This window comes from Macaca nemestrina, chromosome 7 (genome assembly GCF_043159975.1).
Source record: "Macaca nemestrina isolate mMacNem1 chromosome 7, mMacNem.hap1, whole genome shotgun sequence".
NCBI lineage: Eukaryota > Metazoa > Chordata > Mammalia > Primates > Cercopithecidae > Macaca > Macaca nemestrina.
The window spans coordinates 53,639,381-53,883,996 of NC_092131.1; the positions used below are offsets into that span (position 1 = coordinate 53,639,381).

General features: G+C 41.0%; 2 protein-coding genes and 1 long non-coding RNA gene across 7 annotated transcripts; 2 read left to right on the plus strand and 1 right to left on the minus strand.

Moving 5' to 3' along the window:
• Positions 1-1,428: 1,428 nt before the first annotated feature.
• On the plus strand, positions 1,429-19,666 carry LOC105481797 (cornichon family member 1). Of its 2 annotated transcripts, XM_011741540.3 has the most exons (6): positions 1,429-1,606; positions 6,835-6,903; positions 7,144-7,191; positions 11,054-11,166; positions 12,839-12,982; positions 15,395-16,301. In XM_011741540.3, the coding sequence occupies exons 1-6, from the start codon at positions 1,526-1,528 to the stop codon at positions 15,420-15,422; spliced, it is 483 nt and encodes a 160-aa protein (XP_011739842.1). In that variant the 5' UTR covers positions 1,429-1,525; the 3' UTR covers positions 15,423-16,301. The 2 variants fall into 2 exon arrangements, with proteins under 2 accessions (XP_011739842.1, XP_011739843.1); XM_011741541.3 differs by lacking the exon at positions 7,144-7,191 and having other exon boundaries at positions 1,437-1,606; positions 15,395-19,666.
• A 3,302-nt stretch (positions 19,667-22,968) lies between these two features.
• On the minus strand, positions 22,969-46,202 carry LOC105481799 (cyclin dependent kinase inhibitor 3). The gene is made up of 8 exons (XM_011741542.3): positions 46,065-46,202; positions 43,193-43,275; positions 41,665-41,720; positions 34,446-34,490; positions 31,504-31,726; positions 27,235-27,266; positions 25,217-25,320; positions 22,969-23,201 (listed from the first exon to the last, which is right to left on the minus strand). Exons 1-8 carry the CDS (start codon positions 46,071-46,073, stop codon positions 23,115-23,117), a joined length of 639 nt encoding a protein of 212 aa, XP_011739844.1. The 5' UTR covers positions 46,074-46,202; the 3' UTR covers positions 22,969-23,114.
• Positions 46,203-46,350: 148 nt separating this feature from the next.
• On the plus strand, positions 46,351-142,272 carry LOC139364288 (uncharacterized). Of its 4 annotated transcripts, XR_011625872.1 has the most exons (8): positions 46,351-46,484; positions 47,053-47,143; positions 52,815-52,973; positions 117,524-117,656; positions 133,318-133,497; positions 134,955-135,000; positions 136,035-136,106; positions 141,999-142,272. It is a non-coding gene; the product is annotated as an uncharacterized lncRNA (long non-coding RNA). The 4 variants fall into 4 exon arrangements; XR_011625871.1 differs by lacking the exon at positions 141,999-142,272 and having other exon boundaries at positions 136,035-136,257; XR_011625873.1 differs by lacking the exon at positions 141,999-142,272 and having other exon boundaries at positions 46,360-46,493; positions 136,035-136,258.
• Positions 142,273-244,616: the final 102,344 nt, after the last annotated feature.

Consider the following 244,616-nt stretch of genomic DNA (forward strand, 5'->3'; position numbering starts at 1 on the left):
TCTCGAACTCCTAAGCTCAAGTAATCCCCCTGCCTTGGCCTCCCAAAGTGGTAGGATTACAGGCATGAGCCACTGTGCCTGGCCAAAAGTAACTTGATAATTTGCACATAGGTGCCACATAATCCTGGTTGTACAGGCCTGTACTGTCCAATACACTAGTCACATTTTACTTAAAGTGATGTGAAATTTAAAGTTCGGTTCCTCAGTCATGCTAGACAATTTGCAAGTGCACGATGGCCACATGTGGCTAGTGGCTACTGTATTGGGCAATGTAGGTATAGAAAATTTTCACGATCACAGAAAATTCTATCGCACAACACTGGACAGACCCTACTTCTAGACTATTCTGTGCAATATGCTAGGTGAACGATCTTTAATGCAAATCTAAACATAGTCTTCTTTTGCTCAAAAGCCTTCAATGATTTTCACTTCCATCAGCAGCAGTTAATAGAGTTCTTTTTTCTTTTAAAAATGGTTGTAATGGAAAATTAATCAAATTTGAATCTATTTTGTGTGTTACAACCAGTATTAAAAACAAAAAAGTAGCAAAAGAGAGTAGAAGGGAAAGTACTTACGGATCATTAGCACAGTTTTGTGAAATTTTTGTTTTGGTTATATCTATATTTCTTTGCCTCTATATCTAGATTTCCATCTCTTCATAACTTGCTGTCTGTATGATATTCCACTGGGTTGCAATGAAAAAAATATTTCTGGTTATGTGTGGTGAGCAAAAAAATTGGAAAAATTTGGGCTTATGGGATAAGAAGTCTGAGCTCCGTAATGAAGCATATAAGGCCCTCTAAGATCTGATCCCTTGCTGATTCATTTCTAATTCACACCACTGTCTTGCACTTATGTTCCATTAATACAGAATTGCTGCTGGTTTCACCTGAGACACGAAGCTTTAGTTTTCTTTTCTTTTTTCCATCTCTGTGCGTTTCCTCATTCTGCACCGTTTCCTTGGACTGCCAGTTCTACCTTCGTTTTGCCTGGAGAACTTCTGCTCCTCATCTAAGGCCAACTTAGGAAACACCTACAGCAGGAATCCTGCCTAAATGCTCCCGGGCGGGCTGGCTGTCCTTCTTCGACCTTTCAGAACATCCCACACACATCCGTTTACAGAGTTATAATAAAGTAATTATTTATTTAGGTGTTCATTTCCGGCACTATACTAAGTTCTTTCAGTGCAGGTACTATCTTATTCATCTTTGTATGTGAAGCGAGAAACGCGGTACCTGTAACAAACTAGGCACTCATTCAATAAATATTTGTTGAAAAAATAAACGCGAGGAGGAAGGAAAAATAATCAACTGTGCGGACAATGTCAGTGCAACGCAGACTCCGGCCATCAGAGGGCGCCGGGGCGGCTGGGCTGGTGCGCAGGCGCGCTGAGAGGGCTGGCGCCGAGGCGGTATCGGCGGCGGTCGTGGCTGTGGCCGGGGGAAGTGAATGGTTTTACCCAGAGGGCCCTGCGCCGCCTTTCTCCGCTGGCACCGGCGCTGCTCCCTGCTCCTCCTCCCTAACCATGGCGTTCACGTTCGCGGCCTTCTGCTACATGCTGGCGCTGCTGCTCACTGCCGCGCTCATCTTCTTCGCCATTTGGCACGTGAGTAGCCGGGGCTGTGGGAGGGAGGGCGAGGCGGCAGCGCAGCTTCTTTTCGCCCGGGGCTCGCGGTCGGGGCCGCCACGGCGGCGGGTGGTTTGCTCGCCTGGGTTGCGGTCCGGCTGGTGCGGGCCGCGCGGCGTAGGGTCTGCGCGCCATCCATCCGCGGTCTGGGGGCCGCGGGTACTGGAGGAGCCTGGGCGCGCGGTCGCCCGGTGGATGCGCCCGCGGTGTCTTGGCACAGGCCGCGCGCACCGCTACTCCTCCCGGGCTGGGTGGGGCGGCCGCGGTCCAGGCGGGCCCCTGCGGTTCCGCGCTGCGCTCTCACCGACCTCTGCTGGCCCGCGGCCCCACATCCCCGTATCCCCGCATCCCCGTATCCCTGCATCCCCGGAGAGGATGTCAACGGCGCGGTGATACGGGCGTAGTGTGAATGAAGTTTTCCTAATTTTTGTTAATATAGATTGGCTTTCTTTTAGGGTTTCCACAGAACTGTGGCCAAAATGTAACCTACTTAGGGTGAATTTCCAACTCTACTTCTCAGCACTTGTTGGGTGCTCTTCAAATCAAATTACTTTTTTTTTTTTCTTTTTCCAGATTGTTGTTTCCTGGTGAACTTTGATGCAAGTTCGATTGATTACTTTGTTGATTGCATGTCCGCGTTTCCCCCCCAAATCATACTTTGACCGCTGGAATTTCAACCGGCAGCCTTCCAAGCCACCCTTATATTCAGGATTGCTTGATTTAGTAGAGGGGGTTTTCTTTGATTTTGAGTTGCTCAGAAACCTTAAGCTTTTCGAGGGCGGTATTTATTTCTGTTACACACATCATCATCACTGTTGCAGGGTGGAAGCACAGCATTACTGGTCCAAAGTCGTAAGTTCCCAGCGACATAGTTCTACAGAGATTTTTAAGAATTTCTGTTGCTTTAGCACAAAATTAAAAGCATTGAGAGCCCTCTGGAAATCATTCATTAAAAATTTATCTCATACTTGCTTCTCTTTTCCCCGTATTCCAGTACCTTCTCCTATACTGCTTTTAATTTGAATGAACACGTTCACTCTTATGTAGATTTTAAGTCAGGTTTCATCATGCCCGTAACAAGGATTTCTATGAAACATAAGGAGGGGCAGAATGTTTCAATAGCAGCAGCGTCTTATGCAAAAAAAATCTCGAAAGTGGAAGCATATCACAATCCATTCTTTTTGCTAAGCAGTGTGGTTATGTTTATAATTATTTTAGGACCTGACTGCTTATTGTAATCAGGAATACTTACGTAGGCTATTAACTGTGTCAGAAATAACTGCTAACTCAGAATGCTTGTCAGTAAGAGCCAGTAATTTGAAGAGCATCTTCAGCTCTGCTTTGGTGGGAGGACAATACCAAAGATAATTTGGGATACAGACTAGCTCAGCCTTAGTAAGCCTGTGATGAAAATGTGTGGTTCCATGGCTGGGCGCGGTGGCTCACGCCTGTAATCCCAGCACTTTGGGAGGCGGAGGCGGGAGGATCACGAGGTCAGGAGTTCGAGACCAGCCTGGCCAACATGGTGAAACACTGTCTCTATTAAAAATACAAAAAAATTAGCCAGGCGTGGTGATGGGCGCCTGTAATCCCAGCTACTCGGGAGGCTAAGGTGGAGGAGAATCGCTTGAACCCGGGAGGCAAAGGTTGCAGTGAGCCGAGATGGCGCCACTGCACTCCATCCTGGGCCAAGACTCCCTCTCAGAAAAAAAAAAAAAAAAAAAAAAAAAAAGACAATGTGTGGTTCCATTCCATCTGTAGATGTAGCTTTAAGTCACTCTCTGCTTGATGGGTATTCCTTTTTTCTGGAATGAGGGGGATTCTTAGAGCTCTGGGGTAGCCTTTTCCACATTTGTACGTTTTGGACCAAGTAGTGTTTGGCTTACGGAAAACCTGAACTGCACTTTCAAAAAATGGGTAATTTAATTTCAGCTTCGAAACAAATGCGTGTCTGGGCGAAGTAAATAATTTTAAGTCGTGTTATAGAATTAAAAAAAACATTGTACCACAGATTCGTGGAGAGCTTTTATGCTTAGGGATTTCTTCATTCGGAGACTTAGTATCCTTTTGGAAACAATTCTAAATAGATAGTTTTAATTTTTCTGTTATCCATATATCCTTATGTTTATCATCTTAGGTAGTATCTTAGTCCATTTGTGTTGCTATAAAGGAATACGGGGAGGCTGAGTAATTTACAAAGAAAAAAGATGTTTATTTACCTCAGGATTCTGCTGGCTGTAAGACTGGGCATCGGGTGAAAGCCTCAGCTTGCTTCCACTCATGGTGGGGGAATAGTGTATAGAGATCCCATAGTGAGAGGAAGCAAAGGAAAAAGAAGGGGAGGTGCCAGGCGCTGTTTACTAGCCAGTTCTCTTGGGTACTAATAGTAGAACTCACTTATTCCCTCCAAGATGACACCAAACCATTCATGAGGAATCTGCTCCCATGACCCAAACACCTCCCGTTAGATTTCCCCCTCCAACATTGGGGATCAGATTTCAACCTGAGATTTGGAGAAGTTAAACCAAACTCTAGCAGGTAGTTGAAGTAACTTTCAGAAGACTCATTTTACAATTTTTAAATTACATTCCAAAAATCTTATTTACTTTAATCACTGTATTAGAGAATGTTTTTTATGCTGACGATTATATCTGTCAATTTAGTCCTAATTCATGTGATTGATGCTCTGTGGAGAAGAGTCGGGAGCATAGATTGTTTGAAAACTTAAAAGTTTAGAAGTCATTCCTTAAAGATGTGTAACAAGTTGGAAGGTATCCTGAATTGTGTACTTGGGCATCATTAGGGATTTATCTGTTTTATTTTTGTTATACTTCTGTGGGAAATTTTGTGGGTGTCTTTGCTCAGCCACATAGCTGCAAAAAGATTTGAAAACCATTAATTTAAGAGTCTTCTCAGAAGAGTTTCGAAAACCCTAACCTATAGCACTCAAAGAGAAACCCATTCAACAACATACTTAAAAGATCCCTTGTAGCTGGGCACGGAGGCTTATACCTGTAATCCCAGCACTTTGGGAAGCCAAGGCAGGCGGATCACCTGAGCTCAGGAGTTTGAGACCGGTCTGGGCAACATGGTAAAATCCCATCTCTACAAAAAATCCAAAAATTAGCCAGTCGTGGTGGCATGCAACTGTAGTCCCGGCTACTCCGGAGGCTGAGGCAGGAGAATCATTTGAGCCGAGGAGGTGGAGGTTGCAGTGATCCGAGATTGTGCCACTGCACTCCAGCCTGGGTGACAGAGTAAGACCCTGTCTCACAAAAAAAAAAAAAAAAAAAAAAAAAAAAAATTCTCTTGAAGTCACCTGAAGAAAATATCCAATTAAATGTCAGTTTTAAAGACAGGTTTTGTATTCTGTTAAGTTGAATCTTGTTATTGACAAATACTTGTGATTATGATCCTTGTCTTGAGCTTTATTACTAAAATGTATTGGGGATATATACCACGGCTGACATCAAGTAGCTGACTAATCATGTCCATAAGTAATCAGATATTAGTATTTTCTAATTACACACACACACACACACACATATATATATATATATATATATATTTTTTTTTTTTTTTTTTGAGACAGAGTCTCGCTCTGTCGCCCAGGCTGGAGTGCAGTGCCGGATCTCAGCTCACTGCAAGCTCCGCCTCCCGGGTTTACGCCATTCTCCTGCCTCAGCCTCCCGAGTAGCTGGGACTACAGGTGCCCGCCACCTCGCCCGGCTAGTTTTTTTGTACTTTTTAGTAGAGACGGGGTTTCACCGTGTTCGCCAGGATGGTCTCGATCTCCTGACCTCGTGACCCGCCCGTCTCGGCCTCCCAAAGTGCTGGGATTACAGGCTTGAGCCACCGCGCCCGGCCTCACATTTATATTTTTAACATTTGTGTTAGGTGTCATTAGCCAAGGGAAATCCCTTCTGGTGAGTTCTGCACTTTTTTTTTTTAATCCCAAGTGCGATTTTTTTCACCCCTTCCTTCCATTTAATGTTTATTGAGCACTTACCTATGTGCCAGGCACTATTTTATATTTTAGGCCCTGGGACATAATAGTAAATATAACAATCTTTGTTCTTTTAGAGATTACATTCTAATGTTTTATTATTTTCCTTCTATTGCTATTTGGTTGGAGTTTTTATTCGGGCAGGTTGTTGAATTTTATAGAACTCTAGAAATTAAACCATCTTTTTATAAAACTAAATTTTAACAGGGAAATAAACAGTCATGTTAAAAGATGGAAATATGTAACTTTACTGATTACTGATAATATTGAGCAACACTTTGACATGTAAAGATACTATTCCTAACTCATTAGGGGAAGGGTAGCTTAGGTTGTGTGTACCTGGGATGAGTAGTGTTAGCAACTAACATGGCTCCCCCATCAACTTGCTGCCTTTGTCTTCTTTCTTTGACACCTGAAATGATGCCACAAAGTGATGCATAGCCCCTATTTTGACTCTTAACGTACATTCTAGTGACCCTTGAGGTTGAAGACACATTCCTCCAGAGTGTGGACAGAAGCATCCTTACAAATGTATGTGTTTGTGCACAAATGGGAACAAATTGAAGAGTTAAAATCCATCTCTAGTGTCCCACTGAGCACTGTGCCAAGGGAGGAGGAGCATGCACAGATAAATAAAAATGGTCCTTCTCCCTGAGAATGTAGAGGGGAGGACAGACTTGTGTGTAAATACCACACTCATGGCAATGAGAAAAGCCATATTGATGGCATTATAGAGTCCCATGCTGTGTGGAGATGTGGACAGGGATGCAATTACTTCTGCCCAGAGGAGTTAGGAAAACCTACAGAAAGAAATTGGCATAGGAAGGTTTTTTTTTTTTTTTTTTTGGATAAAGAGGAATTTGGATAAACAGTTGAAACGACTTTTCTACTCAGAAGATTATTTCAAGTAGAGATAAGTTGAAATAACTTGAGCAGAGGCATTGAAGAAATTGAAAATTGGAGGTATTTATTACAGTGATACCAAATTTTAGTGATACTGAGATAAGAATGTTTTCACTTCTTTAAATTGGATTCTGGCTCTTCTTTTTGTCATATATGAGTTTAGTATAAATTGGTATTTGTGATCTTGGTGTACTTTTGTTCTTGTTTTATTAACTTTAGTAATTATTTGAATATGGGGCAGGTTTGTTGCTGTTTTTAATTAAAGTGAGTGTTCCTAACTGTTTTAATTTTATTTTAGATTATAGCATTTGATGAGCTGAAGACTGATTACAAGAATCCTATAGACCAGTGTAATACCCTGAATCCCGTAAGTTATAATATAGGATTTATCTTTAGATTTTAAAAAATATATTTGTTTTTAACTTGATGTAATTTGAAAATGGCCAGTATTCTGAGTAGCATAATATATTTGTACTTTTTGAAGTAGGCAGAAGTTAAAAAATCTTTTTCCTGTCATGCTTGACTATTCTATTATTAATCTGCTGGTGGTCTTGTCAGCTGTCATACTAACATTCTTCCAATCTGCTTTTTACATTGTCGGCCAAAGACAGTTGAAAAGGTCAAAAAGATTAAAAGAGTCAAAATTGCATTAAAGGTGTGTACTGCTTTTTAGTTTAATGTTTTAATGCTATATTCATTTCATGGGGAGGGTTAGGGCATTTGTATTTGTAATGTTTTGTTCAGTGTGCTCGTTCATATGCCTGTTGAGGTTTATGATTTCATGAAATTTCATATTTTATGCAAATATATGCTTGCTAGCCCGGTCAAGTAGGGAAAGCTGTTAAATGCGTATGCGTTTTTTTTATGTTATAGCCATAGGCACTTCTATGTGAAATTATTTAGTGCAGTACTTGAAAGTTGGTTAACATAAAATGACTAATAGATGGTGAGATGATTCTCGGGTTGTGACTTATGGTGAGGTAGTATGTGAGTGACATCTTTAGTATGGACTTATCTGCCATATCTAGTTTGTCTTTGGTTTGCATATTCTGGAATAAATGAGTCATTCTTTCAGCTGATGTTTATTCAGAGCCTGTTAGGTGGATACCTCTGTTCTGGGGGCTCTGGGATCTCACAGTAATGCCATTCTTTGGACTTAAGGTGCCATAATTTTGTAGATAACAATTTGTATACAAATGTCTACGTAGTTATTTCTAGTGTGTATTTACTTTCTATTTCTGAAACAGGCCTGAAGTTCTGAGCCATCACGAATTTAGTGCTAATGTAGCTCCATTGTGCTTGGGGTGTTTGAAAAAATATATATGTATGTATTTTAAAATTTTCTTTTGAGATGGTGGGGGGGATCTCTCTATATTGCCCAGGCTCGTATCAAACTCCTGGGTCAAGTGATCCTCCTGCCTCAACTTCCTGGGTAGCTGGGATTACAGGCGCACACCAAGGTACCCAGCTTGTTTTTTGTATTTTTGAATGCATTTAGGAAGATTCTCCTTTAGCCTGTGTATTTGATTGTGCCTGATTGGTCAGGAATTGAATGGTTGGTTGTTTATAAGAAAGCCATCGGTATGTCTTCAAGAAATAAAATACAGTAATTCAGCTTTAAAAATTACTTAACGAAGGGGAGAGTTTGTGTAGATTTTAGTTGTCTAGCATACTAGTGTATTAGCACTAGTGTGCTAGAGGGATTTTATTTGGAAAAGCATCTAGAAAGTTAGTCTGGTACTTTATTATTGTTTCCTAGATAACTGTGGATGGTGGAAGAGATTTCTAGTTTGTCTTTAGAGAACTGTTACAGTAAGAGTTGATGTAGGTACAATTAAAAGTATTAACTTATTAGCTGTTTCTTTGCTGTTATGAAACAAGATATGAGTAGATGAATTTGCCTTCTGTTGGAAAGTAGTAAGTGTTAATTGTAAAACATTTTAACCTAAGTAGTTGAAGTTGTTACCAGGAAATGAAGAAACCGAAATTTCCCCTTTTGATAGCTGTTTATTAATAGTGTTCTATGCTGTTTGTCTTTTCATTACTTCGAATAACCAAATGATGATGAAGGTAAAAATATCTGAAATCAGATGAGGATTTTCCTGGGTGCTAGGCTCTGTGCTAAGCACTTTGCCTGAATTTTTAAATTTAATTCTTATGACACTCCTGAGGTAGGTATATTGTTATCTCATGAATAGGAGAGTAAACTGAAGCTTTGCCAGGTTAAAGCACTTTGCCGAAGGTTATACAGCTAAGATAGAGTCAGCATTTGAACTCAAGACAGCCTAATTTTTGAAGCTCAAACTCTTGTATTTTCCTAATGTATTGTAAATTTAGGAGGGACTGGTTTCATTTTAACAGGTAATGTGCGATTCCTGGCTTTTCTTAATGGAAAGAAATTCTCACTGAGAAGAGACATGTGCTTGGGACATCCTAATGCTGCAGGAGGTTGAAGGCCATTTTTATAGCAGCACAGGTTGCCTTTTGGATAGGGTGCCGATAATTGGCTGAATAGCAGTGCATCTGACAGTTTTCCCTATTTAAATTTGTTTTGACAGTTCTGCCAAAGTATGGGGGAAGACAAATATCACCATTTTTTAAATTGTGAACTTTAACAAGAGAATATTATGTTTTGCATGTTTAAATACTATCATTTCAGCTATATTTGCATGAGGTATTTTTTCTGGATACTAGTTTCTGTTTGAACCTTGGTTCCTAAATGGAATAATTTTTGTGTCACTTAAGGGGAAATTTTGTCATTAAAGAATGCTCGGAGAGGGTTGGTTTTTAAGAGAGATGGGTAGTAAATGTTTCTGGACTCCTTTTGAGGAGAAGGGAGGGAATAACATTTGTTTCATATTAGAACTGGTAGAGTTGTAGGTTATCTTTATTAACACTTTTTATTAAAGTATATTAAGAGCGGGAGGGGGTTATGCTTTCTTCAAAATCATTCTTTCCATACTTCAGTCTGTAAGTGTAGGGTAAAACCTTGCATGATGATTTGTCTGTTAGATATCAGTTGGCTTTTTAGGGCTGAAATAGGCTTATTATATTTTAGAGACAACATCTGTAATTTAAACAAGTATTACAAAAGCAACTGTAGTGGAATTCTTAATAAAATGTATGTTTTTCATGGTTTGTTCTGGTTATAGTCCTTGAGTTTCGGAGTCCTATAGCCATTTTCTTGTTTAGAGAACTTTGATCTTAAATAGATGCTGGCTTAAATGTTATTTAGAAGTTTATGTACATATGCAGAGTTTATCTTTTATTATAATGTTTAAGTTTGTAGAAAGTATTTGGTTAGTGGTATAGATTAGTTGTTTACCTGGATTTTATCTAAAATAGTATTCATTAAAAAGCCCCTTCTACAGCTTTAAATTGGAGAGAGTAATTTGGGAGTATGAGAAAATGGGCCTGAGTATATAGTATGATTACAATCTCTACAGCCATGGTTTCCCCTCAGGAGTGAGCTGATGATGATAAGTATTCACATGATTTCCATTTGGTATGAAGTAAACATTTGAGAAACTGGCTTTGTAGCTGTGACTTATAGGAGATACTTTGGCTGAAACTTGCAATGAGAGGTGTTGGTATTTTTATTTCACAAAGTTCTCAGGCTGAAATCATTAGGATGGGAAAGATAATTTAAAATAAAGCATTAACTTGTGGTCATTTTATAAAAAGCATTTTGCTTGATTAATTTTTCTTCACTTAATACTACCTACTACCAAAAGGTTTATTTTGTTTTTGGGTTCTGAGCTTCTACTGGTCTTCTGTTGTGTCTTACCTTTTTGTTGGCAAGCAGGCGTAAAGAAACGGAAAGGCCACCTAAGAATGAGAACTTGGGAACCTGGAAAATCCTAATTTCATGGTTAAGAACTCAGTCTTTTCCCTCCTACATTGCAGAAAGCAAATCTTTTACATTTGTGCATATTAGTGTTCTTCCCCCCACTGTGCTGAGATTATTGGCTGATTGGCTTTCCATTAAAAACTTACTTCTGTGGGAATGCGATGTGGTTTGCTAAATATTGTGTATGTAGCATTTCTGGTTTCTGTTAAAGGCTTAAAAACACCGATGTGTAAAATTCTAAAGGGGAGTTTTGTTTCTGTGGAACTTTTAATATGTTGCATGTGATCAGATATCTCATTTTTGTACTTCTATCATTGTTGAATGGTGGAAAGAAAAAGTATTCTAGTTGACTAGCAAATTGTTTAACAGTCTGGGTGGTAACTTTGTATAATTTGATCTATTACTCTAAGAATTTGAGCTTTAAATTTTAAGTCATGTATCTTACTATGTTACGTTAGTGCAAGCTATATACTCTGGTCAGTTTGCCTGTAATCCTACTTTTGGTAAAAAGTTAAACATGGAAATAAAACTCAGTAGCATCTTTTATTTCTGAGTCTAAGAAAACAGTGATTTTTCATTATGGAAACTTGGTTGCCACCTGCTTTCCAGATTAGCAGTTAACTTAATGCCGAGGCATTTTGATCACTGGCCTGTGTTTTCCTTCCAGCTTGTACTCCCAGAGTACCTCATCCACGCTTTCTTCTGTGTCATGTTTCTCTGTGCAGCGGAGTGGCTTACACTGGGCCTCAACATGCCCCTCTTGGCATATCATATTTGGAGGTAATGTTTAGATACACTTTTAATTTTTTAAAATGAAAACTTAAATATACTGCGGTTGATATGGTTATCTCACATGCTAGTTACCTACATAAAAATGGAAGCTTAGTTGGCATTTATTTTTTAAAAAATCAAGTGGATGAACAAAAACTGTTTCAATACCTCTTACAGAGCTTTATTTTTAAAGGAATTTTTTTAAAAAAGTGAAGTATAACTTAGTGTTTTGCACAAGTCTGAAGTATATAGCTCAATGAATTTTTACATATGTATACACCTGTTAAACCACCACCCAGATCAAGATACACAACAGTTGTGGCCTCCAGAGCATGCACTTGTGTCCCATCTTAGTCAGTTACCCTCCACACCTCCCAAGACCACTGACCTCTATCAACTTAGATTAGCTTTGCTTGTCCTTGAACTGCAGATAAGTCAAAATGTACAGTGTATGTCGAATTTCTTTCTGTGTTTATGACTAACTTAGGTTATTTGTAAAAGGTAATATTTTTAACTTCCATAGTTATATCTGCAGTATATAGAGTTAGAAGTTTTTGTTTTAAATAGGCATGTCAAAACCTTATTGCCCTTGATTTTAGGAGATATATACTGAAGAAATATTTAGGAGTAAAGTGGTATCAGGTCTACAATGGACTCTGAAATGATTCAGAAAAAAATGTACTTGGCGTACGCCTGTAATCCCAGCACTTTGGGAGGCCGAGGTGGGTGGATCCACGAGGTCAGGAGTTCAAGACCAGCCTGGCCAAGATGGTGAAACCCTGTCTCTACTAAAAATACAAAAATTAACCAGTCATGGTGGCGGGCGCCTGTAATCCCAGCTACTTTGGAGGCTGAGGCAGAGAATTGCTTCAGGCTAGGAGGTGGAGTTTGCAAGATCGTGCCAGTGCACTGCAGCCTGGGCAACAGAGCGAGACTCCATCTCAAAAAAAAAAAAAAAAAAAAGAAAAAATTTACTCAGGGCCAGGTGCAATGGCTCATCCCTGCAATCCCAGCACTTTGAGAGACTGAGGCAGGTGGATCACTTGAGCCTAGGAGTTGGAGAACAGACTGGGCAACATGGCAAAATCCCCTCTCTACAAAAAATACAAAAAAATTAGCTAAGCATGGTGGTGTGTGCCTGTAGTCCCCGCTACTTGGGAGGCTTGAGGCAGAAGGATTGCTTGAGCCCAGGAGTCTGAGATTGTGGTGAGCCAAGATTGTACCACTGTATTCCAGCCTGGGTGACAGGGTAAGACGCTGTCTGAAAACAAAACAAAAAAACAATACTCAGAATGAGAAAGAGAAGGATAAAGCAAATATAGTAAAAATGGACATTTGAAATATCTGGGTGAAAGGTTCTTACATCTTTTCTGTAAATCTAAAATTATGTCCAGATAAGTAAAAGCAAAACACCTATTTTCTTTTTACAGTTCTTCCTGTTTTTCTTGGATTTCTGAAAAGGTAGAGACTAGATGAAGCTTGTTTAGCTATCTCATTCTGCTCATTAGGGACTCTACTTTTAAAATTAAGATGGTAAAAGAAAAGCATTTTACCCATAAGTAAAAGAATGCTTCCCTGTGTGGACCACCTTTCGTAACAGATGTTTTAGAAGACAGACTCGCTTTCTTATCTGAACGTTTGCTGCCCTTTCTGAATGCCTAATAGACTGTGTTTATTCCAGGTATATGAGTAGACCAGTGATGAGTGGCCCAGGACTCTATGACCCTACAACCATCATGAATGCAGATATTCTAGCATATTGTCAGAAGGAAGGATGGTGCAAATTAGCTTTTTATCTTCTAGCATTTTTTTACTACCTATACGGGTAAGTTGAAAAGGTAAAATGAAATATGCTTTCACTTGGCTGCTTTAAAAGTTTGCAGGCATTATGGTTTTCACACCTTAAAATCCATTTGAAGAATAACTTAGTGTCTTAAGTGTGCATGGTGCACACCATCAAATTCTCACACACTCAATGTGACCCACACTGGTGCTTATCAAGGCAGTAAACCAGTCTGCTGTCAGAGGCAGAAGGTTTGGTCAGGGATGCTGCTTCCTAAGTTCTCAGACACATTCAGTTGGTAAAGGATGGTCCTCATTCTCTGTGGCAAAGTGATGTCATTGAAGGATAGGGATGTGTGAGTTTGCAGGTTTCTGCTTGTCTTTAGGGTCTCTCCCGACATTATGTTTCATTTTTTCTTTATCATTCTTCATAAGTGGTGTGCTCTGCCCTTTATTTTCTGATTTGCTTGATTTGAGTGGTATGAATGAAATAAGTAGTTCTACCTTACAGGGTGGTGCAGTTTCTGATTTTTTTCCTTTTTGTTTTGAGACGGAGTCTCTGTCGCTCAGGCTGGAGTGCAGTGGCATGATCTCTGCTCACTGCACCCTCCGCCCCACCAGGTTCAAGCAATTTCTCTGCTTCAGCCTCCTGAGTAGCTGGGATTACAGGCGTGTACCACCACCCCTGGCTAATTTTTGTATTTTTAGTTGAGAAGGAGTTTCACCATGTTGGCCAGGCTGGTCTTGAACTCCTGACCTCAGGTGATCTGCCCACCTTGGCTTCCCAAAGTACTGGGATTACAGGCATAAGCCATCACGCCCGGCCTGATTTTTTTTCCTTTTATACTCTGATGGACTCATTGTTCCTCTAGGTCAGGATTTCTCAACTTCGGCACTGTTGACAGTCTGGGCTATGTGGGAATTTCTGTGGGAAGCTGTCCTGTATATTGTAGGACGTTTAGCAGCATCCCTGGCCTTTACCCACTAGATGCCATTAGTGCCCTCCTGCCCCCCGATGACAACCAAAAAGGTCTCTGGACATTGCCCAGATGTCCCGAGGGGCAAAATTGCCCTGGTTGAGAACCCCTGCTGTAGGTGTGTTGTAGGTTCGGTGAAATGACTGCTTATTACAACTAGAAAAGGGCACTGTTAAATGTAGAATTATATGTTTCTTTAAGCCATGTGAATATGCTTTTACACATCACTTATCTTTCTCGTTTTTTATCAATACATATTCAACTAGAGAGGGCTTTCTCCTTGATTTTCAGAATATTTCCAAAAGAGCTGTAAGCTTTAAAAAACCGGCATAAGGTTCCATTCTCTTTTTCGTTACTTGAAAACTTGCTAAGATAGGCTTATATTCATATTCATATTTCTCTTTATACATAAGTTTCCATCATAGAAAAAGAATGGTTAGACTGAAATTTAGGAAAAAGATATTTTTGGTATTTTTATGCTTTTAGAGGCTATTACTGTGAAAATGAATATCCTTTAGTGCATATGCAGATATTACTCATGTATGAAACAAAGAAATGCTCTGAAAAGTGAAATTCTATGTGTCATTTTAATTTCCTGTTAATTTTCATTTTGTAAGTTTCCATAGCAAATGTCTGGAACAGGGCTGGCATATAATAGGCACTTCAAACATACATGTTGAATGAAAGAAATGAAATGAATGATTGAATAAATGATAAAGTTGGAGATGTGCAGTTGTGGGAAAATGTTCACCGGGATATGGTAGCACCAGGACATTTGTTCTGTTTTAAAGTTGTCTATCAAGCTTGTTCAACTCCTTTGTATTTCTCTTTAGAGATACATGCTTTTTGGACCATGCCCCTATGCCTTTCCCCTATCACTCTATGTAGAATTGCCCTTGGCAGTTCTTAAACCTAAATCAAAAGGTCATTGCCTTTTATTTTGCTGTTTTCCCCCCTTTTCTTTTTTAACTGCTTCCTAAAAGTTGCTAGTGCTTGGAGCCTTTCTCTAATGGGAAAGATCCTTGATTGATCATTCCTTTCTATACAATGGGAATGCAACTGGTACCTGCCTTCTAGGACTGCTTGGAGGATTAAGCGAGATAATGTGTATGAAAGACCTAACGGCAGGTGTGAAGTGAGCCCTCCAGAGATGCTCATTCTATTATTAGACACGACTCCAGAGCGTGTGGTGTTTGGATGGCTTCACTAAGCTCTGATCCCCCATTAAGCTTTCAGCTGTGCTGTTCTACTTGCTAAAATTGGAAAGGGAATAGGGGACAACTACACCACATGCACTGAGCCAAGTCCTATGTTAGGCAAAAGTCCATAAATGCAAATTAAAATCACTGTGAACTTGTCATTAGTCTTTTCATTTTCTGTGATACTAGTTTGCTATATAAAGCATACTCTCTCATGCTCTTGAGTTTTTTTTTTATAATTAGGAATGTTCAAATTAACAGCTTTTTTCTTCTTTTCAGCATGATCTATGTTTTGGTGAGCTCTTAGAACAACACACAGAAGAATTGGTCCAGTTAAGTGCATGCAAAAAGCCACCAAATGAAGGGATTCTATCCAGCAAGATCCTGTCCAAGAGTAGCCTGTGGAATCTGATCAGTTACTTTAAAAAATGACTCCTTATTTTTAAATGTTTCCACATTTTTTGCTTGTGGAAAGACTGTTTTCATATGTTATACTTGGATAAAGAATTTAAATGGAATTACGTATAAATTAATATAAAATGATTACCTCTGGTGTTGACAGGTTTGAACTTGCACTTCTTAAGGAACAGCCATAATCCTCTGAATGATGCATTAATTACTGACTGTCCTAGTACATTGGAAGCTTTTGTTCATAGGAACTTGTAGGGCTCATTTTGGTTTCATTGAAACAGTATCTAATTATAAATTAGCTGTAGATATCAGGTGCTTCTGATGAATTGAAAATGTGTATCTGACTAGTGGGAAACTTCATGGGTTTCCTTATCTGTCATGTAGATGATTATATACGGATCCATTTACAAAAGTAAAAGCGGGAATTTTCCCTTCGACTTGAATATTATCCCTGTATATTGCATGAATGAGAGATTTCCCATATTTCCATTGGAGTAATAAATATACTTGCTTTAATTCTTAAGCATAAGTAAACATGATATAAAAATATATGCTGAATTACTTGTGAAGAATGCATTTAAAGGTATTTTAAATGTGTTTTTATTTGTAAGACATTACTTATTAAGAAATTGGTTATTCTTACTGTTCTAATCTGGTGGTAAAGGTATTCTTAAGAATTTGCAGGTACTTAAGATTTTCAAAACTGAACGAGAGAAAATTGTATAACCATCCTGCTGTTCCTTTAGTGCAATACAATAAAACTCTGAAATTAAGACTCACTTTCAGTGCATTGTTTGAGATTACAAATAGTATTTCTTAAACTTGCTTAATCCATAATAAAGACATGTTGCTGTCATTTTTTTAAAAGTGAAGTACTATGTTATGTTTTTTTCTGAAAAATACCATGCCTAGATCTAAAAAGGAAAATTTTTAAATGCCAAGCTCATCAACCTCTTGTCATTTGACAAGATTCATAAACGTGGATGGCATAGCATCATCATTTCTCTTACCAATTAAGAAAACTTATGGTGGCACTTAAAATATTTTACTTTTATTTTTCCTTTTTGGAACAGTCAGTTTTAAGGTAAAATGGCTTGCAAATTTGAGTTTTTGCCGCTGCTTGTAAGGCAGGTAAATTATGGCTTGCATGTTTTCATAAGCATAAATAAATCTTGTGCTTTATTTGGGATGAGGAAGTTAAGGCATTTGAAAATAAAATAAGTGGTTCGGAAGTTTCTTAAGAGGATCAAAAGAAATAGAACCAATGTATAGAAATTTCACATAATGATCCAGGAAGTCTATGGATGTGTTTGTGGAAATCTTACTCTAATAACTTGTTGGATTAGATGCTGTTTTATTCTCTACTAGTGAAAAATGCTTTATTTCAGTGGTTTCCCATGGTTGGGAGAGAGAGTAGCTGTTAACTGTTCTGGGTAATGGGGGTGAGTATGTTGAGGAAGAGAGGTAGAACCAGAAGAGTGAGGAGACTCGAACCATTCCATAACAAGGAAAGCTTTAAAGACCTGGTATTTTACTGTCTGGAGAACTAGAGGGATCTGACTCTTCGTCAGTTCATGCAACAAATTATTTATTGAGTACTTGCTGGGCTCTCAAGATTCATGCTTTGAGCACAGGCAGTCATTCAGTTTCCAGTCCACCTGATTAGATCAGCATGCACTTATTTTTCTTTCTTGTTCATAAGGACTTTTGATCATGCAAGACCTGGCCAAGTCTATAATCCAGATGGGTTTCCTGGGGCTGTTACTTGAGTATTCCTGTCAAAATATTTTCATGAACCCTGCCTCTCTTAGCAAACACTACTTTCCTTCGTAAGTGTTAACAAACATGCTTTTAATAATCTATTCCAGAATATTCTCCAGGAGTAAGTTTACTGGTTGGAATTTGTGGAAGCCACTTTCTCATGTTTCCCAAATAAGATATGTAGTCCTCAGCTGATTCCTCAGAGATGATTGACAGTGAGTTTCATCCATCTTTGTGGTAGTTTGTTAGTTCCTAGGCATGTAAGTGATTAGAATATTGAGTACCTGTTCTCCTAATATCTACCCACTTTTACCATGTCAGTGTTTTTTGAATTAGATCACTTACCAAGAGAAAGCAGAAACAAAATACTTGAACCTGACAATATCTGACTGCCTCTTTTCATTGCTCTGGATTTATTTTCCACATCAATCTCTTTGGGGTGGCCTAGCCTATTATTCATGTGGGTTCAGCTGAGGCTTGGTTAACCTGGATTTACAATCCAGTTTAAGTTAAACATTCCCTGTTTAGCAACAGCTGTTCACTTGGGTACTCTTTTTTTTTTTTTACCTTATTATAGTTACTTTTGGTATTATGTGCTTTATCTTTAAAAGCTTTCTAGCTCTAGGAAATTGTTTTCCCCATTTGTGTCTATCTGTGGTTATATCTATACCAACAACTTTTTGTTGCTATGGATACCACAGATTGTCCTGAATTAAAACTCTAACATAATAAATGTCTGTTTAGCAGTTACTTTACTGAGTAATAATACTATATCATGGCAATATGGCCCTTTAATACTAAGGAGGTTTAGGGGTAGAAATTATATGAACACTCATATCCAAATGTTATTAATGATATTTGACAGTTTTCTCAATGCTTAATGATATTCCTCACTCCCCATTCCAGGGTAGAGGAGGGTTTGGTTCCAGGCTATGGACAAACTGCTAATTTGTTTGAAGTTTGAATTATTTTTCATGGGAAAGGGAAGTGACAGGAAATGACCAAGGCTATCCACTTTTGACTTGAGTATGGGTCCAGTATTAGTAATGGTTTCCTAGGCTCACTGATTGTACCACAAAATGACAGACCTACCAGTCAATTTCATGTACCCAGATAAGGGTCTCACATGGCAACAAAGTACACAGCAGTTTGCAGTATGTGTCACTTTTAAAGCCAGTTCTGTGTGTTCACCTTGACTACCACTCCTGCTGACAGCTCTCATAGAGCTCTTCTCTGCTCCCCAAATCAGTGTATTTTGAAGCTATGTCAAATATTTACATATAAAGGAAATAAAGTTGTATGTGCTTTGAAACCAGCAAAATATTTTCCTTTGTACAGCACCTCTCTTTTCCTTCTATGTTTATGAATAGAGTTTGTGGAATATTGCCATGGTGTAAATAATGACTTCTGTGTGTCGCTTATACCCTGTGGGGGTGAGCTTTCACTTTAGGTGTGGTTATATCCTAGCAGTGTATCAAGCCCACTCAAATAATGATCTATGTTTAAAAGTATGTGTCTAGTTTACTTATTTATGTCATTTAACATCCATAAATGTGCATCTCTCAATCAGCTGTATGATTGTAAATCAAATTTTGATGGCAAAAATATTCTAAAACAACATTCTTTAGGGGGAAAGAAAAATATGGATATCTTATCTAGCATTGCTTATAAAAGTACTCATGTTCATCCTTTTTGGAAACTATTAATCATGCTAGCCTTAGATCATTTTAAGCTCCTTTGCTCAAATTAGTCATTGATCTGCAGTATGATCAGCAGCTAGTAAGTCTGTGGTACTACCAGGATAGCTTAGAAGATGGTTCTGAATTAATACCTCAGAATGATGTCAAAAGTAAAAGAGTGGCTCTATTGCTAAATATATTGACTAGCTTTTTTATAACAATTTTACTTTGAAATTCAGAGTTCTAAAGCTAAATGTCTAAAAGAAGTAACTGCAGCTTGTTCTGCTGATGTTGGAAAATAGTATTCACCATGTAAGATCTTTGGGGTTGGAGTGAAGGTCTTATCTGCATTAATTTTGTTAATGCACATTGTAGAAGATGTAGAGAACATCTTGACATGCATAAGAATTGCATGTCATAATTTTATTGTGTAGTGCTTTTTCTAAGTATTTACATTTCTTTGGTTACCATGTTCATGTATTCTGGAGAAGTAAAATTTCTTGATTACTAGGCAGACCCTAAAACTACTAAGAGAAACATAGAATGTAGTTAGCTGTCTCTGCTCATGGTTTGTTAATATCTAAGCTAACCTTAATGGTGCTGTACCCGCTGTCCACAGAAAATGCCCTTAAGTATAGCCCTACCTTACTCCTTAGAGCTTATTTTGCTTTTGTATTTAATAAAAATTGTCTTAAATGTTTCCTTGTGTAGTTTATGCATAATGGCTGAGTCTGTGTGTTAATTTCAAATGCCGCTAGTTTGTGTATGACCAGGACTCTGATTCTCTCTCCGCCCTCTTTGCTCATTGGGGCAAAGTTTTGGGGACTATCCCACAGGTGAGGTAGAGAAAATACTTTTCCCTGGAATACTGGAATATTTAACTGGACAATTATATTTTAGTAATTGACATCTCATGTTTCTCTGTTATAGAATAGTTGATGTTTTCCCTTATAGTTAGTATTAAAGTAGTTTAGTCAAGCATTTTAAAAAATTTTTTGATTTTTGTTTGAGACAGGGTCTCACTGTTGTCCAGGCTAGAGTGCAGTGGTGTTATCATGGCTCACTCTACCTCCCTGGGCTCAAGTGATCCTCCCACCTTAGCCTCCCAAGTAGCTGGGACCACAGATGCACACCACGACACCCGGTTAATTTTTGTACTTTTAGTAGAGACAGGGTTTCATCATGTTGCCTAGGCTGCTCTCGAACTCCTGAGGTCAAGCGATTTGCCTGCCTCAGCCTCCCATAAGTGCTGGGATTACAGACATGAGCCACTGTGCCTGGTCTACTGAAGCTTTGTAAATGTAGAGGCTTAAATAGCCCTTGCTGTGGGAATTGAGAGATGCAAATACTTTGAAAATTCAGTTGATTATTAAAGTATTTGATTAATCCATGCCAATATTTTCTCTCCATTTTCCTAAGTATTCATGAATAAGCTATGTACTTTTGTTGAGAGAATGATAATATATATGCTTCTCAATTTACAATGGAATTATCTCTGGACATCGTAAGTTGAAAATGTAAGTCACAAATGCATTTACTACACCTAAACTATCAAGCATCATAGCTTAGCCACCTTAAACATAGTCATAACATTTACGTCAGCCTACAGTTGGGCAAAATAACCTAACACAAAGCCAATATAATAATGTGTTGAATGTCTCAAACATTGTACTGTACTGAAAGTGAAAACAGAATGGTTGTATGAATACTTGAACTACAGTTTCTACTGGATACATATTTCTTTCACATGATTGTAAGGTTGAGAAATCCTAAGTTGAACCATTGTAGATTGGGGACTGTCGGTAAAAGATTGGCTAATGTAAATATCAATGACTATCTAAAGTTTAATAGAAATTGTGATTTTTAAATTGTATATGGTTATAATACAAAAATCATGAAGAAGGCCAATCTATTACAGCGTGTACTTAAAAAAAATGCCTTTCTTGGGCCGGGCACGGGGGCCCACGCCTGTAATCCCAGCACTTTGGGAGGCCGGGGCGGGCAGATCAGGAGGTCAGGAGATTGAGACCATCCTGGCTAACACAGTGAAACCCCGCGTCTACTAAAAATACAAAAAAAAAAATTAGCCGGGCGTGGTGGCGGGCGCCTGTAGTCCCAGCTACTTGGGAGAGGCAGGAAAATTGCCTGAACCCCAGAGGCGGCGGTTGCAGTGAGCCGAGATTGCGCCACTGCACTCCAGGCTGGGCGACAGAGTGAGACTCTGTCTCAAAAAAAAACCTTTCTTGCTATATAACTTTTGGTATTAATTATATGAGAAAATGAAATCCCTAGGTTAACCATTTAGATCCTGCTGGGATATGCGATCCTCCTACCTTCCTGAGTATTCTCATAAAATGTTAAGTTCTAGAAGCAGCGTATGTATAAAAGTAGAGTCGGTGTCTGTATCTATGGGTTCTAAATCCGCTGACTCAACTGCAGATTAAAAATATTTGAAAAATAAAAAATACTACAAATAAAACCAATACAGTATAATAACTACACATCATTTACATTATATTAGGTATTATAAGTAACTAGAGATGATTTAAAGTATACAAATTCTATGCCATTTTCTATCAGGGACTTGAGCATCCATGGATTTTGCTGTTGGGGGTGGGGTGGGGGGTCCAATCCTCTGAGGATACCGAGGGATGACTATATTAATATATTGATTTTATATTACAATACATACTAGTGCTCTGAAATTTCCAAACAGGGCTGGTAATTGTTTTGCAGTATTTTGTAATGAAATTCAAGCAGTTCATCTGCAGCAAGAAGAGTAGTGTGAGACAAAATAAAACGTTTAGTCATTGTATGAATTTTTTTTTTTTTTTTGAGATGGAGTCTTGCTCTGTCGCCCAGGCTGGAGTGCAGTGGCGTGATCTCGGCTGACTGCAACCTCTGCACCCCGTCCCCGCCTGCCCCGGGTTCAAGTGATTTTCCTGCTTCAGCCTCCCCAGTAGCTGGGATTACAGGCGTGCACCACCATGCCTGGCTAATTTTTGTATTTTTAGTAGAGATGGGGTTTTGTCATGTTGGCCAGGCTGGTCTCAAACCCCTGACCTCAAGCGATTCGCTCACCTCGGTCTCCCAAAGTGCTGGGATTACAGGCGTGAGCCACCACGCCCAGCCGGTCATTGAATAATTATTTAAAAATGAAATTTTGATGTGGTGAAACTTTGTCTTTTGTGGAAGTGCCTATGAGTCTGCAACCTGGTGGTCATTGCCAAATGGCCATGGGTTCACGCTTCTAATTACCAGTAGCCAAGAGAGCCATGTGACTACTGTAAGCCCTACTGAAACCACTGACTGACTGTTCAAACAGGTGTGTCTGTTTGACACATTGTGTGTGACCCTTGTCTACAGCCCAAATGACTGTTTTGGGTAACTCAAAGTTGAATTTAAAGATGAAAAAAGCTGTTTCATAGTATAGGGGGAAGTGAAGGAGTGAGAGAGTTGGAAATGGTTAATCTGTAGCTAAGTTCTCTATGAAATAAATGTGAAAGGATTAATCTCACTTATATAGTTCCTAGGGTGGAAAAAAAGTGGAGCGGCCGTTTGAACCAGTGAATTCCTCATCTCTGAAAATGTTCCCGCAGATAGTGAATAAACAAACACTCTTGGGGCTGATCCAGTACTGGGAGGGGGCGACTGGAAGACTCACAGGATCCTTTTCAATGCTGTAGGTCTATGAAGTAAAAAGCAGAAGTTTTGGGAGGAATAGAGAGGGAGGGGGACATTATTTAAAAGTAAGTTTGGGCACTCATACCAATTTTCTTACTTATTACTTTGTCATATGCTACCCAGTGGTTACAAACAGTAAAATGAAGTAAAAATGAAGTACTAAGTATTAAAAATAGTCAAATATTTTTCCATATGTACGTTTTCAGCATTACCTCCAGGTGAAGTATACCAGAACAACCAGTTCATTTCTAAAAGGAAAATTGCATACCAATTTTCCTATCCCAATTTTCCTGTTCCTATAAGAAATGAAAGACACAATGAGTTTTGTCAATAAAACTTTAGGAATATCTGCACATGTACATTTACATTCAAGTTGATAACACTAGTGGTTTCATTTCAATGCAAATGATGCTAGAGAACTCTGACATTTCAGACACGGTCATAAAAATGCTATTTGAAATTCTTTATCTTGATACAGATCTTGATTGTGAATCTCTTGATGATAGATGTGCAGCTAATTTGTCCCGAAACTCATGAAGATAATTGTATTGCTGAAAAAAGTAAAGATACATTGGAATACACTGTGGAAAACTAGTTATCAGTGTGGGCACAATACTAGCAGGTATCAGGAATAAAAAATACTTGCTAAGCACAATTCTATATCTTTTTGGGTAAGGAAGCATTTGTATGGTGGGGAAGTTTTATCTTTTAGTAAAGCCATATACTAGTGTGAAAAACTATTGTTCTACAAGTCTCTAAAAATCAGAAGGTGAAATGAAATGTAGATGGATGTAAGTCTAAAATCCTTTCTCTCTTTACTTACACGACCAAATAAGATTTTAAAAATACATAATGACATTATTTTTGCTAACGTTTTCCCCCCCTGGTAAGTAAGGGCAGAGCACTTTCTATAGCAAGTGACTGGTATATGTAAGAAAACCCATTTCTTAATTTATAGAAGCCCTAGTCTTCTGCTTTTTGTGATGACATAAGCCACTAGGAATAATTTTCATAGACAATATTTTTTAAAAACAAACTATCACTAATCTTAGCAGATAAGCAAAATAAAAGCCTTAAATAATTTATTTGGGGTTTTAATAGCTTCCCAGAAGATATTCTTACTCTGCCAATCATCTCATTTCATACCCTTATTGAGAAGAGGAAACTGCATTGCTAACACCAGCAAGCCTGTTTGCCACAGAATGCTGAGGTGATAAACTGACAGTCTGTAGTAATGTGGGCTTAATTATCAGCAATGTTAAAGAGGTGAAACATATGGATATTCATATATACATCTGGCCATGGCCATGTATTTTGTTTTCAAGAGAAGGGAGATGAACTTTTTGGATTTGAAGCATCATTTGATTTTTTTTTTTTTTTTTTTGAGAAAGGGTCTTGCTTTGTCACCCAGTCTGGAGTGTAGTGGTGTGATCTCGGCTCACTGCAACCTCTGCCTCCCCGGTTCAAGCGATTCTTGTGCCTCAGGCTCCCAAGTAGCTGAGACTACAGGCACACACAACCACCCCTGGCTAATTTTTGTATTTTTCCTAGGGACAAGGTTTTGTTATGTTGGCCAGGCTGGTCTCGAACTCCTGGCCTTAAATGATCCACCCAGCTCAGCCTCCCAAAGTTCTAGGATACAGGCATGAGCCACCGCCCCTGGCCGTATCATTTGGTTTTAACATAAGGGGAGTTCTCTGTTTCAGACCTGTACAGTGGAGTGGATCTTGTATAGATTGTCCCGTTAATGACCTTATTTAAGCCCTAAGAATCAGGTTCCTTGGTGCATTTATCAGTAATTATGATAATTCACTGTTAATGACACTGGATTAGAACTCTAACCCTGGGAAGATGGGCTGTCAAGTCTAGGGAGCTGCCTAACGGCCAGGATTCTTTGGTGCCCACTCCTCTGATGAGTGGATTCTAATGCTGAGAGGGCACGCTTCCAAAAGGAAGGCACATTAGCTTTACAGAATGTAAGTGAAATCTGCAGAATCTTTTCAGTAACATGATTAATACAATATCCTTGGCATTGCTAGTGCAGTGTTTTGAAGTGTTAGGGGAATGTACATGTGGAAGATGTCCCCAGTTATCCACCGCAAAGTATAATTAGCACTGCTTTCCATTTTTTGTATTATAGTCATTTAGCTATCTTTATTAAATGTTTTGGTGATATAATAGGATCTTCCATAGATTTTTTTGGCCGAGAATCTACCCAAGAACCTACCAAGTTTACATTAATAATAACCATCTCATTGTTCTAGGTGAAAGGATCCATTCCCAAAACTGACTGGGGTAAAAACTGAGCAGCAGTAGGTAGATCCTGGAAAAGTAAACCAAGAAGTTCAAATTTCCATTATCTTGTTTGAAATACTGTGTGCTTTTTTAGACTACCTGGATTAAATTTACATGTAAATTTTTAAAAACTAAAAGCATAAGCAAGTGGAGTGGCATTTGAATAATGAGTGCTTTGGATTTTCATTTCACTGCCTTTTGGTTACATATGAATCTGTATGTGTAACAGTGACCCCAACCACAACCAAGCAAGCACCGCCCACCTCCTCACCTTGATGGTCTGTATTGCCCCGGATCCTCTTAGGTCTCGCAGGCTGTCTATGGCTTGCTCTGGTGATATTGTGTCAGACAGGTATAGTAGGAGACAAGCAGCTACTAATGGAACATGACAGAAAAATAATATGTTGCTAAATAATTAGTGACAAGGTAGAGCATTTTATATTTAATAAGACTTCTATTGATACAGAAGACTGGTATAATTGTTCCAAATGAATTAAAAGACTGACACTTTTAGTGTGTGTTTTTGACAGTTAAATTATGATCTTAAATGACCATATGGTTGAATTAAAGTTTAACACTGGCTTCATTCTTTCATCCATTTAAAGTGTTCATCCATTCAGTGATTTTAGTATATTCAGACATGTGCAACCATCACCACAGTCAATTTTAAAGCATTTCATCACCTCAGAAAGAAGTGTACCCTTTTGCTATCATCCTCTATTCCCCATCAACCCCTGCCCTAGGCAACCACTAGTCTACTTTGTAGATCTGCCCCTATTCTGAGCAATCACATAAATAGAAACATACAATATTTTTTTGTGTGTGTCTGACTTCTCTTAGCATAATGTGTTCAGAGTTCATACATATTGTAGCTTATGTCTGTATTTAATTCCTTTTTATGATCAAATAATATTCCATTGTATGGATATGCCACATTGTTTTTATCCATTTGTCAACTGATGGACATTTTAGGCTGTTTCCATTTTTTGGCTATTATGATTAATGCTGCTATAAACATTTGTATACAAGTTTGTGAGTATATACTTTGGAGTGAAATTGCTGGGTCATATGTTAATGTTTACCTGTTTGAGGAACTACTGCCAGACTATTTTCCAAAGGAGCTGGACCATTTTACATTCCCACCAACAGCGTATGAGGGTTCGAATTTCTCTACATCCTTGCCAAGACTTGCTATTTTTCATGTTTTTTATAATACCCTTCCTAATGGGTGTCAAGTATCCACTGTAGTTCTGATTTGCATTTCCTGATGATTAATGATGCTGAGCATCTTTTCATGTGCTTATTGACTATATGTGTGTCTTGCCTGAAAAAAGGTTTATTTGGATACTTTGTCCATTTTTCAATTATGTTGTTTGTTTATTATTGTTATTATTTTTTTTTTTGAGAGACAGAGGATCTCACTTTGTCGTCTAGGCTGGAGTGCAGTGGTGTAAACTTGGTTCACTGGTGCCTTGACCTCCTGGGCCCAAGCAGTCCTCCAGCCTCAGCCCCACAGGAGCTGGGACTACAGGCATGCACCACTATGCCTGGCTAATTTTTGTATTTCTTGTAGAGATGGGGTTTCACCATGTTGCCCATGCTGTTCTCAAACTCCTGAACTCAGGTGATCTGTCTGCCTTGGCCTCCCAAAGTGCAGAGATTACAGGCATAAGCCACGACGCCCGGCCTATCTTTTTATTACTGAGTTGTAAGAGTTCTTTTTATATTCTGGATATAAATCCCTTATTAAATATATAGATTGCAAATATATTTTTCCCATTCTATGGGTTGTCTTGTCATTTTGATAGTATTTTTTGAAACACAAAAGCTTTCAATTTTAATGTCATCCAACACTAAAAAAAAAATAACTACTCCAGTGTGGCATTTCATGAACTCTTTTTGTTTTTCCTAGTACATTAAAAATTTTTTTAAAATTAACATATAGTAACTTCAGTATTTGTAAATAGTTACCCATGGAAACTATTTGGAAGTTACTGTATTATAACACCTACACAGGAAGAACATCAAAAAATGTTAAAAAATAAGAATGCAGGTGTTAAGACTTGTAAATGATGTTTTGCCAGAATCCTCCAGAACAATGCTGAAACTACCTCCCACTCCCAGCCAAGCTTTCCAGGGAACACCATGGTTAGGGCCGTCAGTCATCCTTTGAGTCTTAGCAAACTTACATTGTGGTTGGTTCCATTTTAATACAAAATGAGCATATGGTCTGGAAAGAGAAGTTTGTCTATTTGGAGGTTAAAAAAATAATAGAAATATATTTCTTACCAAGACAAGATCTCCCAAGTCCACCATAGCAGCTGAAAGGGAAATACAGTTTTGAAGTTTGTACATTTCATTCCATCCCTAGTTACAACTAAAGACTTGCTCTTTCTGCCTTCTATTTACAACTCTAATGCCTAGCACAGTGTCTTGCACAGGAAGATTAATAAATATTTTTGATGTAATCAACTGAGAGCAAGGTGTGCTTCTTTCTTTGTTGGGAGGAATTCTGAATACCTCTAAACATCAAGATAGGCAGAGTCTTTTTATTGACCTCTTTAGGCTCCAAGATCCACATCTGAGAAATGGAGAATGTTACCAATAGATAGAAATCAGACGTTTTACCAACTGTCATTTTGATTATTCCTCTGTCTAAACAAAACCTGAGTGGTTACCGGACAAATGCCATGTAGATAATAACTGTTCATGTATCTAAAGGAGTTCAGAGGTAGGGTATCACTGAAGTCTGGAGCATGGGCTCTGGAGCACCACTGCCTAGGCTTGAGTCCTGGCTCTGCCACTTACTACATGTGTAAAGCTAAGCAAGTTATTTAATCTCTCTGGGACTCAGCCTTTTCACCTGTAAAATGATGATAGCAATAGTATGTACATCGGAGTGAGGATTAAATGAGGCTCACAAATGAGTGAGCATTTGCCAAGGACTTAGAACACAGCTTTGCGCAGAGTAAGAAGTAAATGAACGTTAGCTGCTGTTATCTAGCACTGTGAAGAAATTAGCAGTTTTGTATAACTAGATTTTCCAGAAAAATGGAGATTAACCCTCAGTAGCAAGACTATTCATTTAAATCATTTTCAAAGATTCTAAAAAATGTATTACATGCTTCCTAATGTACTTAGAGGGTATACTGAACCTAAATTGGTGTGGATGACTTATCATTAAGGACATCAATTACTGTATTGTATTGTATTGTATTGTATTGTATTGTATTGTATTGTATTGTATTGTATTATATTGTATTGTAGGTAAAGCTGTAGATAAATATCTTGCTTTAGGATGTGAAATAGAGGACCAAATAGGTACTGACCCCTAGCCTTAGTCATGAACTTGCTTTCTACAAAGTGTTCCAGACATAGGCCTGTTTCAGAGATCTGGATCTACCATATAAAGGTAGAGGCTGGGCATAATGGCTCAGGCCTATAATCCCAGCACTTTGGGAGGCCAAGGTGGGAGGACTGCTTGAGTCCAGTAGTTCAAGACCAGCCTTGGCAACAAAGCGAGACCCTGTCTCTATTAAAAAAAAAAAAAAAAAAAAAAAGGCCTGGCATGGTGGCACACACCTGTAGTCCTAGCTACTCGGGAGCCTGAGGTGGGAGGATCGCTTGAGCCTGGGAGTTCAAGGCTACAGTGAGCTATGACAGTGCCACTGCACTCCAGCCTGAGTGACAGAGAGAGACAACTGTCTTATTAAAAAAAAAAAAAAAATTGAGATAGAACACTTCAGTGTCTTTTTGCAAGATTAATACTATTTTATACCTTTTGCTATTTTCATCTTTTTTCTTCTATTTGATGAACTCCTACTTATCTTTTAAAACCTCAAATTTCATTTCCTAAAATGCCTTTGTGCTCCTACAGAAAGGATCATTCTCCTGTGTGCCGCCTTTTGTCTTACTGCACTTCAGTGGTAGTGTTGTCAGTTACAGGTTCCTCGAAGGTGGGGACTGTGCCTCCTTTGGTAGTCTCAGCGTGTGGTACGTGGTAGGTGTTACTGGTTGAATTATGTCCCCCTAAAAGACATGCTGAAGTCCTTATCCTGTACCTATGAGTGGGACTTTATTCAGAATTAGAATCTTTGCAGGTATATTCAAATTAAGATAAATTAGAGTGGGCCCTCATCCTAGATGACTAGTGTCCCTACAAGAGGACAACACCATGCAAAGACAGACACACAAGGAATCATGTGACAACAGAGGCAAACTGGAGGGATTCGGCTGCAAGCCAAGGCCTGCCACGGATTGACAGCCACCACCAGAAGCTAGGAAGAGGCATGGAAGGACTCTCAGTCTCAGGGGGCATGGCTCTGCTCTCATCTTAATTTTGGACTTACATCCTCTAGAAATGGGAACAAAGAAATTTCTGTTGTTTTCAGCTACCCGGTTTGTGGTACTTTGTTACAATAGCCCCAGGAAACTACAAAATACAGTAGGAAAGCAGTGTTGTTCACCGATTTATAAAGGGCTGCAAATGTCCAGGCAGAACCAGTGAGATGGCACTGGTAGACAACAGGACAGTGAAAAAGGTTTACCAGACCCTGTTGCTGAAGGATAAGCGCTATAGCTGTCTAGAAGTGTGGGTCCTCAAAGATGGTAGAATGGAGAGGAAATAAACTAGTCACTGTGGGACACCTTTGAAAGCTCTAGGATGATGAAAAATTCCAGTTGTCAGATGCTTTATTTTATGGGAGACTGAAACATTGAGCATATGCAAAGTCACCCATCTACTGTCTATCCTGTTTGTAGTCTGCACAAACATCAGAGCATTTGGGTTGCCAGAACCAGCTAGAGTAGAATTTGTTAAGCTTCACTTCGCTAAACAGAGCTAGTTTGATTTCTGGAAACTTTTCAGTAAAGGCAGCTTTCAAAAATTTATTTGAAAAAAAAAAAATCTCAAAATGGTTTGAAAAATAGGGCCATATATTGGAAAATATTTTTCCCCAGCTACATTTAACTATCTAATGCTATTTTACGTATATGTATCAGCACCTTTCACATCAACAACTGGATCTATTTGAAATTTAGCTTTTATAATTAGTACTAGATAAGTGACTATGCTTTTCCATAGAGGAAGATGGGAAACAATAGGATGTAGAATGGCTTCTAGTTCTTTACTGCATATTCTGCAAACTGTATTTCTCTATATGTCAGAGTTCAGTTTGGCCACAAACAGGTGTGTGTCTCCAAAGACCCTCATACTAGTTGGTTTGCCTTCAGAACTGGCGCTGTTGGCACGAGGCCCCTGGGCTACAGGTTTAAGGGGAGACGTTAGCTGTGCTTGTCCTATCACTAGGTGCCCTGAGAACCTCATGGCTATTTGATGTAATTTCTATACTTCTAGCTCAAAGCAATGCCCTTAAGGACCTTAGGGCTTTTGAGGTTGTAAACTATTTAATACCCTACCTTATTCCAGAAAAGATTAAGCAGGTTATTAGACTATGAAACGTACATTATGCATAGCAAAGGCCAGTTTCCTCCCCATGGCTGGCTCTCTGTTGCTTTGTGTGTTTCACTTCTGGCAGAGCATTTCTTGTTTATTACCCACATCGCCCCTTTGAATCTTTGCCATGCTAGTATCTACTGCCCACTGCCACTCTCTCTGGCCTTCCTCCAAGCTGCTTTTCTTTCTTCCTCATTTTGTCCCCTTTCCTTAACCTATTTTATTTTGTTTTAAACTTTCACACCAGTGGCTTGTGTTTTTATAGCCACTGACACACAATGAGAGGCCGTCTTTCAATCTGTTAGCAGAGTCATATCATCAAATGTAATTTTCAAGTCATATTTTTAGGATTGCTTGTTGCTTACAGATAACTTTTTTGGTAGCTAATTTTGGAAAAATCGACTTTATTCTTTTTTTTTTTTTTTTTTTTAGATGGGTTCTCCCTGTCACCCAGGCTGGAGTGCAGTACTGTCATCTTGGCTCACTGCAACCTCTGTCTCCCAGGCTCAAGCAGTGCCCCCACCTCAGCCTCCTGAGTAGCTGGGACTACAGGCACGTACCACCATGCCTGGCATGTTCTTTTGTATATTTTTTGCAGAGATGGGGTTTTGCCATGTTGCCCAGGCTGGTCTCGAACTCCTGAGCTCAAGTGATCCACCACAACAGCCTCCCAAAATGCCGGGATTACAGGCGAGCCACTGCAGCTGGCCAAAAAGTTGATTTTCTTGCTGTGGAAAGCAACTAAGCAATTGAAAAGCTAGTAAGTGAGGTGGTGATGGTGAGGAGGGGAAAGGAGGGTCCCAAAATTGCCACTAAAGGTCTAAGACTAAAGGAAAGAAATAAAAACAAAGCTTGTAACCTTGTTCTAATAATTTCTAAATCTACTCATTTATTGTCCCTACTCTTGAAAAGTAATAACAGCACATATTTGACTACTTACCCTGTACCAGACATTGTGCCAGTGCTTTTCTAGTGCATTATTACCTTTTAATCCTTACAACGAACTAGGAAGTAGGTAATAACTGAATAGGGCTACCATGATTCCAGAAATCATTTTGACTGTGACATTTCTCCCGTAGTGTATGGAGAAAAGGAGAACGTACTGTATTAAGGTTTTCCGGTAATTTTTAAGGCAGATTGTAAGCTCTTCCATTATTTCACAGCAGCTGGCTATGTCAGGAGTCCCTCCATCTGCGATTGGATGATGATGGGTGATAATTCCACATTGCTGGTAGAGATCCAGAAGGTTTGGGACTCTATATTTTGACAGTTCCCCTCTGGTGCAGAAAACAAATATGTCTTGTATACCACAGCTCTTTAGTTCTTCTGCCAATAGACCAGGATACACAGACACACACACATAGAAAACACCGCACATTTAAATACCATCAAGAGGGAGAATATGAAGTTAAGTTTCTTAAGCCAAACTAATACCAAATGACAATCTATAAATCTGAAGTGCCTATTGATATGTCTGAATCAAAAGATGACTAGAATTAAACCTCATTTTACAAGTCAAAATGCCTTTTACTGAATTGCAAAATAAGTCAATTGCTGTTCTTGCAAAAAAATTTTTTTTTGCAATAAATACTGCTTTAAAATAACTTTTTTTCTTTTTTGTTTTTTTGAGACAGAGTCTCGCTCTGTCACCAGGCTAGAGTGCAATGGCACGATCTTGGATCACTGCAACCTCTGCCTCCCAGGTTCAAGTGATTCTCCTGCCTCAGCCTCCCAAGTAGCTGGGATTACAGGCATGTGGTACCACATCTGGCTAATTTTGTATTTTTAGTAGAGATGAGGTTTCACCATGTTAGTCAGGCTGGTCTTGAACTCCCGACCTCAGGTGATCCGCCCACCGCAGCCTCCCAAAGTGCTGGGATTACAAGCATGAGCCACCACGCCCGGCATAAAATAACTCTTAAAACACTTAAAATTGAGTAGCAAAAATGGTTGATTTTGTGAGAAAAAGAAAAAAAGTGCTATCAATTAAGGAAATCTATGTTCAATTAAGGAATGATAGATCTATGTTCAATTAAGGAATGATAGTACTTTTTTTCTTTATCTCACAAAATCAACCATGTCTGTTATTTAATCACTTAGCTGTTTGCTTGACTCTGAGTATTGTATATAAAATCTCCAGCATGGCCATGGTGTCAGAGTGCTAGTATTCTCCCTCGTATCTGCACTGGAACACATCCTTGAGTATTTAATTTTATAGACTAGGTCGCCAGAAAATAAAACATTACCTGTATTAAACTTATGTGACCTAGCTCTTTTCATTATAATGATATGAACACTATAGGCATTCTATACACTGGGACTTCTTTATGGCAATATTAACTAAAGAGGATTTGGTTTAAAATAAGTAACTCTGGCTGATCTAAGTGCCCCCAACTCCAGCCCTCTCCCTGCCCCTTAAATCCAAGGACATTTAGCTATTTAAGTACAAAGCACCTTCTCATGAACTAATCCCTGAGATGTATAGTACTGTACATCTATTTGCCTCTTGTACACATTTGATAATTTTTATTATCCAGTGATTTTCCAGCTTTCTGAGAAAGGTCTAGGAAGGTATCTCAGGAACTGCTGCGGGGAGATTCTAGGTCTCCAATCAAACAAATTGACCTGTTTTATGTACTGGGTTCCATTTAAGATTTCATTGCAGCAAAAAAAAAGTTTTTAGAAAAAAAATTGGAAACTGGTTTTATAGAAAATGCTAAATGAATATGACATTCCAAAATGTACAAGACAGACTTTGAACCAATGATTTAAATTACATATATTTTGCTTATGACCTAAATGTTCTCCAAATGGAAATTTCCTAGCATGGCTGGGTGTGTCTAAAGCAGAAAATTTTTATAAATGCTATAAGGGTCAACTATCTATTAGTGTCTTTAAGTCTTTTTTTGGTAGGTAAGGAATACTTTTTTTTTTTTTTTTTTGAGGCAGGGTCTTGCTCTGCCACCAGGTTGGAGTGCAGTAATGTAATCTCAGACCAGTGCACTCCAGCCTGGGTGATAGAGCAAGACCTTGTCATCTTGGCACCATCTCAGCTCATTGAGGCTTTGACATCCCGGGCTCAAGTGATCCTCCCACCTTGGCCTCCCAAGTTGCTGGGACTACAGGCACGTGCCATCATGCCCAGTTAATTTTTGTATTTTTTGCATAGACAGGGTTTTGCCTTGTTGCCCAGGCTGTCCTCGAACTCCTGAGTTCAAGCGATCTACCTGCCTCAGCCTACCAAAGTGCTGGGATTACAGGTGTGGAACCAATGCACCTGGCCAGGAATAAATTTTTAAAAGTACATTAGCAAACTGATGTTCCAGAATAACCAGGAAAAGGTTTTAAGATTTAAAAAATCTATACTGGTCAGAATCAAGCAATATATACATTTTAATTTGCCATACTATAAGGACATTGGTAGGACTAGCAGGTTTGAGACATTCCAGGCCAATCAGAATAAAATCTTTTGAAAATTCACATTTGTTAGTATCATGCAATATGTAAATTCCAAATTGGGGAAGATTATGAGGATTATTAGACTGTGGCTATAATGGTATGAACATCTTTGATCATGCAACAACCAGTTCCCATTCTGTCTTTTCCATCTAGATGCTGGCTCTCAAAATTTTCCATACAGGATTCACAATTTCACTGCTAACTTGGAGTTCCCAGCTCATGCTTAATTTCTACTACCACAGTCAAGTCTGCAAGGAACAGTAAAGACCTGGGAAGAGCAATATGTCAGTTTTCTATTTACATACTTTTTTTCCTGCCAACTTCTACATTCTAACCTCAAATGTAGTTTATATGTATAATACAACTACAACAATCAGTGAAAAGCAACTCCATGGTTAGGTAAATGATGGTCTTCACAAATACCTCTTTACATATCAGAATAAGTCTATAGTTTGAAACTTCACAAAATACTGAAAATTTATTGTTGTATTAAAAATAAACTATGATTTGTTCTTTTTGAGAGAGAGATTTTCAGTGCTATTTATTTAAAAAACCCATTAGTGTGGTTGTGTGATATTATACCTACCTGTATCTTTTTGGACATTTCTTCTAACATCTTTAAATTTACAACCTATAAGTAATAATAAAGCAAGTAAAAAAGTCAGTTTTTGGTCATATGTAACAGGTATGTTTAAATACTTATATAGCTACTTTATAAAGTCATTTCACAAAATCATTTATATGTTTCAATTATATTTTGAATATGAATTTCAATTTCTGATATTTCTAGGAATATAATCAAAGGGATTCATCCTAATCAAGGATTCTGTATTCTATGTTTCTTCTGTAACAAGTACCTGGTTGTAGTCCTCAGCCTTATTTGTACCCCAGGCTATAAGCTTTATTAAGATTGGCAAAGCACAACTGTGGGGCTATGACTACAGATCTGGAAGGGGTGAAAGGTAGATCTGTGTTCCTTTAACTATAGTCCACCATGAGGGCTTCGCAAAGTGTGTTCCCCAGTGCTGACGGTCTGTGAAATTTACTTATTACCCAGTACAGAGAATGATATGTTAGTTGACCAAATACTTGTTCTAAGTATATTGTTGGCACAGATATGGTGAAAAGGGAACACTTTTACACTGCTGGTGGGAATGTAAATTAGTACAACCATTATGGAAAACAGTGTGGAGATGCCTTAAAGAACTAAAAGTAGATCTACCATTTGACCAACAATCCTACTAGTAGGTATATACCCAGAGGAAAAGAAGTCATTATATGAAAAAGATACCTGCACACACATGTTTATAGCAACATAATTTGCAATTGCAAACATGTAAAACTAGCGCAAATGCCCATCAATCAATGAATGGATAAAGAAAATATGGGATTCCTGGGCAAGATGGCTGAATAGGAACAGCTCTGGTCTGCAGCTCCCAGTGAGACCAATGCAGAAAGAAGATGGGTGATTTCTGCATTTCCAACTGAGTGGTACCTGGAATGCCAGCGATACAGAACCATTCACTCCCCTGGAAAGAGGGCTGAAGCCAGGGACCCGAGTGGTCTTGCTCAGTGGATCCCATCCCCAACGGAGCCCAACAAGCTAAGATCCACTGGCTTGAAATTCTCGCTGCCAGCACAGCAGTCTGAAGTCAACCTGGGATGCTCAAGCTTGGTGGGGAGAGGGGTGTCCACCATTATTGAGGCTTGAGTAGGTGGTTTTCCCCTCACAGTGTAAACAAAGCCAGCTGGAAGTTCGAACTGGGTGCAGAACCCACCACAGTGCAGAAAAGCTGCTGTAGCCAGACTGCCTCTCTAGATTCCTCCACTCTGGGCAGGGCATCTCTGAAAGAAAGGCAGCAGCCCCAGCCAGGAGCTTATAGATAAACTCCCATCTCCCTAGGAGAGAGCAGTTGGGGAAAGGGATGGCTGTGGACACAGCTTCAGCAGACGTAAACATTCCTGCCTTGCTGGCTCCAAAGAGAGCAACAGATCTCCCAGCACAGTGCTCAAGCTTTGTTAAGGGACAGACTGCCTCCTCAAGTGGGCCCCTGAACCCTGTGCCTCCTAACGGGGAGACACCTCCCAGCAGGGGTCGACAGACACCTCGTACAGGAGAGCTCCAGCTGGCATCTGGCAGGTGCCCCTCTGGGATGAAACTTCCAGAGGAAGGAGCAGGCAGCAATCTTTGCTGTTCTGCAGCCTCCGCTGGTGATACCCACGCAAACAGGGTCTAGAGTGGATCTCCAGCAAATTCCAGCAGACCTGCAGCAGAGGGGCCTGACTATTACAAGGAAAACTAACAAACAGAAAGCAATAGCATCAATATCAACAAAAAGGACACCCACACAGAAACCCCATCCAAAAGTCACCAACATCAAAGACCAAAGTTAGATAAATCCACAAAGATGAGGAAAAACCAGTGCAAAAAGGCTGAAAATTCCAAAAACCAGAACGTCTCTTCTCCTCCAAAGGATCACAACTCCTCGCCAGCAAGGGAACAAAACTGGACAGAGAATGAGTTTGACGAATTGACAGAAGTAGGCTTCAGAAGGCGGGTAATAACAAACTCCTCCAAGCTAAAGGAGCATATTCTAAACCAATGCAAGGAAGTTAAGAACCTTGATAAAAGGTTAGAGGAACTGCTAACTAGAATAACCAGTTTAGAGAAGAACATAAATGACCTGATGGAGCTGAAAAACACAGCATGAGAACTTCGTGATGCATACACAAGCATCAATAGCAGAATCGATCAAGTGGAAGAAAGGATATCAAATACTGGAGATCAACTTAATGAAATAAAGTGTGAAGACAAGATTAGAGAGAAAGGAATTAAAAGGAATGAACAAGGCCTCCAAAAATATGGGACTATGTGAAACAACCAAACCTATGTTTGATTGGTGTACCTGAAAGTGACGGGGAGAATGGAACCAAGTTGGAAAACGCACTTCAGGATATTATCCAGGAGAGCTTCCCCAACCTAGAAAGACAGGCTGACATTCAAATTCAGGAAATATAGAGAACACCACAAAGATACTCCACGAGAAGAGCAACCCCAATGCACATAATCATCGGATTCACCAAGGTTGAAATGAAGGAAAAAATGTTAAGGGCAGCCGGAGAGAAAGATCTGGTTACCCACAAAGGGAAGCCCATCGGACTAACAGCGGCTCTCTCTGTAGAAACCCTACAAACCAGAATAGAGCGGGGGCCAATATTCAACATTCTTAAAGAAAATAATTTTCAACCCAGAAACTTAGTCAAACTAAGTTTCCTAAGTGAAGGAGAAATAAAATCCTTTACAGACAAGCAAATGCTGATGGATTTTGTCTCCACCAGGCCTGTCTTACAAGAACTCCTGAAGGAAGCACTAAACCTGGAAAGCAACAACTGGTATGAGCCACTGCAAAAACATACCAAATTGTAAAGACCATCGACGCTATGAAGAAACTGCATCAACTAATGGGCAAAATAACCAGCTAGCACCATAATGACAGGATCAAATTCACACATAACAATATTGACCTTAAATGTAAATGGGCTAAATGCCCCAATTAAAAGACACAGATTGGCAAACTGGATAAAGAGTCAAGACTCATTGGTGTGCTATATTCAGGAGACCCATCTCACATGCAAACACATAGGCTCAAAATAAAGGGATGGAGAAATATTTACCAAACAATGGAAAGCAAAAAAAAGCAAGGATTGCAATCCTAGTCTCTGATAAAACAGACTTTAAACCAACAAAGATAAAAAAAGACAAAGAAGGGGATTATGTAATGGTAAAGGGATCAATGCAAAAAAGAGCTAACTATCCTAAGTACATACACACCCAATATAAGAGCACCTAGATTCATAAAGCAAGTTCTTAGAGACCTACAAAGAGACTTAGACTCCCACACAATAATAGTGGGAGACTTTAACACCCCACTGTCAATATTAGGCAGATCAATGAGACAGAAAATTAGCAACCATATCCAGGACTTGAACTCAGCCCTGGACCAAGCAGAACTAATTAACATCTACAGAATTCTCCACTCCAAATCATCAGAATATACATTCTTCTCAGCACCACATCGCACTTATTCTAAAATTGACCACATAATTGGAAGTAAAACTCTACTCAGCAAATGCAAAAGAACAGAAATCATAACAAACAGTCCCTCAGACCACAGTGAAATCAAATTAGAATTCAGGATTAAGAAACTCACTCAAAATCGCACAACTACATGGAAACTGAACAACCTGTTCCTGAATGACTACTGGGTAAATTAAGGCAGAAAAAAAAGAAGTTATTTGAAACCAATGAGAACAGAGACACAATGTACTAGAATCTCTGGGCCACAGCTAAAGCAGTGTTTAGAGGGAAATTTATAGCACTAAATGCCCACATGAGAAAGCAGGAAAGATCTAAAATCAACACCCTAACATCACAATTGAAAGAACTAGAGAAGAAAGAGCAAACAAATTCAAAAGCTAGCAGAAGACAAGAAATAACTAAGATCAGGCTGGGCGTGGTGGCTCACGTCTGTAATCCCAGCATCTTGGAAGGCCAAGGTGGGTGGATCACAAGGTCAGGAGATCGAGACCATCCTGGCTAACACGGTGAAACCTCGTCTCTACTAAAAATACAAAAAAATTAGCCAGTGTGGTGGTGGGTGCCTGTAGTCCCAGCTACTAGGGAGGCTGAAGCAGGAGAATGGCATAAACCCGGGAGGCGGAGCTTGCAGTGAGCCGAGATCGCGCCATTGCACTCCAGCCTGGGCGACAGAGCAAGACTCTGCCTCAAGGAAAAAAAAAAAAAAAAAAAAAAAAAAAAAAAAAAGAAAGGAAATAACTAAGATCAGAGCAGAACTGAAGGAGATAGAGACATAAAAAACCCTTTAAAAAAATCAATGCGTCCAGGAGCTGGTTTTTTTGAAAAGATTAACAAAACAGATAGACCACTAACCAGACTAATAAAGAAGAAAAGAGAGAAGAATCAAATAGACACAATAAAAAATGATAAAGGGGATATCACCACTGATCCCACAGAAATACAAACTACCATCAGAGAATACTATAACCACCTCTATGCAAAAAAAACTAGAAATCCAGAAGAAATGGATAAATTCCTGGACACATACACCCTCCCAAGACTAAACCAGGAAGAAGTCGAATCCGTGAATAGACCAATAACAAGTTCTGAAATTGAGGCAGTAATTAATAGCCTACCAACCAAGAAAAGCCCAGGACCAGACAGATTCACAGCTGAATTCTACCAGAGGTACAAAGAGGAGCTGGTACCATTCCTTCTGAAACTATTCCAAACAATAGAAAAAGAGGGAATCCTCCCCAACTCATTTTATGAGGCCAGCCATCATCCTGATACCAAAGCCTGGCAGAGACACAACAAAAAGGAAAATTTCAGGTCAATATCCTTGATGAACATTGATGTGAAAATCCTCAATAAAATACTGGAAAACCGAAGCCAGCAGCACATTAAAAAGCTTATCCACCACGATCAAGTCGACTTCATCCCTGGGATACAAGGTTGGTTCAACATAATGCAAATCATTAAATGTAATCCATCATATAAACAGAACCAGTGACAAAACCCACATGATTATCTCAGTAGATCCAGAAAAGGCCTTTGATAACATTCAACACCTCTTCTTGCTAAAAACACTCAATAAACTAGGTATTGATGGAACATATCTGAAAATAATAATAGCTATTTATGACAAACCCACAGCCAATATCATACTGAATGGGCAAAAGCTGGAAGCATTCCCTTTGAAAATGGGCACAAGACAAGAATGCCCTCTCTCACCACTCCTATTCAACATAGTATTGGAAGTTCTTGCCAGGGGAATCAGGCAAGAGAAAAAAATAAAGAGTATTCAAATAGGAAGAGAGGAAGTCAAATTGTCTCTTTTTACAGATGACATGATTGTGTATTTAGGAAACCCCACTGTCTCAGCCCAATATCCCCTTAAGCTGATAAGCAACTTCAGCAAAGTTTCAGGATACAAAATCAATGTGCAAAAATCACAAGCATTCCTATACACCAATAACAGACAAACAGAGAGCCAAATCATGAGTGAACTCCCATTCACAATTGCTACAAAGAGAATAAAACACCTAGGAGTACAACTTACCAGGTATGTGAAGGACTTCTTTAAGGAGAGCTACAAACCATTGCTCAAGGAAATGACAGAGGACACAAACAAATGGAAAAACATTCCATGCTCATGGATAGGAAGAATCAATATTGTGAAAATGGCCATACTGCCCAAAGTAATTTACAGATTCAGTGCTATCCCCATCAAGCTACCATTGACTTTCTTCACAGAATTAGAAAAAACTACTTTAAATTTCATATGAAACAAAAAGAGAGCCTATATAGTCAAGACAATCCTAAGCAAAAAGAACAAAGCTGGAGGCATCACGCTACCTGACTTCAAACTATACTACAAGGTTATAGTAACAAATGCAGCATGGTATACATACCAAAACAGATATATAGACCAATGAAACAGAGGCCTCAGAAATAACACCATACATCTACAACCATCTGATCTTTGACAAACCTAACAAAAACAAGCAATTACGAAAGGATTCACTATTTAATAAATGGTGTTGGGAAAACTGGCTAGCCATATGTAGAAAACTGAAACTGGACCCCTTCCTTACACCTTATACACAAATTAACTTAGGATGGATTAAAGACTTACACCTAAGACCTAAAACTGTAAAATCCGTAGAAGAAAAGCTAGGCAATACCATTCAGCACATAGGCATGGGCAAAGACTTCATGACTAAAACACCAAAAGCAATTGCAACAAAAGCCAAAATTGACAAATGGGATTTAATTAAACAAAAGAGCTTCTGCACAGCAAAAGAAACTATCATCAGAGTGAATAGGCAACCTACAGAATGGGAGAAAATTTTTGCCATCTATCCATCTGACAAAGGTCTAATATCCAGAATCTACAAGGAACTTAAACAAATTTACAAGAAAAAAACAAACACCCCCATCAAAAAGTGGGGTTGTAAAGTATAATAAAAAAAGAAAATGTGAGATACACACCCACCTACCATGGAATACTACTCAGTCATGAAAAGGAACAAAATGGCATTCACAGCAACCTGGGTGGAACTGGAGACTATTATTCTTTTTTTTTTTTTTTTTTTTTGATACAGAGTCTTGCTCTATTGCCAGGCTGGAGTGCAGTGGTGCGATCTTGGCTCACTGCAACCTCTGCCTCCTGGATTCAAGCAATTCTCTTGCCTCAGCCTCCCGAGTAGCTGGGACTACAGGCACGCATCACCATGCCCAGCTAATTTTTGTATTTTTAGTAGAGACAGGATTTCACCATGGTTTCCAGGATGGTCTTGATCTTCTGACTTCATGATCTGGCACCTTGGCCTCCCAAAGTGCTGGGATTATGGGTGTGAGTGACTGCACCCAGCCACTGGAGACTATTATTCTAAGTGAAGTAACTCAGGAATGGAAAACCAAACATCACATGTTCTCGCTCATAAGTCGGAGGTAAACTTTGAGGACACAAAGGCATAAGAATGATACATTGGACTTTGGGGGCGGGGGGGGAACAGGTGGGAGGGGGATGAAGGATAAAAGACTACGCATTGGGTACACTATACACTGCTCTGGTGATGGGTGCACCAAAATTTCAGAAATCGCCACTAAAGAACTTATTCATGTAACCAAACACCACCTGTTCCCCCAAAAGCTACTGCAATAAAAAATAAATTAAAAAATACATATGTAGAGAGAGGAAGCCCATTATTGTGTTACCCACCTGGAAGAGCACATAAACCGAGAAACTGAGAACAATTCACTCGTGACAAAGATAGCCTGAAAAGTAGAAAAATTTATCACGTTTAGTTAAGTTTTTTAAAAAGTTATAAATGGAAATTCAGTTTAATCAATATGGGTGCTTGCACCAAATAAGGGTGTGTTAAAGTTTTACAGTAGTCACAAAATAAGAATTCATAGTTAAATATCAATATGTTGGTCACACACAAAAAATAGAAAGACAAAGTTTTAAAACAGGGACTTATTTGTTGGTTATTATTTAAGTATTAAAAATGACAAATGGCTCATGCCTATGATCCCAGCACTTAGAGAGGCCAAGGCAGGCAGGCTGTTTGAGCCTAGGAGTTTGAGACCAGCCTGGGCAACATGGTGAAATCCTGTCTCTACAAAAACAATAAAACAAAAAGCCAAGTTAATTTACATTTACCTTAAAGATAATAATGTCTAGATTGCCAAAAGGTAGTATATGGTGTACTTATGTTATCCTGTGGTATATTACCTGAGATAATTTGTATTAGTGATTTAGGAAAATAAATTGGAAAATGACTGACAATTTTCTCCCCAGCATTTATTCTACGTTACTATTAAAAAATTTTTTTTTTGTAGAACTTCCTTAACAGATATGATTTCATATGATGAAAACCACAGGTTTTTGGTTAAAAAGAAATAACATCAAGAAATCACATTCCCAGTCTGCAGCACTCAGGGACAGAGGCTCACCTTGTCTGCATGTCAGAAGATGATTTAACGGAAAACAGGAGGCATCATCTAAATACCACCTGACTTTGAAAATTCGATGAATTTTTGTGTTTAAATGGGAGTTTTAAGTAAAAATGGAAGGTTTAATGCTATTTGACGGTAGGACAAAAGACCTTTAGGACTGTCTTTCTCTTCTGACAGTAGGGATGGTGCTTTCTTAAGGAGAGAGACTATTATATTTGTGGTGATGAGAGAAAGTATTTGATTGCTCATTGTAGAGAATCTGGTATAACCATAAGTCACTTGCCAAGATTAAACGGCTGATTTTATGTAGAAACTTTTTGTTATTGCATTGATGTGGCTTTTATCTTAAACAGTCTGTTGATAGATGCATTACTGTGACATTACTTCTAAGTATTACCTAGGATTTGATTTAATGAGAAATGATTAAATATCTCATCTCATATTTGGTATATTATTCTTTTGTCATAAAAGAATAAGTAGATTTTGGTACTAAATGGGAGATTATTTCAATCCTAACTCTATTTCTTACTTACTTGCTTCTACTAAGGTTTTCTCAACGTATAAAGAAGGGCCAAAAAAAAAAGGGTCTTTTTCTATATTATAGACAGTAAATGAATCATGGAGTTAGAAGATCCATTAACAATTAGAATTATATAATCAGAGGGGGATAAACCCTTAATGTTTTTAATATGTGAACTACATTCTACTAAGATTATGATGTAACTAAATTTACATTTATGATGTAGATTGTGACTTTAGCTCATCATTGATCAGAAATGCTAACATACCATGATATCTGAATTGGAGTCTGTTCATCTTCAATAGGCTCTTCGTCTGATGAATCAAACTCACTTGTTTGTATTGAACTAGGCTTCAAAAGAAATGTTATGTTAAATAACTGTAAAGAATTTTTCTGTAGTTTTAGGATAGCTAGTCCTTGTCTAAACACACACTGAATTCATATTTGCAATGTATTCAGTCATCAATCCAGAATATCACCGAGATCAGCAATATTAGTAATAAATGACTGCTATTTACCTTTCTATTAATAATTACAGCACTGCATAGTGGAAAGAGAGTTGGATTGGGAACCAAGACATCTGGCTTCTGATCTTGGTTCTGCCACTTACTGTATACTCTCTGACAAGCTACTTCAGTTGATTCTGGATCTCAGTTTTCCTCAACTATAAAGTGAGGAGATTTATTCATTCACAAATATTTCTTGACCACCTTCATTTGCCAAGCACTGGAGATGCAAAAGATCTATAAGATAGATAGCCTGCCTTCAGTATGGCTGGAGAGATAGATGTGTGCATAGATTACAGAAGAAAGGTATTATGTAAGTGCTGAAATGGAAGCAGAACTATATATTGTGGAGCAGAGAAGAGAGTGACTGACCATGTAGGGAGCTGGAGAAGGATTCACAGAGGAAATGCTTTAGCTGGGTTTTGAAGGAAGAGCAGGTTTTTAAGAAGATAGGAAAGGGAGCGTGCGGTGGCTCATGCCTGTAAATCTCAGCACTCTGGGAGGAGAAGGTGGGCGGATCACCTGAGGTCAGGAGTTTGAGACCAGCCTGGCTAACATGGCAAAACCTGGCTCTACCAAAAATATAAAAATTAACTGGGCGTGGTGGCACATGCTTATAATCCCAGCTACTCAGGAGGCTGAGGCAGGAGAATCGCTTGAACCCAGGAGGCAGCGGTTGCAGTGAGCCAGGAACACACCACTGCACTCTAGCCTGGGCAACAGGGCATGACTCTGTCAAAAAAAAAAAAAAAAAAAAGAGAAAGGAAAGAAGGTAAGCCAAGGCCCTTGTATTGAGGAACTGTGATATCAAAATAGAGATGGAGTAGAGGAGATGAAGAAGTAGTTTTGCCCATCCCTTTTCTCAAAAAACAATCCCCACATCGCCTAGTAGTTTGGTGGGGGTGGTGTAGGTGAAATAACCTGCCAGTTTTATGAATCACAAGAGAGATTGAGACAGACTTTGTATGCTGATCTAAGCAGCTGGAACTTAATCCTGCAGCATTTTGACATGGAAGACTTCTACACTCCCTGCTGAAATTTTAAAGAATCAAAAGAAAAAGAAAAAGAAAAACAAAACAGAACAGAACAAAACCCATACCCTTTTCTCACTCCCTAGTTGAAACCAATTGAAAGATAAGGAAATGGAGCTTTATTATTGTATATCAAATGGAGTATGCAGCTTAAAGCTGTTGCCACATGCACCTGCCCCTTGTTCAACCCAGAATTAGACAAATGTATCCACCCAGTCACAGGTGGCCATGGACAGTCTAGGGCTCCTGTGTGCCAGAGAGTGGACCAGAAAGCACCTTCTGCAGGCAGGCAGGTAGCTCCCAAGAGAGAAGGAAAGAAAAAGTTGAGATACTGGTGTTCAGTTCCTTCCAAACTCAGGGATCAGATAACTCAATAGGGACAGGTGGAGAAACAGGCCAGGAGTGAAGGACAGCTGATGTCCCTCCACATGGCAACATAGGGCTTAGCAAGTGTAACCACCTAATGCCCTTTCTAGCTCTGAAGCTGTATTTTACAACGGTCTTGGTACTGAAGATCACAGGACGGCCAATTTAGGCTATGTATTTTATTTTTTTCTTTCTTTTTCTTGAGACAGCGTTTTGCTCTGTTGCCCAGGCTGGAGGGCACTGGCGTGATATTAGCTCACTGCAACCTCTGCCTCTTGGGTTCAAGCTATTCGCGTGGCTCAGCCTCCTGAGTAGCTGGGACTACAGGCGTGCACTACCACGCTCAGCTAATTTTTGTATTTTTAGTAGAGAATGGGTTTCACCGTGTTGGCCAGGCAGGTCTCCAACTCCTGGCCTCAAGTGATCCGCCCGCCTTGGCCTCCCAAAGTGTTGGGATTAGAGGCGTGAGCCACCACCCAGCCCTAGGCTATGCATTTCTATTGCTTTGGCTCCATCTGAAGTATTATAATACACTGTACCCAAAGGAAAGGCTTCCAGTAGGTTGTCAACCCCGGCAGTAGGAAATATGGGTTAGGTGGGGGATCTTCAGCGTCTTGCCTGCATCTGCTTTTTCTTTAAAGCAGCTTTAATGATTCATATTTCAAATTTGTGGGGCCCATTCACCAGGTTTATTCATCCTAACAGAGCTGGACGTTTCTGCTTCCCCAGGCCCGGTGATTCTGAACGTCACGGGAAAAGGGCAGCATTGCCAAGTGGCCCTGGGGCATGGTGACAGCGGTGGTGTCGCCCACAAGCCGCGGCGTGGCATTCGTACTCATGGTTTCCCCAGTGGGCGCAGGGCAGCGGCCGGACGCCCTTCGGGGTTGGGGTATCGCGCCCACTCATCGCTGACACTCAAGTTCCTCGACTCGGTTTCCTCGGTACAACGAGGCTCGGCCTTCGTTGGCTGGGAGGCTTATGAGACCCCGCAGGGGACAGGCGACAGCCCACAGCAGGTGCACAGCGAATGTCCATCTTTCCTTCGTCGGCCACCGACCCTGCTCCTTCGTCTCTAGTGCCCGTGCGTGGCAAAGTCACCTCCCCGACCCACAGGACGGTTATGGCGCAAGTCGCAGTGCTACCAGGCTACGGCTGCCCTCCGGCCCAGGATCGGGTCCCCGGGACCGCTTGCGTCCCTGCCGCCTCGCTCCTCCAAGCCCCAGCACGTCCGACTCACCGGCTTCATCGCTGGCCGCCCCAAGTCGAGACCAGTGCCGCCTCTCTCTGCAGCGCCGGCGACTCACCGGTGTCCGGGCCGAGCCCGCGCCCCCTCCGCTTAGCTCACTGGTTCGTCCTCCTGTGAGGTGGGCGCGGCGTCTTCCAGCAACCAATCAGATCCGCTCCTAGCTTCTTACTCCTCCTTCGGATGTCCGAAGGCTCGGCCTCTAATCGCTGATTGGTTCCTAGAAGACCTTTGAAAGACGCGCGGGAGGCGGGCCCTGTGGGACGTTGATTGGCTGGGAGGGCGCCCTCCTCCCGCCAGTTGGGAGAGTGCAGAGGGCGGAGGCGGGGCGGAAGAGTCAGAAGGCGGCCCTAGAACTTGCGGGACGCTGGAAAACTTTGCTTTCTGATGGCTGGAAGTCAGCGTGGTCCATAGGTTTGAGAGGTGTTTTTTGTTGTTTGTTTGTTTGTTTGTTTGTGGTGGAGTTCGCTTTTGTAGTCCAGGTTGGAGTGCAATGGCGCCATCTCGGCTCACCGCAACCTCCACCTCCCGGGTTCAAGCGAGTCTCCTGGCTCACCCTCCCGAGTAGCTGGGATTACAGGCATGCATGTGCCACCAAGCCTGGCTAAATTTTGTATTTTTCGTAGAGATGGGGTTTCTCCATGTTGGTCAGGCTGGTCTCGAACTCGGGTTGGGAGTTTTTGTGTTTATGACGGAGGTCTTACTATGTTGCCCAGGCTGGCCTTGAACTCCTGGCCTCAAGGAATCTTCCCGCCTTAGCCTCCCTTGTAGCGGCTACGGTAGGCAGTTTTTGTTTCTTTAAGTTGTAATTTTTTTATTTTTTAAGGGCTCAGGAAAGCACTGTATTGGATTGTCACATGAAAAGCATATCACATAGAGTTTGTAATTATATCTAGACATGCAAATACTAGGGAAATAACTAAAAATCTGGAGTATAAACACATTTTATATGATTGAAGTTTTATTTTCTTTATCATTCCAGAAACTAGACAAGTTACAGTGTAGATCAATCTTCCTGTCCCCCAAATATGAATTAAATTATATTGTGTGAAAGGGAGATTATAAAATGCCAGGTAAGATAGGTCTAAGGGCCAGTGTTTCTACATAATTAGCTGTAATCTTTTAAAAATGTATTTGAGTATTTCTCCCCCTTCTCCAGTCCCCCTTTAGCCATGGGAAAGGAAGTCGTCTGGAGCAGATCTGAGAAAAATTTATGCAGAAATTTCAGCCCTGATTCATGTTGTGAAAACCAATGGGTATAGAACTATTAGAAGGAATTCCTTAGTAAAGAAGGTATCATAATTTGACTTAGAGACTATTAGTCAGGGTTGCCCAGAGATAAAGAATGAATAGGATGTGTATGTATGGTTATAGAAACAGATTTATTTTAAGGAATTGGCTTCTGTGCTTGTGGAAGCTTGGTGAGTCCAAAATCTGATGGGGGGAGGCCAGTGTCCTGGAGACTCAGGAAAGGCTGTAATTCGAGTCCAAAAGCTGTTGTAGAACAAAGAAGAGCCAATGTTGCATGTAAAGTCTGAAGGCTGTCTACTGGCGAAATTACCCCTTGCACAGGGCAGGGTCAGACTTTTGTTCTCTTCAGACCTTCAACTGATTGGATGAGGCCCATCCATATTATAGAGGGCAGTCTGCTTTACTCAACATTTCCCAATTTAATGCAAATCTCATCCCAAAACACTTTCACAGAAACATCCAGAATAATGTTTGTCCAAATAACTGGGCACCATGGCCCAGCCAAGTTGATGCACAAAATTAACCATCCTAGAGACCCACAGAGATTTTTCCACACTCAGGAAATCCTTTTAGATCTGTGCTGTTCAATATGGTGACCACATTGGCTGGTATGTCAGGCCAAATTAGAAGACAAAATCAAATCAAAGGCCCAATTAGAAAACAAAATTTTTGTGTGAACTCAAGGGCTACTTAGGAAATACCTGCTCTCTTACAATATAGGCCTTAGTAGGGTTAAGGAACAGACCACACCCACCACATATTTATAGCTATTGTTTTGATGTGTAAGTTTACATTTCATATTAGAAATGGCCATGGTACTGTGTACAAGAGAATGTAAGTGGGTATGTATGCCTAGACGCAGAGTCCTGCCTTTGGTCAAATAATCAACCAGTATTTAAGGTGCACCTATGTTTTGTTTTATGGCTAGGACCGTAGACTCTTTAAGTGGAGTGGCACAGTTTTAAAATACATTTGCATATATTTGAAAGTAAACCAGGCTGGCCCTGGGTGAACCTGTGAAATACAGTTGGCTGTTGGTGTTTCGGGCTCTCATTCCTCATGTTTGACCCTCCCCTCTCAAAGGCAAGAATCCATAAGGCTGGGCTGGTATATTGGAGGAAAAGGGAGTGGTGGAAGCATTTGCTACAAGGTCACTGAGGGCTGAACAGTTCCAGAAAGTCGGTGGGCTGTGGAGTGTGTAGGATGGTGAAGCACACTCAGAGGTGTGCATTTGAGTATGCTTAAAAACAAAGTACCCCTGAATGGAGATTGAACTCTAGAATGGGAACCAGGCTGTACCCTTGAAAAAGGGGGCCTGGCCCAGGAAAGTTGAAAACGATAGCGAAAGACCACAAAAACAACTAACATCCAGCCTCACATTCAGTAGAATACGCTCATTTAACCATAGGCATCTTTTGTGTCATTTCCTGGTGGACCATTTTAACCACAGGCTTATTTCCATCCTGATCTCAATATCTTGAGCTCAAGATTTTATAATCAGCCAAACTTTTCCTTCCACTCTCCTCTGTTTATCCGACTGCTGGATGTTGAGAATGCCCACCCTGCCCTATCACCTATCAGCCTGTCTCTGGCCAGCTTCTTCTCTCTCTCTCAGCTCCAGCCCTGACTCCAGCCTCTGCGGAGTGATGATGGTGCTCTTTCTTCCTGGCCTCGTCATTCACTGCCTCAGATCCCTGAGTTTCTGCTGTTTCAACTTTTGTATCCCTCAAACCTGGAACTGCCACTTTTTGCATTTTAAGAACAGCTGGGCTGGGTGCGGTGGCTTATGCCTGTAATCCCAGTGCTTTGGGAGGCCGAGGGCAGGCAGATCATCTAAGGTCAGGAGTTCGAGACCATCCTGGCCAATATGGTGAAACCCCATTTCTACTAAAAATAAAAAATTAGCTGGGCCTGGTGGTGGGTGCCTGTAATCCCTGCTACTCAGGAGGCTGACACAGGAGAATTGCTTGAACCTGGAAGGCAGAGGTTGTAGTGAGCCAAGATCATGCCACTGCACTCCAGTCTGGGTGACAGAGTGAGACTGCATCTCAAAAACAAAACAAAACAAAACAAAACAAAAACAGCTGGATATACTTCTCTACATGCTGCTGTGATTGGGATGGAGACAAGAGAAGGAAGGGAGGAACATGGATGGATGGTACAAGTGGGTAAAGCACAAGAAGTGACTGCTGGGACAGCAAATGCAATCAATTCATCTTTTAATTATGTGTGCAGAGGATTAAATTTTGAAAGACTAATCTACATGTGTTATTTATAGATACTAAAAGTACAGCAAAGGGAAAAAAAGAACTTTATTGTTATTTTAAAAAATTTTAACTCACTGTTTTATTATATTTTATCCTTTTTAAAATAAACATGAGGAGAAATTGAAAAAAACAGAAGTCTTAACACGTGATAGGAAGCTAAGTATAAACATATTAGAATCAAAATTAAGATAGAAATCTGAAGCACATTCAAAGCAGCAAAGCTTTGTTTCAGTTCAATGTTTAATGAACCTCTCATGGGTCAACCACACGTGAAATTAATTGTTAAGGAAAATAAATAGAAGACAAACATGTACAAAATATCATTAATGAAAATTGTGACCAAAAATGAAGATGTACTGATAAGGATTTTATATTATTTTAAGTTTTCTGGAACGGAGCCCCCAACATCCCATGAATATCTATGTCTTTCACACATTTGGGGTTAGCACAAAAAAAAAAACTTTAAATTTTGTTTTGATTTTTTTTTTTTTTTTTTGAGATAGAGTTTTGCTCCTTGTCACCCAGGCTGGAGTGAATGGCACAATCTTGACTCACTGCAACATCTGCTTCCTGGGTTCAAGCGATTCTCCTGCCTCAGCCTCCCGAGTAGCTGGGATTATAGGCACCTGCCATGATGCTGGGCTAATTTTTGTAATTTTTAGTAGAGATGGGATTTCACCATGTTGGCCAGGCTGGTCTTGAACTCCCGATCCCAGATGATCCCAGATGATCCACCTGTCTTGGCCTCCCAAAGTGTTGGGATTACAGGTGTGATCCACGTACCTGGCTATTTTGATTTCTTACAGAGTTGTTAATTATATAAACACCTAATTGCTTGTACTCTTTTGCCAGGCATGTGATTATCTCTGTACATTTTATTTGGTTGGTACAAAACTGTTAATATATGTTTATGCTTCTTTGTTTTTTGCTTATGTATTCCAAATTTAAGAAATTAGGCCAGGTGCAGTGGCTCATGCCTATAATCCCAGCACTTTGCAAGGGAGAGACAAGAGGATTGCTGGAGGCCAGGAGTTCAAGACCAGCCTGGGCAATATATCAAGACCCTGTCTCTACAAAAATAAAAAAAAAAAAAGCTGGGTGTGGTGGCAGGTACCTGTAGTCCTAGCTACTTGGGAGGCTGAGGTGGGAGGATCACTTGAGCCCAGGAGTCTGAGGCTACAGTTAGTTATGATTTTGCCACTGCATTCCAGCATGGGTGACAGCAAGACTCTGCCTCTAAAATTTTTTTTTTTAAATAGAGGATATTGCCTTAGTGTGCCTGTGCTGTGTAGAGCTGTTCTAACTGTTAGATACTAGTGGGGGAAGAAAGCTAGAAGAGACTGAGTGATGCTACCAAAGTAAACAGCTGAGTTGAAAAGAGAGTGGAAGGTTCAGGAGGGCTGAAAAGAAGGAAGAATAAATGAGGTGAGGGGGGTCCTCTGGGAACTGAGGACTGGGACTGATACCTGCAGCATCTGGGTCAACAGATGCCCCTCATTCTCTATGTTCAGGGGGGACCCAAAGAACCAAGAGACAATTGCTACCTCCTTGGGTGGTCAGAAAAGGTCATTATAAGAAAAGCTTATTCTGAACCACAGGCAGGAGTGTGTAAAATTCGAAAAGAAAATATATACTTCTTGGCTAGCTGATGGAATAACAATCTGCACTGGACACAGAATGGAGCTCAGTGGTTGGTTAGAGGTTATTGAGAACTAAGTGGTCTTTAAGTAACAATAATTAGTAACAGTTGCCATTTTTTAAAGGGCTTATTATGGGCCAGGTGCTGTTTTAAGATCTTTGCCTGCATCTTTTCCTTTAACTCAGTTTTCCTAAGAGGTGGTTCAAAAAGATGAAAGCAACTTGCCCAAGGTTAACTGGCCCAGTCAGTAAGGGGTGGAGCTGGGAGTTGACTGAGGCAAGTTGACACTAGAGGCTGATACTCTTAAGCACTATACTGCATCCCTAGGAAAACTTGGGTCTGTATCTTTTCCACCTGTGCTCAATAGAATGTCCTCAGAACTTTAGCATAGTGACTGTATTAGTCTGTTCTTTCACTGCTAATAAAGATATTCCTGAGACTGGGTAATTTACAAAGGAAAGAGGTTTAATTGATTCACAGTTCAGCATGGCTGGGGAGGCCTCAGGAAACTTAGAATCATGGTGGAAGAGGAAGCAAACACATCCTTCTTCACATGATAGAAAGGAGAAGTACTGAGCAAAAGAGAGGAAAGCTCCTTATAAAACCATCAGATCTCGTGAGAACTCACTCCATATCATGAGAACAGCAGCATAGGGGTACCCACCCCATGATTCAGTTACCTCCCATGATGCCTGAGGATTATGGGAACTACAATTCAAGATGAGATTTGGGTGGGGACACAGCCAAACCACACCCGTGACTAAATGTCAAACTAGTAAACTGCACATATATTAGGTGATCTGCAGAAGTTAGTTAAAGATAAAATGGGTCTTATGGCAGAGTTGTACAAAACTCTAATCAGGGAAACTAGGGTACAGTATCAGGAAGGCATAACTGAATGTGAAAGAGATCACTAAATTGATAACTGTATTAATCTGTTTCAAGAATAGCCCAATAGGATGGTGGCTGGCTTAAAGTTCAGAAAAGAGAACACTTTAAAAAATAAAATGGCTGTGTTTTTTCCTGTCTTGCCTTGGGAGGAGTACGGCAGAGTCTGTTTTTTTACTTAACCAGGTTCCTTCTCTTCTTGGGCACGTAGCTAGACTACATTTCCCTATCTCCCTTGCAGTTTGGTGTCCATGGGACTGAATTCTGGCTAGTGGATGGGAGGTGCTGTGAGCCACTACTAGGCCTGGTTTGTAGAGAACCTTGCACAGATGAGCCTTCTAGCTTTTAGCAACAGCTAATGCAGAGAAGCAGGTGATCTTGGAAGCCATGAAGAAAATACCCTGCACATTAATTTTAAGATGTCATTGATTGTAATATATAACCCAACTTCTGGAATGTTAAATGCTAAAAAAAAGTGAATCTTACTCAAATATGTTAATGGGGATATGTTGATCACTGGAAAGGTACATCTCCTTTGTAAATGGTACATGAACATTTGATTTACATTTTGAGTTCTTGTTGGTTTGGTCAGAATTTAGAATGCCTTAGTCCTGAAGGGTTTTATCAATATGTGGTTCGATCAATACCACTAGAATGTTAGCTCAGTTTTGTCTGCTTTGTTCTCTACTGTTTGCTCAGCATGTGAAAAGCCTCTTGCACATGAACGAACATTTATTGGAGGAAGGAAGACAAAGTTGGAGACTGCCTGTATAGCTTCATGACGCCTTGCCTGCCAGACTAGTCAGCTCTCCTCGGACTTAGCCATGGGAAGACTTTCACATGGTGGCAAGAAACTCAGTGAGTCAGATATTTTACCTTAATGGTTGACAGCGTTGTTGGGGGATACAATCTTTTTCGTAAGGAACTTGAAGAAAAACTAAGTTCTGTCATATAGGTAAATAACAACTGTTGAAAAAAGATTAGAGAAAGGAGAAATCAACATAGAAGAGAAATATGTGGGATGGCTTTGTAGAATAATAATTTATTTGACACTGTTAGTTTGTCAAGGGCTGTTCTAATCTCTTTATATATTTACACGAACGGTGGTAGGTGGAATTAATGGTCCAGACCTTTGTCTCTCTTTGTAGCCAAATTTTCTGCCATGAGATTTTGCAGTTCCTCCCACTAATAAGGTAAAGTCTATTTTCCAGCTCCTTGACTTTAGATTTCTCTGTGGAACTTGCTTTGGCCATTGGAATGTTAGTAAGTATATATGTTGGAGTGTCCTTAAAACCACCCCAAGGTTGAATGACTTGCTAGTAGGACTCACATGACTCAGATACATTCATAGTCACAGCTATGATTTCTTACAGAGAAGGAATACCAAGCAACGTCAGCAAAGAGAAGGGTGCATGGGACAAAGTCCAGAGGGAGCCGAGTCCAGAGTTCTCTTCCTGGGAAGTCACACAGGATGTGGCTAACTTTCTTAGCAATGAGTTGGGACAACACACGTGAAGTGTTGTCATAGGGAAGTGTGTAGAAAAATTATCAGTAGGATCCCATGCATAGGGTGGAACTCACTTGCAATTATCCCTGTTAGGGGTCCTGGGCTTAACCAGCTAAAATGAACCCCATTAACCATAAAGGTCTATCTTAGAAAGCCAGGTGGCTTCCTCCTTGAATTTCTGTATAAACCTTTTGTTTCTGGCCTGAGGCATCAGTTCAGGGGCAGCACAACTCTGGTCAGTAAGCTGGAGCCTCCAGGGCTGGGGCAGTTCCATGGTAGTCAAGGTAAACCCCTAAGAAGTACACGGTGTACATGCCACCCCTTGAAACAGAATTTACAATTCTAGGGTATCCCAAGGAGGACATACGTGGGCCAGGCAGGATAGGTGAGCAGTGCTGTGCCACAACGTGACCTCTCATGGTGGGGCCTCCTACCCTAGGGTTCTCAGTCTAGTCCAGATAAATTCAGTTCAGTCCTCGGCTTTAGGGAGACTTTCTGAGACAGTCAGTTCCAAACAGCTCTGCTTGTCAGTGACATGGCTTCATTTGCCTCCCATGTGTGTGGACATTTATAGGTGTGCTGTACAGAGCGCAGGGGTCTGGAGCCGGCCAGCTGTGGGTGCCACGGTCAGCGCTGGCCCCATCTGGCTTTGGCTCAGGAGTCTGTTTGAATTCAAAGTGCCTGCTTCGAGCTTGGAAAGGCAGCATGGGGAGTTTTCCCTCATGAAGAGGAGGAAGCTTCCAGAAACAGTTCTAAAAACAGAGGTCATTAATGCCTCCCTGTCGCCACCCATACCTCCCCAGTGTTTTGTTTTTTTCCCTTGTTACAAAATCAGTATTTCCCATTTTGTAATCATTACTTTATGGTTTTTCCTAGTCACTTTTTCCTCCTCTCATCAGACCTTTTGTCTGAAAGGTATCAGGCAGGGGGACAAAATCATTTTCACAGAAAAACCATTTTATGCCACTTAACCAGAAAGGCACGTCATGTTCAGAAATCAGGACAGAATCCTGAAGTTTCAAACAGTTTCAAAACGATTGACATAACCTCCCACCTCTTTTGTCCTGATCATGTATCTAGTGAGCAGCCTAGAAAAGATCAATGCCTTTCTGAACAGTTGCATTTCACAATCAAACTGCCTTGTATATTGTGTGTACCAGGAGAAAGGTGAGGGAAGTAGAATCAGGTTGTCAATTCATTATAGTCAACGGCAGCGAATCCAGAACACAACAGGTCAACGGATGTAAGACCCAGAGAGGGCCTGATAGTCTGATCTGTCGGGGTGGTAGAGGGGTCACTGTGATCTCTTCCATCCCAGTTGCCGTGATGTGCTTCCCCCAGGGTGTAACTATTGGCAGTAATGGCAAGTTAGGAACACAGTCCGCAGGTGTATTAGAAACACAGAACGGAGCAACTCAATTTCAGGTGGTCCCATCAGAGAGTAAACCTTCTTCCATCAGCATCTCTATGTGACCCAGATGGTCCAGCCAGCATCCGTGATGTTTTCGTATGTCTGCACAGAGGAGTGTCTCAAACCTGCACTGGTTCTCAAGTTGGAGTTCTATTCACCTAACCTATGCCTGCTTTCAGTTGAGCACAGCTTGTCTGGAAGCTGTAACAGCTCATAACAGATAGTGTCAGCATTTAGCTTAAAGTCCCAGGAATTAGGATCTGTGATTTCAAAAATTCAAAAAAAAGCAGAGGCTTTGCTTTGGCAGCAGCAAAGGCAAAGTCTTGCAGGGGCAGACAGCTGTGTTCCAAGTCCAGGTGACAAGCAAGGCTTTTTTTGAATCTTGTGATAAATGTCAGTCCAAACTGACCTTCTTAAAATATGCACATCAGGCCAGAAATTCATCAACTCTTCTAAGGGTCAGACATCAGATTTCAAGAGAGTTCATTAGCAAACTAAAAACTGGTCTTTAAAATTCTAAAAATGTATCTTTATCTGGAGTTTGCTTCTCTTCTCATATTATCTCCTTTTTCCCTGAGGCTCCGATTGACAAAAATAGTAGAAATTGTCAGTTATGGAGACTGGCTCTGTTTTTACTACAGTCCTATTTCAGAGACATTGTAGATTCAAGTTTCAGACTGCCTCAATAAAGTGAGTTACACAAATTTTTCAGTGTCCCAGTGCATAAAGAAGTTGTATTTACACTATATGTAATGCTTTATGCAGCATTATGTGTAGTGCAATACATGTCTAAAAATGTCCATACCTTAATTTAAAAATACTTCATTGTGGGGCCGGGTGCGGTGGCTCACGCCTGTAATCCCAGTACTTTGGGAGGCTGAGGCGGGAGGATCATGAGGTCAGGAGATTGAGACCATCCTGGCTAACACAGTGAAACCCTGTCTCTACTAAAAATACAAAAAAATTAGCCGGGCGTGGTGGCGGGCACCTGTAGTCCCAGCTACTCCAGAGGCTGAGGCAGGAGAATGGCGTGAACCCCGGAGGTGGAGCTTGCAGTGAGCCAAGATCGTGCCATTGCACTCCAGCCTGGGCAACAATGAAAAAAAAACTTCATTGCTAAAATGTGCTGTATACAGCATTATGTATAGCGCGATACATGATGCCTAAAAATGTCCAACCTTAATTTAAAAATACTTTATTTCTAAAAAGTGCTAACGATCATCTGAGCCTTCAGAACATTGTCATCTCTTTGCTGGTGGGAGGTCTTGCCTTGATATTGATGGCTGCTGACTGATCAGCTGAACATTGGTTGCTGAAGTTTGGGGTGGCCCTGGTGATTTCTGAAAATAAGACAGCAGTAAAGTTTGCCACATAGGTTGTCTCTTCATTTTATGAAAGTTTCCTTTGTAGCATGTGATGCCATTTGATAGGAATTTGCCCGTGGCAGAATTTAAAAATTGGAGTCAATCCTCTCAACCCTGCTGCTGCTTTATCACCTGTTGACATAATATTCTTATTCCTTTGTTGTCATTCTAGCAACGTTCACAGCATCTTCACCAGGAGCAGATTCCATCTAAAGAACCAATTTCTTTTGCTCATCCATAAGAAGCAACTCATCATTCATTCAAGTTTTATCATGAGATTGTAGCAATTTAGTCACATCTTCAGGCTCCACTTTTTTATTCTAGTTCTCTTGCTATTTCTACCACGTCTGCAGTTACTTCCTCCATTGAAGACTTGATTCCCTGGAAGTCATCCAAGAGGACTGAAATCAGTTTCTTCCGAACTCCTGTTAATGTTGATATTTTGGCCTCCTTCCAAAAATCACAAATGATCTTTATGGCATTTAGAATGGAGAATCCTTTTTGGAGGTTTTCAACTTACTTTCCCCAGATTCTTCAGAGGAATCACTACCCATAGCAGCTATAGCCTTACAAAATGTATTTCTTTTTTTTTTTTTTTTGAGGTCTTGCTCTGTACCTCAGGCTGGAGTGCAGTGGCGCCATCTTGGCTCACTGCAAGCTCCGCCTCCCGGGTTCACGCCATTCTCCTGCCTCAGCCTCCTGGGTAGCTGGGACTACAGGCGCCCAACACCACGCCCGGCTAATTTTTTTTTGTTGTTTGTTTTTTTTTTGTTTTTGTTTTTGTTTTTTTTTTTTGAGACAGAGTCTGGCTCTGTCGCCCAGGCTGGAGTGCAGTGGCCGGATCTCAGCTCACTGCAAGCTCCGCCTCCCGGGTTCACGCCATTCTCTTGCCTCAGCCTCCCGAGTAGCTGGGACTACAGGTGCCCGCCACATCGCCCGGCTAGTTTTTTGTATTTTTTAGTAGAGACGGGGTTTCACCATGTTAGCCAGGATAGTCTCAATCTCCTGACCTCATGATCTACCCGTCTCAGCCTCCCAAAGTGCTGGGATTACAGGCATGAGCCACTGTGCCCGACCCAAAATGTATTTCTTAAATAATGAGACTTAAAAGTCAAAATTACTCCTTGATCCACGAGCTGCAGAATGGATGTTGTGTTAGTGGGCATGAAAACAACATTCATCTCCTTGTACATCTCCATCAGAGGGTGACGAGTGTATTGTCAATGAGCAGTAACATTTTGAAAGGAATCTTTTTTCTGAACAGTAGGCCTCAATAGTAAGTTTAACATATTCAGTAAACCAAGCTGTGAACAAATGTGCTGTCATCCAGGCTTTGTTGTTCCATTTATGGAGCACAAGCAGAATCAATTTAGCATAATTCTTAAGGGCCCTAAGATTTGTGGAATGGTCAAGGAGCATTAACTTCAACTTAAAGTCATCAACTGCATTAACCCCTAACAAAAGAGTCAGTCTGTTCTTTGAAGCTTTGAAGCCATACATTGACTTCTCTCTAACTATGAGAATCCTAGATATCATCTTCTTCTAATAAAAGGCTGCTTCATCTATACTAAAAATTTGTTGTTTGGTGTAGCCACCTTCATCAATGATCTTAGCCAGATCTTCTGAATAACTTGCTGTGGCTTTTGCATCAGCACTTGCCGCTACCCCTTGAAAGAAGATTTGGGACATAGCTTCTTTCCTTAAACCTCATGAACCAGTCTCTGTTAGCTCCCAGCTTTTCTTTTGCAGCTTCTTCACCCCTCTCAGCCTTCATAGAATTGAATAGAGTTAGGCTGGGCATGGTGGTTCACACCTGTAATCCCAGCACTTTGGGAGGCTGAGGTGGGCGGATCGCTTGAGGTCAGGAATTAGAGACCAGCCTGGCCAACATGGTGAAACCTCATCTCTACTAAAAATACAAAAACTACCCAGGTGTGGTGGTGCATGCCTGTGGTCCCAGCTACTCGGAAGGTTGAGGCAGGAGAATCGCTTGAACTCAGAATGTGGAGGTTGCAGTGAGCCGAGATCACGCCACTGCACTCCAGCCTGGGCGACAGAGTGAGACCCCGTCTCAAAGGAGAAAGGAAAAAAAAAAAGATATTGAAGAGCATTAGGGCCTTGCTCAGGATTCTGGATTAGGCTTTGGCTTAAGGGAATATTGTGGCTGGTTGATCTCCTACCCAGAATCCTCAAATTTTCTTCATATCAGCAATAAGTCTGTTTCACCTTTCTGTCATTCATGTGTTCACTGGAGCAGCATTTTCAATGTCCTTCAAGAACTTTTCTTTCCTTTCACAACTTGGCTAACTAGTGCAAGAGGCCTAGCTATCAGTCTGTCTTGGTTTTTGACATGCCTTCCTCTCTAAACTTAATCATTTCTAGCTTTTGACTTAAAGTGAGAGACGTGTAACTGTTTGTTTCACTTGAACACTTAGAGAGGTCATTATAGGGATATTAATTGGCCAAATCTCTCTTTTTTTTTTTTTTTTTCTTTTTTGAGATGAAGTCTCCCTCTGTTGCCCAGGTTGGAATGCAGTGGTGTAATCTCGGCTCACTGCAACCTCTGCCTCCCAGGTTCAAGTGATTCTACCGCATCAACCTCCCAAGTAGCTGGGATTACAGGAGCCTGCCACCATGCCTGGCTAATTTTTGTATTTTTAGTAGAGACAGGGCTTTGCCATGTTGGCCGGGCTGGTCTCGAACTCCTGACCTCAGGTGATCTGCCTGCCTCGGCCTCCCAAAGTGCTGGGATTATAGGCGTGAGTCCCTGAGCCCTGCCTAATTGGCCTAATTTCAATATTGTTGTGTCTTGGGGATAGGGAGGCCTATGAAGGAGAGAGATGGGGGAATGGCCAGTCACTGGAAGAGTGAGAACATACACAACATTTATCAATTAGGTTTGCTGCCTTGTACAGAATTAGTTTGTAGTGTCCCAAAATAATTATGATAGTAACATCAAAGATCACTGACCACAGATCACTACAGTAATAATAAACAAGTTTGAAATATTGTGGGAATTAGAAAAATATGACACAGAGATATGAAATGAGCACACGCTATTGAAAATAATGGCCCTGATAGACTTGCCAGGGGCAGGGTTGCCACAAACCTTCAGTTTGTAAAAACCCACAATATTTGCAAACTGCAACAAAGCAAAGTGCAACAAAATGAGGTATGTCTGTACTCAAAGAGTTCACATTCCAATCCACCCACTGGTGGCAAAAAGCAAGAACCTTGTTTCTTATTAACACGCTTTCTTTCCAACTTTCCCTGATTGAAATGATCCCAGTAGTAATTATGAAATTACAAGCATATAATATTTTGCATAAATTTGTATCATACATCCAGATGCAGTAGTCACAAAACAAGATATTTTAAAGAAATATTTTTTTTTCTCATTGTAAATTTACTCAAATCTCTAGTCGTAAATCCAGCATTTATAGGGTTAACATTCAGCTGTCAGGGAAGATTCTTGCTAGAATGCACAGGAATGGGAACGGTTACTGTAGCAGTGGCAGCCCCTAGGCTGAAGACTGGAAAGCCAGAGTTCTTTTTCTTCCCCTGCCCTCCTCCACTTTCTGACTTCTCTAAAGCTTTGTCTAGCCCTGGAATTGATTTAATGTTTTCCCCCCTTGGAGGAAAGAGCAATATAAACTTTTAAATTCTTAATTTTAATTTCTTAGAGACAGGGTCTCCTTCTGTCACCTAGGCTGGAGTGCAGCGGTACAATCATAGTTTACTGTAGCCTCGAACTCCTGGGCTCCTGGGAGCCTCCTGCCCCAGCCTTTCAGGTAGCTCGGACTATAGACAAGCACCACCATGCGTGGCTAATTTTTTATTTATTTATTTTTTGTAAAGATGAGATCTTTTTATGTTGCTTAAGCTGGCCTTGAACTTCTGGCCTCACGTGATCCTCCCCTCTCAGCCTCCCAAAGCTCTAGTATTACAGGCGTGAGAGTCACTGCACCAAGCCCTTTATAACATTTTTGTTTTTTAGGTCTAAGTATTTTTTTTCATTTGTTATGTTAGAAATTTAGTTGATTTAAAAAAAAATTTTTTTTAAATTTTTTATACTTTTAAGTTCTGGGATACATGCACAGAATATGCAGGTTTGTTACATAGGCATACACGTGCCATGGTGGTTTGCTGCACCCATCAACCCATCATCTACATTAGGAATTTCTCCTAATGATATCCCTCCCCTAGTGCCCCACCCCCCGACAGGCCCCGGTGTGTGATGTTCCCCTTCGTGTGTCCATGTGTTCTCATTGTTCGATGCCCACCTATGAGTGAGAACATATGCTGTTTGGCTTTCTGTTCTTGTGTTAGTTTGCTGAGAATGATAGTTTCCAGCTTCATCCATGTCCCTGCAAAGGACATCCATTTTTATGGCTGCATAGTATTCCATGGTGTATATGTGCCACATTTTCTTTAGTCAATCACTGATGGACATTTGGGTTGGTTCCAAGTCTTCGCTATTGTGAACAGCACCGCAATAAACATACATGTGCATGTGTCTTTATAGTAGAATGATTTATAATCCTTTGGGTATATACCGAGTAATGGGATTGCTGGGTCAAATGGTATTTCTGGTTCTTGACCCTTGAGGAATTGCCACACTGTCTTCCACAATGGTTGAACTAATTTACACTCCCACCAACAGTGTAAAATTGTTCCTATTTCTCCACATCCTTTCCAGCATCTGTTGTTTCCTGACTTTTTAATGATCGCCATTCTAACTGGCGTGAGATCTCACTGTGGTTTTGATTTGCATTTCTCTAATGACCAGTGATGATGAGCTTCTTTCATATGTTTGTTGGCTTCATTAATGTCTTCTTTTGAGAAGTGTCTGCTCATATCCTTCACCCACTTTTTGATGGGGTTGTTTGTTTTTTTCTTGTAAATTTGTTTAAGTTCTTTGTAGATTCTGGATATTAGCCTTTTGTCAGATGGATAGATTGCAAAAATTTTCTCCCATTCTGTAGGTTGCCTGTTGACTCTGATGATAGTTTCTTTTGCTTTGCAGAAGCTCTTTAGTTTAATTAGATCCCATTTGTCAATTTTGGCTTTTGTTGCAATTGCTTTTGGTGTTTTAGTCATGAAGTCTTTGCCCATGCCTATGTCCTGAATGGTATTGCCTAGGTTTTCTTGTGGGGTTTTTATGGTTTTAGGTTTTACGTTTAAATCTTTAATCCATTTTGAGTTAATTTTTGCATAAGGTATAAGGAAGGGGTCCAGTTTCAGTTTTCTGCATATGGCTAGCCAGTTTTCCCAACACCATTTATTAAACAGAAAATCCTTTCCCCATTGCTTGTTTTTCTCAGGTTTGTCAAATATCAAATGGTTGTAGATGTATAGTGTTATTTCTGAGGCCTCTGTTCTGTTCCAGTGGTCTACATATCTGTTTTGGTACCAGTACCATGCTGTTTTGGTTACTGTAGCCTTGTAGGATAGTTTGAAATCAGGTAGCGTGATGCCTCCAGCTTTGTTCTTTTTGCTTAGGGTTGTCTTGGCTATATGGGCTCTGTTTTGGTTTCATATGAAATTTAAAGTAGTTTTTCTAATTCTGTGAAGAAAGTCAATGGTAGCTTAATGGATATAGCATTGAATCTATATAAATTACTTTGGGCAGTATGGCCATTTTCACGATACTGATTCTTCCTATCCATGAGCATGGAATGTTTTTCCATTTGTTTGTGTCCTCTCTTATTTCCTTGAGCAGTGGTTTGTAGTTCTCCTTGAAGAGGTCCTTCACATACCTTGTAAGTTGTATTCCTAGGTATTTGATTCTCTTTGTAGCAATTGTGAATGGGAATTCACTCACGATTTGGCTGTCTGTCTCTTATTGGTGTATAGGAATGCTTTTGATTTTTGCACATTGATTTTGTATCCTGAAACTTTGCTGAAGTTGCTTATCAGTTTAAGGGGATATTGGACTGAGACGATGGGGTTTTCTAAATATACAATCATGTCATCTGCAAACAGAGACAATTTGATTTCCTCTATTCCTATTTGAATACTCTTTATTTCTTTCTCATGCCTGATTGCCCTGGCTAGGAATTCCAATACTATGTTGAATAGGAGTGGTGAGAGAGGGCATCGTTATCTTGTGCTGGTTTTCAAAGAAAATGCTTCCAGTTTTTGCCCACTCAGTGATATTGGCTGTGGATTTGTCTTAAATTGCTCTTATTATTTTCAGATACGTTCTATCAATACCTAGTTTATTGACATTTTTTAGCATAAAGGGGTGTTGAATTTTACCAAAGGCCTTTTCTGCATCTATTGAGATAATCACGTGGTTTTTGTCATTGGTTCTGTTTATGTGATGGATTACGTTTACTGAGTTGCGTATGTTGAACCAAGCCTGCATCCCAGGGATGAAGCCGACTTGATCATGGTGGATAAGCCTTTTGATGTACTGCTGGCTTTGGCATTTGGAAGAGTTAATATTTTTAACTCATCCAAAACCCAACTTTGGGTATTTTTGGTCCTTTTTCCTCCCAACTGGAGGAAAGAATGAAAACCAAAGGTATCACCCAAGCTATACCATTTTCCCTTCTCCCTTTGGCCAGAATGTCTGAAAATAGCCGGGTGATCCAGTGAGTGGGTCTCCTTTCCTGGGGAAGGATCAATTATTTTAAAATTCTGCTGGTAACTTTTAACTCACAACACTCAGCAGCCCCGCTGCTATTTAATATCATGGGTAACTTTACAACCTTCCAGCCATTAAGGGTTTGTCACCTTAATTCTGTCCCTTAATCCTTCCTTTAATCAAAGAATGCATTTGTCATATTTCATTGAGTCAGAGTTGGTCTAGGGAATCCCACTTTTGACATGAAATGTATGTCAAGGAGGTCCCTAAGACCACCTCCAGATTTGAGGATTCGCTAGGATTGTCAGGACTCAGTATGCAGTTGCACGCATGGCTAGGAATTGTTAGAGTGAAAAGGATACCGAGCAAATCAGCAAAAAGAAAGGGTCATGGGGCAAAGTCTGGAGGAAACTAGGTTCAAGCATCCACGCATCCTCTCCCAGGGGAGTCACACAGGATGTGCTTAATTCCCCAAGCAATGGGTTGTGACAACACGTGTGAAACTGATACCAACAGGGGACAGGGAAATACTGGGTAGAAGGGGGCAGTTCCCTGGCAAAGGCCCCACCCTCAAGCCTGAATACCCACAGCCCTAAATGGGAACAGGCATTCGTGTTTTTGCACCCAGAAGTTGCCTTTTGGCCCTGCACGCCCCCATATCCTGTACCCATATAAACCCCAAATCCCTGGCTCCAGAAAGAGACCAGGAGATGATCAGAGAGCAGAAGGATGGCGGAATGGTGCAGCAGAGAGAAAATAAGGAGCATCTGAATGCCGAGAGGAGTTCCACTGGGGTTGGTGGGAGAGGAGATTGGCTACTGGGTGGCCAAACTCCAGGGGAAGATCATCTTCCCACTTCATCCCACTTGTAGCTCCCCATCTGTCCCACTGAGAACCACCTCTACCACTCAATAAAGCCTCTGCTTTCACCTTCCTTCAAGTCTGTGTGTCCAGGATACTGGACAAGATCTCAGGATATAGAAAGCTGTCATGTTGGCCCTCTGCCCTTGCAAAAAGGCAGAGAGTCTACTGAGCTGATTAACACTTAAGTTGTCCATGGACAGCAACGCTAAAAGAGTGCACTGTAACACACACCCACTTGGGATCCTGCACCTGTCCGTCTGCGTGCTCCCCCTCCTGTCAGGGGTTTGAGCAGCCGTGGTGACTGAACAGATGAGCCACACCCCTGTTGCCATCTGCAAGGGGGGTCAGGGAACTCTCCCATCTCAAAACGTTGTCTATCAGGGAAACTCATTAGAGACTCGGTGACCAGGCTTTCTAGTGGGGGCTGATCATGCAGGCACCTTTGCCTGGCATGTACTAAAATTTCAGACTCCCAGAAGGAAGACAGATCTTCAGGATAAAAGTATTGTTTGCACAAAATGTTTAGGTACAGTGAGCCTTTCTTATCAGAGATAGTGTTATCTCACTCCAAATTCAAGTTTCCAGATACCAGCCAAGGGCAATCTTGCAAGCGGCTTTTCTAAGGACAGCAGTATCAGGCTTGCTATGCTCTTTTCTGCACAACATGATGTGGCGAAAGGTTCAAAAAGTTTTTGCCCCATCAAGCTTGTCCTTGTTTCCCTCTTCTGTTATGAGGGGAAAAACACGCCTGGTGTAGCCCACTTATCTGAGGAGGAATATATGACATAGGAGATAAAGCTGGGTCTCCAGCAGACCTCAGTCAAAATCAACCAACAACCCTAGGCATTCTCTGTACATGAGGAGCACAGCTGAGATAGGTAGAGCTGTCCAGCTGAGTCCAGCTTAGGTAAGCTGACCCTTAGTCAGTCCTTAGCTGACCCTTACTTCTGTGAGAATAATTGTTTTAAGCCATTGTGTTTTGGGGTGGTTTGTGGCACTAAATGATACACTAATTTAACACTCCCAATAGCACTATGAGGTAAATATTATTATTATTATTTTTGAGACAGGTTCTTACTCTGTCACCCAGGCTGGAGTACAGTGGCATGATCTCAACTTACTGCAAATTCTGCCTCCTGGGCTCAAGCGATTCTCCTGCCTCATTCTCCTGAGTAGCTGGGACTATAGGCATGTGCCACCATGCCCAGCTAATTTTTGTACTTTTTTCCCTGCAGAGACAGGATTTCATCATTGTTGCCCAGGCTGGTCTCGAACTCCTGGGCTCAAGCGATCTGCCTGCCTCGGCCTTCCAAAGTGCTGGGATTACAGACGGGAGCCACTGTGCTCGGCTGAGGTAAATATTACGAACTTCATTTTAGAGATGAGGAAACTGAGAAAATCAAAGAGGGAAATTAAGGTCCCATTTATCCAAAGTCCCACAACTTCTAAGTGGAAGGGCCAGGATCTGAAGGCAGAATATCTGCTCCAGAGCCTGCATGCCTAACAATTGCTTTATGCCATCTTGGAGCTTCGGCTGGAACTGGGAGAATGGCAAAGCCTCAGGTAAGAATAGGCACATCTTGTAAGGAAAGCAATTGGGAGGCCAGTAAGCAAAACCAGAAATATTTGTTAGAGAATCATGAAGAATCATGTCAGCACTTTCCTCTCCTACCTTTGTTTTGAATGTAATGTTGTGAAGGCAAGTTTTGAGATCTCAGGGAAAAAGTGGAAAAGAAACCTCAGAATCATGTTCAGAAAACCCTGATGAAGATGATAATTAATAGAGATTGGGCATCTGCTAAGTGGTGGACACTGCTAAGCACTTGTGGTGATCGCTGGTGCTGTCCAAAAATACCTTCAGTTTTTCTCCAGGGCCCACAGTAGAATTTCACTTTCTTGCTTTCTGGAAGTAGAGATGGCCAACTGATTAACTTTAGTCTAGGGTCAGCAAGCTACATTCTTCAGCCTGTAGGCTACGAATGGTTTCTACCTTTTTTATAGCATTAAAAAAAAATAATAAAGTATGTGAAAGAGACCACCTGTGGTTACAAAGCTGAAACTTTTTACTATCTGGCCCTTTACAGAGAAAGTTTGTTAATCCCTGTTCTAGTCAATACACTGACAGTGGAGGTGGCATGTGTCACATCCAGGTGGAAGCTTTTAAGGGCCAGCATATGATTTTTCCACTTTCTCTTTTCTTCTGTCCTAGTTACAGAGAGAGGATCTCAGTCTGGCGTGAGGATGATGCAGGTGGAGCCTTTACCTGACCTGCTGTGGACATGCAGTATGATAAAGGCACGACATTACTGTAATTTTAAATCACTGAGACTTTTCTTTTTATTACTGAGGCATACCTAGACTATCCTGACTGATATAGCACTTTACAGACATTTAATCCACACAACTGCCCTATAAGATATTATACCCTTCTTTTGAACTGTATCCTGAATCAGATAACTTAAAACACATGAACACCACCATACTCCATATCATCATCATATCTCTTGTAGACTATTGTCACAGCACCTGATGGCTTTTTTTTTTTTTTTTTTTTTTTTTCTGAGACGGAGTCTTGCTCTGTTGCCCAGGCTGGAGTGTAGTGGCTCTATCTCAGCTCACCGCAACCTCTGCCTCCTGGGTTCAAGTGAGTCTCCTGGCTCAGCCTCCTGAGTAGCTGGGATTACAGGCATGCACTACCATGCCCAGCTAATTTTTGTATTTGTAGTAGAGACAGGGTTTCACCATGTTGGTCAGGTTGGTCTCGAACTCCTGAGCCTCAGCCTCCCAAAGTGCTGGGATTACAGGCGTGAGTCACCGCGCCTGGCCTCCTGATGGCCTTTCTGACGACATTCCTGCCTCTTATAGATTGTTCTCGTTAGTTAGAGACATCTTTTAAGAATTATAATAGATGATTCTGGGATTTCATTTCTGGCAATGATTGGTTAGGTAGTTTGGACAAGTCTTCCCACTTAATACAACTAGGGAAGCTGGATAAAAATATTTTAAAAAATGTTTCAAGGCATCAGAGAGCTACCAAGGAAGTGACAAATTACAGGGCAAAGATCTGGGAGGGAAGAGGAATGCAGAGATGTGGGTCTGGCATTTGGGGCTATTTGCCCCTAATGACTGCTTTTAATTCTGAAAGTGGAGCTTCTGTGGACTCACAGAGACAGCAGATAAAAAACTGAGTTCAGGGCTTGTCGAAAAGGAGGGTCTTGGTAAGTATCCAAGGCTTTCAACTGGGACTCCAAAGGGCCATACCCTAGGAGTAAGAGTGAATGAAAATATACCAGTTTCCAGAGGATCTGAAGCCAACTCTGAATAATCTCAGTCCCTATTTGCCTTAAGATAATCTGAAACGGCTAAAACACCACAAATCAGCCTCGATTTATGCTTTTGTTGGTAGTCTAGATCCGGGTTTCTAAACGTCAGCAGTACTGACATTCTGGACCAGGTAATTCTTTGCTGTGAGGGGCTGACCTGTGTATTGCAGGAGGTTTATTAGCATCCCTGGCCTTTACCCACCAGATTCCAAAAGAACCTTCTCAGTCATAACAATAAAAATGGCCATTGCCAAATGTCACCAGGAGGGCAAAAGGCAGATTTAGTTTATAGTGTGCTATACCTCTAGCTGTTACGTTGTGAATAGCACCAAAATGTTGAGGAAATGTTCTCTTAATATTTGACAAGTCTTATCCTATTCAGCGAACTTTGCTCGTTGTTGATGAATGAATGCAATTCTTTGTTGTTTCACTTTTGTCTTGCTCATTAACGTAAAAGAATGCGCCAGTCAACATTCATGCTACAACTGCACCCGTCCGTCACTTAAAAGCATACAAAAGTTTGGCAAAAATCAACAAAAACATTTTATGAGAATCAATTGGCTGTATGAAATTTACAATGAGGAGTATTTGTAAATTCTATTATTACTTGTAAATTAATTATTCATTTCACAGACTTTTTGGATTGTTGACTCTCTCTTTTGTGGTTTGCTGTTACTTCATTAATTTCTGTTTTTTTTTTTTTTGAGACGGAATTTCACTCTTATTGCCAGGCTGGAGTGCAATGGCATGATCTCGGCTCACTGCAACCTCTGCCTCCTGGATTCAAGCGATTCTCTTGCCTTAGCCTCCTGAGTTGCTGGGATTATAGGCGCCCGCCTGTAATTTTTTGTACGCCCAGCTAATTTTTTGTATTTTTAGTAGAGATGGGGTTTCATCATGTTGGTCAGGCTGGTCTTGAACTCCTGACCTGAGGTGAATTTCTGTTTGCTTTATTATTTCATTTCTTCTTTTGCTTGGTTTTAATTTTTTTTTTTTTTTGACAGAATCTTGTTCTGTCACCCAGACTGGAGTGCAGTGGTGCAATCTTGGTTCACTGCAAGCAGCCTTGACCTCCTGGGCTCAAATGATCCTCCCACCTCAGCCTCCTGAGTAGTTGGGACCACAGGTGTGCACCACCACACCTAGCTATTTTTCTGTATTTTTAGTAGAGATGGGGTCTCGCCATGTTGCCCAGGCTGGTCTTGAACCCTTGAGCTCAAGCAATCTGCCCGCTTCGGCCTCCCAGAGTGCTGGGATAATAGGCGTCAGCCACCGTGCCTGACTGGTTTTAATTTTTTATTCTTTAACTTCTTGAGACAGGTGCTATATTAGTTATTTATTACTGTGTAACAGGTTACCTGAAAGCTTAGCAGTTAAGAAAAATGTAATCATTTATTCATTTCCTTTTTCATCAATCTTGTTCTATTTTCCTCTTTTTTTCCGAATTTTTTGTTCTTTTCCTCGTTCTCTTTCCGTCTCCCTCCCTTCTCACCTTTCCTTCCTCTGCTTAATTGCTTCAAATATGGGATTGAAATAAAGACCAAAGCATGGGTGGTAAATTGATGGCCAACAGGCTGAATCTGGTCAGCACATCTCGGGAGCTTGTACAGTGTTCTAATCACTGGAAAAGTCTACATTAAAAAAAAGCGGGGGAGGTGGCTGGGTTTGTTGGATTATACTTGTAGTCCCAGCACTTTGGGAGGCTGAGGCAGGAGGATTGCTTGAAGCCAGGGGTTCAAGACCAGCCTGAACAACAAAGCAAGACCCCATCTCTACAAAAAAAAAAAAAATTAGCCAGACATGGTGGCATGCACCTGAAGTCCTAGCTTACTCAGGAGCTCAGGAGGTCAAGGTGGGAGGATCACCTGAGCCCAGGAGTTTGAGGTTGCAGTGAGCAATAGTCACAACACTCCAGCCTGGGTGACAGAGTCATACCCTGTCTCTCTTAAAAAAAAAAAGCAGGGAGCATGCAGGTGGGGTGGGGTAGATTTCTCTTAAAAAAATCTGATGTCACAGCAAAGGGTCTGTTTTCCCAGATGGAAACAATAAGCCAGAGCTACTTTCTTTAATTCTCTCCTTTTCATTCCTTGAAAGGCCATTAGACCTATTTTAGGCCAAATTATTTGTCCATAAGCTTCATCACTCCCTATCGCCATATACAATCTTATCTCGCTTAATTCTGTTCTGTTCAACGTCCCATGGGTATTGAAGTTTGAGGCTTTTAAAATAAAATTGTATAATCTTCACTTTTTAAATTAACAGGGGGAATTTAAAACAGCCACCCTCCAGCAAAACAACTGATACAAGAAAATAAAACCAAAACTGAAGGCAACACCATAGTTAATCAAGCAACCCCTCTTTTTATGTGGCATAGTCACATCTCTCGTTATTCTTGTGAGTGGGAGTATAGGAAAGAAGGCAGGGATTGGTCTACGGACTGGTTAGTTCTGTTAGTTCTCCACAGTGGGTGGCCAGTGGCCATGGGATTATTATGGAGCAGAGGGCCCACCACTTTCTGAATACCTCCTTATAATCTTCTTCAGGCCAGATACAAATTGTATTAGTCAGGGTTCTCTAGAAAGCAGAACCAATAACAGATACACACACATACACATACACATACACATACACATACTATCTATCTATCTATCTATCTATCTATCTATCTATCTATCTATCTACCAACCAATCTATCTATTAATTGATCAAGATATTTAGGTTAAGGAATTGGCTAATATAATTATGGAAGCTTGGAGGTCCACATTCTGCAGGGCGGGCTGGCAGGCTGGAGACCCATAAGAGCTGGCACTGCAGTTCAAGTCCAAAGGCCACCTGCTGCAGAATTCCCTTTTGCCTGGTCAGTCTTTTGTTCTATCCAGGCCTTCAACTGATTGGATGAGGCCCAACTACATATGCAGAGCAATCTGCTTTAATCAAAGTCCACTGTTTTACATGTAAATCTCATACAAAACACTCTCACAGAAGCATCTAGAATAATGTTTGACCAAATATCTGGGTCCCATGGCCCAGCCAAGACCACACATAAAATTGGCCATCACAGGCATGTTAAATTTTGATTCATCTATTCACTCAGTACATTTTTTGTACAGAGTCTCACTCTGTCTCCCAGGCTGGAGTGCAGTGGCGCGACCTCGGTTCATGGCAACTGTCACTTCCTAAGTTCAAGAGATTCCCCTGCCTCAGCCTCCCGAGTAGCTGGGATTACAGGTGCCTGCCACCATGCCCAGATAATTTTTGTATTTTTAGTAGAGATGGGATTTCATGATGTTGGCCAGGCTGGTCTCAAACTCCTGACCTCAGGTGATCTACCTGCCTCAGCCTCCCAAAGTGCTGGGATTACAGGCATGAGCCACCACGCCTGGCTTAACTCAGTAAATATTTATGAGCACCATCTATACCCCAGGTACTATACAAGGTGTTGGGAATACTGTAGTGAATAAAATAGACAAGATTGCTGCTTTTGTTTGGGTTCACATGCTCTTGGGAGTGATAGTCAGGTGGTGGTATGTGTTATGGAAAAAAATTAAAACAAGGTGGGGCCTGATGAGGATGTTATTCTAGATAGGAAAGTCAGAAAAGGCATCTCTGTGATGTCATTTGAGAAGCACCCAAATGAAGAGAGGGAGTGAGCCATGTGAATATTTAGGGGAAGAGTTTTCAATTTCAAGAGTAAGGAGGTGCAAAGGCTGGATGTGTCTGAGGAACAGCAAGGAGGCCAGTGTGGGAGGAGCTGACTAGGGGAGGAGGACAGGGGGAGGAAGGGAAACAGGACCTTGTGGGGGCTTAAGAAGTTCCTATGTTGAAGGATCCAAGAAGAGGGTCCAGGTAAACGAATTCACACCTCTGTGTGACACAGGAGACAAGTCCTTTCTGGGTGGGCTTCAGGATGTTGGGTACTCCCTCACTCTCTGACTCTCTCCTTCTCCCCATTCTCCCAGGGTTGGCTCCCCAGATTTTCTTTTCATTCTTCATCATCAGGTGTCTGTTCCTTTCCTCAGAACCTACTGTCTCCCCAACCCCACTCCCAGTGGTGAAGGAAATCCCAGTCCCTTAGAGTCTCATGCAAATTCTGCCACCGCTGGTGTCAGCAGGATGTGAGCGGAGTCCCAATCTGTTCTAGCTCCTACTGACTGCAGGGAGGGGTGGACCAGCTCTGGTCCCACGGTAGGAAGGAGGTGGGGGCTAGGGTAAACCAGGGGTGTTTCAGCTTCCATTTGTTCGCTCCACAGGCAGGGTTTGCCCAGGTTTTCTCTTTAGCCCATGACAAACACAATTCACCTCTGTGTTGTAGCTGTTGTTGTTGTTTTTCTGTTTAGTCCAGGGGTTGGCAAACTACAGCTGATGAGGCAAAATGCACAGGCCTGTTTTTGTCAAGCTTCACACGCTTTTCTGCTGGTATTATCGATGGCTGCTTTTGCACTACAACAATAGTGATGAGTAGTTGCAACAGAGACTTTATGGCTGGGAAGCCTGAAATATTTACTATCTGACTCTCTACAGAAAAATTTTGCCTACCCCTGGTCTAGTCTCTGAGAGAAATATGTATTTCTTCTAATAATATATTTTTAAGTCTACTTGCAAAGCAGTGATTCTGGCCTATGGTGCTATAGTGCCCTCTTCTGCTTGGCTTGGCCCCTTCATCATGGAGGGTCTCCCGTGAACAGACAAGGCCTCTGGCTGAGCCATCTGGTTAGATGGCATCATAGTCACCTGATTTGCTTCTCATCCCCAAGATTCTCTCCTGAGAGGAAGAGGGGAGGGTTAAGTTCAGCCTGCCACACCTGTAGTCTTCAATTAAATTTTTGGTGTATGACTCATGGCTGTTAACAGAAACATATGTGTCCAAAACAATGTGGAAGATTTTTCAAACTACCAGAGAGGAAAGTGTTAACACATGTTCATAGACCAGTGAGTCTGTTGAGAAGCGCTCAAGGAGAAATTAAACATCATTCCTATCCATAGTTGTACTTGGATGTGTGTTTTACTACTAGATCCATATTTTAAAACTATTTTAATATTGATGCGAATGGATTTGACACATGTTAGGTAGAGAAGGCTGGAGTCTCAGAGTTGAATGTAATTTGGAGGGAGCACACTTCCTCATTCTTGACATACCAAGTTTAAGAATTTCTCACATGATGCTGGGCGTGGTGGTACGCTGCTATAGCCCCAGCTACTTGGGACGCAGAGTCGGGAGGATTGCTTGAATCCAGGGGTTTGAAGTGGCAGTGAGCTATGATGGCACCAGGGCACTCTAGCCTGGGTGACAGAGTAAGACCCCATCTCTAAAACAATAGAAGAATTTCTCCTGTGATGACTATCAGATGTAGTACATGAGGTCTGCAGTAGACCTATGTTGTTTCCCCATTGCTTCTCCCTTTGGTGAATTGCCCCTCTCTTATTTCACGTAGTCTTGTTGGGCACATGGTTAGGACTCACTCATAAATGTACTCTATTTGTCTGGTCATAGTTATGGGTCCAGGGAAGGCATGTGACCCAAGCTGCAGTATGTGCTTTAGTGGCTGGTGCTCTCACTTTCTTCTTTACCTTCCTAAGCTTTCTGCTTTACCCCAAGATGATGCTGAGTTCTAATTTGCACTGGATAATTGGAATAGATTGTAAAATTTACTTAAAATAATTCCTTAAATTTGAAAAATTCGATTGTATTTTATAATAGGAATAAATTGTGTTTTCATAACAATATCACTCATCCCACTTACTCTACTGTGATGTGGCTTGCCACTCGCCATCAAGAGGTGGAGTCCAATACTCTATTCTTAAATATGGGCTGGCCCTAGTGACTAGTTCACCTAGTAGAATGCAGCACAAGGGACAATTAATAGGATCGATAAATCTTCATACCCATGTAAGCAGCACCCAGATCAAGAAATGGAACATTCCCAACACCCAGAGCCTCCTTTGTGTCCCCATCCACTAGCCCCTTCCCAGGGTGACGTCTGTTTTCTCTCCTGACGCCATGGCTTAATTTTGTTTGTTTGCGAATTCTGTCTAAATGGAATCTTTTGTGTCTGGCTTCTTTTGCTTCACTTTATGTTTGTGAGATTCATTCATGTTGTTGTGTGTGGTTGTACTTGTTTGTTCTCATGGCAGTATTCCATTGTATGAATATACCATAAGTTATTCATCCAATCTACTGTTGGGTCATTTCCAGTTTGGGGCTATTATGAGTAGTGCTGCTATAAACATTCCTGTCTGTGTCTTTTGGTAAACATATTGTATACATTGCTGGTGGGTATAAAACAGGAGCGGAAGTGTGTGTGTTCATCTTTTAGTCAATACTGCCAAACAGTTTTCCAAAGAGGTTATATGAATTCACATTCCCACTAGCACTGTGTTAGAATTCTAACTCAACATCTTGGCCTGTGTAGTGTCTGTGTTTTCACTTTAGCTATTTAGTGAGTGAGCTATTTTGTTTCAAAGCAGCATTTAATTTCAAATGGTTGAAAGACTAACCAGTTGAATATTAGAATCAGTAAATGACATTCTTTAAGAGATAGTAAAAGCCTACAATTTTTAGGACTTTTTAGAAAATGTTTCTATATTACACGTTGATTAACCATGTGTAAATATTTTGCTGCATTATTTTATAAATGCACATATAATTGCAATGTGTATATTTTGGGAGTATGTGCTTACTCTAGACGATACTAATATAAACTGAGTGGCTCCAAATTAAGAAGGTTCTCTAATTACACTGTGATGAAAGAAATATTACCTAAGTTTTCCAAACATCACAGGTTGGGAATGAAATTAAAGTCACAGTTAACATCCTTTATAAAATATTATTTCTCTGTTCACTATGTGAAACTGCAGCCTCTTTCTACTCCTCATAACAGTTCAGTGAGTCCTCCAGGATGGCCTCTGTATCCTCTAAGATATAAAAGCAAGGCACCTTCCATCTTCTGGCTCTCCTTTGCTGGGGTAAAGTCTCAGGTCAGTGCCCAAGCCCACCATGTCCCACTCTACTGCAATGCCAGCTGCACCTTCTCTGTTGCTGCTGACATTGCTGGCACAGGATTTTGCTGGTCCTGCGGAAATTTTAACAAAACAGCTCTTTTTAGTTTCACCTGCTTATGAGATCCATGACACCTGGATCAGAGGACGCTGGGGCTGGCCACCACTGGGAGGCACCAAGACTCTTCCCTCCCCTCTGGCCCTGTCTTGATGTCACTGAACCCAATTTGTGTGCTTTTTCTCTTCCCTTAGGGTGAGTTACTTCCCAGGAGTCTTCTGGCCTCTCTTGTAAACAATCCTAGCAAGATTACCTCACCCTCTGCCAGCTGTGCCCAGGCCTGGGTGAGTCTTGAAAGCTTGGTCTCAAGCTGAGGCTGACTGTGTGTCCGCATCGGCATGGGTTAGTCAGTCCTGGTTTATGACTGTTGTACTGGCATAATTATTAACAGCTCTCCCTTTCACTCTTGCAAGCCTCCTGCTTTGAATGGTTAATTATATAGGGTCACCCTCTCTCAAGCCATCTTTAGGAAAATGTTACAGAAGTAAAACAATCAACAACATGTTTTAGAATAGTCGAGAAATACACTATGTAGAGAAGAATTTTGACCTCCGATGGCTGGAGTGAGGATTGCAGTAATCTCCTAGCCTGCGGGTCCTGCCTTACCTCTCAGCCCCTAGCTGGCAGCTACTTGGCTCCATCTACAGGCTCTGCTCTGCTCTGCTGTGGCCGAAGACTATTTCTTCCTTTCTCACCAAGGAGCTCCAGTGATTGAAAGAGATCACAAGAGATCACAAGGGGGAATTGAAGGAGCTGGGGTAGGACGCTCTGAAACCTGCCAGAGGTTAATCATTGTGGTGGTGGGTCCCCCCCATACCCTTGTGCCCAGCTTTCCTAACCTGGCTTCGGCTGTGTTCCTGAGACAGTTTCTGTTTCATTTGTTTCCTAGTTCCTAATGGGCCCTAACGGTCTCTTGCCATTTCCTCCAATCCTCGGCCTGCCTTGGACCTGGACTCTGGTTCCTGACCTCAGTGACACGGGGTCTGCCATCCACTGCATCTCTCTTCACATGGCCTGCCTTACTCTGTTGTCTCTCCCTCTTCCCCAAAGTGCAGTTTGCTCTTTTTGGAAGCCATGCTGTAACCTCTAGTACTTGCATGTAGGGTTTCCATCAGGAAGGCAAGGTGCTCTAGCAGAAAGGGCGGGTCTCTGAACTCAAAAGACCTGATTCAAGTCCTGTTTCAGCAATTAGCCACGTGTCCTTGGATGAATCACCTAGATACTTAACCGGAATGATAATCCCCTCATCTGCGTCAGGTAGAATGAAATTGCCACTTAAATATGGATGAACTGACTTCTGAACTCTGAGGATTTCCTACTGAGTTTGTTTGGTATCAATCAGTTGACGGGCTGGGTTAATCTTTGGGAAAGTCAGATTTCTGAACTTGAGGAACTAAGGTTGTATGTCGAGGATGCTGGGATAATCAGCTTGGAACTAACATGATTCCCACCTTAATTTTAGGGGAAAGTTCAGCCAGCTTCAGAAGCTGGGCTATTCACCTATCCAATTGCTCCACGCCCAGACAGGTCTTGAATCAGACAACTCTCACAGGAGAGTGTAACTGGCATCTTTTCCCCATTTTATCATGTTGGTTTTAGGAATCAGATAAGATTGGGTAGATAAATTTGCCAGGAATGGAGAAAGGCCTGATACTCTTAAATATCTATCTTTCAGGAATACTTAGTTCATTTTATCTTATTTTATTTATTATTTATTTATTTATTTATTTATTTTTTGAGACAGGGTCTTGCTCTGTCATCCAGTGTGCAGTAGCACAGTCATGACTCACTGCAGCTTCAACCTCCCAATCTCAAGCGATCCTCCCACCTCCGTCTTCTGAGTAGGTGGGACACAGGCACATGCCACCACGCATGGCTAATTTTTAATTTTAATTTTTTGTAGAGATAAGGTTTCACCATGTTGTCCAGGCTGGTCTTGAACTTCTGGGCTCAGGCAATCTGCCCACCTTGGCCTCCCAAAGGTCTGCATTTACAGGCGTGAGCCACTGTGCCCAGCACTTAGTTCTGTTTAAATATAATCTAAAATAAGGAGAAAGAGCCTTATTTTCATCACTTCATACTGAAGTACATTCAGAAGGAGTTGAGACTCCATATATTAAAGCATCCATATTAATGACCAAAAATATAAAACAGAATTGGCAAGGCCATCCAAATAGTAGTTCTTTTCTTCCTGGAATGGGAGATGGCAGCCGAGAAAAGCAGGATTTCAGTAAACATCTCCCTCTTGTGCAGAAATCCCCAGTCCGGGATTCAAATCTGATTAAGTGAGTCAGGCTTACATTTATTACCGTATATTACAAACATTTTTCAGCATTCAGAAGTGAGTGGTGTCTCTGTGGATTTGGCCAGTTCCTGGCAATTATGCACTTGGCTGCTAGTGCAAACCAGCATGCCAAATGCCTGGAATGACGCTCCATGTCTGAGCAGCTTTCAGTCTGGGAAGGATGTTGTCCAAACACCACGTTCCTTTCCAGGGTGGCCAAATCCTGGTTACAGTTCTGTCCTTTAAATCTAAGTATCCTGAAACTTAACCAGAAAAGATATGGCCATATACCTTTGCCCCTTTCAGCTTCCGCAGAAAACACCTGGGGGAAATTGCATTGATTTTGCAGCGTCTGGCGGCTGCTTAGTCCAGAAGTAGTTTCGTGCCTAGTGCCTTAATCAGAAAATCACATTCTGAACATAATCTGTCGGGTGGATTATTAGAAAACACTAATTCTTTCAGAGACTAAGTCTGGAAGCCTGGTGAAATGCCAACTGAATGATGGCATTCTTTTTCTGAAATACCCTTCCAGCTTTATTTGCATGGGTATTAGCCAACCTGTCCCAATTGTAGCTGATTCACACTTGTTTGCACTTCAGAAAACAGCCCTGGATTAGAAAGAGAGTCTATCTTTTGGCATGCCCTGTACAGCAGTGGGTGCTGGTAGAACAAAAAAATTTTAATGAAATTTACCAAGGACTGTTTTGGTATACAGTTGGCCCTCTGTCTCTGCTGGTTTTGCATCCACAGAGTCAACCAACCATGGATTGAAAATATAGTATTTGCGGGATGCAGAACCCACATATATGGGGGGCCAACTTTTCCTATCATCGGGTTCTACGGGGCTGGCTATGGAACTTGAGCACTTTAGTACCTGCTGGGGGTGATGGTGGTGGAGGTGGGGGTAGGGTATCTTGGAACCAATCCCTTTCAGATACCAAGGGATGACTGTATATGGAGAGGACTAAAATGTATGCTCAATGAGGTGGGAATTTCGTCTGTTTACTATCTGTTGAATGAATAAATAAGCTTGTGAGGCTGAGGCAGAAGGATGGCTTGACCACAGGAGTTCAAGACCAGCCCAGGCAACACAGCAAGACCCCTGTCTTAAAAAATAATGATGAAAAATAAATAAATAAGCAAATGGGTAATTATAAACCTACCCTCTTCTTAATTACATAGTAAATATCATCTTGTCCATTTCTTATTTCCTTTTATATTTCTCACTTTCTTTTTATTCAATTTAGATAGAAGGCAGTTAAAAGTCTTTCTCTATGAAATAGGCAAAGGAAAGTGAAAACGCCTTGACTAGGGTCCTGTGCCCACTCGTCAGTCTTTTCGCTTATCCCCCACTTCCTCCCATGAGCTTTGCCACTGTCTTCAAGAAGTAGCCCCACTCCCCTCCTTTCTCAGCTGGTGGCCTGGCCTTCTATCTACCCCTAGCAACACTCGTGTTTTTTCCTCTAGTCCAAATGAGGCATCTCTTCTATAATGGAAACGCCTTCTCTTCTGTGGAACGTTGCAGTGTTAGTTACTCCTGTCTCCTCTGCTTTTTCTTCAGTATTGGCTTTTCAGAGTCCATAGAAGAGCTCAAGTCTCTCCAATATTAAAATAAAAAAACACAAAAGCACAAAAACAAAACAGAACAACTGCCACACCCCCAAACCAAAAGAAAATCCTACCTAGCCCCATATCACTTTTACTTTCACAGCCCAGTTTCTCAGTAGAAAGATCTATATTCACAGACTATTTTCTTACTTCTTTTTTATCCTTTGTAAAATTAAGTAAGAAAGAGATTTTTTTTTTCCAGAAGGAAAATATAAAATTAGAAAATCAGAACTATGTCTCTCCTTTAAGAATAGAAACAGATTTTTTCCCTTGCTAACTAGATTTCTTAGGGTAAGAATATAAATCCCAAATCAGATTGCATTTTGTTTTGACAACAAAGGAGAAAAGCACAAGAACAATCTTTTACTGTAAGACTTGTTTATAATCTAAGAAGCACTAGATGCAATTCCACATGATTCCCTGTCCTAGCTCCTTTCCTCAGTTGGTCCTCTGACTGTCCTGCAGGTCCTTTGCTGGGCTGTCTCCTAACTCCACATGCTTGTCTTATTGCTCCTGTGGTTTCAGCTGCCAGCCATCCAGTGAATTCCTAATCACCACCTCTGGCCATTCTCTGTCTTCTGAGTTTCAGACTCATGTATACAAACACCTCCATCCTGATGATCCCTGAGCAGTAAAAGTCAACATGTACAAGACTGAACTTAGTGCCTCTTTCTTAAACTTGCCTCTCCTCCATATCTCTTTAGCCCCACACCTGAGAGTCATCGTAGCTCTTCCTTCCCCGTCACTGTCTGTATTTAATTGGTGATTTAGTATTGCCTTTTCAGCTTTTTAATACTTCCTGTTTTGGCCTCTTTCTGTCCATTCCCATGGTGATGGCCCCAGTTCAGACCTTATTATTTTTCATCCTTTGAGTTTTCCACCTGCCTGCTTCCTCCTGGTCATACACTTCTCCAATGCCTTCTCCATGTGTATATTTTGATGATGTTGAAGGGATCACTTTAAAATGCATATCTGATCATCTCACTTCCCTGTTGAATACTCCTTACTAGCTCCCCAATGCCCAGAGGATAAAGCTAAAATCTTTAGCATAGCATAAAAGATTAAAGTTTGTTACTTGTTCTCCCTTCCTCAACTACGCATCTTAGCTTTCTCAGGGATCTCAGACTCAAAGGTCTACAGTGGAGGGTATAATGGTGACTAGGTGGGGCTGCTGTGAACTAGAGGATTCATAATCCCATTGAAAAGGGTGAACCGTTGCTACAGATCAGATTTTCTCTTCAACATTCACATGTTGAAATCCCATTCCTTGATTTGATGGCATTAGGAGGTAGGGCTTTTGGTAGGTGATTAAGTCATAAGGATGGAGCTCTTACAGATGGAATTTTTACCATTATAAAAGAGACCCTAGAGTCCCTTTGTCCCTTCCACCATGTGAGGCACAGCTAGAAGATGGCCCTCTGTGAATAAGGAAATGAGCCTCCACCAGACACTGAATCGGAGTGCCTTGATCTTGGACTTCTCATCTTCCAGAATTATGAGAAGTAAATGTCTGTCGTTTAAGCTACAGTCTACAGTGCTTTGTTATAGCAGCCTGAATGAACCAAGACAGCCACTCTTGGGCTCCAGCCAATTACTGGTGAGTGGGAATTTGGGCTTAGTGTGGCCAAAGTAACAACTTCTTTTTTCATGAGAAGCTGGATTTTTACATCAAACTTTCTGTTTACTAAGTGTTAGAAACTAATTTTAAAACATTAAAACTCATTTTTTATTTTGAGACAGAGTCTCACTGTGTCACTCAGGCTGGAGTGCAGTGGTGTAATCTCGGCTCACTGCAACCTCTGCCTCCTGGGTTCAAGGGATTCTCCTGCCTCAGCCTCCTACATAGCTGGGATTACAGGTGCCCGCCACCACGCCCAGCTAATTTTTGTATTTTTAGTAGTGACGGGGTTTCACCATGTTGACCAGGCTGGTCTCGAACTCCTGACTTTGTGACCTGCCTGCCTTGGCCTCCCAAAATGCTGGGATTACAGGTGTGAGCCACCGTGCCCAGCCAGTCATCGTGTTTTTAAATGTTCATTATTAAAGTGAAAAAGAAAAACAAACATATAACCTGTATACCAAATTAAACATGTCTGTGTAAGATTATGCAAGATTGATGCCCATATCTATAAGTTCTTCCTGAATTCTGATTCTTAATCATGTGGAATTGCTTCTGGTACCCTACATATGTACTACACCTCCTCACCTTTGTTTTTGCTGGCTTTCTCTGTTTGGAATGCCCTCTCTCTTCCTCACACTCCTTCCATCCCACTCTTACTCTTATCCCAAACATATGGTAAGGATTTTGAAATGTATCCGTATTTGTCAAGACTCCTCTCATGGGAGGAAGGTTGGAGGAAGATGGTGGAGAACTCTTCAGTGATTTTCACCCCACAGAAACATCCATTTGAACGACCACCTACACATGAAAATACCTTCCCAAGAGTAAGGAAACCAGTTGAGAGATTACAGTACTTCATTGCAGCACAATAATAAGAAAAGATGCATTGAAGTGGGTAGGAAGAACAGTTTTACATTACACGTGTTATTCTTTCTCCAAGCCCAGGCAGCATAGTGCAGAGACAGATATCATTCACTTGGGATAAAGAGAGGGAAGTGAGCACAGGACTTTGCCTGGAATCCAATGCCAGGTCCATAACAATAAAACCCAGCACCGAGAAGGCTCCTCGTGGCCCCAGACTCCAGGCTGGTACCCAAGGATGAAGCCTTTAGAGCCACCCCAGTCCCAAGCAGGACCACACAGCCCAAGGCTTCAGGCTTGTGTGGTAGACTTGATCTTTGGCCCACACCACTGCTGAGCAAACATCAGTGGCTTCATGCTTTGATTAGCCTTCAGTGTCTGGCAGCCCTCAGTGTCCCTGGGTGTCTGGTGTATACCAGTGCAATGCTTTTTACAGCAGGTCCTGGGCTTCTGGCTATGCCACACTGGCCATAGCAGGCACTAGAGTTCTGATGCACCCCAGTGCTGTCCCTGATGCAGGGCTTTTCCAAACAAAACCAGTCTCTGAAAGCTGAAATAAGTACCTATTTCTTCAAATATGCTGACATTGGTGCACAGCCACAAGGCTCAAGAACAATTAGGAAAACGTGAGATCTCAAATGGACAAAATGAGATGCCAATGACTGGGTGTTAAAGAAATGAAGATGTATGAACAACCTGACAAAGAATTCACAATAACTCTTTTAATGAAACTCTTTGACTTCAAAACAATACAGAGAAACATTTCAATGAAATGAGGAAAATAATAAGTGACTAGAATAAGAAATGCAATAAACAGCATCAGTAGCAGAACTGATTAAGCAGAAGAAAGAATCTGCGAACTCAAAGACAGGTTATTTGAAAATATACAGTCAGAGGAGAAAAAAAGAGTAAAAAAGAATGAATAAAACTTATGTTTTTTTTTTTTTTTTTTTTTGAGATGGAGTTTTGTTGTTGTTGCCCAGGCTGGAGTGCAATGGTGCAATCTTGGCTCACCGCAACCTCCGCCTCCCGGGTTGAAGTGATTCTCCTGCCTCAGCCTCTTGAGTAGCTGGGATTACAGGCATGCACCACCACCCTGGCTAATGTTGTATTTTCAGTAGAGACGAGGTTTCTCCATGTTGGTCAGGCTGGTCTTGAACTCCCGACCTCAGGTGATCCACCTGCCTTGGCCTCCCAAAGTGCTGGGATTACAGGCGTGAGGCACCGCTCCTGGCAAGCTTATGGGATTTATGGAACAGCACCAAAAGAGCAAATATTCAAGTAATAGTTTAAGAAGGAGAAGAGAAAAATAAAGGAGTAGAAGGCCTATTTAAAGAGATAGTAGCAGAAAATTTTCCAAACCAAAATGTGGTATATATACATAATAAAGAAAGGTGCAAGTATTCAGGTACAGTGGTCTCCAATCAAGTTCAATCCAAATTAGACTACCCCAAGACATTATACTAAAACTAAAAAGCCAAAGACAAAGAGAGAATCCTGAAAGCAGCAAGAGATAAGAAGTAAATAACATAAAAGGGAGTTGCAATATGACTTGCAGCAGATTTCTCAGCAGAAACCTTAAAGGGCAGGCGAGAGTGGGATGATATATTCAAAGTACTGAAGGAAGAGAATTGTCAACCAAGAATAATATACCCAGCAAATCTGTTCTTCAGAAATGAAGCAGAAATAAAGACTTTTCCAGACAAATAAGAGCTGAGGGAGTTCATCATCACCAGACTTATCTTAAAAGAAATGGTAAAGAGGAGTTTCTCAAGCTAAAGGAAGATGATGCTAATGAGTAACACAAAAACCTCTGAAAGTATAAAACTGACTGGTAAAAGTACCAGTCAAATTTAGAATACTGTAATTGTGGTATACAAATTATGTATTTATTTATTATGAAGGTTAAAAGACAAAACTATTAAAAATAATAATAGCTACAATAATTCATTAAGGAATATGCAATTTAAAATGATATAGACCATGACATCAAAAATTCAAAATGTGGGAGTGGGGAACTGGAGTAAAAGGCCAAAGTTTTTTGAAGTGGAATAAAGTTAAGTTGTTATCAGCTTAAAATAACCCAGTATAACTATAAGATGTTGAGCATTTTTTCATATATCTGTTTGTTATTTGTATATCTTCTTCTGAGAAATATCTGTTTAGGTCCTTTGCCCATTTTTAATTGGGTTATTTGTTTTCTTGCTATTGAGTTGTTTAAGTTTCTACATATTTTGGATATCAACCCCTTATTAGATGTATAGTTTGCAATTTTTTCCTCCCATTCTGTAGGTTGTCTCTTCACTCTGTTTATTGTTTCCTTTGTTGTGCAGAAGCTTTTTAATGTAATGTGTCCATTTGTCTAAAAAAAATACATAGGAATAAATTTAACCAAGGAGGTAAAAGGTCTGAAAACTACAAAACATCACTCAAAGAAATTCAATAGGACACAAATAAATGGAAAGATATTTGTGTTCATGGATTGAACAAATTAATACTGATAAAATGTCCATGCTACCCAAAATATCCTACAGATTCAACACAATCTCTATCAACATAACAAAGACATTTTTCACAGAAATTGAAAAAACAATCCTAAAATTTGTACAGAATCGCGAAAGACCCCGAATAGCCAAAACAATTTTGAGCAAAAAGAACAAAGCTGAAGGCATTGCACCACCTGGCTTCAAAATATACTACAAACCAAAACAACATAGTACTGGCATAAAAACAGACACATAGACAAATGGAATAGAGTGGGAAGTTCAGAAACAAATACATACTTTTACAGCCAACTGATTTTTAAGAAATGCACCAAGAACACACAACGGGGAAAGGGCAGTCTCTTCAATAAAAGGTGCTGGGAAAACTGGATATCCACATGCAGAATGACATTTGACCTTTATTTAATACCACAGGCAAAAATAATCTCAAAATGGATTAAAGACTTCAATGTAAGACCCGAAACTATGAAACTACTAAAAGAAAACATAGGGGAAAATCTCCATGACATTGGTCTAGGCAATGATTTTCAAAGTATGACCCCAAAAGCACAGGTGATAAAGCAAAAATAGACAAATGGAATTACATTATATTAAAAATCTTCTGCACAACAAAGGAAACAATAAACAGAGTGAAGAGACAACCTATAGAATGGGAGAAAAATTTGCAAACTATATCTCTAATAAGGGGTTAACATCCAAAATGTATAGAAACTCAAACAACTCAATAGCAATAAAACCAATAACCCAATTAAAAATGGGCAAAGGACCTGAACAGACATTTCTCAAAAGAAGATACACAAATAACCAACAGGTATGTGAAAAAAAGTTCAACATCACTAATTATCAGGGAAATGCAAATTAAAACCCCAATGAGATACTACCTTACCCTGTTAGAATGGCTATTATCAAAGAGACAAAAGGTAACAAGTGTTGGTGAGAATGCATAAAAGAGAACCCTCATGCCCTATTATTGGTGGAAATCTAAATTAGTATAGTCATTATGGAAAACAGAATAGAGGTTCCTCAAAAAATTAAAAACAGAACCATCATATGATCCAGCAATCCCACTACTGGATATATATTTAAAGAAAATCAAATCAGCCTGTCAAACAGACATCTGCACTCCCATGTTTATTGCAGCATTATTCACAATAGCCAAGATATGGAATCAACCTAAGTATCTGTCAATGAATGAAAGGATTTAAAAATGTGGTATACATACACAGTGGAATTCTATTCATTATAAAAGAGAAGAAACCCTGTCATTTGCAACAACATGGATGAATCTGGAGAACGTTATGTTAAATAAAATAAGCCAGGTACAGAAATACAAATACTACATGATCTCATTCATATGTGAAATATGAGAAAGGTAGTCTCATAGAGGTAGAGAATATAATGGTAGTTACCAAGATCTGAGGTGGTTGGAGGAGCAGGGGATACAAAATTTCAGTTAGGTAGGATGAATAAGTTTAAGATATCCATTGTATGACATGGTGTCTATAGTTAATAATATATTCTTCAATAATGTTAAAAGAGTGAATTTAAAGTGTTTTCACCATAAAACTTATACCTATGTGAGATAATGCATATTACTTAACTAAGGTAGCATTCCACAATGTATATATACCTCAAAAGCAATGTGTTTTACATGGTAAATACAAATAATTTTACCTGTCAACTTAAAAAAATTTTTAAAAACTTTCAACTCATAGGTCCCTATTCACAATAGCAAAGACTTGGAATCAACCCAAATGTCCATCAGTGACAGACTGGATTAAGAAAATGTGGCACATATACACCATGGAATACTATGCAGCCATAAAAAAGGATGAGTTTGTGTCCTTTGTAGGGACATGGATGCAGCTGGAAACCATCATTCTTAGCAAACTATCACAAGAACAGAAAAACCAAACACCGCATGTTCTCACTCATAGGTGGGAACTGAACAATGAGATCACTTGGACTCGGGAAGGGGAACATCACACACCGGGGCCTATCATGGGGAGGGGGGAGGGGGGAGGGATTGCATTGGGAGTTATACCTGATGTAAATGACGAGTTGATGGGTGCTGACGAGTTGATGGGTGCAGCACAGCAACATGGCACAAGTATACATATGTAACAAACTTGCACGTTATGCACATGTACCCTAGAACTTAAAGTATAATTAAAAAAAAAAAAAGGTCTCTAATCTCTAAAGCATTTCCTAACATTCCTTTACTCCACTTTAGGGAGAACCAGCTCTTTCCTTTGCACTCCAACAGAGTCTGTGGAAGTTTTCTTTCCATGATGCACGCTCTAAGACTCTAAGCTCCAAGAAGACAGGTTTCACGTCTTAGTTATCCACTTATCCTCCAGGCCTAGCACAGTGATTGGCACATAGTAGGCATTCAATAAATTTTTGTTGAATGAATAAACTAGACAGTAATCATTTGCCAAGATGTATGCTTTCTAAAATTGGGACTCACTATAATTTTTATTTAAAAAATTGCCCAAATGGTATTTTATAGCTGAAAACTTAATATCATTCCAAGATCCTCATAAATATTGATGGTTTTTTTGGAAGCTAATCTCCAGTGATGGTCCCCACTGAAACGTGCCTCATAGTATTCATGTGTAGTTCCCCACCCTTGAATCTGGGCTGGCCCTGTGACTTGCTTTTTGACCAATAAAATGAGGTGGAAATGACACTGTATGACTTCCCGGACTGGGTCAGGTCTTACAGCCTCTATCCAAGCCTCCTGGAATGCTTGCTCTTGGGATACTCCTTCTGGGATCCCAGCTACTGTGCTGGGTGGAGCTCAGGTTACATGAAGAGGCCACATGTAGACTATGTGATGTGCTTTCCCAGACCGCTGCTGGGCTCTTGGCCAACAATCAGCTTCAACTGTCACCACAGGAGTGAGGCATAGTGAACATCAGGCCCACTGAGCCTTCAGACTGAAACTCACTCCACCATTTGAATGCAACATGACGTCCCTGGATGAGAACCGTCCAGCTGAGCCCATTCAACCTTCAGAATTATGGGAGATAATAAAATTATGTTTTAAGCCAATAAGTTTTGGAGTGGTTTGTTAAGCAGCAATGGATCGACAGAACACCTTCAAAGTGAATAAAATATGCTTGAAATTATTAAGTCAAGATAGTTTAAATTATCTGGCTACAATTGACTTTGGAGTTCTGTGCTACATTATTTAACAAATAACCTACTTGACCTCATGCCTTGATGATTGCTTTTAAGTGCACAGTTTCCTTTATTTAGAGAGTTAGTATTGATATAGTTACATATTTATCTTTAAAAATCTTAGTTAAGTTCTCTAACACATTCATACACACCAAACCCTTAAACAGTGAATAACAGGATGATGAAAATGATGGTAAAAATTCCATTCCATAGTAGCCAGTAAATTTTTATTTTATTAGATTGAAACTAAAAAAAAATCTTTTTATGATCCTATTAGCAGTCATTTTCTAGTAAAATAATCTGTGGCAAGGTTTAGTCAGTAATATTTATTTCACTTCTATCTGTTGGATAGTTCTCGCTCTCCCTCCATTTAGAAATTAAACTATAATTTACACACAGTAAAATCATGCTTATTTGTATATAGTTTTATAAACCATATGCAAAATTATTCAAACGCATAGTTTCTACATTTGACTAATGTAGACAGCTGTGTAACTACTGCAACAATCAAGATACAGAATAATTCCATCACCTCCGAAAGTAGTCCTGTGCCCCTTTGTAGTCAAGTCTCTTCCCACCCCCTGGCTACCACTGATTTAAAAAAATAATTTATTGAAGTGAAATTCATATAACATAAAGCTAACCATTTTAAAGTGAACAATTCTGTGACATTTAATATATTCACAGTGTTGTGCAACACTACCCTACCCCTGTCTAGTTTGAAAACATTTCCATTACTTCAAAGTAAAATTCCTTACAGTTTTCTCCCTCTTCCTTGCAACTATCAATCTGTATTCTGTCTCTATGGATTTATCTAGTCTGGATATTTTATACAGATGGAATCATACAATATGTGACCTTTTATATCTGGCTTGTTTAACTTAGCATAATGTTTTCATGGTTCATCCACATTGTAGCATGCATCAGTACTTCATTCTTTTTCATGGCTGAATAATATTCCATGGTATGTATAAAATCTGTATTATTTTTGTCCCTATAATTTTGCCTTTGTAAGAGTGTCATATAAAATGCAATTATATCATCCGTCAGCTTTCGAATCCAATGAGATGTTTTGATCTGTGCTTTTAGAGTGTGTGGATACCTTCCCTATCACTTACTAAACTTTTTTTTTCTCATGGTTCTGTGGTGGCATGATATTTGGACTTATAACTTATGTGTAACCTCTTGCTCTATGCTTTATCAAATTTACTCATTTTCACATTGAGATCTTGCCCTAAGCCTGAACACTCAACGTTAGTCACCATCACTTTAAGGAAAGATTTTTGGTGTGAAATCAGCGAACACAAATTCTTAATCTTCACTTTAAATTCCAAAGCCATTTCATGGGTATAAGCAAGATTTGTGGAGAATACTTAACGAGTCAGGATTATTTTCCCCCCATAAGGCACAGAAGAGAAGAGAAAAACTGTGGGCTGGAGAGGTGAGATAGAGGCAGGAGTAAGAGATCTCTGAGAAAGCAGAAGCTTCCGCTGCTTATGCCCATCCTAGAGAGCAGCACTGGGGGAGGAGCAGTGTGCTGGTGAGGGAGAAAAGGAAAAATTAGTTGGGCAGACAGCTAAAGATGGGTCCTTGGTAAAACTCCTTCGAACAGAGAAAAGCCTGAAAAATGAAGGCTATAGGCACAAATAGAGCAGGCTGGGGAAAACTCAGGCTGCAGCTGCACTGATAAGAAAGCAAGACCCAACACAGCAGCCTTTGTTCTTGGTATAATCAGCAGGCTCCCAGGAAAAGGTTTCCTCCCCTTTTCAGGCATGTACACGGGGGGCTTCATGGGAGCTTGCATGGGGACAGGGTGGGGCTTCCCCAAAACATACCCACAGTTGCACAAACAAGAGAAGCTGAACTTTGTGCTTGCCTAAAGACATGCCCACAGCTGCACAGATTAGGAGAGTTACACAGCTCCACAGATAAGGGAAGTTACATAAACAGCTACAGAGATGAGGAGAGTTTCTCATAAAAACTTTTGGATTCAACTGTAAAAACAGCAACCCCTCTTTTGGGCCCTCTCTCCGTGGCAACCCTTCTTTTGGGCACTTTCTTCTTTCACTTATTAAACTTTTGCTCCAATCTCGCCCTTTGTGTCCACACTCCTTAATTTTCTTGGTTGTGAGACAAAGAACTTCAGGTGATACCTTACAAAGACTGCTACATTGTGGTGCACTGGCTGAAAACCAAGAGGTGACAAACTGTAACATTGGGACACTGAGATCCACATGAGCACACAAGGGCAGAGGGAGCTTGAGATGATGTCCAGGATGAGTTCTGGGACAGCATGCCAGGCTCCGGAGCTTCCCTCCCACACTGGTAGGATGCCCCACACAAGTAAAGATGAGGAGCATAGGTATCAACACAGCCAACAACCTGCCCTTGGCAGAGCACAGTTTCATATCACTCAAGAAGGGCTTGCAAATTAGCCAAGAGGAAGTGTGAGAGCAGGTGGGCCTGAAGGGGTCTCTTGGTAGAAAAACCAGCAGTTTTGAATGCTCACTTTGTGGCTGGAGACCAGATAGGAATTCAGCTCCCCCAGCACATGCTGGCTCTGGAGGATCATCAGATCTGAGGTCCAAACTGAGCAGAACATCTCAGCAGATGCCAGTGTAAGGCAGATGATGGCCACAAGGGAGGAGATGCCTTTTCCAGGTGTCACAGTGCTGCACAAGTCCCCAAGAGCTTAGAAACGACCTTGAGAAATGGAGGAGGAGGAGGAGGAAATGCTGAACTGTTTTTAAATTTGAAACGGCTAATGTACCTGGAGTTTTCTAGGAGTGTAATTTCTCCCAGCAGTTGGAACTGGAGCTTGACAGAGATGAGGAGTGGCAGACTTACTAGCCTCTGTGTGCCTCAGTCATTTCAGCTGGCAAAGAGGGAGGCGGCCATAGTACTTCCCTGCGAAGGTTACTGTGAGGGTTAAATAAGCTAATGTGTGCACAGCATTTAGGATGGTGCCTGGCACACAGCAAGCATTCACTAAATGTTTGCTCTCATTGTCTGCAAAATACATACCTACATACCACGAACAAACAAACTGAAAAACAAAAAATGACAGAAAATAAAGGCATTGTTGGAAAAACTTATCTATTGTAGTTCTGTGGTATTGACAAGTGAACAAGGGAGTCAGACTTCCTGCCCTTTGGAGCTTTCAATTTAAGACATATTCAAACTTCTGACAGTCCCTAATGTTGCAGAAAAAGCTAAAGCTGAAATAAATATTGACTGCGGCCAGGCACACTGGTTCATGCCTGAAATCTTAGCACTTTAGGAGGCCGAGGCGGGCAGATCAAGAGGTCAGGAGATCGAGACCATCCTGGCTAACATGGTGAAACCCCATCTCTACTAAAATAGAAAAATTAGCCAGGCATGGTGGCATGCACCTGTAGTCCCAGCTACTTGAGAGGCTGAGGCAGAAGAATCAATTGAACCCGGGAGGCAGAGGTTGCAGTGAGCCGAGATCACGCCACTGCACTCCAGCCTGGCGACAAAGAGACTCAGTCTCTTAAAAAAAAAAAAATTGTTGACTGCACGCTAAGCATCAGCCAATTAAGATCATAAGACTGACTGTTTATTTTAGGAAGGTTTTTATAGGGTCTTTGCAGCTGGGGAGTCACCTGAGATCTTTTATTTATTGTTTTTTTGAGACAGAGAGTACAGTGACGTGATCACAGCTCACTGCAGCCTTGACCTCCCAGGCTCAAGTGATCCTCCCACCTCAGCCTCTTGAGTAGCTAGGACCACAGGCTAAAGCCAACACTCCTGGCTAATTTTGTTTAGTTTTTGTAGCGACAAGGTCTGACTAGGTTGCCCAGGCTGGTTTTGAACTCCTGGGCTCAAGTGATCCTCCTGCCTCAGCCTCCCAAAGTGCTGGGATTACAGGCATAAGCCACTGTGCCTTGCTTTCACCTGGGATCTTACCTTCAACCTTGTACCTTGATGGGCTTGACTCAGCGTATAGTCTTCCTATAATCTGACTCTCTCTCTTTTCTTTCCGTATATATTACATGCAAAAATATTTTTCTGTTCAGCCAACCTTTTCAGTGGTTTAAAAGATGTATTGGTCAATTTGATAATAGCATATCATTATAAGTGTGTTATTGCCAGGAATTAGCAGCCAAGATAAAACATATGATAAGAGAGTTCCTTGTAGCTTCCTTGCTCATCTTACATTGCCCATCGTAACATTTTTAGGATTGTTAACCATATTATTTTTTCATGTTTCACAGTACTGCACTTATAATTAGTGTCTATCAATGTCTGTTATCATACTGTCCTCTTGACTTTCAGCCAGTTAATTATTTGTTGGATTGCTTTTCAGAGTACTGGCCGCCTTCCCTATGATGTGCTGCCGCCCCTCCCGCTGATCATCTTACTCTTCTGTTCTTTGCTATTTTCAGACACTATTTTGCACTCATTATGCACAAGTTCAAACCGTAGTCCTGTGAAGACAGCTGAGTGCCTTGTGTAATTTTTCAGCAAAAAAACCAAATAAACAAAAAACACATAAAGTCCATTTAAAAATATCCACACTGTCAGGGAACAGAGAAGCTTTTTCTCTCATGTGAAATCTTCTCCAGGAAACCATGAGGCCTGAGGCTCCCATGGCATACACATGCTTGCTTTAGGTGCTTACGTTAAGATGGTATTTCATTGGTTTTGGATGGTCCCTTCCACAGAGCTCAGATGCTATGCTTCTTTCTATTTTAAAAGGGGGGAAAAGATTGGCTTTTAATCCAAAATACTCATGTTCTTCTAGCATATTAAAATTCATTCGTGACTAAGTCATTATAGTGAAGTACTTGGAAACCTTTCTATTCTAGAGAGTTCTGGGCACAAACACATTTACAGTGTGCACTAATGCCAGGCTCATGTCCTCATGTCCTCCAAGGGACAGGGATGAGCTGGGTCGTAAACCAAACAGTGGGACTCTGGCAATCTCTTTTAGCTCAGGCAGATGCAAAATTGAGGACCCAAAAGAAGCCTTCCAAAGGTCACGGCAGGTTGCTCTCAGGAAAAGAGAATCAGTAATTTATTTTTCAGCAATCTCTTAGAAAATCCTCTGTGACAGTTATGTTTCCTTGTAAGCTGCTTTGGAGCCACTCACCACTCTGGAATTGCGGTGTAGGCTACGAACAGTCCAGCTTCGTAAGAACATGCAAGTGAGGACCCACGAGGAGATATTCATGTGCTTTTTAAACTGCTTCTCTCACTTTGCTTCCCAAACTGCCTCAGTTGAGGCAAGGGAGCCAACACTGGTGAGTTCCCTCCCGCGGCTTGCTCTGCCGTGGAGTTCAAGGATGCCAGAATGCCTGAGTCCTGAAAACACGGCGCGGTGCCGTTGGGCTGATGGGAAGTCCTGAACAGCTTGCTGAATTATTACTTCATTCTCGGCTGAAGCAGCAGGAGGCGAGATGATGAGTGAAGGAAAAAACCCATGGACTCCAGCGTGGAAGAAGGAACCAAAACAAACACTGAGAAGACAGGCCAATACTGAAATCTGTTTTAAGGATGGAGCGCGCAGGAATGTTTCACCATATTTTGTCTAAGGAACAGATTTCATTTTTTAATGGCTGTATTAATCAGTGGAAGCAGAAGGGCAGGAAGGAATCAGTTTTCCCCTCTCCCCAACGCCTCCCGTGGCTCGCGGGAACATTCCCCCCATTCTTTGTACTGAAGGTGGCCTGGACGTTTGAGACGCGTGAGACAGGTTCTGAACTCGCATGCCCTTTCTTTCTCCTTCCCGAATAAATTTTGTGTAAGAATATTTGCAACAAGGAATCCACCATGGCGGGGTGCAAGAAAAGCGTTTCACAAATGATGAGTTCCCATTCTCTAGGCAGCTCAGCTCCGCCTAACAGCTCTGATTTCCTAGACAAATAGTCCTCCCTCTTCTCTCCAGCTGCTCACAGGCGCCTCTCTCTGGGTATTCTTTTTAAAATCCCTCCCTTGGAGAATTTTTAAAAAAGCTTCTCGCACCAGATTTTCGTGGTTCCATCCATCTCCCCACTTTTTTGGTCAAGGCCTTCCTCCCAAATATCCATTGCTTTTTCAACCCACTCATACTACTTGCTCAACTGTTGGTTGAGCTTCTCCCAGCCTCCTGCCACTGTCACTGGGCCAGTGGAAACCAGTCCCTTGCCTCTTTGTTCTATTATTTTACGGCAAGATGACAAACTTCTACATTTTTGAAGTACTTTTCACTGACTTGATACCAAGTATTTTGGTAATCACAAAGTGATCAAACACATATTCTCTTTATCCAGTTACATAATGAGATCAAATATTGATTAGCAGTGAGTAGACAGATGTATATGGTACACACACACACACACACACACACACACACACACACACACACACACACACACAACCATCCTCCTTTTGGTCTATTCAAAGGGCAGACACATTTGTGTTGACATTTCAGTCATCCAAGAAACCTGCCAATTTCACTTCCTTTTTGTATTTTCCTCCAGTTTTCAGGAAAGAGTTGGGGGAACTAGCTTACCATGGGTGGCATAAGCTGAGGGGATGGTAATTTTTCACAGTATTAATAAAAGTAGACATTGTTCCAGGCTAATAGTAAGCTGCAATCTAGACTTATAACTGTAGAGGGCGCTCCTGACTTAATGATAGCATTGCCATTGTCACTCCAGGAAGCTGGGTGGTGACAAGTATCCTTTTATTACTAAGTATTTTATGGGGAAAGAGATAAGGTGCCTTTTGGAATAGACAAGAAATCTATGTTGTTTCATATTACCTTTTGTAACATGTTTTCTTAAGAATAAGCTCATCATCTAATTCGTAGCCCCTGGTTACAGTTTTGTTAAAAGTGCAGAAGCTTCCAACCAGTGAGAATGAATCTCATCAATGTCTCATACCTTGTGTCCGTCTTGCCACTTGGTACTGGGTGCTTTGCGTGCTGGGAGGTGTGAGTGATCTTCCAAAAATGGCAAGTGGGCTAGGCACTCCTTTGCAGAAAAGCCTTCAGTAGGTTTCAATTTCATTTAGCACGAACTCCCCATTTCTTACTGTGCCCTACCAAGGCCTTCTAGGATATAGCCTCTTCCGACCCTTCAAGCTCTCTTTCTCTCTTCCTTCCCAGTGTCTGGGCGGAATCTGGGACGGCACATGGACCTTGCCAAGTGGGGCACACTCTGTGCCATCTGTATTTGCTCTTCCATCTGCACAGTGAGCTCTTCCGTGCATCTTCCAAAGGCTGGCTGCTTCCCATTTCTCAGTCCTCTGGTCATAGAAACCCCTTGGAAGGAACTTTTTTGTCTACCTTATCTAGGCCCAGCCACAGCCAGCTTTTCTTTTTTAATTAAAAATTTAATTGTGATATAACTCACATAAGATTTCACAAAATACCACATTCACCATTTAAAAGTGTACAATTCAATGGTTTTCGGTATATTCACAATATTATATGGCCATCACCACTATCTAACTTCAGAACATTTCCATTGCCCCCAAAAGAAACCTCATACCATGAAGAAGTCACGGCCCACCTCGCATTCCTCCCAGCCCCTGGCATCCACTCATCTACCGTCTGTCTCTATGGAATTGCCTGTGCTGGATATGACATACCCACTTCTTTTTCAATGTTAAAGCACCCTGTTTGTTTCCTTCCTGGCATGGATGTATCTGCTCATTTACTTGCTTACCATTTAGTCTCACAATCCATGAATAAGTCGCAGAGTTTCTTCACAGGTCAGTCTGCCCAGCCTTTAAAGTGAGCCCAGCCTTTCACCGTAGGATCCAATCTATGTGGTGGTGCAGCCACTTCTGGGGTTCCTGTGGAAGAGACTCCTCTGTGGTAGCATGTCCTCCAAGAGCTCTTGAGGGCTCCATATCTTTTGAAGGATTCTCTGCTTTTCACTTGCAACCCACAGAGTCATAACTGATTTAATCACCTTCTTCAGAGTACTTCAGAGTACTGCGTGCATTTGTAGAACACTCTGTAAGGCCTGGGCTCTTGCTGCCACAATAAATAACAGTAACCTTTACAGAGCATGGGCCATATGTCAGGCACAGGGATATATGCTTCACTGGCATTTTTTCCACTTGGTTTTATTAGTCCTGTGAAATAGGTATAATTATGGCATCCCATTTTAAAGATGAGAGAATTGAGGTTAAGGGAATTGGCACATTTTACTCAGCTAGTTTGCGGCAGAGTAGGGACTGGAGTCCCAGCAGTTAGGCCTCCAGAGCTCATGCTCTTAACTACTCTGCTATTTCTTCAGCCTGTTAGACTTCAGTTAAGTATTAGCATGAGGTGATGGTGTAATGTTTGCATGCGGCATATGAATATTATTGCTCCCGGTAAGATTGTTCACAATGACATCATAGACAAAGAAATGTTTCCTTGAGTTCCTAGTATAGCAGCTGAGCAGCAGTTTTTGTTATATGGGATTCTTTTCTGCCCTTTAGTTTTGGAAGTGACCAGCAAGGTGTCCTGGGAATGCCAGGGGGCTGTGTAAGCCTTTGTGCCTGGATGAAAGGAGGAGGCATGAGATGGCAGCTCTTGCTTCCAGAGCAGGTGGCTCTTGGAAGAACTTGGTTTCCTGCAGGAGGGTTGACTCCCAGAAGAACTACATATCAGAAGCTTAGGCATGTGTATTAGTCAGAGTTCTCTGGAGAAATAGAACTAATACAAGATATGAGATATATATATATATATATATATACACACACACACACACACTTTATAATATATATATTTATATTATATTATAAAGTATATATATAAATATATATACTTTATAATATAAATATATATACTTTATAATATAAATATATATTTATATATTTGTATGAAGTATATATATATTTATATATATATATAAAGAGATTGATTTTTAAGGGATTGGCTTATGTGATTATGGAATCTGGAAGTCCCAAATCTACAGGTTGGACCAGCAGACTAGAGAACCCGGGAAGAGCCAGTGCTGCGGTTCAAGTCTGAAGGCTGTCTGCTGCAGGATTTACACTTGCTCAGGAAAGGCCAGTTTTTTTGTTCCATTTAGGCCTTCAACTGATTGAATGAGGCCCACCCATATTATGGAGGGCACTCTGCTTTACTGAAAGTCCACTCATTTAACGTAAATCTCATCCAAAACCACATTCACAGAAACATCCAGAATAATGTTTGACCACATATCTGGGCTCTGTGGTCAAACACATATCTGGGCCAAGTTGATATAAACTTAACCATCAACGTGAGGTATGCAGTGCTCAGGTCCAGTTTACCTAGGATCTAGGCTGGAAGGCAAGGAGGGCAGTGTTGTTGGGAGGGCATTCTACCTCCTACAAGGTGCGGGGAGTCTGGATCTCATCTACTGTAAGGGATGACCAGTCGGCTCTCCAAGGGTGGTTCTGGTGGAGAAAGATGTGTCTCAGCCATCTCGAGTTTGCCCGGAGACCAAATACTTGTCAGAGACCCACCTTTGGGTTGGTAGGTCGAACAGCAGATGGTCCCTGCATTTTCTCACTGGGTGGATCTCAGGGACTAAGTGATTATTCACCCACAGAAGGCCCACTTGGTGCTGGCTTGAGCCATCTCTGGATTGCATTCATCCATTCAACAAATATCTGTTGACTGTTTATTACATGCCAGGGCTCTCCTAAGTAGGGGGGATACAGCAGTGAACAGACAAAAATCTCTGTCCTCAAGAAATTTACATTCTGGGAGTGAGAAGAGACAGACATTTAAAGAAAATAAAGAAGTAAAGTAGTATATTGTAGACCAGATAGTGATAAGTGCCATGAGGAAAAATAAAGGTGAGAGGGGAAATGAGGAATGCCGTGGTCAGTGGGGTGGAGGTTAAGGGGGTAGGGATTAGGGATGCTGGTGGCTTGTACTGTGACGTAGGGTGGTCAGGGAAGGCCTCCCAGTATAAAAGATGCCTTTTGAGTGAAGAGCAAGTCATGAGGAAACAGGAGGAAGGGAACTCTGGGCAGAGGGCACAGCGAGTGCAAAGCCTCTGAGGAAGGACTGCGCCTGCTGTGTCTGAGGACCCCAGAGGCCAGACGGCCTGGGACAGAGCAGGGAGGAGGAGCATGGGGCGGAAGTGCAGTGAGAGAAGACCAGGACCAATAGGAGACCAGAGGGAGTGAGGCCCCAGCACCACTGTGAGGCCTGGCTTCTGATCTGAGAGATCCCGCGGCCAGTGGAGGGGTTTGTGTGGAGGAGTGACACGGTCTGGCTGCTCTGTTGGGACAGATGGTGGGGTGTGTGTGGGAGGGTGGAGGGGACAGCCAGGCAGAATCAGGGAGACTCTTGCTGGAATCCAGGGGAGAGATGGTGGTACCAGGGACCAGTGTGGTGGGGAGAAGTGTCCGGGTTCTAGATCTGCCTTGGAGTTCAGGCTGAAAGGATCTGCAGCCTGGAGTGAGGACTCTGTGAAGAGTGCGTGGTGTGTGTGTGTGTGTGTGTGTGTGTGTGTGTGTGTTGTTGAACAGGGGGAGGTTTAAAATTTACCTTCCCATCCAGCCCTCTCCTGCACAACCTTGCATCACGGTTGGAAGGGGATGGTCTTTAGACTTTAGGATTTCTGCCCTCAACACGAATGTCTGAGAACTGCCTTTCGGGACTATTGTAGGAGGTGAAACCAATTTGATCACAATGGGAGATAAACCCCTCCATGGCCCAGGGTGGATTTACCTGATCACCCATCTTTCCCTGTCCTTAGTTCCCTGCTGACATCTGCGACCCAGTGGCCACTCAAAGGAAATGACCTCATGAGCGTGCCTTTCAAGCCACACAGGATGGGTTGGAGTGCGACATTTGGCCAGTCGCTCTGGTTTACACCAAATCCAACAACTTGTGGCCTGCAGATCCTCAGTATAAATAGCTGGAAAAGCCTGACCTTGACAAGCTCATTTCTCATTCCTTTCTTGTTACAGGTAATAGAGCTGAAAATGTGGTTTTAATTATAGCACTAATGAAAACTGAAAATCCAGACAGACACTTGATGAACTCTGCTGCGCTTTATATTACATTTGTGCTAACTACAAAGTGCCCAGCTGGGTGTAACATGATCCCCTTTCCTCGAGCATCCGCCTGACTGAAGCTGTATAATTGATGTGTACTTTGGCAGGAGGTCAGCTTAAAGGTTTTTTTTTTTTTTTAGATTTTTTTTTTTTTTAACATCTTTAACGGTATTTTGGGGAAAGGAGTACGTTTATTACCTGGGCTGGGAGAACATTTCTCTGCGTTGCCTGACATGTCCCACCCCCATTCCAAACTTCTTCTAGAGCATTCCATACAGCACCTTCAGGAGAAGCTCCAGGGCCAGAAGTGAGTTGAGAGACAACTTTAACTTGGAGCCCTGTAACTTTGTTGTCAGCCAGTGACTTTACCGTGCAGCCCTCCTCTCTATTCCTACCTGTCAGAGGGACGTGTTCAGAGTCTCTGGAAGGGACAGTTATGGTAGCTGTGCCATGGAGTCTGTGACCTGTTGGCCTCGCGTGCTGGCCCTCATCTGCTGCACGGCCTCTCTCCCCAGGCCATGGGGCTCCGTACGCGTAGAGTGCTGAATAAAATACAGGACGCCCAGTTACATTTGAATTTCAGATAAACAACAAATGCTTTTACATTATTTGTTGTTTATCTGGAATTCAAATGTAACTGGGCATCCTGTAGTTTTATTTTTGAATCTGGCAACCCAGCTTATAGAGTTTTTGTGGCTGGACAGGGTCTCGGAAGGGACTTAGGAAGAATTCCTGCCATGACTTAGAGACGATGTAAGGTTAACTCTGCTTTAGCTAACCACAGACCTTCCTCCACATCCCATTAGACTACCACATCGCTCTCTCACCCTGCTCCTTAGGCTGCACCCTGAATTCACTCCTGTGGTTCTAGATGATTGGAATTCATGGCACGGCCAACCTTAAAAACAATGAAAGGTTTTGTAGAGACCCACTGGTGATCATGGTGTCTTTACTGGCTGGGTGGGTGGCCAAGTTACATCATCTCCTTCTTGTTTAGTTTATAATCTTTTTGTTTTTATTTACATTTTTGAATGGGTAATCTATTCATATTACTTACAGAGATTTCAATAAAACATGAAAGGTATACAGTAAGAAGTCTCCCTTTCCCTTTTCTTGTTCAGCCATCCAGTTCCTTCTCTTGTAGGCAACACATACTATTAGTTTCTTATTTTTTCTTCTAGAGATATTTATGCATAGATACATAAATAAGTATATATCCTCCCTCTTCCTGATTTCTACACAGCTGTCAGCATATTGGACCCACTGTGCTCATTGCACTAAAAGTGTCTTCTTTTCTTCACCTCCAATATCTTGGAGATCTTCTCATACCACAGCATAAAAAACTTATTATTTTTTTAATGGCTCCATTGTGTGGTCGTATCATTATTTATTTATTTATTTGAGATAGGGTCTGGCTCTGTCGCCCAGGCTGGAATGCAGTGGCTTGATCTCAGCTCACTGCAGCCTCCACTTTTTAGGCTCAGGTAATCCTCCCACCTCGGCTTCCCCAGTAGCTGCGACTACTGGCATGTGCCACCACCCCTGGCTAATTTTTGTATTTTTTGTAGAGACGAGGTTTTGCTGTGTTGGCCAGGCTGGTCTTGAACTCCTGGGATCAAGCAATCTACCCACCTTGCCCTCCCAAAGTGCTGGGATTATAGGTGTGGGCCATTGCGCCCAGCCCCATCATTTAATCGGCTTCCTTTTGATGAATGTTTATGTGGATTCCAATTGTTTGCTGTTACACACAGCAATGCAGTATATGCATTATTTGCATTTATGTGAATGTTTTAGGTTAAATTCCTAGATATGGAGCTGTTGGGCCAGAGTACATGCATACATTTGTAGTCTGCCAAGTTGTTCTCCATGTTAGTTTCTCATAGCTGCTATAACAAACTACCATAAATGCAGTGGCTTTAAACAGCACAAAATTATTATCTTATAATTCTGGAGGCCTAAAGTCCTCAAACCAAGATGTGGCAGGGCTGTGCTCCTTCTGGAGACTCTAGAGGAGACTTCATTTCCTTGCCTTTTCCAGATTCTCGAAGCTACCTGCACTCCTTGGCTTGTGAGCTCTTCCTCCATCTTCAAGGCCAGCTGTGTGGCATCTGCAAATCTCTATTTCTCTGGCCACTGCTTCTGTTATCACAGCTCTGCTGGCTCTGACGCTCCTGCCACACTTTTTAAAAGAGCATTATGATGATATTGGGCTCACCTGGATAATCCAGGACACTCTCTCCATTTCTAGGTCCACAACTTTAATCACTTATACAAAGTTCCTTTTGCCGTGTAAGGTAATATAGTCACAGGTTTCAGGGAGTAGCATGTGGACATCTTTGTGGGGTCATTATTCAGATGGCCACACTCTCCATAGAGTTTGTCCCAAGTTAAACTCCCAACACAGCCCTACTTGCAGAACGTGCATTCAAAATTTCTGAATCTTTACCAACCCGGGAGGTTAAACAAATGGCATCTCCATGTAAAGTTTACATAGCATTTTTCCTATTGTGGGGATGGGGGACCTATCCTTTAAGAGTCATCTGTTTTTTTTTTTGTTTTTTTTTTTTTTTTTACTTTTTTTTTGAATGTCTGTTCAAATACTTGCTTATTTGTCTATCAGGTTGTTAGCTGGAAAATGATTATATATTAGTGAGAGTAGATGGTGTTTCTGAAAAACAGATTACACATTTTTTTTTTTTTTTGCAGTTTGTCATTTGTTTTCACTTGCTTTTAAAAGCTTTTTCACCATGTAAAAGGCTTTAGTTTTATGTAGTTGAATTTATCAAATTTATCTATGGCTTCTGGGTTTTGTGTCATAGTTACAATGACCTTCTCCACCTCAAGGTAATAAAAGAAACAGTTTATTTTTAAATTTAAGTAAACAGAAAGCATAGTCTTTTTCTGAAGAGGTAGAAAATACAGATTGAAAATAAAAAAGAAAAGCCACCTAAAACATATACAGTATTCTGTGGTATATTTTATGTAAGAGGGGCCTACAATATTACACTTTGTTTGAATGTGGGGGCAAGGCAGTGGGTCGCTGAAGCTGGCCCACATTCAAGTGTAGTTGAGCTTATTGTGAGCATCTCTTCCCAACACCATGTTTGGTAACATCAATTTGGGAGTTTGAAATTAATCCTGTTGAGGGCGTTTACAGCATAGAAATTAGCAGAAGCTACAAATCAGAGCTTTTTTCCCTAGTGAACTAGTTGTTAAACATTTACCAGCACACCACTAGGGCTACAGAACTTGTTTTCAAAGCTTTTTTTACTTAAAAAAATCTAGTAACTCTCTTTACTTAGGGTTTTTTTTTTGGTTTTTTTTTGTTTTTTTTTTGAGAAAAACTGAGTGGCTATTGGTGGGACTAATACGGATTGTCTGTGTGTGTGTAGCTTTAGATCAGTGGTGCCTCAGTGCATGAGTGTGGGCAAACACACACATTTACTAAAGTATCACCTTGTGCATTAAGTCTGGTGACCTGTTTCTTTGTCTCTTTAATGGTATTGTAGCCATCTGTCTACCTCAATAAATATTTTTCTGAATCATTATTTTAATGGGTGTATTTTATGCTGCAAAATGATTTATTGCATTTTGACCAATCCCCTGTTGAGATACTTATGAAACTTCTGTATGTCTCAGTTTCCCCCTCCAGTTGTTAGATGAGGCTATTCAATTCTCAAGGATGTTGGGATTATCAGTGAGAAAACTTTCAAGGAGTGTTGCAATACCCTCAGATATGAGAGATCTTTCCAGGGTTGGCATCACTCTTCTAACTACCCCCAACTGAGCAGGCCTTTTGGTATAACTAGCTCAGACCCCTTAGAAACGTAAATTCTGGAGCTATCTATGTAGCAACAGCAGCTCAGGAAGAGCTGAGCTAAATAATGCTAGCACTAAAGATGTGGATCCCAAAACACAGAAGCCCTGCCATGAGACAGACAGGGAAGGTGACAATTAAGCCATAGATAACATGATAAGGACAAATTCCATCAACTCACTGTGAAGTTTCAGACAGGCCAGTGGAAATGGAGGATTCAGGGTGGGGGATAATTAGAGAAGATATTTTTGGGCTAAGAGAAAAAGTGGAAATGATGTTTCCTTGTTAGCATGGACTAAAAAAGTGCCACACAATAATTCTTTCTCAGATTATCTTTTCTTTTCTTTCTTTTCTTTTTTTTTTTGATAAGATCTTGCTCTGTCACCCAGGCTGCAGTTCAGTGTTGTGATCATAGCTCACTGCAGCCTTAAACTTCTGGGCTCCAGTAATCCTCCTGCCTCAGCCTCCCAAGTCCCTGGGACTACAGGTGCTGCCACCATGACTGGCTATTTATCATTACTATTATTATTTTTTGCAGAGACAGGGTTTCTCTACGTTGCTTAGGTTTGTTTTGAACTCTGGCCTCATGTGACTCTCCTGCCTTGGCCTCCCAAAATGCTGGGATTATGGGTGTGAACTGCTGTGCCTGGACTGAATATCTTCAATTCTGTGTTTTGGAGAATTTAAGAGAAATATGAGAACAGAATGAGTAGACTGATTTTAGTGAGGAAAAAAATTGGACATCTTTTAAGTTCATAAACATCTTTGAACAGCCACTTTGCCAGGCATCAGTTTGATTTTGTTATATCCAGAACCACTGGCTACTGGTGATGCTGTTGATGATGAAATACAGTGTTACTGCACTCAATTTAGTCCACAGAGTTATGCTGTGATGTTATTTGAATAATGTAATTGCTTGAGTAGGGTTCCATCTACTAAAGGGAGGAAGGTGCTCTGAACATTTTCAACAAGTGCTAAGAAAGATAATTAATATGTAAATTTCAAATTAGTGCCTACACTAAAGGTTTGAAAATACTCTTTCAGTGTTTCCTTGACCTTAAGGACAAACAGGCACTACCAAGGTGAAATACCATAACCTACTCTGTGATTTTTGATTTCATAAGGCATGTTGTTGCCACTGGAAGGCAGTGTTGCTTAGCCACCGTGTGCATCCAAGACATTGGGCAGATCTGAAGATTTGTCTTGAATTCGCAAGGAATCCTGTTGAGCCAAAGAAGTGCTTTTCTGTATGCCTCTTTTCAGAATCTGGCAAAGATCACGGGCTGCTCATGGATGCACCTTGCTTGTTGGGTGTTTCCTTTAAACAGGAGTGTTGACTTTAATTATGTGAAATCAGCCTGTATGTACTAAGCTGGTGAGTCTTGATTCCCTTTGGTGTCTCCACCTTTCTCAACTGCGAAATGGGACCATCAGTCCTTGAAACCTAACAGCATAATGCAAACACAACACAACACCACAAAACAACCAAACAAACAATGGCTGGGGTTACATATAGTCACATGAAAACTGACCAACTGATCAAGGAATTATAGAGGTATTCTTTCAGAAATCTCACTTTGGTTATTGACTCTCATTAGATCAAATTATTTCATGATTATCCTAGTTTTTTTCTGTTTTTGGTTTTTTTTTTTCCTATCACCTTCTGTACTTGGTAGAATTCTAGGTAAATCGTGAGTTTTCTCAAAGAAAACTGATTTAACAATTAAATAAATATTCTTCTTGCATTGTTTTCTCCTTATCAACAAATCTTCAGATAGGGTTTTGATTTAGAAGCACACTTCAGGATGCAAATTAGGGAGTACTCTGTGTTGATTTTTTAATAGTATACATCTCCCCTTTAGACTGTTAATAGTAACCTTTATCTTTGTACAGTGGATTCAAAATTTAAAGCCTTTGTATATATTTTCTCATTGAATTCTCCTAACAGTCTGTGAATTTGGTAAAGGAGGAATCATGATTTCTATTTTGATGCTCAGGAAACAAATTCAGGTTGAGTGAGGCTCCCCAGGTCAATTAATCAACTTTTGGTTTTAAATTGTGCTTTCCCTCTTCTTTGTATACACTACTTATGAACAAAGGCCCCTTCGTGACACAGGCTGTGGTGGGAAGGCTGGAATTGTGGGCTTTTATTCACGGCATTTTTGGGCCCATCTTTCTTCCTTCAGTTCATAGACAAGCTTACCTCGTTTTGGTTTTGTCAACAAATGGTCAGCACAGCATCATTTTTCATGGACTTATGGTGAATAAGGGGCTCCGTACGTTAAAAGCTTTTCTGCTTCTTAGGGGGCTTTATTCTAAAGAGTGTTTCTGCAGAGATGTCTTTTACCTGAAAGACTATGGATCACTTTTCAAACGCAGAATTGTCTTATCTGAAATACATTTCTACCTGTGCTGAAAGACACAGGCATAATCAATGCCTTGATCATAGGAACAATCTTTATCAAAAGTGCCTTAGATCCTGAAGGGCCTAAGGGTAAGAGAGAGAGCGGCCCTTTGCTGGTGTCAGAATGTGGTCAGGAGCTCAGCTCCCTCGTGGACTCAGCAGGATGGAAGGTTTCAGCAAACGCTTCGGAATCCCTCTAATCCCTTCCGTGTTTTCAGCATCAGGTAATTAACATATTTCTAGATGCAGGTCGCTTTAGTTCAATTGTTGCCTTTATGTCCTGCAGCGTCTTAGTTTTAGTGTCATTTTAAAAACTGAAAGCTGGAGTGTACCAGGTAGTGAATTAGTTAATGAGGATTCTTTTGTCTATTATACTGGCTATCAATATGGATTGAAAGTTAAATTCACCTTCCTCATTGCCCTCCAGCAAAGTTCATGAATGAGGAATAGTCCCTCAGAAGCTGCTTAAAAAAATCAAAGTCAGACTTACTATTAATAGCAGTATTCAGACACGGTTGGTAAGGCCTATAAGGTAGGGTCCTTTTATCCTTGACTAATCCAGCTCAGAGCTAGGAGTTTTGAGAAGACTAGATGGATCACAGCTGACATTCTTCTTTTTATGTTAACGTCGTCCCATGCTAGTGAAGTCTCTCACATTGTGCCTATATAATTTAATAATATATCACACACATACAACTTTTAATTTAAAATTTTAATTTTTCTCTTTTTTGAGGCAGGGTCTCACTCTGTCGCCCAGGCTGGAGTGCAGTGGTGTGATCACGGCTGAAGGGATCCTCCCACCTTAGCCTCCCAAGTAGTTGGGCCAACAGGCGTGCACCACCACACCCAGCTATATTTAAAAAAAATATATTTTGTGGAGACATGATCTCACATGTTTCACAGGCTGTTCTCAAACTCCTGGACTCAAGTGATCCTCCTGCCTTGGCCTCCTGAAGTGCTGGGATTACAGGCATGAGCCCCTGCACCCAGCCTTAAGATATTTTTAATTAAAGTTTTTACTGAGATAGTTTTAGATTTACAAGTGGTTATAAGAAATAGTACAGAGATGTGGCCGGGCGCGGTGGCTCACACCTGTAATCCTAGCACTTTGGGAGGCCGAGGCGGGTGGATCACAAGGTCAGGAGATGGTGACCATCCTGGCTAATACGGTGAAACCCCGTCTCTGCTAAAAAATACAAAAAAAGTTAGCCGGGTGTGGTGGTGGGCGCCTGTAGTCCCAGCTACTCAGTTGGCTGAGGCAGAAGAATGGCGTGAACCCAGGAGGTGGAGCTTGCAGTGAGCCAAGATGGTGCCACTGCACTTCAGCCTGGGAGAGAGAGCGAGACTCCGTCTCAAAAAAAAAAAAAAAAAAAAGAAATAGTACAGAGATGTATTAGTCCATTTTCATGCTGCTAGTAGAGACATACCCAAGACTGGATAATTTATAAAGAAAGAGGTTTAATTGACTCACGGTTCCACACTGCTAGGGAGGCCTCACAATCATGGTGGAAGACGAAGGAAGAGCAAAAAGACGTCTTACATGGTGGCTGGCAAAGAGAGAATTTGCGTGGGGGACTCCCTTTTATAAAACCATCAGATCTCATGAGATGTATTCACTATCACGAGAACAGCACAGGAAAGACCTCCTCTCATGATTCAATTACCTCCCATGGGGTCCCTCCCATGAAACATGGAAATTATGGGAACTACGATTAGAGATTTGGGTGGGGACACAGCCAAACCATATCAAGAGAGATACCACGTAATCTTTGCCGGTTTCCCACAATGGTAGCACTTTGCAAAAGACTATAGTATAATATCGTAACCAGGGTGTTAACAATAATACAATCCACCCATCTTGTTCAGATTTCCCCAGCTTTATTTGTGCTCACCTGTATGTGTGTGCATATGTGCATGCATATGTGTTCGTGTGTTTAGTTCTGTACAATCTCATCATGTGTGTTCATGTTCCACCACTATGTCTAGACCCTGAACAGTTCCATCACTGCAAGGATCCCTCATGTTGCTCTTCTATTGCCACACCCACCTCTATCCTGCCCATGCCCTCACCTTTCCTTAACCCCTGGCCACTACTAATCTGTCCTCCATTCCTAAAATTTTGTCACTTCACAAAGGTTGTATACATGAAATCATATACTATGTAATGTTTTAGAATTAGCTTTTTTTTTTTTTGGACTCAGCATAATCCCTGGATAGTCATTCCAGTTATTATGCCTATCAACAGTCTGCTCCTTTTTATTGCTGAGTCATATTCCATGGTATTAATGTACCACAGTTTGTTTAATCATTTAAGGATGTTTATGTTGTTTCCAGTTTTGGGCTATTATGAATAAAGTTGCTATGAGTATTCATGTACAGGTTTAGCATGAACATGGTTTTCATATATCTAAAATAAATGCCTAACACATACAACATTTTAAAGAATAAAAGGAGTAGAATTTTTAGGCTACCTTCCAGAAGTCATAGTCTTCTAAAAGATGACTCATTTCAGCTTGTGTAGAGACTCCATACTTGTAAACACCATGAATATTTATTATTTCCATCTTGTCCTAGATAAATAGAAAGGTTTTTTTGCATGAAAATAATTTGGATTTCAGTCAATTCATTATGTGACTATTTCATGGGGTGATGAGGTATTAGTAATTAAAAAAGAAAAAGGATGCACAGGCAGAGTTATCACCTCCTGCTTTGCCTTGCCACCTCTAAACTCTCCCGGTTATATGAAGTTCCTCTGTGGCTGTCATAGTACATTGTGATCATTTGTTTTCACACCAGACTCCCCACCCTGGTGGTCTCTCAATTCCTTGAGAGCAGGGATCCTGTCTTAATTATCTCAGAAATGCAGACTAGATTCCTAAACAAATGTTTCTTAAAGAATACATTCCCTTTGTGCATAGGATATTTTATAAGTCATCTAATATAGTTAACTTTCATTGAACTCATTTGATTAGAAATAGGAAAAATGTACCTTAATATTTTCCAGTTATGTTATTATGATCTAATATATGAGAAGGAATTCCTGATTAAGACCATGCTTCATAGAAAATTGGAGAGTAGTTTAATATATGTTAGGATGAAGGGAATTTATTAAGGATGGAAGTGATATAATCTAGTACTTCACCTGAGAGAAAGTAGATTGAAAATTCAACTTTTCCCCATGTAACGTCAAAAAATGACTTAATCCAACAGTAAGCCCAAGCCTGCATTTTGCAGTGTGATTAGTATATGTGTGAATGTAAAAATTCTCTACATTTTGACAGTTGAAAGATATTTAATGTCATTTTAATTCAGGCTTATACAAGGGAGGATTTCAGCGACACTCTTTGGAAGCCATAGCTATCACAACAGAAAGAGTATCGAAGTCTAGGTAATTTTATTTTTACCATCAGTGGTTTGAGTTTTGTATTTGATTTTGAACCTCCTGGTAAATGTGGCATTCCTGGTATTACTACCATAGCCTTTGTATATTACATTGCTTTGGTCCACAATCAAGATGGTAAAGCTCAGCAGTCGTGGAGCCCACAGTTAGGCTTTACTCATAGAAATTAATTCAACTTTAAAATATCTATATGGTAAAGAAAATATTTACAAAGACCAATGAAGTGTGAACACAATTATATACCAATTTTTAAATTATAAATTTGAACTTCTTTCATAAATCTTTTATAGGAATTTTTAAAGGTAGCCCTATCCAATAATTGTCTTATGATCTCTCCTTTTGCAACCTCTCCTAGGGCGGCTACACAGATATATAAAGCTGCCAAATGGCATGTTGAAACATTGAAAAAAATTAGTGTTTGAATAATATGAAAATTTAATTTTCTGAAGTAGCCCATACACTCTTATGTGATCTGATATGAACGTTGTCCTTTCCTTTTAAATTTGACAAAGATTATATAAAGGAGTTTTGGGACATTTTCCTTCTGGGAAGACTAGAAAAAAATTAGAAACTCTTCCATTCTTGACATCTTTTCTATTATATTTTGGAGAGTTTACATTGGTAGGCTAATATGTGATATTATTTAAGAAGCAACAGCAATTTATAGTTTGGCTGAAGCCAGTTCTTGTAATAATGACAGGCACGATTCAGCACTAATCCATGGGGATCTATGCAACATGGCAAACAATACACTTTCCAAGACGTGTTTGAATTATGAATCCAGTGGTGGGCGGTCTTTAAGTTTTGTGCAGAATAGCTTTGGTGTGAGTTGATGGAGCATTTTGTACCTGGGATTCAGAACTTTTATGAAGGCCAATACCCTGAAACTCATTCAAGCAATAAATTCACTTGTCTTTGAGTTTACAAGGCAATAAACAGTGAAGGCCTTTGACCTTAACATTTACTGAATACATTTGCAGCAGTTGTGTTTATTGACAACTATTTATAGGGAAGCACTGGGCACTGAATTTCCTAAGGGTGGGGAGGTTAGGGTGACCAATTTGCAGGTCTTTTTATAAAAATAAAAATTCTGAATTTAATTTTCAGCAATTTGACACCTTTTTAGTTTTAGAGTTAGGGTTTGATTCTGTGTATAAATCATGCTTTGAGTATTTCTTTCATTGTGATAAAAGCTTGATTAGGTTAGGTATTTTTAAAGAAGACTCATGGGGAGAGGCTAACATTGGGATAAACGCTTGCCCATTAAATTCCTACACTCTGAAAGTAGGACAGATGAGAATGGTAAAAGGATTTAAAGTTATTATTATTTTTTTCCCCATGGATTCATTGTATGTTGTGAAGTAAATCACTTCTCTTCCATACAAACATACAGTTGTAAGGAATGATAATACGGTGTTTCCGAAAGATGTTGGAAGGATTTATTAACCCCAAGCACATTGTGCATTTTTAGTTTCATGGATTAAGAACGTAAACGTAAAATAGGGATCTTTATTATTCAAATAATTACTGACATGGAACAGGCAGCCTGCAGCTCTTTGCTCTTCCTGAAAGTTGGGAGGGATCACCATTGCTCCACACTGCAGATGGGAACCTAGGCCATGGTAATCAGTTTTGTTTTGGTCAGAGGGTGAGTCTGTGGTGATGGCTGAATTAGGAAAGATGTAACAGGGCATGAAGCAACAGTAATGGGAAGGGCCACTTTTACTCAAGGAGATGGTTCCAAGTCAAGTTTTCACTATAGACTCAAACCGCAGTTATTTCCCACCACGAGGGAACCCCTTCTAGTGACGCTATTTGAACATGCTTGAAATAGACAGAAATTCCGTGCTGATTTCGGTGGAGCTCAAGCTTTGGAGAACAAGATGTGCTGATCATTATCTTAACATCTGGTGATGGTGGGAGTACCTGGGGGAGTAGTTAACAGAATCCATCCTTCTGGATTCCACGGTAACATTGACACTACACTCTTAGTAGAGGAATTCTGCAAAAACTGCATTTGGCAGCCTTGCAGTTAGCTTAAAATACTTCAGCTCACAAAATTCTTCACAAGCTTTCTTAGCACAGAAGGAGCAAACTGCAAATGAAGTATGTGTTCTTTTTATCTAATAAAAAGTGCTGTCATTTTTTATTAGATATTATGTATCTGTGGACCCACTCTATTGAGTCCTGGTCTGTATTTTTGCTTATTGACTTGTATCTGGATTTGCTTACATGTCTATTTCAACAGGTTGTGAATTTAAAGGCTGTTGCATTTGCTTGTTGAGGAGATGGCATCTGATTTGGTTGGTTTAGCTAGGTAAATCTGGTGTTACGGTGTTAGTGGCTAAGGTTCTAGTTAGTCCTGCCTAGACAAAAAACATGTTTCAATTGCATCGAAATTGAAATTTGTGAAATAAATGATCATCTTTCTTTCACAAAATATGGTCATTGTTCTGGGGGAATAAAGGGACGGTGTGAGTGACTCTGGACAATTCATTGATTAAACCTAGCAAAGTCCAGGGTAGATACTGCTGTTGGAAATCAGTTAGTGAGATTAACTGACAATAGCTGGAATCTTGTATCTTATAGAATTAAGAGTTTTGCATTATTCTTTTCATAATGATCAGACACTTGTCAAGTGTTTCTCTATAGTCATATTCAGCATGACATTTCAATATGGTCTTCTCACATTGAAATTAATTTCCTCTTAATTTAGCCATTTGCTGGCATGCTTCTGGCCTGTAATTGAAGACAACACTCCACACAAAGTTATGGAGTTGTGTGGTGATATTAGTTGGGCAAGCAAGTGGCTGCTTTCTAAGGTTATCCTGTGTAATGCCTTTTTCCAGTTAAAGAGCATATCTTGTTTTAAACAACTTTTTGAAAGGCAGCCAAAGAAAAGGTTGTCTCCGATATGCCCTTACCCGTCCTGTTTATGGGATACAGTGTTCCATTTCTTGGAAGAAGCTGATAAAGTGAAGCTGGATTTCGGAGGTGCACAGGAATATGTGTTCGTGTATTTAAATTCCATGTGTAAGAGGAAAGCCCAAAGGAAAAGAATAAAACAGAAAAACATTGCAATAGGAAGATGGATTACTGTGTTATATTTAGTTACAGGTACCAAGGTAGGAGTGAAGTTCTAATCTTTGTTAGTGAAAAGAGTACATTAGGAACACCTAATGGTGTTCTATTGGAAGACGAATTGGCATTACTTTGGATGGATTGAAGTTGGGGCAAGAACATGAGAAATGGCATGGGTTTGGAGGAATTTTATTTTCTTTCCTGTTCACTCTTATCAAACATAAAGGCAAACAAAATTTTCTTGAAGGCCAGAATTGTTTTTATGATTCAGCTGATCTCACACATTAACTTTGGGACACTCACCTAGAAAAACGGGAAGCTCAGCTCCCTGAAAAAACTAGGAATTCCCTGAAACAACTAGAAACTTCCCAGAAAGTGGTACACTCAGCCTTGTGTCGAAAACAAACAAACAAACAAGAAATTCCACAGGCTGTGGAAACCTGTTTGTTAAGCAGCGAAGGGAAGTGCCCTTGGCCAGACAGTCTAAACACAGGAATGCCAGGCAGGAGATCAGATCCACAATCGGAAGGAGAGAAGAGGCTGATAAGGCCTCCAAGAAAGCAGGTCAGTCACCAGAACTGGTTTCAGAGGTAAAGTGAGGAGGGCCAGGATGTTTATGATACAATCGCATTGTGCTGTTAAATTCTGGCACGCACTGCAGGAGCTGATACTAAGAGGCACTATTTAAATAATGCAGTATGTACAAATGTGGAATCCCCCCAAATTGTGCTTAGGTATGACATGAAATACGTTACATTTAACGTGAAACAATCTTCCTGGGAAGTAGTCTTCCTCATTCTCAACAGGGCATCTTCTGTAGTCAGTGCTGTTAGTTATATAACTAGGGTTAGTGCAACATGTTAGTTATATAACTAGGGTTAGTGATGATCTGTATTTTTTTTTTTTTTGAGACAGGGTCTCACTCTGTCACCCAGGCTGGAGTGCCGTGGTGTGATCATGGCTCACTGCAACCTTGACCTCCTGGGTTCAAGTAATCCTCCCACCTAGGCCTCCTGAGTAGTTGGGAGCACAGGCACCACCACATCTGACTAGTTTTTAAAATTTTCTGTAGAGACAGGGTTTTACCATGTTCTCAAACTCCTGGGCTCAAAAGATCCACCCACCTTGGCCTTCCAAGGTGGCCGACAATCTGTGTTTTGAACTCTGGATCTATGAGGCTCATTTCCATATATTAACAGGGAGGTCATTTTTGTGCAATGAGGGTTTTATATGGCGTTACTTGCTGTTCCACCAAATGTAGACTTACTTTAATTGGCCTCAAGACAAGACACTTTCATGCTTCTCTTTCTATTTTTGGTTTCTTGGAAGTATAACGTTTCTGGAGAAGATGGCAACTTTGAACATTTTCTGTGCATTTGTGAGTTTCTAGGATTTCAATTTATGGTCCCAATTCCTACCCTGAAACACTAGAACTTGTGGTCATAATGATAAGCAGTGAAAATAGAGTCTCGAAATGTACCCCAGGTAGCCGTGTGAGTGAGCCTTGTTGGGGATGCTGTGCAGGTAGCCGTGTGAGTGAGCCTCATTGGGGATGCTGTGCAGGTGACCATGTCAGTGAACCTCGTTGGGGATGCTGTGCAGGTGACCGCGTGAGTGAGCCTCGTTGGGAATACTATGCAGCTGAACATTTTTGAACTCTTGCTTCATCACTTCCGATTCTGCCCTTGGAGGGCAGAGATATGCAAAAGCACATGCTGGGGGTTCAAAGGAAGCTAAACTGGATTCCAAGGTGTTCTGACGCTTGTTTCCAGCCAGTGTAAACATGGTGTTCTTGACGGGGGAAGTGTTCAGGTGTCCACATGTGGAAGGCGAACATTGCTGCTAAGTGGGAATTGTCAGTAAGTGGAAATCAGAAGCGGAATACCTTAGCCTTCCTTCTTGTTCAACATTAATCTCAGGACTACGTTTATAGGCTGATTCCAGATGTGCTTGACTCCAAGGCTGTGTTTTCAGAGGTGACACGTGGTGTTTACCTCCGCATAAAAAAGGTCAAATTGTGTTATAGATCGAAGGGCAAATGTCTGACTATCCCAAGGGAGTGCCTGATAGATTGTTTGGTTGCAATTTGGCCCAGAAGCTGGAGGAGAGAGTGCTTACTCACTGGAGTAGGGAAAAGATGTCATTCTCCCTGGCTGCGGTAGAGGTCGCAGCTTGAAAGGAAAGAGCTACTTAGAGGACATGAAATAGGAGCTTTTAACTTGGTGTCTGCCGGGGTCATTCCCCTTGGTGCACCACTCTAAGCTGCTGGCTGACTCTTGGTGTTGTTATTCTGCAGCTACGGTATTTGGTGAGCTCTGCTTTTAGGAACACTTAATTAGTTTGACCTGCCCCACTGCTTCTTACACGAGGGGAAGCATTCCAGGGATAGAGCTTGAGACCAATGCCTCTACAACTTGAGAAATGCATGGAACTCTTTTAAAGGGACGACATTGTCTTTGTGCATTCTGCTATTGACTAACATCCTTTTTATTATTATACTATATATGCAAATCAAGTTTGGATATACATTCCTTATGCTTACAAAGCCAGTACTATTCAAAATAATATTTATCAAATAGAGTGGATGATATCACTTTGCTAAATCCCAAATCACTGGCTAACAGTCGAAGCACAAATTTGAGACTGAACCCTATATTTAATTTGTATTAAATTAAAGGATTTAACTTCAATGGTGCTAGTTCAGAAAATTTCTGTACATGCTAGTAAGTTATGAGAAAAAGATGAATAACTTCAGGGCTTTGTTTACTAGGTTAGAAATGTCAGACTTCCTATGAAAGCCAACTTTTGCTGGAAGTCAGTTTTTCAATGCCAATTTGAATGAGGCATCAGTTAATGATGGGAAGGTGTCTTCTGCACTAGAAGGTACAATTAGCATTGAAGTGCATTGAAATCTGCATCAAATGAGTATTTTATTCAATGCTTCTTAGAATTGGGTCTAGAAATTTTTTTCTGTTGGTTATTTCCTATCATACTTTGCACATAGTGATGTGCAAAGGTGGGGCCACCCAACACATTAGTTCACACTATAAGCAGAATACAGACTGTTGTAGCAAAAGTTCTTTTGAGCACTGCATGTCTATGTTACTGTGAGTCTTGTGATGACTTTATTCCTCCACCAGTGTGTTTAAATGTGAAGTACCTTGAGATTGCCACATGTGGAGCACGTGCCAAGGGAAGGCAGAAGCAGACGCCAGGCACGGCAATTCCAGACCTGGGCTCAGTTGTAAGACACTAGCAAGATGATTCAGAATCTGCCTATATTATACATCTGAGATTGTTGTTATGGGGAAAAAATTAAAGTTCTTATGGAGCATGGTAGCCAACAGGTGGAAACGACTCACATGTTCATCAATGAATGGATAAGCAAGTTGTGGTGTATACATGCACACACACACACACATACACGAATATAATTTAGTCTTAAAAAGGAAGGTGATCCTGACAAGTTATGACATAGATGATCTTTGAAAATTTCTTGCTAAGTGAAATAAGCCAGTCACAAAAAGACAAATATTGTATGATTCTACTTACAGGAGGTACCTAGGGGTAGCCAAAATCATGGAGACAGAAAGTAGGATGATGGTTTCCCAGGGCTGAGGGATAGGGGTATGGGAGTTGGTGTTTATGGGTAGAGTTTCAGATGGGGGAGATGAGAAAGTTCTGGAGACAGGTGGTAGTGATGGTTGCAAAACAATTTGAATGTACTTAAATGTCACTAAATTTTATTTAGAATTGTTTAAAGTAGTACATTTTATGTTGTATATTTTACCACAATAAAAAAAAAATGAAAAAAACAGAGCAATTTCAGATTCCCAGGAATACCTCAGTCTGGGACACTGCTTTGACCTGTGGATGTCCCAGCATGGGCCAGGGCGCCAGGACCAGGCCACTGTCCTTGGTGAGATGAGGAAAAAACATACCAGTGCCCTAGCTTCTCCTAAAGCTTAGGTTTATTCTGGGTTTAAGTTTATGTCAATCCCTTTCTGGAGAGTGGAGGCTTAAAATCTTCTTCCTTTTGTGAAATGAAGAGAGAAGCAGTTGATTTTTTTTTTAATGTATCTATTTGGCAAAATAAGTATTTGGTACGCCATGTTGCTACCCTCAAAATAAGCTTTTAAAGCTTATTTTAAAAAACTGATTAGTGAAACTCAAAAGTATGGGAACTGCTGCTTTTTAAAACTGGCATGTGGTCCTGTTATTTCTTCCCATTTTGATGGCTACACTTACTCAAGGTGCGTTGAACAAGGGAAAAATTATAGCTTAGCATTCTAGAGCCAGATTCCACCATCTCCCTCAGCGGCCTTTGCAAAACATAAGGAACTACACAGATGTAAGCTGTTGCTAACTCTCTTTCAGTATTTATTGAACACCTATGGCAGGCTCGGAGAACAAAGATGAATAAGGTTTGGTCCCTGCCCCGGAGGAGCCCATGGCTCGGCAGGGGAGGCAGTCACATCAACAACCAACTCTAACATAATGTGATAAATTCTGTCATAAAGAGATGGACAAAGTGCTATGGGGAGCATGAGGGTGGGGGTAGTAAAACCGAAACTTTATCCCAATGTTTTACAACTTTTATAGTAAGGAAATATATTGTCTAAGACTTGAAGTCAAACCCTTTTGGCTGAGACGTGGGCCCATTTCCCCTCATTTTGACCTCAGATTAAACAATGATCTTCACAGCAGGATGTGGGCAGCAGTGGACTGGGAATTCAGGGTTAGGATCTGTGGCAGAAGGCACGTTTGAGGCACATGGCATTTATCAAACCTTGACCATGTCAGAGGGAAGAGCTAAGGGCTCATGAGCTGGGTGAATCAGACAAGACCCAGGGTGGCCCAGATTTCAGAGGACAGAGGAAGGCAGGAGGGCTACATGCCCAGTCCCCACAAAGACCCCAAGTGGCACAAGGGCAGGAAGGCAGCTGTGGTACAGTATTAAGAATTGAGTTAGTCCCTGAAATGAAGAGAATGACTGATAGAAAAAATAGCAATAGGCATTGTTTATTGCAGGCATAGTGTGCTCTAGGCACTGTGCTGACATCCATTATTTCATCTAATATTTACAACAATGCTGGGGGTATTAATACTTTTCTTATCCCCATTTTGCAGATGAGTTAACTGAGACTTAGCGAGGTTACTAACTTGCCCCAAATAACTTGAATAGAGTGTGCTAGAGGTAGAGCCAGGGCTTGACGTTAGGACTGCAGGACCCCAAAACCCATCTCCTCCAATCCAACCTCTCATACCAGTTCCAGCACAATTCCAGCTTCCAGATGAGTGTCTCCACCTAGATATTCCACCAGATCTCAAGTTTAATGTGTGAAAGTGAAAATCATGTCTCTTCTGCTCACTCCAGTTAGTAACCACATTTCTCTTCTGTCAGACTTAAGACCTCAGCTTGTTCTTTTCTCTTCTCCTTTTTGCTTGCCATATCCAGAAGGTTACCTAGCTGTGTTGGCATCCAACCCAAACTTTCCATTCCCACTGCCATGGCAGCAGTTCAGCCCCTTGCTGCCTCCCACCTGCTAATTTGTCCGGTGGCTACTAGTCTCCACTTTCTCCGATGGATAAGGACTTTGCTGCCAGATAAAGCCTCTTTTAAAGCTCAGCTCTGATTACCTCATTCTCTGCTCAATTAAATACAATATGAATAATAACAATCACTTTCTTCCTATGGACTCAAAAGAATGTTTGGACTCCCTAGTTTGTCATCCAAGGTCTTTAACAGTATTCTTCAGCCTAACTTTCCAGTGTTAAATTGCATTAAGTTCCCCCCTTGAGTTCTTTTATTCTAAGCAAACTGTCCTTGAACGTGCTTTGTGACATCTGTGCCTTTATTCATGTGGTGCTGATTGCTTGAAATGTGTTCTCCATCACCTCCGCCAGCTGACATCCTAATAGTTGTTTAAGATTAAGTTTCAAGCGCCACTTCTTCTCTGAAGACTTCCCTCCTTACCCTTGTTGGAAGCGACCTCTCTTTCCCTAGGATGCCAGTGGCACTTTGTACCATGTAAGGCAATGGTCCCGTGCTGCCCCATACCTTCGTATATACTTGCCTTAACTGCCCCGTTAGACTTTGACCTCCTGAAGACAGAGATCTTCTCTTACTCATATTTAGGTTCTCCGTAGGCCCTCACTTGGGGAATTCAAACATGTATTCATTGAAGGCATGAATGGAGTTGGACGACAGTGATAGATGAAAGAATGAGGGAGCGGAAAGAAAGCTAGGTTCCAGCAACCTCATCAAATACTCTGGATGCCCCTAGGATTCCTCCCGAAGAGATAACTCCAACTTCTTCATTACTATGATTTTGTTTTAGGCTCTGCATTGCTGCTATCATGTCACATTGTCTTCTCTTTCTTCCTCGGCAAGCCATTGTCTTTTTATTCCACTTTACCAGAAACGATCCCACCTTTTAGGATTACATCAACTCTCTTTCATCACTCCAGAAACTCATTTACACTTATTTCAGGGATTTGGATTTTATATTATAAAAATATCCTTACAGCTTTCTGTTATTTACATTTGGGGATTTAAATTTGTGATTGTTTGTCCTTGCCCATATTCCTTAGTTATCTTTTTACCCAGAGCAGGGCCACTGTGTTGTTCAAAACTGGGGACACTCTTCGCGTTGTAGCCTCTGCATACAGTGCTGTCTGGAGTTGAGCAGTGCTCAGCCTGCTTAACTGTATGTAACAGCACTGACCGTGGACCCATGGAAATCAGGTGCACATTTGGCTGATTTTTCTTTTTAAATTTTATTTTTCCATAAATTATTGGGGTACAGGTGGTATTTAGTTACATGAGTAAATTCTTTAGCAGAAATTTGTGAGAACTTGGTACACCCATCGCCCAAGCAGCACCATATTTTTAGTCTTCCTTTTTTTTTTTAGATGGAGTCTCACTCTGTTGCCCAGGTTGGAGTGCAGTGGCACCATCTCGGATCACTGCAACCTTCATCTCTCGGGTTTAATTGATTCTCCTGCCTCAGCCTCTCGAATAGCTGGGACTACAGGCACCTGCCACCACACCCGGCTAATTTTTTTTTTTTTTCAGTAGAGATGGGGTTTCACCGTGTTGGCCAGGCTGGTCTCAAACTCCTGACCCCAGGTGATCCACCCACCTCGGCCTCCCAAAGTGCTGGGATTACAGGTCTGAGCCACTGTGCCCGGCCCATATTTGTAGTCTTTTATCCCTTGCCTCCCTCCGGCTCTTCCCCGCAAGTCCCCAAAGTTCACTGTATCATTCTTATGCCTTTGTGTCCTCATAGCTTAGCTCCCACATATCAGTGAGAACATAGGATGTTTGGTTTTCCATTCCTGAGTGACTTTACTTAGAAAAATAATCTCTAATCTCATCCAGGTCATTGCAAATGCTGTTAATTCATTCTTTTTAATGGCTGAGTAGTATTCCATTGTAGATCTATACCAGAGTTTCTTTATCCACTCATTGATTGATGGGCATTTGGGTTGGTTCCATGATTTTTCTTTTCTTTTTATAGGTCATTGTGGGCTCATTTGGATGCTGAGTATCTCCACAAGGGCCAGATTGGAAGCCAACTGCATGCTGGTTTCTTCGCCACTCAGAGAGTTTCAGGAAACCAGGCTCCTGTTTGGACATCTCGCCCTTGTCTGGTCAGTTACTCCACATGTAGAGACTCCATAGACTGCAGATGTGAGAGCTCAGAGTCCCAGAAACCACTCACACGTGCTATATTTCACATTTGGGTATTCAGATTGACACTGAGAGAAGAAAATACTTGGAATCCAACAGCATTGCCAATTGTGAGAAGTTAGTTGTGGCCTTTTGTGTCAAAATTATGTGCCTGTGTAAGCCCTGGGTACTATGGCAATGGGTCCTGTGTAAACACCAGGACAAATAATGCTTTATATTAATCTGCCACCTGTGGCTGTCAAGTTACCCAATCACCAATTCATGCTTGAATAAATGTAGCAGGCGGTATAATTAGATGTTTCCCCTTCAAGCATTGGGACTACTTACCCCATGTGGGATGCCCAGCTCTCTCTGAATGCCATGACAACTAGGGATGGGGCCTTCCCTGCAGGGGAGTCATGGTGTACAATTTTCTTGGAATTCAATGTGAGTTTGAAAAGAAAAATGACCCAGAGGAGGACAAGCAAGAAGAGACAGCCCATTAGCAGCCGAACCATATGACAGAGTAAAAAGCAACTTCAGAGCTGTCAGCGCAACAGCTGGGGGAGCATGCCAAGAAGCCAGATGCTGCTGCTGAAAGACCATTTTCCACAAAGCTTGGGCCTGTGATGTTCATCTCAGCCCCATGTGTGGCCCTGGGCGCGGGGCTTTATTGCTGGATAAAATAACAAAGCGGGGGGGGGGGGGGGATTGTGTGCAGGCCCAGGGGCTGACTCAGAAAGTAAAGCAGACAGCAAGAGGTGGGAATCTTGTTCATTACAAACCCACCCACGTTATTAGAAATAGGAACTCTGAACGTACTCCCTCTGTAAATGATTTATTTGGAATATTACCTAACAAGGGGCATATTTTCATTTGAAGCTAGATATTAGGTTGTTGAGATTTCACTGCTAGATCCTCCTATTGGACTTCCTGGCTGTGGTTCCAGGGATATCCATACATGTGAAATCTTCTGATGTTGATCGTCATCCCAGATAAGTGGAATTTGTTCTCATTTTACAGATGAATGAACCAAAAAGAATCTTACTGACTTAAAGGAATGCTAAGTGGCTTGCTTAGAGTTATTTCATTTGACATCTCTAGGAATAGAACTTCCTGAGTGCTGAAGCCTTTTTCTCAGCACGTACTGTTAGCCGCTTACCACCAGCCTGCATTTTCTGTGGCTCTTTTCCTCTGCTTGTCTAATTCCGCAAATTCACCTGTTTTCATCACGTGCTCTCTCCCCTCAACCCCACTACCCTGGACTAATGATATAAGAAATTAAGGCCGGGCCTGGTGGCTCACGCCTGTAATTCCAGCACTTTGGGAGGCTGAGGCGGGCAGATCACCTGAGGTCAGGAGTTTGAGGCCAGCCTGGCCAACATGGCAAAACCCTGTCTCCACTATAGCTGGGTGTGGTGGCATGCACCTGTAGTTGCAGCTACTCAGGAGGCTGAGGCAGGAGAATCACTTGAACCGGGGAGGCAGAGGTTGCAGTGAGCTGAGATTGCACCATTGCACTCCAGCCTGGGTGATAGAGTGAGACTCCAACCAAAAATAATAATAATAAATTAATATATTTTATTTCATGCCCAAAAGACTACTGGAGGAATCATTTCTTGACTTCTTAAAAAAAAGTTTTTGTTTGTTTGTTTGTTTGTTTGTTTGTTTTTTGAGATGGATTCTCGCTCTGTTGCCCAGGCTGGAGTGTAGTGGCGCAATCTCAGCTCACTGCAACCTCTGCCTCCCAGGTTTAAGCGATTCTTCTGCCTCAGCCTCCAGAGCTGAGATACAGGCAGGATTACAGGTATGCACCACCACACCCAGCTAATGTTTTTTGTATTTTAGTAAAGACAGGGTTTCAACGTGTTGCCCAGGCTGGTCTCAAACTCCTGAGCTCAGGCAATCCACTGGCCTTGGCCTCCCAAAGTGCTAGGATCACAGGCGTGAGTCACCACGTCGAATCAGAGAAAGTATTTTTTAAAAGATTATTTACTGGACAGCATTTCTGGAAACAGGCTGAATAGATACTTAAAAAAAAACCCTTAGGTGGGAAGAAATGATTCATTCTGCATCAGGTAAATAGAGCAGTCAGAAGATAAACCATAGAGAACAAGTTTTATACATTTCCTGAAGACCTTGCAGGGTGAGAGTACTTTGCCGGCCGGGCGCGGTGGCTCAAGCCTGTAATCCCAGCACTTTGGGAGGCCGAGGCGGGCGGATCACAAGGTCAGGAGATCGAGACCACAGTGAAACCCCGTCTCTACTAAAAAAAAAAAATACAAAAAAATTAGCCGGGCGCGGTGGCGGGCGCCTGTAGTCCCAGCTACTCAGGAGGCTGAGGCAGGAGAATGGCGGGAACCCGGGAGGCGGAGCTTGCAGTGAGCCGAGATCGCGCCACTGCACTCCAGCCTGGGCAACAGCGTGAGACTCCGTCTCAAAAAAAAAAAAAAAAAAAAAAAAAAAAAAAAAAAAAAAAGAGTACTTTGCCTTCATGCTAGGGGAGCTGAGTTGAAGTAATTTCTAGATGTCCACTATTGGTTTATTCCCCTGACTGAAGGAGAGCAGATCTGGGATAATGTCAAGTACGGGGCCATCTAAGAATCAACACCTTGTAGCTGGCATGGAGTGTGGTTCTGCCTCGACAGTGTGCTCACGAGGGTGAGCAGGGGAAGGGCTTAATCACAAAGCTGTGGGTGTGGTTAAGGGAAGCAGCAACTGTGGAAAGCCTACAGAAGTGAGTAGCTACTGAGCCCTGAGAGCTGTAGCTGTAGTTGGAGTTGAGGATCTGTGGCCTTCAGAAGAATATATCCACTCCATTGAGACTCAGGAGGAAAGAAGCGAGGGGAATAAATATCCTGATCTCATTCTCCTCTTGCCCTCTGGTCTCCTGCTGATGCCTCCCATTGGCTGAACTCAGCTGGAAGCCAGGGGGTAAAGGGGCCCAAGTCTCAGTTCAAGCAGGGCAGCCTTCCTGGGTACAAAACAGGGAGGAGAAAGGTGAACAGTGGATGTGGAGGGGCAAATATAGCTGGTGCATATATTGGGAGATACTTGGCATAGCTGGTACATGATTTACACGGGCAGTTAATGGTCCAGCTCTGTCATGTTGGGTATTTGGGTGCTATTCACATCTGCTTGGGAGTGGCTTGCTTTCACACAAATAGGAATCTTTAGGAAAAAAAAAAAAGACTGGCTTAATATAAGTCTAACTGGAAGATGTGGCTCAGAGTGTGGTTAGATTGATCACTATGGGATTTTGGTATATTCAAAGTTACTTGGCAAATATTTTTTTTACAATAAGATTAGGGAGACACTTATTTGCTATGTAAAAATCACCTTGGCCAGGCTCACATCTGTAATCCCAGCACTTTGGGAGGCTGAGGTGGGCAGATCACGAGGTGAGGAGATCGAGACCATCCTGGATAACACAGTGAAACCCCATCTCTACTAAAAATACAAAAAATTAGCCAGGCGTGGTGGTGGGCGCCTGTTACTCTGCTGCTGGGGAGGTTGAGGCAGGAGAATGGCATGAACCCAGGAGGCAGAGCTTGCAGTGAGCTGAGATCATGCCACTGCACTCCAGCCTAGGTGACAGAGCAAGACTCTGTCTCAAAAAAAAAAAAAGAAAAAATCACCTTGGCCCATGGACAAGAGCTGGAAGGAAAATGATGAGATTAAAAGCAAGTTCATGGTTCATAGTGGGAATGGGGAAATTTTCTCTTTTCTAATTTCCTTTGTTGCTATTTTAATGCAGTTTTTGCAGTAAATTAGAATTAAAAAGAAGCCACTAGTCCCCTAGATGAGGTTGTTTAGGTTTCTGGACAATTATACTGGCTATACCAAGTATCTTGGGTAAGAAAGATTTTAAACATGGATATTTCTTGCCTGAGTCTTGGAAACTTAAACTAGAATCCATGTGAGGCTCATTTTAATAGAGCCCTCTAGGTTTTTAAGCATTTTTTTCCATAATTACTTCTGTTTTCTTTATAAGCAGTTTTATGGGGAGTGGAGGGGAGGTATTTTCCTTTACCCCTTCGAGTGTCTTCATGCCCAGTTTCCAGGTCATTGTGGATACACAGAATGAGACCCAGTCTCTTATACAGCTTCATTGAAATGGGACATTCTATGCTCTGAGACCTGTCTTTTCTTTTGGGAGGCACAGGGAGAAAGGTTGTGGTTACTGGGTGTGGGGCAGGGAGCCAGTGCTTTTTATCAGATTATTGCAAAGAGCAAGAGCCTCCCAATACTTACCTCTTCCCTGATGAGGAGGCTGCTGGGTGTCACTCATATTGATCAGCGCATGCAGACCAAATGCCAGACACTGTTTCTAGCACATAACCCTGAGAAGCGGAGACAGGCGGCTTTCCTACTCCTCTTTCTAACCACAACTGCAAACCTGACTCCAATATCTGTGGACTGTCATGAAAATTTACCCTGAGAAAAATGTTTTAGTTGAAAAGTATTGTTTCTGATCTCATACACTGTGACCAGTTGACAAGTTATCTGAGCTGAACTGGTTCAGCGGCCTGGCTTCCAGATGTGAACTGGGAGTTTGGTTTTTCATTCTCCTCCCACCCCCATCTGCCCAACAAAGACCAGAAAAAAAGATTTTTTTTTTTTCAGAAGAAAAAATAGCCGGCTGGTTCTTGGCATATATCTGATATCAGGTGGGGACTATATCTAAAGAGAGTTGTATTTCTATGGAATAGAGATACCTACTATTTGATATAAACTGTGACAAGATAGTTTTCTGTCTTAGCTCAGTGCAGGGAGTCAGCACAGTTTGAGTCAGAATTTACTAGCAATTGATTATGGCTTCCAGATTTATGCCAAAATTTAAACATAAAAAAAAGACTAACAGGCAAACTTTTTTGACTGAGCCTGGTTGCTTGGTATTCTCATCCTTGGTGAGAATTTTTTTTTTTTTTTTTTTTTTTGAGGCAGGGTCTCACTGTGTCACCCATGCAGTGGCACGATCACAGCTCACTGCAACCTTCACCCCCTGGGGTCAAGTGATGCTCCTACCTCAGCTGCCTGAGTAGCTGACACTACAGGTGCACACTAGACCCAGCTAATGTTTGTGTCTTTTGTAGAGATGGGGTTTCATCATGTTTCCCAGGCTGGTCTTGAACTCCTGTGCTCAAGGGGTCTGCCTGCCTCAGCCTCCCAAAGTCCTGGGATTACAGGGGTGAGCCAAGGCACCCGGCCTCCTTGGTGAGAAATTCAGAGTTGTCTGAAATGTCTTGAACATCAATTGTGCACATGGGTGGAGTCTACGAAGACAAGGGATGGGCTCTAGCCTCAGAGAATGGGGCGGCAGGAAATAGAATTGAGAGGCCTGGATGTGGATCCAGAGTGTCTCACGGGTTCTGAAACAAACCCACGGGCTGTACACGAGTCCCTTCTTCTTCTGCGTTAGCTTTCTTGCTCATTTAAAAACTGGATTTTTTTTGTCCATGTGTATATAGTCCAAGCAGCAGGCCATGTGTTAGCGTGATGTCTCTATGTCGGGGTTGGAAGGTTCAACTTAGGTTCAAAGCTTTACCTTTAAAGAGTCCTGTGAACTAAAGGCAAGTTAATGGACTCTTCTTTCTGAAGCAGTTTGGAAAAATCAAACAAAAAGATAATGGATTTTTCTGTTTCCTTTTTTAATTTTCAAAAAAGAATACTAATTGCTTACTCTGTCGGATGCTTGTGATACTTACATGAAAAGCATATCTGAAAACCTTAAACTATGGTTGCTTTTATTCAGATTATCTGTTTTAAACTAGATTCTTTTCATGTCTCTCTTGTCTCACTTCCTAAACCTTTAAATATAGAAAATGTGAACTATAGGAAAGAAGGTGGCTAAACCCCGAAGACAGTGTGTGAGACTGAGGGTCAGGAAAGGCTCACAGCTCAACATCCTGATGCTATAAGATGCACAGAGTTAGGTGTGTCTGCAAAAATGTCCTTTTCGAAGCACAGAGCACTCCATGTAGTTTTCTAAGGGTCAACCCTAAAGCCCAGACCATCAGAGGTGGTGGAAGTCCATTTTCCCTGAAGGTTTCAATTGCTCCCAGGCCAGTCATAGGACAAGCAGCTCCCACACTGGACTTTTGCTCAGATCCGAGTCTCTGAGGAAGAACTCTTTTCAGCTCTGCTTAGTTGCTGTAGCTGTCCTGGGAGAGACCAAGTTGACGTGCAACTTCACGTCAGATGAAAACAATATGAATTGTTTCAAAATCGGAGACAAATGTAAACGAATACAAAAACAACAGCACTCCCTTGACCCTGTATCTTTGAGGTTTTCAGGGCTTCAGAACTCTCTAACGTATTGTTTCATGGTTTAATCTGCTTTGCATTTCTCCGAGTTTAGCAGTGCTGGGAGAGTTGGGTACAGGACTCTAGGAACTTAAACAAAGGACAGAAAAACGAGGAATACTTGGTGACATTAAATATTTAAAGCATGTTTTGTTCTTGTATCCCATCATGAAAAAAATTATCCCACCCTTGAAAAAAATTTATACAGAAAGGCTTTTCAAATAAATTAGTGTGTGTATGTGTGTATTTGTTTTATGTGTGTGTGTGTATATATATGTGTGTATGTATACATATATATATGTTTGTCACTGTTTTAGGATGGATTTTGTGCATCACATTAGAATAATAGAGAAAATATAATAGTAGTAAAGCGCAATGGGGACTTACGGTCAGTGCCTTTCCTCCTTCTTCCTTCTGTTGCAGAATTTTTGCTCCTTAGTTCAGCTAAAACTGGGTTTTTGCCACACAACCAGGGAACATTAGGAATGTGGACACACTGAAGAGTGAGTAGAGCGAAATTTATTGGGCGAAAAGAAAAAAAACTCTCAGCAAAGTGAGAGGGGGTCCTGCTAACAGGCCCCCACCTCAGATAGATTCCAGGTCATCACACATGAGCCGAAGAGGCCAGGCCTCTCGCCCCTGCACAAGGCGTGACTTCTTATGGCTCCACCTTGTTCTCCTGGTGCTCAAGTGAATCGGAGATTCTCTGGGGACCCTCCCCCTTATCTGCCTCCTGCATCTATCACTTCTTTCAGGATATCTAAAGTAAATCTGTAAGATAAAATTCAGGGATGGTAAAACAGTTTTTGATGCTTTAACAATTTGGAAGTGAGATACATATTCATGTTAACTTTTAAATTCAATTCATTGGGTCAATCAAGCACCTACTAAAGTGACAAGAAAAAAAAAATAAGTACACAACTCAGTTCTCATTCCTAAGCGGCTTATAGTCTTGTCAGAGCTGGTTGGAATCCGGGCAGGGTGAAGCCTGGACACAAAACCTGGACACAAGATGACAGGAGATGCACAGTGACATGCCGAGATGGTATGATGCATGTGCGTAAATGCAAAAGTGACCCAGTGATGCTGAGAGGGAAGGAATGACGGAAGTGGAGGCAGACAGGGACCACGAGGCCTCCGGGAAGGTTTTCTTCCCCTTACAAAAAGGTCTCGGGAGAGCAGTTGTTGACTGCTAGGCTTGGCATGTATGGAGACCAAAGAGGGAAGCAAATGGTGTGAGCCGCATTTCCTTCCTCCTTGGTGGAGGGTGGCATCAACTGGAAAGACGTTCACGCTTTGCTCTAGGAGACAACAGACCTCACTGATTTTCAGTGAATACATCACCAGGCCACCAGAAACTGTGACCAGATCCCAGGCTTCCAGGCCTCCATGGCTCCAGGAGGCCATAAGCTGTGGGAGGACAGCAACTCAGTGTTTTTGTTTATTTTCCCTGGACTCCCAGAGTGGGGCTTTGCTCGTGGCCTGCAGCTGATTTCGGCTGGTCGAATTGCATTAGTTCTGACGGTGCATTTTAAATGTGAGGTCCTGGGATCCTTACCATCTTTCAGTTTAAATGTCATCACTCAGGGAGGTCTGTCTGGATTGCCCTACCTAAAGCGATCACAACCTCCCTTATTCTTCAGCACAGCATCCTGTTCATTTCGTTCATGGCACTTTTCACATACTGTTTATTTTGCTTATTAATTCTGATGAAGAGAGCAGCCCTCTGTAATAAGACAGTATTATATGTCAGTAGTTTTGGAAAAAGAAAGGTTAAAGTCGCAATAGGTTTTTAGCTCTCCTTGCAAATAGCCTTCTGAAAGTTTACTTGTGTATGACCATGCGTCTGCTTCCCTTCCCTTACTGAGTATCACAAGGTCTCCTCTTCTCCATCTGAGTGTCTGGACCCCAAAGCCTTTCTCTGAGTGGTGCTCAGGGCTCTTTGGAGTAATTTTGAGGCAGCCAGCCTCTGGGGTATGGAGGTCTCAGTCTCTGGGTGGTGAGTACTCTTGTCTGTCTCTGCAAGGCCCTTCTCGTCAATGACAAGACTGTATTTCAAATTCTGAGTGTATGGTCTCTTTTTTTCCACTTCAAGATATTTGGTATTTAATATCTGTCTGTGTTGCTGGATTAGACACCCCATGAGGGCAAGGACCATGTTTGCCTTGCTCTTCATTACATTCCTAGGGTGTAGTGTAGTGTCTACCCCATACCAGGTTCTCAGTCAATATCGATCATTGCTTCTTCCAATTCCCAGCAGCCCCATTTTCCTCCCCCATCTTCCAACACCTGTGTAGCCCACCCGAGCTTCCCGAATTTGAAGGGTAAAGAGGGAGTAGAGGTAGAGCAACTTCTTCTTTTTCTACTAACTGGTAACAAGCTCTCTTTTGTGGGGTTTGGGGAAACAGTGGAGGAATACAAAAAGTTCCAAGAGAATCTTTTCCTTCCTCCCTGCCCCCCAGCACACAATCCAACTGATAGGTGACAAAGTGCTAGCAGCCCTCACTCTCAGCGCCTCCTCGGGCTCAGTGTCCACTCTGGCGGCCCTTGAGGGGCCCTTCAGCCTGCCGCGGCACTGTGGGAGCCCCAACCGTTGCATTCAGCCTAGTGGCTATTTTTTAAAGCAGGCTCTGCTCCTCTGGAAGTCTCTCGCCCAGCTCCCTATGTGGGCTGTTCTTGTTCTTGGATGCTTGGATTGCTCTTTATCTACTCGCCATCTGTGTAAGGGGATCCTGCCAAGATGATCAGATGTGAACTCAGCGCCAGAAACATTTTAATTAATTTATGGTGATAAAATGCGAAAAGAAAACCATTGAGGAAAACCTGGGCCAAAGAAAATTAAACATAAGAGGAAACAGAGAAACTGGGGCCATGCGGTCTTGGAAGGGAGGGCCTGGTTGGCAAGGAAGCCAGTAAACTCTTTCTTTCTCTTGCCCTCTTCACTTATTTAAGCAACACCCAAGTGGAAAAGCTGCAGAGGACCTTGTGGCAGGGACTGGAGGGGACAAGGGAGATCACTGAATAGCCTGCTATTGGCCTGGACTTCTTGATTAGGGCCTTGAACATGGGTGTGTTGGAAACATTGAGAGCAAGGCTGTAGGGTTGCAAACCTCCCTCTAACAGGGGTGGCCAGTGTTTCTCAGGTGAGGAGAAGAGTGAAGGTTCTTAAACTGCAGCTCTGGAAAAGCATCAGCACGTGTTTAAAGAAGTCACTAGAGTAAATCTGATTTCATTGCAGTCTGGCATACGTACTTAGGGTAACATCTATACTGAGAAAATACAGAAGAAAACTAGTATTAGCTAGTTTTGCTCCTCCTAAGACAAAAACAGGCCAGCAATGTTTATTTGTAGGCTACTGGAACATTTGACTTATTTGAGATGTAGATTCAGTTTAGTTTTCCTTTCTTTTTTTTTTTCTTTTCTTGTTTTTTTTTTTTTTTTTTTTTTTTTTTTTTTTTTTTTAAATAGGAAATAACTACTGAGGGTTGAAAAAGACAAACTTCTCAGTCCTTCCCATCGAATTTTAGAAAAAGACAAAAGAAAACACTTGGGAACCAGCACACAAGAATTTGGTCAAAATAAGGCGTTATTTAACTAATTAAATAATTTAATTTCTAATTTATTTGGGTATCACATATCCCTATAGATTTGATGGTCTCAAATCTAACTGGTTCAATTGAAAAAACAGACTCTTAAAAGCAACTGGGAGAAGAATACAGCAGTCAAAGGGAACAAAAGGGGACACATTAGCTGAAGACAAAGAAAGAAATGAGAGAAAATTCTCAGTGATTTGAAAAATTCTATAGCAGGCATTACCTGTTTGTCCTAATTAAGAGGGAAGTATGTAAAATTGAATAAATAAATTTATGTGGAGCCTAGCAGTAGATTATTTATACAGCGGATTTAATAGGATAATAGAATTTTAGAGCTGCGACTTCATACCATGGGTCTGAATCAGAACTGCCTAGAGAGGTTTTCTTCTTTTTTAAAAAAATGTATAGGATTGGGCCGTACTTGCCAGGATTTATGGGGTTGGCTTTGGGATGTGCATTTTAAAAAAGCTAGTGGGTGAGTCTGACATGCATTCCCATGCATCCGTTCATCACTTATGGAGTGCCTACCCGGGGCCAGATACTATGGTGGGTGCTGGAGACACTATGGTCAGGGAAAAAAGACATGGTCCCTGTCATTATGGATGTATGGTTTGTGGGTAATATGCACCTTTTTATTTTCAGCTAAAAACCTGATTACCCTGAAAGTTGAGTGGTCCTTGCCTGGATCTTCCAGTTAGGTGGTGGTAAACTGGAATGGAACAATACCCTAATTTCCCACTTGTTATTTCCATAGTCTTTCCACTAACTACCCTTGCTGATTTTCGGATTATATTTTATTTAGGCTTATATTGAGATTCCAATTGTACTGGAAAAAACAGCTGAGTTTAGATTTAGGTTCAATTCCTTGCTCTACTGTGTATAAGCTTTATGATATTGGGCAGGTGAGTAACTTCTAGCAATCTTCGTTTCTGTATTAGTCGCTTTTCATGCTGCTGATCAAGACATACCCAAGACTGGGCAATTTATCAAGAAAAATAAGTTTAATGGACTCAGAGTTCCACGTGGCTAAGGAGGCCTCATAAACATGGCAGAAGGTGAAAGGCACGTCTTACATGGCGGCTGGCAAGAGAGAATAAGAGCCAAGTGAAAGGGGAAACCCTTTATAAAAACATCAGCTCTCATGAGACTTACTCACTATCACCAGAACACATGGGAATTATGGGAGAAACACGTGGGGAAACATGTGGGAATTATGGGAGCTACAATTCAAGATGAGATTTGGGTGGAGGCACAACCAAACCATATCAGTTTCCTCATCTGTAAAACAGAATCATACCTACTACATGCAGGTGGAGGGTAAGGATGTGAATATTTGATGAAGTCATATAAGCAAAAGAATCTAGTCCACTGTCTAGCACTTTGGAAGATCTCAGTTAGTGGAAATTCCTTCCAGTTCTTTACAGGAGGCAACACACCCAAAACTTACTGGGTGTTGCTAGAATGGGGCGTGTGGGGAGCCATCCTGGATACTGGCAGAGCGGCCCAGGGTGGCCTTACCCTTTGGAATAGGCCAACTCAGTGTTAGGTCCCCTTGGCATTGGGTGAATTCTGCGCATCCAAGCAGCAGCGGTGTGCATAGGATGCCTGGGGCTAGTCACCGAGGCTCACAGCAAGGCACTGGAAGCCTTTCCAGAGCAAGTCAGAAATTCGGAGCTAGCACAAAGCAGTGGCAGTGATTTCAGAAGCCTCCCACTGAATGCTTTCTCAATTTCCTGTGCAGACCTGTCAGCTTTGCCCTAGGGGCATGTTGTGGTTACATTCCAAGGTTGCCTGCTGCTGACCAGCTCAGCTTCCTTGGCCACAGCCTGAGTCTTCGGTGAGTTTCCCCACTAGAACAGAAGTCACCACCCAAACTTGTTCCGCGTACCCGCATCAGATAATGGGACTGAATTAGAAAGAAAGAAATGAGAAGGAATTGGTTGGATCAAGGTGGAGGCATAGGTACTACAGCAGCAAGAATCAGATTTATAATGTACTTCTCCAAGCTTTTTCAAATCTTTATTATTTAAGAGAGCCTATGACCCCTTCTACGTATATAACCAAGAGAAACGTGTGTACGGGTTCACCAGAGGACTTGTAAAAGAATGTCCAAAGCAGCAGTGTGTGTAATAGCCCCACACCGAACACTACTCAAATGCTCATCAACAGCAGGATGGAGAAATACGTTGTGTTATAATCACACAACAGAATGTTATGCAGCAAAGAGAATAAACAAATTGTAACTGCATGAAACAACATGGTTGCATCTCACAAACAAAATATTACAGGAAGTAATATTACAGGAATACAGTAATAGTAATGCAGCAATAGTAATAGTAATACTGTAATAGTACAGGAAGCCAGATGTGCAAGAGTACATACAGTGATTCCATGTACACGATGTTTGAAAATAGGTAAAACTTACCTATGATGTTACAAGTCAGGATAGCGGCTGCTTTTGGTGGGGGATAGTGACTGGAGGGACATCCAAACTAGGTTTCTGGGGGTGGGGGTGCTGGTGGTGGTGTGAGGTGCTGCCTCTTTTTTTTTTTGAGGAAGAGTCTTGCTCTGTTGCCCAAGCTGGAGCGCAGTGGTGCGATCTCAGCTTACTGTAGCCTCAACCTTCTGGGTTCAAGTGATTCTCCTGCCTCAGCCTCCCGACTAGCTGTGATTACAGGCATGCGCCACCACACGCAGCTAACTTTTGTATTTTTAGTAGAGATGGGGTTTTGCCATGTTGGCCAGGCTGGTCTCTAACTCCTGACCTCAAGTGATCTGCCCACCTCGCCCTCCCAAAGTTCTGGGATTACAGGCGTGAGCCACTGCACCCGACCCAATGTGCTTCTTCTTGATCTGGGTGTTGGTTGCATGGGAGTGTATAGCTGGAAAATTTATTGAGATGCATGCCTACAGTTTGTGTTCTTCTGTATCTATATGTGGAGCTTCAATGAAAAAAGAATGTGATAATGTCTGCATACCCTTATCCTCATAGATTGCAGCCAGGAATGGAAGCCTGCATCGTGGTTTTTCCACCAGTGAAAGAGTTAAGTAATACTCAGCATTTTCTTATGTCTGGCCCAAAGTAGGCACTCAATAAATATTTGCTGAATAAATAAAGAATGGGTACTACAGCACAGTTCTAGACAATCCCGACACCCAGCTGCATTCTTGCCCTAGATGATGGGAAATAAATTAGATTGAGAATAAATTTTGTATCATGATAATAAATCCTTCTTTTGTTGTTGTTGTTGTTGGTTTTTAAAAGAATGGGTAATAGAAGCTATTAGATAAGGATGCCAGGAATTTTAAAAAGGTCTCATAGGGACATTTCTATTATCAGGGATTTTCCTTATCTAAACCATTGTGGCAGACATTTAGGAGGGAAGCCTCAAACCTCCTGTGCGCCAGCTGGCTCAGATCCACATGTGCATGCATGCGGGTGTCCTCACTGGCAGTGGAGAGCAGCCCAGATGTACGGTGATGGGGGCCTCCTTGTAAGGAGTTCTTCCTCTGTTCCACAGCCCCTGGGAGGCCTTCATCAGGTTCAGTTCAGTTGGATCTTTGATGTCATCTCCGTGTGAATGCTGCATGATCATTTTCTCTTGGTCTTTGATGAACAAAATGTGAGGGGAGATGTTTGACCTGGGGGCATGGCTTGTGGCAAGACAGGAAGTGCCTCATCTTGTCGGGGTACATAAAAGGGCAATTAAAGGGTACCGCTAACCAGTACACGCCTACTCACGGGTCTGCCAAGACTCTTTCAGGAAATGTGACAGGGCATGAGCGCAGAGCTGCAAAGAAGGGCAGATCTGAGGCAGTGGCGACTCAGATTTCCCTACCTCCAGCCCTAGTGGAAATCTTACTCAGTCCTCCACACCCTCTAGCCAAACCTGAAAGTCAGGAGGCCAAAAGTGACAAGCGTTTGAGAGATGGCTTAAGCTACATAAAAGGCTGGTTGAAGTCATTTTGCCATTAGAAGATTGTGGATGGGGAATGTGCAAACATGCATTCCAACATAGACCAGTCCTGTCCCCATTAAACTTGGATTTCGCTTCCTTTTTTAAGGCTCAGGAAACATTATGCTGCACAAGTCAAATCCAACGAATAGTACAATATTAAGAAATGTGTGCCTTTTGAAGCCAGCTTCCAAAGATGAGACTCTTGTCTGTAAAGATAGCTGCCCTTCCCTTGGCCCTGATGAGATGAACTAAGAAGCCTTGGTTTCAGGGAGTGACTTCAGAACTGGGTTCTTTACACCAGTGTTGAGTGGTGGTGAGCTAACACTCGGATGGAACTGGAAGCCCTCTGCCTGGGATCTCTCAAAAACTTGCTTCCCTCTAATGAGGAAGTTGCCTAATTGGTTCATGTGTCATGGATATCTTTGTTTTGCTCAAATATCAAATACCAATGACATTTTCTTGTACACGAAGTCAAGGAGTGAAGCCTGCCTTCCAAGGCAATTTAGTTCAGAGGGTCTTTTGCAGTTCGTCCAGAGGATTGGACACCCCGGCTCTTGGTGCTTGGGTCTGACTCTCAGCTCTGGATGTCATCCTCAGAGGACAGTCATCTTTAGAGTAAGAGTTGTTGTGGCCCCTCCTTATGCACTGCTGAGGGACTGGGGTGATCTGCCTGAGGGAACAGGGCTGGGTGAAGTGGAGCGGAGAAGAGCCAGGAGGACAGTTGAGTAATGCAGGCTTTGGAACTACCAGAATAGGCTGAAAGACCCTAGGTGTTGAGAACAACCAACAAACATATATAATCAGCTTTAAGCCTTGGCTCTGGTACTGATAACTCTTCTCTGCTTCTGCTTCTAATACTGCCACCTCTAGACCCATTTTTAGGGTGACAAAAAGGCTGCCCTTTTATTTATTTATTTGAGAGAGAAAGACAAAGAGGGAAAGAGAGAGACAGAGAGAGAGAGATTGGTTGTAAAGATCTCTGCAAATCTCACTATGTGAGCTTGGGTAGGTCAGTTGTCATGTAGGTCCTTGAGACTCCATTTTCTACTCTGCTGTAGAAGGAAGGAAACTGGACTCTCTAATCTTTAAGGTCCCCTTCTGCATCAAAGTTCTGCATTCCATAGCATCTTCCAAACAGCTTCCCAGGGAGGTGTTTTCACCAGAGGCTACAGCCGTCCTATTACTGGGTATATACCCAAAGGATTATAAGTCATGCTGCTATAAAGACACATGCACATGTATGTTTACTGCAGCACTATTCACAATAGCAAAGACTTGGAATCAACCCAAATATCCATCAGTGATAGACTGGATTAAGAAAATGTGACACATATACACCAGGGAATACTATGCAGCCATAAAAAAGGATGAGGTCATGTCCTTTGTAGGAACATGGATGCAGCTGGAAACCATCATTCTCAGCAAACTATCGCAATAACAGAAAACCAAACACTGCATGTTCTCACTCATAGGTGGGAATTGAACAATAAGATCACCTGGACACAGGAAGGGGAACATCACACACTGGGGCCTATTGTGGGGTGGGGTGAGGGGGGAGGGATAGCATTAGGAGATATACCTAATGTAAATGACGAGTTAATGGGTACAGCACACCAACATGGCACATGTATACATATGTAACAAACCTGCACGTTGTGCACATGTACCCTAGAACTTAAAGCATAAAAAAAAAAGTAAAAAAAAAAATTCAAATATGTTTCCTGTGAAGGAGAGTGTTGTAAGCCTCATTAACACTAACATCTCAGGTCAAATGTGTTTTCCAGGCATACTTTATGCATTGAGCATCCAGGACACCAGTTTGGCTCATTTTACTGGAAGAGAAAGAGAGGAACACTCTGGAAAAAGAGGAAAAAGAGTTCAGGATTGAGTGATGTTCTGTGGATGGTGCTCTGAGCACCATTTTATGTAAAAGGTTATTCGAGGCAAATGCCAAGATTCCAGAGGTAGTATTTCTTTACTCTTATAACTGGCCCAGGAAACCAGAATCCTCCAGGATCCACAGCTGGAAAAAGAAGGCAGTCAGACTTTGAGATGCCCCCCAATCATGCCCATCTCCTGGTGCCCATAACTTTTTACAATCACTCCCTTTTATGTGTGGGCTGGACCTAGAATCTCAAACTTAATTCATGTAAGAGTGGGGAGGGTCTGTATTTGTTGTTATTCTATACATACTATGTACTTGAAATTTTACCAATGAGAACCTATTTCAAACATTCATTATTCTATTAAACTAGCTACTATTAAAAAAACACAATAGCCTATTTCTGGCATTGCATATGTTAATTTGCAAGCCTTAAGTTTGATTGAGATATGGATTAGAAACATTTGTAGTAGCTGCCTCTGGACTATGGGTTTCCTAATGAGGACTCCTGCTGACCACTGCAGGTCTGTGCATTCTTGAGTAGAATGCTTTCTTGAGATTGGGCAGTCCAGACTTATAGCTGAAACCCAATTACACACACACACACACACACACACACACACACACACACACACACACACACACAGAGTGCCCCCTCCACATGCTGCACTATCTTAAAGCAAATTACAGCCAAGTAGTAAATAAAGGTAGGTTTGCAGAAGGGTCATAATTCTTGTTCACATGGATGGCCAAACCCTTAGTCTCCTGTTTGTCTTTACAATTATTTATTTCCTGCTTTTTCATTCTCCATCTGGTGCCCTGGAGTTTTTCTGAGATCTGGTGGGAACAAAAAGGATGATTACAGTTCCCTACTACTCCAAGCAGGGTTGAGAAAAGAGTTGAGGAGTGGAGGGAGGGGCTGAGGTGGTGGAGTTGTTCCCACAGCCTTTGGATCACCAAGGACCCCAGGTCCGCGCTGTTGGAGGTTGCACGTGGGCAGCAGCCATGGCTCAGATGTGGTGGGTGTCCCAGGGTTTCGACCTGTGCTAGGCAGCTGGTCGTGGGACCCTCCATCTTATAAAGATACTGTTGGACTGGGCCGCCTGAGCACATCAAGAATGGTCAAAGACACTCTGGGGCCAGACTGCCCTGGCTCAAGATCCCTTTAATGTTCTAAAAATATATAACTCATAACCAAGTACAGCATTGGCACCTCCATTCTAACCACTGTCCTTTTAGATGCTCTGCCCAACACCTTTAGAGATGCATCTGCCAGTTTGATATTGAAGGTCTGTAGGCTTCTGTGTCCTTGGAGGACAGTTTGGTAACTCAAGGCAGCAAATCTACTTACTAGATGGAATTTGGGGATCTAGGCCTCAGGGAAGGTATTTCCTAGAACCCACTTATCAAACTATTACTAACCTGTTAACAATGGAAATCAAATATCTTAGATTAATAAAAGTTTGCAAAATAAAAAAATAAATTGATCATAAAGCCATGAGCTGTTCTCAAGAACTGTTTCTTTTTCTGGTTTTACAGGAAGCAGCTGGCTGAGAGGCAATGGCTGGGACCTGTCCACACTAAGGTCTTCATCCACCCCCATCCCCACCAGGCCTCAGCTATTCATGAACATTTTGCCTTGGTTTATGGTTATTTATTCCCCTTCTTCCTGCAGACCAGAGTTTTTAAACTAACTCCTTGCTTTTTTGCATGTGCACATGTAGGGTTGCTGCACGTGGGTGGCATAACTGCAGTGCAGTGGCTCATGGGGCTTTCCAAGAGGCTGACAACAGCCATGAAGTACGATTTGTTCAATGAGCAGAAATGGCGCTGCCCTCTGGGAGTGCCCCCAACCTCTGGGTCCCTCGCTGGTCAGGACTGGCTTGGATTGTGCCCACGGAAAGACGTGTTTCTTACTGGCTCCTCTCCTCCGGGCTGAGTTTATGCTGACCAAGCTCCAATTGTATTTTGCTTTCTAGCCTGCCTGGGTGGGTAAGAAAGGAGCAGGTTTCTTTTGGGTGGGGAGGAACATTCCTTTCTTCCTGTGGGGAAGGTGGTATTTATGTTTCTCAGAAAAGAACTTCCCGAAGAATAACATATTGCTATATGCTTTGGATGTTTGGGGTGAAAAAAAAAGAACAATTTAAGCAATCTATTTCTACTCTAAAGTGCTGTCAGAAGGGTCAAGAGGGAGTATAACCTAGGAGAGCCCCTCTTCGGATTTAGCATGTGAAGAGAGCATTGGTGCTGAACTCTGCTTAAAATCACCTTGGAGCTTTTTTAAAAAAATACCAATGCCAAGTTCCACCCCAGACTAAATAAATCGGACTCTCTTGGCGATGAGGTCTGAGTCTTGGTATTTTTTTAAAGCTCCCCAGTTGATTTGAATGCGTGGCCAAAGTTGAGAACCGCTGCAGTAGAGTATTGCATAGCTTATATTAGAGTGTGAGCGAGATGGACTCTTGATTATCTGAGGCTAAGTGAAAAAAATAAAATATCGGTTATTTACTGAGTGCCTTCTCCTCATCAGGTGTTGTGTTGGGCACTTACCTTATATTAACCCACAATCCCCACAATAGCCAGGCAAAGCAGGTTATATGTTATCTCTCCATTTTACAGAAGAGAAACTGAAGCTTAGAAAGATGGACTGATTTGCACAAGGTCACCTAGCTGAAAGTGGTGGAATTTGAGGTAAGGTCGATGAGATTCCAAAGCCACTAAACCCTGTGCTCCTATAAAGGACCCACTGAGGGGCTGATGGCGAGAAAGGACCACAGGCTTCGAGGGATGCTGCGTTTGTGGCTATGGTCATGGGACAGTTAATAAAGAGAAGAAATATCAAGGTTCAAAGGACAAATTCCAAGTGTTCATCTGCTGTGTGCTTTCCTTGGCCCTTCCCATGTTTCCTGCTGCTGCTATTCCCTTTTCTCCTTTCATTTAGTATGGCTTCTTCTGGCTTTCCGGAAGATAAGCTGCACTAGAATACAGGACATGTCAAAACCGAAATCCACTGTCTTTCTGTCCAAGGCAGTTTCTGCCCCTGTGAGCTACATTCTGCAAAGGAGCACCTCTAGTCCTCCAGGCATGGCAGCCTGGAATCTAGAGCTCATCCATAACCCTTTTCACATCCTGATGTCCCCACCCTGTGCTTGACAGAACTTGGTCTAGAGCCAGCTCCTAATGATATGAAACCCTCCTCTTCTCTCTTGCCTATTGTCATTAGTTCTTCTCTCCTTCTTTCTTCTGTTTGATCATTTTTTGACAGAAAAGGCATACTACTTGTTTAAAAACAGTAGTAAAACATAGTGTAAATTTCTCTGAGTATGGCCTTTCACAGAGTTTTGACTTTCAGAAGCATGTTAATGTACTACATATTCAAACAATAAAATCAAACTAGCAATTAGGAGAAAGCAAAAAAGCATCCCCAAACTAGAAGATAATGGAAGCAAACGAACCCCACTGTATTTCAAATGAATAACAACACCACGGTGGAAAAAACCTGATTGGAATAACTTATGAACGTGGTATTCAATTCTATCCATGCTGTCTTGGACAGGGCGGTGAGATGAGAATAACCAAGTCCTGAACTCTTCATAGTAGGGTTGCTTTTGGGAGAAACCATTCTGAGACTATTTTAGGTGTATTACAGGATTGAGTAATGAACAGATTAGTTCATATTGTTGGGAACAAGAGTTGTCATCGTGGAATAAGAGAGGTACAAACCTGTAAGTCAAGAAATAACCCTGTAGGAACTGATTGGAATTAGAGGCATTGGTGTGGATTCAGAATCGTGTGTGTATGAGTATTGTGTATAGATACAGATATATGCATATTTCCCAGCTCTATCCACTGAAAAGGCCAAGAGGCAATGAAAGTCCAGCAGCAATGAGCACATCTAACACCCAGATCTTGGTCTCTGGTATCATTCCCCAATAAAGGGAACCAGGGCTCCTTGGAGAAATGACTGATCCTCAGGCTGAGGCAAGGAAGGTACAAAATGAACCTGAAATATCTTCTTATACCAGAAATAAAGAAAATGATAAAAGAAAAAGATAGAATGTATCACTAGGACACAGGAAGCAGCTTGCAAGGATTCTCACTGGTCAAGTCAGAGATAATTTGAGCACTTAAAGACAATATGAATTATAAACCATTGAAGAAGAGAGAAGTCATGAGTCTATACTGGTAATAAATAGACAGGGAAATCAGTAGAGAAGACAGGACATCTCTTGCTTATGGTGGAATACCAAGTACCTATTGGTAAATGTGTAAGGAGTGCTACAGTTGGAAAAGTCATCATTTTGCGACTGGCCATAATGAAATTACTTCTGGTAAGAATCATCAATAGATGCTATCATAGTCTGGGTTGTTTTAACAGAATTACTATGAACTAGGTAGCTATGAAACACCAGACATTTTTTTCTCACAGTTATGGAGGCTGAGAAGTCCAAGATCAAGGTGCTGGCATATTTGATGTCTAGCAAGGGCCCTCTTCCTTTAGATGGATGCCTTTTTTCACTGTAGCCTCATATGGCAGAAGGGGCAAGGCAGCTCTTCAAGCTCTCTTTTGTTAATGGCACTAATCCCAGTCATAAGGGCTCTATCTTTATGACCCAATCACTTTCCAAAGGCCCTACCTCTTGGTACCATGACGTTAGGGATTAGGTTTCAACATATGAATTTTGGGGGGACACAAACATTCAGACTAAAGCAGATGCTGGATCTAGAAGTTTTGATGAAGAACAGATGATGGGATGCCTCCACAGTGGCCCTGAAATGGGGTTGGAAACTAGAGGCACCCAAAACATAGGTGATGCCTTGAGTCAGACACCCAACAAACCATTGCCTCTCAACATCCATGTCATAAAAAACAGCATAGTTTAGTCCCAAAGTTCTCTTTTTAGATTTGGTTTTTCAATGACTTTAAACCTTAAAATAGAAGTGTACCAAGCAGACACCTCATTTTTCAGTATAGAATTAAGTTCTGCTGATAACAGATGGATACTTTCCACATTAATGTTAAATGTGAGCACGCATCTCAAGATAGTGTAATGCACTCCAGGAACCGACAGTGATATATTAAGATACTGATTAGACGTAAAACTGATACATCATTCCTTATAGTGTACACGAATAGTACCAGTGCATAACAGTGTCTTTTGGGACTGAGGTCATTTATTTTTTCTCCTGGATATATTGTTTATATCATGTTCTCTCCCTCATGTTATATATTAAATTGTTTAATGTAAGCCATAAGAGAGCAAATGTCACTTAAAGGTCTTTTCCCCCCCTTCTTAAAATCTGAAGAATCAAATCTTCTAAAGCAGGTGATCTGTCAGTTTTCATTCCTGAATGTCATTGGTACGTATGGCTTTTCTTATCAGTTCATTTCACATTCCCAAATCAAATGACTATTAATCTACAACATCTGAGTGGAAAGGCTGGGGGCTTCCTGACTTTTATGCAGTCTACTTTCTGGGTCCCAAATGTGTGTCTGCAGGAATAAAAACTTCCCTGAAGTTGGTAGGAAAATCAATTCATTATTAGAAAGTTTCCTAGGAGGGAAAACTGTTTAGAAGCAAGTTGATAATTAATAACCACTATTATTATTTTTGGAAAATCTGCATGTGTGTGTGTGTGTGTGTGTGTGGTGCACATAGTGATATGAGGGTAAAGCAACTATATATCTTGGAAAATAGAATGATCCAAAATTAAACTCTTCTGTTATAAACACCTCTTCAATCTAGAACTAAAGCAAGAATAATCACTACTTATTGAGGTTTATAGTGCACTGTGCACTGTGTGAGAACTTTATATACATCATCTCATTTAATCTGCACCAAAATACATCCACTATGAGGTGATTATGATTATTCCACATTCAATCCATCAGCAAATCTTGTTGTCTCTGCCTTCAAAATATCTTCTGCATCTGTTTCCCAACACCTTCCCCTGTGACCGCCCAGTCTAAACTGTTCTCACTGATTGCCTGGATTACTTTAATAATCTCATAATAGGTTTCTCTGCTTCCCTCTGGTCTCTGTGGTATTAGTGCTGTTCACACAATATTCCATCTTGCAGGCACATGGCAGGGTTGTATTCTCCCACTGCCTCTGAAGTCAGATGCCGTCAGGTGATTTGCTTTGGCCAATGAAATGAAATGTGAGTGGAAGTGACGCATGTCACTTCCAGGTTGATGCTTTAGGGCCCATGCATGAGTTGCTGTGCTCTCTACTCTCTGTCATGGTGATCTGCAATGATTCAAATAGAGGCTGCTCCATCCCCAGGTTCCAGGGTGGGGCAGAACCCCAGCCAACTTACAGTGGATGGGGAGTGTGAGTGGAAAGAACCTTGGCTTTTATAAGCCACTCAGAGTTTGTGGTTATTTATTACAGCAGCATGATCTAGCTTATCCTGATTGATGGGCTCCCTTTGTAGTCTCCTCTTCAAACTGCAACTGAAGTGGTCCTTTGAAACATACATCAGTCTGTGCTGCTCAGACCTTCTAATGGCTTCTCATCACCATAGAATGAGAACCAAAGTGCTCTCTTTTAGGCCTTTTATGATCTGGCTTTGACCTCATTTCCTACCACTTTCCCCATCACTCCCTTTCTTCAAGCCACACTGGCCTCTTTGCTGTCACTTGATCATTCCTCAAATGTTCCTGCCTCAGGGGCTTTGCACCTGCACTCTGCTTCTGCCTGGATGACTTTTGCCTGGATATGATGATGCTCCTTCTGCTCTTTATTCTACCCTCTGTTCGAATGTCTCCTCCTTAGGGAGGGCTTCCCTGATCACCTTTTCTGAAATAGCCTCCCAGCACTCTCTAGCTCCTCACCCTACTTTATTTTTCTTTATAGCATGGATCAATTGACCATTACATGACCCTATAGTCTCTATTTCTTTGTCTCCTGTCTGTGTTCCTCCTGAGGGCAGGGATTTTTGCCTGTTTCACCCACTGCTTGAGCTTACTATATAGTTACTGGCCCACTCTTGGCACTCAGTTAATGTGTGGAATAACTGTGAGCCTTATTTTACATACAGGGGAAACTGAGAAACAGTGGGGAAACAGAGAAGTGAAGTAACCTGACCAAGGTCACACAAGTAGTTACTAGAGAAGTTACGATCAAGCCTATTTCTCTGACTTTAATGTACTCATAAGCTGGACTCATGTCCACACAGCACCCCAAAACTTCCATCAGCACGTGTGAGTGCTTTGTCTCTGCGTGACTAGGTCACCCCAGCTGCGCACTTCCCCTGGTTTGCATTGATGAGGCCTGGGGTTAGGATGAGTGGTTTGGAGACAACCTACGCTCAGTTGTGGTTCATTTGTCTCATGGGTCGTAATCTGTTTTCTAACTTCATTCCCACGACACCCTAATGGAGAAGACTTTGTGCTAATGGAGAAGACTTGTCATATACTAAATTAAAAAATCAGAGATCCAAAGATCACTACTTGCCTTTAAAAGGAAAGGTTTCTGCACTTAACCTTGAAGATGCAAGTGTCTGCTATTTGGGAATGCACTTTGAGCAAAAAGGTCATGTAGCATTTTGAGGAGGCCCCTGTCCTGCAGATTGGGAGGAGCCCTTGGGCTGGGCTGGGCTGATTTGCTCAGGATTTGGAGGGCAGCGTTGCCTCCCCACCTCCACCGGACCTCACACTTACCTTGGAGCAGGGCTTGCCTTGCTCACAAAGTACACAAGGACTAGAGATGCTGAGAGAGAGTTTGTCAATAAACATAAGGTTTGCCTGGACAATCAGCAAATCTCCAGCTGAAGTTTTTATATAGTCTCAGACTATTGGAAGCAGCAGCACCTTAGAATTCATCAGATCAGTACTCTCAGAGCCTGGCCTGTGGACTGCCCGCTTTAGACTAAGCAGAAGTGAGTCTGAAATGGAGTTTTGCTGGGTCCAAAACCTCAGACTCAGAATTGTTGGGAGTGGAGCTCAGGAATCTGCATATTTAACCAGTTCTCCAGGTGTTTCTCATGAGCACTCCACTTTGGGTCTCGTTCAAACTTCTCATTTTATAGGTTTAGAGAAACTGAGGCCTAGGGATTTGATTCTTGTGGAAATGATTATGTCAAATTGCAACAAGAAAAGGTGAAAGCAATTTTCAGGGTAAAATAAAATTTTAAGAGTCATCATTCATCTCTGTTTTTGGCACAGATCTCCTTAATAAAAAAGCATAAACATTAAAACACAGGTCCATATATGAAGCATGTGGCAAGTAGAGGTTTTCTCGAATATTCCTTGAAGTCGGTTTGTAGATTCTCTGTACACCCTATTCTAGAGCGGATGACTCTCATCTGAAACAATAGCTTCCTGTGAATTTTGTTCCAGTGTTGACTCAAAGAACGAAGGCTTCTAGGAGTTAGCTAGCATTTGGAAGAAGGGAGAGGAAGAAGAAGAGATTGAGGAAGAAAAAGATGAGTTAAACCCCAACAGGTTACTCATCAAAATACACATTGTGAAGAGGTTTCTCGGGGGCCCTTATTACATGAGGTGAGGGAATCGTGCACAGAGCATTAGTAAAGTCAATGTGTCCATGTGAACCACCAATTTTTTTTTTTTTTTAACAGATGTGAAATCAGGCTAAGAGACTATCAATCAGCCCAGGAATTACTAATTATTGGAGAACAGAAGATTCTCTGTAGTTTCTCCTTTGTATGAATACATGAAAAAAAAAAACCTAGAATTTTGTGGTCAAATGTGGCTGTAAGTGAACAGATAAGAGCCGAAGCAAATGGAAGCATGCCTCCATTCCTAAGGGAAGTTGGTGAGCTGCCCACAGAATTTGCTGATAAAGACCCATCTGTTAAAACAAAGTCGAGGAGCGTTGGCAATACATTTCAACCAGAGACCGTGAGTGGTTATTTTTTCTTGACAGGCTTGTTGGCTTTTTTTTCTTTTAAAGCCCAGAAAACTATTTGAGAATGAAATATAGATGATGATATTGGCTTTAAGTTAATGTTACACTTTTTGTTTGGAGAGAGAAAAATCCGTCGGCCCAACTTCTCTGGTAAACACTATTGCGTGATAAATTGTTATGAGAATAAAGTCATAAGGAAAACTCAGCTTCACAAATGACACACGTAGAAAAACAGCAGATGTCTGATGAAGTAAAGAACCGACTTATTGCCAAGACCTTGAAAAACAAAATTAATTTCCTTTCGTCTTTGATAATGATGATGTAATGTAGTTAATAGGAAGAGCCTGCCACGCTCAAGTAGTTATAAAAGGAGAAACGTTCGCCAGGCACCGGGTCAGTGCTATTACTCTCACTATGTCAGTCGCTAGATGAAGCGAGTGAAAGAAGCAAGGAACTTTGTTTTTTGTTGTTTGCAATGTAGCTGGACTTGGGCTGTATTATGACTTTTAAGCAGCTATTTCATAAAGAGGGGAAAAAAAGGCCATTATATAACTTTCGCTCTGATGATTTCAGATATTTGAACTCTTTGGAAGTTATTATCAGTGAAAAAGACACTTCACAAGAATAAAACAAAGTCATCAGTATTTTAGAGAACAATTGCATTTCCACAGGGAGGAGAATAGTTGGATTTTAGGTAAATGAGGCACCTGGCTGGTGCCCTTTCCCACACAGGTGAAATTTTTAAGCACATACTAAGGAAACCTTTATTCAACAATTACTTAAGCCCATGAACAATTCACAGGTGCTCTCTCCTTTCAGCTCCAGCTAAAAAGAGTCAACACAAAAGCTCATTTTAAGGACATCTGACGATTGCTGGCATCTCATGTTTTAGGATGTAGAAGCTGTTGAATTTTCTGGCCCCAATAAACTAGACTTAAAATCAATGAAGTGGCAGGCAGCCTAACCATGGTCTTGGTATTAGAATTGGCCCCATTCTACCACACATCTGAATTTGTTTTGTCTGCTATGAACTATGGGCCATTGGAACAACCTTTCTGTGAGGTTACTCCTACTCTGAGAAAGGGAGACATCCCTGTCTGGATAGTTGGTGGCCAGAGGGTCAGAATATCAGCCATTGCAAGTACCAGTGTGGTAAGGTTGATGATGTTAGCCCCTCTCTCCAGGGCATTCCCTTGAATGTGCATGCATTTAGGATTGAAAGCATATGTGTGTCTTCCTTAGGATCCCTCTTTCAGTGGCTCCACCAGCAGAAACTTGGCAGACAGGTCAACAACACGACCTGGAGACTGCTAGTCAATGCCCAGGCCAGAATTTTGCATTTTCTTTTAGTATTTTGAGGCTAGTCATTACCTGTCTTGTCTGGGGGAGATTCTTCTCCCTAGAGGAAAGAATTTTGAAGAACTCATGGATGAGTCTTTTCCAAATTCATGACAGATCTGTTTTCTCTGTTGTTTTTATTTTTTTCTTTTCTGCTTTTAGACCATTTATATCAGAAGCACATTTAAAAAATTCTTTGTTTATTATTTTTCTTCTTTTCTATTTATATCATCTGGTATAAAGCTTGGATTATCCAGGAGGGAAACCTGACAATATACTCATTGGCCCAAACTCTACTTTGCTATCATGAGAAGTTGCCTGGTTCAATGATGCTTTAGCAAATAAAAACAATAATAATAATAATAATAATAGAAACTATTTATCAAGCATGGTGCCATGTGTGTTAATTAGGTGCTTTTTGTACTATTCATCAAACATTCATAGAAAAATGAGGTGGGTACCAGGAATAGCCTCATTTTACAGATGAGGTAATTGAGGCTTAGAGAAGTTAACTTGCTCAAGATCACACAGACTCTTCTGCGGTAAAACTGGGATTGCAAGGCCCATGCTCTTAATGAACAGTATATATCATTTCTTGCTGCTCTTCAGCATTGTCTTTCCTCTGCCTTTTAGTTACTTTACCCAGGAGTGGGGACTTGTTCTGTGACATCAACACTGGCTATTCTCAACTGGCCTGAGAGAGTAAGTCCGTGTGCACACAGGCTCTCCCTATTATGGAAAGGTTCTTATTAAATCCAGTTGTTTGGCTAATACATCATGGAGGCTGTTGAAAGTGTCCTTAGACATATGGATCAGGCTGTGGAAACTCCTTCGCCACCATAATGCGACAAGTTCAAAAGTTGCTTTTGTGATTGAACTGGGAGCTATGGATATGTTTTCAAAACCCCTCTTCTGCTGTGATTTCAGCTGGGGGATTCTTTGCTCAGTAGTCAAGCCCCAGAATAGGGAGGAAGAGAGCCTTTTAAGCAGAGCCGTAAATCTTAAACCCTTGCATTTTCACACAAAGTTAAGCAGAAAGAAGTAAGAACTTGGGAGCTCATCTCACAGAAGAAAAAAAATTAAGGGAAGAGCTGGTGCACTTCATATAGAAATCGAGGGTGGGGGGAGGATTAAAAGGCAGGGGAGGGACTAAGAGCTTAATAGGTAGATACTCTAGTGACGAGTTCTAAGAGAGAAGAAAAGGGGGAAAAAAAGATGCAGAGAGAGCCATCTACATGGTAGATATATTAAGAAAGAAATGTCAGGCATCAAGATAAAAGAAAAATATCTGTCTGAGGGTTGGAAGATAATAAATTATTTCTTTCTTGGATTTTCTCTAAAACATCCTGTTGTTTTCATAGCTTTCTTTGAGTGGCAGTACTGCTGATATAGCCATTATTATAGGCTAGAGAAATTAGGAATTGTACATTTTACTCTTAGAACATTAGTCTTTTTAGCCTTGATTTTGGTATAAGTTCACTATCAAAAAAGGAAAAACTCAGCTTATAGCTTTGAAAAATATAAGACATTTGTCACTCTGAACAAAGAGCAGTTCGAGTGCTAAATCTCAAATAGTTGTGTTTTCATTACTTGGAATGGATGGGGGCAATATGTGAAAACCCAGAAGAACCCACAAAAAAATTGAAGTGGTTGTATTACTATCCTGCAAAAAAGTACTTGTCTAGAATGGGTATGAAGGGGTTGGAAAATAATTGCTACAATTAACACCCCACAAATGTGTTTTTTTTCTTGCAATATCATATGTATGAGCAACCATGGGCTCATTATCTTCATTGTATTGATGTTTTGGGTTCTTAAACCAAGATGAGGCTAAAAGCATAAACTTTCCAGATAGATGAGACAGAAAAGGTTCAAGTTTCAACTCTAATCATTATTTGTTCCATATGTTTTGGGAAACCACTTGAGACTCAATCTCTTCGTCTCTAAAATAGGGATAATCTCTACCTCATAGGGCTGCTGTGAGGACTGATGTGAGAATATGTTATACACATTCCTGGAGAGGGAAGATACTCACAAAATTGTAACTATTACTATTCCCTAGACGCTAAACATATCTAAGCATTTAAATACACATAGGCAATTCTGTGTTTGGATTATTTCTCCCATTCCACCCAAAGCCAGGCAGGTTCTCAAAATACCTGCACACTAAGCAGAGTGCCAGGTTATTAGAAGCCTTCAATGCTCTTCAAACCCTCTACATAACAAGTTGGACATTCCATAGCTTCTCTGGAGAAGCTGTACCTTTCTTCTGAGGAACACTGGACATTTCATTCATTCATTTGTTCATTGAATGTTTCTTTAGCTCCTGCTATGTGCTAGGCATTGCCTAGGTCCTGAATGTTTAAGAGTGCAAAAAACAGATAAAGCTTCCTCTTCATGAAACTTATATTCTAGAAGGGGTAGAGAGCTAACAATGAACAAATAAACACCAAAGAGGATACCTTTATTATAATAGTACTCTAATGAAAAGTCTCAGGGCAATATAATGGTGAATAACCGGGTGGAGGTGGAGGAGTGATTCAGGTAAGTGAGGTCAGGGAAGTGTCTCTGAGCAGGTGATTATTGAGGCAAGATCTGAAAGATGAGAAGGAGACAGGGGAAGGGTCTTCCAGGTAGAGAGGACAGCAAATGCAAACATCTGTAGGCAGGAAGGAGCTTGATGTGTTGGAGAAGGAAAAAGAAGGTGATCGTGTCTGAAATGTGGTGAGGGAAAGGGATCATGGTGCAGGCTGAGGTCTGTGTGAAGGGGCAAAGACAAGGACCAAAGAATTATAAAGGGGAAGTGGGGGGGCGGTCACTGCAGGAAATATCTCCATGATCAGATTCCACTTAAGTCCCCTAAAGCAGAAGTGTCCATGATAAACTGACTCCTTGCCCCTTAGACACCCAACAAAGAGAAAGATCAGGAGATAAAGTTACAAAAAGGATCACGGGAAAAAGAACATTAGGTGGCAATTTTACTTTAGAAAATAAAACAAAATACAATAAAATCCTCATTTCCCCAGTCTTCCTAGTGAGCCTGAGTGAAATGGAGCCACTGTAAAGCTTCTGAAACACCTTATTTCAGCTTATCTTCAATATGGGCCTCAAATGTTATAAATATTATATATCTATATAACATGTCACAATATATATTATATGTATTATGTATTTTTATATATGGTCTTATATTTCTTTTTTTTTTTTTCGTCATTGTGGTTGTTGAGACAGAGTCTCGCTCTGTCGCGCAGGCTGGAGTCCAGTGGCGCAATCTCGGCTCACTGCAAGCTCTGTCTCCCAGGTTCACGCCATTCTTCTGCCTCAGCCTCCCGAGTAGCTGGGACTATAGGTGCCTGCCACCACGCCCGGCTAATGTTTTGTATTTTTAGCACAGACGGGGTTTCACCGTGTTAGCCAGGATGGTCTCGATCTCCTGACCTCGTGATCTGCCCGCCTCGGCCTCCCGAAGTGCTGGGATTACAGGCATGAGCCACTAGTCTTATATTTCCAGTAAAGGCTCAAAATCAACTATATTCATTTTGTCTAAATTTTGATATTTTTGAAAAATAGAAACTTGTTGTATGAAGTATAATATCACCTAGAAATAGATGCTGGTATGGTTTGAATGTGTCCCCACCAAATTCATGTGTTTGAAACTTATTCTCCAATGCAACAGTGGTAGGAGGTAGAGCCTAGTAAGAGGTGATTAGACCATGAGGGCCCTCATTAATGAATTAATGTAATTATCATAGGAGGGAGTTAGTTATCATGAGTGGCTTCATTAAAAAAGTAAGTTTGGTCCTCTTTCCTTGTTTGCTATCATGCTGTCTTGCTTTTCCATCTTCTGCCATGAGATGATGCAGCATGAAGGTGCTCACCAGATGCTAGCACCATGTTCTTGGACTTCTCAGACTCCAGAACCATGAGCCAAATAAATTTCTGTTCATTATAAAGTTCCCAATCTGTAGTATTCTGTTATAGCAGCAGAAAACAGACTAAGACAGATGTGTAGACAGTATTTTAGCCTTAAATTCTCAAGACTTTCTTGCCAATCCAGGGTTTACATGTTTGATGGTTTCATGCTAGATGACATGACCACATAGTATTGCTCTTTAACCCTGTTGGTGAAGGTGTGGTGCTAATGAGGCAAGATCATCAGGTCAAACACCAGTGGTTGATTATCCTTGTTTTGTTACAAGGCCAAGAATTCACTTAGCCAGTTTCAGGCACATGTGCCTTTGGTCATGCAGAGCCCAGGTGACAGTGTGTCAGGGGCAGGGCAGATCTATCATAGGGAAAGGCATGTGGGAGATCAGGCAATTGTCTCACTGTGGCCCCCACAAGGACACCTTGAGCTGAGGCTCCTCCTTTGATAGCAAAATCCTCTGATATTTGAGAAATCCTGTTGAAAGGCATATTCTAGTACGTTTCATTAAGACTCATTCATTGGGAAAGTTAGTTTTCCCTTTGCTAAGACACTCTTGTTTGCCTAATGTTTCCTTGACTTTATTCAGCAACTTGGTTTGATTACATTTTAACGTAAATCTCAGCACATTATAGGACCTTCTTCAAGTTATGCAGTATTGGGTGCAGGAAAATAATTTGATCTTCTCGACAGAAATGAAAAAAATGCCTTTTGGCTGGCTTGTGGGTTTTTTCAAATTTGTTTGTTTCTTTCTACCTATGTTGGCTGAAGAGTGTATGGCTTAGCTTACAGATTTTTTTTTTCCCCAGAAAGTCGATCAGTGGTGCTGATCAATCTTAGGCCAAGTTCCATCCTCAGGCAGGCACATCATTCCAGATGAGTTTACTGAGAGGCGTAGTATGTATGCATCCAAAGACTCTGGTGCTGACCTCTCATGGTGAACTACTTGAGAGGGCTGGCAAAGAAGTCATTGAAGACAGGGTCTGAAGACAGTTGCTCATTACCTTTATAGAATGAAAGACTCCCACCCCAAAAGATTGGTGCATATCACAGCTTAGAGTGGGAAGAGGGAAATGAGTAAAATGAGTATACTCTTGCTGGAGGACAGAAATGTCAATTAATAATGTCAGGCTTCCGTAAAATGTTGCACTTGAAAACCAAGGAAGTTAATATAAAAGATATGCTTCCTAAAAAAAAACAAAAAAAAAGATATGCTTCCTGAAGGTCACAAGACACAGGAGGCAGGCACATGGCATCAGTGGAGCTGTTATTATGTCCCTATTGGTTCACTTGGTGATCCATTCTGCTAATTCAGTCAGGCTTTCTCCAGACTTGATTCACAGAAATGCAAGAAAAAGGGAAAAGTGTTTAAAAATTAATAAGATAATTGGAGATGGGCGACATAAGCATATCTCTGAATAAAACAGCATTGCTAAAGCCATATGAAGGTTTGGATAGAGAAGACTGGGAGAAGATGTCATAGAAGAGAGGCTGTTGCCTCTTGGTTGAAGTGGAAAATGTTGGGTTAGTAGGAAAGTTGCGGATGTATTGATCTCAGGTTGGCAGTTCATGTGCTGGTTCTGAAGTCAGATGCCTCTGTTCAAATTCCAGCATTTCCAATTACATCCATGTGACCGTGGGGGGAAGGTCATTAAGCTCTTTAGGACCCACTTACCTCATCTGTTAAATGGTGCCTACTTCATAGGACTCTTGTGAGGACTGAAAGAAATAGTGTAAAGCTTGCCAAGTGTTTAGCTCTGTGCCTGGGAAATATGAACGCTCAATAAATGGTAGCTATCAATATTAACTAATGCTTTAGAAGGAAATACACAAACAGCTTGGCAAGGAGTTGACATTCTTCCTCCGGGCTATAAATGTAAGGCTGACACACCTTATTGTCTGTATATTGAACTCAATGTATAGCTGTCACTGTGCCCCAAGATGCTGTTTTTCCCCCCTTGTCCTCATTTTCTGGCCTATATTGCTGGACTACTTTGCTTTCTCTTATCTGGATCCTACATCAGAGTGGTGTAGTGTGTTTCGGTGATCTTTGTCATTGTCAAGCACTTCCCATACATACTAATGAAAATCTCAAATTGATGTAAATTTACATCTTGTAAAGGAAGAAGATGCAAGGCTTTATTCCAAACTCTGGAATAATATATTTGATATAAATGAAGGCATACGTGAGTAAACATGACATATTAGTTAATGCAGCCATCTAGATGGCCACATTCCACATGAGCCCCATGGACCATTTTAGCAATTCAGTTTCCATGATCCCTCCTTTCAATTTCATGGATAGGGGATTTAGGAATCAAAGAAATAGTCATAGGAGAGTGATATAGAAATTAATAGAATTGATCTTTAAATGAATATTCTTATGTGTTCAAAAGAAATTGATATGTCCCAAAATGCACAGCATCCTTAACTTAGCTGTATTTGTCGTACTTTTTGATTCATGGTTTCAGGGCCTTTTTAGTGAAGCACTTTTGACTTCTTTGGGATGAACAGTGGGAGAAGTGTATCAGTATTTATTATACTTCCTAAAGTACAAACTTGTTAAAATTAGATCTACTTGCGTAGATAGCTTTCCAGTTGCTTCTTGCCAACTTAGCTGTAGTGGAAGGAAAGTTGCTTTTGGAAGATCCCAAATGTCCAGCTGTACTGCTAGCCCTTTTCTTATGGTTTGTATGTTTAAGACAGACAAAGACGAGAAAAGTGTAGGGGACTATTGGGTCACTTTTTAATTCAGAGAACAAACTATTTTGGACTCCACACCAAATCTTCATGGTTCTCAAAGGGAAAGCCGAGCAATGGACCACATGAATCCTGATGGAAAATATTGGATCGTTTTGTTTATTCTCCTGTCAAGGGTTTATTGATCGAGTGAGCTCTCCTGTAGCTTGGGCAGCCTTTGATCTGCCAGGGAGAAATTGGGTTTGGATTTTGGCGGAAGGGAGGGGAGGAGGTTGAGAAAGGATTTGGAATGTAATGGCCCTTGTTATCTGTAGTGGTCAGAGACTCTTCTGACCTGGGCCAGCGCAGAGCTGCTGCCTGGGAGGAGGGAGGAGTGGAGGCGAGGGGACAACCAGCCGGAGTGAGCCGAAGGCAGAGCTTTGGCGTTTTCAGTAGGAGCAGTACTTAGTTAAAGCTGCTGGAGTGATTTCTTGCTGCTAATAGATTTGTTTCTTTAGAGGCAGATAAGTAAAGGAAATGATGACTTTTAAGTGAATAGTTCCCCTGCACGGGGCTGGTTTGTGTCAGCTAGTGCAGTGGCAGGAAATACCAATGGGTTTTTTTTTTTTTTTTTTTTTGTAACCCAGTGACAAAAGGCTTTGCTGTCTCCTCCCATGCCCCCAACCTTCCCACTGTTGCTCCTTCTTGCCTACAAAACCCAGACGCCAGCCCCTGTGCCTGCTGGTGGAGGGCCAAGTCTTGTCTGAAAGCCGTTTAAGTAATTGCTCATAATTGCACAGGTTCCCTGGCTGGGCTTTTACCTCTCCACCCCTGAAATTAAAAGGGGCCAAAGATGTGTGACCTTTTTCTAATGGGATGGGTACTGGAACAAAGGAATTCAAGGAGGGGGCCCCAGGCCTTTATCAGGGCTCATCTATGACAGCTAAAGGCCTGGGGAGAGACAGGATTGTCCTTTTTCAAGTTGAAGAGGAACAGGGGTGGGAGGGAATTCCTCCTCCCTAAACCTCTCCCTTCTCTTTCTTCCTCCGTTCTGGATGAACATAAAATCTTTGCCTGACGCTGAACGCCATTTATTTCTGAAAAGGAGATGGGTGCTACCTGACTGATAACACCTTGTGGCTGCTCAGGAGGTCTGTATTTCTGTTTATGAACCGCCTTAGATAATTCACTTAACCTCTCTGAGCCCCAGGTTCCTCATCTGAAAAACAGGGATAATGAGATAATGCCACCTGCCAGAGGGACTGGAGATAATATATGCCATGCACGGTGCTTGGCACCAAGGAATCCAATAAATGGTCATTGTTCCCTAAATACCATTTACTGATGTCGTTTTACTTACCTTGATTTTATTTCTCTGAGTTGGGGAGAGACAAATTCTAGGCCTTGAATTTTATGACCCAAATTAGTTAAGATCCATAGAATTTTAAATCCAGAACAGAATTTTAGAATTATTTTATTCACTGCTTTGCAAACCTGGCTCTATATTAGAACCACTTGGGGAGCATTTAAAACTATTGATACTCCAGCCCTGTATCTAGAGATTCTGATTTATTTGTCCTAGGGTAGTGTCTGATCAGTGTTTTTGTAAAGACATTCTAGGTTATTACAACGGAAACCAGAGTTGAAAGCCAGTGATGTTGTTGAACCACCTTATTTCACGGATGAGAAAACTGAGGCCAGTATTCCTTTGCTAATTCCTTTATTCATTAACCTGCTGGTTCGTCCATCTATGCATCTGACAACAAACATATATTGAGCATTTACTATGTGTCAGACAATGTTTGAAGCACTGGGGATAAACTTAAGTGGGTTGATCTTGAAGGAGAGCATGAGGACCAGAACTGAGACCTGGCAGGGGATAGTTTCAACCTATCAGTTGCTGGCTTGTTGCTCTAAGTTGCTTCTTTAGGTTAGTCATGTCACACCTGTGGCGGCAAGAAGAAATTGGTCATTAGAAATGAGTTGCTGGTAGGGATTTAGGCTTCTAGCCCATATGGTGTCCTCTCTGTGCTGAGATTTCTGTGATCATTACTGAATCCAAACATTGCAGAATATCCTCTACCTGAAGGCTCTGTAGGTCCCAAGCCATTTTCTCCAGGCTATTCTCTTGCCCTCAAATTTACCCCCTATAGTCAGGCACAGCTCATGAGCTTCAGTTGGATTCTGGGCCTGGCAATCCTGCTGACACAAACAGAATGGAGACAATGTGAAAATTCTGTGCCTTGGTTTATGCTATTATAGTTAATGACCTGTCAGTATTTCCATTATAAGCCCCTATTTTTGGGGACGTATAACCCAGTCATAAATGTTCTCTCTGGGCTAAGGCTTGGCATTTGTGATTTCAGCCTGGGAGCACATGTGTGTTTTGGTGTGTGCATGTGTTTTTATAAGGCTATGAGGGAAAAAATGGGTTAGCCATTTTTAAGCAAAGGATGGTGAGAAACAGGGGGGAAAAGATGGTAATTGATTGCAGATGCTCTTTTGATGCTGCCAAGACTAGAAAACTGCTGAGTTGCTTTGCCACCCGCCCCCTCTGCCCCCAGTTGAGGACATGAAGGGTTGAGATGCTATTCTGTGCCTTAATTTTGTGCAAGTAATGTTAATTGACAAAGTCAACATCCATATATGAAGGGTAAAATATGGACCAGGGTGGCTTCTCCAAGGGCAGGGATTGACTCAAGGTCCAAGGCTATGGAGGCCAGAAGCCAAAGAATCAAAACAATACTCTGCAAAAATGAGTTTCTTTCACCTGCGCCTGGCTCTTTCCCTCTTTCAGCCCCTCTTGCTCTATCTCTATTTAATAGGCGATGGAGGAGGTACAGCAGGTTCTCAGAGGCCTGCCATCAAGTTTTTGATGGTATCCATAGTCGCCATGGTGTGTAGTTGATGGATGGAGTAGTCTAGTTCCTTTTGAATAGGGAATGCCAGAAGACTTTTCATAATTTGAATATAATAAGATTCTGTCATAACTTAATACATAAAAGTTACCAAGCTGATGTGAAACATACCAAGCTAATCAGTATTTTTTAGAATCCAGGAATCGAACAATCCATAACACTCAAAATGTTGTAAACCTCAAAATAGCCATTTTGCACTCAGGACGAAACAAAACTCAAATCGTGTTGTGAGTTGCTTCTCCCATAGTTTTTCCAGAAAGATGCTGTTGCTTAAAACCTAAGAATGACCAACCCTGAACAATGAAGAGAAACTAGGGCCAGCAGAGTCACAATTGGTTTTGTCCAAAGACATGCCTGTGAATCAAAGTCTACAATTGGACCCTCAAACAAGAAGCTTCGCAGCTGCTGATGGACACAGACACTAGGATTGCCTTCATATTTACCTCTTGAAACCATGATCAAGCCAGGACAGAAGTTTCTAGATCTGCTTTCCCTCACAACTATTCAACAGCTATCTGCTGTGGATTCCATGTGCATACATGTATGTATATGTACATGTATATGTGTACATATATATTATTATTAAAAGCTGATTTTGAGACCATATGCCTCAGGAAGTATTCATCTCATACAACTTTCTCTCTTGCTCACTGTATGTTAGCCACCCTGCTCATCTTCGTGTTCCTTGAATACATCAAGTCCATCCCCTCTTTATGGCTTTTGCACAACTTTTTCCTGTGCTTGAAACGTTCTTCCCTTCTCTCTTCGCATGGTTGGTTCTTTATCCTCATTCTAGTCTCAGCTCAAATGTCACCTTCCTGGCAGAGGCCTCCTCCTTTCCCTGTCACTCTATTCCACAGGGGTCAGCAAGCTACAGACTGGGGACCAAATTTAGCTGTCTTCTTGCTTTTGTAGGCCCCAAGAGCTAAGAATGGTTTTTACACTCTAAATCACTGAATAAAAACAAAAGAAAAATAAAATATCATGACACATAAAATTATATGAAATTCAAATTTTAGTGTCCATAAATAAAGTTTTATTTGAACATAGCCATGCTCATCATTTACATATTATCCATGGCTGCCCTCATGCCACAGTGGCAGAGCTGAGTAACTACTATAGAGAGTGTCAGGCCCACACTTATTTTCCCTTGGTCCTTTTACAGAAAAAGTTGCCAACCTCTCCTCTAATCTAGTCTGCCTTGTTCGCTCCTGCCTAGTGTGAGATGTAAAGTGGGCACTCAAAACTTATGTACTGAATGAACCAATGAAGAGATGGATAGGGTCCTTGGACCAACTTATTGACTCTGAAGTTTACACGGGCGCATCCACCCTTCCATTCATTCAGTAACTGTTTACTGAATGCCTACTATGTGGCTTACCCTTAACTTATCCAGTCCATTGCTTTCGTGGCCTCAAGTGATCCTTCTGCCTCAAGTTGTCCCATCAAGATGATTGTCTGTCCTGTGCTGCTGTGAAGTTAGCTTCAATGGGCTCAGCAGACTTCCCAAGTCATCAGACAGTTCTGACTCTCAGTGTCTATTGACTCTCACACAGGAGATATCCTGTGTGTTATATCCTCCCCTGATGACTGTATTAGGGTCTTGCATTGCAGGGCTCTAAATCTCCTTGCAGGATGACCTATCCGCCCTCCCTCAGGAAGAGGCATCTGCCCTATTTTTGCTCATTCAAGCACAACCTTTGCTTCTGCTTGTGTCCCAGAAATCCTCCTCTCCCCACATTCCCATTCATCCGGGCTTGCCCCGGTGGCCTCCCACACACACCTGCAAATCTCGTTCACACGGCGTCAGATTCATCATTGCTGGCCTGGAAGCATGAGAGAGGAGGGCCAGAGTCTGGTGGCGCACACACTTCCCCTTCCTCCTCCTCCTTCCTGCCTTCTCTGCAGAGGAGTTCTTGTGAAGGAGCCTCCGTGTGCTTTCCCTGGATGCCTGGTTACTAATGGTGCTTTTGGAGGAGGAGGATGTAGCAGTCTACTTTTATATATTAATGTATCTCAGTTCGTGGTGATGATAGGAAGATAATTACACCCCATGAGTTTACTTAGCAGTTGTTACGCTGAACAAGATGTTGAAAGATTTGATTTGAACACACAAAGGAGAATATGATTCATCTTTATGGAAGCCTATTCTCTATCTCATGTTCTAGGATAAAGTGTCCTTTTTTTTCTTTTTTGAGATGGAGTCTCGCTTTGTTGCTCAGACTGGAGGGTAGTATCTTGGCTCACTGCAACCTCTGCCTCTTGGCTTCAGGCAATTCTCCTGCCTCAGCCTCCCGAGTAACTGGGATTACAGGTGCCCACCACCATGCCCAACTAATTTTTGTATTTTTATTAGAGACAGGGTTTCACCATGTTGGCCAGGCTGATCTCGAACTCCTAACCTCAAGTGATCCACCCACCTCAGCCTCCCAAAGTGATGGGATTACAGGTGTGAACCACTGCACCAAGCTTAAAGTGTCAATTTTTATACTTACCTGGTTTGCAATTATAATGACCATACAATCCGGACTTTTAGGCCCATCTGGTTTAAAATGTACTTTCCCATTATAAAAGTCATAAACCCCAATACTGAGTTAGTGAGTCTGGTCACTCTATCTGTAAGATTTTAGTAGGAAAAGTTGATCTATTTTGACACTTTTTTAAAGCTCTTGATGGGTTGTCAAATTCTCCTCTGGGCAATAAGGAGCAGGCAGAGTTCAGCCAGGGTGGGAGATGGTTAGAGAAGTTAAGGACAGCTGTTGGACAGGGCTTATGGGGAACTGAGATAAGATAAAACTGACTGATTGCAATCAGTTCACTGATTTACCTGATTGATTAAGAGTCGGGGACTATATCTCCTGTGTCACGTCTATCCCCTTTCTTGGTTCTTACTTTAAATATGGGTCTCCTCGTGTTCCTGTAGAGCCTCCAAGAACACCAGAGTAGAAAGTTCAAATAAAGGGTAATGCCATTTATGTTGGCCACCTGGCAACCCCAAGCACTGAGAAAAGCTCCAGGCCCATGTGGGTGCTTCATAAACATCATTTAACGTTTAATGGAGGGAAGAGACTAGTAAATGTGCTCTTGGTTGGCAAGAGGATAGGGAATCTGATCCCTTCCTTCTGACATTTAAGCCCTGCTTTTTTCCACACACAAAAACACATAATATAGCCAAGAAGAAAAGATGAGACACATATAGGAGGTTCAATAAAACAATTCATAAGGAAAAAAAAAAAGAATTCCTGCTTTTGTTGTTAAATGGGCATTCAAAAATACCAACCCTGAGGTGCAGAGGTGGATACATCCCGACATCATGAAACACAAGTCTTGAAAAATATACTGGTCAGTCAGATTTGGACAGAGGGTAAAATCAGGGACTGTCTGGCCCTTCTTTTCTCCCCTACCGCCAGTCTTTGTTCCAAAGACCTCTAGGACTCATAAGAGCAGAGCATCTTAGAATTGTAAGTCCGTGTGTATCACCTGTGAGTTTTGTAAAATCCAGATGCGGATTCACTAGGCCTTGGGTGGGGCTGAGATCCTGCACTTCCAACAGGCGTCCAGTGATGCCGACACGGCGGACCCACAGCCCTCACTCTCAGTAGTGAGGCCTTAGAGAACAAGTTCTTTGGTCTAAATTGCTTGCTTCATCTTGGCCTGAGGTTCAACTCAATTCTGGGGCCAGGACTCTGAAGTGAGTGACATTTTCCAGGGCTGGGGTGTTGGAAATGTGTGTGTGCTGTGTGTTGCTTGGGCTCCTTGCAGTCCTGCTTTTGGAGTTCCTAGACAAGTATCCTCCACAGCTTCCAGTGGGACTGAGATGCTCTTTGCCTTCCCTGCCACTTGCTGTGCTCTGTCTCCATCAGGGTCCCCGATCCTAGGCTGGCAGCGGGAGCTGCTTACCCCTAGGTGAAGGCTCTGCCACGCGTTGGCTGTGAATACTGGGCACTTGAGTGCTTGGTGTCAGTTTCTTCGTCTGTAAAATGGGAACAATAATATTTACCTATGTGATAGCATTTGTAGGATTCAGTGAGTTAACCCAGGTAAGATACGTAACACAGTGCCGAACTCTGAGTAAGCTCTCAGGGAATGGTGGTCAGTCTGCTCACATACACTGGTCTCTGCCCTTTTGATGATGCTTAGGAGGGATGTGTTGTTGTATGTGTGACTAAGTTTTCATCACGTATGTTGGCCTCAGGGAGACAGTTACACTGTGATTAGAAGACTGTGAAGTGAGAGCTCAGGGGGCAAATGACAGGGCTAGTCTTGGTCACCTAAGGTCATCTCAGGTGGCAGGTTCAGTATATGGACTCTTGGGGACATCCAAGAGACTGGCAACCACCCTAGCAGTCTCAACAAAAGTGGAGGACTTTCTAGATACACAGCTGCTGTGGTAGCAGGCATCTTATCCTCTCCCAGAAGTGACGCCAGTGCTCCTGAATCCTATGACCAGGTCTTACAGATGATTCTGCTGATCTCTGCTGCTTCTATCATCACCTGGGTCCACTTTCCCACTCTGGCATGAGCGAGAAATCCCTCTCCTCTCCTTCCCTCATGCTTTCTGCTCGTTTTTCCTGTGTCTGTCTTCCATTCTGCTGCTATTCTTCTGCTCACTCTATTTCCCGATGTCTTGAATGCAAACCCTCTGAGAGAGTATCTGATTTGGTTCAGTCGAATCCAGTGTAGAATGCCTCAGTGGAGCCCCTTATGAGTCACTGGTCAGCATGTGATCCTATCAGCTGTGGCTAGCACACCATGGTTACAAGGTGTAAGTCATGATAGTCTTCTGGTTAGTAATGGGTGCAGGTACATAGGTCATGTGCCATATAGGATGCTTTCGGCAGAAAATTTAATTCAAATGGCTTGCAAAATAAAGAACCAATGATCTAATATAATAATATGTCCAGAAGTAAGGTGTTTCTTGGGTGGACTATTGTTGGTTGCTTGTCTAAACCTATTTTTTTCTTCTTTCCTTGCTTAAAGAGCATGGATTTTGTTTCCATATGAAAATGTATCGTTGGGAAAGATTACCCTATCCCCAGAGCCGTAAGAAGGGATTTTGATGAATTTCTTTCTGTTCTTTCTGCCAGTGATTGGCTTAGGAAGGGGCATGTGACCCAAGACACAGAGGAACTTCTGGGAAAAGTTTACTTGCTCTTAAAAAGCAAAGTGTGTTAACTTTCCAACTTAGCAATCCCACTAGAGGGAAATGAAAACATATGTCCACACAAATACGTGTTTGTGGATGTTCGTAGCAGCTCTATTTGTAGTAGCTCAAACTGGAAACAGCCCAAATGCCCATTAGTTGGTGAATGGATAAAAAACTATAGTATAGTTATACAATGGAATACTGCTCAGCAATAAAACAGAATACACTACTGATATGTGCAACATGAAAGAATCTCAAATGCATTGTGCTGAACAAAAGAAGCAAGACACAAGAGGCTATCCTAATGTATCATTATATTTATCTGAAATCCTTGCAAAGGGAAAATTATAGGGACAGAAATCAAATTAGTGGTTGCCAGGTGCTCAGGTTGAGAGAGGGGATTCACCACAGGCAGACCTGAGGGAATTTTTGGTGCGATGGAAATGTTCTCTACCTTCATTGCTACATGACTGTATACATTTATCAAACTCATCAAACTATACATTTAGAAATGACGAATTTTACTGTCACTTTTGTATCCATAAACCTGAGTTTTAAAAAAGCCACATGTGAGAGGAAGCAGGCCCTTTTCTGCCTTTGGACAATGCTTTCAACATATGTTATCTGAAACCAAAGTGGCATCATGGGACCATGATGGGGAGCCAAACTGGAAGGTCTCACACTGAGGAAGGTAGAGTGGAAAAATTTGTTGAGTTGCTAAATTAACCAGCCCCAGAATTGCCCTACTGATGGCACCAGTGGGCCCATCTGGAGCAGCCACTGACATGGTGCTGACTGCAGTTGGGGAGGCGTGACTGGGGCTGGGCCCTCCAGGCAGCTGGTGCAAGTCGGTGGGAGTGGGGAACAGGCGGAAGCCCCGTCCCCTTCCAAGTTCGCAGGGTGGTAGCCTTGTACAACCTGGGTGCAGCTGCTGCCACCCTGCCACGCCTGCAGGCCCCGGAGTCTCTGCGCTCTTAGGGGTGGAAAGCCCCCCTGTCCCCATAGGCTCAGAAGTGCCTGGTCCTGCTGCCTGGCCTCTCCCAGCTCCCGGCACCTGCTCCAATCTTGGAGCAAAGTTGAGACTGAGCCTGGGCCTATTGCAACCTGGGCTACTGCAACCCAGCCATGGGTGTGCACACTTAGGGCAGCGCTGACATGCCAGCCCCTGCTGCCTTGGCCACCTCCAGACTTTGGGTGCTGATGGGGGCTAAGGGTGGCTTGGCACAGGCTTGTAGGCACCCCTTGGCACAAACAGCTTGGGTGATGGCAGGAGGCAAACAGGCTCCTGGATGGAAAGAGGTGAGTCCCTGGTGAAGCCCCACCTTCATGCCAGGAACAGCCTGAAGCCTGGGGTCTGGCCTGACGGACCAGAATGGGAACTTATGGTGCTTTTCCTGGGTCTGCTCATGGCCACCCCTGAGCCAATCAGCATGCACTTCCCCACTCTGAAGCCCATAAAAAACCCTGGACTCAGCCAGACTCCAGGAGATGACCAGATGACCAGCTGTGGAGAGGAGCTGCCCACTGTGGGCCTCCTCCCTGCCGAGAGCTGAATACTCATCAGGATGCCCTGCCTGTGGAGAGGAGCTACCCACTGCGGGTCTCCTCTGAGCTATTCAGTTGCTCAATAAAGCTCGTATTCACCTTGCTCACCCTCCACTTGTATATGTACCTCATTCGTCCTGGACACAGGACAAGAACTCAGCACCTGCTGAATGGTGGGGCTAAAACAGCTGTAACACAAACAGGGCTGAAACATGCCCTTGCTTGCCACATTGTGAGTGACAAGGAGACAAGAGAGAAGGAGAGAAGTGATGTAGCCTTTTGGGGAGCTCAGGCTTGGAGCTTCCTGAGCCCGGACTGAGACACCCGCTCTGGGGCTCTGTGGTTCCTGGGGTCTCCAAGCTTCTGGGCACCACCACATTCCCTGGTGCCAGCCATAGAAGCTGCTTGTAGGACACCAAGTCCAGCTGCAGCCTCACAGGGAGCCAGTGCCCATATTCGTGCCTGAAGCTGCCTGCCCCGCTGCAGATGGCATGCCTGGCTGTGTGCAGTGGCTGGATCCCATGCTTGCTTGCTCACGCACACGTTGCTGGTCTGTGCTTGGCTCACCCTTGGCAGGCATGAGATTTAGGCTGGTAGCATGAACTTGAGTGCAGCCTGCTAGGCTGAGTGGGCAGAATGATCCCAGAGGGCCTAAGTAAAAACTTGGGCAAATGCACCACCAGCCCCAGAGGTTTCCAGCCAGTGAAGTGACACCCCAAGGATCCTGTGACACTACCTCTGACTTCTTGTTATATGAGAACATTAATTCTTTCTGTGCTTAAGCTAGTTGAATCAGGTTTTCTGCCCAAAGCATCCCATCCTAAATGACACATGATCTATGTGTAAAGGACATCTTGCAGTAACTTTGTCCATCAGAATGGGACTGTAGAAATGGAAGAAACTCACAGGATCATTGTCCATCTCCTACAATAATCTACAGACACTGCATGTGGTGATTTATTCATTTTAGTCTTGAGTCTCTTACTTTATACTTCCCACTTATTACTATAAAAGTTTCTAGTCACAAAGACAAATGAAACAGAATAGAGAACCGAGAAATAAGACTACACACCTACAACCATCTGATCTTTGACAAATGTGATAAAAACAAGCAATGGGGAAAGGATTCCCTATTTAATAAAGGGTGTTGGGAGAACTGGCTAGCCATGTGCAGAAAATTGAAAATGGACCCCTTCCTTACACCACAGACAAAAACCAACTCAAGATGGATTAAGAACTTAAACATAAAATCCAAAACTATAAAAACCCTAGAAGAAAACCTAGGCAATACCATTCAGGACATAGGCATAAGCACAGATTCCATGACAAAGATTCCAAAAGCAATTGAAACAAAAGCAAAAATTGACAAATGGGATCTAATTAAACTAAAGAGCTTAGCTTCTGTACAGCAAAAGAAACTACCAACAGAGTAGACAGACAACCTACAGAATGGGAGAAAATTTTTGAAATCTATGCATCCGACAAAGGTCTAATATCCAGCATATATAAAGAACTTAAATAAATTCACAAGAAAAAAGCAAACAACCCCATTAAAAAGTGGGCAAAGGATATGAACAGACACTTCTCAAAAGAAGATATACATGCGGCCAACAAACATGGAAAAAAGCTCAACATCACCGATCATTAGAGAAATGCAAATCAAAACCACAATGAGATACCATCTCACACCAGTCAGAATGGCTATTATTAAAAGTAACAAAATAACAGATGCTGGAGAGGATGTGGAGAAAAAGGAACACTTTTACACTGTTAGTGGAAGTGTAAATTAGTTCCCCATTGTGGAAGACAGCGTGGCGATTCCTCAAAGACCTAGATATAGAAATACTATTTGACCCAGCAATCCCATTACTGGGTATATGCCCAAAGGAACATAAATTGTTCTGTTATAAAGACATGTGCACACGTATGTTCATTGCAGCACTATTCACAATAATAGCAAAGGCATAGAATCAACACAAACACCCACCACTATAGGCTGGATAAAGAAAATGTAGTACATATGCCCCATAGATACTATGCAACCACAAAAAGGAAGGAGACCATGTCCTTTGCAGGGACATGATACACGTTTACCTATGTAACAAACCTGCACATCCTGCACATGTACCCCGAACTTAAAATAAAAACAAAAGACAAAAAAAAAAAAAACAACAATAACAGAAGTTTCTAGTATATCTGCTTCCCTTAGTCTAGGAGTCTCCAGCCCCCAGGCTGTAGACCAGTCCACTATGAGGCCTGTTAGTGCAGTTTTCAGGGCCTGCTTGGAAATTAAATATGAAAGTGAATACTTATTTAGCATAAGAAAAGAAATCACAAAATATTACACTTTTGTAAGTGCTGGCAACCACCATACATATGGTAATAATGCAGAAAAGTAACTGAAGATTTTATTGATTAGCTGCCTGACATGCTGTCCTAATATGTTGCCCTCTACATTTCCCCTCCTTAGAATTTTACACATATGATGACTGAAAACATTTTTCCGTAGATTAGCTTCTGGTTGCTTACATTTCAAACCCTGTTTCTCTCCTGGTATCCACATACTTGTGCTGCTCACAGAGTAGCGGCTCAAGAATGATGAGTGAATGAATGGGAGAATGGATCAGCCCATTGGAATTTGAGCTTGTGTTGAGAACTAAGAAGCACATAGTCTATAATTCGCAGATACATAGTTTTTCCTTTCCTACCACCCCTCCTTGCCCCCAGGTTATAGGTTAGGAGTTTCAAGTTTAGCTAGTTTCTGACGATTGTGTCCGTGGATATTTGAAAAAATTTGGACATGTTTACTCTTTTACTACAAATATAAATACAGCCTAATCAGCACTGATTGAAAAGGGGCTCAGAAAAGGGGCTTATCTGTAATGAGTGGAGCAAAGAGGCCCCTTTGTGAGATCAAAACTGAGTTGAGTCAGCCCCATTCTCCAAGAAGCCAAGCAGGACCAGTAATGTGGAATGACATAGTGTCCAATGTGGGCACCACTGCCTGAGATCATCCATCAGCTGCTGGAAAGGAACAAGGTAAAACCCGCTTCATTTACTTTGAGACAGTTCTGACAAACAAAGCCCACACAGCTCCATCAACAGCAGAAAGCATGAGGGGAAAGGGGCCGACGCTGAACCATGTTCCTCCACTCCCCAGGACATGGAGCCCAGTTCCTTCCTGTCCCCGCGTGTCTCCTCACCATATTGGATTCCCACCACTTCCTCAGCCTGAAGCCTCCATCACCAAGACCCACTGGGAATGGCCCAGGCTTGCTGCCGTTGTCTGTAGCTGCCTATCTCTTCCAGGATAAAGTCCGAACTCCAGCTTGAATGCAGAGTTTCTCCCTGCCAGGCCTCCGTGTCTCCTTTTCAGCCCCACTGGCCATGAACACGTTTTGCACTTTTGCACGATTCTCTAGTTTTCTCCAGGTATCCTGGTGTTTCGCTACTGTACCTTTGCTCACATCATCCCTCTCCTGTCTGAAATGCTGTAACCCTCTGCTTTCTCTGGTCAGGTCTGACTCAGCTTTAAGTTTTAGGGCAGATATCAACTCCTCCAGATGTTCTTGCTGCCTGCCTCCCCAAGTGCTTGCTCACTGCTGTACCATTGCTCTAATTTTCTTCTGACCCCAAAGCTTGAAACATAGTAGCTGCTCCAATGCACATTTTGCTATATTGTTTGAGAATATTCAATTCTGCTATAGAAGGAAACAAATAGAATGGATAAAACTGGTAAGGTGTGTTCAGCACAGATAACAAGTAGACTATTGACAAATAAGTAGAGCATGTGTGAAAGCAGACACAGAGGTGGAAGGACCAAGTAGTTACTAAATATTCACGACACACTAAATACACATGAGGTACTGTTGCAGGACTTTTCCTTAGTTCAGCTGAAGATAGGGTCCTTGTCCATTGAAGGGTGTGTAAAGCTGGGTTTTATTGGGTAAAAAGTGGGGGAAAAAGGGGGAACAGGATCCTCTGCAAGGCCAGAGTCCCTGCTAGAGCACTTCCCACCCACAGTTTGAATCTCAGGTCCACACAGGAAGAGGAGGGGCCAGGCTCCTCTCCGCAGCAAATGGCAGGAACCTCTGTGGTTCCACTTCAGTGTGCATTCCTGTCAGTGTGCAGGCCAGCTGGCATTTTGCCAGGGAACCCCTCCCACCTGGCTGTCTCAGTACTGAATATTTATAATGTCTTAATTTGAATCCCTATTGTCACACCCATTTGGCCCCATGTGTCTTCTACCCAACAGGTAGGATAAAATTCATGGCTGCTCAATAGGGTAACTATCAAGTTACCCAAGTGGACTTGCTCCTGGGTCTATCTGATAGAGCAAATGTGCATGACCCCTGGCACCTTTGTCTGTTGGATCCTCTTGCTCAAACCTCAACTCTGGCCCTCATAATCATACCATTGGTGGAAAAGGCAGAACCCAGAATTTAGGCTGTGTGGTTCTTCCACCTGCTTTCACTCTATCTTATGTGTGATAATTTACACCATGTATTTTCCCTTTGCTACTCACTGTGTGCTTTAAATGGACGTAATGAACCCTATGATGTAAGCATTTTCGTGTAGTCTGAGAGCCTTTCTGTTCCATGACCTCTGGGAGAGCTTCTCAGGTAGTGTACTTAGGGACTACCATTGTGCCATGGCAATTTCTCACGCAACACTGCTCAGTAGATATCTCCTTAAGGAGTGACTCTGTGAATGAACACGCTGAGGAATTCAGAATTGTCTTTCAGACCTCATAGACTCATAGTTCTACCTGTCACAGGAAAAAGAACTGTGAAAACCTGACTACTGTGGCTGCCTTTTATGCATCCAGAATGACCTTTACTTTCCCTGGACAGGTAGGGGAGACTTGCAAGACTAGAAGTAGGGTAAGCAGATCAGGGGCAGGGGGTTTCAATGTGAAGAATGAGAACAGAAGCTGGGAATGCATGGTAGGCAGGAATGTCATTTCCCAGAAAATGGTAGTGATGGGAAGAGGATAAGAAGAATGGTTTATGTATCCAGAAATGAAGTGGAGCAATGCAAGGAAGATGAAGAGAAATATGGGATTTAGAAATATAGAATGGAAGTGTAGTGTGTAGGAGAGTGGACAAAAACAGGGGAAGTTGGGGTGGAATATTGGGGCACTAGCAATGTTCTGTGTTGTGTAGAAAACAAGGTATGGAAAAGTCTGGGTTGGTACAAACTCAGGAGGAGCTGTGGGGGTTCAGGATTCTTTGATTTATGAATTTATAGAAGTAGAAAGTTTCTACTTTACTGATGTGTTGCTTCTGTTTGTGTTAGGTTAATTCTCCATGTATCCTTCCCCTACCATTTTTAATTTTATTTTTAATTTTTTTTTTTTTTTTGAGACCGACTTTTGCTCTTGTTGCTTAGGCTGGAGTGCAATGGTGCGATCTTGACTCACCACAACCTCTGCCTCCTGAACTTAAGCGATTCTCCTGCCTCAGGCTCCTGAGTAGCTGGGGTTATAGGCATGCGCCACCACGCCCGGCAGATTTTGCATTTTTAGTAGAGGTGGGGTTTCTCCGTGTTGGTCAGGCTGGTCTCAAACTGCCAACCTCAGGTGATCTGCCCGCCTTGGCCTCCCAAAGTGCTGGGAGTACAGGCGTGAGCCACCGTGCCCGGCCCCCCTCCTTTTTTTTTTTTTAAAGTGCAAATGCTCTCTACATTGTTTGATATATTTTAAATAATACAGATCACCTCAGTCTCCTTTCTTAAATAGGTTCCTTGAAGTACAGGTAAGCAAATAAATACTCAAACAATTAAATGAAATTTCCTTCTATTGATGGTCTGTGACCATTCTGAAAATAACATCTGCCCTCTACTTGGCTCCAGGGGATTTTATGAGCATTAATGACATGTCTGAAAAGCGTTTCATTTCCTTGGAAACGAGCTTAACAAAGTGTTTTTCTCTCTACAATGATATAACAAGCCACTCATGCTGTGCTACTGATTTATAATAATTGAAACTTTGGTTGCTAAAAAATTTAAGTACTTTGATGGCAGCTCAAAATAAAATCTTTAATATTTTTATATCTCTTACATGTTTTAGGTGATAGATAAGTAAATGGCCTTTTCATGACTTAAAAAATATTTCTATGATATTTATTCTTCCATCATATTTTAACTAGTTCTTACATCAGTTCACAAGGTCATGGACTTGGCCTGTTTTTCATTTCACGAACATCTGGATTTATAGTGAATGATTCATGTGGCCCGATACATAGCTGCCCTCTTTTTGCTCTCTCTTATTATCACTTGTGGAATTCGATTTACCTCCTACCCTGTGAGCTATTCTTTCATTTGAAACAATTTCCTCAGTTATACAGGTCTCTAGTTTAAGGAATAATCATGATTAATTATTCTACTGTAACGGAAAATGCTATCTGGAATGAGTTTTCCCATTTTGAGATAGAAAAATTCATGTCATCTTTTGCAAAGAACACCACAAAGGGCCGAGACGACGACGACAACAACAACAACAACAACAACAGCAGCAACAACAAAGCCCCAAAGCAGGAGAAGGTCTCATACAAAATAGAATGGAGGAAACAAAGTCAGAATGCTTAGATACACTTTTCCTGCTTTTTCTTCTTAGTGCTCCTCACCTCTTGACAAGTTACGTGGCTGTTGACAGATTGTTTATCTCCCTCCTACTGCCTTAGCATATAACCTTCATGGAAGCAGGGAGTGTGTGGCCATCAGCTCTAACTGTGCCCAGCACACAGTAGACATCCAACAAATATTTTTGGAGTGAATGAATGAAAGGTCCATCCATCTGTCAGTCAAATAACAAAAATAGTCCATAATAATAACTACTAGAATTTATGGGCTGCCCCTGTACCAGGTTGAATAGTGTCTTGCTAAGATTCATGGCTAGCCAGAACCTCAGAATGTGTTGTTATTTGGAAATAAGGTCCTTGAAAATCTAACTAGATTAAGATGAGGTCCTACTGAATTAGGATGGTTCCTAATTCCAATATGACTGATATCCTTATAAGAAGAGGAAAAGACACACAGACAGAGGGACACACAGGGAAGAAGCCCACATAGTGATGTAGGCAGAGATTGGAGTTATTCAGCTGCAAGCCAAGGAATGTCAAGAGGTGCCAGCACCCAGAAGTTAGGAGAGAGGCATGCAATAGATTCTTCCTTAGCGCCTCCAAAAGGAATCAGCCTGCAGACACCTTAATTCTGGACATCTGGCCTCCAGAATTGTGAGATAATACATTTCAGTTATTTTAAGCACACTAATTTGTAGTGCTTTGTTACGGCAACCCTAAGAAACTATAATCCCATCTTTTGTCAAGTCCTGGGCCAATTCCATTTACAAAGACACTCAGGTTAAATAAGAAGCTAAAAGTCTGGCTAGTGGGTGACTGAGCCCAAATCTGGTCTCTGTGTTTTCTAGCATTTCAGACTGTTGTCTACTACATGGCCAGCTTGGGGCCAGGAGTTTAGGGCCTTGTAAAAAGACAACATCTCTACCTTGGGGTAATTTCATGGCTGCTTTTTTACCAAGTTATGATTAGAGAAGGAAGTATGGAGAGGGGGTGTGTACCTTTTTTAATAAGAGGTTTGTGCCAGTGGAGTCCATGTTAATGCAAGTCAGCCAAAAACCAGGGAATGTGCTCATTGCATTTCCAGAATTTCTTCTGAATCTGTGACTCTATTATCAATTGTTCTCTAAGGCTTTGAAAACCATCTGACAGTATCTACTGAAGTTGAATATATATATGCATACTCCATAAGCCTGCAATTTTACCCCTAGACATATATACCCAACCAAATGCATACATATGTTCACCAAAAGACATGTATCAGAAAGTTCATAACAGTACCATTGGTAGTACTCCCAAGCTAGAAACTACCCAAATGGCCATTTATAACATGAAAAATAAATTGTGGTATGTTCATTTAAAAGTAGATTATACTGCAATAAGAATGAATGAACTATTGTTACATGCAACAATATCTCACAAGATGATACTGAGTGAAAGAAGCCAGTCAACTAGAAAAAAGGGTATATATTGATTAATTTCATTTATAGGCATTTCAAAAATGAGCAAAATAAGCTATAGTTTTAGAAATCAAGATAATGATTTATTTCTGAGTGGTTAGTGAAGTACTAATTCACTAATATTTTGTTTGTTGATCCGGGTGCTAGTTACTTGGGTTTGTTCAGTTTTTAAACAAAATGTGAGCTGTGCCCTTATGATTTGTGTATTTCTGTATGCCTAGATAATACTTCGATAAAAAGTATAAAAAGTAATATGAAGAAAATTTCAAAAACCCTCTGCCATCTTGTTCTACCTCCACACTAGAATGATCCTCCAGCTGTACCTGGAGAAACTGCTCTTGGGATGCTGTGCTCTCTAGCCAGCAGGTTGGTTTTCAAATTGCTCTTTCCTCTGTACTTAGGCTGTTGCCTAGCAGGAGAAATGAGCCTTTGAACATCCGCATGCTCAGAAGAGATGAAGGACCATTTCTGAAAGTGGCAAACTGCAAGGACTCCTGGCGGCCTTCATCACAGAGCAAAGGACAACCCATGTTTTTAGTGAACTATCAGAAAAGAGATGTCTTCTGAACTCAGGGAATAACTTTTAAAAATCTATGTTTTTACTGTAGTTCTAGAAAAAATATTCAGTCAGATGATTACAATTTTAAAAGAAGGTAAGCTTTACTCATTTTTTCAACTGGTTGGCTGCGATTCTGAATTAGATTTAGTTGCTGAGTCTAAACTCCATGTAATACAATGGTGGTGAAGGTTAGGGAGAGCTGTTCTGCTTCCTGCACACACCTGCTTTGTACTCTCTGATGCTTGAAATTCCATTATTAGGATAGTAAGTCATTTCACAATCAGAGATGTAGAAGAAAGTAAGATGAAATATACCTGGGAAAAGTAACTCATTGGCTTTAAGCCACACTAATAGATTAAATAAAGGATTGCAGGGCCTTTCTAGATTTTGATGAGATGGGCAAAATTTAGAATGCTGGAACTTAAAACAGGGGTAAAGATACCAGAAACACTATTAGTGCTCAAGGTGGGGAGACAAGCTGTGGTCCAGAATCATGAATTTCAAAATTTTGTGTTGTGGGATGTGGAGGAAAAGATTAAAACAAAAACAAAAACAAAAAACTTAAACCCTTTGTCTTGAACAAATTGGTAGAGTCAGACGTTTGCCAGGGCAGTTCTGGTGCTGTTAGAATATGCTCTAAATCTGGAGAGGCCTTCCTGGCCTAGGCTAAGAGAAACTTTGTATCAGATGGGCTGTATTCACAAGACGGCTCCTGAACCCCTAGCACCCAACCCCGTCTCATCTTCTACCTGCCCCCTTCCGGTCCTGACTTTCTGCCTGGCACCTTGCTCCTTGGTGCTATATTAAGGCCTCCTCTGCATGGAACTATTAATCCCATGGTAGATGAATCCCTCTTTGGCCTAGCCACTGAGCTCTCCTATCAGTACACATGGCCCTCGGAATCCACATCTGTGGATTCAACCAACCGTGGCCTGAAATGTATTTTAAAAAACAACAAAAAGTAACAACATGACAGTAAAAAGTAACACAAATAAAAGTACAGTATGACAACTATTTCCATAGCGTTTGCATTGTGTTATGTATTCTAAGTAATCTGGAGATGATTTAAAGTATATGGGAGGATATATGTAAATTATGAGCAAATACTACACCACATTATATCAGGGACTTCAACATCCATGGATTTTGGTATCCATGGAAGGTCCTGGAACCAATCCTATGACTGTACCTTCCTGGGAGTGTCCCAATTTCAGCACTGACAGTCCTGTGTCCTGAGGAACCCCTCAATCCTGGGGAAGCCAAGATGGTGGGTCACCTAGTCCTGCTAGGTAAGGAAGCTCTGAATGACTGTAGCCCAAGGTTAGCCACTTCCCGGCCTGGTTCTTGAGATTTGGTCAGACAGATATGAACAGAAGCCAATAGGAATAAGAGGGTGAAGATGCTTTGTGTTTGAGAAAGGGCCAGCTTGGGAACACTCTCTAGGAGACATCATACTTTTCTGCAAAGTGATTTGAGTTCTAGGAATAGTACCTTCTCCCTACCAAAGCTGCCACAGTGTAAAATAACAGTAACAGCAACCACAGCTAAATTTAACTGAACCCTTTCTGTGAGAGAGGTACTGTGCTAAACCTTTTTCATGGATCTTCTTATTTAATCTTCAAAACAACCCAACTTTTACAGTTGAGGGAACTGAGGCCTAGAGATGTGTACTTGCCCAAGATCACTTAAAAAAGCTTGAAAAAGAAGAGCCTTTAGCCCCCAACTTGGGGTCACAAGTTGTAGATTTGATTCCCATCTATGTATTTACTCCATGTGTGACCTTGGGGGTGCCACTTTTCTTTTCTGAGGCTTATCCTGTCTGTAGACAAAAATGTCCTCCAAACAAAGTAGTTATGTAACTTAAGATACTGTATGTGAAAGTGCTTGGCTCCTAGTAGTTGCTCAATAAATATCACTTTCCTTTTCCGTCTTTCTTCCGCTTGTTGTCAATTCATTTCCCTCCCTCTCTCTTTCCTCCCTGATGTTCTGATTTCTTCGCACTCCCGAATACATTGTTTATACTTCTTTCGTGATACTTATCATGATGGCACAGGAGTATGGAAGAAACTTTAGAATTACATATTTCCAGGTTCAAATCTGGTTCAATTTCCTTTCTAACTGTGGACCTCAGGGAAGTTAATTCTCTGAGAATCTTGGTTTCCTCACTTGTGAAATGGGAATAAGTTCTTTTTAAAAAAATACGTAATAGATACAGATATTGTTATTGCTTTCGGTACCCTGTGCCACCCTTACTGAGCCCATATCTCATTTCCACTCTAGCAGTAGTTACTTGGGACTCAAGACTCATGCTGATAGTTCATAATCATGTCTCTCTCTGCTTTTTAGCATCTAGTCTTATTACAAACAGAAATGAGAGATACAGGGCTTCAAATGGAGTCAGGTGTCATATCACCATCTGCTATGATCTATTCAAACATATCAGAGTTTGTACAAAAATTCAGAAGCAGATTAGAAAGAGGAGAAAATATAATGAGTTTGCCAGGATTTGTATTGCTTATATTAATTTGGACTATAGTTTCAATCTAACTAGGAGTAGAATGCAATGTATTAGCCTATTAAGTACCCATCAGTAGTTGTGTCTATCTCCAGAACTTTGTGTCTTCAGTTTGGAAATCTCCAGCAAAGATTCAAACATGGGCTTCCAATAATATGGCTTAGGATTCATTTCTGTCAGTTAACCCTACAGCATAACACTGTAATGTGGAGTCTTAATGATGCTCTGGTTCTCTGTCTCCCATACAGATCATTTAAGTGTGCAAGGTGTTATGAATGATGCAAAGATGAAAAAATAGAGTTTCTACCTTTAAAGAGCTATAGCTTAATTGAAGTGGAAACCTAAGTGCAGAAATACTTTTGTCAAATGTCAGTGTGACAAGCACATCGTTATGTGCCATCTCCAATCATCCCCCAAAAAACTTTCATAGAGCCTGGGTTCCCTTCAAATAAACACAAAGAATTCAAGGTGGTTTACAACTTTAAACCTTGAGATGGATTATAAAAAGTGTGCAAAGTATAAACTACATGGTTAAAAGACTCCAGGGAAAGGAAAGATAATTTAGGACAAAATAGCACACAGGGATGTATCCTGTATGGTTCTGGGTGACAGCTTGAGGTCGATTGCATATTTGAGTTTCCTAAAGACCAAAGGGAAAAAAAACAGGCATTGTTTTGGGAATGTTGGTCTCAAGATAAAGTTGAATCAGTTTAGGAGAAGTACATTTTTCCGTGGAGACTTGAAAGCAAATTCTCCTTTAGGTCTTCATTAAGCAGACTCTGTAATACAGTGGACGTTGTCCCAGAAAGTATTCCTACACCAAAAACCATGGAAAGCTATTATATGACTGTTTCTTATAGTGTCCTTCGATATAAGTCTAAGATGAAAGCCCATTTTAGCAAAGTCAACATAAAATACATATTTATGTTTTTCTAACAATTTCTGTATAAATATAATTTCTTAACAATATTTTAGATTCAGTTAGTAGAATCAGGATCCTCATATTGCATTTGGTGGAGGTCTTTACATCTTTGAAAAATCTATAACAATTTCCACTCTCGTTTCTCCCCCTTGCCATTTAGTTGTTGAAGAAATAAATAATTTATCCTATAGGATTTCCCACATTTAGGGTTTGCCTGACTGTATCCTCGTGATTTCACTGAGTTTTAAATAATAATTACCTTATTTCCAAGGCAAGACATTTTGTTTGGTTCTTTTTCAAACATATCTGGTCTTTTCTTCATTTTAGATGGTCTCTTCCTTTTTATTTATAGCTTCAATTATTTGTTTAAAAAGGTTAAATGTGCTTATCTTTCATTTAGTATCTGATAGTTTAATTATCTGAAGCCTTTATGAGTCTGGATATATTGTTTGTTGTTTCTGATGACTCCGGTTCAAAGGTACTTTTCCCCTGGTAGATTTTGTGATTTTTGATTGTGAGTTCATATTTCTTGGAATTATCTCTGAGGGAGTCCTGTGAGACCTGGGTTGAGGGTTTATTTCTCTGGGTGGATTTCCAATTGTCTTTGCCAGTTACCTGTGGGCATCATGGACTTGGGTCCATGTTCAATGATATTCTCATTGAGATTTTCTGGGCCACACAGATAGTGTGATTTCTAACCACTAAGTCTTCTGTGTGGCCAATTTGGGTTTATGAAATCTCAGAGAAAGAGTATGTTGTTTTGGTTCTTTTACCTCCTACCTAGAGCCCAGGTTTCCTCTGTGCTTGCCATTGGTGGATGGACTCTCTTTTAGTTTACTATTTTCCTGAGAGAATAACCCCCTAGTGAATACTATGTGGATAGATCACCAATCTAGTTTCCTGTTCTGCACAATGGCCGCATCAGTGCCCTTTCACTTCTCTGCTCATGGCCTCTGCTTCTTAGCAGATCTTCGGCTATTTCACTTACTTTATAAAATGGATTAATATACATCTATATACTTATACAATTTATATACTTTATAATTATATTGCATAATATATTATACATGATTACTGTCTGTTACATATAAAACAATATTATAGGTATCATTATTATGTAAATAATAATGTATATATATCTTAAGCATTTTTATGGTTGGAGGATTTCATGATCTCTTGTCTACGATTTTGCAAAAATGGGAGTCCCTGACTCCCTGAATCTTCAATTGGATTCAGATCCAGTATGTCTGTGTGTCAGGCCTGAACTCAGAGAATCTATCAGGACCCTTTGAGCCCGTGAGTTATGGCATCCATTGTATTCTCCCATGCTGACCCAGAATATGTTGCTAAGCTTTTCTGTTATCCTGACTAGAACTTACCATCGCACTTGACTACCCTAGACATAGTCTCACTCCTAGTGAACTCTACCCGCAGATGGGTAGCCTTGCTATTGACTAAACAGACCTTCAGCTGCCTTGCCTGGCTTTCATGTTCCTCCCTGGATCTTTCTCTGATGTCAATTGCCATATTAGTCTTCTTGATCCTGAAGACTGCCTGAACCTAAGCTTGCTATGATCCTTAGAGAGCATATTTGCTATAATCTTTAAAGAGTATATTTGAGCAGTCCCATTGTCTTCAATAAGCTCCCGCTTCTGCACCTGATTTATCTCCCAAGCTACCCTCCCTGCTCACCCCACACCATGCAACCTCAAACATTCAGCCTCATTTTTGGTACCAGTCTTTGGGTATTCCCCAGGTTCCTTTGCTAGCCCTGGATTGCTGAGATAACAGCATGCCTGGTGGCCAAAACTTCTTGAGCTCTGTCAGGAGTGATATATGTGAAAAAGTGTTAATATAAAGCCCTTCTTGGACAATCCAGCCAGAGTAATTGCTCTTCCTTGAATTTTGACAGAATTTTGTACCACTCTTAAGGCACTCATTCACCTTCTCTTTTATGCTGTACTTTTTTAGGTAGATGTTTTGTCTTCTTTGCTAGAAAATTAGCTGCTTAAGAGTAGGACATGACATTGGGGTCAAGAGACCTGGGTTCAAATCCTGACCCTACTGTATTCTAGTTATGTGACTTTGGGCAAATTAACATCTCTGGGTCTCCATGTCCTCCTCTATAAACTGAGGATTATACCCAATTTTTTATATAAAAATTTTGGGGCCAGATGTGTTTAGAAACTTAGAAATCTTTCAGATTTTAGAAAAGTGATATGGTGTATATATATCATGTAATACATGGCAGAACCCTGTAATCAAATACTTTCCTTTTTCTGTGGCAACACATACAAATATTCGTAGGAAATGGATTAAATTAGGATAGTAATTATACTCATAGCATTTCATTTAGGTCAGTCTTTGCCACCAAATGAGTTAGAAAAAATAACTTTCAGTTTTCAGAGCTTTTTGGCTTTTGTAATTATGGATGGAAGATTGTGGGCCTGTATCCCCTACCTCAGAGAGATGTTGTGAGGGTTAACTAGTATAATATAAATAAAATATCCTAGCATTGAACCCAGCACATACAAAGTCAGCTCACTGAATTTTATGTGAAGCTGATTTTCAAGCACTCAATGAATACTTGTTGTTTGCATTGTGCACATGGAGGTTTGTGGTGGAGATTTTTCTGTGAGTGACAAAACCTTCCAGTTCCTTTCTTTCTTTCTTTGGTGACTTACTTGAAGGTACCAGCTGTCACCTGGTTCCTCTGACCACACCAAGGAAATTCCTGCTATCTCCATAAGCCAGGAGTGGGTGACCTGAGAACTAGAGTGGCTGGAATGTTAGAATTGGGCTGGGTCTTGGAGACAAGCTGGCTCATGTATGTGAACCTGTTTAAGATGCTAGTAGTCAGTATTGACATTCACTTTTCATTTTATAATTAAATAAATTGTATTCTGAAGAATCTGAAAGAGATGTGACTTGATTTGCCCAATATATAGAGGTGGAAAAAGTTTGAATGTCATGTGAAAGGAAGACATCTGTATTACTCCATTTTTATGCGCTAATAAAGACATACCTGAGACTGGGAAATTTATAAAGAAAAGAGTTTTGCTCTTTTTTTTTGAGACAGAGTCTTGCTTTATCACCCAGGCTACCGTGCAGTGGCATGATGCTAGCTCACTGCAACTTCTTCCACCTGGGCTCTCAAGCAATTCTCATGCCTCAGCCTCCTGAGTAGCTGTGATTACAGGACATGCCACCAAGCCTGGCTAATTTTTTAATAGAGATGGGGTTTCACCATGTTGATCAGGTTGGTCTCGAACTCCTAACCTCAAGTGATCCATCTGCCTTGGCCTCCCAAAGAGCTGGGATTACAGGCATGAGCTACTGTGCCCAACCAAAGGAAAGAGGTTTAATTGACTCAGTTCAGCATGGCTTGGCAGGCCTCAGGAAACTTACAATCATGGTAGAAGGGGATGCAAACATATCTTTCTTCACAAGTCAGCAGGAGAGAGAGGAATGAGAGTCCAGTAAAGGGGAAGCCCCTTATAAAACCATCAGATCTTGTGAGAACTAACTCATTACTATGAGAACAGGACAGGGGAAACTGCTCCCATGATTCAATTATCTCCACCTGGTCCCCTCCATGACATGTGGGGATTATGGGAACTGCCATTCAAGATGGGACTTGGGTGCAGACACAGCAAAACCATAACAATGTCCTTTTCACAGATGTGCTATGGAGACCATCCCTCTTCATTGAGAACTACTTTCGGGAAAAAGTAGAAAATTATGTTGATCTATTCATTTGGTAAAAATGTATTGAGTTTATGATTTTAAATGTGTCCTGTCTTTAAATACCGTGCAGCTAGTTCTAGTATTTTGAAACCTAAGTCCTTGGTAGCTGCAGTACCTCTATTCATTAGACAAATGTTTGAGCTCCAGATCTTGTTCTTGGCCTCTGGAGAAAGTGTCAACAAAAACAAAAGTTTTGCTCTAATGGAGCAAAACATGGGTAGAGAAAGGAAACAGAAAAAGGTCAGGTGAACAAATAAACAGACTAGATAATGTCAGCCCTTGGTAAGTGGCATGAAGAAAATATATCAGGATGTCATAAAAATCAGTGACTGGGGATGGAGAGCTTTGCTTCAGATTGACCAGTCAGGGAAGACTTCTCTGAAGTGGTGATATTTGCGTGACATCTGAGTGTCACCTAAAGAAGGATCCAGCCATTTGATTATCTGGGGATAAGAGCATCCAAGACAGAAGGCATGGAAAACACAAAGTCCTGAAGGTAGACAGAGTTTAGGATGCGCAGAAACATGAAAGGCCAGTGTGTCTGGAGAAAGTGGTTCAGAGTGAGCCAGGGGTCCAGTCGTGTGTGGGCTTTAAAGCCAAGAGAAGGAATCTAGAGTTTTTCTATGTGCTACTGGACATGGCTGGGGGACTTTGGGGCATGGGAGCACCCTCAGGAGGGTAAGGCACTCATTTCAGGGACAAAATTCAAGGGACCAATCCGAAAGTTCAACCAAAAAGATAAGTTACATTTTTTAAAATGGAAAGGGATCCAAAAATCTATGATGACCAAAATATCAACATTTCAAATAAAGACAAGGTGTGACCTTGCACCTAACTGATGTTGAGAATGAATTTCTCACTCTTCTTGCTCTTGTCTCAGCCCTGTGTAGGAGTGAGAAAAACTGATTTACATCTCTGAAGGATCATTCTGGAGTCTGTGGAGACACTGCCGGGAGCATGCAGGCAGTGCAGGCAGGATGGAGCCTGTCATGGTGGTGCCTGGAAAAGAGGGTGTAGGAAGAGATCAGGGGACAGAGAAGCAGATGGATCCCAGATATTTTTGAGGTAGAGACCACAGGACTTGTTGCAAAACTGAATTATAATATGGACATCCATAATTGCAATTGGTTTGCAAGTTCCTTTTTCTGTGTCTGCAGTCTGAGCTCCTAAATTTTACTTCATGACATGGAGCAGTGGACTGAGCATGAGCATATGTGGCAGGGCAGTTTCTTTACTTCTGCCTGTTTGGCTGACACCGGTGTTGACTATTCATGTCTTAGTCTTTAGCACAGCTTTTGGGGGCTGTGCTGACACTGGTTTCAATCCACTGGGAACAGGCAGAACAATGACTTCTCACTTAGACATCAGACTCTACCTGGAGACTCAGGTGTTGCTCATAGTAAAGCCACCTGATGCCAGAGCATGCTTGGAACGTGGCGGCCCAATGATCTCCTGCCTCATATCCATCTTAACAGGCAGAAGCAAATGGCCTGGCTCACGCACCTCCTCCTGGCCCTTCCTCTCTATTCTGAATTTCTTTCCTCTGCACTTAACTTCCTTCTGCTTCCTTCTTTTCTAAACCCTTCTAGTGTGCTACTAGGAACTCTTGCTCCACAGAAATAAAGCCGTTGCTCCCTCATGGAGGAGGCTTTCCTCCCACCCATAGAGAGACCTGTCCCCACTGAAGGAGATGTCTGAGTAAAGATTGCTCATCCTCCCACCCTTCGCAGAGGTAGTATAGTATCAGTGCACAATTGCACTATCCTGTGTATTTCTTTGCCACCTAATTGTGGGTGTCAAAGTCCTTTTTTTGATCTCATGATTATAAATTCCTCCCTGCATACTTTCTGACCTCCTGTATCTTTTCTTTCAGTTAGACTTCAGTTTACTCAGTTAGCTAAGGGAGAGACTTGCATACCTTCGTCTTCCTCACCCTGGGCATCTATCTACTCCATGACACACCTGCCGATTTGCCTTCAATCCCAGCTGTCCATCCCTTCCAGGAGCTCTCCTCGCCTCTTCTGGATTATGGCAGCAACCTTTTAAGCTGTTGTCTTTTGTCTCAGGCACTGCAAATTCACCTTCACACTGCCATCACAACTTAAAATGTAAATCGAAGTCATTTCCCTACTTAAAATCCTTCATAGATGGAGTCTGACTTCGACTGTCTATTTGCATTGTATGAGGGGCTCTCCAGGTTTTCCAGGCTTTGGTCTCAGCCCCTATCTTGGGTCACATATTTGAGAGAGAGAGTTCAGCAAAACTGACTTTCTAATCCCTCCTTTGAACCATGCTGTCCTCTTTGGTACTATGCTTCTGGGGTCCCCTTTATCTAAAGCACCCTGCTGCCCCTCCTCACTGGCTGAAGTCCCACCCACCCTTTAAGATTCAACCCTTGCATTACTCCCTTCAGTGACTTCTCTCCCACCTCTCTCCCCACTACCCTCCCAACCTTCCCAGCTCTGTACTTTCAGAAGAAATTGTAGACAGGCTCTTTGCTCTCATCGCATTGCAAGGTCCTCTTTTCTGTCTCTTCCACAGTCAGTGCAAATGCAACACTCCTCTATGTCTATTTCTCTGCCACCAATTGTGGGTGCCAAAGTCCTTTTTTGATCTCATTATTATCTTGCTTCTTGGGGGGGGGACTGTGCTGTGCACATCTTTACATTTCTTGCACTTAACATTTCTTCTAGCACTTAGCAGATGCTCTTTAAATTTCTTCCTTAAATGCAGAAATAATTCCCATTTGTGTTGCTAACAACATTTGATCTGGGCCAATTTCCTTAACTAACTAAGCCTCAAATTTCTCAGCTGTAAACATGGATAAAGTGTCTACACTACAGTGCTGTCGTGAGGATTAAAAAAGAAATCCTTAATTCAGTGGCTCATAGAATGCATGATTAGAAGTATTAGTTCCTGTTTTCCTTATTTTCTATCTGTCGAGAACACAATGTTAACATAGTAATAGTAATAGCAGTAACACTAAAAGTTATTAATTCTATTAATGTAGTAACAGCTACGATGTATTTAGCTTACCATCTGTCAGATACTGTTCTAAGTGCTTCACTAATATGAACTCATTGAATTACCACAGTAACCTTGTAAGGAAGGGGATGTTACTATTCTCACCTTAAAGTTGAGGAAACAGAGGCACAGAGAGGCTGTATAACTTTCCCAAAGCCCCACAATCATTAGTGGTAGAGCTGAGATTTGAACTCAGGTGATCTGACTTTAGTGTATGGCCAGCTTATTAAATTGCCTAACATAATTTAATCCCCTTGAAAACAGTTTAAAGTTTTGTTGTCCTTTCAAAGAAGAAGAAATTGAGGTTCAGAGTAGGAGACTTACTCAAGGTCACACAGCGAGTAAGTGGTGGAATTAGGATTCCACCGTGTTCTCTGCTTCAGTATAGCTTTCACTTGGGGATATGGGCTTTGGCTGAAACTTTGCCAATATTAAAATAGACTTAAAAACATGAGTTAGTGCACTAACAACAAACCATTCAAGGAAAGAACTCCATTTATAAGAGCTATGAAAAAATATTATGCTTAGGAATAAATTTAACCCAAGGAGGTGAAAGAGCCACACACTGAAAATTGTAAAACATTGATTAAAGAAACTGAACAAGACTCAAATAAACAAAAAGACATCTGTGTGCATGAACTGGAAGAAGTGATAGTGTTAAAATGTCCATACCACCCCAAAGCAATCTACAGAGTCAATATAATCCCTATCAAAATTCCAACGACATGTTTCACGGAAATAGGAAAAACAACTCTAAAATTCATATGGAACCACAAAAGACCCTGAATAGCCATAACAATCTTGAGCAAAAAAGAACAAAGCTAGAGGCATCACACTACCTGACTTCAAAAGGTACTACAAATCTATAGTAACCAAAACAGCATGCTACTGGCATTAAAACAGACACATAGACAAATGGAACAGAATGGACAGCACAGAAATGATCCATGCATTCACAGTCAGTTGATTTTTGACAAAGATGCCAAGAATACACAATGGGGAAAGTACAGTTTCTTCAATAAATAGTGTTGGGAAAAGTGGATATCCATATGCAGAAGAATGAAATTAGACCCTTACCTAACATATAAAAATCAACTCAAAATGGATTAAAGACTTAAATGTAAGACCTGAACCCATACTACCTCTAGAAGAAAATGTGGGGGAAAAGGTCCATGTCATTGGTCTGGGCAATGCTTTTTTGAATATGACCCCACAAGCACAGGTGACAAAAGCAAAAATAGACAAATGAGGTTACATCAAGCTAAAATTCTTTTCCATAGCAAGGAAACAATAAACAGAGTGAAGAGACAATCTAAGGAATGGGAGAAATACTTGCAAATAACTCATTTGATAAGAGGTGATATCAAAAATATATAAGCAACTCAGACAACTTAATAGCAAGAAAACAACACAATTAAAAAATGGGCAAAGGACCTGAATATGTATTTCTCAAAAGAAGACATAAAAATGACCAATATGTACATGAAAAAATAGCCAACATTGCTAATCATCAGAGAAATGCAAATTAAAACTACAATGATGTATTACTGTGTGATATGATGAGGTTTCTCTACAAATAATGTAATCAATCTTTTATTCTTTAATTCATAGTACCCTCCCTTTTTTTCCTTCTTTTTTCCTTCTTGCCTTTGTTAAATGCCCAGGCAGGCCACAGTACCAAGCGTTATCAGTACCAGCTCACATTCCTTTCCTTATTTGGAAAGAGGACTAACTTTCTAGCCCATTACAGACACCCCTTCCCTTTCCCCTTCACTTTCTTTTACATGCCCACCCTAGTTAAAAAAACGTCAAATGTTTAGCCAACCGGGGTTAGTTTAGATTGTACGACCCGATCCCGGCCAATGGGGAAAGGGTGCAGGGGCAGGACTTGCATCAGGAATAAAGGCTGTCATGCCCCTTTGTTCAGGTGTGCTCTCATGGCGACTGGCCAAGGAGGCACACCTCTGTGAAGAAGTAAAATAGCTTTGCGAAGAATCCTTTGTTTGAGTGTTCAATTTCCTTAGGATTTTGAGCGTTATTCCTAACATTACCTCACATCTTTTAGAATGGCCATTATCAAAAAAGATGAAAGATGTGTCGGCAAGGATGTAGAGAAAAGGGAACCCTTGCCACTGTTGGTGGAAATGTAAATTACTGTAGCAGTCATAGAAAATAATATGGATATTTCTCAAAAAATTGAAAATAGAACTACCATATGATCCAGCAATCTTACTTTTGGGTATATATCCAAAGGAAATGAAATCAGTATGTCAAAGAGATAGCTGCACTCCCATGTTCATTGCAACATTACACAAGAGCCAAGGAATGGAATCAACCTAAGTGTCCATGAACGGATGAATAGGTAAAGAAAATGTGGTATATATACACAATGGAATATTATCCCAGCCTTAAAAACATAAGGAAATGCTATCATTTGCAGCAACATGGATGAACCTGGAGGACATTTTGTTAAATGAAATAAGCCATAGGCACAAAGACAAATACCACATGAGTTCACTCATATGTGGAATCTAAAAATGTTCATCTTAGAGAAGCAGAGAGTGGAATGGTGGTTACCAGGAGCTGCAGGGTAATGGGTTGGGGAGATGTTGGTCGAAGTGTGTAAAGTATCAGGTAGACAAGAGGAATAAGTTCAAAATATCTAGTGTACAACATGGTGACTATAATTAATAACAATGTATACATATTTCAAAACATCATGTACATCTAGATATAATTTTAATGTATCAATTAAAATTAATTTTAAAAGTTTAGAAATAAAAATAATGAGTTAGGCTATAAACAATATCTTTAATGATAATGCATCATGATTAACAATAACAGAACAGTTTATTCTTTGGGAGTTAGGAAATAAGTGGCCCATCCTTCTGGGTGGCTGAAAATGTCTGGAGTGGGATAAAAGCAGAGTATTTCACATCATTATTCAACATTTAAATAATATCTCTAGCTCCCGATCAGCTAGAAATCGAGGCCCTTTGCCACCGGCTTCCGAGGGCTGCCTTAGGACAGTTCTGCTTTCTGAAGGAGGGAGAGGACCAGCCAAGGGACTCCGTGGAGCTGCGGATGGGTTTTCCAGCATGCCGTCTGGGACGTGTTGTGGTGCCTCGTTCCTGATATTTATGTGAAAGGGGGTATGACTGGGTTGCTCCTTTTTCTCGTTGAGTTTTGCCAGAGGTCATCTTCACAGAAGTTGGAAGAAATGGAGTGTGCAGGAATTTAGGGCTGGTAAGTTATTTATTTACTTGACCGAATTTTAAAGGTTGAAAAGCCATCCATGAAGTCTGTGGAATTCATTGTCATAAGAGGTCAGTAAGTTAAGCTCTGCGGCTGTGTTTTCAAAAGGACTGGATAATTTTGTGAATTTTGTGACCAATGACTATTTGTAGTTAAGATTAAACCTCAGGCTTGGGTAAAGCTTGAGTCAGTAACAATTACCTCCCTGGTCTCCTCAATTCCGATCTCTGAGTCTCAAGTTATACCTCTATCCTCCTATATATTTTGGAATAGAGACATTATGGGGGTAGAAAACCATCACAGAACAGGTAAACGAAAACAATGGAGGATGTTTCAGGGATGATTCTACTACTCTCCTAAGCAGAATCCAATGCTGTCCTAAAAAAAATTTAAAATAGAACAAGAGACCTGGAACACGCAAGTTGAACAATGAAGACTGTAATTATAATGAGGGACTCCTTCTACCAACAGGTGGAAGACACAGTAGAGATTGCCTGAATCAATCCTCCCTTTTCAAAAGAGTAATTGACATATTTTCATTTTTTGTAGATATATCCTCAAAGTATATACTATGTAATATGCCCTCTCCTGAATGTTTATTCTATTTAATCCTTGCAGCCAGGCAATGAGGAATTGACTATCATCATCTACAATATAGCATAAGAAAACTGAGGCTCAAAGACTTGAAATAAATTGCTCAAGATCAGGTAGCTTAGTTTGCCTAGGCCGGGCACAGTGGCTCATGCTTATAATCCCAGCACTTTGGGAGGCAGAGGCAGGAGAATTGCTTCAAGTGAGGAGTTTGAGACCAGCCTGGGCAACTCAGTAAGACTTCATCTCTACAAAAAATTTAAAAAATTAGTCAAGCATGGTGGCAGGTGCCTGTAGTCCCAGCTATCTAGGAGGCCAAAACAGGAGGATCCTTTGAGCCCAGCAGTTCAAGGCTGCAATGAGCTAGGATTGTGCTACTGCACTCCAGCCTGCATGATAGAGTGAGACCCTGTCTCTTAAAAATAAATAATAAATAGGCCGGGCGCGGTGGCTCAAGCCTGTAATCCCAGCACTTTGGGAGGCCGAGACGGGCAGATCACGAGGTCAGGAGATCGAGACCATCCTGGCTAACATGGTGAAACCCCGTCTCTACTAAAAATACAAGAAAATTAGCCGGGCGAGGTGGCGGGCGCCTGTAGTCCCAGCTACCCGGGAGGCTGAGGCAGGAGAATGGCGTGAACCCGGCAGGGCGGAGCTTGCAGTGAGCCAAGATCGCGCCACTGCACTCCAGCCTAGGGCACAGAGCGACTCCGTCTCAAAAAAAAAAAAAAAAAAAAAAATTTAAAAATAAATTTTCTGGCTTCTAAGGAAAACTGCATAAGGAGATAGTAATAAAATAAAACCATGTACTATCTTACCACCTAGGAGCAACTCCTGTTAGCACCTGGCATTTCACAGATATGGAAAACTGAGGCCTAGCCTGCTTAGGTAACCTGCTTAACGCCCTGATTTTGTTGCTATCATTCCACATAACACTTTTCACAGTTAAGCAAGAATAATTTGGGTAATATTTGTCTCCCCCAGTAGGCAGTAAACTATGAGAAAAGAGATTGTTTGTATTTATTCACCTTTGCATCCCCAAGGCCTGGCACCTGGTGGACTTGCTTCAATATTGCCAAATGAGTAAGTGAATGGACAGAGTTAAGTTTTGGCAAGTCCAGTGTTTTTCCTGCCCTCATCCTCATGATAGGAATTGGTTTTCCTTTGATCTTGGAAACAGAGTAGTGTCATAATGTTGCCCCCCCAGGGAGCTTGACCTTCTGATGACATTTTCTTTTTTTTTTTTTTTTAAACATTTTAGATAAATTTAATATTTCGTAAAATTTTAGAATAGTTTTAGATCTATGGAAAAGTTGCAAAAATAATAGAGAAAGCTCACAAATAACTTACACTCAGTTCCCCTATTCTTTTGTTTTGTTTTGTTTTGTTTGAGATGGAGTCTCACTCTGTCGCCCAGGTTGGAATGCAGTGGCATGGTCTTGGCTCACTGCAACCTCTCCCTTGAAGGTTCCAGTGATTCTCCTGCCTCAGCCTCCCGAGTAGCCAGGATTACAGGCATGCATCACCACGCCTGGCTACTTTTTTCGTATTTTTAGTAGAGACGGGGTTTCACCATGTTGGCCAGGTTGGTCTCGAAATCCTGACCTCAGGTGATCTGCCCACCTTGGCCTCTCAAAGTGCTGGGATTACAGGCATGAGTCACTGTGCCCGACCAGTTCCCCATTCTTAATATATTACATTACTATGATACATTCGTCACAATTAATGAACAAATAGTTCTACATTATTATTTATGAAAATTCATATTTTTTCATATTTATCTAGTTTTTACCTTATGATATTTTTTGTTACAGTAAATCACATGACATTTACTTGTCAAATCTTAACTTGCTCATGGCTGTGATAGTTTCTGGGATATTCCTCGTTTTGATAACTTCAACATTTTGAGGAGTGCTAGTCAGGTATTTTGTAGAATGTCCCTTAATTGAGATTTGTCTGATCTTATTCTCATGATTAGATGTGTGGAGGAAACCCATAAAGTGACATTCTTATCACATCATATCTGATGACATTTTCAAGGCTACGATGAAATGTCGCAGGGACATCAGGTTGCAGTGCTTTCTCCCCTTCTTATCTCCTCCCCTCTTTGTCACAGTGCAAAAACTCCCTTCTAGATGGCTGTCCTTCTGCCCAGGAGGCAGGCTTTGAACCTCTCCTGAAGCCTCTGGAGTAACTGAAGGGATGTAGGCAACCCTGGGCCAGCTGTAGAGGGGCCTGCTGGCTGGGATGAGTGGGCAATGAATGTGAGCACCTGGTAGAAATGGTCCTGTGTGCAACCCCTCAGCCTGGAAGGCTCCCCTGATGTGAATTTCCTTATTTCAACATGCCTTGGACTATGCAGTGGGATTTTCAAGAGACTCCAAGAAAAACAGAGGGGAAAATAAGATGTTCCTAGTGGGAATGCTCTCTAGAAGAGAAAAATAGTTGTGATTCTCTGATTTCTAGATAAAATAATGCAGGATGATGGTAGTTTATGAAGGACCATCCATCTCTCAGGGCAAAAGGAATGAAAAAATATCCTCTCAGAAACCCATCGAGCCCTAGTTAACATGTGGCCAGACTTCAAGGGAATGCTGCACTGAGGATTTCTGTGCAACTAATTACATAAATACCAAGACATGTTGTCTCCCCCCAGACTAAAAGGTCTCTGGGACAATGAGGAGACTATGGCCCCCTTGCCCCCTTGTCATGCACATTAATGTCACAGGCCTCAGCAGAGAACTTGGGGTGCTTTGATGCCCAATGCGCTCAATTTGGTTTCAGAGATTTCCAATTGCTTGCACCTAAGCACATCTCTTCAACAAACAAATAGCATTGGGACACAATTCTCTGAGAGGCTGTGGACACTTAATTACCTCAACTCAGTGGTCTTTCCCACTGTTGAGAACATCACAGATACTTGGCAGCATTAACATTCCTGAAATTGTATTAGGCTGGCCTTTGTAAAGGAGTTGAATACTGCCTCATTAGCTCAGGCTCGTGGGGCATTTGTGTCTCTGACAACAGTTTAATTACGGACATTGTTTACTAATCAGTATTACATCGACAGACTAGAGGGCTAATCTGAAGATTAACACAATAGCTTGTTTGCGGTTTATTCTTTCAGCTGGTGAATGTAAGAGTTAAACAAACCTGTTTTTGTAGCCCTTGTTTTCCATAATAAGATTCAGGGACACATTCTGAGGCATGGATACACTTACGGGATCTGCATCTCTCTTCTTCAGTTTAATTTAGCCTGGTACAATTCAAAGGAAGAAATGACAGTTTTCGGAACTATTTCAGAAGGTTGGATAACCCAAAGATCTGTAGCAACTGAATTTAGGGAACTGTCTTGAGCCTTTGTCTGTTCCTATAAACCTCTCAGGGGAGGCCATTTGGAATTTTTGGGGATGAATCTTCCAAAAAATTGAAAAGCAGAATTTAAAAAATTCCCTTTATGCACATTTGCTTTCCTTTATCTGTAATTGAAGATTCGATTTTCTTCCACTTAGCACTTTAATAACTGTGAGTACAAAACATTGTGAAATCTCATCTGGTCATTCCAGATATACTCTTGAAATTTAGGTCTGATTCTGAGATATTTGTATAAAAATGCTTCTGTGATGAGCAGTTTTGATTAATTAAGGAAATAGCCTTGAGCATTTAAAGACATAATACCTCTAACTTCTTGAATACTGGAGGCAGGGTAGCAGTCAGAGAATGCAACTTTCCAAAGTCAGCTTTTTGAAAGGTAGAACGTGGGACACCACGGTGAGTTTGTTGCCGGTGGAAGAGATCCAGGTTACCTCAAGTTACCCGCGGCGTATCTGTATGGGTCCGTAGCAACTTCAGTCCTTACCTCCTCAGAAGAAAGAATTCGACTGAGGGGCATAAAGCAGAAAAAGAGACTGAGGCAAGTTTCAGAGCAGGAGTGGAAGTTTATTTAAAAAGACTTTAGAGCAGGAAAGAAAGAAAAATTCGCTCGGAAGAGACCCAAGCCTGAAGATCCAAAGGAGAAAAGAGAACCAAAAAAAGGGGGCCTTTAACCTTGATCCAAGGGCTTTATAGGCTTGCCTATCTGCCATGATTCTTACCTTAAGGTGGGCATCCCGCAGACACAGCGCTTCCCGCATGCGTGGGAACTGAGCATGCGCAGTGTGTTTAGGAAGTTGTACGCATGCCTGTCTGGGGCTTTCTTCATTGTGTCTGGTGGAGTGTACCCGGAAGATCGTGCTTTGCCACTGTTCTCTCTTAATATACATGCCCAGGAAGTTTCTTCTCCCTGAGGTCTGCCTTTAACTAACACTTTGGATCATCAGGAAATGGCCTCTCCCTGGCACGGGCTGCCAATTTATCACTTTTAGAGAGGCAGTGTGATAATAGCCAAACCATCACCCAACATTTCTAGTGGGTGGAGGGAGAGTCCTCTCCTGCTTTGTTCATGCCTTTCTATCTACCTGTAACAAGTTGAGGGAGAATCTTGGAGCCAGATCTTGGCTTGTCCCAAGTGTCACATGGGCCGGGTGGCAGGCTTCTGGAGATGGACAAACAAGCCAGGAAGGGAAATGTGCTCCATTTCATAGCTGTTGGCAGAGCCTTGGGCCTCCAAGCCTACCTTGAGCTTCAAATAAGCCTTGACAGCGCTGTCCCTGGGGAGCGGGATCCCCATCTCTGTTCAAAATACTTCCAGAAACTCAAGAACACAGAATATTTCCACTATTTTTAGTAACAGGAGGCATTAAGGCCTCCACAGGCCTCAAGACAGCTTTCTTGTTATTCACTTGCCTGGGTAGAGACTGAAATAGGAAGTGAGGTGGAAATCTCTTTGCTCTCCACTACCATGAGCAACCAGTAGTGTCAGACATAGTGTTAGAGACATTGAATCTTCGCATAGGAGTACCAAGGGTGAAAGCTGGGAACAGGAGAGTCATGTCAGTGCGTGGATGAGGGTTGTTTGCCCTAATATATTTCGGTTTTAAATTTTTCAACTGATTAGTAGGCAACCTAAAAATGTCGAGATTTCCCATGAAAACCTAGAATTCTGGTTTCTCTTGAATCCTTGGTGGCTCTGAGAGGAGGGGCCGACTTTCTCAGAAGGAGATGGTTGTCTGAGGCTGTGGCTATTCTCTGTATGCTAGCTGTGTGCTTGCCCACACACAGTTCCCAGACTGTCCGGCCTCTCTGCCTTGGCCCTGCTCACACATCTTCCTGCCTGGCTCCAGGCACATGATAGAATTCGCAGGACCCAGGAAGGCCTCTCTTTCACAGGTACTGGCTTTTAACAATTAGAGGATGTTCTTTCATGCAAAAATATCTTCTGTCTTTCAGAATGTACCATTGACCCTTGACCAACACAGGTTTAAACTGTGAAGGTCCACTTATACATGACTTTTCTCCCATCTTTGCCACCCCGGGACAGGAAGACCAACCCCTTCTCTCCCTCCTTCTCCTCAGGCTACTCAACATGAAGACAACAAAGATGAATGATCCACTTCCATTGTATGATGTTCCTCTTCCACTTAATGGATCACAAGTATATTTTCACTTTCTTATGATTTTCTTAATAACGTTGTTTTCTCTAGCTTTCTTTATTGTAAAAATATAGCATATAATACATGTAACATACAAAATATGTGTCAACTGACTGTGTTATCAGTAAGGCTTCCAGTCAACAGTAGGCTATTCACAGTTAAGTTTTTGGGAAGTCAAAAGTTATACACAGATGTTTGAGTGTGTGGTTGGGGTGGCGGTCAGTACCCCTAACCCCTGCATTGTTCAAGGACCAACTGTAATACTTTGGTGTAGATGTCCATGAAATCATATATACCTTAGTGACCAATGTGAATTAGTTTGTCAGATGATACAAAAAAATAGGACAAGGGTGGGCATAAAGGAAAAAAAGAGTAGGAGGTCTCAATGAAGGGCCTTGTGCTCACTTAGCATGTGGGCTGAAGACAAAGATTGGGCAGAAAGTACAGCAGAGCTCCCTCCCCAACATTCATCTGTTTGAAGCCTCTACCCAGGCACGTGAGTAAATAAGAAAGCTGTCTTGAGGCTTGTGGAGGCCTTGATGCCTCTTGTTAATAGAGATGGTGGAACTGTTCTATGTTCTTAGGTTTCTGGGAGTATTTTGAGAGGAGGGAAAGAGTTATAGGGTGACTGTAAAGGGAATAATTCTGCAGATAGTTTTGAGCAATGCTATTACATAAATCATCTCTCTTTAGTCATCTGAAAGAGCAAAGAAGACTATTTAAACTTCAGCTCCTTTTAATTCTCCATACAATAGAGGTACTAAGGGTGTTAGCAGAGTGGCCAAAAGTTAGGGAGCTTGAGTGAGGAGGGGAAGAGGGAAAGGGCTTGGGCGTCCCCTGACTTTGAGTCCTGGACCCTGGCCCTAAGAGCAGCCACACAGGCCTTTCCCCACAGCCTTGTCAGCCAACATCCCCCCAAACTATGTTTGTCCCACTTAAAGTAATGAGTCCCAGAATCCCTTATTGGATTCAGCCAATCCACATGGTGTGGTTCAGCTTTTAAGAAGAATAAATCAACATTTAAAGCCTGCCTGGATTTATTGTAAACAGTCTCTCTCCACTAAAAATGGCCCACAGTGTGATTTGGCCCCGTGCTAGGACGGTGGCTCCATTTTGGAGCCACATTTGCCTTTAAAATAACACAGCCGCAAGCAAATGCACCTCGCTGTTGGCTGCATGCATGTTTTCTTAGGAACTTGAAAGGGCTTCTCTCTGAGTCACCTTAACTGCTCTTCTGAGTCATTTCTAGGATTGAGAAGGAGAATGACAGAGAAGGGAGCAATGAGGCTGGGTGAGCGGCAGCCTCACTGTTGTTCTTGCCTGCTGTGACCTGTGACATGTGCTCAGATCTCCTCTGGCCTTGAGGAAACCCCTGGAAGGCGGTCTTCCCATCTACCAGGAAGGAGTAGACAGATTTTTCTACCAGTGCAAAAGGGTGTTCAGTGTATATTGCAGGTTGCCCTGTAGCCTTCCCAAGACCAACTTTCCAAGACTGCCAGGCTTGATCCCCTTTGAGGCTGGTCCCAGGTGGAGGTGGCCTTCACCTGCAGCACCCATATACTCTGTAGCCAGCACAGGGAGGCTGCCTAAATCTCTCTACTTACCCATGAGGTATGCATAGATCTGAGGCTTGAGTCACGGTGGAACTTGTGACCTATCCCTGATCCCATTTTTTGCTTGTGATCTGGAAACCCTCTCACATCCCCAGTTTCTGATAGAGTCTTTGCCTCAGTATTTGACTACTCCTCAGGCATATTACAAAGACATTACCTACCTGGTGAGATTTCTTATTAGAAATGTGTTTTTCCAGTTAACAGTTCCCTGGAATCCAAACAGGTATATTCTAACATTGGCTTCACTATTTGTTAGTTTGGTGAATTAGGGCAAATTAACTTACTGTTTTGAAATCTCAGTTTCTACAACCATATAACAGAGATATCTATAGTGGTAACTAACTTCATAGGGTTGATGGGAGAATTAAATGAGATAGTCTCTGTAAAGTACTTATCAGGGTACCTAGAACCCATTGAGTATTTAGTAAATGTTCCTATTATTATATCTTCATGAATGTAGAAATTAAGATTATGCACTCTTAAGAATCCCGGGGCATGACCCATTGCAAAACATCATAGCTCCCATGAACATCTGAGTCTTCATAACTGGACCTGACCTCAAGTCCTCCTGGCAGGTGTATCACGCTGATCTCATGGCTAGTCTGTTCAGGAAGTTCATTGCTGGCTATGGGAAGAACTTCCCTCCCAGAGGCACATGGGCATCCCCTGGAGAGAGGATTCCAAATTTTCCAGCCAGTCTGCAGCCAGCTCTTTGGACCCAGGATCTGAGGCTACAGCAGTATTTAGACTTCTTAAACTATTTGAATAGCTGCTTCCTTCTGCATCCTTGGACACATTAAAAGCAGTGTACACATAAGACTCTTTGGCTAGTGTTCACAAGCTGAGTCAAATTCTGGGTTGAAGGTGAGACACAAAATAGCAAACAGAAGCAAGGCAGACAGGCATTCACACCTGGATGCTAGGAATGAACAAAACAGATACCCAGAAAGTCGGGAAGAATTTGTCTGTGAACACAGAGTCGTCTGGATTTAGCATTTTGACTCCAGCAGCTCCTAGAAGACTTTCAAAGTGAAGGAGTGCCCCCTTAGGATTGCTGAAGTGGCCAAACACCTGTGTGGGGAGCCACACCCAGCCATTCCTAAGAGGACTCTGATTTATGGAGAGAGGGATTCTGAGCTCAGCTGCATTCTTGTGGCTGGGATCAAAAGGGCTTTCTCACTGACCACAGATCATATCCCGGCAATTCTCCCCAGACAGAACATTCCTGAGAATGAATGTGGTCTTGACCACAGCCCATGGGGTGGAGTGAGACTGGGAGGGTACATACCTGGGAGGATGGCATTTGTAATATTCTAAAACAAAGGTTTATGTACCCCCAGACAAGAGAAATGTAGATTTGGAGAATGTTGTACTCTCCGCTTCTTGCCTAGGCATAACCTGTTTAGTGGAAAATGAGCTTAACTGAATTTTCATCCTGGCAGATTACTTTACTTCTTTGGGACTTCGTTTCTTTGTTGAAATGGGAATGTTTGATTCTAATCAGAGGGACCATTTTTAGGTGGTTTGCCACAGTCCTCACCATTCCATATTGTCTCTTATATGGCTTGCTTCACTTCTTTCCAGTACCTCTCTGACCCCATTAAGAATCTGAATTTGTAGCCTCTAGACTGGATAATCTGTAAGCCCTTTTCCCCTCACTTTCCAGCTGCAACGTTCTTGAAACTCATAGTTATGAGTAGACTATGTAAAATAACTGTCTAGTTGAGATGTGTATGTGTCTTCTGGAACAAGGAATGGACACAGCTGGGACTGGGAGGGGGGTGCCTGCTGGTGGAGTCATGTCTGGCAATCCCAAAGCAGAAGACAGTGCCAGCGTTAAGTGGGAAAACCTGCCTACGGGACTGACACACCCAAGATACTCCACTGTTTGCTTTTCCAGAGTGTTCTCAAGAGTTGGCTTGCTCACTTGTTCCAGGGCAACTTGTCCCTGAAAGGGTCAGCAAAATTGTGCTTTCTCCTCTGATGGGGTGTGTGAGCCTGGCAGAGAGAAGAAAGGGATGAGGGATTCTGAACTTTCTTCTGCCAGCCAGCATCACTTATGTGAATTTGAGTTGTCTATGTCTGTAATAAGCAGGAAAAAAATGCTCAATATAATTGGATCTCCAAATCCAAATCCATTTTGGAAGATACTGTAACCAAAATGAGCTGGTATAAGGCAGAGGGGGCTGCCCAGGCCTCCCTTTGTTTTTCTTCCATTCCTGATGAAGTCACAGCCAAGAATTTTGTTTGATGAGGAAGTAAATTGTGTCATATGTGTAGGTCTTTAGAGATAATACCAACCATATTTGAAAGACTTTTTAACACAGTATTAATATTTATATCTGGCCTGTGGTTTCTATTTGTGGCATGATAGCCTGAACTTAGATAAGAATCCTACAGATAAGAGGAAAGTTTATGCTTTAGTTAATGAGAGATTTCTCGCCTGCCCTTCCTAATGGACTGGGCAGTTGGCAATTATGTTGTGCTGATAACTGGCCTCTCTCGGGTCCCCAAGCATGGAGCCAAGTAGAAGGGGTATGGTGGAGGGGGCTGGTAGACAGGGAAGAGTACTGTGGAGTAAGGAGGATATTATATGATAAATGGCTCCTAGCTCACAGAGTGGTATCCAAAACCTAAGAAAAATAATATTCTGAATACTGAACCACTAACTGAGGGACAAGATCTCACTCACAAGCTGGGGACACTGGAAAAAAGAACCATGTATGGCTCTGCATTCACCATTTTCTTATATGTGTAAGTACATTTTTTTTTTAAGGAAAGTAGGCTACCCATTTGGGAAGTGGACTCTGACAAGTACCAAGAGAGAGGTGTAGCCTCCTTGACAGTTCTAGAAATCTTGTGGATTAGAAAAAAACTCTTTCAAAGCAGGCCTTGATGGTTGCTCATAATACAGCGCAGTGTCTATAATATTACTGGGGATTAGAGAGACCCTGAATATACAGGAATCTTTTACTTTCCTAATAAAAGTACCTTTTAAAAAATAAAATGGTTATGTTAACTTTTAGGGATATGGATTAGTCACTTGTCTAATTATATATTGAGTTTATCAATGTAGTTACAAATACTCAAAATCATCTACAATATAAAATGTTTTAAGTTAGAAATACTGCATTGTTCACTCTTATAGTTTAAGAAACTAGATATTTCATTAAAACTCTTCACCCATATCTGTGACGTCCAGGCCTTCTTTCTAGCCCTGTAACACAATTTATCATAGCACATGGTCCTCACCTCTGTCTGTTGCAGAGATAGAGTGTTTGAATTTGTTTATCCCAAGCCACGGTTTGCCATTTATATAACATGGGGGAATTATTTTGTTTTTCATTCATTTTCTACATATATTGTTGTGATCTGCACAATGTAACCTTTAATCTATGACCTCTTAAAATGTTTTTTTTAAAGTTCCTTTGGAATGACACGTAATATTTGCAATTAATCTGGGTGAAATTTCTTTGTCTCTCTGACAAAAAACAGTTCTATCAGGTGACTTCTGTAAGTATTCTAAGTTAGTTTGATTGTGTTCTTTTAGTCTAATTATTTAATCTTTGATTAAATAATGTAATTGAGAACATATCCCATAATATAAAGTATATATAAAGATGGAAATATAAGATTACATCCTTAACTGTTAACTTTGGGTTTCAAAAAAATGTGCCTTATATTTGGGTATCTATATAGTACATATTTTAATGTATTTTCATTTTTTATTGAGTTGGTTGATGTGGCACTTTGCTGCAATTTAGGCACAAATCATGAGATTAATTATTTACTAAGATCCACAAATAAGTGATATAAATATACATACAAATGTGTATTGAGAATTGTTTTAAGTTCTATATGGGTCAAAATAAGAATGTCTTGGTGTTGAAATATTCATGAATTTGTTTAGCAAATGGCGGTTTTTATTCTACATAATATAAATTTCTCTACTTAAAATGAATTCTGTGGAGCATCAGTTTCTTGAGGTGTTCTGAGAGGAAAAAAAAAAAAAAAACATGGCCAAATAAGGGTAGAAAAAGCTTTATACTGGGTTCTTTACTTTGATACTTAAAGTGCACATTAGCCTGTTAGAGGCTCTGAAAGTCCTACAAGAAGTAAGTTGTTTTTATTCCAGTGTTTTGCTAATAGTTTCCACTATGGGATCTTCTGTACAAAGCAATTATTAACATTTTGTGAAACTATAGTTATCTGTGGCACTCACTTTCTTTCTGTGTCTCTGTCTATGTCTTTCTCTCTCTCTCTCTTTCTCTCTCTCTCTCTCTCTCTTTCTCCTTCTCTCTCCCTCTCCCCTAACCTTTCAAAAGCAAAGAGGGAGAAATGCAGAGGGGAGATGCCTCATAGCACCTGGGAGGGTGCCCATGTCCTTGAGAGAATATATGCAGGCACTTTAAGGCGCAGCTGGGAAGAAGAGCAACAAACAAAGTCAAGCATTGGGGGACATTTCCTTTGATAAGGGGGATCTTATTATGCTGTGTGCCTCTTGGGGGAACTGGGTGTGCTGGACCAGGCTGCCAGGTGTGTGTGTGCATGAGCTCTCGGGGCCTCCTGAGAGAGCCCTGGCTCTCCTTCCTAACAAGGGAGACCAAGAAGTGTAGCCCCGTCACTCCTCAGCAACTGAATAACTGAGGGATGGTTTCCAGGGTCTCATGGGGTGACATGACTCAAATAATCTATTATCTTTGGACCAATCCCCCACCAACCCCGATCTCAAGAAAACTAATACCAAATTCCTAAAAAAGGCAATTTTGGAAACGCTGTTTAAATGCATGGCTTACCATTTTTTGGTGACTTAGGAAAAATGTTAAACCCTGTGGGTGGAGGGCCTTCTCCTTAACATAGGACAACCTCCAGCTATGGCAGAGGAGTGGCTTGGGTTACTCTACACTAGGTGACTGCACAGGCAGAGTGGTAGGAACACAGCTTTAGCCAGGAACGTCCCCAGCAGGCCAGGTGGGGAGCGCAGGATCGCAAGGAGGAGAATGGATTCTATGTGACAGCCCAGAGGAGGGCTAAAATGGTAGACAGAGTCCTGGTAAGACATTGAGAGGATCCTTGAGCAAGGAAAGAAGGTGCTGTGAACTGGCTGTGCCAGATCCCACAGCTACACGTGTTTCTTCAGGTAACCCTGAAACTGGCATACCTGGGGCAGAAGTCCCCAAATGTCATCTGTGGACCACAAAACCTTGAGTAACATTTGAAAAAAAAAGCTTTGATTTTTGCCCCTCCCTGGAGATTTGGAATTTGCAGAGATGATCCCTGAATTGATTTTTCTGCAATCCCTCAGTGATTCTGAGGTGCATCCAGACTGAAGGACCCTCTAATGTGGAGGAAGCACAGGTTTTGTATTAAAAACATTTCTCAGCCAGGTGTGGTGGCTCAGCCTGTAATCCCAGCACTTTGGGAGGCCGAGGTGGGTGGGTCACCTGAGGTCAGGAGTTCAAGACCAGCCTGGCCAACATGGTGAAACTCCGTCTCTACTAAAAATAAATAAATAATAATAATAATAATAATAATTAAATAAATAAATAAGCTGGACATGGTGGTGCATGCCTGTAATCCCAGCTACTTGGGAGACTGAGGCAGGAGAATCCCTTGAACCTGGGAGGCAGAGGTTGCAGTGAGCCGAGATTGCGCCACTGCACTCCAGCCTGGGCAACAAGAGAGAAACTCCGTCTCAAAAAAAGAAAAAAAATTTATTGAACTTCACAACAGAGTATTTCTTGAATTTTTTGTTGTGAAATAAACTTGGAGAAATTAAAATACATTCTGTTAATCTCACAGACACTAATAGTTTATGAAATGCAGGAGTATTCTTAAAAATGATGAAACAAGTACATTTGCTTACCATGGTTTAAAGAGTCTCGTCTCTTATTCATACATTTGCTTGCAGACCTGAGTTCTCCCTTGTTCTCCTCCACTCCTTTCCCTTCCTTCATTTGTCCTTGTTTGGGACTTTTCTTTGTGCTCACCTGCCCAAGCCAGGATCCAGCTCTGATGTCTGTGGGGATCTTTCCCATTTGAAGCTTTTCTGCCAGACTACTCAGAAGTAAAGTGATTTTTGATGTTTATTTTTTACTCTTGCTGGATTATCTACCCTTTGATACTTATTAAATAATCTTACTCTCTTCATTCCTGAGCCATCTAACTAGAAATAGTCAGGGGATAATTTTCTATTTTTAATAGTACTGATGGCACCAGAGAGCCAGACTCTATCCTCAGAGGTCAATTTCATGCATGTCTTACCAGGCAAATCCATTTGAAGGGAGACTTTGACCAACAGGGAAAAACACTGCAAACTCCACGCCTCTGATCAGTCTGCTTTATGGCAATTCCTCCTTAGATTTTTCTGTTTGAAATAGACAGCAGTCTTATTTGTTCTGTGTCATTTTGCAAAACTTTTGGGCAAGGTGTTTGTGTCTCAGTTTCCCCTTCATCTGTAAAATGGAAGTAATAATGTAATACTAGAAAATATGAACTATTTTGCAAAGAAGTTTGTAATGCAAATGTGGCTGGTTTAAGTGTAACTTACCCCAAATGTGTTCATCATTTAAAATTGAAACCTGCAAAGAACAATTTGATAGTAACTGCATTTTCAATGAGCGGCTTGAGGTCACAGTTCATAAAATAGTCCTGCACCACTTGTGTCGTTTTCTGCAGAATTTGTAAACTGAAGGGATGGAATGTTCTCCGCTGTGTAAATTCTGCATCTGCTATTTCTTACAACTGCTTTCCCTAGGGCATGAGTGACTGAAGCAGTGGAGTTAGTAGAGAAAACAGGTGTGCCTGTTCAAAGGAGGAATGTAAGCCCCTCTCCAAGAGAGATTCACAATCCAGGCATCCCTGTGGGCAGAGCTGACTGGTACAGAGCTGGATCCTTGCATGGATTTTCCAACTTGAAGCTTGGCACATTCAAGGGAAGACTGACCCTGTCTGCAGGATGGGATGTATGCTTTTTCTATGTGGTATGCAGGAGTTCCTCTGGTTTTCATTGTGGAGATTTTGCCAGTTAGAGTAAAAGGACTGTGCTTGGCTGGGCACATACCTTCAAAGCTTGAACCCTAGAACTGCTCTGTGGTGAGTTTGAATATTTGTTCCCTCCAAAATTCATATGGAAATTGAATCCCCAGTGTGGTAGTATTGAAAGGTGGGGCCGTAAGAGGTGATTGGGTCATGAGGGCTCCGGCCTCATGAATGGATGAATCCATTCATAGATGAACGGGTTAATGGATGAATGGGTTATCATGGGAGGGGAACTGGTGGTTTTATAAGCAGAGGGAGAGAGATCTGAGTTAGCACGTTAGCACACTCAGCTCCTCCTCACTATGTGATGCTCTGCACCACCTTAGGACTCTTCAGAAAATCACCACCAGCAAGAAAGCTCTCACCAGATGAGCCCCCTTGACCGTGGACTTCCCAGCCTCCATAACTGTAAGAAATAAGTTCCTTTTCTTTACAAATTATCCAGTTTCTGGTATTCTATAATAAGCAACAGAAAATGGACTGAGATAGTGTGTAAGACAAATCAGGAAAACTGGATTTTTATTTTATTTTGAAGCTATTTCTTTAAGACTCTGAAGTATAGGGAATGACAAGTCACAGCTATAAAACATAAGGGACCTTAATGTCTAATCTTAAAAGAGCACTATAGACCCTCAAAGGGATGCTTCCCAGGCAAAGTGTCAAAGTCGCATTACCTCAAAGGCAATAGGGCCCAGGTTCTATCTAGTCTTAAAATTTGCAGATTTGGAAACAAATTTTTTCAGTACCTAGGAACTCTTGAAGACTAACTGTCTCATGCCCACAAAACTCAGAGAAGGTCATGTAAATCAAAGTGATGCTGGTTTGACTTATACTGAGAAATTATCTGTTAAATTGGCTAGATACTTTTGTTGGCTGGATGAAATATTTGTATTGCTTTCCAACAATAAATATAACTGTTAAGTGCACTAGACATTTATACTAGCTTGCCTAGCACTTCTCTCTGTAGGAAGGTTATGGAGGAAGCTATAATATTATCAAAAGGTTGCATAGTGAGCATGGAGAGTGAGCTTGTCAATATTAATAACAAGCACATCAAGCCATATAACTTGATGCATCCACCCACAGCATCAGAATTCATGCCAAGCAGGCTGGATATTTGAGCCAGAAGATCAGAACTCCTTCTTCCCTGTCTGGTGCTGGAAGCTTCCTGTCACGTTGGAATTAGCTCATTTTTTTTCTGTGTATTCTGATGATAAATTCCTTTCCTCTCCTAGTGTTTCTCACATATGCCCTATGGCTCTCTAGTCCTGTTAGATTCCTTGGGGAAAAAAAAAGGTTCTGTGGCTGAAAAATTCAACACTCCATACAGTAACTTCATTTTGTGGATTCATCATGTTCATTAGCACATTAAAAGTTCTGAGCATACCTATTTAGCTTTGTTTACTCCCACATATTCCAGGCTTACTTGACCAAAGAATAATTTCTTTACGGAATATCTACTAGCATCCTGAGAAAGTAGGTGTTCCAGGGAATACTCTTTGGGAAATACCAGTGTTGAAAATGCCAATAGCTACAAGTGCCACCAATTGAGCAAGAGGCACATTCTCTCTCTTCTTGCATTTTGCTTGGATGACACTCAGGGTTTTGTGGTTGCCTTACTTTTGTCTCCAAGTCCTGCCTATAATGACAGAAGACAAAAAGAAACAAAAGAAACCAGGGAAAACCCAAAAAGATAAAATGGCCCTAGGGTGAAATAGGTTTCAGGAAGCTAGAAAGGCTGGCTTCTAAATTTCCTTCTAGTCCTAAATATTTGGGGCCCTAAAGACTGGGGGAAAAGCATTCACTTATTTGTTTATTTATACTTTTTTTTTCCTGCTAGCAAATGGAAAAAAATGACAATTTTGCAGAATAGGTAGAGTGAAGAATTTCTGAAAGTTGACAGTAGTCATCGTATTCTTCTTATTTGTAATGGCTTAGCAAGTGACATGACATTAGAAAACCTGGGTTCAAACCCCAACATGGCCCTGGTATTACCTTGGGCAAGTGACTTCAGCTTTCTGAGCTTCAGATTCTTCTTTATCAATTCAAATGGGAATAACAGTGTTCACAGTGCCATTGTAAGGACGAAATAATGGCATCAATAATATCCAGCAGTGCTAAATATTTGTACCTTGTTTCTTTTTGATTTTTCTAAACAAATATACATACTAGATATAACACAGAAGCAGAAACTAAGGCTTAAGGAAGTGAATAGCCTGCCCAAGAACACACAGCTAGTAATGGTAGAGGTAGGATTTGAATCCAGGTATGTTTGGCTTCGAAGCCCATTTTCTCTGCATTGAGGCTATATGCAGAGTCCCAGGAACTAGCACAAAATTATCTAATAAATATTTTAAAATATAATGGCTTTCTATTTTTTTTTTAACATAATTAGCCCATAGCCAAAAACTGGGCTGATTTAAGTCAAGTATGAAACTGTGAAAATAGGTAGAAAAGATGACTCTCTAGGGAATAAAAATCTCAAATCACGTAAACCTTACATATTGTTTAGCATATAAATATTTTTAATTAGACCACTATTCAGAAAGGTCTGCATGATGCCTGATAATCACTGCATAGAGTCTTTTGGTTTTGGCTTTTGTTCATATGTTATTATACTGCATTGAGTACTTCATATTGGCAGACTATGTCATTCTTTAGAGTGAACAGTTGTGCTCAGCCAAACTTTTGGTTATTTACCATATTATGAGACCTATCTTTTCAAGGTAGAAGCCAGAAAATGCATATGTCGGGTTCCTTTGGGGCTAGGGGGCAGGGCTGTGACTTTGGCTCTATGACCACATGGCCCATGAAAGGTGAATTTGGAGTGAGCCAAGCGAAGAGATGGCTATATGAAAGAGAATCAGTCTTCCATTAAGGTTGATAGTGGAGTTAGACAAGGGAGGTAATATAGTTTAAATGTATGTCCCTGCCAAATCTCATGTCGAATTGTAATCCCTAGTGTTGGAGGTGGGGCCTGGTGGGATGTGTTTGGGTCATGAGAGCAAATTCATCATGAACGGCATGGCCATATCTTTGGTGATAAGTGAGCTCTCGCTCTGAATTCACACAAGATCTGGTTGTTCAAAAGTGTGTGGTACTTCCCGCTTTACTCTCTTTCTTGCTCTTGCTTTCGCCATATGAGATGCCTGCTCCTGCTTTGCCCTCCACCATGAGTCAAAGCTCCCTGAGGCTACCCTGCAAGTGGAGCAGTGTTGGTGCCATGCTTGTACAGCCTCCAGAACTGTGAGCCAATTAAACCTCTTTTCTTTATAAATTATCCAGTCGTGGATATTTCTTTATAGTAACACAACAATGGCCTCATACAAAAAATTGGTACCAAGGAGTAGGCATTGCTATAAAGATACCTGGAAAGGTGGAAGCAGCTTTGGAACTGGGTAACGGTCAGAGGTTAGAAGAGTATGGAGGGTTCAGAAGAAGACAGGAAGACGAGGGAAACTTTAGAATGTTTTAGAGACTGGTTAAATGGTTGTGACCAAAATGCTGATAGTGATATGGACAGTGAAGTACAGGCTGATGAGGTTTCAGATGGAAATAAAGGACTTATTAAGAACTTGAGCAAAGGCCACTCTTATTATGCCTTAGCAAAAACTTGGCTGCATTCTGTTCATGACCTAAGGATCTGTGGGAGTTTGAACTTAACAGTGATGATTTAGGGCAAGGGTCTCCAACCCTTAAGTAGCAGACCAGTACCAGTTTGTGTCCTGTTAGGAACTGAGGCACACAGCAGGAGGTGAGCAGTGGGTGAGTGAGCATTACTGCCTGAGCTCCACCTGCTGTCAGGTCAGCAGTGGTATTAGATTCCCATAGAAGAATGAACCCTATTGTGAAATGCACATTTGAGGGATCTAGGTTGCACATTCCTTATAAGAATCTAATGCCTGATGATCTGAGGTGGAAGTTTCATCCCCAAACCGTTCCCGCTGCCAGTCTGTGGAAAAATTGTCTTCCATAAAACTGGCCTCTAGTATGAAAAAGATTAGGGACCACTGATTTAGGGTACCTGGAAGAAGAAATTTCTAAGTAGCAAAATGTTCAAAATGTAGCCTGGCTGCTTCTAATACCCTACACTCAGATGCAGAAGCAAAGAAATTACTTTAAGTTAGAATTTTTATTTAAACAGGGAGCAAAGTATAAAAGTTTGAAAAATTTTGCAGCCTGGTCATGTGGCAAAGAAAGAAAAAGTATTTACAGGAGAAGAATTCAAGCAGGCTGCAGAGCAACCACTTCCTAGAGATATTTGCATAAGTAAAAGGGAACTAAGTGCTAATATCCAAGACAATGTGGAAGGACCTTGAAAGCATTCCAGAAATTTTCCAGGCTATTCCTCCCATCACAGGCCCTGAGGCCTAGGAGGATTGAATGGTTTCAGGTGCCAGACCCAGGGTCTCACTGCCCTGAGCAGCCTTGGGACACTGTTTCTGCATCCAGGCCACTCTAGCTCCAGCCAGAGCTCAAAGGGGCCTGAGTACAGCTTGAGCTGCCACTTTGGAGAACATGAGCTGTGAGCTTCGATGGCTTCCACGTGGTGTTAAGCCTGTGGGTGCAGAGTGCAAGAGTTGACCCTTGGCAGCCTCTACGTAGATTTCAGAGGATGTTTAAGGAAGTCTGGGGGCCCAAGAAGGAGCCTGTCACAGAGGCGGAGCCCCAACAGAGCTTTACGTGAGTAAAATCTCCCTGAGGCCTCCCCAGGAACTGAGCAATGTTGGTACTATGCTTGTACAGCCTGCAGAACTGTAAGCCAATTAAACCTCTTTTCTTTATAAAGTACTCAGTCTTATGTATTTCTTTATAGCAGTGCAAGAATAACCTAATGCAGGAGGGGACACTGGTGGAGTTCCTTGCCTCCAGTCCTAAGGGTCATAGGTACTGAGTATTGGTATAATCAGTGTTTTCCTTCAGGGCTATGGTTGAGCATCATTCCTGGTGGTGTAGCTTCAGGGTTTGGCTTTCCTGCCCTTCTGGAGAGTCTTGAGCTACTTAATACTGTTTAATAAATTCTTTTTGCCTTGCCAGAGTGGATTCTGTTGTTTACAACCTAAAATCTTCACTGATACACAGTTTAATTGCAAAGCCGGCACACACTCAACAAGTGCTTGCTAAGTACATAAATGGAGGGAAATTGTGAAATGGTGATATGTGTGTGGCGGTGGTGGTGGGGAGGTGATCCTGATATACTTGTTGGATTTTCGGCATTGATCTTCATGCCTTGAAAGCTGTATCTAGGGGTTTAGTGTTGGGGCATTTTTTTTTTTTTCTGCTGTGACATTGCAAACAATGGGAACACTGTGAATGTTATTATGTCCCTTCTTCACCTTAATTGTTTTGGGCGCTCTTACTGAAGATATATGAATAAGTTTGTATTAGTTTTTCCTCCTCTGTAATTAAGTGGACAAGTTTTCTTCCTTTCTGCTTGTCAGAAGGAAATTTGGAATATATGAGGCCCGAGGTTAACTTTTGAGTTAAAGCCAAATTTTTTTTTTTTTTTTTTTTTTTGGTGGAGAATATACCTGCAAATTGCTGCATCCTTTGAGAGATGTTAAACTGTGGGCCTCAGAGAGGCCCAGGAGCAGTTGCTTAACTTACCATTTTTGTTTAATGTTTTAAATATATTTTACTACTTATAAAGGGTTATTTAGAAATTGGTCTAATTTAGTTTTCTGTTTTATGGTGTTTAATTCAGGGATTAATTCAGGGATATCAGATCTTTGCTTGCAGCCTATTCTTTATGCCATAGAAAACCTCAAAGAATAAAGTTGCATACCTGAGTATCAGATTTATCACAGAAATGATATATAATAGGAGATTTATATGTTGGGTCAAAATTTCCCTTATTTTCCTTAGCAATTTTGCAGTTCTGTTTGAGCATCCATTGGTTTCTTGGTGCACATCCTCTCTCTGAGGCCAAAAGGGAGACTGACTTCCCCGGAGGGGGTCACCCACTGCTGCTGCAGTCCCTCTTAAAGCATAACACCCATGACCTCCTCCAAGTGAAATGTCTGTAAGCTAGAGGGCTTTTTTGTTTGTTTGTTTTTTTGACACAGTTTCACTTTGTTGCCAGACTGGAGTACAGTGGCACAATCTTGGCTTACTACAACCTCTGCCTCCCAGGTTCAAGCAATTCTCCTGCCTCAGCCTCCCCGAGTAGCTGGGACTACAGGTGCGTACCACCATGCCCACCTAATTTTTGTATTTTTAGTAGAGAAGGGGTTTCACCACATTGGCCAGGATGGTCTTGATCTCTTGACCTTGTGATCTGCCTACCTCGGCCTTCCAAAGTTCCAAAGTTCTGGGATTACAGGCATGAGCCACTGTGCCTGGCCCATATACTGGAGTTTTAAGATAACCATCTTTATCATTTTGGGGGGCTCAAATTTGTGTTAATTATGGGAAATTTCAACAAATAGAGCTAACACATATGAAGGTGTTTTGTGAAGATTATTTTTCCCAAGGGAAAAAGGTGAACTAATTGCCTTGTAATCACACTTTAGGATGCTCTTAAGGATCTGGCTTATCTGGAAACGAAACATTTAAAAGATAACATTGACACTTCACTTAAATCTCACCCCTAGCAGAGTCAAAAGTTTGTGGCACTTCTCTTTGTCAAGAATTAAGGATGATATGATGAGAAACAGGTTTTTGTTCTTAAAACAACAGCTGCTAAGCAACCACTATTATCTATCTTTTGTTACCAAATTTTGGGCAGATAGTCACCAGGTGTGTATTTCCAGGACCTCTTCTATTTTTCAGTGCTTTGATCGCACAATAATCACTGAATATCTGTTTATGTCCTTGCTGAGCCATTTCTCCTCTCATTTTAGATCTGGCAGTGTAACTACAATTTTGTAATTACACTGCAAGGGAAGTATATTGGGAAATTGTATATGACTGTTCTTATATAAGAAGTGCAATGGAAATAAATAGAAATGTATAATATTTCTTTTTTGGCATATCTGAATTAGGTTCTTGTTAATTAGTTAGTCATTTCTTTGAGTTTCACCTCTGGAGTAAGCCTATCCTGATTAGTGGTTGTCATAGAAACCATACTCTGCTTAACTTACAAGTAGGCTGCTGCTACTTAGGGTGGGTATGAACAAAAGATATTAATTTCATCCACCAGGGTTCTAGAAGCATAAAGGCAACTGTTGTGCCAACACACTATTTATCTTTGTTTTGTATAAGTGTGTTCTCAGTAGGGTGGGAAAGGAAAAAGTGAAAATATCCTTTATATTTCAAGGATAAATTGTGTGTTGACTATCTTACATTATAGAATAAGCTTCTTTAAAGAAATCAGACTGTTTATACCCCAAAGTGCTTGAAATGATGTGTGTAAGTATAACAAATTTCAACGTTGCCACTTTCTACCAGGATATTGCTGTGTGCTCTCCAGTAAAATCTGATTTTTAAACTAACATGTATACATGTGTTATTATTGCAAATGATGTGATATACAGTCAGCCCTCTGTATCTGTGGGTTCCATATCTATGTATTCAACCAACCATGGATCAAAATGATTCAGAAACATTTCATCTGTATTGAACATCTACAGACTTTTTTCCTTGTCATTATTTTCTAAACAATGCAGTATAACAGCTATTTTCATGGCGCATACATCGTATTAGATATTATAAGAAATCTAGAGATGATTTAAAGAATACAGGAGAATGTGTGTAGGTTATCTGCAAATATTACACCATTGTATGTTAGAGACTTGAGAATTCATAAATTTTGGTATCTGAGGGGGGTCCTGGAACCAATCCCCTGCAGATACAGAGGGACAACTGTATGTCATATCATGTAATACACATAATATTAATATTTTAGTATGTTCATGTTCAACCTATTTTTTGTTTGGATATTTGTACTTACATGAGTATATGTGTATGTATTGAAAATGTAATCATGCTATGCTTGGTGTTTTGTAATTTGTGTTTTTCTACTATAACAACCTCACAAGTATTTTCTGTTTTATTAAATATTCTTTTAAAAACACGATAATGCTCTAGTGTAAGCATGTGCCAGACATTATTTAGTCGATCTCTAAATGTTGGACATTTAGCTGTTTTTGAAGTATATTGAAAGTGCATCTCTGATTCTGTTACAGGGATAAGTTCCCAGAAATGGAGTTGGTAGCTCAAATAGTATATACATTTTTACATGCGTTGCCAAATTGCCTCTAAAAGAGTGAAGCAAATGAAAACCCTTACTAGTAGTATATATGTATTGGTTTCTCTCTATGCTTGTATATACTGGTTATTGCTACATTTTAAATCCCCAGTAATTTAACAGGCAACAAAGAAAGTGTCTCGTTTTTAGATTTGCATTTTTGAGGTGCGATAATATCATCTTCTATGTTATAATTCCTAGAAACTCTTAGTTGCTCCTACTTAACTTGCTTTAAAAGGAACAGACAATGTAGTGTTTTGCATACACTAAAAGTTGTAGAAATTTAAAGCTATGATTGAGGAGAGAATTCACAGACCTATGGATGTCCGACTGTTGAGATTTTCCTACAATAAACACGGGCTGCTTCTTTGGTAGTATAAAATGGGCCACTTTATCTAACATTATTTCTTAATGAAGATCTTAGAAATGTACAGTCTAATCAGATAAGCTCAATGGAAAATTATGCAGGGATTTATTGGGCTGCCACCTGAGATATATCTGTGAGTTCAAGGATATGTTAAACTTGGCTGAATCCAGATATCAGATAGCAGTGTTCGAAAGGAACATAAAACCTGTCTGAACATATTTCTGTGTTCCTACTTTCATCATAAGCCTTTGGAGCTTACATATGTGCACATGCTTTTTAAGGTTGAAGTAAAAATGTACACATAAGTGTTCAGGTGTTTCTGGACAATACGCAAGCAGAGGGATCTTGAGATGGCAGCTTTCCATCCCTGTTTTTACTGCAGCCTAAAGGATGGGAAAAGAAATCATTACTCAGTTTTGTCAAATAGTGAAATCACTGTAAGATAGCTAGAAAATGCGAACACATTCTTTAAAAGCTAGGAGATCTATGTATTTGTTAGAACTTTGAGATATCAACCTGCAAACCTCTGCCAGGAATCAATAGATGGCTCCTGGATCAGCAAACACCAGAATTGGATGAAAAGGGAACTATTCTTGCCCTTATCATAACAGGTCTGGTCTGGTTGCTTTCCTTGATCATTCACCACTTCTCCACCAAAAGCAGAGTTAGTCCCTTTTCTGTGTTCTCTTGTGCATGTTTCTATTTTGGCACCAGCTACGATGCATGCCTTGTAGTTGTATTTTCATCAGTCTGGTCTGCCCAGATATCCCACACTGTGAACTTCCTTACAGCAGGCCTTGTGTCTTACCCATTTTTATACCTCAAATACCTAACATAGTACTTGGCACATATAGGCACCAATCTATGCATGATTGTTCAGTGATGATTGTTCAGTGATAAGATTATCTGCCTTCAGCTACTGTGAATGTTGACCAGAAAGGCAGATCAGAGCACCTGGGAGGCACAGGCTTTGCTAGACCTGCATAGTTTAGGGAATCTGCTGTATTTCACTGTAGACCCAAATTCTGCATCACTCTCTGGGACTTTGATTTTTTGCAGTCAGTTTTCTCAAATTTGCTGCTACTGAAATACCATAGGGGTTGTAATTTTAAACAAAATCTCTGTTGAGATGTGTTGGACAATAATAATGGGAAGGGAGCAGATATTATGAGAATCCGGTTAAAGATAACATGCAGTGATGACTTAGTTTATCTGTAATCTCGAAGGATGGGGAAGGGACTATTGCAAGGAACTGAAAGCATTTCTGTTATTGTTTTAAAGGGACTGTTGTATTCTACACACCCCAGAGCAGCAGAGCAGCCCTACACAGGGTACCTTTTAAATCAGCTGGGGAATCTGAGTGATCTCACCAGAAAGTACAATGTTCTCAGTTTCTGTTAGGAGTGTAAGATGCCTTTTGTGTAAAACTTAAAGTTTTATTTTAGTTTATCTGGGAAATATCTTTAATAGCTCAAATAAGCAGTAAAGACTAAAAAAAAGTGCAGGGATTATTTATTTTAAAAATGATAAGCAATTTTTGTTCAAATTAGCTTGTTCTAACAATACTTTATTTGCTGAATTCATAAGGCTTTCAGATAATGGCCATTTTCTATTGAAATAGTCAGAGAAGAATATTCTTTACACCTCAGCACATGGAAGAGATTCAATAGATGCATATATTTATTTCAAAGTATCACACCTACAGGCAAAGAATAATTAAAGTTCAATTTAGGTGAGAAAGAGAGATAAACTTTACTTTATTTCTGATTGATAAATATCCTCCAGATAAATATGACTCCCATGAAAACTCACTATATGTAAATTTTTCTCTACTTTTGTGTTTTCTGTAGCCCACTAGAAAAAAAAAATTGGCGAGTTTGGGGATTTTCTGATCATTCGAATAGGAAGAAAAAACCATGGGGGGTAGGCACATTTTGTCTCAGTGTCTACTTTTTATTTGGAGCAGGAAAACTCTTACCTCACATCAAATTACACAGGCAAAAATTTTGTTCCTCTGATCCAGCATTTGCATAACTCCATGTGTATTTCTTATTTTGATTGATAGACCATTTAAAAAAATTCTAGTTTATCGCTTTCGCATTTACTTTGATTTTTAGCTCAAGTTTATACTACAGCTACTAAATTGTAACTGTGATTTTGCCCCTCTTGTTAGAAGTCTGTCAGCTGTATTCATATGAACAGCGTGACTTTGGAGGAATAACTGTTGAACTTTTCAGATTGCCATTCTGTTTTCATTGCAAAGCCCTGCAATGGGAACTCTATATGCTCTTAGAAAATTTTTTTGAGCAAAGAGTATACAACAGAGAAGAAAGAGAATAAGAACAGGTAGAGCTGATAAAAGATATCAAAGAATACCTTAATTAATCAGCAGGTTTTGGTCACTTTTAAGCCAGAGATGCATATTTTTTTTTTAAAAGAGAAAAATCTCAATTTTACTAAACAACATGTGGAATCCACCCTATTAATTTCTGATTGAGTTTTCTTTATCTTTTAGAATCCCCCTCCCTCATCCCCATCCCTTGGCCTCTGGTCTCTCAATTAAAATATCATTTTTCAAAGGTGAAAATATAAAACAATCCTTTATATTTTTGTAAAATTTTGTAAGGCATTATCAGTTATGGGTGTAGGCTATTCACAAACTGTGGAGGAAAATAAACTGGTAAATTTTTTAAAAGGGGGGAGTTCCCTTTCCTTCCTTCCTTCCTTCCTTCCTTCCTTCCTTCCTTCCTTCCTTCCTTCCTTCCTTCCTTCCTTCCTTCTTTCCTTCCTTTCTTCCTTCCTTTCTTTCTTTTTTTAAAAGGGGGGAGTTCCCTTTCCTTCCTTCCTTCCTTCCTCCCTCCCTCCCTCCCTCGCCTGCCTGCCTTCCTTCCTTCCTTCCTTCCTTCCTTCCTTCCTTCCTTCCTTCCTTCCTTCCTTCCTTCCTTCCTTCCTTCCTTCCTTCCTTCCTTTTCTTTCTTTCTTACAGGGTTTCACTCTGTTGCCCAGGATGGACTGCAGTAGCATGATCACAGTTCACTGCAGCCTCAAACTTCTGGGCTCAAGGGATCCTCCAGCCTCAGTCTCCTAAAGAGCTATAGGTGCATGCCATCTCTCCTGGCTAATTAATTTTTTTTTCTTTTGGTAGAGACTGGGGTCTCACTATTTTGCCCAGGCTGGTCTTGAATTCTTGTCCTCAAATCATCCTCCTGCCTTGGCCTCCTAGAGTGCCAGATTACAGATATGAGCCTAGGGGAGTTCATTTCTGAATATAGGATTTGATTCTGCCCTACTGAACATAGCATGAAAGCTTGAACTTTAAAAGCATGTATAAGTACGGGAATGGCTATATAAGTTTTGGTGCATCTGTATTATGGAATATTATGCAGCCTTTAAAAAGAACAATGTAAACATATCACATCAGGATAGCAAATTCACAGGTCTAATGGGCCAGGCTAGATGTAGGGGTGGGGGATGTGTGAGCTTGTGGTGCCCTGGAGCTACCACAAAGCTCCTGTTTTTGATTGGCCCCATATGAGAATTGGGTATAATGTGGCTGGATTTTTTCATTTTTTTAAAAAAAGGAGAATGTGGACTTTTATACATTGAAAACAAATTCAAAAAATTTAAAAAAGGATTTGTGAACTGTGGCCTACTAGTTTACAACTTCTAGTCTAAATATACTGACTTGGAATGATGCCTGAGACATATTGTTAAGTGAAGACTAGCTACTCATAGAACAATACATATAGTATAATAGTTTTATTGAAACAAAACACTTTCCCCTATTACATATGTTTATATGTACATATATGTTTGCAGATGCATATAAAAAGGTCTATAAAATACTCTGAAAATTGCACACTTATGACTGAGGAGGAAGGTGTGATATGTGTATATTTTCAAGGAGGAGACTGGGGGTGTTTAAAGGAGGTTTTTGCTTTTATTCTATATACTTTTGTATTGTTGTTATTTAAAAAAATAGTAAAAATGTTTTCATTTATTGTTTAATTTCAAACTGTTTAAAACTGAGTTTTAACATTCCATTACCGTTTAAAAAGTTTTCTTGTATTGTCCTTTTCAGGATGTGGACCATAAAGCAAGGAGAAAGAATAAAAATGCTTTGGAAGATATTTGCTTCTGGCCGGGCACCATGATGGCTCATGCCTGTAATCCTAGCACTTTGGGAGGCCGAGGCTGGCAGATTACTTGAGGTCAGGAGTTTGAAACCAGCCTGGTCAATGTGGTGAAACCCCATCTCTACTAAAAACTACAAAAATTAGCCAGGCATGGTGGCGTGTGCCTGTAGTCCCAGCTACTGGGGAGGCTGAGGCAGGAGAATCACTTGAACCTGGGAGGCAGAGATTGCAGTGAGCTGAGATCGTGCGACTGCACTCCAGCCTGGGTGACGGAGTGAGACTCCATCTCTCAAAAGAAAAAAAAGATACTTACTTATTTGGGACATAGCATAGACTCATTTATATCTTATGGCATTGATAGTCTTTCAAAGTCATTGATGAAATGGAAGTATTTCATGCATTGCTGTAACAGACTCAAGTTTATAATTCTAAAGAAATATCAAAGCCGATTTTATTTTAAATGTATATTGGTTTTGTTTTTTCATTAATAAATCAATAGCTCTTGGTCATTAAGTGTTCGTTTGGTCACTTTGATTGATGATGCAGTGGTATAATCTTGACTCTTTTTATTCTGTCAATGGTCAGAACTTCTCTTAAATGTAGATGTCTTGGGAATGTGTTTTATCGATCAAGTATTAGATGGAGAAATCCATCACTGCTACTGGAATGACAACTGAAAGTAAATAACCTGCTAATTGTTGATTGCTCCATCATTGTACGTATTATATAAAAGTCTGCACATTGAAAAATTATTTAGCAGAACAAGTTATCTATTTCCTTGAATTTTCTAAAAAGGAGAAGAGAAAAAAGGAAAAAAAGAGCCCATATCACTTACATGAAAAATATTTGGGGAAACAAAACCAGTCATTTCGAATATGAGGTGTATAAAATGGAAATTCCAAATGTGTTTTCTTACTTCTCCGCATTTTGCAATTGTCCATATGCTGCAGAGCTTAAAATTGAATGATTCATAGACAACATGGTGAAATGCTATGTAAGTTCATGCTGCATGTGAACTCTTGTAAATTGCAGTGCTGACATGAACTCAAAACCTTCATCATTCCAATTCATTGTTTGAAAACACATGTTTCAATACCAGAGTGGCAAAACTTCCCTAGACAAAAGTTGCTGCTCTGAATCTACACTACTATTCATGATTTTAAACATCTCCTAACAATTAAATACTTAAACAATGTTAAAATCATTCCTCCCATTTCTTATATTGAATTGTACTATGGACTTTCATTTAGATCTTTCCTCAGTGAAAAGGAAAGAAAAGTGAATGAAACTATACCATTCAAAATATTAAAAATGATCTGGGGGAGAGATGGAGGATTGTTTCATTACCCAAGGTTAACTGAATAAGGGGGAATAAAAGAACGTTGTTGCAGCATTTTGTTATGCACTCTCTCCAGCCTAATGCAGTTGTGGGACTCTTGGCAAAACTGCTGTTTTATCTTAAATGAACTGCAGTATGTTGCAGTACTGAAGTGTTTCGGAAGAACAAGCACTCCATTATTTTTGCAGAGATTACCTGCTTCAAGTGAAACCTATACGAAATCCTTTCTGACCTGTTTGGTATTGTGATATTGATAACCAGCCACACTTTCCAGCCCCTTATCTTGCCTTCTATGGGATAATCTTTTCTTCTGGATCTTAATTCTGCTAATAGCACCCTTGACTGGCTGCCAGACAACAAACACAGGCAGGTGAAAAATGAATGGCTCCAGCCTGACCGCTGATAACTTCCAAAGGCTTTTTATTCTCAGAATTCCCTCCAAAAAATACAAGATGACAGGATGCCTGTCAGTTGCATTCCTCTTGCTCTGTTCTGCAGGCACCCACCCGCCCCCGGAAGCCCCCTCCCCTTATGATTTATTCCTGTAAGGGGGTGGCTAATTAATCTCTGCTCTATTTGCTTTTTTCTTTTTAAAAAAAATTTAGAAAGTAATATGTATGCGTTAAAAGCTAGAAAACACGCAACAGTGTATAAAGTAAAATGTTCTTTATCAAGTAAAATGTTCTCTTCCTTCTTTATACCCAATGGTTTTAATTGCAGTTTGGTGTGAATTTTTCCAGACCTTTCTACATACACATAAACATGTATGTCTATTTTTCTTTTTAATGACAAAAAATGTTGCCAAGCTATTCATGTTGTGTTCTTAATATATCATGAAGATCGGCCGGGCGCGGTGGCTCAAGCCTGTAATCCCAGCACTTTGGGAGGCCGAGACGGGCGGATCACGAGGTCAGGAGATCGAGACCATCCTGGCTAACACGGTGAAACCCCATCTCTACTAAAAAAAAATACAAAAAACTAGCCGGGCGAGGTGGCGAGCGCCTGTAGTCCCAGCTACTCGGAAGGCTGAGGCAGGAGAATGGCGTGAACCCGGGAGGCGGAGCTTGCAGTGAGCCGAGATCGCGCCACTGCACTCCAGCCTGGGCGACAGAGCCAGACTCCGTCTCAAAAAAAAAAAAAAAAAAAAAAAAAAAAAAAAAAATATATATATATATATATATATATCATGAAGATCTTTTCTTAGTACATACAAATATTCTTTGTCCTTATTTTATTGTCTGTAAGATACTCCATATTCAGCATGTAATGTTATTCATTAAATTGGTCACTATTAAGCATTTTTATTTTTTCAAATTTTTCTATATTTTATGTGTAATGCATTTCTACTTTTGTTTTCTACCACAGTTAACATTTTTTTTGTAGTTTCACAATTGTCCAAGAATTACTTCTATTGCTTTTTAAAACCCCTATCGTTTTTGTGTGTTTTGGTTTTTGTGTTATTTTAAAAATCAGGAACATGTGATATAGCCAAATTAAAGGTGGGGTTGGAGAAAGTAATTTCCCATATAACTGGTTAATGTATGGATTTACCTTCTGTCATTCTGAGGCTTACCATAATTTAAAATTAACAAGATGAGTATGCACCATAGATACACAAAATAATTTTAGAAAAAATTACTTTCCTGATTTATTATCTATGAAAATGAGTTACACGACTCTAAAAATTCAAAAAACCCAGAAGTTTTATTCTGTGAAATCAATTTACTACATTGTATAGGACTTGAACTCTGAAAAGTGCTGAAAACGGCTTACTGCCTTCACTCTGCAGGGGGCTCTGGAAAGCCCACACTACAGGCAGCACAGGGGAACAATGGCTTGTTTGCTCCACAGTCAAATTTTGTACTTCTAAAAAATTCTTGATGCTTCTGTGACTTCCAGACCTGGGCACTGTATCTAACAATGTAGTGAAATCAATCTCAGAATAAGACTCATTTGGTACCAAAGCAGTGATTTAGGTGGGACATTTGAGCATATGATTATAAGGTAAGTCCTACTAAGGAGGCCTGGCATGATTAGCTTTGCTGGAATATATAAAAGTATCAACTGTTCCTTCAGGGAAATCATTTTAATAGATAACAGCATGTTGTACAATGTTTCATCAGTGATATTTAGATCTAAATTAAGAGCAGTTGTGAGATGGGTTGCCGATTTTTCTTGTGATAAAAGGGAAATAGTTCAAGAAATATAGACCAGATGTTATCTTAATCCAGACCTCATGTAAAAAAGCACACTATGGGACAGTAATAGTAGTCCATTCTACCTGTTTTTAATTTTCCTATTCTTAGACACCCCCTGTGAAAAATAGATTAAACCAACACATCATTTATGCATCAGTACTAGACTGGGGTTCACTCTGTATGGAATGTACAGATTGACATTTGTAGCCAGTCATTGGCTTTTGATAAATGTTTTAAAATGCTCATTTGGCAGTAGCATTTAAGAGGAAAAAACCCTTAGACAGTCAATGGCTTAGAAGAAAAGTTCAGAGTTTGGGGATAGTCCAGGCTTCAGCAAAGATTCTTAAATTCATTGCTCTTTGAGCTACAAAATCTATCTTAAATTTATATGAAGTCAATATCAGAAACATGAGTAATAAAAAACTTCTCCCGATCCTGAAAAGTGCTTCTAGCTTTTTTGTATGCATCCACCTGTGGCCGTGTTTGCATCTGTTGAGTAGGGAAGCATGGCTTCGTAGGTCCCTGGAGTGTGATATCCAGTGCCCTAGGAGGGTATGTGGAGGGGATTGTCAAGGGTTCATTTTGCAGGAGAGGGGGTTTTTCAATCGTGTTTCTGTCATGGATGCCACCTTATGCTTCTCACCTCACCTCACCTGGGCCTGGGTTAATTGGGGGTATTACGGGTTAAAATCTGATTCTAGGCAAGTCTGTGAAAGTTGTATGTACATGTGAGAGCTAGCTCCAGGATCCCTTACAGCAGAAGATGGCTGCAGGGACCTGGCAGGTAGCCTAAGTGAGTGAAGGACGGATGGAAGACCAGAGGGAGGAGTCAGGGTCATGGTGAGCTGAAGCACACATTGAAGGGTGCAAGGGCTACTCAACTTCAATTTTTGTTATTCAAGTTTGCTGGCTAATGTTAATAAGTCATTAATTATTAATAACTTTAATAATTAATAACTAATAAATATAACATAAATATCAATAACTAATAGTTAAGTTATTAATATTAATAGCTTTCTTTGTTTTCAGATAAATTATAATCTCCATTTTAATGTCAAGAATTTTGATTTATTCTGGTTATATATATCATACAATTTGCCATTTTAGCTGTTTTAAATGTACCATTTAGTGATATTAAACACATGCACATTGTTGTGAAATCATCTCCAGAATTTTTTTCATCTTTCCAAATTGAAACTCTGTACCCATTGAACAATAACTACCCCAATCCACAGCCCCTGGCAGCACCATTCTACTTTCTGTTTATGAATTCGACTACTCTAGATAGCTCATGCATGCAGAATCACATAAGATTTGACCTTTCGTGACCAGCTTATTTCACTTCACATAATGTCTTCAAGGTTCATCCATGTCGTAGCATGCATCAGAGTTTCCTTCCTTTTTAAGGCTAAGATTCGATTTTATGTGTATACCACATTTTATTTTATCCATTCATTCATTGATGGACACTTAGTTTGCTTCTACCTTTTGGCTATTGTGTACAATGCTGCTAGGAATCTCCTGGTTTTTAAAACATGTTGGCCTTGGGAAGCATGTCTTCATGCTGGATTGAGGTCTTGGGTGGCCACTTTGTAACCTGTGCCTGAGGACAAGTATGTGGTAGCCAGATCATACTTTTCCTCTAAAGGAAAGTAGCCACGTATAGAAAGGGATACTAAAGCAACAATTTAATGGAGTCTGCAGTGGTCCAAAAGAGTGAAACCAGACTGGCATTCTCTTCCTGGGTATACTTTTTCACAGAGGGAGAATTTGGTGCATTGTGCTCATGGCTGCCTCCAGGCCTTGTTTGCTTTCTGTTGTGCCAATGGGAGTCACTGTGCCGAATGGAACGATTAAGACAACCTGGAGTCCACTCCCTGGAAAGACCCTTCAACTGCTGGCAAAACTCTTCACTACTTTTTTTCTAGGAGAATCAATGCTTTTTTTCAAAATGTGATATTTCCATTTTTATTTCATAACAGAGAGGCAAGTCTGCGCAGTAAGAAAAATGAGACTTTCGGGCCGCCCACACAGCTCGGCCTGGGCAGGGGGAGTTGTTCCAAACAGCTTCAATAGGGATTACAACTCAGGATTTACATTTTAAAATAATTAACCTTCTGTTCACCAGTGACAGTCTGAGAGTATTTTAACGACCATTGTTGTTTTAATTGGAGTGAAGGCAAAAGCTTTAGAAAACTGCTTTTTCTTATCAGAATCTAGGCGAAAATGTGATTTTTGTTGTTCAGATGGAATGGGAAAAAATTACAAATTTTCCTAACTTTAAATTACCTCCAAGGATTTGTTGTGATCGGAACTGTATCCCCAGTGCTAAGCACATGCTTGCATACTGTGGGTGCTTGGTAAATATTTGTAAATACTATACTTAAGGACTGTATGCAATTGTTATTGGAAGCCATTAGAAGGGTTTCGAAAACGATGAAAACAAAGTGTGGGATGAAAAGTATGTCTCAGTTTATGTGTTTTAAATATTCTTTCCAAAATCTATATTTGCTTTTAAAACAAAGACTTAGCCAAAATTAGCTCTTAATGTAAAAAAGACCCCGTCAGTAGTTGCAGCAGGACATACAGGTTAATACTGAAAGAGCGTTATTAGTAATGACCAAAGACCTTTAGCCTCCTGTCCAAAATTCTGTTTTACTGTATAGAATGAGAATGTAAACTCTATCATGTTGGGCTATTTAGTAACTTATTAGTGCATTCATCTTTTCATCATTTGACAGGTGGAAGTAGTAGTTCAGTTTTTAGTTTTAATTATAAGGGATTCCAGATGTAGAATGCTACACAAATTAAAACCAGAGCTGCTCATATGTCCTTTCAAAGTAGGCTGACTTCAAGGTATCTGCTTTTCATTTCAAAATGTTATTAAAGCTATTACTAAGAAATTCATAGTCTTAGCCTGTTCCAATAATTGACACGTTTAAAGTGACTAAACAGATTTAGAGTGTGCAGAAAAGTAAATTTGTCTTAGAGAATGACCCTAATCATCTATTTCCATATAATGGACAAATCAGTGTCCTTGGAACAAGCCTGGGAGTTGATGAATTAAGCTAAAGGTTCCCCTCTTCCCTCACTCTGTCTCAGTTTTACTTTTGCCTTCTCAAATAAATCTTCCTTACAGATACATGCAATTTAGGAGTGAAGATTGAATGATCTGTGCTTACCTGAATTTATGGTTCTGCAACTTTATTTTTGCCCCTTGGAGCAAGCAGAAACATTTTCATGGAAACGAAACAACTGAAGCCAGAAACCTTTTTCTTTTTATTTACTTTGATAAGCAGTCGTGGGGAAAGTTCAGCCCACAAAAACTTTCCAGCACCCATTTCCTAGCTCCTTGTTCACTGAACACCTACACAAGTAGTTTCATAAACAGCGGAGATTTTCAATAATTAGAAGGATAGCTGGCTGGGCTGATAAATCAGAGAAATAACTTGTTTGGTGTAAACCGAGCCTGTTTCTGAGGCAGAAACGTTAGGCTTTTATCCTCTGGAGTGTGATTGAAAGGGTGAGAAGTTAATTTGGCAGCCTCGCTTCTATGGTTTCATAATGTTTCTCCCCACCCCCTCCCTCCAGCCCCAGTGAAGCCCCGGGATTGCAGCGCTTTGCGCCTGCCCTCATACAAGGCAGGACCGTGACCCGAAACGGAACCCCTCTCCCCAGGGCACATTCTGAGCAGCAACAGCTTGGCTCAAGTGTTTCTTATGAACAGCCGTCGTGAGCACTAGATCTAAATCATGCCATTTCCTTCACAGCATGGCACAGTTAACAAGTCAGTGCACCAACACAATCTACAGATGGCAGTTCAAAAGGTGCGGGTCCCCCCAGCAAGATAAAGGGCAGGCAGTTCCACGGGGATGCTCATTACGGGAATGCAGCCGGGGGCTCCGGAGGGGTGTGAGTGCCGAACTGGGCTGCGGATGGGGTGCGGGCTCCGGGAGGGGGTGCGTCAGTCCAACTCGGAAAAGGCATGCGTGTCTTCGCAAATCAAGTCAGTGTTGGGAGAGAGATGTTATTGAAGTAAAGTGCAAACAGCTTGCGGAGAAAGGATACATTCAGCCTGGGCTCGTCCTTCCCGATTCGGGAGAGGAGTGAGAGTGGTGACAGGGTACAGCACTTACCTTGTTCCATTTATCTGCAACTCTGGCAAGTTTAAGGCAATTTCCTGAGCAAAGCCTCCAACATCAAAAGCCGTGGGGCGAGCTCCCGGCGAAGGCAAGAGTCCCCCTGGCATTGGGAGAGCGCCCTGATCCGCAGAGGGCCCCGGCCGCCTTCTAGATCACGGCCTGCGCTCCTCGGCAAATTACATTAGCGCTAATGTCCAGCGAAGAATCTATGAGACATATTGGGCCTTTAGACTTCAAAACAAGCCTAAATTGGAACCACATTGCGGGAATACTTCTTAGCTAACATTTATATTACTTCAGTTACCAAATCCAGACTAAGTCCCCGAACTCGGCAGGGGAGGACATAATATATTAGGAAGTGAGAGGAGGGTGTTCTCTTCTGGTCTCCTTTTATGAAAATGTACAAAAACTTTCCTCAAACTAGCGAGGAAGTGACTACAAGGCCTTACAATGTGGCTGTCCGGCGGCAGCTGGGGGGCCGCTCCCTGCCCAGGCCGGCCCCATTTGCTAGTCGGCCGCGCCTTGGGGGACAGTTGCAGAACCTGGAGTCAGGCTGCGGGGAGCAAGGGTCAGGTGTCAGGCAGGCAGTTACACACCTAGAGCGAGATTCCGCAGGGCGCAGCGAGCTGTCAGAGGATGAGATCTCCGGAGACCCAATCAGCCTCGCCTACACTGATCTTTGTAAGCAAATCTCTTTGGGAACCCGCAAGACGGTGCTTTACCACGAATTTCAGGGCTCAGGAGAAAGGAACCCTGCTGTGCTGCTCTTTCTGAGTTCTGCTGAAGCAACCAGTGAAGATTTTTCCTTTCTGCACTGATTTTAATGTGAACATACTGAAATGGATAACATTCCTGCAGCTCAGAAATTTCAACAGCAGGCCTGCCTAACAGGGGGCAGATGGTGCCGGCGATACTACTTTTAAAGGCTGTACAGGAAGAATTCAGAATGACTTTGAGGTGATTCTGTTGCCCAGGCTGGTCTGAAGTTTACACTGGCGTTAATGCCCCTGCCAAGCCGTTCCCCCACGAACTCCTCTTCTCTTCCGTTTTTATCACCCCACCTCCTATTCCCATGAAAAGAGGGGGTGTAGTGGGGAAGAAATAGGAAGTAAAGCTGAAGGGTATCAGCTAGACAGTGTAAAGTTCAGGTTAGGTGGAGGAGGGCTGTAGTTCTAGTTGCACTTTAGGGCACGGATTTCACAATGAGTATTGCCTATTAAGAGCCCCCAGCACCATAATCCAGGAACTGCAACCATTGCCCTTATCAGGTTCCTGAATATCCTTTCACACAAGGAGAGCTTCAAAGTTGCAGAACGGAGCTCAGTGGATTCATACACTGCCATGAGCTTCAGGAATTATCTCTCCCAAGTTTATTTTGACTTGGTGTCTCCAAGAATTGGGTATGACTTTGGAGAGAAAGGATCATAATTATATATCCTGTAATTGAACAGTATTTTGTTGTTGCTGTTATTTGTTTTACTTTTGAGATGAGGTCTTGTTCTCTCATCACCCAGGCTGAAGTGCCGTGGTATGATCTCGGCTCACTGCAACCTCCATATCCCAGGTTCAAGCAGTCCTCCTGCCTCAGCCTCCCACGTAGCTGGCACTACAGGCATGTGCCACCATGCCTGGGAAATTTTTCTATTTTTTGTAGCAACGGGGTCTGACCACATTTCTCAGGGTAGTGTCCAACTCCTGGGCTCAAGCATCTGCCTGCCTTGGCCTCCCAAATTGCTGGGATTACAGATGTGAGTCCCTGTTCCTGGCCTCAGTGTTTGTTGTGTCAGAGGCCCACATTTGCATCCTGTATCTTAGATTTGTTATCATTAGGGGAAATTTCATTTGCCATCTCTTATCTTGATTTTATTTGGAATTTCCACTCAGGCATACATATAAATTATTAGTTGCTTATTGCTTGGTGTTGAAGAGGCTATCAGCTTGAAGTACCTGTGTGGACTCATTGGTGGTACTATGATGTCTAATATGCAAATTTATGAAAATTGGTCAATGGTCAGGACTAACTCTCTTTCCCATAGAAATGAGCATAATGCTGTGATCATTGCAGGCTCTCAGAATTTTTTTTCTTTGTTTTTTTGAGACGGAGTCTCGCTCTGTCACCCAGGCTGCAGTGCGGTGGCGCGATCTCGGCTTACTGCAAGCTCCGCCTCCCAGATTCAGGCCATTCTCCTGCCTCAGCCTCCTGAGTAGCTGGGACTACAGGCGCCCGCCACCATGCCCTGCTAATGTTTTGCATTTTTAGTAGAGATGGGGTTTCACCGTGTTAGCCAGGATGGTCTCAATCTCCTGACCTCATGATCCCCCGCCTCGGCCTCCCAAAGTGCTGGGATTACAGGCGTGAGCCACCGTGCCCGGCAGCAGGCTCTCAGAATTTTTATTGGTAATTTGAATAACAAGTATTGACTTGCTGAGGAAAGTAGAAACAAAATACTAAATGTATTTACTACAAACCACTGTGAAGCACATGTGGGGAAGGCTAGAAAGAAGGGAAATTTAAAAGATAAGACAACAGAGTAAAAGCAAAACTCAGAACTTGCATTAAGTGAGTTTTACTTTTTAAAGTCTCGCCTTTAAGGGATTATGCATTTACACCAATGATGCTGCCATTGCTGAAAACATTCTTGGAAATGCTCATCTGAAATTACCCTCAGACCCAGTTTGCTACTCAAACTAAAGCTACTAAAGAAATTAGCTAATTTACTTTATGATGGCACTTTGCTTTTATCCATTTCCAACTCTATTATCCACGTTGACCATTTGTTTAACTGATTCAGAAGACTTCATTCCAAATGAGCTCTTCAAATATCTGAATCCAGCCTCCGAGAATGAACATGGTTTTTTTCAGTGAGATCACTCACGAGAAAGACGCCTCACCTTTGAAGGCAAGTCCAGAAGTGAACATGTATAAATGTTTTCAGCAAGGAAAGCAGCATTTTCTTTGTGCTATTAAAAACTATGTTTATTATATTTTGCTCATACCTTTTAGTTAATGAAAAAGCAAATAGTGAATCAAATGGAAGAATTGGAATAAAAACTTTCAGTTACCTCTGACTTCCCTCTTACGGCCTTCTAGTATTTACTACACTGAATGTATCAGATTTGATGTGACTTCAAAGTACAACTTTTTTTTAATAAGCACCAATTTCCACTGTATTTTTTTCTTTTCTATCATTGCCTTCCCACCAAAAAAAAAAAAAAAAAAAAAAAAGGAATTTTGAGAAACTTTATGGTTGTATTGGGTTATTGTTCATCACGATTTACCTTGTGCATTCCTCATCCTGTGGACTATGACTTCCCCTGCCTCCAGTATACAGAAGTGTACTTTACTGATTTGCTCACTTTGAGTTTGGCCATGTGATGTGTTCTGGCCAATGGGAATGAATCTGTGTGGACCCAGCAAAAACCAGTAGAACTGTAGCCAACCCACAGCCCTCATGAATATGAGCAAGATAAATACATCTGTTGTAAGTCATTGATGTCTTGAGGTTTGTTGTTTGTTTGTTAGTATAGCAAAATACAGATATACTGGATATAATTTTATAACATATCTATACAGGCAGATAAAACTTCAGTTAGTGAGGCCATAAAGAACATCCTCAAATTTCCAGATTCATCCAGAAAAAGAATATCTAAGGAATTATATCCAGAACTCCAGATCCAAGTGTAATGGATAAAGAATTCCACAAGGATCAAAGTCTGTGCATTATGTTTATTGGGGAAATATTTGTGACTAGAGGGTGGTCTGGGCATTTCCAATCATTACAGATGAACTGCAAGCATCCAGATATCATATTTGATAAACAAGTCTTCGCACTTTAATGTGGTAAGCAGCAAGGACTGGCAATAGAGTTTACAAGACATGTGGTGTGTATTTATTATAGGAGTACAAGTTACATGATGATTTCCAGTGGAGATGACCTGGGTATAATCATCATATTATCTATAGAAATAGCATAAAAACTTGGAGAGAGCAACATCGGTCCATCTTTTTCTGTGTTCAGACTTGACTTTAGTTCCTTGGGTTCAGAAGTGAACTGATGCAGGAATCTCTGCATATTTCCTTTGCCTTTCTCTGACTGCAGCCCATCTTTTCTGGTTGGGCTATAAGTAAGCGATTACTATTTTACCTTGGAATAATTTGTAGTTCCATTTATCCCCTTGGGCTGGTTTTTAACCCTTTTACTGTTTACCCCAAGAATACTCGCCAGTGGGGCTTGTGGCTGCAGTGTTTACCCCAAGGTAACTTTGCCACAAGATATCTTTAATTATTATTTTTGCATCACTCTGGTATATCTACTTTGGAAACAAAAGACATCATTCTGTTTACAGCACTCTGTTTTTAGTAGTGGTATTTCCATTTACAAAATATTGTAATTCTTGACCACTGAAAATGTCAAAATGTCCTCGAAAACATAGCATTCCTACGTGTGATGTTAACATTGTTCTTGAATGGATATTAGCAGAAGATTCATTTGATGAATTTGTTTTTTCCGAATTAGACTATTCTGATGCTGTTTAGAAATAACTTCAAGAACAGTTTTTATATTTTATTTTCACGTTGAAAATCAGTCAGATTTTGTTCAGCCTCAAAGAGCATGTTTATGTAAAATTCAATGAGTGAGCTGGGGGCTTCTTTTTTTAAAATGAGAAATTAAAGACAAAAGCTCAAATATCATTGGATAGATCTCCTGGACTAGTGTACCAATTTTTTTTAGTCATCTACGATGTCTTTGCCTGGGGGAATAGTGAAAACTTGGGGGTTTAAAATGAAATAGCCATTATCTCCTGGGTTTGGTAGATGACACAGCTGCATGGGAACTTCCAGGTTCTTTCTTGTGCTCTATTCTTCCCTTTCATAGACAGAAGACATATTTTCTCTACTTTATGGAATTGAGCCATTTTGTGGCTGTAAAGCAAATATTTAAGACTTGGCTGTTGAACCGATTGTTTGGGACTTGCCTATTGATACACAAAAGGATTTTAGAAAACCATCTCTTAAAATTTGGCTTTAGGCTTTTGGGTTGAAGATGTTTATAACCTATTAACTGGTATTTTCATTTTAGATAGATGGTAAGTTAGGCCATAGGAATTTGTCATTTTGTAGGTCAAAATTGTTGAATTTGGGTAATTTCATATGATTCAGTCTAAATATCAAAGGATGTTAAAGTGTCAAAACATGTTTATCAAATATGATATCTTGATGCTTGCAGTTCATTTTTAATTATTGGAAATGCCCTGACCACTCTCTATTCACAAATATTTCCCTAATAAACACAATGCAAAAACTTTGATCCTTGTGGAATTCTTTCATTTTACTTGGATCCGGAGTTCTGGATATAATTCCTTAGGATTTTGCCTCACATATGTACAAAGAGGCAAAAATATTTATTGCAGCATCATTTGAATAATTAAAAACCAAAAACAATCCGCCTGTAATTAGGAGAATGAATAGAATATGTTATAAAACTGACAAAATGAATGAACAATAAATACACCTATCAATCTATTAAATAATCTATTGTATTAGTCTCAGAGAGATAATGATTAGTGAATTAAAGCAACTTGAAGATACACAGTATGATACAATTTATGTAATATTTAAAGACACACAAATAGTAACATATATTGTTGTGACTATATACGTATTTAGTAAAATAATATAAATATTCAGGGGAAGGGCCACTAACTAGAGCAGAGAGGAATGGGCTTGGGGAGGTAGCTATTATGTTTTATTTAAAAAGATCCAAAGAAGCCCTGGAAAAAATTAAGAATTATTTGGGGGGATAGATATAAAGATATTTGCTTTATCATTATGTCTTCTTTTCTACGTGTTATAAATATTTTATAATAAAGCATTAATTTTAAAAAGCCTCTCTCTCAATGAAACCTGACTTACAAACCTATTGCCTTGTTTTGGAATCCTATTCTGAAAACTAAAAGTTGAGTATGAATTCTTTTTTTTTTTTTCTTTTTTTTTTTTTCGAGACAGAGTCTTGCCCAGGCTGGAGTGCAGTGGCATGATCTCAGCTCACTGCAACCACCACCTCCCGGGTGCAAGGGATTCTCCTGCCTGAGCCTCCCGAGTAGCTGGGATTACAGGTGCAAGCCACCATGCCTGGCTAAGTTTTGTATTTTTAGTAGAGACGGGGTTTCACCATATTGGCCAGGCTGGTTTGGAACTCCTGACCTCAGGTGATCCACCCACCTTGGTCTCCCAAAGTGCTGTGAGCCACTGTGTCCGGCCTGAATTCTTTATTTCTTCGTACTTTTCTTACAAAACAATTGTACTTCACCACAGTAGCAGGAGAATGCCTTAGGCTAAGGGGAAGTCATCTTTGTAGATACAAAAAATTTAAAAATCACTCGGTATTTTCAAAAACATTACTCCAGTCACCCCCATTGCATTAATTTTCTTTTAATGCAGGAGCCAACTATTTGACTGACTCTAACTTGCCTTTTGCATTTTCCTAAGTAGATATGAGGCTTATGAATGATCAACATCTCAGAAAGATAAGGAAACATTTTAGCTTGGAACTGATGGAGAAAGTAAGCCCCTATTTCTATAACAAGATTGTATATTTTGTTCTTGACATTTTGATGCAGTGTCAGCAGGAGAGCATTTCTAGCAAATTTAACCAAAATGGGCATTCCATGCAAATGCAGGGTAACATTCCATAAATAGTCTTCTATGAACGAGCAGGTCTTAGGGCTTACATAAGATATGGCTCCTTGGCTCCTATCTCTGAATTCTGGATGGACATCTTGAAGCTATTCTGGCCTCTAAAACAGTGTATATGTCAAAACAGAGGGGATGTATCATTTGGGTTATTTTTGGCATCTGGCAGCAGGTAGCCTGAGTTAACTGACTTAAACTCTATGGAGATTTATTGCTTCACATTACGGAAAGCCCAGAGGTGGGGTGGTCTCTTGGGCGTGCTCCTTCAGGGGCTCAATGATGTCATCACGAACCCAGGTTGTTTTCATCTCTATCTCCAGCCACCTGGGCTGGCTGTGACCTCAGGTTGGTAGTAAGACAGCTGCAGGAACTCGTCTACTGAGGTCAGTGTTTGTGGGACATGAGACTTTCTTAGGAGTGAAGAAATACTTTCTAGAATTTCCTAAGAAGCAGACTTTTCCTCACATCTTATTAGCCAGAGTTTGGTTGTGTGCTTATTCCTGAAATATCCCTGAAAAGGCCGACAGTATTATCTTAGAGTGGTTGGGCTTAGTCCCGTACCATGTTGCAAAAGTAACATGGCTATGCAGAGGATTAGTGGCTAACTAATCAAAATCAGGGTCTGTCAGGAAGAAAGGAAAAAGGAATAGATGGTGGGTAGACAACTAGCAGTGTTCACTACTGTGGCCTGGCATGTGTCTGGGGGTTATTTCTTTTACCATAATCTTCACTAGAACACTCTTTAAGACCCTGCACTGCCAATAAGTGTACTAAGTAAAATCTGTGGGCTTCTAGATAATCTTTGTGATGCTTAATTTTCTGTGGAATTTGACTGGGCCATAGGGTGCCCAGATATTTGATTAAAGTTTATTTTGGGTGATTCTATAGGGTGTTTTTGGATGAAATGAACATTTAGATCAGTAGATTTTGTAATGCAGATTCCCCTCTCTAATGTGGGTGGATCTCATCCAATCAGTTGAAGTCATGAATAGAACAGAAGACTGACCCTCCCCTGAACAAGAAGGAATTCTCTCTGCCTGACTGCCTTTGAACTGGGACTTTGTCTCTGCAGATTTTGGACTTGTCAGCCTCCATAACTGTGTGAGCCAGTTCCTTAATCAATCCATTTACCCATTCTGTTGGTTCTGTTTCTCTGGAGAACCCTGACTAATGTAGACTTTAAGTACCCAACCTCTCTTAGTATCCAGATAGTCTGCCATGAGCACCTTCTATGTAGAAATTCTGGGACCACCACTGCCCTCTGAAGAGGAAAAGAAAAATGTTCCTTTATGTAGTGGCATTAGCATATTGATTTCCATCATCTTAACACTTATTGAACAATTCACCTTGTTTATATTTTGGGAAATTCCAAGTTTTTTCTTAGGGTACATTCACTTGCCCAATTTGAGATTTTAGGAATATCTTCAAGAATTTTCCAGAAAGTGTTTCCATTTTGGCAGCAGCCAACTTTTCTTTTTTCTTCCTGTGACTCAGATGAGATACTTGCCACATTCCAAGTAACTCATTTGCTTTGTGAATGTGCTTGTTGTTGTGGTGACCAGAAAATTTGTTGGCTGAGGGGAAAAAAACTTTTATTTTATGGGGTGGGGATGGAGGGGTGGACACAGGAAGAAGAAAGGAAGAGGCTTAAAACAAAGAAGAGGAAATTCATGGACTATTTTGACTCTTCTGTAAAAAGAATAAAAGAGAGGAATGCTTGATTTTGGCTCCCAGAGAAAATTTCCCAGGACTTGAGCAATGAAAATAGGGTCACCAGTTGTATTCTTCTTTGTCAGTCACATACTCTTTTCCTGTTTCTTTCTCCAAACACAAGTCCAAATTAAAATCCAAGACCTGTGATCTTTTTCACTAGATGCGGTGAGTCTCTCCTACTGTAGGGAAGTCTGTTATGAAGCAGGAGGAACCCACTGTATTTGTCACTGAATTTTTTTCTGTACCAAGACAGACCACTCTCATAGTAATTAAATAAGCCACCTCCCCAAGTCAGGAACTAGGAGGAATGTTTTCAGTATTTGTTTGAAGGAGAGAGGATAAGCAAGATTTTTTTTCCCTCGGTTTCATCAGGAATTCTTATAAAATATAATTGAATTGAGAAAACAAAAACAACTTTGGTTTTTTTCCCCTGAAGTATCATTCCTTCCCCATAACTGAATTAAGGCTAACGAAAAAAACTGAAGCTCTTGTATTCTTGCCCCAGCCAAAGAACTTCCATACCCTCCTCTTTGCTTTACTACATCCAGTGAGAAGTGCTAGTGAACAGGTCAGGCCCAGGTCCCTGCAGGCCTCTTGAAACTGCTTCTTCTTAGTGGTGCAACCTTAGTCAAGTTCCTTAATTTCTCCGAAATTCAGACTCCTTTTTTTGTAAAATGGAGATAGTAACAGTATCTATCTTATTGGGTCCTTGTGAGATGTAGCACACAGTGTCTATGACGCCAAATGTGTTCAGCCAAAGTTAGATATATACAGATCTATGTTATAATTGTTATGTGAGCTTTATTGGGAGGACCATCACATAACCACAGTTTAGCACTGACTCTGCACTGTCTGTCCTAATGGAGTGTAACTTTGAATGCAGAACTTGCCTCAGGTTCAGTTTCAAGAAATCATATTCATGGATGATTGCCTGAAAGATGCAGAATCTCTACTTTCATTAAAATATTGTAAATTTTACACTTAGATCAAGTCTGACCATCAGGGAGCACTAAACCAAGATTAGTTAGATACTATTCTTAACAGGTCAGAAAGAGGGCAGAAAGAGGTTCTGAGGTAGCCAGGCAAAAAAATAGAGGAATTTTAGTGAAGTAAAGGAATTAATGCTATTTCAACTTCTCGATGTCCATCTATTACGAGGAAGACTGCATGTATAGTATATCTGAGACAGGCAGGCTGATATGCGAGTTGCTAAAAGGTGAGAGATAGAAGACAAAAGAAAACAGACTTAATGGGCATAATCACCTACTTTAAACAGGAGGAAAGAGGAAGTGATAATAGCGGTCTTAGTGGCATAATATGTTTGTTCAGAGTAAGCAGCAAACTGATAAAGAAACATCATTTTACATCATAAGTAGTACCTGCTACCTAGTACACACTCAATAACCTTCCACAAGTGACTGAATGACACACAAATTCCTGCCATAGACCCCCTAGTATTTGAAATATCAACTTTTAAAAAGAGATTGCTTCATTTTCATGTCATACTTCTTAGGGTTGTTAATCTTCTGCCCAACATTGAGTATAGAATTTTGAGTTCTGGCTGGGCGCGGTGGCTCAAGCCTGTAATCCCAGCACTCTGGGAGGCCGAGATGGGCGGATCACGAGGTCAGGAGATCGAGACCATCCTGGCTAACACGGTGAAAACCCGTCTCTACTAAAAAATACAAAAAACTAGCTGGGTGAGGTGGCGCGCGCCTATAATCCCAGCTACTCGGGAGGCTGAGGCAGGAGAATGGCGTAAACCTGGGAGGTGGAGCTTGCAGTGAGCCGAGATTGAGCCACTGCACTCCAGCCTGGGCGACAGAGCGAGACTCCATCTCAAAAAAAAAAAAAAAGTTTGAGTTCTACAGTTTGCAGCATAGGCCCCTAGAATAATGATTTAAACATTGTCACGGCATTTGTCTCAGCTGTCCCTGATCACATTGGATCAAGAAGTTAATATTAAAAAACAAAAGCAATTTCTTCTCTAAAGTGAAACAGATCTAGAAAGGCAGTTGTATGTATGTCACCAGGCTGAATGCTGAATTTGAGAGAAAGAACTCCATTGAATTTTAAGTTATTTGAAGGACTTCAAGCTCATTAAAAATGTTTTAGGTTCTGCAAAAGCCAAAATGTATTTCTCCTCAAGTGCTTTTTCTCTTGGCCTTTAAACTCTGGTGCAGTTGAGGAGAAATTTAATCTGCGTGTTTGTGATTCATTTACACTTAACTCACCCCTGTGTGGTTTCTCAAGAGCTAGTTGGTGTTCAGTAATCTTTAGAGCCTTTTTTTTTTTTTTTTTTTTTTTTAGCACTGGGAAGGTGAATTTTGCCCAGAGTAAATGAACTCAAATCCCAAAATGTTCAGGTTCAGTGGGAAGCTCAGAACCCGTAAAGTTCAGGTTGATTCCATACTTACCAAAAATGTGTCTTCTTCCTATTCCTGTGGGTTTCATACAACCCTTTGCCTTGGATTCTGCAGAAGTTTGCATATGCAGGTCCCTGGATTGATATTTGGCTATGCATTCTTGCATATCTCCCTTTCACAGCTGCTCCACCCTCTCCAGAAATGAGAGATTCTTGCTCTCAAAAGACTGACTACCACTACATTCTTCAACTCAGAAGTAAAGTTTCCTTTTTCTCTGCCTCATCTGCCAAGGGCAAAAGTCCTTGATCCTAAACATACTTTCCTCCCATCTTTTAATATGTTTAATTTCACTTTAGAAGGTGGCCAAAATTCAGCCTCCAGTCCCCAAACTCCCTTCCTAATATGCCCTTCTACCTAGAAATTCTACTTTTCCTTCTCAGTATAGGAGCTTCCCTGGCCCGTGGTCTTCCTAAATTCTAAATGAATTATCTAAATTGTGTAGGTAATTATGTATTGGATGCATCCTATTTCTCCACGGGTTCAACATGGATGATCCATTTTTCATCCCTTTGTAGCAGACATGGTGGACTGGCATTTCAGTCAGTACTGTTTCCTTCTTCCTTTCGGGCAAAGCCCTGACTTTGTGGGGCGGCCCACACTTCTACAGGACTCAGAAGTGAATCTTGATTTATCTGAACCAAACATGATGATCCTATTCATCTTGCTAAAGTATGGTTTAGAAAGGGACTGGGTTCCAATCCTGGCCAAAGAGATAAAAGGGCTAAGCCTTCTGGGAGCTTCTGGGAAATATTTTCTCGCCCTTAAAAGGGGAGTGGAGAAACCACAGGAGAAACAGCCTCTCTTTATTCTGTTGATGCCTATTGTTGTGACTTACATGTTCTTGTTTCTGAGTGTGATGCTTGGAACTGAGCCAGACATCCTATGACCCTGGGAATAGCACATCTGAAGAGAAATCTACTCACTGAGGGCTTCAGAGTAGAAAGATAGCAAGAGTCTGGGACTTTTATGACATTGTTGGGCCACTAAATCAATCAAACCACTCTCTCTTAGGACTTCTTGTTATGGGAGATAATAATATTTCCTATTGTTCAGATTGTCTTGGTTGGGTTTTCTGTTCCTTGAACCTGAAGGCTTTGTAATGTTCCCCTTGCTCTCCTGAATGAAATCCAATCAGCTTTGGTTGGGAGAGTATGGGTAGTGTCTCAGGGTGCCAGCTACTCCTCTACTCCTTCATGTTCTTTTTCCCCAGATGTAGTAACTTCTCTCCACCCATGGTTTATGACAGTGGGGGTTGTTCTTTCACTTCTTCTAACTCATCTATCTGAAATTTCTTTTCTGCCCCCTGAGCCACTAAATCAGTTCCTCCCTTTAAATCTTACCCTGCGACAGACCCTTTCTCGTCAGCGTTTGATTAGCTCCCTGTGATAGCTTGCATGAAGGATGCTCTATAAAAGTGAATTATGCTGTACTATGTTATACTGCTCCACCCTGGGGCCCAGTAGGAATCATGGGAAACAGATGAGCACAGAGGTCAGAGGCACAGACTGCAGAGGAAGCCTGCGGAGGGATGGCAACACTGTGATCCTCACAGGGACACATGGAAAAGCTCCAGTAGTCTCCAGACTCTCTAAGGTATAAGCTAGAAGTAAAACACTAGTTTATGTGACAGCCTGGGAGCCCCAGGGATGAACTGAGGAGTTTCATCACTATAGATCATAGAATTTTAAATAAGTGTGATATTCCAGAAGCTGAAATGTTCTTTGAAAACAAAACACGCCATAAAAGCCCAAGAATGAGGTCTCCACTGGATGTTTGCCAGATTGAGGCTTTGTTTCCAGTCTTCTTCTGACTCTAAAAGAGTCCCTGCATATGTTCTGGTGCAAGTTAAGGAGCCTTGATTCCTATACTGAAAATTAGGCATAAACTTTAATTTGACTTGCCACGATTTACCTAAGGGGACCTAAGCTGAAGGACACATAGGTAGCACAAGGGTGACATATGGGCTCATTTCCAGGCTCTGATCACAACTTATCCTTCCACTTTTCTGTGGCTCTTCTTGTTGCACTTCTCCCCGACCTTTTCCAATTAATTCAGTACCATGCATTCTTAAACAATGTTTGCATTTTCTGTCTTTCTTCATTTGCTCACTTTTGGCAACTCCCTTTTAGCTTCTCTTAGCCGTCTTGCAAGCTTCAGACCACATGCAATTTCCACCTTAAAACTTCCCTAATTCTCCCAAGAGGAAGCTTTGGAGTCATATCTGGTCCTGTATCTGTCTCTGCTGTATTACCTAGGGTTGGATTTTTCTGAGTCTTGGTTTCTTCATAAAAAGACTGGGGATAAAAATATTCAGGGCTGTGGTGAGAATCCATGAGTGGCACATAGTGGATCACCAAAAATATTAGCATATTTTCTTCCTTTCTCTTCCTTACTGAAAGTGATCATTTTTTTTTTCTCCTATTGGATCTCCCCTACAACTTCTTTGAAACTCTGTCAGAAATTATATTTTTAAAACTATATTTGTGGTCAGGCATGATGACTCACGCCTACAATCCCAGCACATTGGGAGACTGAGGTGGAGGATTTCTTGAGCCCAGGAGTTCCAGACCTGCCTGGGCAACATAGCGAGACTCTGTCTCTACAAAAAAATTTAAAATTAGTCAGACATGGTGGCATGTGCCTGTAGGCCCAGCTACTTGGGGGGCTGAGGTGGAAGGATCCCTTGAGCCCAGGAGCTAGAGGCTGCAGTGAGCTATCTCTTAAAAAAAAAAAGTATTCCCAAATGATTCCCAAATGTGGACAGGCATCTCATAAACAAATTTGTTTATGAGTGTGTGAGAAATGAGATTGATGGTTGAGATAGCTGAGAGTGGAGATAGAGTTTTTCTGGCATTTGTTTTTCCTTGGATCATTCATTTTCACTCTTATGTGTTCCTTTAAGCCAGGTTGACCATTCAAACCTGTGTGGGTGGAGCCTAATATGAGAGACCTTAAGGCACCTGATCCTGTATACAATAAGCTCTCTAACTCTCTGACTTTGGTCCAGTCTTTCCTCCTTTCCTTCTTTCACTCTCCTGGCTTCTTTACCTGTTCTTGGCTTGGAGCCAGCCCCTTGATGTTGGGTTGGACTGGATTCTCCTGGTTGATCCCCACATGCTCTCTTGAATGTGGTTCTGTATTTTCACTCAGTCTCTGCTTCTTGCCCCCCTGGACTCTTATGTCCTGCCTGATTAAGCTTCTGGAACCTAACCCTGGTGTAAGCCTCACCCCCTCCCCAAGCCAATCACAGGAACTAGAACATTCCTTTGGAGATAACTGTATGTATTTAAAGGAACCTCCATCCCCTTTTAAAACTCATGTATATATACAAATAGAACCTTGCTCTAGACCATGTCATAATTAGTGCCTCCTTACTTACCTTTTCAGAATGAACATTCTCATTATGGCCAAAGGAACCATTTTCCATTTACTTCAACCCTTTACTGACTGCCACAAAGTGCGAGATTTATTTATTTAATTTTGAGATTTAAGAGGGTAAAAGCTTCCCTAATTCTTTTTTTTTTTTTTTTTTTTTTTTTTGAGACAGAGTCTTGCTCTGTCACCCAGGTTGGAGTGCAGTGGCGTCATTATCAACTCACTGTAACCTCTGCCTCCTGGGTTCAAGTGACGCTCTCTCCTAGGCCTCCCAAGTAGCTGGGATTACAGGCACACACCACCATGCCCAGGTAATTTTGTATTCCTAGTAGAAGTGTGGTTTCACCATGTTGGCCAGGCTAGTCTTGAAATCCTGACCTCAAGTGATTTGCCTGTCTCAGATTCCCAGCTGGGGGAACTCAGGCCTGGCCAGTTCCCCTATTTTCCCTAATTCTGCCACTAATTTTTTGTCATCTCAGATCATCTTGAAGTCTCATCTTGATGCTTCACGTTGCTTCCTCTTTGCTCTGATCATTAGATTCTTGCCTGGGTAAAAATAGCCCTCTGTGTTCCAGGTTTAGGCATATGGGTTTGGATCTCCCAGTTTCTCTTTTGGTCCATGAAGGCCAAGTAAGAGAGCTGGTGTGCTCCTTACCATGACCGTGGGTCTTTGACCACACACACACACACACACACACACACACACACCCTACTTTACCTGGGTTAGAACCAACAATGACAGCAGATTTGGGAACACAGTCACTCAGGATATTGTTTCAGCATGGATTCCACATGAATCTGGGGAGGCTTCATTCTCCCAGTTTTACAGCCCTGGGTCAATTGTCCTAAATTTCTACTACTTCAAATCCTTTATGATTGAATCTTAGTAATTCCTGCCTATTTAGTTTATCTGATTTAAAATGTTAAGTACAGTTTCAGGTGATGGTTTCTATCACCAGAATTATTTGAAGACTGATTAATAGACTCGTGTCCTCCCAACAAGTTATTCTCATCTGTTTCCCTGGTTACTTATGATCCTGCCTTGGATAGACTCAAAGCAAAATTACTCAAAAAGGGCAACTGCATGCTTTGTCTAAACTACTGACATATTACTTTGCAGGAACTTCCATTAAAATACAGCCATGTGCCACATAATGACGTTTCTGTCAATGACGGACCGCGCCTATGGCGGCGGTCCCAAAGATCAGAATGAAGCTGAAAAATTCCTATTGCATAGTGATATCCTGATAATCTGATCTTGTATAGGCCTAAGCTAATGTATGTGTTTGTGTCTTAGTTTTTAACAAGCAAATTTTAAAAGTAATAAAAAAAATTTAATAGAAAAAAGCTTATGGAATAGGGATATAAAGAAAGAAATTACTTTTATGCAACTGTACAACGTTTTAAGCTAAGTGTTACCACAAGAGTCAAAAAATTAAATTTAAAAGTTTATAAATTTAAAAAGTTACAGTGAGCTAGTTTATTATCGAAAAGAGAAAAATTTTAAGTAAATTTAGTGCAGCCTAAGTCCACAGTGTTGATAGCCTATGGTAGTGTACAGTAATGTCCTAGGCCTTCACATTCACTCACCACTCACTTCCTGACTCACCTAGAGCAAATCCGGTCCTACAAGCTACTCATGGTAAGTGTCCCTATGCAGAGGCATCATTTTTAAATCTTTTACTCCCTATTTTTACTGTATCTTTTCTATGTTTGGATGCATTTAGATACACAAATACTTACCATTGTGTTATAATTGCCTATGGTATTCAGCACAGTAATGTGCTGCACAGGTCTGTAACCTAGGAGCAAGACCACACAATGTGGCCTAGGTGTATAGTAGGCTACACCATCTAGGTTTGTGTAAGTACACTCTATGATGTTCACACAGTGACAAAATACCATAGTGATACATTTCTCAGAACATATCCCTGTCATCAAATGATGCATGACCGTATTATGCTAGCTCCCTTCCTAATGGGCTACCAAGGCTTGCTTTCTTCACAGTTACTTTCTTTTAGCCACCTTTGAGATGGATGAGGTGACAGAAACAGCAATCGCTCAAATTTCCTTTGCTTTTGCTCCCACCTGTTGGTGCAGGGGGTGTTGCTCCCATCTCCTAGCAATATTCCCCTAAGTATCTCTGGGAATCCCTAGGGAAGTCCTCACACATGGTTGCAGTCCAGCCCCATCCACTTTGACAGGTGGTGCTGTGAGACTCTGAGCACTGTGGTCACTCAGTACCACAGATAGTGGTACTGCACTGCTGGACGGCATGTCTGTCACAGGATTGGGATGGAGAACTTGTACTGCTCCACCAAGTGCTGCAGGTTGCATGGACACCACCGCTGCTCTCATCCTCACACCCTCTGATGGGTTATCTGTTGAGCACCAGTATCCCACTGCAGAAGAAGCAGTGGAGCTCTAGAACTGCCGAAGCTGCACGATGTTTGATTTTAGACTAAGAAAGAGTCCTCCTGTACAATTCACTCTGTCAGAGGGAGTCCTTAAGGGTTGGGATGCTTCTTATTGAATTTAAAGAATGAATTGTTCTTTCAATATTTAATCATGGTCCCCAAATGCAATAGGTGGCTCAACCAGAAGACAAACTCAAGTGATAGACATTATATTACATCCAGAATTGCTATTGCCTTGCCGACTAAAGCTTTCTATTTTGTTAAATCTTTTTATTCTTGGCTTCTTGATATTTCACATTAACAAGAGAGCTGTTCCACTTGTTGTCCTACTCATTGGTTCTCCAGTATACTTGGAGATTTTCAAGGACAAGGAAAGCCTAACTCAAAAGGACTTAAACAGTGAGAAATCTTCTCATTTCCCATTAGAGAAGGCCCTGTAGTCAGGCAGCTCCAGAGTTGATAAGTCACAGATCCTGGTTCTTCCCATTTTTTTTTTTCTCTGCCACCTTCAGCTTTTTAATTCTATCCTCAAATTCCCTTCGAGGTTGCAAGAGCATTATGATGTTTACTGTTGTCTGACATAGAGAAAGAAGAGGCTGCTTCCTCCTAGATGTCTCTATGAGTAAGGACTTTCCCTCACTACTCCCCCAACCCCCAGCAGACTTTTCTCATCTCATTGGTCAGAATTGCATCTAATATTCATTGCAAAACCAGTTCCTAGCAAGGAGAATGGAATTAGTATGACTAGTTTAATGAAGCACAGGCTACATATAGTGTATGGATTGCCCAGAGAAAATCCAGGGTTAGAAATTCTGGGTAGACTATGGAAAGCAGTTTGGAGATTTCTCAGAGAAGTTAAAACAGAACTATCATTTGACTCAGCAATCCCATGACTGGGTATATATTCAAAAGAAAATAAATTGTTCTACTAAGAAGACAACATGTGCTTGTATGTTCCTCACAGCATTATTCACAATAGCGAAGACATGGAGTCAATCTAGGTGCCCATCAACAGAGGACTGGATAAATAAAATGTGTTATATATACATTGTGGAATACTATATAGCCATAAAAAGAATGAAATCATGTCCTTTCAAGTAACATAGATGCAACTGGAAGCTGTTATGCTAAGTATAATATATTAATGCAGGAACAGAAAACCAAATACTGCATGTTCTCACTTATAAGTGGGAGTTAAACATTGGATGCACTTGGACATAAAGATGGCAACAATAGGAACTGGGGATTACTAGAGTGGGGAGGGAGGGGAGCAAGGGTTGAAAAACTAACTATTGGATACTATGCTCACTGCCTGGATGATGGGATCCTCCCAAACCTCAGCACCACAAAATGTACTTAAGTAACAAATCTGCACATGTACCCGCTGAATCTAAAATAAAAGTTAAGAGTATTTAAAAAAAAAAAAAAAGGAAAGAAATTATCGGTAGATAATCAGCAAAGTTGACTACACCTGTGCACGATCAGCTATGACTGAATCCTTGTGCTTCCAACAAAAACAAAGAAATGAACAAGATGTTCAGTCCTTCCTGCACTCAACAACTATAGCTAAGTACATCAGGTGTCTTGACTTGCAGAGAAACAGAGGAATTGACAACTTTCACCTTCAGGGGCTTTGGAAAAAAATACCCCACCTCCCGTGTGTCCTGTAAGGGAGCTTAGCTCTGGAAGGACTGGGGGTCGTCCTTCCAAGTCCAGACGGGGACCAGGAAGTATGTGGAAGCTGCCGGCCTCCTGGATGTCTTGTAAATCCTGAGCTTCACTGAGTTGGAGCTGGGATTCCTCAGGAAAGAGATGGAAGTCAACCTGCCGGGAGGAGAGGAAACACTTAAATGAGCGGAGCAGGAATGGGCTCTGAGGCCTAAAGTGGTTTTGATTATATATTTCTGGTTTGTTTTCAGGAAGCTCAGGGAGTTTCTTTGACTCGAAAATGAATTTTTTTTTTTTTTTTGTACTGGAAAACAACTTTCTAAGAAGTATGAAGTACTTTTCAAGTTTTGACTCTCTCCTCACCGCCTGTGCATTTCCGCTCCAAGGGAAACACTACTTCCTCCTTACCCGAAACTCTTGCTCTATGTATTTGGTGAAGAAGTTTTGAGTTCTCTATTCTGTAAACTCTCAGCAGGATTTTGAGATTGATGTGGTCTTGTAACATCAGGAGTTTTGCAATTTATTGAAGATATGACATATTCACACGAGAAAGAACTGGTCTGAGTCAACTAGCTGATACCTAGTAAGCATTTAACATATTATATTATAATCCTCTACTTCTGCATTTTTTTACTAGTCTTCTAAAAGCTCAGAAAAATGGTGATTATGTTATAATTATATTTTGTAGACATTAAACAGTATGGGCTTTGATGTACAGCAAATAAATACACAAACCATCAAATCAGATCTGAATCTTGGTTTTACTCCATTCTCATTGACTGACATTCAGAGTTACTGAATTTAGAGCTTAGTATTCCTTATCCGTAAACTGGACATTATTCATTTCTAATACTTCCCCTGCCCCTCAGTACATTCTGTGTTCAACACATATTGACTGTCCTTCCTTCCCCGTCAATTAATGTTCTGGTGTCTGAACATACAATGTGTGACAACTGAAAGGACCCTCTTGATTTATAGAATATTTGCAAAGAAATATGTAAACCAAAGAGATTATATATATGAAAAAGAATACAGTTATGTATTTATTTATCACAAATAATGTTAACATGGGGCTTCTATAATTTGGTGTATCCTGAATTTTAAATCATGGAGTCAGTTTTATGGCTGAAAGAGACTTATTCTCGTCCTAGCCATTCCAAAGCTGCAGCCAATGTAGTCTTTCCAAACTCAAACCCAATCATATCATTTCCCTGCTTTAAACCCTTGAATGGATTTGCATTTTACTTTGTAAAGCAGAAACCTATTTCTCTTGTTTACTATTCTGGTAACTCCAGAGCCTAGAAAAATGCCTAGCACATAGTAAGGTCAACAAACAGTTCCTGAGGAATGAACAAAGTCCAAAGTCCTTTTGCTGATATCTAAGGCCCCTGATGACGGGTCTTGCCTCTATCTCCCTTTCCATTTCCTCTGTCCCCACTCACTTTTCAGAAACCAGATGTGCTAAACTACCTGTGCTTTCACAAGAGGCTGTGATAGTTACCTTCCAGGCCTCTGCCTGGGCTGTGCAATCGCCTTGGGTGCTGTTCTCCGTCCCCTCACTACCCTCTGAGAATCTAACTCCTATAGGTTCTTTATGGCTGTGCATTCGATGTCACTCCCTCTACTGTATACCCTCCACCTGTGCCCTTCAGAATGGATCAGAAGCTCTTACTAGGGACTGCTATGGCATCTCCTATTTACTATTTTATAGCACTGATCACACTCCATTGAAATTGTCGGTTGTGTTTTCTGTCTCCTCCACCAGGCTATAAATATTATGAGGGCAGGCCTGTGTATCGATACCTAATAATAAAAATCTATTGAATAAATAAATAAATCTTATTGTTCAAATCCGTCATTTTATTCTTGAGGAAGCTGAGGACCAGATAAGTGAGTGGACTATCTAAAGCCACCAGCACGCTGGCATCATGGAAGTGGGGCCTTGAATTAAGCTGCTCAGCTGTCCAGTGTTTCCTTGGCTGACTTGCTCTAATACCCAGCTAACATTGTCCCAGAAACTGCAGAAAACTGTAACTGAATGTTTGAAAAATGTGGTTTGGAACTCAAATAATTACATAACTAATTCAAAGGCCAGATACAAAGTATTTTTAAAAAATCCTCTATTATTTCAGATTATTCTTGCCACTACTTTCCTCCATTGTCCTGGAGCTATTGAGGGAATGTGACATGATAGTGTACTCACTGTTGTTGGAGGCCTGGGTATCTGTATGACAGCCAGGGTGTAACTCCATTCCGGCAAAATCTGATGTTATCACGGGGTTTTGTTGCACTGAAGTTAAGACATCTTCTGCTGCAAGGATCCTGGTGGAAAAACATCCAGATATCAGATACCTTTGTTCAGCAGTGCCAACTAGCAGCATACTCAGTTAGAATGAGAGCAAAGGAAAAGTGGGATGGTAAAAAAAAAAAAAAAAAAAAAAAAAAAAGCAGAGGCTTTGAAATCTTGAAACCCTGCTTTGAGTCCTACTTTACCACTTTGCAAACTTTGGCATAATATTTTTTTCTGAGCTTTTGTTTCTTCATGTGTAAAACGGGGCTTACTGGGGAGATCATCTAAGAACTAGCATGTATAAAGATCCTATTCCAGTGTCTGGCTAGAATGGGTCTTTGGCAAGTGTTGGGTCTCTTCTCTCCTTATGTAGAGATGCCGTATCACAGTCACTTTCCCAGTTCAGGTACTCCTGTAGAGCAAAGATCTTCATCAGAGTGCTCAGTCTAGGAAGCCAGTCAGTGTTCAGTAAATACGGGATAATTAATGATCATAAAGGAGATGCATTGTCACTGAATAGCTAAATTCTTGCTTCAAAGAACCTGAGGTTACTGTCTCTTTTTATCTGTTTTCTACTGGGATACGCGTTGGAGATACATTTACTTATGTCTTCTAGACACTACCGTTATACATACATATATACCTAGATACATACACACTGTTCAGAAAAACAGCAGTCTGGTTTTATTACAATAATGGGATAAGACAGATCTTTGTAAAGAGGATCAAATAATCTCTCAACAGAATATGAATTTTTCCATTTTCCTTGCTCAGATGAATGAATTGGATTGATTTAAAAAGTTGGACCCCCATGAAATGCCTGACAGAGTCACTTAGGGTCTACATCGAAATCTGAAAAAATTTGGCTGAACACCAATTAGGAATTGCTGGGGATCTTAGACACACGACTGTACACCCGTCAAAGACTTTTCTTGAGGTAGTTTGGGGGTTTCCTTGGGGAAAGTATTAATATTGACCTACTCTGACTATTACTTATACTACTCTCTTCTTATGCTAACACATACTGTTTTTGGAATGTACATTCTTGACGTTTAATTATGTGCTATCTTGTATGTCCTCCAGTAACAAGGTTGTAAGTTTCCCACAAGGACCCGAACTGTATGTTGAAGCAGTACTGGGACTTCTAAGGAGTACCAAATGTAACAGTTCATTAATTGGGTAAGTCGTAACATCAACTATGGTTTTTCTTTTCTTTTCTTTTCTTTTTTTAGCAACCAATGAGCAGATATTCTCCCCATATTATAGACGGGGGAAAAAGACTTGCACAAGCTCAAAATGTGCGAGCTGGAATTACCATGAAAACCTTGGCATATAGCTATTGTTTGAGGCCATTGTCTTGGCAGGATTCCTTTGGGAAATGTAGCAGGCACTATAATTTTAAGCCAAAACAATGTGAATTCTAATTTGTTTCTTCTCATTTAAAAAAATGAATGTGGAAAGGAACACTTCTGATAAGCAATGAGACAAAGATATAATATCAGGTGAGGGGATGAAGTGCAGAAAAACCCAAACCATTTAGTAAATGGATTGAAGCTAGCCAGAATTTCACTACATTTTAAAACGTAAGTCCAATATAACACAAAGGAATATGTGTCCTACTCTGTCTTTAGCAAAGGCCATTTAACACTGGGAATCTTTCCAACAGTGTATTTCAATAACAGTAACCCTTCTTACAACATTTGGGGCATGCCACTTTGAAAGTCGATACTGTTCAGTGTCTACTAAAATTGCTCATTTGTTCTCTCTAAGGTGTATATAAGGATGACCATATAAATTATCTTACACACTGGGACATTTTTGAGAGTGAAATGAAAAGCCATTAATAGTTGTGCCAGGACAATAGGCACAAATTGACACTATCCTGGGAAAACTTGAGAGAAAGATACAGAAACTGACAATTATAGAAATATAGATTCTTACAGTGTATTTAGAGAAATTATTATTTTATATATTTATGTGTATGTATTTATATAGCCTTAAAAGAATAGGTAACCAAATTATTTAACTTATTGTTGTGATGGAATTGAGCTGAATCATCTACATACTCTCAACTAGTCCCTTTGTAACTTAGACCTTGCATCTGTAGGTCTATTGCATACGTTAAACCACTCCAATGCAAAGATCATAGCAGGCCTACCCAGAGATTGAACCCACAATCTTGCTTTCATCAGTTTTGTTTGTAATCGGTTTTAGGTCCTGTCAGTGGGCTGTATGCTAGACTATAAGATCAAAGTAAAAACACAGAGGGTTCTGAGCTTTTCTGTAAGTCCCCGGATTCTAGTCCTGTCTTTATCAGTAACTAACTGTGATTTTTGGCAAGTCACATACCCTCTCTGTGTTTTGGTTTCCTTATCTCTAAAATGGGAGTAATACTATCTGATGTGCAGACCTCAAAGCTTTGTCAGGAGGATGCAGTGAGGTGATATATGGGGAAGCCTTCTGGAAAGTGCTATACATACATGAAATGTTATCATCATAGAAAAGAAGGGGTGACATGAGATGTGAGGGGAAAACAGGGCTTTCAAATCTAGCAGGCCTTGTAGATTAGGCTTGTGCAAACAAATGATCAAAATAAAGACAGGGAGAGACAACACACTGTCTTTTATTAATAAGAATGGGGAGATTGAGAAAAGTGAGAACAGGGAGTGTAGCCAGCAAGCCCTAGGTAGATAGAGTGGGACAGCATCTATATGTTCTTTCTATGTAACTATTTTCTTTAAAGCCTGGAAAGACCTCATTAAAAATGAACATGTTGGAGAAATACTCATGTTAGACTCTGAATTTCTAGGCTGTGGGGATATACTAACTCACTCTGATTGAAGGGATTGGCTTTATTTTGCAATCCAGTAGGAATCAGAATACCATACCTGCCTTTCTTGTTGAAATTTTGTCCAGATTAAACAGAATATTTATGTCAAATTGTTTCTGATGAATTGCATGATGACCTATAAATTATAGTACAAAATAATAACTTAGTATGGTGAGTATTGATGCTAGTTATTATTCTAGTAAGGGTTATGTTTATTTTTTTCTTCAAAATGATTACTGTATACATTCTTTAAATTACAAACATCAAATGTGCTTATAAAAATTTAGATATACCAAAAGGTATAATGAAGAAAATAAAAATCAAACATAATCCTGTTACCAAGAGATAAGAATTAACAATATTTTGGTGAATGGTCATCCAGACCTTTTTGGTGTTTGTGAATAATTTTTAAGAATCAAAATAGAATTGTTAATTTTTCACTCATTCTTTAAGTTGTTCACATCTATGTATTAATAGATAGGATGTTAATCATGTAGTTTATAATTTCCTGACAGAATTCAAACAGATGATTACTATATAAAATGAAGCATGCCATGATGGGGAAGCAGTGGGTACTTGGGAGCACTTAGGAGGAGCTCCTCTCCTAGGCTTAGGGAATCAAGGGAAGCTTTCTAGAGGAAGGGACCTCTAAGTTGAGACCTGAAAGATGACTAGAGGTAACGAGACTGTAGTGGATGTTGTGGTGTACCACCACATACCTCTTTAAGGACGGGGCCACTTATCCCCCAGGTGGCAGTAGTCTTGCCTTTGACAGCTCTTAGCTGAAGTCCTATCCAGGAATTGCCTTCTGCTGAAGGAGGCAGCCTTGCTCAAGGTTGTCTCATCTCTAGGGACAGGTGGGGTAAAAGGGCTACCTCCTTGCCTCAATTAGGACAATTCCGAAGGGCCATCCTAGTTCCAAAGCTCCTCATGCGTTCGGCTGAGGTCTCAGTTGCACCTCCATGGCAGTTTAACATTTCCCTCTGCCCCATCCTGCTTCCCTTCTTCTTTACAGATGTTGTTCTGAAGAGCACTTCCCAACAAAAATCCTGCACACAAATAAACCCTCTCCTCAACATGGGAAAAGAATTGTAATTATGGTGAGGATGCAGGGAATATGTTACTAAAAGATGAAATGGCATGTTCAAGGCCTAGAAGTATTGGAGGAGAGAAAGGGTTTTCATGAAGTCTGGAATGTGTAATTGAAGTCAGTGGAGGAGGGACATGATTCCAGAAACAGAATCAAGTTCTTGTAATCCACGTTATGGAGATGGGGAATTTGGATTTTATAGTAAGGCCAATGGGAAACGCTTAAAGGTTGTACATCATGGAAGAAACATTATCTGATTTGTGTTTTAGAAGGACCGTTTCGGCTGCTCTGTGGTGCCATTAATGAAAACTCTTGTTATCATGATCACTGTATTTTTTATTAGAATATTGGAGTGACTTATGACTCTTTCGGCACGTCATACCTTTATAGAGTGTATGCCAAACCACAAACTCTCCAGGCAAGTCATGTAATAAACACCAGGATTATAGCATCATTGTGAAAACTCAAACTCTGAAGGGATTCAATCACAGTGCTTCAGTCTTTTTTTTTTTTTTAAACTTGGTTTACACTGTTTTAAGTATTTATTGAGCACTAATTACTTGCCAGAATGCACTGTGCTATTGCTGTGGAGGATTCAAGACAAAAGCTCCAAGAAGAATGCCATGCCTATCTTTCCCATTGCTCTACCCACTGTACTGCCTGACAAATAGTGAGGGCTTAATAAATGAATAAACAAAGGAGGAGTCTCAGAAACATGGGCAAATTGCTTACTTAGTCTTCATGATCACAAAATGGGGAGAGTAGTGGCGTCTACCTCTTCAGGTTGTTGTGAGTGATAAGTGAGATAATGTAGATAAAACACTTAGTTCACAGGCTTAATATTTAGCAAAAATCATATTTACTGAAATCATTCAAGGACTGTTTGTTATTCTCAGTATTCATAGACCTAAGTTAAGACCTTAAATGATTACAACCAAACTTCTGAGGTCAATTTCTCTTTTGTCCTCTTCACCCTGTAATATCACTTCAAAAGAAAAATGTGATTTGAAACCAGGTTAAAAGATTGATTCACTCATTCCTTTATTCAACGAATTGGTTTTGAGGGAGTCCAAAGTGCCAGATACAGGCTATACAGTGGGAACAGAATGGGCACCATCCTTGTTCTCTTGGAGCTTATAATCTGGAAGGGAGATGTTAAAAGAAAATCTCATGAATTATAAGAACCAAAACAGTCTGCCATGAGAGAAAATAATAGAAAGCAGCTAATTTTGATATGGGAATCAGGTAAGCCTCTCTGAAGAAGTGACCTTTGATCTGAGAATGAAGAGTAGGAGTTTCATTAAGAATAGGGATAAAACATTCCATGCAGAAGGAAAACCCTGTGTGTGGACGCTGGGGTAGAAAAAATGATTGGCCCATTAAAAGGATGGAGAAAACGCCAGTGGAGAGAGAGGAAGCTGGAAAGAAGGCAGGAAAAGATCTTCCAGGGCTTTTGTTGCCACATGGTCTTCCTTTATCCAGACTAAAAGGATATACAAACTGACTAAAATCTGACTGCTGTCTATGAGAGTAAGTTCTTGATGTCTGTTAAATAGGCGGACAGGTAAACTGCAGTCTGAACAGTCACATCTATGTCTTGGGAAAAACTGGCTATTTTTTCCCCATGTGGTCATCACAATGACTGAAAAAGCATATAGCAAAAGTGCTTAGTTGTTTGACGAGAGAACTAATATATTTGCAGAAATATATTGCATATCATTCTACCTACATTTCTATCCCTGAGTAAAGTGGGAACTATTCGAAAGTCTTTTTCTGCTTCCCTCCTGTCCAACCCACTTTTTTCTTGCATTTGTTTCTTTCAGCAGAAACAATCAATGGGAATAGGGGACAATTTAGAATCAAGATGCTGCAGTGGTTTCCTAGGAAACACAGGAGAATTTTGGGTGCCATAAGTGTTTGGGTAGTGGCTTGCATAATGGATTTGCTTAGAGAGGCCTCCATTTCCCTTTCAATGATTAGAACAACTTGTGTTCTGGAATACAGTATTTAAACAGTGAGATTGGCATTGCTATCTTCCAGGATGGTGAAGGTTTAATTAACATTTGAAAATGCTTTGAGATCTTTGGATAAAAGTGTTCTGGAAACATGAAGTGTTATTATCTTTGGAGTGATATAGGCCATGTGACACAGAAAGTGGCTTTGAAAGAAAGGAAAACCTTTCATCAGGCAAACTCCTTAGGGTGGTTTGAGCCTGTTTTGAGTGACTCAACATGCCCGTGTCATCTCTCCCTAGACTGTGAATGAAAGGAATAACTTGGCCTACAGCTTAGCAACTGCCACCATCATTAACTGAAAAATTTAGTAAGCTTGTATGTTAAACACTACAAATTATGCAGAATCCTAAAGTATTTAGCACAGTTGTCCCTTAATAAGCATTGAATAAATATTAGCTGTTACTATTACTGTTATTAGCAGCTACTATTATAATATTAACTGCTACCATTATTGTTATAGTTGAAGACATCTGGACTTTTCTCTGAATTTAATGCCCTTTAACCAAAGAATTTAGTATTCTTAAGTGGTAAACCAACTTTACTTTCATTTTCGAGACTTGGTAAAGAGCAAAATAAATGTAAACTGTTACTACAGAGACCTTAATGTGAGGGCTACAGATAAGGCATGGTTAGTGTCTGGAACCCTTCCTGGAAGGTTGGGTATTTAGTATTTCCCTTTCCCAAGAAAAAGGACTCAAAGCAGAAATTAGGTTTCCTAACTTTAGTTCCTTAATGGTTCCCCAGGGTCTTCAGTAGACAGGATTTCAAAGAGAACACTTTAAAGTAGTTCCAATTTATTTAAGAGTAGAAGTGCAGAAGGATTTCATCGTGTTCCTTCTATTACGTATCTTCATCATACTGCCTGGAAATGTAGAAGACAGGGCAGGGGTAGGGAGTGGAAAATAGGAATATGGTTCATTTGAAAAAAGTTTATTTTTGAGGAATATACATGTCAAACCAAACCTGTCCATGCGTATTTGTAAAATTAATTTTACCAGCTAAATGACCCAGGGACTTTATAAATACACAAATTTGCCTCAAATATTATATATG

What these genes read in the sequence shown, in the direction of transcription:
- LOC105481797 (XM_011741540.3), top strand. Translation starts at nt 1,526, where the DNA reads ATGGCGTTCACGTTCGCGGCCTTCTGCTACATGCTGGCGCTGCTGCTC. An exon ending in TCTTCTTCGCCATTTGGCAC is followed by an intron (nt 1,607 to 6,834) that starts GTGAGTAGCCGG and finishes ATTTTATTTTAG; the next exon opens with ATTATAGCATTTGATGAGCT. An exon ending in TTTTTTTACTACCTATACGG is followed by an intron (nt 12,983 to 15,394) that starts GTAAGTTGAAAA and finishes TCTTCTTTTCAG; the next exon opens with CATGATCTATGTTTTGGTGA.
- LOC105481799 (XM_011741542.3), bottom strand. An exon ending in AAATGTCCAAAAAGATACAG is followed by an intron (nt 31,727 to 34,445) that starts GTAGGTATAATA and finishes GTCTATTGGCAG; the next exon opens with AAGAACTAAAGAGCTGTGGT. An exon ending in GGGCAATACAGACCATCAAG is followed by an intron (nt 23,202 to 25,216) that starts GTGAGGAGGTGG and finishes TACTTTTTTCAG; the next exon opens with CAATACAATTATCTTCATGA.